The 288,358-nt window shown below is 39.5% G+C and overlaps 4 protein-coding genes across 14 annotated transcripts in view; 1 reads left to right on the top strand and 3 right to left on the bottom strand.

The window, feature by feature from the left end:
- The window catches only part of PALS2 (protein associated with LIN7 2, MAGUK p55 family member), a 68,145-nt gene extending 1,784 nt beyond the window's left edge, over nucleotides 1–66,361 (top strand). For 2 of the 7 annotated variants that reach the window (XM_089533061.1, XM_089533063.1), the window contains exons 2-13: nucleotides 20,553–20,671; nucleotides 22,348–22,500; nucleotides 22,964–23,116; nucleotides 23,789–24,016; nucleotides 24,989–25,021; nucleotides 27,236–27,367; nucleotides 28,869–28,968; nucleotides 29,319–29,387; nucleotides 29,705–29,866; nucleotides 31,049–31,251; nucleotides 32,076–32,204; nucleotides 33,739–36,084. In XM_089533061.1, the coding sequence (XP_089389187.1) occupies nucleotides 20,555–20,671; nucleotides 22,348–22,500; nucleotides 22,964–23,116; nucleotides 23,789–24,016; nucleotides 24,989–25,021; nucleotides 27,236–27,367; nucleotides 28,869–28,968; nucleotides 29,319–29,387; nucleotides 29,705–29,866; nucleotides 31,049–31,251; nucleotides 32,076–32,204; nucleotides 33,739–33,915 (1,656 nt within the window). In that variant the 5' untranslated portion in view covers nucleotides 20,553–20,554 and the 3' untranslated portion in view covers nucleotides 33,916–36,084. Of the gene's footprint in view, nucleotides 1–20,549; nucleotides 20,672–22,347; nucleotides 22,501–22,963; nucleotides 23,117–23,788; nucleotides 24,017–24,988; nucleotides 25,022–27,235; nucleotides 27,368–28,868; nucleotides 28,969–29,318; nucleotides 29,388–29,704; nucleotides 29,867–31,048; nucleotides 31,252–32,075; nucleotides 32,205–33,738; nucleotides 36,085–65,254; nucleotides 65,335–66,162 lie in introns of those variants that run through there. The other 5 variants (XM_089533065.1, XM_089533066.1, XM_089533067.1 and 2 more) reach the window with 5 other exon arrangements.
- On the bottom strand, nucleotides 42,738–69,625 carry GSDME (gasdermin E). Of its 2 annotated transcripts, none has more exons than XM_089533068.1 (9): nucleotides 69,387–69,625; nucleotides 66,066–66,258; nucleotides 61,637–61,808; nucleotides 58,915–59,035; nucleotides 52,475–52,654; nucleotides 49,273–49,400; nucleotides 48,872–49,070; nucleotides 46,647–46,720; nucleotides 42,738–44,513 (listed from the first exon to the last, which is right to left on the bottom strand). In XM_089533068.1, the coding sequence occupies exons 1-9, from the start codon at nucleotides 69,595–69,597 to the stop codon at nucleotides 44,274–44,276; spliced, it is 1,518 nt and encodes a 505-aa protein (XP_089389194.1). In that variant the 5' UTR covers nucleotides 69,598–69,625; the 3' UTR covers nucleotides 42,738–44,273. The 2 variants fall into 2 exon arrangements, with proteins under 2 accessions (XP_089389194.1, XP_089389195.1); XM_089533069.1 differs by having other exon boundaries at nucleotides 42,738–44,510.
- Nucleotides 69,626–84,176: 14,551 nt separating this feature from the next.
- LOC149309797 (uncharacterized) lies at nucleotides 84,177–105,802 on the bottom strand. 3 transcript variants are annotated; one of them, XM_089533057.1, is made up of 14 exons: nucleotides 105,574–105,802; nucleotides 101,896–101,931; nucleotides 99,513–99,561; nucleotides 99,350–99,416; nucleotides 96,873–96,923; nucleotides 95,284–95,311; nucleotides 93,586–93,616; nucleotides 92,859–92,916; nucleotides 90,339–90,366; nucleotides 87,779–87,815; nucleotides 86,924–86,959; nucleotides 86,062–86,097; nucleotides 85,355–85,382; nucleotides 84,177–84,315 (listed from the first exon to the last, which is right to left on the bottom strand). In XM_089533057.1, the coding sequence occupies exons 1-14, from the start codon at nucleotides 105,635–105,637 to the stop codon at nucleotides 84,301–84,303; spliced, it is 564 nt and encodes a 187-aa protein (XP_089389183.1). In that variant the 5' UTR covers nucleotides 105,638–105,802; the 3' UTR covers nucleotides 84,177–84,300. The 3 variants fall into 3 exon arrangements, with proteins under 3 accessions (XP_089389183.1, XP_089389185.1, XP_089389184.1); XM_089533059.1 differs by lacking the exon at nucleotides 105,574–105,802 and adding an exon at nucleotides 103,350–103,473; XM_089533058.1 differs by lacking the exon at nucleotides 105,574–105,802 and adding an exon at nucleotides 103,205–103,267.
- Nucleotides 105,803–125,248: 19,446 nt separating this feature from the next.
- Nucleotides 125,249–246,371, bottom strand: OSBPL3 (oxysterol binding protein like 3). 2 transcript variants are annotated; one of them, XM_089533056.1, is made up of 23 exons: nucleotides 246,217–246,371; nucleotides 198,706–198,935; nucleotides 181,717–181,833; nucleotides 181,494–181,547; nucleotides 181,217–181,330; nucleotides 176,284–176,457; nucleotides 174,707–174,833; nucleotides 173,060–173,163; nucleotides 172,852–172,944; nucleotides 169,004–169,160; nucleotides 164,707–164,837; nucleotides 155,520–155,627; nucleotides 151,116–151,250; nucleotides 150,485–150,587; nucleotides 147,924–148,174; nucleotides 146,183–146,320; nucleotides 141,907–141,970; nucleotides 140,203–140,281; nucleotides 138,703–138,847; nucleotides 137,697–137,841; nucleotides 134,693–134,819; nucleotides 133,485–133,607; nucleotides 125,249–132,517 (listed from the first exon to the last, which is right to left on the bottom strand). In XM_089533056.1, the coding sequence occupies exons 2-23, from the start codon at nucleotides 198,796–198,798 to the stop codon at nucleotides 132,421–132,423; spliced, it is 2,679 nt and encodes an 892-aa protein (XP_089389182.1). In that variant the 5' UTR covers nucleotides 198,799–198,935; nucleotides 246,217–246,371; the 3' UTR covers nucleotides 125,249–132,420. The 2 variants fall into 2 exon arrangements, with proteins under 2 accessions (XP_089389182.1, XP_089389181.1); XM_089533055.1 differs by lacking the exon at nucleotides 155,520–155,627.
- Nucleotides 246,372–288,358: the final 41,987 nt, after the last annotated feature.

The raw sequence follows: 288,358 nt of genomic DNA, 5'->3' as shown, positions 1-288,358 counted from the left end.
ATAGTTTAGTTAAAACATGGGAATGGATTATTATTACTATTGCTATTATTATTATTATTTGCGTGGATCTCATCTGTTTTTAGCTCTAGAGCCAGCCCTGAATGGAGCACAGACTTTTTCTTCTTTTAATGGCTGGCTTTGGGCCAGTTGGTTGTGGCTGTTGCTGACAGCAGGAGGGGCGGCCATCATTTAAACTCACTTGCTCTGACCACACACCAATATAAGGTAATCATGTTTGGCCCATGGTACAGCTAGAGGTTGTAATCTGGTTATGTGGCTCTTACTTTAGCAGAATCCCTCCTCTTTCCTCCTTTCACCTTTCTGAGCTAAATGCAGGGATCTGAATGGGCTGCTGCAGAGCTCCTTAACAGTTCTGCTGCGCAGAACCCAAGGCTCACATTCATCACTGAAACTTCATTTGTATTGGCTTTGGGAAGAACAGGGGCCATGGGAAACTGGAAAGAGGCAGGCAACTATAAATAGACCTTTGGACTAGAGGAAGCTTTGAGCAAATTCTGGATATTATATTTGAATAGCTAGTTTCTGTTCATTAGGCTAGGGGGCTTGGTGGTGACTGTCATAATGTTCCTGTTAGGGCTTATGCTGTGTAGTTTTAAAGGACTAGCAAATGCTCTTTCTTATTACAGTATGTGCTTGCAGATGCTTCAGAGAAGAGCCTTTCATACTGAATCAGTATTGATAACTAATTCATAAATTCAAACAATCTTGAACTCAGCAGACAAACTGATGAAATTCTAGAATTCTGATTAGACAGCCATCATCCTGTGTCCTTAAAACTTTGTTTGCAGTATGTAGATTGCTTGGCACGGCCCATTTAGGCAAGATGTTTACAGCAGCAGTGCTTTGTGCCCTGAATGATAATGGAGATCACTGTTGTGTATACAATTTATGTTGTTAAATGTTCTCTTCAGTAGTTCTACTTTGTACTACAATTGCACCTCAGTATTTCATTGAATAAATATCAGTTCATCAGAACCTTCATCATGTCTGGAAACTGGGTTGGGATTGTTTCTCTGATGTTTTAGACTAACAGTGATTACTTATCATAGACAGAACTCTGAAGGAGTGATTTTGATGTTTTATTGCTGTATTTGGGCAAATACTGGATACCAAAATCCTTAGGAAGTAGCTGCATAGTTTTTGTAAAATGCATACAATATCATTTCTTCTAAATCAAAAAGATGTTTTTATAAATGGCAATATATTAGTGTCATGTGATAATTAGTTTCCCACTCCCTTTTATTAATGGGGATGGCTGCAAAAGGGTGGGGGAACACTCATGTATTAGCCTATAATCCTAAAGAAAATGTATCTAAGCAGGATTGTTCAAAGTTTTGCTAACAGCTTGCAGTTTTGCTAAATGGGTTGAATATTAAACATGTATTTATAGGAAAAAAATCAACTTTAATTTGTTAATGAGCTCACTAAATAGAAAGTAAATGTTCTCAATGACATGTTGAGTGTAGAACTGGAAGACATACCCTGGATCAGTGTGCAAAGGGATCTTGTAGTACTTTTGAGATTACCTGACAGAAAAGAGTTGGTAGCATAAGCTTTTTTAGGCTAAGTCATATGAAACAGACTCAGGGGCTCAACAGACCACCCCTTTGGAGCGGTCTGAAGCCACTCCTTTCCTCCCCAGATCAGGGCCATGGCAACTACATGCATCACCCTGATCTGGCCTTTCCCTGGTGCAAAAAGAAGCCACAAAAAGTGGCTCCTTTTTGTGCCATGGAAAGGGCCCCTAGCTGCTGCAGCAGTGGCTGTTCTCCACTTCTTTGGTGCAGCGTGTGTAAATGCTGAGCCGAAGATGTGGTATGGTGCCACCCACCATGTGGTTGCTTGGGCGGCATCATGCCGGCATGGGGCGGGCGGCTGACATGCAGTCACCACGCCCCCACTCTGCCCCCACACCATCTCTTTATGCTGGTCTATACAATCCCTCAGCCTATAAACATTTACTGTATTTTCTGGTGTATAGGACTACTTTTTAACCCAGGAAAATCTTCTCAAAAGTCGGGGGTCGTCTTGTACGCCGGGGGTCGTCTTATAGGGCAGGTGCTGAAACCTCCGAGCCGGACTGGAGAATCTTCAGTCGCTGCATATGTAACTGAAGGGCAGAGCAATCTGCAAGCGTCCGGGACGCCTGGGGTATGGAAAAAAGAGCCGTGTTTGCAATACCGCTCTGATAGTCTTGGAGACAGCGCAGGCTGGGCAGGCAGGGAGAGCTGACCAGTCCAAGCAGGCTTTGTATATAATAAGTTTTCCTGCTAAGTATCTGCATGTCATAAGCATTTGAATTAAAATTACCATATTGAAATCAAATCTGATGTTTTTTTTTAATTTTTATTTGGTGTGCATTGGAAGGGGGTAGTCTTATACGGCAAGTATATCCCAAACTTTGTATTTTAACTGGAAAATTTGGGGGTCGTCTTATACGCCCAGTCGTCTTATACGCCGGAAAATATGGTATGTTACTAACTAACTTCTTTCAGTTAGTTTCAAAGGTGCTACAAAATCCCTTTGCATGTTGGGTGTAGACATCCAGATAATTCATTATTTTCATTCCTAAGCAAGCTGTGCTTGGAAAGAACTAAGAATTCTCTTTTCACAGTGATATTTAGAGTTTGTTGTATTTTCAGGTATATTTGGATAAAACAGACGTATTTATCAAAATAGCATGTAATTCTTAGCACTCTATTAGTACACAGCTGTTGATTGTTACTAAAAGACAACGGAAGATTATATATAGAAGAAAAATAGTTGCAGATGCTGAATATGGAATTCGAATTATGCAGTGGAATGGTAAATAATGTTGATATGAAAAGCAGACTTCTGTAGTTTTGCTTTAGTATCGTATCTCTTTCACTGTACTTGAGAAAGGTATATTCTCTGTAGATACAAATGTCATGTGAAAATAGTTAAGTAGAGAATCCTTGAGCCGCCTTAATATGTTCTTGTGTGAAGAGTCATGTGGGCAGAAAGGATACAGGGTTATTCCTCTGGCCTCAATGTTTATAAAGTGTCACTTACCTAAGCCTCTTCTTATCCCTGCTGTTGAGATATTGTCTGAAGCAAACAAGCCTATATGCATAGTAGTAGATTCGTGTAGATTTCCTTTGATCCAGGAACCCACACAGATTTTCTTATCTCCAACATTCAGTGTAATGCATGGACAGGCCAAATGAAATTACACATAATCAGGGCCTAATACATAAATGCTTAGCCCTCATGTGAATAAAACTTGAAGGAGACTTAAGTGTGTGGAATAGAGAAAGGGGTCAGTGGAATTGGTGCCAAAGATAAGAGTAGTTCTAAATGTTGTAAGCTGTCAGATAGAATGTTAAAATGCAGGTAAGACGACTTGTGTGCAGTGGAAACTGAAATGCTAGGTAGAATATATTTCTGTCTTCATGTTTCTGCCCCATGTTAATGTTCCTACCTTAATCGTATAGAGCAGTATAGACTACTGCTTCTGAAGATGAATATTAGTAAAGGCCAGCACTTCTGTAGTTAATGAACAGAGCTCTATCTCATTCTGTGTGAATATAGACATTAACATGCCACCTTTCTTCTGTTGATCTTAAAGTGGTGTGCATGGCTTTCCTCAGTTCAGGCTGAAGGAGCATTGCTGGCTTGGTGTCACCTGGTGAGTTTCAAGGCACAATAGAGGCTTGAACCCTAGCCTCCAAAGTTGATCTGTGAAAGAGCATGGTTATTTTTAATTCATGAAGATCCTAGAGCACTGGTTAGCCACTGTAGGAAGGAAGTGCTCAAGTAGATGGGCCTTGCAACTGTTTCAATAAAATAATTTCATGTTCTTAATAACTGTAGTAAATATGGGCTGAGATCTCATAACGTGGTGAAGAAGAAATCTACGCTTTTGGGTGCTGTCTGTGCAACACCAGTTTGAAGGAAATAGGGTATAACTCCACAGCTAATGCATGACCAGTGCAGGCAGGAGACTCCCAAGAATTGTCTGGTTCCATTTTTGCAGCCGTGAAAAGGGAACAGATATTGCCCTTCTGGACAGCCAGTGTACTTGCTGGAGCTTGAGAACAGACGTGAAGATTTTTCCACCCCAGGTATAAAACTTTAGCCAGGTGGTGCCCAGGAGCCTCCCCCTCTACCACCCACTGGTTGGCCATGAAAGTGTGCTCCAGCACCTTCAAATGTGGTATAGTATGGATGTGTATGTGTGTACTACAGTATTTCACCAGATAGCTCCTTTCCCAGTTACTACTTAACTACAGTTAAGACGTATGCTGATATAAACAGGAGGAAGCTGTAATTTCTTTGCAGTCTGAAATATAGTATTCTTCCCATGTTACATGACCTGCCACCATTCACTTTGTAGCAACATTGTAATGCTAGCTAGGTCTATAGTAGAGGCTGTACAACATAGCAGCCTTAGTGTATGCCATTAGTTTGTCTTTAAAGTTTCATGGCTTATAAAACCATTTCTAGTCTAACTCTTTCCAGATGGGCAGTGTTAAGTTACAGCACTGGGCTATACTGATTATTAAGGATCTCTTCAAGTGTCCAGATAGCCTCAATCTAGCTAACTTGGGGCAATTCAAATAGTCATCCAGCCAGTACATTTCCAGATGGTATAAGACAAAGGAGGTAACCAGTCTACTTAGTATTTGTCTTGATATAAGTCTAGTCTCACAGTTGGATATACAGTCTGCTCTTGCTTTACGTGGGGGATCCATTCCGGACTCCCCCGCGTAAGGCAAATACAGCGCATGCTCAAGCCCCATTTAACTGAATGGGGCTTGTGCATGCGGTTGTGTGGTGGTGCACGTGCACCATGGGCGCGCACCCCATTAATCACAATGGGACGCACCGCCCCACACACCCTGCACACTCCCACATGGCTTCCAGCATATGCTGAAAACCACATATGATGTGGGCGCACTGTACCTCCTTCAAATACATGTATAGCTTGTGAAAGCATTAGGTGGATGTAAGGAAAGTTATGAAGGTCATTGATGTAAGAGCTGGCGATAAAGCTTATTCTTGATTCAGTGGTTTGTGCCACAAAGAACCCATTTGTAGTATATAGTTTAGTCAACACTTATCTCTAGGAGAATCAGACATGCTGAATTGTTTTTCAGATGGTTTTGATTACCAAGAACAGAAACCGATTGAAGAGCATAGTGATATCGACACTGCTTTTACAGTATAAGCAAAGGTGATGGTGTTTGATCTACTTTGTTTTTGAAGAACTTTATTATACTGTACATACTTTTCCACACTTGGTTATTCTGGCTTTCCTAGTACATTTTTCAGTGATTCATTGAAAAGAAACACCTCTGCACAGAAGGGGAGGGACTGTGAGTGCTTTTCACCTTTTACTACGTTGAACATCAACCTTCAAGAGTTGTTTTTGGAATGGATACATGGGTAGGAGGTATGAAAAACAAGAATGCAAGAAATGCTATGTTGAGTCAAATGAAAGGCCTATCTAGTTCAACATTGTATGCTCTCACTGGTCCATCAGTTGTTCATGTGAAGCATGCTGGTTCCACATGTGTTGGAACTGCACTTACCATCACCTGCACTCTCCATTTCACATTCCCCAGAGGCACACTCCTTCTGACACTCCTGTAACCATTGATGGCCCTATCCTTATATTCTCCTTTTTCATTCTCCTTATAAAGCTATTCCAAGTTGCCAGCCATACCTTATGGTAATAAATTCCACAGTTTTAACTATGCAGTTACTTCTTTTGATCAATCTTGAATACCTTACATTAAGCTAGATAATACTAGGTTCTGGTATCATTAGAGAGAAAGGCATCTGTTTCCTTATGCCATATGTACTTCTGTACATTTCTGTCTTATCCACCGTTGCTCACATTTTTCCTAATTTAAACCGCCCCAAACATCATAACCTTTCTTCAGAGGACAGTTGCTCCACTTCCTGGAAAAGCCTGTTGTGTTCATGTTCTTTGCAAAGTGTATTTCCTAAATGTAAAGAAGAATACAGTTGTCCCTCCATTTGTGCAGACTTTAAATCTGCATCCCTTGATTATGCGTGAGGAGCAAATGGAGGGACATAAAATGGGGCCTGCAGCTTGTGACCACGGATACCCACAGGGATGTACCTCAATTCAAGCCAATGGGGCTTGAATATTGGCGGGTTTTCATTTTTGCAGGGTGTGTGTGTGTGAGAGAAACTGTATTGTAAATATACATATTTCTTAAGTAAAGTAACTGTCTAACTTTGAAAAACACACTGTATGGATGAGCAAAAACAGTATGTTGTCAAAGAAAATAATGATTGAAATGAGAAATCAATTGATGAGGCTTCCTTCAAATGTGCTCTGAACCATTTGCTGATGGATTTGAGTGAAAATATTCTGATAATTATGTATGCTGAGTAACCCGTTGGGTAACGTTTCTGTGTGTTTGTTGAAACCCTCAAGGAATTCCAGTATATTGATGAGACATCTCTTTGCTTTGTAGTAGTTTTGTTTGTTTCTTCCATTTATGGCAAGTTCTTCTGTCTGATGTTCTTTCCCACTTTTTCTCCAGTCTGTGACTGAAGGCAGCTAATTTTCATGTTTGAAAATGCTAGCCTTGGAGTTTCTGTCAACATGCTTGTCTGAGGTTTGGACCATATCCTGTGTTCTGTTGGCTCCTTGGCTCCTTTTGGGAGAAAAACAGTTCTGTTCTGGCTGCCTTCCATTGCTTGATGGAGACTAACATTTTATTACAGGTTAATGGTGATTGCAATTTCCAAGTGAAATGATAATCTGTTCCCTGTGATTTCTTACTTTTTAGGTAGTACAGTTCAGAAACATCTTTCTTTATTCTCCCTGTTAAATCCCTCTTAAATTAATTTAGGTATGAGTGTTTTATTTCAATATTGTCTATATAGAATATAGGAGCCAGTGTGGTGCAGTGGTTTGACCGCAGGGCTAGGACTCTGGAGATCAGGGTTCAGTTCTCTGCTTGGCCACGGAAAGCCACTGGGTGACCTTGGGCAGGTCACAAGTCAAACCCTCTCAGCCCCAGAAAACCCTGTGACAGATTTGCCTTCGGGTTGCCTTAAGCTGGCAATGACTTACAACAAATACTGTATATGAATACAATGTCTAAATCCACTTTCTTGAAGGATGCTTTTATGACTTTGTTTTAACTCTTTTTGTCTAAGAGATGTTTCCTCTTAAAATGCTTTCTTGACTTAAGCTGGGCATTTTTAACAGAGTTGTGGTCTTCTGTTCTTTCAATCCAGACAAGGTTTTGGTAACTAAAAAGTCTTTTTCCCCATAGCTCTCTTATCCAACTAAAGCTGTTTTTTATAAAACAAAGTAAGTGCACAATCCCCCCCCCCCCTTAAGATGGGCATGAAGATAAAACTTGGCCAGACGTTTGTGATATAGAAAATGATGTATCTGTAGAATATGTTATTTCTGGAATATGGGTTTTCATAGTTGCATTGGGTATGTGTCTTTCTCACTTAGTGGCAAATATGTTTCAACTGTTTGTGGAATGTTTAAATAGTTTTTATGCTACCTACAGAAATTTGACTTTCAACTGTTCTATTTAATCTTCTTTTAACGCTTTCTCTCTCTTTTCTGTTGCTGTTCCCCTAGAAATTAAATTACTGATAGCCTGCTGAACTAAATAGTATTATTATAGTTGCTAGGAGACTTAAGCAACAATCCTAAACCGCTTGCTTCCTTGGAAGTAAGTGTCACTATTGTTAAACTTACTCATTTAATGGATCCTCCACATTCCTTGAGGTACTTCAGGTTGGGATTGACTTGGTAATTGGGTCTGTCTTGGTGAGCATTGTCAGTCTGAAATTTATTACATTTCGTGTGTGTTGCTTTCCTGACTTGTTTATGTTTCAAGATCATGGTTGCTAGGTTTATTCAGGAGACTGAGAGTGTATCTTTTGTCAGGAGGTTATAAGTTACACGATTAGCTAAACGTTATCAGAATCTGTCTGTCTTCTTGGCTGTCATGGCTTGGCCTCCAAGGTCCTCTTAATTGCTCATATCTTACTGCCACTAGGAAGTGGCCCTCCTGTCTGTTGCCATGCAATGGGACTACTACAAGCACATTTGCTTTAAAGTCTACCCTAAAGCAGAGCCCTCTGTACCTGAGCGCATCATCTACTCCAGTTCTTCTAATTCATGTGACCTTGATTGTGATGACCCAGCTGTGGTACAAATGATACAAGTTACCACCAGAAGATTATGGCATATCTGGACAGGAGTAGAATTAGAAGGCCTGCACTGTGCTGATTCCTGCTCCTCATCTTGGGAAAATAGAATTAAAGCCATTTTAGGTTATATAGGAATCATGTGTAAATTATCTTTGTCTCAACTGGTCTGTATCACAAGGTGCGACAGAGAAAGTACCACCGAAGAGATGCTTGTAAAACACCTTAAGTGAGTGTACTGTTCTGCATTTTGAATGAATGGACCTGGAACAGAACCGAATAGAGGAAAGCAATATTTTCTCAGAGATTTTTGAATGACTGTCTATCATTGACTTTGCTGCCGTTTTAGGAATCCTTATGAAAGTACATGTTGCTTTTCCCAAAAACCTATCCTTAGATGGTTTTAACTATAAAAGGGCATTGTGCAAAAACAATAAATATTTGAATTTAATTCTGATGTAGTTAGAAAAGATATACAACAAATATTTAAGATTGTGAATTAACACATGATAGAATGCTGCTAATGCAGTTTTCTATGCTAGCTTTGTCACATGTGGGCAGGATTTGGCAGAAAAGCCAACCCATATTGGGTGATACCATGGCATCATCACTAGCTTCTTTCCTCTTTTTTTTGCTTTAAGGAGCTTGTAGCAGTATTATGTTTGAATTGCCTGAGGCAACTTAATGAGCTTCAAAGGTGATCAAGGGCTCAAATGTAGGATTCCTGTGTTGCTTTCCCATGAGATGTGTGGTACAAGGTTTCATAAAATTTAGTGTGCCAATAAACAGATATGTTCTGGAAATTTTAAAATGTCAAAATCTGTATTTCAGCCAGTTTTTAACATGCTATAGATAGAAATCTCTCCCAGAACAGGAATGCATGATGAAGTAATAATATTTGAAATTAGCAGAGAATAAATCGGAATGAATTTAGTGGGATTTGAGTATGCATATGATTTTTTAATTGTCTGGTGAAGGAATATTATCTTGCATAATTTTACAGACTATCATACTTATTTTACTAGAAGACAGAGCGACAACAACAACAACCCAAGTTGAAGCAGTGTGATTTTTCATAACAAACTCCACCCCCATCAGCAACTTTAAAGACTTCCATTGCTAACTGATATGGTTAAGTGTAAGAATTTGTTGTTTTTTAAAAAAGAAATCACATCTTTGTGCCTAGGTTGTATTCTACCTTAACATCAAATTATGCAATAATTCCTTTCATGATAGACTGAAATGATTAGGCAAATTAAATTTGCTTAACCCTCATCCAGACAGATTTTTAAAAAAAAACTTGGGTGGGATACAGACCGGCCAAAAAGGGTGGTGTGCCGCCGCTGGCGGCGGGAAGCCACAGCAGATAAACCAGCAGAAAAAGAACCCCCAAAAAGCGGGTTCTTTTTCCTTCGCACTTGCGACCCCCGAGTGCGCAAATGGCGCACTCGTGACATCAGAAGTGCGCCACGTCGTGCGGACGCTAAGCGTCCGTCACATCAAAATAGCAGCACCCATGTGTACAGGGCGCCACTATTTTGACATACGGAGTACGTACTAGGGTTAGGGAGCGTCTGTATGGTGTACGCTCTCTAATCCTAGTACCGCCGCAGCCACGCCACATTTTGCCCATCTGTAACAGGCCTTGGATTGAGTATGTTAATCTGAAGTATTTTCTGGGCCAATAAACATTCCAGTGTATTGTGGAGTAATGAAATGCTCCAAGTCTCCAGGAGATTTTGTGGGTGCTGAATGAAGGGATTAATATTGAAACGCCCAGAGCCAGAAAGCACTTGTTCACATGTGGAGTACTATTTCTGAGTAGCCATCAGTCTGCCTTGTTTGGGGAAAAGAAACAAAAAGTAACCAACACACATGCTATAGATTTGTTAGGACAATTTTTGTGTATATATTTTCTTGTGTATTTTGTATATTTTTTAAAACATGCATGACATGTGGCTGAAACTTGGAGACTTTGTTTACAACTGTTAGGTGACAATGTTGAAAAATACCTACCTTCTAGGCCTGAGTACAACCTGCAGCAAATTGCCTCTCTCTGTGAAGATCAGGGTTAAATGAATCTGAACTTACAAACAAATTGTCGGAATACTTTCTTTTTTCAAAGTTGTTTCTTTCTTCAGTATGTTCACTTCCTTCATTGGCAGACTCATGAAAACAAACACAGCAAGAGCTTTGTTCTCCCCAGTTTAATTTCTTCCATAACAAGCTAAAAGGTATGTTTACATGAGTTCAGAATGTTTTTCTGGGAGGAAAAAAACCGCTGAAGAAATTAGATGTCTAAACTCTGGGCAGAGTTTAGCTATTCAATGGTGACATGGCAATTCTTTCTCCACTAGTAGTTAATCACCTGTTAGGCTGCTGATATAAAAAGTTAGTAGTAGCATGATTGTTCAGAGCCCTCTCCTTCTTTGGAATCTGGATTTTACCTGGTCACATGCAACTTAAATAGGGATATTAAAGTTTTCATGAGGCTGCTAATATATTGGAAAGAGCAGCCATTTGACTCCAATTATAATTCACTTTTTTGCACACACTGTGACGCACCTGTAGTTTGTGTGACTAAAAATTATTAATGAAAACAGTATAGTGTTTGAACATTTGTGGCAGAACATTGGACATATGGCTCTGAATAAATTAATGCTAACCATGTTTGTATCCTGCATTAGTGGCTGCATTTTTAAAAGTCTTTTTAAAATCCTGGTTACTCCTAACAAAATGAATACATTCTTCTGGAGAGTGTTCAGGTAGATGCTTGCATATTTTTTGTGTCTTCAGCAAGAGGCATTCTGTGTGCTTTGTGGTTCTGATCTTGAAGACTTCTCTGGGAGTTACTGTTGGTTCAAACTGCTGCCACTGGAATTTTGACTGGAATCAGTGGATCAGGTCACTTTTAATTAAGTTCACTGAATTCTCTCACTAATTAAATAAAATTACCACTCATGCTTGATTAATTATTATTAAATATATATATCTATATAAGTAAACTTAAACTTTAATATGAAGTTGACTATGGGGTGAAGCAGATGGACAGGATGGAGTTGCCAGAAGCTGCTCCCAGCCCGATCACCCCAGGGTCGTGGTGAAGACACTGCGGCCCAAGGGCACCTTCTGCTACTACCCTTAATAGGAGAGGGAAAGATCAGCTCTTTTGGGGGCCAGATTTGGGTTGCCTTAAGGGTCCCCGGGGCGGCTTCCAGGTGATCTGAGGTCATGCATCATGTAAAGCCTGGCCCCTGAAGTGGCCGGAAGCCACCCCCATCTACCTGTCTGTTTTGGGCCTGTGATAGTGGCTACTCAGTGTGCTGTTGAGGATACTATTGACATTTAATTGATTCTAGTCAATACTGTTCCTTTCACTTTTGACTATAATGCATATAGTGCAATGTCAGGGGTTTTATTTTTCTTAAAAAAACAATTCGCTAGGTCTTGAGATTTGAAAAAAGGGTTGGGCAGGCCACATGGGTCACACTTTACATGGCTCTGCTTTATATTTTTGGGGAAGGGCAAAATATCCTTGATAATTAAGAGCTTGAACAATGCATGCAGGGAAAGGCAGTATCAGTCCTGTTCCAGTGAGATCTCTTCCCCCTGAATGATACCAGTTGCCGTTGGGAAGGATTAGAGGAGAGAATGGTAGTAGATGAAGCTCTGTATTAGGTACCTGCTGTTGCAGGATTATTCCCTCACCATCAGTAGGGCTGTCAGCCATCAGCCATCTTGTGAGAAAGACCTTGCTTGCTTTTATTTTACAGGGGAACATGTCTCAGAGAATATTGGAGTCTCCTTCTCTGGAGGTTTTTAAACAGAGGGTGGATGGCCATCTGTCAGGAGTTCTTTGATGGTGTATTCCTGCATGGCAGGGGATTGTACTGGATTTCCTTTGGTGTCCCTTCCAGCTCTTGTGGTGTCTTCCAACTCAATCAATCATTCTATGACTATTTTTTTAATTAAATTTTCATTGTTGTTACTTGTCAGCTTCTTTGGAATGATTTTATCCTGAAAAGTGGAGTATAAATTGACATAATTCTAACCATTCCTGTTTTTCATAGATTCTGATCACTTATTCCTCTGTAAAGCAAAAAAGTAGATGGTTAGTTTCTCCTTCAGGCTTTATGTTAAAGCATTAGCCATTGCTGAACAAGTGTGGAGAGTACAGATTGTTGTTACAGTTGATGCAGGTCATAAATGCTCAGGCATTCTGGCTGCTAATAATACTGCTATATTTACTTTATGAAGGGACATTTGTGTAATTTTCCTAGTGTTCTGTAAGGTTTCTGAGTCAGATTAGTCAAGCATCAATCTTCATGTTAGCACTGGAACTGAAAGTCTCAGAATTGTCATCACTGATAGATGCTTTTTAAAGCCCTGAATACAGATTCTCTTCCCTTTAGCTGTAACTGGAGACTATTTTAAAGTTCAGATATTATTGCTGGTGTTTTACTTGATCAGTAAAAATTTTCAATAGATCTAAACTCATTGTTGACAAATCACAGTTAATCTTACTAATAAGGCAGGCCTTCATGATTATTATGTTCCCTCCTCTCTTTTCTTTCCATCTCTTATAAGCCTCCTTACATACTGTATGCTCAGAATTCACAAACAGTTGTACTTCATTTATTGTTTTTTTAATACACTTAGTAACATGAACTTGTTTGCATAAGTACTAACAAATGACACAGTACTAATACTGTACTAATATTAATACAGTTTTAATGCTAAAAATGACCAATAGCAACATCCACTACCAGACTCTGTGGGCACTTAAAAATGGTCAGATTTAAACTGTAAAATCTAGAATATAAGATCCCTGGCAGAAGAGGAAAGATATGTGTGGGCATCAGTTGTCTGTTGGTGAAAAGATAAGTGTGTACACCAGATGAACCTCTTTGTGATATGTATTCCATAAGGGTTACCTTTCAAAAGTTTCTTTATGCCTTTTCTTGTAGCCTCTTACCTACATTCTCTGGTTTCCAAAGGTGACCTAAGGGTCTAGACAGAGGAGTACATATGGGAAAACATGTTCCTTGCCGTTTACTTCCTGCACTTTCATTTTTGCCATGGCTACCATATTTTCTGCTTCTCCTTTCAAACAAAGTGCAAGCTAACATTTTCAAGTTATGTATGTTGAATTATTCAAAACTGGCTTAACTTGGAACTGTGTTAGTTTTCTGTTGGGATAGTGGCACAGCTTTGATATCATTTGAGCAATCATCAGTAGATTTGACTTCAAGTGGATAAAAGTATGCTGGCAAAGCAAACTTTTTTCCTCTCTGGTCCTTTTATGGACTAAAGGACTAAAGCTGTGTCCTTTAAAAACATTTTTAGTGATAGAATTTGTCCACAGCTTTTGATTGCTTGTCTTGCCTTGACTTGTTAATCAGTCCCTCTCACTTTGTAACCCATAGAGAAGATTTTATAGTTTCAGGCAGTTTTTAACATTTTAATGTGTTATTGGAACATTCATTAAATCAATAGACTAAGAGACATGTAAGATAAGGCGCTAGGTGATGGGAAAACAGATTATGGAAGTTAAATTGGGGAAATAATAATTCAAAAACTGAAGGAGGCTTAATCTTCTGGGTATCCCTCTTTGATTTGTCAGATTTGTTCATAAACCTTTAAGTATTCATGGTTTTTGAAACAATTTTTCAACTTGAAAACGTGCCCCACAAGGTATATGGTTATTGAACATACATTTAATGCTGAAGGCTTTTCACAATAATGTCATGTGTAAGAGGTTTTATAAACAGTGAGCTACTTGTTCAGAAAGGATCTTTTTTCCTTCTCTGTGCAAGCTGATCATTGCAACCTTTGATAAAAAAATAAATAAATCACAATTTCTATATGCCATGTCAATTTCACTTTACAGTGTGCAGTTCTTTTCTTTTGTACCCATTTGTGTATAAACATCTATCTTCTGAGGACAGTTGGTGCATCTAACACATTTGGATCTGGTCTGCAAAACAATGTATTACTCTTCAAGCTACAAGAAAGCTCATTAATGTTCAAAGAGTCATGAGAAATCTTCAGAGAAATTACCTGGTGCATTTGCAATCCCTAAACTCCAACAAGGGACCTAAATAGCCTAAAGGAACCAGATCCTGTCTGATCTGGAAAGCTAAGCAGGGTTGGCCCTGGTTAGCACTTGAATGGGAGGCAGCCAACAAATTTGAGTCTCTCTTATCCAAAATGCTTATGACCAGAAGGGTGTTGGATTTCAGATTTTAAAAAGATATTGAAATATTTGCATATAAATAGTGAGATATCTTCGAAGTGAGGACCATGAAATTCATGTATGTTTCATATACACCTTTGTTTATGTTGTATTATTATTAATGTTTTTAATAATTTTGTGCATGAAACAAAGTTTGCATACACCGAACCTTCAGAAAGTAAAGGTGTCACTATATCAGCTACCCATGTGGACTATTTTGGATTTTGGACTATTGGATTTTGGAATTCTGGATAAGGGATGCTCAAACTGTACCTGTATCAGGTGTGGAAGGCTATATTTCAAAGCAGGGAAATGACAAAAAGCACCTGTGAATAATCCTTGCCTAAGAAAAACCTATGAAATTTATGAAGTTGCCATAAGTCAACAGGCCACTTGAAGGCCTATATATACATACACAGACTTCAAACAGCTGTTTGGTGTATTGGCAGGAGGGTTATGCTTCTTGCAGGCAAGCAGAATGATGGGCCTTATAAGATAACACCACCTTTGCTTCTTTCCTGTAATTTATATATTTATTCCAATACAGCAGACAACATTCTTCAAAAATACTAGAGCATGGCATAAACTCTGATGTACTAAACTAAATTTCTGATATCTTGAGTGTAAGGCTGCGGATGACTGTCTGAAATGTTGGGGAGCACTACTGAGTTACATGGATGAATGGTGTTACTTTCAGTTTTGCCCTAAGGTAGTTCCACTTGCAATAAAGCCTCTGCAGGTAAAGAGACAGTGTCTCTATCCACAAAAAGGGAAAGTGGGGAAAGAAGGAGAGAATAATGTAAAGCATTGTGGGGAGGTTTTGTTGTTGTGTGCCTCCAAGTCATTTTTGATTTATGGTGACCATAAGGTGAACTCATCATAGGGTTTCTTGACAAGTTTCTTCAGAGTAGCTTTGCCATTCTCTGAGGCTAAGAGAGTGTGACTTGCTCAAGGTCACCATTCTTAAGAAGGAAACCGAACCTGATCTACAGTGTCGTAATCCAACACTTAAACCACTACACCATGCTGGCTCATTGTGGAGAGGTTACTGAAGACCATATAGTATCTGGTAGGAGGGAAAGAGAATGTGTATTTGACCAGCCATCTTTGACTTCAGCTGTACCTAAGCTAGTCTTGCTGCCCTCCACAGAAACTTGAATGTGGTCTGTGAGCTGAAAACCATTACCTACCTTGGATTAGATTAAAATTCAAGTTTGTCTTGAATCACTGATAAATGGTGCATCTTCTGCCTGAACTGAAGTTGCAGGACCAAGATGCACTCCATACCTTCCCTCGAGAATGTGCATTTATCATATGCAAATGTATTCCCAATCCACTTCTGTTCATTCTCTTGCCTGTTGCATCTTCGTTGTTGTATTCACATTTGAACACTGGAGAGACTTTGTGCATGTCTTAGTCAAGAGAGTATTTACTACAGTTTGTTCCTAAATTCTTTCAGCCTTTCATTTCTCATGGTGTAGTTTCTAGGCCATTGTTTCATTTGCTGTTCAAATTCTTTGCAGAATGCTTTAAAGTATGCATGCATTTATTTTATCTACATCCCTCCTTTCACCTTGTACAGGATTCATGGTGCTCACAAATATTTAAAAACTGCAGCTTATTTAGGAAATTGGGGAAAATTCGGATCCTCCATTAAGTTTTAAGGTTTGTGGTAGAATAAGAAGGGAGGTGTGGTAGAATAAGAACGGCCACAGAGCCCTGTCCTAGTTGCAAAGTTTCTGTTTCATTTAAACTGCAGCAGAAGTTTGTATAACAAATATAACAAAATGCATAAGGTGATATTGATAATTGTAGTTGCATAATAATAATACAATAATAAAACTTTATTTCTATACCGCTTTTCCATCTGATCAAAGCGGTTTACATAATGATCATAAATAAGCATACAATTCAATAAAATTTTAAAATTACATACATACAACAAGATAAAATCATCAATCTCGGAATCCATCAGTCAAATCCTAAAATGACTCTGTACATGTAATTTAGATATTCTACAGATGGTATTTGATAAAATTGCTTCCTCTATATGGGATTTCAGGTGTTTCAACTGTTCCTGTTGAATTAGAGATTTTGGTTCCATCTTTTGCATCTGTTCGGTTCTTCTCAATAGCGGATGAAAAGTATTGATGTAGCAATTACTCTGACTCTGTTGGTTTGATAACTTCATTTATTCTTCTGCGACTATGTACATGATGAATTCTAATGTCAGAATATTAATGATAGCCATTCTAAGTACCACTGAATTTGAATTTTTATATAATTAACAGTATACTTTGGGAAGGCAGATGGGACGAGGCACAGCTTGAGTTTCACTTATCCAGAATTCCAAAATACTCCTAACTTCTCTCTCCCCCCAAAGATGATTGAGATAGTGAGACATTTATTTTCTGATGGTTCAGTGTATACAAATTTTGTTTCATGCACAAAATTATTAAAAATATTGTGCAAAATAAATTTACCTTCAGGCTATGGGTTTATATCATGTTTTGACTTGTGTTCCATCTCCAAGATGTCACATTATGCATTTGCAAATATTCCGAGATCCAAAAAACAAAAAGAACAAAACTCTAAAATCCCCAAAACCTTTGGTTGCAATCATTTTGAATAAGACAAACTTAACCAGTATCTTTACTAAGAAGCATGCCTTGTTGAACTCAGAGTGACTTTGTAGTAAACAACTGTGGAGTCACTGTGGAGTATTTTTGAAACCACATAGCTGCTGTAGCTTATGAATAGCTAACTATGCAAGCTTAGAGTAAGCAAAATAATTGATCTAATTTTGGAAGGATTTTTAAATGACATTGTATGAGTGGTTAGTGGCTGGACTTTTATTACATACGGCACAGTATTTTAAACTTTTAATGAATCCACTGTGCTTTACACTGTTCTGCTGAGAGCCTTGCATTGATGCTATCCTTGGTGAAAAGATCTATTCTGCTTTAGTACACCCTTTTTAATAAAAAAAAAACATACCCCTTTGATTAAATTAGTAGAAAAATTAAATTCTGTATAAGACCATGCAATAGTATGCTATACAATGTAGAGACTGATTCTAGCACATTGAGGAAAAAATGTCAGTATGCCACATCAGAGCTGGTTCTCAACAAGTCAGTTTGAAACTAATGAAGCTGACAAATTTGATACATGTTGTATAGATTGTTCCTAAATATTAAGCTACATTTGGCACAATGCATGAGTTCATTTTAAAATATAGATATCTACCTGTTAATAATCAACAGTTTGGGGCTCCAGAAAACATATTACACCTGTGTTATCAAAACTGGATAGATTCCTGCTGTGCCTTTGGACTCTGTTCTTGATGATACTAACATATGACAGGAGAAAAAAATTAAAATGATGTAAAACAATATCCATGGAAGGATGTAGCCATATCTCAAGCCTTGGCTCAAGGGAAATACAAACACAGACCTCCTTTCAGGTGATAGAAGACTCTTTCTTTTTATATTAGTTTCATCACTAAGTACTAGGTTTAGGCAAGAATGGATGATGTCATTGCTGCATTCCCTTTACTGGATTCAAAATAGGATCTTTATTTAAAAAAAATAACTAGGTTTGCACACTCTTTGCCTTTGGGCTTGAGATCTTGCAGTGTTGAATAAATGGAGTAAGGTTGAAACACTGACTCTGAGGATTGCAAGATCTGCAGTTTGAGGCCCAAGCACCACATGACAAAGTGAGCTCCCGTCACTAGTCTCAGCTTCTGTCAACTAGCAGTTCGAAAGCATGTAAAAGTGCAAATAGATAAATAAGTACCACCTTGTTGGGAAGGTAACAGCGTTCTGTGCATTCATGCTGGCCACATGACGATGCTGGCTCTTTGGCTTAGTAACAGAGATGAGCACCACCTCCTACAGTCGACCATGACTTGACAATCATGTCAAAGATATACAAAAATATGTACAGTATATGGATACATATTTTTTGCCTTAGAATGTCACCTAGGGTCCCTGAAGTCCCCAAAATATGCCTTGTGTTCCAAAGAAGCAAAAGTGTTTTATTTTGGCGGAGTAGGTGTAGTGTGGATGCAGCTTTCAAAGTTCTGGAAGGCTAATATGGCCCTCTGGTCTTCCGCAATTGCCCATACTTGCCTTTCATCCTTTTCCTGCTGGCCTTAAAACAGCCTGTTTCCCCCACAAAAAACTTAGGAATAGTTTCCATGTTTGGTACTGTAGCAATGTGTGTGTGATGTTTGGGAAGGGAGAGACTGCATATGCTGTTTGAGGATGTGTATGGGCATAATTTATTTGGATGGCTTATGACAGGTAACATTCTACTAGAGTTCTGGGATTTATTTTGCAGACTTCGTGTTTTCTTGCATACTTTTTTGAGAGACATTTAAGTTGTTAAATGGTTCTGTTGATTTTAAATATTTGCCATGGGTTAAAATGAACATCTGTTTGTGAATAAAATTGCTGCATGTTGCAAGCTGAAGTTATATCTTCCGAAGACTGAGAAATGAAGTACAATTGGCCCTCTGAATCCATGGATTCAACCATCCAGGTTGAAAATAATTTTTTTAAAAAAAACCCTAACACCCAAAAGTAAACATTGATTTTACTATTTTATATAAGGGACAGCATTTTACCATACCATTGTATATAATCAGACTTGATATCCATGGGTGGTGGTGGTTCTGGAACCAAACCCCGGTGGATGCTAAGAGTCAACTATGTAAACTTTTTTTAATGTACAACTTCTTTGATGGGGTTTAAACATTGGGAAAGCTTATATTGATTGTTTTTATTATCTTAGGGTGGGCTGGAAAGATATTTCCATACCTAGAGGCAAACATCTTCAACTGTCTCTTGATGAGCCAAAACAGCTCTGGCACTTGTAACCCTGTTCTTTCTCTCCCCCCCCCCCCCCCCCATTTAGATGGAGGTTTTCTTCTGCCTGCCCCATTATTCCTTACTCTTTGTTTTTAATATAAATGCATTATGTACCCTAGGTTGTTGGCAACCACCTTGCCTTACCTGCTAAAGAAAAAAATTGCTGTCAGAATCCTCAACAATTATGCTTTCAAAATGTGATTGTCATTAGCCTCCTACACATGCTTTTCAAGGAGAACTTATATATGCAATGAGGAAATGGGGGCGCATTTATTGCAAATGATGGTTATAGCAACTTGAAAAAAAGAAGATACAAAGAATGTAGGTGTTAAGCACCACATGTTCAATTAAAATCTTATGCAATAAAAAGTATAGTGAAGAACAGGTTACAAGTTGTCTGTCACAATCCCCTGAAGTAGTAGCTCAGTACTACTAGCTAGATATTTTACATCTATGATCTTTACACACAGATCACTTTACAGTAGCATTGCACAAACATACACAGTAAATATGTTCAATTTGTTCAAAAATTGCATTTTTTTTTGTTTTACAATTTATCAATGTGTGCCTGAATAACTACTGTTGAAAAACATGAAATCCACCCACCCCCACCCTGAAAAATAGAATGCACAATTCTATAATACTTTTTTGGATCACTAAAATGTCACAGACAGATCAAGCATTTCCATTTTCAAGAATGCTGCTTCAGGGCACAAAGTTTATAGGTTAAGAGTAGGGAAAAGATGCTGTGCAGTGCCTTTTTTTGTTTGAGACATTTTGGGGGCCAGGAATTTTGGGCTCATTTTTCTTTTCTCAGCATGCCTAAAAAAGGTTTGTGAGAATCTGAAGTTCACCTTGTTTGTGATATTTTAGTGATCCATTAGGGTTAATGGTATTAAGAGAACTGTACAGTTTGTTTCTATACATGGATCATACAACTAACCAATTAAAAATTGCTAATTTGGTAATTGATTGAAGTGAGATTAATGTCTTTGGCCTTTAGCTAATTGGATGCTATCTATCTATCTATCTATCTATCTATCTATCTATCTATCTATCTATCTATCATGCCACCTGTCTCCTGCAGTGTGACCCAAGACAGCTCATAGATAAAATTGCATAAAAGTTTAACAGTCCAATTTTAAAATGTCATGTTTAAAGAGAATGAACAGCTTACATTCAGTGTAATAAAACCTAATTGTAAATAAAACTCTTGCTCATGAACTTTTTTCCCCCAGCAGCAATGCAGCAAGTTCTGGATAATCTTACAGACTTACCCCCCTCAACTGGCGCTGAAGAAATAGACCTTATCTTCTTGAAAGGAATTATGGAAAACCCAATTGTTAGATCGCTTGCTAAGGTTTGTTAATACTAATTGCAGAATGCAGTGTGGAGTGGGACTGAGGAATACTCAAATAGAAAGATTGCTGACTTTATTAAGGATGAAGTTTGAACCAGTTCTCAGCCTGTACGCTCAAGGAAGTTTATTGTACGGCCCCTAAAACGGGCCCAGTGCATGCCACCTTTGCCGTCGGGCGTTCCAGTTGTGTCCCTGTTCTGTCCCAGAGAGCGCCATTTCTGGGAACTGTTTCTAAGTGTCGCCAGAAATGGCACTCTCTGGAACGGAATGGGGACGCAACTGGAATGCCCGGCAGCAAAGACGGTGTTCCAGCGTGTGATAAAATGGAGTTCTGGGCCCCATCCCATTCTGCGCGCACCCACGCGCGGTCACGTTTAGAACGCACTGGGCCCGTTTTAGGGGCCGTGCGATAAACTCCTTGGTATTGAGTTCTTATTCTACTCTGTAGTCCCTTGATAGTCTGCAAGAGAGCACTGGTTGAGGAAATGCCAGCAAATGAAGATGCTCCTTCTCTCTTTGTGTACTCAGCAGTGTCATCTGGGATGGAAAGGGGATTTGAAGCACCTGGGAAGTTCTAAACCTTTTAGGTGCTTCATATTGTAATTTGTACTTTGATCACATCAGCTTGGGAGCTTCTCAGAGCTAACTCAGAAATCACTCTCAACTCTAGTAACCTATATTATAAAAGGATAGGTTCAAAATATTTTGTACTTTTGTCAAACTACATTGAGTTGTTTTTCCCAATTTGTAATGGTTGATGAAATGGGAAATCTGCACATTGTACAAACAGATTAAAAGAAGAGCAAATCTGAAAGCTGCTTAGGAAATAAATGGAGTAGATGAAATTATAAACTCAGGTTTCCATGACAGAATTCTTAAGTTCCTTATTGAGGGGAGATTTGTAAACTTTTTTTTTAACATACAGTACAGTCCTCCCTCCCCAGCTGCGGGCTTGACATCCGCAGAGGGCAAGCTCCACTGCCCCTAATGGCTGTGTGTGCACACGACCATGGCAGAGCCAGCATTGCATAGTGGTTTGGGCAGGGACTACATTTTTGGAGATCAGGGGTTAATTTTCCCCTTGGTCATGGTAACTTACTGGGTGACCTTGGCCGAGTTGCACACTCTCAGCCCCAGAAAACGCCATGATAGGATCGCCATATGTTGAAAATGAGTTTAAGGGACACAACAACTGTGCCAAAAACAAATCTGTATTATACCAATTCAACTAAATGTTTGGCACTGTACCTTTTGTAGAAGATCACTTGCCACCATTAAATTTCCTGGGGTTACATGGAGCGAGGAAATAATTATTGAACTAATTTCTGATAACAGAGTATAGCTCTGTTATACTGCCTTTTCAGAGCTATATTCTAATCGTAACACTATGACTGTACTACCTTGTTTGTATTGCTAAAGCACCTTGCCTTTTCTAGAGAGGAGGATAACTATTTGGAAAGTATGTTTTGTTTAATTTCAAAGTGCTCTGTGGTAAAAAAAAAATACACATAATAGATTATGACAGTCCGATGGAGAACTTGCAGCAGGTGCAATACAACTGGGACAGAGTTGATACAAAAATGCTACAAGGACCTTATAAATGGTAAATTAAAAGCATATAACTTTGATGCTTATCATTTTCTGTTAGTATAAAGCTTATTCTGTAATCTTTATAGGCTCATGAAAGACTGGAAGATTCTAAACTTGAAGCCGTAAGTGACAACAATCTGGAGTTGGTTAATCAGATTCTTGAAGACATCAGCCCTTTAGTAAACAAAGATGAAAACATTGCAGAGTTGGTTGGTATACTGAAGGAGCCACACTTTTTGGTAACAAAACTTTCCATTAACAATTCGAAAAAATATCTCTTTACTATAATGTATTCTCATCAATTGTGGCACTGGTCAAGATAAAATCAGTAATTTTTTAAGTTAAATGGACATGAATTTTGTCATCTCACCCACTTCACTTGGATTTGAATATGACTTGCCAAAATGGAGCTTATGACATTTTTGTAAGAAAGTGATTGGAGACAGATAAGCTTAAAGTAAAAATTAGTAAGAGGGATCATCTTTATGTTCATTTATCATATCATCTGAATTGAGTTCACAAAATGTGTGGTCTCCACATCTCCATAGAAATATTGAGGGGTTGTCTCTTTTTGGAGACTAGACAGTCAAACTTGATAACTGAGGACAGGTGTAGAGATCCTTCTCTTGTGTGACTGTTGGGGTTAGTTTTAGCTGAAGTATGGACAAGTGTTAACTCCATTCTCCATCTCTTTACTTGTAGTCCCTCTTGGAAGCCCATGATATTGTGGCATCAAAGTGTTATGAGTCTCCTCCCTCTAGCCCAGAAATGAATAATTCTTCTGTGAACAATCAGATAGTACCAGTAGATGCCATTCGTATACTTGGTATTCATAAAAGAGCAGGAGAGCCACTGGTGAGTATGCAGAGAGAAATAGTTGTGTTTTCAAGTGCCTTATATGGAAGAACAAATGCATGACATTTGTGTATATGAGCTCTGTTACTTCACTTTAATCAAAGTAAGAAGATGAAATGCATTATCAGCTTTAAAGATTGAGGGAAAGTGACAAAAAATATGAGACTCACTTCCATACTTCAACAGTCCAGAGCTTTTCAGAATAGAAGCTGTCAGTGTTTAAATATATATCTGAGAGTGAGGACAGGAAGCAGAGAATGCCAGTAACACTTGCTAACATTCTTCAGAGGGCTTGCTAGTATTAAGGCAGATTTTGGTATATTCACTGGTTATATTATGTTCTCCAAAAACATAATGACCAAAAAGAATATTTATAAAATTTTCTTTACTTCTGTTATCTGCAGTGCTTGGGTAGATGAATAAATGTCTGTTAATTTGTTTAGGAATAACTTAAATAATTGTGACCTTTTGGCTAAATGCCTGATAAATGCATGCTTGTTATTTTTTTATCTGGAATACTTTGGATTACAGGATCATAATAATGTATACCTTTTAACACCTTCTGTAGGGTGTTAACAGATAAGAATAAGAAACCACTGTATTAAGATTCTAGTTTTGAAATAGGGATAAAAGTTAGAGAAATAAATGTTGATGTTCTTCAATGTTCTTTAGGGTGTGACTTTTAGGGTAGAGAACAATGATCTGGTAATTGCAAGAATCCTTCATGGTGGCATGATAGATCGACAAGGTCTTCTCCACGTGGGTGATGTCATTAAAGAGGTTAATGGTCATGAAGTTGGAAACAACCCAAAAGAGTTGCAAGAACTCCTGAAGAGTATTAGTGGTAGTGTCACTCTGAAGATCCTGCCCAGTTACAGAGATAATATTATTCCCCAGCAGGTCAGTAATTCTATACTTGATTTGAAGCTAGAAATGAAAGCGTTACTAATTTTCCTTTTCTTTATTCTAACCAGTTACATTAAACTTGATCAATTATGCTCATATTTACAGTAACCAGTTGTCTGCAGTCAGTGTTTTACCAGCAGTCACTTATCAGGCTATGAAATTCTTTTTTGGAATGTACATGATGTAGGATTATTATGAATAATATGACATACTACAGTCAGATAGAATTTGTAGGGTTTTTTTTAAAAAGAATTTTGCTCAGTAGCAAGTTGTGAAGTTGTGTTTGCACAGCACAGATGTCTAATAGACAGTACAGGCATACCTCAGTTAACAAAGCCTCTGACAAAGAAGTTCATTTTAACAAAGTCTTTTTACAGGAGCCCAGTCCAGCCCCGCTTTTTTTTTTTCTTGTCTTCTGTTTAGCTGGCAGGTCCCCCGCCCCCCCCCCCCCCCAACATTGGCATTGGGATGATGGTAAAGGAAGGCTGGAGAAAGCTAGACTTTCAGTATTGGGTTGCAGTAGTGTGTATGCAGTAAATAATGACCTGGGAAAGGATGGGATTCTACTCTAGGTGATCTTACGGTTTTATGTGCCTACCTACAGCAGGCAAATTAAACAGCAACTGCCTCCAGAATCACTGAGCATGTTTGAAGCGCAAGACAGAAATAGGGGACAGCAGATAGCCTGCCTCACAACTGTGCAAGGCTTATCTGACCTGATAGTTCCATCTGCCACATGTCTAACATTAGTTTTGTATAAAAAAGTTTACTGAAACGTGGTGAACTGCTCTTCTTTCTTGTGGCATAGGAATCTATCCCTATTCTTTCCATATAATTTCTACCTCGGGTATCAGTGTTTCTGTTAAAGTAAAGCCCAGGAACATATCTATTTCATTAACTGAGGTATACTTGTAATGAGCAAAGCAGTCTATAGGAAAATTTTACACAAAGTTTTTTCTTTTGCAGATTTTTCTTCAGCAAGATGAATTGCATTCACTGGTATCCAGTTCAAATCTTTCTACCCAGTTTGTGTAAAAAGGACATGTGTTTTTAGTTCAAATAATGTACTTTGTGCTTTTATACTCTAAATTCTTAGATTAGTATTTGTGCCCAGGATTACAATTTTTCTTGTTTTTATAAGCTTATAAAGTATGAAAAAAAATTAAAGTTTGTAAAATGCTAACAAAATATTTGGAAGCCAATCCTGTGTGGTTGACTGAGCTTTTGTCCTGTTCCCCAAAACAGAGAAGAAAAGCCCATTGCATAAAAGTGGATTTGTCTTTCAGGAAAAGAGGATTTGCTGAATCAGTTTGTTTTGTCAAAAGGAATACTTTCTTTCAAATCACAAAGAATAAAATATTTTGCTGAAATGTTTAGAAAGTGTTAGGTTTTTCATCAGTTTGAAAGCAAATGTGAGTTGCTGGCAGACATTTGAAGTGTTCACAGTTCTTAATTGATATTTGTCTGGCTGATGTTTAAAATTGTTCTGATTTTTCCCCAATTGAAAAGGTTCTCGACAGCTTCCATCTATAAAAACAGAATAAAGCATGCACCATAAAATATAGAATGACTAATATATGATGTGGTAAATTGTAGAAAAAGTAGAATTGAAAAAAATTGGATAAACTTTTTTTTAAAGCCCAAATATTAACTATATTCAGATTGGTCCCTAAGGCTACATCTGCATTGCAGAAATAATCCAGTTTGACACGCCTTTAACTGACCTGGCTCAGTGCTAGGGGATCTTGGGAATTGTAGTTTATTATGGCATCAGAGCTCTCTGACAGAGAAGGCTAAATGTCTCACAAAACTACAGTTCCCAGAATCCCATAGCATTGAGCATGGCAGTTGAAGTGGTGTCAAACTGGATTATTTCTGCAGTGTAGATGCAGCCTATAACAGTTTGCCATTTTGGGATCACAATTCAGTTAAAAGCAAGAATGTCATACCAAGAGTGCTGAATGCTGGCAATCTTTTAATTAAAGGACAGGAACAGGAAAGGATGTTTTCACAGTGAAAGAATGAAAGGAGACAAAGGCGGGATACGGACCGCCCAAAAAGGGTGGTCTCCCGGTGCCCTGGTTTGCTCTGCGGGGAAGCAGCAGCATCCAGACTGTGAGGCTTCCCCACAGAACAAAAAGAACTCGCAAAAAGCAGGTTCTTCTTACAGCGCAATTGTGACGCTGCAGTGTGCCAATGGCGCACTCGCAGCATCATAATGACGCCGGGATGTGCGGACGTTAGGTGTCTGTCACGGCAAAATGGTGGCGCCCATGTGTACTGGGTGCCGCCATTTTGACGCTCTCGTCACGTGCAAGGGGCATCTGAAAGTGCCACCCCTCACACGTCACAATGGCGCCTCATAGCACCCATCTGGAACGGGCCAAAATCTCATATACTGCACAATGGTTTGGCTTTTTTTAAAAAAAGGTACTTTATGTGTTGTCTCAAATACTACCTGTTTTGTGTTGAAATGCATTGGGCTGTTTAAGAAAAAAAAATTGACCATGGTATATAGCATGTGGGTCTTTGTTTCCTTTCATTCTAGCACTTTCTTTTAAATTGAAAGCTAAGCACATTTTGTACCTCCCTTGATGATTCAGAGAACATAGGGGCTCTCCAGACTGTCCCTAAGGGGCGGTGCCTCTTTCCTGGCCAGATTGGGGCTGTGGCAACCTCACGCCACAACCTTGATCCAGCCTTTGGAAGGTGCAAAATGGAGCTGCAAAAAGCAACTCCTTTTTGTACCCTCCAAAGGTTGCCATAGCCGTGATGGCACCCCTAGGGCGCGGCATCATCTGGATTCAGCGCTAGAGGCACACCATGATGCCATGTGCCATCTGGAGCAGTGTGCAGCATCATGGTGCCCTGGGGCGGAGTCAGGGCTTGCGTCGTCAGGACACAGCGCCCTAAATCTGCCCACAGGCCAGCCTTTCAGACTAGTCTGTATAGGTCCATAGTCATCCAATATTTTTAGATATTTAAAACATTCTTTGCTATTAGACTTCCCTACCAGCATTAATCTAAATCCAGTAATTCAGTCCCATTTGTGCTAAATGTTTTCACCTCTCCCACAAATTTAACTATGGAGGGGGGGGGGAATCCCAAATAATCTTATTTTACTGGATTTATGAAATTTATTATTGAGATGGTTGAAAAATCTAGTATTTTAAGCTTTTCTTTGTTATTCTTTTTTGTTATTATCTGTTTCAGGTATTTGTAAAGTGTCACTTTGACTATAATCCATACAACGACAATTTGATCCCATGCAAAGAAGCAGGGCTCAAGTTTTCCAAAGGAGAAATTCTTCAGATTGTAAATCGGGAAGACCCAAACTGGTGGCAGGTTAGAAAATATGACTTAATTTAAATCTCTCAGGTATTAATCCTCAAAAGTGTTCAAATGTTGTCTTGACCTGACATAATTCCTTGGTATGTTGCATGCTTTTACTTCTGGCTTCCTATTCAAGTACTATACATACTCATGTATAAATCTAGAAATTTTAGTCCAAAAAATGGACCCCCCTCCCCCACAAAAAAAACCTGAGACAACTTATCCATCAGTCAATGTAAGTACTGTATTTAAAGAGTGTAATCCGGTATCACTGACCTCCCCCCAATCCATCCAGCTTTTAGTGTGCGCACAAACTGATATGCCTGCTGGAATTCTGTAAACTCTTTGGCATTGTTTTCCTTTGCTTCATCTTTCAATTCGGTGTCACCTGTCCCCAGGGCACACTATACATTGTTATTCTGTCCATTGTAGCAAAGTCTTTTAATTTATTAACCCATTCATCCTTGGTGGGTATTATTTTACTTTTCCAATATTTTGCATATATTATGCATCCTGCTGTTATCATATAAAGTATCACACTTATCTCTTCTTGGTTTAATTTGCCTTGTATTCCATCCATTATATTTAATAGGAACAAATCTGGAGTTAGTGCTCTCCCTGTGTGGTGTTTCTGTCATGATTTTTGTATATCCTTCCAAAGGCCTCTTAGTTTTTTTTACATTGCCACCACATGTAATATAACTTAGCACCTTTCCCCCCACATTTATTATTCTTATTATTATGGGCCCAAACAGACAGGCCAAAATAAAGCTGCTTTGGGTCACTTTGGAAGTATGCTGTTTAAATGACACATACATTTTAAGAGGCTGTAAGAGAATTTTTTCTCTCTCTTCTGTAGTTCCACTCTCAGGGACAACTGAGATGGTCTGAAAGGAGAATCAGTCAGACAAAAGGAATTGCAGGCATACATACAGCTCACAGTCAGTTAAATTTGTGACTACAAGATGTGGCAATGGCCTCTAGCTTAGATGGCTTCAAAGGAGCTTAGTTGAATTTATGTGTAACCCAGGAACAAAGACTGTAGACCACTGAATACAACACGAAAGGTCTGTTGTCTTTTAAGTTCTCCTTGTGGATGGTTTACAGGAATTTCTTGGGGCCCTGTGGAAAATAAGATACTGGACAAGATGGACACATTAGAAGAAACCTCTTGACAGTTTGGCAATAGAGCAAATTGCCTGGATAATTTGTGGGGTCTCCTCTGAATATCTTCCAAAAGAGGCTGGATAACTATCTGCTGAGAATGCTCTTGCTGGAGATTCTGCATTGAGCAGAAAGTTAGATTTGATAGTCCATAGGGCCCCTTGCAACTCTACGACTGTTAATCTGATTTAGTAGTGCTCTTCAGCTATACTATGCACTGTCATTGTGATTGTTTGCCATCCAAACACATTTATATGTTCAAACTCGAACTATTTAGATATCGCCTAGGATAAATCAAATATTTTCTGTAGCTTGGCGTCAAAACAGTACATGTTTGATTTGTTTCCAGGCTAGCCATGTCAAAGAAGGAGGAAGCGCAGGACTTATTCCTAGCCAGTTCTTGGAGGAAAAGAGGAAAGCATTTGTAAGGCGGGACTGGGACAATTCTGGTAAGATGCACAACAATGCAATTCTTTGCATCGTTTTTGGGTCTGCAATATCCATAAAGCATAATAATGGAGTCCAAAGGTAGTTTCATTTATTGAGAGTTAAAAATGATTTGAATTAAAACACCCTTTTGCAAATTCCTGAGGCCTTTCTGCCACCTGCTGGTAAATGGGCAGCAATATTATTTGTAGAGAAAAAATTCTGAAGTAAATTTGTCTTTTGTCTTAAGAAGCATTTCTAATCATTCTTTCTATGTTGACTTATAAATATGAAGTTGGATTTGTTGAACTACTTAAATCAGATATGGAATACTTAAGATCTGGGTTTTCTAAATCATTTTGTCTGTTTCCAGGTCCTTTTTGTGGAACAATAAGTAGTAAAAAGAAGAAAAAGATGATGTATCTCACAACCAGAAATGCAGGTATTTGAATTTTAGTGTCAAATGTTACATTACAACAGAAGAATCCAGAGAAACATTTAACATTAAAAATTGTATGCTAATAATATGCTAATTGTGTGTGGATGTCACATGTTCAGTGGAAGCCTATTAGGAAACATCTGCACATTTCTGTAGCATAACAAGAATGTTAGGTTCTATGGGGGAGTTCTGCTGTAACTTCCCCAAATCCTTACAAAAGCTCTGTCACAAAAGAAGCCTGTAGTGATCCTCCACAAAATAGCTTTTGTATTATAAAATTTAGTGTCTTGCTTTTAATACATTAACATTTTTGTGCCTAGAATTTGACCGTCATGAAATTCAGATCTATGAAGAAGTAGCAAAAATGCCTCCATTTCAGCGAAAAACACTGGTTTTAATAGGAGCCCAAGGCGTAGGTCGAAGAAGTTTGAAAAACAGATTCATTGTATTGAATCCCACAAAGTTTGGGACCACAGTGCCATGTAAGTTGCTATTTTTTCTTGATAGAATTTTCTCTTCTGAAGCATGTACATTGATTGGATGAACATGTAGTTATTCTTGAGTTTTTTCCCCTTTACTTTTGCACCCTGATAAAGTAAGGCTCACATATATATTACATGCTGTTAATACAGGAAAGTGATGAGGCGGGGGGGGGGGGGGAGTGTATTTTTTATATTTCTGGCAGTAAGAGATGATGCCAGCAAATATATTAATAATTGCACACTAAAGCATTTTCACTTTGGAATAAGCACCATTGAATTTAGTTGAATTTACCTGTGATGATTTTTATATGGTGGTCTGTATTATGTAAGGATTTCTGCAGTTTCAGTTTAAAGCAATTGGCTTACAAATTTGTTTTGAAATTGTAATAATGGATAAATGGTGCTTAGAAAATGTGGCTTTTCTGATATTTTCAGTTGCAAGCCTTTGCTTCTGATTTGTCAGTAATGTTACATAGTTTTTATTGGGGGGTTTTAAAAATTGAATTCACATCTTAGTTATTTAATTTATACTTCAGCCTTACTTTCAGCCCTAATCTGTTCTTTCTATTATTTTGTTCCAGTCCCAAAACAGTATTTTACTCCTATTCACTCTCTGATTTCTGAGATCAGTTTCCATACTTTGTATTGCTGTGAGGATGGGATTAGAGGTGGTGGAAGGAAAATATAAATGTATAGGAGGAAGAAAGTATGTTTGGGCTATTTGGAAACATAATAGTTTTCTCCACAATGGATTTTTCAAAAATACCATAATTTGGATTGATCTATTACTCAACTGTTCCTGCTATATTCCTTAATAAACAAGGGGCAAAAAATTCATTAAACTCACAGATAGAAAAGTCAGTAAACCCTAACTTAGAACCAAATTTTTGTGAGTATAATTATCATGCCCCCCCCCCTTCTTACTTCCTCATATCTCCATAAAATCTACTCCTGAGGGTTTAAAGACACTCTAGAACAACATGCACCTCATGGGGCTGCAGCAGGATGTAAAACTTGGCAAAAATCGGGGCTCCCATCCTGGATGAAATGTCTTCTGCTCATTAAGAACAGATTTGGGTTTCAAGTTCGTGTTTTTCTGTAAGTTGCCATTACATAAATACATAGATGGCAATACTTGTCTGTCTTTTGTTACTTTTGCATACATGTATATCATTTGTTTAGTTACATCACGAAAGCCAAGGGATGATGAAAAAGATGGGCAAGCATACAGATTTGTGTCACGAGCTGAAATGGAGACAGATATCAAAGCTGGAAGATACTTAGAACATGGAGAATATGAAGGAAACCTTTATGGCACCAAAATAGATTCCATCCTTGAAGTGGTTCAGACTGGAAGGACATGCATCTTGGATGTTAATCCTCAGGTATGCTGGACCAATACTCTAGTGCAGAGGTTCTCAATGTTTGATTGGTCAGATGTTTGGGACTCCAGTTCCCAGAATCTGTCATCTTTATCAATCCTGGTGGAGTCTTCTTTGAGTTGAAGTGCTTTAGCTTTATACCAACATCAGTGGGAAAGATAGTACAGCTGAATAAAATAGGTGATTTACTCTTGAGAGAGCCTTTGTATTATAGAAGGAATAGGTATGACCTCATGAACATTGAGCAGATTTACAAGGATTGCGGATTCTGAAGCATGACAAATCCTGCTGTTCATTGTCTTCAAAGTGAGTCCTGTCTTACCTGTACTCTGTGTCCTTTTGCTACTATGCTAAGACTGACCTTCTCTGATAGAAGTTTGGATTACTGAATTATTGGTTATAAACTCCCTGGCATTTTCATTGACTTATCTGATGGCTCTTCTCACTTTTTCTGCATATAATTTTAATATTTGTGCTTAAAATGTATTGTAAGCAATGTGAAACATTTTAATAGAAAGCTAGGGTAGAAATTTGTTATGTAAATCACAGACCAATTTGTGGGACAGTGCCACCATTACAAAGGCAAGAAAAGGAATGCATAGCAAGTATCTGTGGCATAATATGGATTCTTCTGTTAGTACACACCGATCCATTGGAGCAGTATAAGGCTATATTTTAAATGGGAGGAGATTACTACATATTAGTAAGGGTGACAGATTTCAAACAAGTTTACTACTTTTTAGTGTGTGAAGTTGTTTGTGCTCATGTTGCTATCTACCTAATCTTCAAAGCAATGAGTGATGTAGCTAATTCTCTGTTATCTTCAGGCACTTAAAATATTGCGGACATCAGAGTTTATGCCATATGTAGTGTTTATTGCTGCTCCAGAACTGGAAACACTGCGTGCCATGCACAAAGCTGTGGTAGATGCGGGAATTACAACAAAACTTCTAACAGTAAGGAAAATCTATATTTTAAAAATTGCATATGATCAAACTTGACCAATTATGTCAGTACTAAAAAAAAGCATTTAAAAGAATGCTTTCATTTTGTTTCCTTGCCTGTGTTTTTAAATTCATACATTTTATATTCTAAGGTTTTCTACCAAGCCCTTTATTACAATCAATTGCCTTAGAGTTGCCCTCTGCTTATGAGAGATGATGGGGCTTTGTCAACTGATGTTTAGTGCTTCCTTTTCCCCAGTCCATTTTTAAAAATCTTTGAATATGAGTAATGTACCAAAATCAGTGAGGAGGTTTTAATTTAATTAGGTTATTTAAATGCAAATGACATTCACAAGAAATGTGGCTACTTAATTCAAAGGTGAACAGGTACCTTCCTTTTCCTGTAAAGCAGGAATAAACAACTGTGGAAGGCTAGGGGGCCACATTAGCTGCTCCAGGAGACCTTGGAGGGCCACATACTGCACTGTACCTTTTGACCCCTAGGGGATTCAGACATGGTTGAAATGCCTCCACACCCCAGAGATCATGTGGGGTCATTTTGGAGCAAGACCAAAAAAAAAAAAAAAATGGGGAGGTCTCACAAATGGATTGCATTGCCAATTTCTCTCTTGTACTTTAGAGGAGAATGGCAAACATCCTCTGAATAAATCTTGCACACACAAAAAATCCCATGATAGGTTCAATTTAGGGTCACCATAAGTTGGAAACAACTTGAAGACACACAATAACAACAACAACAATGCTCCCCAGAGATGCTTTCAGGGCAAGACCTTTATGTCATTTCAGCAACTCTTTATTTTTTGCACTATTTGAGGAATTAGTCTATTGCCTAGGTTACAGTTTTACACCTGCTGCTGAATTTTACCTATTTGTTTTAATTGTGCCTTTTCCCATTTCCTTTTTGTTGTGTTTTATGTAATTAATGTGTTGGATCCAAATTTAGCCTAAGGGTGTTATCAGCACTGTTCAATTATAGCAGTTTGGTATACTTATATCATAGTGGCTCCCACTTATAGATTCCTGGGATCTGTAGTTTGGTGAATCAGTTAGAGCACTCTGCTGGAAAGCTATAGCATTCCCTTCCCCTGAGGCTAAGAGAGTACAATTTGTCAAAGGTCATCCAGTGGGTTTTATGGCCCAGCTGGGAATCAAACCCTGGTCTCCAGAGTCATCGTCCAACAGTCAAACCACTACACCACACTGGCTCTGCCTAGGCAGAGCAACTGAGAATGAGAATACCCAGGACTGTGGGAGAGCCTTTGAAGATAATAACCAGCACTTCAACGTATGTTTGAAAGGGAATTGACAGCTAGTGTCCTGTGCAGTTCTGGGGACTGTGAAGATTTAATCCCCCCAAAAAAAATGTTTCACACACTTTCAGAACCTTTTATAAGTCCTTACATACAATATGCCTGAGCTGATTGAAAATGACTTCTGAATAATTAAGTTTATCAGAAAGGGGGAGCCAGGTTTTAAACATATAATAAGTTCTGAAACATCTTCTGGTGTGTCAATCTTTTAACAGGATACTGATTTGAAGAAAACAGTTGATGAGAGTGCACGCATCCAGAGAGCTTACAGCCACTATTTTGATCTGGTCATTGTGAATGACAATCTAGACAAAGCCTTTGAAAAGTTGCAAACTGCTACAGAGAAACTGAGGACAGAACCACAGTGGGTTCCAATTAGCTGGGTATACTGACAGTCTTTCTGAAGACAGGTGTAATCACCAAACCAGGTTAACTGAAACAAACATTATACTGAGAAAACATTGTACAGTGCTGCCAGATACCTGGGAGCACCCGATTCATTTTTATTCTGTGTATATTCAGATAATGGTATGCTATTCCAAGTTTTTATACAAAATGTTCAAAGGAAAAGTGTACTTAAATATGTAATTTATTTTAATTTTTCTAACTTTTTACAAATAATCTTTCTATTCATATCACATGAAGGAAATGCGTTGAAGCATTTTTATAAATGTTTTTGATTTACTACTTTGCCTTTATTCATCTAAGGAACTTTCCCGTTGTTCACTTATACATCTGGTCTTACATTTTCACTGTGATGAGGAGAAAAATACTTGAAAAAAAGTGTTGGAGTTTTTTTGTGGTTTTATTTTTTGGTAGAACTCTATATAAATCAGTCATGTGTTTCACCTGGTCAGTTCCTCTTAATCAGAGGAAATCCTAATCCTTATTCTAATAAACATGTTCTTGATGTGAACAAAATTTTCAATACATGAAAAGCAACCAGCACTGAGCCATGTTACTGACACTTTTTTGCTTAATGTTTATACATGTTTTGCAGTTGTTGTGTCTTAGACAGGTGTACTGTAGGTTTTCCTGTATGTGTTATCTTTTTACAAACACTAAAAGCAATATCTTGCTACTTCCCTAGGAGGCTGTTCAGATGAGCCAATGTTTCAGCACATTAGAATAAGTATTACTTTCTCAGAGATTTATGTAACATAATTCATTGTGTTCAGGATCATGGTGAAGTAGCCTGAGACAGCCTTCTAAAGCAAAGCTTTGCAGTTGAGGCTCAGCATGTAGGATGTTTGTTCTCATTTGTGAAAAATCATTGCTTAAAAGAACACCGCCAGCTTTTTTAATGATGACCTTGCCCTGTATTTGTATATTGTTCTGTGACTGGCTTTTCCTTTACATCAGAATATTTATAAGTGATTATGTGTGTTAATGAAATGTGATGTGATGGGACTTTGAGCTGTCTGTTACCTTGTGTTAAACTGCTTTATTCACCAAATAGCTTGTAAAACAAAAGTTACTGTCAGATGCTAAAATTTAATGTTATTTATAAGTGGGTTTACTTCTGTTTTACAATCATGATTTTTACGATATTCTTCCTTTTGAGTAGAAAGACCATATTATTTTACATTCATATTGACATAAACACTTCTGCTGTGTATTTTTTGTTTAATGAATATAGATGCAAATTATCACTAAGGCAGACTAGTCTGGTGATTGTATTTTATATTATCCTTGTTGTAAATATACCTATTCATCACTTACCTGCTAGGTGCCTGACTTGGTGCATCTGCCCAGTTCATTTAACATGTAAGGACAGGCATTTGGCTACAGATTTTTTTTCAGCACCAAAGTATCATATTCAAGATGCCAACAAAGGAGAATTCTTTGAAAAAGCTGGGAAAATACAAAAAAAAAGTTCTTAACCCTCTTGGTTTTTAAACATTTTTGATTGTGCACAAGAAAACAGGGTTTGGATAGTTTTTACTTTATACAGAGAAATGATGAGACACCAAAAAGGTATTATAGATTAAAAACCTTTAAGGTATTTTTTTAAAGACTTAAGTATATTTTGTAAATGTTATGCAAATTATTGCATATCTTGTCTTAATTGCTCTTGGTACTTAGATTTTAGCTTTTAACTATCAGATATTTTTAAGAAACTTATAAACTTCTGTTGCATTATATCTGTAGATAGCCTGATCTTCAATGTTTGACAAATGTACGCAACTGAGTTTGAAAAGTTATTTTCATGAGTGGTATCTAGAATGATAATTTAAATCAGGGGTGGGCCCAATGTGGCCCATGGGTTACATAGAACCCCCAGGTGTCGCCCCCAAAAATAATAATAATAAATCTCTGAAATGTCCAAAATGGATTGCTGGGAGCATGAAGGGCATTTGCACCATGTGTCCACCACTGGACACCACCCTCAGGATCAAAACAAAATTTTGCAGAATGTTTCAAAAAAAGTTATTTTCCTTCAAAATGCCCCCAGTTGCTTTCTACAGGCCAAGGAAGATCCCAAAACAGGATTCCTACAGGGCTTTGAATTACCTTTGGGAAGCAAAATTACTGACTGACTGACTGACTTTGGGAAGCAAAATTTTGATTTGGGGGGCGGGGGGGGGGCAGTAGAAGGTCGTAGCCCTCCAAGTCCTCCTGGAGAGCTAATACTAGTTTTTCACAGCTGCCCACCCCTGATTTAAAAGACAGTATTCTGCATTCTTGATGTCATTGTGGATTAGTAATGAGGTACAATGTAATGATGACTACTTTTATAGGACTTTTTTTTAATAGTAGAAACTTGAGTGCAGGAAGTTGCTGAATCCTAATTTAGAATGTTAACTCCTGTTCCTTTGTTTTCCATTGTTTCACTGGATGGCATTCCAATAGATTTGGTGCTACTGCTTTTGGCCAGCTTGAGAGAAAGGGAGAGCGAGAGAGACAGGGTGAATCAATGTAACCTGGAATGGGGCTGCTATTTTGCTCTTATTCTTACTGAACTACTGCTTGTTTGGAAGGGATGGAGCGGGTGGAAGAATTCTAAAACTGAATAGTCACTTACTGTACTCTACATCTTATTGATGCTCTGATTTGTTTCTGGCATAACAGATGTACAGTGGTTGGAAAGCAGAAGCAGTTAGTGGCCAACAGACATGATCAAAGGAAATTTGATGAATAATGAACAGGAATTTAATTTTGTTGAGAAATATACCCACACTCTGAAGCTCAGAGTACATATAGCATCACCCAGACTGTAGAAAGGAAAAGTAATAGGAAACTAGTTCTTGTCTTATTGGCTGCCTGGAAGCTCAATACAACTAGGAAGCATGTTGTACTATAGGGATCTAGTGCTCTCTCTGGGGATGCAGTTTTCATGTGTCTCTTCTCTAAATACCTTGAAAGAACTAACTGAATTGTCTCCTTAGCAGCAATAGCCAAACCAGTACTTGATTCTTTACATTCAAGCATGATACTAAAGTTGGTGCATATGTTTAAACTATTTATGACACTGCCATTATTTTTTCCAGAAAGCAAGTCCATGCCAAGTATAGGAATAACAGTATTGAACATAAAACCATGCCTTTGCAGAAGAATATTATTTGAACTGTGATGCCAAAGGAGGTTAGTCCAGGTCCTCCCAAATTAATACTTAAAAACTAATTTTACATTTCACACCATAGTGCCAGTAATTCAGTTTTTGCCGCACTTGTATTTTCAACTACTGAGCATGTGGAATTTGAAACTTTATAGTGCAGAGTTTCTATGTATCTCCCCCCTCCTTACCACCATAGAGTGGAGAGAGGGAGATAGTGGCCAAAGTTCTGGTCCTTCTTGCTGGGGACAGTGCCATGGTGTTGTATTCGGTATAAAGAAGGGAAGGGTTTGCTGCTCAGTAATAGAGCACCAGCTTTGCATGTTAAAGATCCCAGGCTCAAACACTAGCATCTCAAAGTAGGTCTGGAAAAGGCTCCTTTCTGAAACTGTAGAGAGCTGCTGGCAGTCTATATAGAAAATGTTGGATGTTGACTTTAGATGGAACGATAGCTTGGTATGAAAAGCAAATATCCTCGGAACAAGCCCCAGAAATTCTTTACTTCCAAAAATGATTAAGTATGGTTTTCTTTTGTTTCCTATCTTTAAAGGAGAAGTTAAAGGAACAGGATTGATTTCACTTGTGATTACTAATAAGGAGAGTGTAGAAGTGCACACTCAATGTGAGTACTGTATATACTCATGTATAAGTCTAGAAATTTTAGTCTAAAAATTGACCCCAAAAACCTGGGCTGACATCCACAGGTCAAAGTAAGTACTGTACTTTAAGTCTTATTTAAAAAAGGAAACATCCCCTGGTGAAAGACAAGAGTGTAATCTGTCATGGAAGCACTGACCCCCATCTATTCTCATCCAACCAGCCTTTAGTATGAGCACAAAGTTATGCCTGCTGTAATTTTGGAAGTTCTTTGGCATTGCTTGCCTTTGCTTCATCCTTTAGAACCTTTGTTACATTCCCCTAAGTTTTACCCTTGACTTATCCTTGGGTCATATCAAAATGCATAATTTTGGCCCTCAAATCTGCCCTTGACTTATACATGAGATCAACTTATAGTCAAGTATATACGGTACATAAATGGGATGCCAGCACACCAGTGTAGACAGGATATAAAGTTACTTAAATCTGAATAACTTAACATGGCCACTTTTGTCATGGTGAAACTGCTTATGGTCAGTTATTACCTGTCTGAAACTAAATATGTACTGAAATACATATTACCAGCTGTTTTTGTATGCCTGTATAAAATAAAAGTAGAAAACATTGTTTTATGTTACTGTCTCTACAGCAGGAATCAGAAATACTGTGAGTGCTTAGTATCATGGAACAACTGCAAGTTGAAAATCATTAAAAACTTAATCTCCACAATCAATGTCAGATAAGCTGTGAAAATTTTGAGTAAAATAAACATTTCATGGTAATCTTAAAATACGAGCTACAGGTCACACTCAATACATACGTTCTGGTTATTTTTTTAAAGGTTATTAAGATATCATCTTGAATTCAGTGGGCAGTATGCCACTCAGCTAGTGGAGTATAGTTTGATATGGGTATATGAAGTTAGATTCGATATTTTCGCTTTAGCTCTCCATTTTCCACAAAGTACTAATTCATACCAAAATTCTAAGGATGGCACACTATGGTTGGGGATGATTCAGACATAGTCAAAACTAACATGTTTAATATTTATCAAATTACTTGATTTTCCAAAGGATGGACCAGCTGTTATTTAAATATTCTTATCAAGTTTCTAAAATTGTAAATATGCTATAATAGTGTAATAGGACAGTGCATTTAACATAATGGATAGAAAGTATCGAGTTGTCAGAAAATGGGCAGCCATTTGTAATAAAAGTGTGAAATTAAGAGTCAGAATATGACATAGGCATGAGAAGCAGTGGACAGCACTTGCACCCTAATTGTTTCAGATCATGTGTGTCCATGCCTCAAGAGCACCTATATGCATCTATCTAGTCAAAACACTGGTTCCATATCTATGTCATGGACTTAAATACTACGTAATCATGCCAAAAGCAGAAATCTTTTTGCTTTAAAAAGGTACAATATGCTGTTTGGCACAGTGGTTGCAATTATCTCAAGCTTGAGCCCCTGGAAAACATTTCTAGCTGGAAAGGTGCAGAGAAAACTAAACTCTTATGTGCATTATATGGGTTCTGTAATGCGCTTCAGTATACTTTGCTCTTTTCCACTTCATATTGCTAATAGAAAAAGAATAAATTGTGGAGAATAACTTGGCTATTTTGTATACATGAGAGACCTTCACTTATCTTGAAAGGATAGTGGCAGCTGCTTTAAAGAACTCTTGTGGATATTCATACAGGGAAATAGTCTTGCTGGGTTCTAGATATGGCAGAGACGTGCATAAAATTGGGTGGCAAGGAGATATTTTAAATTTTTCCACCTTGGGAATTCTAGTTCTAGACTGCAAGTGGAGAACAAATACTGCAGGCAATTTACCTGAAGTATTTCCTGATCTTGGATCTTTGCTATATTTTTGATAACCACAGGACAAGGAACATTCTATATTGCTGCTATACACACACACACACACACACACACAGAGTGTGGGACCTCAAATCCCATTGTGCTTAAATGGTGGGTGCGACACGTATCCACTGAATTCAGTGGGGCTTGCTATTCACAGATGTTTAAATCCATGGACAGCAAGCCCACAGATATCAAGAGTTCACCGTATTTTCCTAGCTTGGTTAGGAAAAGTTCCCATGGTCAATTCTGGAAATCTAGAGAGAAAATAAAAGGATCTCTCTTAAATCAAGGATGGGCAAGTTGTGGACTACAGCACCTGTCTGCCCTAGCCAGCATAACCAATGTTTCAAAATGGTGGGAGCTACCGTCTACCAACAGCCCACCCTTGCCTTAAATTCTTTACAAATACACATCCAAAAATAGAGCAGCGGTACATTTTTTTTGTCTACCTGTTTTACTTAAAACTTGTAGCTTTTGCTTCTGCTGTAAATTACCAGGCTTAGCTTTTAAGTTAAAATTCTGTGTTTCCAATGTGACTATAGACACTGTAAAGATTAGAACATAGGGCTCGATCTTGCATCATCAGATGGAACTATGATTATAGCTTCATCTGATGGTGCCACCCCCACCCCCCCCAAAAGCTACGATTTCAGTCTGACAGTGCCACAGGCAAAATTTTTCCAAGGTGCTGCAGAGCAGGGCACTGGTAAATGACTCCTGAAGCTCTCTCCTGGTTGCAGGGATAGTGAAAACAGGGAGCTGGAGTGAGTCCTTGGGCTCCTGTCATAACAGCTTCTCTCAGTATACCCCACAACCAGGAGAGTTCTGTAGATTTCATTTGACAGTGCCCCAATCTGCAGTGCCAAGGAAGCCCTTTGGTTTGGGCACTGCCAAGCTGAAAAGCTAAGCTTAGGGTTTCATGTTTGGTCTATAATGACAGTAAACATGAATCCCTGGCAGTTACACAACTAACTACTTGTAACTAGTGAACAGGATTCCAGCCAAAATCTTAAAACTATGTGAGACAACCCCCCTTTCTCACAGAAGGCAGTTTGTCATTCTAAAAACGAATGGCACATGAAAAAACCAAGGGGTAATCAGGTACAATCTAGCTGTAGGGTGGCTAATGACTCCTGTTGAAGATTTCCATCTAAATCTTGTTATTCTAGATTAATTTATCTTTTTGTTCAAACGACTTCGCCTCATATGGGTTTACATGGCAGGTCACTATGTAAACCTCTTGTGGAGGCCTCCATAGTAAAACTGAGTCTTTTCTCATTCTTTGGCAGCTAAGAGATTTATCTACACTTAAGAGTAAACATTTTTTTCCTCTGAATAGGAATATATTAATTTGTTGGATTTCACAGCATTATGGCAGAGAACCATGCTCAGTCTTCCAGGAATTAGTGTTTCTTGCTGCTTTTAGTTTTAAGGACAAGATAACTGTTTGGTTAAGGCTAATGTAAAACATCCATTCTCATATATTAAGTAGGCAAGTGTTACACTATCTTGAATGCTAGTTCACTGGCAAGGGAAACAAATCATTTGTGCTGGTATCTGTAGTCAAGGTATTGTATATTGGATGCCACTGACATGCATCTTTCTTTAAATGCATATTAAATGGGTATCCCTTCATGTCCTACACTTTTTCTGGGTATTTGTATTTCCCACTTATAAAGACTGGTAAAAGCTTACTGGAAAGATTCAAACATCTTGAATCTTGTCAAGGTTATACAGACCATAGTTTTTGCTTGCTTGAACTTCTGAGATTGTTATTAAGCATATAATTTGGCTTCTACATGTGCATTCATGTTGACATTCTTTGTGCAATATCTAATGAAACATTAGATTTGGTTGATAGGAAGTCTAAGATGTCCTTTTGGCACTGCTGAACATAGAAAACTTGTCTATCTGCCACACTGATCAATTTAGAAAAGTTTACTGAAGGACCATGGAGAGATTCCTAGGCCATAAGAGCTACTTGGCTAAACAATCATTTTAACTTTAAAAAGGAAACTGCTAATGTTTTCACACTGAATTCACATGTCAGTCTGTATAATTGTTGAAATGTAAAAAAAAAAACCTGTGAAATCCTGTTAACTACTAATAAAGTATTTTTGTATATATGAAATAAAAATTTAATATTGGAAGAAGCTCTGTTGCATCTTACATAAAGTTACCCAAAATACTGTCTGTCTGAAATGAAACACTGATAAATATTCTCATTTTCTCATTGAGAAATACATACTGAATAACAAATGGGACAGATTGAAGTGAAGGGGACAAGTAGAAAAGCGTCATGAAGAGCTAGGAGAGTCCATCTGCTTTGGGAAAGGTAAGAAACATGGCAAAGTGAACTTGGCCAAGACTGCAGCAGGAAGTCTGTAACAAGGGTAAGCAGCACTGGGCTACCACCTAATTTTGTAGTCTCTACAGCCCTTTTGCTGCATTAGAGGTGGGTGGCAAAGCCCCTTTTTATAGTTTAACTTTAGAACAAGACATGTGATGAATGTGCAGCATATTTTAAACCAGATTTATGCTCCCTGATGCCTTTTAGGCTGCTGCCACTGCAGAATTCATTTATTTCGGCACTGCTTTAACTAGCATGGCTCGATAATGCTATGGTATCCTGGGATTTAGAGTTGTGGCATAACAAACTAAATAGTTCACAAAACTACCAATCCCAGAATTCCATAGCAGTGAGCCATGACATTTAAAAGCAGTATCAAACTGCATGAAATCTGTATTGTAGATGCAGCCCTAGACATGTAAATCTATGTGCAAAATGATCCCTGGACTTCAGTCAAATGCCCAACTGGCCTCCACATCTGCAAGCAAAGCTTAAATCTCTATCCAGCAAAGTTTTAGGTTTTTTCTATGCCCAAAGCTATTCAACATTAACTCAATCTGTGGCAAAATTTTTGTATTAAACTAGTAGTGTCTAATGCACACATCTGACTACAGTCTACACTGGTTCTACTCCATGTTTTATATTCAATGGATATTAGGTGCAGATGCAGTTCTGCTACAGGTTGGTGACTGAAACATTTTCAAAAAGCAAGTATAAAATAGCAATTGAAACCAGCAAAAAGTATCAAAAATATTTTTCTATTTCAGTCCAAGAAACACACTGGTGTACTCCAGTAAAACAATACATTTTTGTGATACTTTAATGAGTTTATTATAGCATGGAGAGTAATGTTTATGCTTGAGGTACATTTGCATAAGATACCAAGAATGAGATAGGACTAAAATAAAACTACAGGGCAAAATGCTATGCTCCTGTACAGTTCTGCATCACTCTTCCCTGGAAAGCAGCACCCAAATTCTGGGGTCTCATGCCATGGCCATTTACTCACAAGGGAAGGGTTTCTGGGCAGTATCTAGCTGGAAGAAGAAAGCTGCCATCACCCTCCCAGATCTCTCTTGTACATTTCATGGTGCGTGCGCGCGCGTGTGTGTGTGTGTATATATATATAAATCTCCAGCAAATCACAGGAGGTGGGAGAGTGACATCAGTTCTTCTCCCAGTTATTAGGACACTAGTTTGATGACTCATGACCCATTCCCCTTCCAGCCAGTTAAACAAACAAACAAACAAGCTTCATTTATATACCGCTTCATACCTAAGCAGTGTCTAAGCAGTTTACAACTGTAAGCTAATTTGCCCCCAACAGTCTGGGTACTCATTTTAGCGACCTCGGAAGGATGCAAGCCTGAGTCGAGCTTGAGCCCTTTTGCTGGTCTTGAACTCGCAACCTTGTGGTTTTGAGTGAATGGCTGCAGTACAGGCATTTAACCACTGTGCCACCAGTTAAAGAGTGTGACAGTGAAATCTGATGCTTGGAAGAGGCCTTCTGAATGTTGAGGGAGATAATGCATAAGAAGGTATTCGATACCTCCTTCTCAACATCAAAAACAGCAGGAACAATTTGACATGCACTTTCATAACCCTCGGCTTCATGACCTTACGTCACCATTAGGATTCTGGTCAGAAACAAAATATTCTGATAGTATTCAAGCCAGAGAAATACCTGCTTTTCAGTACAAATTTATGAATGTCTGTTCAGCTGTTTATAACTCAATTTACCTGGAGGAAGGATGTGGACTATAAGCTCCAGCTATAATGAATGTGTTAGTTTTAAAGATGTCTGTAACTTACATAAACACATACTATTTATATTTGGATATTACTGCTCAGTTTATTGCAGCATAATACTTAAGAAATGTATAGCTACTAATAGCGACATTGCTAGATAAAGGCTTTACATGAAATCAGCCTGGAGTCTTTCCCAGCCAACCCAAGGGTGCCAGGAATTCAACACTAGAACATTTTGCATTCGAAGCATGTATTCTGGCACTGAGCTATCATCCTTTCCCCAAGGTAAGAAAGTGTAATAGCTGAATCCACACCTTATTTCCAGTGTCAGGTTCAGGTTCACAACACTCTAGTACGTACAAATACTAGTTAATAAAGCAAATAAATAATAAAACTAAACAAAATTAATCTTCAGCTGAGAAAGTGTCCTTCCATAGTGCACCCCTCCCCGGGTCTATTCGTACATTCTGTTTTAACTACCATTTCATTGTTTTAACTGTACTGTTAGAAGAGCATAGTCTATTTGCAGATGTTTCACAGATACAAATCAGCCCAATTCCACTCTGTTCTGAAGACAGGTATTACATAATGCAGTCAGTTCTGCTATTAAACCACCCAAACCACTACTTTCAAGAATGGGTTTTACAGGCTAATGCACAAAGTCCATACAATGCTATATAAAGAATGATAGGAAAAAATCTGGGTTTCTTCGTGGTTACAGCTCTTATGGAAGACTCTGTCATTTCGAGGTTAATGTTTGATAAAGCAAACAGCCTTTGCACTAGCCAAAACCTTCCTGTGTCAGCAAGTGGAGCCATCATTGGATCTTTAAGTGTCACTGTGCCATCCCTTGAGGTCATATCAGGCTGCTTGGAGACAGAAAGAAAGGTTAAAGACATCTGCACAGCTATGAAGGTTCCTTTCTAGAAAGAGCTCTTAAGCAGTGAGAGCAATTTTTTTCACAAGCATGGTGTAATAACTTGGACGTAATTGGGGAGATGCAATGCATGCAGCAATAAGGCCCACTGGAAAACTTCTTCAGTAACTAGCTTTCAGTTGAGATCTACAGCACAAAGCTATACAAATATAATCAGATTAGAAGATTGCATGCCAACTTGAAAGATGAGAAAATAAATGAAAATACAATAAACACAATGGCAAGTCTGCATTCCAGTGCTGGCATGATTGTTTTGATCTTCACCACCATGGGTAGACCAAGATGTCCCTAATATCCTACACTGGCTACTTACAAATGTGTAACAGTAATGTGTCCTGGCCTGACTCCCGCTCCCAAGCCTATCTGAACAGTCAGTAGCCACAGTGAGCAAAGGAGATCTGTTCAGGTGCTTATTAAGGTGGAAGGAGGAGGATGTTATCAGCCCTCTGCTAACTGTAAGAGAGGCTGCGATGAGGAATAGATGTCCTGCTTCTGATTGTTGTAACCTCACACACTGGTAGGAGAGGCCTTGAAACTCTATTCTCCTTGCAGACATTTGGCAGCTGAAAAGACCTTCTTCACTTGAGATAGCTGCTGGCTGTAAAGATGGGCTGGGGGACATTTATGTGACTTCATAGTGTTAATGACTTCAGAGCAGTTACCAGTCCCTAACTGCGGGTTATGAATCCATAACTGCAACCTCAAATTCTCCAACCAAAAACACACAGGTCTTACATGGAATTTTGACACCAGGATTGGAAAGCAGATAAATCAGGGGCATGACACAGGCACATCAGGAAAGGTTGTGAATTCACATAATCCAAAGCCTCTCAGTCTCTGGGTCTGCTGTCAACTCTGGGAAATTTACACCGGCCCTAGAGCTGATAATGAATAATGTTCCTCCCATTACTTGCAAGGAGAGGAAAATACTGTACATAAAAGAAACAGCAATACAGAAATTAAAAACCCAGCAACAAAGTCTGTTGTCTGGCCTGCCAGACCCATAGTGGCAGCTCGTTGGATTGTCCAATAATTCCAGCACTAAAAAGAGCTGATAGGGATTGCCATGGTAATCTGCATTAAAAACTATTAAAAACTCTAAAAGACAATCTTTCAAGACTTTGTTCTATAAGTATTTGGCTCCCTCTTTAGACACTTATAAACAACATTTATTTCTATCAACCTTCAATTGATGATGCTGTTCTGACAGTTTAGAATGGTTATAGGTTTGTGTTTTATCTTTCCTGGTCTAGATATGTGCTAGATTAGATGCTGCTAAACTTAAAGTTAATGGCTGGAATATTCTATGGCAGTTAAGAAAGTGCAACCTAGAGTTACTCACTTTGTGGCTGTTTCATATTCATAATCCCTAAGTAGCCTCTTGTTTATACTATGTAGGGAATGGGAAAATCCCCAAATCTCCAGATTTATTTTAAATGTGAAGTGGGACATATGTCTGTAAACAGTTCCGTTTAAAAAACAGACTAAATTTAAGCTAGCACAAGAGCATACTTTATAGCATAGGATTAACTATTAAGGATTAAAATTAATATGAAAAAGCAGAAACATCACCTATCTATCTACTGACCACCCTACCAAGAATCATCTGCATAGTAATGCTGTTGAATTAATTCATGCCAATATTCATTACCAGACACACACATACACACAGGCAAATAGCATTTTGTTCTCTGAGGTCTTTTCTGTTCTGAATTTGAATTTGTTGTTTTTAATGAATGGTTCTGTTGTTTTTGACTATCTTTTTATGCTGGTTTTGTATTGTTTTTCTTATTTATGGTGGTGTTTCAGTTTGAAGGAACTATTTAGGAGACAGAGTTTAGCACCTTGGAAGTGTGGATTAAAATACAGAACAGAGTCTGTCTCCCAGTGAAACTGAAGCTAGTAGCTATGACTCTTGATTGGATATCGCATGGCTTCAAAAGCTGAACAGAATGAATATTCCAAAGCACTTTGTGGAAAGCTCTGGGCACACAGTGCTAGACACCAGGTGCTATGGCTTATAAAATCTTGTTACACTAAGGATACTGATATGTACGGGACTTACCAAGCAGCACAGTGTAGGGAGAACCTGAAGATCACAACAGGCACGCAGCAGGACAAGTGCATAATCTGAGAGTTCTGTGGAAAAAGAGGTAAATGGTACAACATTTTTCAATAGAACAAGGATCACTCTGGCTTTACAAGTGAAAGGAGCAATCTTGTAGACTTTAATGCAGTAGACTTATGGAAAGTAGAACTAGAGTAAGGTGGAAGTGCTGAAATGTCATTTAAATTCTGAGCTTGCAAGTAACATATTAAAACTAATGGAATTATCTGGAGCACATTACACTTTTCAAAATAATGTAATGTCTGGAAATGGCATTTTTAAAAATAGTGCAGTGAGAAACAAAGATTGATAATCCCTAAAATGTTGCTTTTTCAAAGAGGATGATTTTGGGCGATACTTCTGTACTTTTAAAATGGAAAGTCTAATAAAAAAACTATAAAATGTTAGTAAACAACATGTTACTGACGAAGTAATGAATAACACTAACACAGCTTAGATTTATTTTAAAATACACATACAATCTATGCAACACATTCCAAGTTCTATTTAAAATCGTCCTCTATGACAGTATAACTAGTCTGTTCCTAATGAAAAAGCCAGAGCTCAGAAGATTTTCTGGAAAGAAAACAGCTCCCAATAATCTTTTCTGCCATCACTTTAATGGAATTTCTAACTATATAGCAGTGATGAAACAGGTGTAATAATAATATGTCTCAAAGGTGCTACAACATCTGTCTACATCTGGAATGTGGTCTTCCCCTTTTCCTGCTGCCTTTACTTTGCTAAGCATTATTACTGTCATGTCTTCTCATGATATGGCTAAAGTGCAACAACCTCAATTTAGTAATTTTCACTTCTAGGGAGAGTTCAGGTTTGATTTGCTCTAGGACTTATTTACTTGTCATTCTGCAGTAAAGGGAAAAGGAAAATGGAGGGGATTGGATGAATGTTGAGTGTTATCAGTGTATAAGTGGTAGTGCAAAATTCAAGACTTGATCAAGTCTTATGGCAATAATATATAGCAAGTACAACAGTGCTACCCCAATGGGAAGAGTAAAGCAAGAACAGAAAAACAATATGATAGTCAGAAAAGGAACTAGCTGGTGACAGAAACTGAAGGCATGTAGGAAATGAAGAAGAAACAGAAAACCAAGTGCATCAAAGACACAGGGGTCAAGGAGGGTGAAGACAGACCTGTAGATTTGGCTGAGAAGATAATCTATGATATTCTCAAGAGCAGTTTCAGTGAAGGACAGAGGGCAAAAGCAAGATTGAAGGAATTCATGAAAAGAAAATAAGTGGAGGGAGCAAGAAGCAAATTGTATATTCCACATGTTCAAAATGAAACCATTTTGGAAGAAAGGTGAGATATAAATTCAATAAATAAATAACAGTTATTAGACACAAAATGTGGGTCAAAAGATGGTTTGGGAGGGTGGATGAAGCAGTATCATGTTTGATTGTAGGAGAAAAGTTCAGAGAGAGATGAGCCTTGGTGAAGGTAGTCCCAGGCAGATAAGTGAAGCTGCCTTATGTAAAGTTAGACCATTAGTTCATTTAAATCCAGCAATGACTACAAATTTGGGATTCTTCAACTGACAATGACAGGGGGGCTACCTAAATGTGATTTTATATAACAAGAACTTTTTTTCTTATGGTATGAGAAACCTGAGTTGCCATGTGGCTTTTAAATAGCAATTTGGGGAAAGCTTCACAAGGAAGAGTATCATCAGGAAGAGTATCTATTTGGAGTTTTTAAAAACATCCTTTTCCTTTGATAATTCAATTACCTTCTAACTCCAATAACATCTTGTCACATTTATTGTTAAGATGGCATTTATACCCCAAAATACTGTAAATTATACCAGCAGCCTCACATGAAAGCTTGATGCATCTTTCAGCTAGCAACAGCAAATGAGTTCAATACACAATGAGAATAGTAATCATCCTGTAAATATGAATGAAAAAGTCCTCATTCAATGAAAGCTGGGGAGGTGTGATTTTCAGCACAATGCTCCATTTTATATGCTTAAACTATGCAATATCTTGTGCTCTCATTGATGTCTCAGCCAGACTGACAAACTGTTCAACCGCCTGCTGAACAAGACACCATGTTAATGAAACTGCTTCTATCCTCTTGTTAAAACCAGCCACAAAGAGCAAATCAAACTGTGTGCAAAGGCTGACCTTAACAAGCAAGATGATAATTCCTCATTCTGTACCTGCCATCGCGCTGAGAAGGATGTGAGCAGCTAAGAGGAGCTCCTTGTTCTGATGTGAAGGAACCTTCTGCATCAAATTTTTTTTTGGTAAATCGATTCCTATAAGCTGTAAGAACTCCTCTACAGTTGGTTCCTCTAGAGACTTTAAGTTCTTCATGACTACAAGTTCTGTATTGTCTTCAGAGCACATATTGTCCAGCTGCAGGGGGGAAAAAGAAATAAAAAGGAATACACACTAAGTTGGAGCTAGGGGTAGTCATTCTTACAGTAGACCCATTGAAATAAGTGGGACTTAAGTTAGACATTAGCATAAACAACTTTCATTGCTTATAAATAGCCACCTTTAGATGAAAAACAAAGAGGACCAGCATGTACATATGTATGAAGTAAACAAAGATTACCACATCCTCCAGTTGAATCACAACTTCTTCATGAAGCAGAAGTTCACAGAGTACTCGGTATAATGCTTCCTGCTTTCCCTCCGATAGATTCACAAAAGGCTGGAATTTGGTCTTTATATGTAAGACATCTTTTAAAGAAAAAAAGAGGACATCAAATGGATAGAAATCATGCCAGTGGATCCTTTGCAAGGCAGGGGTTTCTTTCAACAGTTACTCAAGTCATGTATTTATGAGGCAATGTATTTAAAGCATGACTAAATATCCAGTGGGCCTTCCTTATATGCGGATTTGCCATCCACAGATTTGAGCATCTGAGATGGCAAGCCCATATTGTCCCTAATGACGGCGCGCATGCACCTGCACTGCCATTGGGAACAAAAGTTCCTCCTCCCTCCCTCCCTCCCTCCCCTGCTTACCCTCTTCCACCAATACTTCTGCCCCAGCTTGGGCTGTGGGGGCAGAGTCTGCCGGGGCCAGAATCAGGGCCGGGGCTTGGGTTTCCAAGCCCCTGTCCCCAGGCCCAGCAGTTGAGACAGAGTCTCTGGGTCTGAAATCCAAGCCCCGGCCCTGTGCCCGTCTCCCTCTGGCCAGCAGGGTTCCAAGGAAGTTGGGCCCAGGGCCAAGGCAGAGGGAGGGAGGGAGGGAGGGAGGGAGATGGGGTGCAAGGGACTTTGGTCCCATTGTCCCTAATAGTGGTGCGGCTGCATGACTGCACCACCATTAAGGACAATGGGAGCATACACGGATTTTGGTATCCACAGGGAAGTCCAGAATGGATCCCCAGCGTATACTGAGGGCCTACTGTAATTCCAAGCCACAACATTATAGATGCAAGGTTTCCTGTAAAACAAAACTTGGTGCAGCATAAAACCTATTTCATGTCATTTCATGCTTTCCTACTGTTTAAGACTTCTGGGTTTTCTTGCAGGAAAGCTTATGTTTCATTCAAGAAGAAAAACTTGCCTGGAGGCACTTCTTCAAAATCCTGGACACATCTGGCTAATACTCATTTAGCAAGAAAAACAGTACACTATGGAACTGAATGGCAAAAATGAAGCTACAGATTTGGTTCAAGTACAATTAGGATGCAGTAGGTCTTGTATTAAGATTAGGTTTATGCAGTATGGAAGGAGGGCCAGTCACATGGAGATGTCAACAAACACACTTAATTTACTCCTATAAAGGGGTATGGTTCTGCCTTTCGACCATTCTGCTGTTTCAGCAAAAAATAATAATTATTATTATTATTCCAGTTATTGCAAAATCCACTACTCTTCCAGAGCTTAGAAATGTTACTTTTGGACTACAACTTCCAAAATCTCTCTGGGTGTGGGATTCTGTATATATTGCTCTCTACTGTTCCATGGAGTAAGATGGCACTCACTCAGTAAAAACAAGAGCCTGTGGGTCAAGATGCTAAATATGCTTCTGCTGAGGAATTTAATTAAGAAAATGTGTCCATGCTGTGCAACAAATGCTCTCAAGAATTGCTATTCCATGCATGGAGCTTTAAAACATTATTAATTTGAAACAGTTTGGCAGGGATGCACCGTAACCAAAATAGTTCATAATTATGTTCTCTGCAAGAGACAATGTACCTTCCAAGCAGAACAAAAGATACACATTCCAGAAGCACCATATCTTGCCATTATGCAATTTCATAGGTTTTTAATATTTTTCAGTGGGACTGAAGGGTCAAGGTCGGTAAAGTGCCATGTAAAAGCAACTGTCACAAGAGAAAACATACATAAAGGCCAGCAGTCCAAAAACATGGAGGTGGGTAAAAAAAACCTTCTTTCCCTCCAAGTTTTGAAGAGTTCAAAACAAACACATATTAATATATATAAAATACTTAGAAATCTAGGGAAGGAAGATGAGCTGCATAAACACAAATGATGGTTGCCACTATACCCAGTTTCATTTGGTTTATTCTTGGACCCCAAAAGAAGCAGCACAAAAGTTTAACATATGGTCCTGTAAAGTTCATTTAAGGGGTTAAAAGAAGGCCTAGAGAAGGAGATCTGAATCAGAATGGAGCATGTGTTCATTCTAACTCAGGAGTTTGAGATATTTAAGAGTTAGCAAATGCCCCCAACACTTCTCTCACCATTTGACAAGTGTGCAGGACTGTCCAAAACATTAGGAGTTTTCAAACTTTGCCCATCTGTAATTGCCATTGTTATCTCATCATTTACAGTAAACATCACAGAATCAGAGCCAATATGGCAGTACTGTTTTCTGCATCAAGTGACATAGCAGCCCTGCACCATCCAATAGGGTTGTAAAACAGGGCTATCTTCAAAGTACAGGATTCCCTGCAAATTCACAGAGCTCTCCAGATGTGTAAGAAACACACATATTTTTTTTGTTGTGAAAGGGAAATAAAATACTCTCCAGATGAAGGCAGAGTATGCGCAAACCCTTGCTGTAGGAAATGAATGTTGGAACCATTCTCCAAGACTTCTTTCCATGACAGCCATCACAGGCCTGCCTTGTCACATCTTTTCAAGAGAGGCACAAAGACAAAACAGTCTGTCAAATAACATGATGGAGGAGAACAGAATGACAAGAGCAGGTAGAAACATATCCTTAAGGCACCGATAGACCTGTGGCAAGCATGGAAGACAGTTACTGTGAGGGAAATTTCAGAGAATGGTATTTTATTGTGCACCAGCTTGGACTTTTAAAAAAGTGAACAGAAGAATCAGAAATATAATAAGTAAGAGGAGTAGGTTAAAGGTACTCATTAAAGCAGCAAAGAGAGAAGAAGAATCTGGTCTTCCTCTCGAGCACTCAGGTACAAAATGTTTGCTGCTCAGATAGTACCAAAACCTTCCCTGTAGTTCTCAAGTTCAGAGCTGGTGACGTGGCAAAGATGGAGAACATGTGGTCTTATATATGTTGATGAACTACTACTCCCATTATCCTGTACTTTGGCTGAACTGATGGGCATTGGAATTCAAGAACATCTGGAGGGACAATAATTCCTCCACCCTGCAATAAAGGCTGGGGAGGAGAGGCTAAAGCCCCACTTTCTATGCTGAATTGCTCAGCATGCCTCAAAGTATCTCCCTCATCTTCTTTCTCCACAATATTTTTAAAGGCTTTTCTAATGAAACTGAGAACAGACTAGTTTATTATTCCATTATTATAACAAACAAACCCATCACCACCACTTTTGTTAAGACTTTTGTGTTCCTACCTTTGGTCAAAATGCTTACTGAAGCATCACTGGGGATAGGGCTATCGGACTGCTTTTCATTATCCACAGCATCTAGAAGATGGGGGTAAAGAGTATCTCTGAAGTCTACAAGTCTATAAGATGGTCCTTCTGTGCTCTCTCTTTCAAAACCACCCTGGTGTTCATGAAGCAGGCAGAATTCTGTCAACAAGAATGGTTTCAATTAAGTTATCCAAAAACGCTCTACACCACATTTGCAGATCAAGTGACACTAGATTACATATTAGCTTGCTTAAACCATGATGTACTGTACATTTGAACTCTAAAAAATAAAAGAATGCTGGTCCACACAAATTTCTACCCAATATATATTTATATTTTAATAATATATACACAACTTTGAGCAACTTTACTGATAGGAAACACGGATTATAAACTGGAGGTAGATAGGAACACAAAACATGATGTTTTTAGCCAGCTTTTTCACAATAACTTAAGTGAAAACTGGGCTTAGGTATCTGTTTATTTAAACCTGGTAAAGATTGCATGAGAGAATCTATCCTTTCATTTAGTAACATATAATCAAATTCAGTACCAGATCTACAGGTATGAAAAAGGACAACACTTATATCTGACCATTCCCACTGCTATCTGTGCATACAGTCACACCAACAATCTGAAGCTATTGATCAAGATTTTTTTTACTGCCAAGGAAGCCAATAAGTCATAGCTACTATCTGTTGTTGTTATTCCTTCAAGTGTTTTGCCCCATGAGAGTAATCTTGAATTGTTGAGGCTTATCATATTCTCCCTAAAAGAGGGGAGGGGAGTAGAAGGCAGCACAGGAATTTGGTGTGAATGCTTTGAACTTAGGTGCCAAAACTGATCTGTTTCTCCCTTTTGCCATGGTGATTTTGTACCAGCACTAGCCTCTGGACTCTATTCACAGCTAGAAAAAATGTTCCAGTTAAATAGTTTTCTAATCCTGATCCCTCTACCACTCCTTTGCTCCTTCCAGAAGCTGTAAACCACTTGATTGGCATAGCCCCCTGTGTTTCCCCTAGGAACCAAAATTCAGCCCACTCATGTCTGCATCAGCCATGTACCACCAAGCTCTAGCTGTTCAGCCTTCACAGGCTGCCTTTTAAAATATCCGGGCTCTCTATATCAAAATATGGTCCACAGATTTGTACTTTATTCCCTTAGTTGTTTGCTTAATTTGCTTAGTACCAATAGGTTAATATGAGCTAATTAATTCCTTCTTCAAATTTATATAACTGTGTAATTAAATAACTTGCAAACAAGCTCAAAGAGTGATCACCATGGGTATTTTTGACTCTTGTGTGTCAAATAAAATTCCCCTTTAAATGAGCACATCTTAGAGTGTGTGTCCTTTCACACATCTGCAAAGGAAATTGATTAACAAGAATTGTGTTCCTGTTTATCCCCATGCCCCTCATGGAAAGACAGTAGAATAAGATCCTGGATATTATGGGTTTTGTTGTTGTTAACCACCCTGGAGTTGATCTCGATCCATGGCAACCCTGTGTATCATCTCCAAGACTCCCTGTCTTCCACAGCTCTGCTTAGTTTTTGCAAACTGATACCCATGCCCTCCTTAATAGAGTCCATCCATCTAGCATCCTCTTTCTCTCTCTTTCTCTCTCTTTCCCCCTCTACTTTCCCCAGCATTATTGTTTTTTCCAATGAGTCATGGTTTCTCATGCATCTGAAATATGACAGCCTCAGTTTTTTCATCTTGGCTTCCAGAGAGATTTCTGGCTTGATCTGCTCTAGAGCCCATTTTTGTTTGCCTTTTTGGCTGTCCACGGAATCCTCAGCACTCTTCTCCAGCTCCACATTATGAATGAATTTATTTTCTTCTTATCTTCTTTCTTAACTGTTCAGCTCTCACATCCAAAAATGGTAACAGGGAATATAATTGCATTTATGATTCTAACTTTTGTGCTCACTAGTATATTTTTGCATTTTAGGATCTTTTCTAGTTCTCAGTGGTGTTTCCATCCAGAGTGCCAAATGGTGTGGGGAGGCAGGGCTTGTGGGAATGGGGCTTTTGCAAGGCAGGGCCAAAAGGGCATTCCCCCTATCTCCATGCAGTAGCATGTAAAATGGCACCATGGCAGTGAGGGGGGGTACAGTCAACCCTCTCAGCAGCCCTCCCACCTTTCGAGTCCCATGTAGCCATTGCCGCACAGGACCCGAAATGCAGACGCTCCCCCCGGCCTTCCAAGTCCTGCATGGACATGGCCACATGGTATCTAGAATGCAGCTGCCCGTTCCCCAGTGTGTATTACCACACCAAGTGACATCCCCCTTTGGGGTGTCACCTAGTGTGAACTGCACTACCACACACCCCTAATGACACTAATGCTAGTTATTTCATAGCAGACCTCCCCATTCTTAATTTTCTTCTGATTTCCTGGCTGCAGTCCCTGTTTCTATCAATGTTTAATCCCAGCTATGAGAATTCTTTTACTTAGTGAACTTGAATTTGTGTCGATTTTCTGTGGTCATTATTTTTGTTTTCTTTATGTTCAACAGTAAACCTGCCTTTGCACTTTCTTCCTTGATCTTCCTTAGTAGTTGTTCCATGTCTGTGAGCATCCTCATTAATTAAATTTATGACTTCCTAGAGCTTGAAGAAGTTAAATGTTTGGAATACAGTTGCCAGTGTTCTCTAAGTAGTATGACATGCTGGGTTGAAAATTTTGGCAGTTGTAGTCCAACTCTTCCAAGGGCTATATAAAAAGTAAAGCGTCATAAAATACTTCAGAGGTCCTTAATAGTCATCTTCTAGCACACACATTTTGCAGAAGGGAAAAAAATGAAAGAAAAATGGGAAGCTCTGCCTTGTATAATAGCAATGAAAGGGCTTGGAGGTGAAACAGATGGGCTGGAAGGGGCAGCTTCAGGACGGGTTAGGGAGGCAGCAACCACACACCACGGCCCCAATCCACCTTGAAGCTAGCCAAAAAAGCAGCTGCAAAGATCCACTCCTTTTTCAGCTGGGGAAAAGGTGGCTTTTCCCTGCCTGGTGCACCCCCATGGGGGCTGCCAGACATTCTGGCGGTGTGCAGCATGCCATGCTGCCAGAGTGCCTTGAAGCCATACACATCTGGGCAGTCACCCAACTTCTGGGCCGTTTCAGGGCATCATCACAACATGCAGCGTGTAAACCCCATGGTCCAATGACACCCTTAAGGCATCTTTTAAGGGCTGTCTGTTCCAGCCCTTGGCTCCAGAGCCAAATCCAGAACCAGAACTGTTCCAGATAGTTGCCCAGTCTCTGGTTAGCTGTTTCCCAGGAGGGAAAACTCACCATCCCTCTAATAAACTGATTCCATTATAATTGCTTGGGAAACTGACAGACAACATTAATGCCAGCTGGTGATGTGTTTGAGAGAGGTTTCAATTGTTTCTTAACCACATTCTATAGCACTCTTGCAAAACTAGTGGAATCATGGAGAGAACAGCACAGTATTTAAGAATAAATGTGAAGTGGAGGGAGAAATGTTAACTATCAAACATGCTGTTCATGTTCAGAATTTAAATACAACTGTTCAACATTTCTACAAGTTCTGACTGAATTGAGGGCATCTATGAAAGGGAAGAGAAAGCACAGCCAGGGAGACTGAAAAGAAATATTTCAAGAACATAAAAAGTATGTATGGACGCACACATGTACACACCCTCTGTGCTACTGAATGATAAAGAAGAAAGCAATTGTTCATGGAGTTGTTAGCATATTAAAAACTCTCAGAGATCAAGGCAAACTACACAGCAAGAGAAAAAGAATAATACAAATCAAAGCTTTCCCCAAGAGTAACAAGACTGCCAGAGTGCTTCTTGTGCTTGTTTTAAAAAGAGTTGCCTCTGAACAATGAAAAGAAAAGACACTGGTGACTCTAATAAATTAAGAGAAATTTTATCTAACAATGCTCCAAGTTTTTAAATTGGTCTCTATGTCTGCATTCTCCTCCTGAACTATATCCATCCAGACAGGAAAGATAGCTTCAGGAATTACAGACAAAAGGAGGAGTAATAACCTACATTTAGATTTGTGACCTTCATCTTGAGAACAACCTCCTCATCCCTCACTCCCATCCTAATCCCCCAAAGACCTTTCCACCTAGATTTCTCAGTGGTGTGTGTGTGTGGTATGGCTGACCAAGTATGAACTTTTCAGCACTATTGTGAGACCAAGAGCCAATAGGCCAATATCCCTATTTTCTTTAACCCTATATGAGGAGTTGTACTTCTTTGCTTCTAAGAAGGCATTACACATGGAATAGCACATATGGAAAAGTTCATAGACTGTGGTAGAGCTTAGAAAAGCTACTTTGTTGGACAACTCCTAGTATCCCTCAGTGGAGGGATTCAAAAGGTAACACCTCAAAAAGAAACTCTTCCTAGTTCTAGATGATGATATTCATAGTATTATAAAGCATTACAAAGCATCCAGAAAAACACATGTTCTGTATTATCAACACATGGAGGAACATAGGGTAAACACAGAAAACACACAAGGAATTCAGTAAAACACAAGCTAAGGGGAAGCATCCCTGCATTAATCATGAGATGTCAAGAAATTAGAAGTACCCTGAGAATGCAAAATGTGACAGATGTGAGTAGCAAATGCAAAAGAGCATCAAAGGCAGTTTCCATATGCATTATGGCCATCTGAAGGAGGGTATACTAGTGATGCGCTACAGGTAAATTACTGTAAATTTTTAAAGAACAATTAGAAATATTCAAACTTTATAGCAGTATAATAGAGATGGTATCTCATGATACAAAATGGCATAAAGCCAGAGCTCTGATGCTGTGTATTTTGGAATTCAATAGGAAGATAAACTGCTGAATAAGGAAAAGCTTGATAAAGCATGATGAATGTGGTAATCCCTTACAGTTTGCTGTCATAAAACATTACTGCGCATCAATAAAACCTTTATGAGCTCAGTGTGGGACAAGTTATTTTAGATGCAAGCTGCCTGGTATTGAGCATAGATCAGAAATGCCTGGAGCTTGGGAAAGTTCCTTTTTTGGATTATAATTCCCACAATCCTATAGCCAGCATGGCCAGTAGCTATGCTAGTTGTAAGATTCAATGAGTTATAATCCAAAAATGACTTTTTCCAAGCTCTGGAGATGCCCTTCTACTATAGCAAGTTGTCCCTGAAACAGTGGAAACAGTCTGGCCTTATATATTTCCAGGGTGATTTATATTTATTTCATCAACTATTGGAAATGGAGAGTGACCATCTAAATATTGAGAAAAGTCTGGTTTGCTCCACAGCAGACTCCATCTGCTAGCCATTCATCACAGTAGGTGAGGCTGTGTAGACAACCAGTCTCATTAGTTTCTTATCACCACCCCCACCCTCAATATAGAAACCAGGAGGGGCACACTGAGATAGCAAAGCCATGTGTCTTTTATGAACTTTGAAAGATAAGATAACCAAACATTAAACTAGCCAGGGCAGAAACAACAAGAGCCACAGCAGAAAAAGAGGACAGAAGGCAATGAACCCAGGAAAGCTGCACTTTTAGTTGAGCTCAAACAAAGCATTCCATTAGTGAGAATCTATAGTTTGGAAGACTTGAACATTAAAGCATTAGAAAATAAAAGTACAAATGTAGTGTGTACTTTTAATATGTGATCTTATATCCATGTGTTTATAGGCAAACACTCAGTAATATCACTCTATTGCCGTACTTTAAACAACTGAAGTATGGAAAAATAATACATGATATTTGGGGAACTTCAGGTCATAACATCTGTTCTCTTTTATAAATGAAATAAAACTCAAAGGTTAAGACACAACACAAATTATAGGGTATGGAAAATGTGCTTCAGATGTTTAGCAGGAAGGAAACCATTGAAAAGACATATCAGACAAATGCCAGTGTGAAAGCAGATGGTGTATGAGCAACAATGGATTACAGCCACTGAATGAATTAGTAAAGAACTAGACTGACTGTGACAGATGGATCTGTTGGGGAGTAAGGCTGTGTCATTAATATGTTTGCTCATTTATGATGACATAGAGATGATTTTGTAACTTACAAGCAATGAACACATGTACATACCCCTCCAAGTCACCTTTCAACTGTCAGGTGTATTTTCAAACCTAGCAAAATAGCAGTTTTCACCAGAAATTTATTTATTTATTTAGAATATTTTACCTCACTCCTGAGCCACAAAAACACAGTTTACAGATTAGTAATCTGACAGTTCTCTTCACTTGCAATGCCCTGTATTTATTTGTTATAACTTTATTCAAAAGACAGAAGACAGCAAACAACCTGGTTGACTGTTTTATATACTAATTCTTACCAAAAAAGGGAAAAAAAGAAAAAATTCTGGCATTGCTCATTGGGTCATTGTGCTTTGTAATGCTGTTCAGGGGAAGAAGAGGGAAAAGACACACATTACTTACCAAACTGGCCATCACGTTTTATATACAGTTCTATCACACCATAAGCAATAGCTGTGGGAGCAGGGATCTCCAAGATCACATTAGAATCCTTTATCATATTCTCATTTTCGCTCACTGAAACCTGAGGGAGATAGCCATCTGCTCTTTAATTTGCATTGTTTAATACAGTACAATGCTACAGCAATTTACACACACAAGTGAATGTCATTGTAAGGAACAATAAGAGCAAACAGTGAAAAGCTATCCAAGGTAATGAATGCTGCCACCCACCAAACAGGTCGAGTACTCTGCTTCCTTAAAGTCTGGACTAAAATCCAAATAAGATTCTTCATCTCACTGAGTGAGAAGTGGCATGACAGCCATCTTTAAGTATCAGAAGAGCTGTCATGTAGAAGATGGAGTGAGCTTGTTTTCTGCTACTCCAGAGTCAGCTTGTGACAACGGATTTAAATTGCAAGAATAAAGACTCTACTTCAACATTAGGAAGAATTTTTTCGACTATAAGGGCAGTTCAGCAGTGGAATAGAGTTGTTCAGAGAGTGATGGATTCTTCCTCTTTGGAGATCTTCAAACATAAGTTGGACTGGCATTTTTCAAGAGTGCTTTAGTTGTATATTCTTGTATGGCAGGGGATTAGACAATATTAGCCCTTGCAGTACTTTTCAACTCTTAAGATTCTAAGAATTAGCAACTTCCAAGAGGTTAAAAAATACCGTGGGGGGCCACAACCAATGGCAGCAATCTTTCCCCAATGATTTTCTTTTAAAACAAAAATAACATTCCCCAAGCACCTTGTTTACAAGTAGAACATGCTTATAGGAGATTTCTGGGAGTGTGATTCTACTTGTGAATACATGGTACAGAGAGTGCATGTCCTATCTAAAGGGAAAGTGGCCTTTTTCGCCATTGGCACCACTGAAGCAGCAAGTTCAAAGACATCAATTGGGCTGCCACAAATAGCCAATGAGGCTCACAGGCTGTGTGTTGTCAACATCTCTAAAAGACAGACTGAGCTCAAATGTCTCCTAACCGAAACTATTTTATGTTCAACCTACTGTAGGAAAGGGGATTCATTTATTCATTTGGCACATATACTTTCAAACACTTGGCAGTGCAGTATTCTTCTTTTCTTTGGACAGAGAATCATGACAGAGAGTGTGTGAACATCTAGAAGGTAATTCCACAATCACAAAAAGTCAACATGGGTTTCAGAAAAACAAGTCACACCAGACAAATCTAATCTCTTTTTTTGATAAATTCACCAGCTTGGTAGTTGAAGCGAAGGCTGTGGATATAGTATATCTTGATTTCGGTAAGGCCTTTGACAAGGTTCCCCATGACATTCTTGCAAACAAGCTAGTGAAATGTGGGCTAGACAACATAACTGTTACATGGATTTGTAATTAGTTGACCAGCCAAACCCAAAGGGTGCTCAGCAATGGCTCCTTTTCATCCTGGAGAGAAGAGACCAGTGGGATCCCACAGGGGTCTGTCCTGGGCCCAGTGCTATTCAACATCTTTATCAATGACTTGGATGAAAGAATTGGGGGTATACTTATCAAATTTGCAGATGACACCAAATTAGGAGGAGTAGCTAATCCCCCTGAGGACAGGATCAAACTTCAGAATGATCTTAATAGATTAGAAAGCTGGGCCAAAGCTAACAAAATGAATTTCAACACGGAGAAATGTAAGGTACTGAGCTTAGGGCAGAAAAATGAAATGCACAGCTATAGGATGGGGGACACCTGGCTGAACCAGACTATGTGTGAAAGGGATCTAGGAGTCCAAGTAGAGCATAAATTGAACACGGGTCAACAGTGCGATGCGGCAGCTAACTAGGCCAATGCGAGCTTAGGCTGCATCAATAGAAGTATAGTGTCTAGATCAAGGGAAGTAATAGTGCCACTCTATTCTGCTCTGGTCAGGCCCCACCTGGAATATTGTGTCCAGTTCTGGGCACCACAATTTAAAAAGGATGTTGAGAAACTGGAGCGTGTCCAAAGAAGGACGACCAAAATGGTGAAGGGTCTGGAAACCATGTCCTATGAGGAAAGACTCAGGGAACTGGGGATGTTTAGCCTGGAGAAGAGAAGGTTAAGAGGTGATATGATAGCCCTGTTTAAATACTTGAAGGGATGTCACATTGAGGAGGGAGCTAGCTTGTTTTCTTCTGCTCCAGAGACTAGGACCCAGAGCAATGGATGCAAGCTACAGGAAAAGATATTCCACCTCAACATTAGGAGGACCTTCTTGACAGTAAGGGCTGTTCGACAGTGGAACACACTTCCTCGGAGAGTAGTGGAGTCTCCTTCTTTGGAGGTCTTTAAACAGACGCTGGATGGCCATCTATCAGGAATGCTTTGATTGAGATTTGCTGCATGGCAGGGGGTTGGACTGGATGGCCCTTGTGGTCTCTTCCAACTCTATCATTCTATGATTCTATGAAGAACTTCAACTCTATGAGGCCACAGAATCTTTTGTATGTAGATTCAAGGCACATCTGAAGATGGGCACCTTGCTGAAATTCAATAAGGCTGTACATAATTCTTCCAAAATTTGCAGTCATTTCAGTGGTACTTGGAGAAGGTCCAAGACAGTTGGGTTCTCACCATAGATCAAACAGCAATAAATGCATATTTGTTGAGGACTGTTCAATGTCAGGAAAGTAGCAAGCCTAAGGGGACAAATATATAATAAACATTAATGAGACTTCTCTTACCTTTATAATTTTTGTACTGATCCCCACCATGCTGGCTATTTTTTCCTCTGTCTGAACATGCTCAGATATTAAACATTTTTGAGTTGTTACTATTCTTTCTGTCAGGATACAAAGAACTTCATGCTTTCTTTCAAGCATTTGCTGCAGCAATGTATGCTGTAAATTTATTGCTCTGAAGAAGAAAAAGGGACAAACACAATAAAAGTGTGGCCAAGAGAAATACTAATTACTTTTACTAATTACACACAGAACACAATGATAAGCTATTTATTACTTAGTGGCAAATTTTTCCAAGTTCTGACTAGAGGAGACCCATCAAATCACTAAGATTTATATAAGAGCTGACCTACTGAAATTTCATTGATTCAATAGGTCTACTATATTTGGACTAACAATTAGATTTAGGCCAGTAGGCTACATAAATACAAAAAGAAGATAGGCAGTATCACCAATGGCTCTACTGGCAGGAAAAAACAGGAGCTGTAGTGAAAATACATTTGGAAAGCACCAGGTTGGGGCAAGTTGCATGAAAGTGGAAAATAACACAAGGTAAAGACATATGCCTTGGTAGTACCACCTGTTTAAGAAACATTAACATAGAATCCTCACTGCAAATGATGATGACAGTTAGATCTTCCCTCCCCAGCTGTGCTATGTATGTGTCTCCCTCACACACCTACGTCTTCTTCAACTTCCAAATCACAATTTAGAAACACACAGAATACAGCTAACACCAATCCCACTTTCCCATAAAGATGGCTAGGCTTTGTACTGAAACTAAAGCACTGTTTCACTTTAGTAAGATGTCATTACATTTTTAATTTCCATCCCACTTTTCTAAAACATAACCTCCAAAATGGCTTATGAATCTAACAAGCAGGCAGGTCTGCAAAGGAGCAGATGATCCTCTGTTATATGTAATGGTGATAATGATGGTGTGATCATAGCCTAATGCATTTGAAATATGAAAGTAACTTTCTTAAATAAGACTGTAGACTTAATCTCCAAAGAAAAGGATACCTTCTAGTCAAAGAAACCCATTAAATAACACTCTGTTAGCTAATCACATCTATTAGAACAGATTTTTTTTCTCACCCTAATTACTAGTGTGCCTGGAAAACACAATATACCTTCAAATTACAGACAAATCTGGAAAGAGATGGCCGGAAACCAAGAGATTCTTTTGTAGTCAAGTAATTTGTCCATTACTCCTTCTACTGTTTAAAGGAGATTTGACAGCCTATGCATTATTAAATAAAAACTTTCATAACAAGGTCCACATGCACTCTTTTTCCAAAAAAAAAAAAAAAAAAAAAGCTTCAGGAGATGATATTTGAAAGAGAGAAACAGCTGGGTATTCACATGTGTGACACATATGCTTAACTCTTTTCTACTGCAACCTACCTTTTCTTCCTCTTTAGCTTTCAAGTATGTATTACTTACAATGGACACTAAATGCATTCCAATCCTCTCTTTTGAAAGAAATAGTAATAGCATTCACCCACCTGACCATTTCCGCCTCATGTTTACATATATCTCTACTTAATCAGTGAACATGATTTTGCAGGCAATCCACATTAAAATCAACTCCCTGCAACATACCTATTCCCACTCAACTGAACAAGAAGGGATAGGTTGCTACTAGCAGAAGCAGGAACCAAGCAAGGGAAAGATGGAGGAAAGCGTTCATGTGCTACTTTTCAAATTCCCATGGCAGATAGCTACAGTAATTAAAATGTGAACAAGGCTGAACTCCAAATCTTGTTTCTGGAATTATCCCCCCACTCCGCAACCCTACCACCTGAGTACTGGAGTGGAAAAATTAATAACCCCCTAATTTCCTTCAATCCAGAACACAGGCTGCGATTTTATAATGCCAAGCTTTGTTCTCTCAGAACAGAGCTAACTAGACCAGAGAGCAACAAGCTAATTAATCCTCTGTCACATTCCACCAAGCCACATCCCATGTTAGTTCACTTGTTAATCCAATCTGAAATACAGCTTTCCAGATTAATTTCAGACTTGCTCTTGATTTCTCTCTCGATCTCTTTCTTTTTTCCTCTGACATTTTTATAAAGCTTCACAGTGTGGCTCAATAGCTTCCCACGCCATGACAGTACATCATTCTGCATGTTCATCAAAGTAAAAGCCTTGAAACTCATGTACTTATGGTGAATTCATACAGCTTCTCCACCATAAATACTCTTTTTTCCTTTCCCTATGGATCTGCAGTTGTGTAATTCAAAAATGTATTTGACAAACTTCAAAGCTGAAATGTTAAATTAGCATCCTATGCATATAATAATCTATGATAAAACCACTAGCTGGTGAAGACCCTGATGAGAATTCAATATTTTTTTCTCTCACCCATCCATATCTTCACAGTGAAGCCCTAAAGGTTTAGATCTCAACAATGGAAACTAAAAAGATTTAGTTTTCCATCTGAATTATTTTTTTGCAGCTAACACATTTTCTTAAAAGGTTTTCACAAGCTTGAATTTAATAATGGCCCCTCTGACGTCTAAAGTGCCTCATTTTTCCTTTTAAATCTGTCATATAAAGACGATTTCTAACCATGTTTTTGTGTTCCTTTGATGAAACCTTGTAATCTCTGAGGCTGAAAACGCACTAAGGTAATAACTATATAAATATGAGCACAAATATTTGTATGTCTGTAGCTTCCAGAAGGTTCAAAAATTTTTGTTGACTTATCTAATGCTCACCTGACATTTCACATGTGCCTATTTTTGTTTGTTTGTTTTGGACAAAACATTTACTGAAACATGTTGAACTGCTCTTCTTTTTTGTGGCCTAGGAACATATCCCTATTATTTCCATGGTATTTCTGCCTCTGGTACCAAATTTTCTGTGAAAGAAGTAATGACCAGGAATACACCTACCTATATTGTTAACTGAGGTATAGCTGTAGTTTGTAAAACACATGTAAACCAACCATGAGAGAAATTACTATTTGAAAAATATTCCACTTGAAAATGAGAATATACTGGTAAAATTCTCCTTGATTTAAAATGCAGTCTTTAAAAAATCACTGAAACTCTAATCATTATAAAATCATCAGCAAAAGTATCATCAGAAATTATAAAGGTGCTGCAAAACTCTTAGCTTTTGTTGCAGTAAACTGTTATCCCTCTGGATATTATGGCTTAGCTTGAGGTATTTTGCTGCCTAAGGCACCCTCTATGTTCTATGTACAGGAGTCAAGTGGACTGGCAATTTCAAAATCTGGATTATTAATACAGAAAACTTATTAAGAGGAGAGAAAACAAACAAGTTTTAACAGACGTAACCTTTCAGTAGGAACTGCTTTCATAGTACAGACATAACTCCATTAACAAAGAATCTGACAAAGAAACTCCTTTTTATAAAGTCTCTGTATGTCAGCCCAGCCCACTTTTTCTTCTCATCCTCTATTTGGTGGAACATTTTTTAGCCACATTGGCATTAGTAGGAGGGTGAAGAAGGGTGGAGAAACATATACTTTTAGGCTGCTGTAGCAGGTCTGCAGCAAACAATACAATAAATAAAGCTTGAGCTGGGAAATAATGGGATTCTACTCTATCTGATCCTACCTTAGATGTGTTTGTCTCTGTTCAACAGGCAAGATACATAGCAGCTGCCTTCAGAATCCCTTACTGGGAATGCATGAACAACAAGACAGAAACAAAAGATGCAAGCAAGTAAGTTGCCTCACCAGCTAAACCAAGCATGTCTAACAAGCATAAATCTATGAGAGGGGGGCTCCATGGGAAAAGGGAAATAATATTTTGCTTTTGTAATGAATGAGAAGATAGGCTTTCAAAAGTTTGAAATCGTATGTGCTTTAACTATGCTTTACTAACAGTTGCTGGCTAGTTCTGACAACAGCCATCTTGGGTGTACAGCTATAGTTGCTGAATAAAGTTTTTTTTGTTTTACTACTGAAGCCTGGATTATGGAACTAAGGGATTACCAGGTGTGACACAAGAATGATAGAATCCCAGAGCTGGAAGAGACCTCAGGGGCCATTAAGTTCAACCGCCTGTCATGCAGGAGTATATAACCAAAGTACTGCCAACAGATGACTATCCAGTCTCTGTTTATAGACCTCCAAAGGAGGAGACTCTACCACACTCCAAGGTAGTGTGTTCACCCTTTTGTGTGTTTTGTATTTCACCCATTTGTAACAATAATACTGAGTGCACTCCCAATTGCATTTTTTTAAAAAAGTCCTATTGATTTTAAAATATAAAAAACATGTGTGTGTGCGCGCACATGTGTGCACCTTCAGATCACCTGTCAACATATGGCAACCCCATGAATTTCACAGGGTTTTCTTAGGCAAGAAATATTCAAAGGTAGTTTTGTCAGTTCCCTCCCCTGAAATATATCCTGTGTCCCAAAGCTAAGAACCCTGTCACTGAATACCTACCTTCCTCTGACATCCGTCATAAGTTTCTGCAAATCAGCTTCTTGCTTTTTCAGATTCCCAAAAGATGACTGGCTTTTCACAATACCTTTTCCTCCAGCCCCCAGATTAATTCTACCAAATGAAGTGTCAATGCTTCCTGTGACATAGTCTTCAAACTTCCCTTCATATTTCACAAAGTCAGATTCTGCAACAACTGGGTGGACCCAAAAAAATGTACAATAAACATGGAACATCAGACTGAAACACGAGTGGAAATTATTTTTTAAATCAAACAAAATAAAAGCAATAGTCAAAACATAAATAGACTGGAGCACTTCCTGATCTACATAATTTCTGATCAAGTTGCATATTGAATATTTATGAACCCATATGATCCAGTGAAGAAAGAAAAAGGAGGCCAAGGGGATCAGTGTGTCACAAGGCCCTAAGTATTGTAAAGGCCTATATATAATGGGTGTTGTTGTTGGTTGCTATCAAGTCAACTATGCCTTATGGCAACCCTATGAATGTGATAGTCTCTTTGTTATCAAAAGCCCTGTTCCGGTCTAGCAAATTCAGGGCTATGACTTCCTTGACATTGGCTGCATCCACACTGCACAAATAATGCAGTTTGACACCACTTTAACTGCCATGGCCCAATAATTCTGGGAATTGTAGTTTTGTGAGATGTTTCGCCTTCTCTGATAGAGTGCTCTGGTGCCACAACAAACTACAAATTCCAGGATTCCATAGCATTCAGTCATGGTAGTTAAAGTAGTGTCAAACTTTATTATTTCTGTAGAGCAGACCCCATCTGAGTCTATCCATCTGTAATTTCATCTTTCTCTTTCATCCTGCCTTTTATCTTGTTAAGTATCAAGAAGGCAAGAGCCTGGTAAAGTTAATGTTTTGTACTACAACTCCAGAACAACTCTAGGTCCACTACTGGCCAGGGTAGCTGGAGTGTACTGGAAGTCCAACAAATAATTTTATCAAAGTATTGTGTATGGGGAAGTATTTTAAGTATAAAGGCAAACTCTCTATATGTGCATTTCTGTGAACTCGGGCAGTGGGTTGATCAAACATAGGCCTGTTACAGACAGCCAAAATAAAGCTGCTTTGAGTCACAGTGGAGGTATGGTGTTTCAATGATGCATGCGTCCTAAGAGTCCAGAAGTTGCACCAAAGCCACACTCCAGCCTGGAGGGTGGCTTTGGTGCGGCTTCTGGACTCTTAGGACGCATGTATCATTGAAACATCATACCTCCACTGTGACTCGAAGCAGCTTTATTTTGGCTGTCTGTAACAGGCCATAGACTCTGGTTTTCTTATCTCCCTCTCCCTGTTTGGTTCTCATTTGGGAGTGTAGATTAAGATTGGAAATTTAGAAACAGGAGGATATATTCTACTACCCAATCTCCAATACTGATATTTTGAAAGATACAAAAGATGTGACTTTTAGTTTTATTTGAAACAGTTTGCATACCCTGTGCTTTGAAACGATCCATTCTGAAGCCATAAACATTTATTTTGCCTAAAAGTTAAATAACCCATTCCTAAATGCACTGCAAAAATTCATGCTTGGAAAAGGAATGAATAACACAGCAAAAATTATTATGTGAGGCCAGCATTGGGGGTTGTGGATTTTTGAGATCGACTGTAAAAGCAAAGGCAAAAGTACAGAATTGGGACATGAGACAAAGCTTAGTGAGTATGCAAAAGAGTTGTCATCTATTTAAAAAAAAACTTTTAGCTGGATGTGAAGACTATGATTAGAAAACAGAGCTTTCCAGGAGAAACACCTGACCTCATGAAAGCAAGATGTCCCCTGGAAATTCCTCTATCCTTGGGTGGATTTCAGCCATATATGAAGCTACTACAGAACTTGAAATGGTTACTTTTTTGTACAATACTTCCAGAATTCCCATCTCCTAACCCCTTCTCCTTGATTCTTGTTCATAAATGTTAACTTGAACTTGGTAGCTGTTCAAGAAAGTAACTTTTTAAAGTTCTGAACTATGGCTAGAGATCCTCTATAAACAATGACAGATCTTCTACGAACCTTTTAGATCCTAACTGTTATGTTTCCTAGGGTGAAGTTCCTTGTGAGTGGAACATACAATTTAGAAAAGAGAGCCTTGTTAACATCTTATATATTAGTAATTCAAGGAATCAACTTTTTTGAAGCTCTCACTTAGCAAAAACTTTGATTCCATATATTTATTCTACCAATCAATCTTAAAGTGATCCAGGGCTTTTGTTGTTCAAAAGTAATCATTAGAATCTAATCTAATCTGGGCACAAATTGTCTCCTGTCCTACTGTACAACAACTTCTTATCCTATCTCTCCCACTATGGATGTTAATTAACTTGGCAATGCTACCATGATTTTGCTACCACTAATTACAGCAATGAACAAAGTACTTATTTTGCAAACATATTTCCATTCCAACTGAGTTGTAATTCTCATGGTCATTTGCTTGTACTGTTTACCATTTTCTTTCCTATACCTGTGATGTAGAGAAGGTTCAGATCTGCACAAATGTGCTCTCCTTTTCACACACACAAACATCAAATGAAGATAACACATCCTGCATCTGATAAAGTAGAATGTAGCATACAAACCTTTAAATCACAATAGATCTGCTATTCTTAGATCTCTATATATCTTGAAGAACCACAAGGTTTGGGGGTTGGGAGGGGGTTGCTTTAAAAAACTAACCCTAAAAGTCAGGAACATAAGATTACCTAAAATGGAAAGAAGCCTGGCAGCTGCACCAAGTCAAGCACTTGAAAACATCAAATCCAAAAAATTGTACCATTTTAAAACATTATCATTACTCTAAATCACTAGTATTCATTTCACTGTTTTGGTCTGGAGAAACAATTTTACAGTTTGTCACTACCTTAAATTCACTTTAAAATGAAATCAAGAGCAAGATAATGTATTAAACATTATAAGATACAGTAGCAGCACCTGTATCTGAAAACTGCTAAATGTTTCACAGTTTAAGAAACATACAAAGCAGACAAATCTGTAGCATAGTTGGCTCTCTTGGTATCTGCTAAAGTTTCATTCTATGTTAAGCCCACCCCCTGGATACCAAAATCTGTGGATGCTCAAGTCTCATTATATACAATGGCCATAGTAAAATGGTGAATGTAATACAAAATCACAAAATCAAGGTTTGCTACTTGGATTTTAAACGAAAAATATTTTCAGGCTGTGGATGACTGAATCTGTGGTGCTGTAGATACATAGATTTAGTTTGAAATGCTTTCTTCATTAATGGTTGCACTTTGCACTTTTTCTTATCTTAACATTGTAAAACTATAATTTACCTGGTTCTATGGGATCACCTTTAGCAAGCACATCATTCAGTGTGACAGACAAGATATGGTACTTTGGCTTCTGCCAGCACCACATTTTCTTCTTCTTTGTCACTAAGCTCAGAAACTGCAGTTTATCCAAGTTATTCAGATTTGGTACAGGAATCAAGTCTCCCCCAGAATCAACCTCTTTCACAAAATTCTTTGTCGCTTTCGCAAACATCCTGGAAGGTTGAAGTGTTTATTAAAAAAAAAAACCTGAAAAAACAAAACATCAAGATATCACTAATGTAAATATTTTGGACAAAGTATGTGTTTACACATTTAATTGATGTACCAATTTGGACAGTTACATCCAAAGTGGGTTGCATTAGCAACACTCTTCAAAACCCAAAAAGAGATACTGTGTTGCTAATACTGCTTGTTTTAGCAGGTCTTTAAGGAATGATTATAAGGGGGAAGGGCCTTTCACAATGTGCTGCATTGTGCATATTAACTGTTTGGCTTCTTATGGTCATCCTCTTAACTGCTTTTAATTCTACTTCTCTATTTCTTACTTTTGTATAATGTGAATGTTTTCCTGCATCTGTTTCCACTTTTGTAAGACATCTTGAATCCCAAACTGGAGAAAAGGCAGGTTATAAATAGATATAACAACAACAAAAACAATAATATGAAATCATTTACACACCACAGAAAGGCTATGTATATTTGAATATTGTAGTGAGAAGGGGTTTTGAAGAAACATTATTCAGACATTATTCAGTGGCAAAAGTTGGTTTTCCTCCAAACAATATTTAGCAAGATGTAACCAAACCCAGCTCCCTGAGCACCTGTAATATACAGGCTTGGAAACAAGTTGAAACATTCACATTTTTAGGGAAAGATACAGAACATTTTGGGTGAGCTCTAGCACACTTGGGCATGTGCTCCAAAAGTAGACTCTTGTCTATGGGGCAAAATATCCTTTCAGGGACAACTCTTCTTAGAGTAATGCTCTATAGGGCTTCCCTGATTTTGCACAAGACTTGACCTGTGGAGCTTAAGAGCTCCTGCACATGAGACGAGTACCCACATATGGCAAAGTGTGACTCATAGGCTTCAAGGAGACCTCAGAGAAATTCCTATGGCTAATGAGTCCCCTCTTTTCTAAAAAAAACAAAATGTTTTGTGGTTGTTTTGTTTTGTTTTGTTTGCATTTTGCATTCCTCACCCCATTCCTAAAACTTGATGTGGACTTCTGGCCACTTTTGTTTTTTAAAGGCATTTCTGGGCAGTTCATGGTGGGCCAACAGAGTCAAAAACTGTTCCCCTAGCTTCATTCTATGGAATCCTGGGATTTGTAGTTTTACAAAGTGTGTGGGTGCCTCACAAACTGCAAATCATAAGATTCTTTAGGACAGAGCCATGGCAGTGAAAGTGGTGTCAAACTGCATTATTTCTACAGTTCTGCATGACTGAGGTCCAGGCTTTTTGGAAGACTATGGTCCAAAATACACTGCAGAAATAATCCGCTTTGAGACCATGTTTACTGCCCTGGCTCAAGGCTAGGGAATTCTGGGAACTGTTGTTTTGTGATACATTTAGCCTTCTCTGTCAGAGAGCTCTGGTGCCACAATATCCTTAGTACTGAGCCAGGGCAGTTCAAGCAGTCTCAAACTGGATTATTTCTGCAGTGTGTTTTGGACCCATATCTCTCTTATGAGCTGGCCTGGTCTCTGAGATCATCAGGAGAGGCTCTTCTCTCTGTCCTACCACCATCGCAAGCATGGTTGGTGGGGGACACGAGAGAGGGTCTTCTTAGTCACTGTCCCTTGACTTTGGAACTCCCTTCCCAGGGAGACCAAAATGGTCCCCTCCTTGTTGTCCTTCCATCAACAGGCTAAGACATTTTTATTCAGAAAATTTTTAAAACAGAACGTCTTTAAAGAATGGGATGGGAGTATTTTAGTGTTTTAATTGTACTGTTTTTAAGCGCTTTAATATTTTTTAAACTGCATTTTATTCTTTCAGTGAGTAATGTAAATTATTATTATTATTATTAACTGTATTGTTCTTTTAAACTGTAAGCTGCTTTGAGTCCCAATTTTGGGGAAAGAAGGACAAAAATAAATATAACAATAATAGTAGTAGTAGTAGTAGTAGTAGATGCACCTTTGGATGTGTGGTCCAAAACTCAAGCTGATGCCACACTGCAGAATTAAGGCCGTTTGACACCACTTTCACTGTCATGGCTCCAATGTATGGAATCCTGGGGTTTTGTAGTCTGTAGTGCCACCAGAGCTCTCTGACAGAAAAGGCTAAATATCTCACAAAATGACAAATCCCAAAATTCCACAGCACTGAGTCATGGCAATTAAAGCAATGCCAGACTGTATTAATTCTGCAGTGTAGATGTATTCTCAATCATGTGAACACCCTTCCCCTTCCATTTGGCATACTTCTTGCAATAGTTTACCATCTTACTGAGGCTCAATTTACATAGGATGGTGCTGATTTTTCTTTTGCTATTGAGAAGCGTTCATGAAGGGAAACTGTGAGGGGAACTGAGCCTATTCCCCCATGAGACATTGCTTGATATGTTACCCTGTTTGGGCAACAGACCACAGAGAAATAAATGAGAGACTTTAATTCCTCCCACCCACGTATCTCTTATTGTTAAAACAGAGATATACTTCTCAACTGATATGTCAGTGGGATAAATTGATCCTGAGAATGTAACCTCAGAGTGAAATGATTGTCTGTTCTCTACAAGCTGAATTGTGTCTTTCAAAACAGCTCCTATATCTTTCTGTTCCTACATTTATACCTCTTTTTCTATTACCACACACCCCCTTACTATGTGTCATATAGAGAAATACTGTACATAGTGAATTCTCATCAGTAGCTCCTTAGCTTATTCTTTGATGAGGAATTACATTCAGCAAAGATTTAAAGAACCCTTCACTGATGAATCATATGAACTTTAATGGACTGAACAATGAAATCTTCACATGCATGATGCCATAGTCTCGAAGAAAAAATATTTTTAGAGGAACTACTCACATGTGTTACAACAGCAGGCGCCTCCTCAGAAGATGCCTGCCTTCCTCTGTGTACAATACAAAATACAAGGGAGGGAAGCAGCCCTCTTCTAAGGCAATGCTGGGCATTCACGGATTTGGAAGCATTTATTTTTATTCTATTACTGACAAGTTAGAATTCCTGATGTGATGAAGATACGATGAAGGATATCTCTCAATGGAGACCAGAGTTCAAATAATGGTTCAACCATGGAAACCCACAATGTGACCTTGGACAAATCACACTCTCTCAGCCTTAGAGGATGACAATAGCAACCCCTCTCTAAAGAAACTTGCCAAGAAAACCTTGTGATAAGTTTGCTTTAGGATCACCATAAGTCTGAAACAAATTGAAGGCACACAACAACAGCAACAAAATTCATTTTAAGTTTCCCCATATATGCCTCACAATCCCCTTTGGATCCCCCTCCCCTTATTTTACATAGGATTTACAACCCAAATTAACTGACTTGGAATCAGTACTTGTACTGACCCCTGCCTCCAATCAGAGACACCAGTTGGGAGGCTAGTGCTAGTAACCTTTACGAATCTAACTAAAAGATTGTAGCATACTGTCTCCAATTATACAACATAAGACTCCTATTTGAGGTAGGGCTTTGTCCAGTGAGATTTATTAAAATATATGACATATCATTAGTTGAGCACAGTAGAACACTGAACTGTAAAAAGCTGAGGCCCAAAACACACTCCAGAAATAATCCAGTTTGAGACTGCTTTAACTGCCCTGGCTCAATGCCTGGGAATTCTGGGAATGCGATGAGACATTTAGCTTTCTCTGTCAGACAGCTCTGATGCCACAATACAGTTTCCAGGATTCCACTGAGCCAGAACAATTAAAGCTGTCTCAAACTGGATTATTTCTGCAGTGTGTTTTGGACCTCAGCAAATTCTCTGAATTTCAATGAGGAGTGAATCAACTCTGTCTTAGGGAAGAATGTGAAATGTGAAAAAAGCCTTGTTTTAAAGTCATTTTTGTTTTTAAAGCCAAACCCTTTAAGTAAGATGCAAGCTCGGCCACTTTTTTTAATGGCATGGACACAGGACAAGCAGATCACCTTTCTAGGACTGGTCTTATGGGCATGAAGCAGCAGTGTAGGAGGTCATGGTGGATGGGAAACAGCAGCTCTTAAGCAACTGAGGGCAATTTGGCACCAGATAGTTGGCAATCTCCCCTCTAATCATCTGTTTTGGGTGGGAAGCCAATTCCAAATACACCCGCACCCAAATGGCGGATGAGTGCTGCCAAAGCCAGGAGTGCCAGCCATCTGTTTGATGGAGTAACCCTTGTGTGCAGGAATGAAAATGCAAGCTGCTGCACCTAAATGTCTCTGGATCAGAACCATACTGGGAGGGAAATCACAGAGAAAACCCACCCCTCGCTCAACCATCATCTGGCTTTCTACATCAACATTCCAACACTGATTCAACAAACTAGCCTCCTCGAGTCGAACATTTCACTGTCATTTTTATAAATGCACAAGAAAAAATATTTAAATAATGGTTTAAAGTTGACCTTACCTAATGCTATAAGGTGCACAGGTCTTCTACAAAGTCTGTTTGTCTGTATAGTCCAGTAAGGTGTATTCTGACTTTCAGTGATCTCCAGGAACTCAGGCAGAGAGTGCTATTTTATCCCTTTATAAAGGCTGGAAATGTCCAGGGACCTGGCGTCACTGTAATCTACCACCAATATCTCCACTGTGAGCTCTTATCCCATCAGATTGGAAACCAATCAACCTTTTCTTGACTTTCAATGAGAGAAGTAAACAGGTGACTAACTATTGCAATTGCTAAAACCTAGGGTGCATCTACACTGCAGAAATAACTCAGTTTGCCACCATTTTAACCACCGTGGCTCCATCCTACAGAAGCCTGGGATTTGTAGTTTTGTGAGGCACCAGCATTCTTTGGCAGAAAAAAAGCTAAAGACCTTGTAAAACTACAAATCTCAGGATTCCATAGGAAGGAGCCGCAACACTTAAAATCAGTGTGAAACTGCATTATTTCTACTCCATCCATCCCTAGAAGTGGCTAGACTTGGCTGAACTGTGTTCAGCGCTAGATATCAGACTTGCTTGGACTTTTCCCAAAAGGGATATGTATTATTTGTTTCAAACATGACCAACTACAGCAGTTTAAAATAACAGTAAAAGGAAAAAAGCACAAGATAACGTGTATCTGAAATATTCAGTGTGGTTGCTTGCCCAGTAAAATCTGTCTAACGTAAATTGTTGTGCGCCTTCAAGTTGTTTCTGGCTTCCGTTGACCCTAAGGCAAACCTATCATGGGTTGACAGGTTTCTTCAGAGAGGGTTTCCCATTGCCTTCCTCTGAGGCTGAGAGAGTGGGACTTTCCCATGGTCACCCAGTGGGTTTCATGGCCAAGCTGGGACTCGAACCCTGGTCTCCAGAGTCACAGTCCAATGTGCAAAGCAGTACACCACAAAATACACTGTGGATAAATGACAACAGAGGGGTTATACAGCAGAAAGGGAGAGTGGGTACGCTCAAGACTGTATTACTGTGGAATTGCTATGAAAACCAGTGTGGCTTAATGGTTAGAGTAAAACAGGGTTTCACATCTTTTAGTCCTCCAGAGGTTTTGGACTTCAGCACCCAGAATCCTTGTCCATTGGTTATGCTGTCTGGGGCTTCTGGGAACTGAAATCCAAAACATAATGTTGAGAACCACTGGATTATTATATTACTGGGTTGGCATGACTGAGGAGACCCACGTACAAACCTGCACTACCCATCTATGGTCCAAAACACATTGCAGAAATAATCCAGTTTGAGACTGCTTTAACTGCCCTGGCTCAGTGCAAGGGAGTCCTGGGAATTGTAGTTTATTGTGGCACCAAAGGAAAAAAAATAATTGGGTTTGATACTGCTGTAACTGGCATGGCTCAAGGCTATGGCATTCTGGGAAATGCAGAATTCTGTGTGGCTCAAGGAGGCTATGGAATTCTGGGGGATGCAGCATGCTGTAAGTGCCATGGTTCAAGAGGACTATGGAATTCTGAGAAGGGCAATTTGTTGCAGCACCAAAATCAATGATGTGTTTTGATACTGCTGTAAGTGCCATGGCTCAAGACTATGAACTTTTGGGAAGGGCAGTTCCATAGCCTTGAGCCACGGTAGTTAGTGTCTGCCTCCACACTGGAGAAATAACCCAGTTTGGCACCGCTTTAACTGCCCTGGCTCAAGGCTCTGGAACCTGGGAGTTGGAGTTTCTTGTGGGTCCCAGAGCCTTGAGACAGAAAGCGTTGAATTGGTGCCAAGCCGGGTCAGTGGATGCAGCCACAGTGGTATCAAACCGGATTAACTCCATTGGTGCTGCAACACATTCCTTTTCCCAGGATAGCATAGCCTTGAGCCATGGCAGTTACAGCGGTATCAAACCGGATCATCTCTTCCGTTCGGATGCAGCCAAAGAGGAAAGCAAGGCAGACGTGAGGCAAGAGAGGAGGAGGCGAGGAGGAGAGACGAAGCAAGGCCTGGGAGAGGCTTCCACACGGGGCTTAATCGCGCTTCAGTCCCGGCTTTACTCACACAGCTGCTTGGGATGGCTCCGTTGTCGCCCCGGGCGTCCTGATTAAGTGAACCAGGGCCGAGGAAGAGGGACCCAGCCTCGCCGGGGCTGTCAGTCAGGCCCTCCCAGCCCAGCCCCGCCCCGTCAGGCCTGGCCTTCCCCGCCTCCTGCTGCCTCCCTCTTTCTTTGTTGTCTCCTCCTGCCTCTCAGCCAAGCACTGGGCCGCCCATTGCTTTGTTTATGCCAGGAGGCCTTGGAGCCTCTTCTTCTTCTTCTCTGCCTTCCAGGCGTTTCTGACTCATGGCGACCCTTTCAAGGGGGTTTCTTGCCAAATTTCTTCAAAGAGGAGGCTTGCCCTGCCCCTGGCCATCCTCTGAGGCTGAGAGAGTGTGACTCGCCCAAGAAAACGACCCAGTGGCCGACGTCCTGCTCTTGTTGCCAAGGCTTTAATGATTTTAATTGTATTTGTGATCGCTTTTGTTGTATTGGGGAGTCGTTTTAAGGAGGGAGGGGATGTTGGGATTTATTTTTATTGTGTTATATGGTTTTAATGGACGTAAGGCACCTCGAACTTGCTATCCTGTCTTCGTCAGATCATGGCCATCCTTTGAGGCCGAGAGAGTGTGACTTGCCCAGGGTCACCCAGTGGGTTTCCATGGCTGAGGCAGGATTTGAACCCTGGCCTCCATTGAGAGAGATCATCATATCTTTTATCACATCATGGCCATCTGAGGATTCGAACCCTCGACTGCCAGTGTCCTAGTCCAACGCTCAAGCCAAACGCATTTACCTGAGCATAAATGCCACTGCATTCAGGCTAAGTGGGGTTAGTTTGTCTAGACATGTATAGAATGTGCATTGTGGGAATATTAGTACTGGACCCATGCTGCAAGGTTTTTGCAGTCCTTTCATTCCAACCCAGTATGGACATAATAACTCTAGCCTGGGAAAAGAGCATAATATCTCTCAGAAATATCTCTCAGCCTTCCTGTTCTCCTGCTCCTTCCTCTTTGCCCCATTTGCAAGGGAGAAAATAATATTGCATGCTGTTCATGGTAAATCATGTGGCTGCTTTGTATCCCAGACTATTCAGATGTTTCTTTAAGTAAAGAAAGCAAGGGAGAGTGCCAGGGACAAAGTAGGAAAAGGGAGATCTTTTCTTGGCATCTTAAAGGACTCTGGTCATTTGCTAGTCCCAGCTAGAACTGACACAACGAATTAATTGCTGAATGATAAATTAACACTTGCAAAAACTCCATTGATTCACTGTGACTATTCCAGCTGCAATCAGCAATTGGATTTTGGTCTCTATCCATTATTTGTTAGAATTAAAGGTATTACAAAATTATTTTTCAAAGGCGATATAACTTACAAAGTAACAAAGCTTTATCAGTTTGGACAGACATAAAGACAAGGGTTTCCAATTACTAATGAGTTACTTAGAACTGGTTGTTAGGACAAATGTTGTGAATGATAACTATGGTCCAAAGCACACTACAGAAATCATCCAGTTTGAGACCGCTTTAACTGCCCTGGCTCAGTGTTAGGGAATCCTGGGAATTGTAGTTCATTGTGGCACCAGAACTCTGAAAGAGAAAGCTATGGCGTGTTACATACTGCCCCTTTGGGGCGGCCTGTAGGCGCTCCTTTCCCCGCCGGATCAGGGCCTCAGCTGCCAGAACGGCAGCCTCTGGGGCCCCGATCCGCCACTTTCCAGGCCGCGGGGAAGCACCATGCCCCAAGGACACCCGACGGCGGCAGGGACAAGCAGAAAGGGGCAGCTTGGCCCCTTTTTCCCTTGCGTCGCTGGCGCAGCTGTCTAAAGGCTGCGCCAGCGACACAAATCCCGAAGGGAGGTCCATTTCGGAGCGCCTTCTGGCACCGCAGAAAGGGCGCTCTATGCTTCCTGGTGCAGCGCCAGTATGTCACAACCGCGCCGCCTCGTTTGGAGGCGGCGCGGTGGTGACGTAGCAATGGCAGCCCCGGTGTGGAACGGGCGCCGCCATTTTGTACGGACTCGGTCCATATTAGGGTTAGGGGCGTCCGGAAGTGACACCCCTTTCTAACCCTAGTACGGACCCAGTCCGTACTTTATGCCCGTCTGTAACGGGCCTAAATATCTCATAAACCTACAGTTCCCAGAATTCCCTAGCATTGAGCAAAGGCAGTTAAAACTGCCTGAAACTGGATTTTTACTGCAGTGTGTTTTGCACCTGGGGTTTATTTTTCATGCACTGCAGCATTAATTGAATTTGAGCATACTCTTCCCACTTCATCATCATTTAATCACACTTTGCTTTTCTTTCTTCCTCCATATCTAGATATGCATCCCAAATAAGGATATTATTTCATGCTCCTGATAAAGTGAATCCTAGTATGTGATAATAAATTTGCCATTCTTTGAAAATGCCACCATATTCTTTTGCTTTTGCAGTAATGAATTAGTATGTACTTGGATTAATTTTGTTAATCTCCAGACCCACTACGTTACCAGCCTTTGCTGTTGTGCTATGATCTGTTTTTTAAGATCTCAAGCATGAAAGAAAGAAAAACGTAAAAAGAGAAAATAGGACAGAGCATTCTTTAAAGATTTCAAGAACGCATGGAAGTTGACTCTGATGTGAACAGTTAAAGAAAGTGATGTATATCATGTACAATTAATGTGGAATTAGGCCAGTGTACATCTGTTTATTACATGTGAAAATGTTAATTGTGATTGCATGATTTTCACGGGATAATCGCTTTTTAAACCCCTGATTTTTCCTGTGTGATAAAGTCCTATATTTAGACTGGTAACACTAAGGAGATTACCGCACAAAACACTAGTGATGGAATTGGAGTGGAATTACAACCTATGATTGCCCCCTTTTCACAGTGTCATCACTTATCCATTGCTGATCTGTTGTCATATATTTATTGTGGTGCAATTTCGCATTGAGACACACAGCATTAACCGTCAATATTGCTGCATTCACACGATTTCAGAGGTGTGGATCACTTCAGTGCTACAACAATATTAATGTGAGGTTGGTGTGGTGTGAGCTATGTCTCATGGACACTTCTCTCTGCTTCATGGATCTTCTGCTTTAGTGAAGAAGGCTGGTTTCGCCACATGTGGTGAGGTGTTCATTTGTTTATTTATGTAAACAGTTCTCCCCAGACAGTCTTCCATTTCACAGAATCCATTGATGCAAGATATAAGAATGTGTTGCTATCTACAGAACCACCAGTTCCAAAATTAAAATAGCGTGGAGCTCAACAATCCTGAAATCCTCACCAGAAATGAATTTCCGAAAGAATCTTGTGATTACAGGTTTAAAGTCATCATTGCAAGATTTTGAAACAAAAACAAACAAACCTATGCACAAAGCAAGAAAAAGGTGGGGTGGAGGTTGGGGTCATTTGCATTGTTGAGAAAACAGGCTGGAAACGTTCAGCACAAAACAAGGGCTGTTGTGTTATTGGACGGTAAAGCAGAAATAAATGTTTTTATAGTGTTACTGCTACTGTTGTAATCACATTAAAGAAATTGTGCCTCATTGTGGTAATCTCCAAGGACTTGTCTGGAAACACAAAGTTATACCATTGCTCAGACAATATAGCAAGTGAAGTAGCCAAGGTGACGCAAAAAATGGTAAGGAAGTGGATTTCGGTGAAAGGAAATAAAGAGGATGTAGCATAGAGGAAATCTGTAGTGACAAGTTGGTCACTTCAGGTTCTAAAAAGCAGAGGTAGCCCTAATGGCTGTAAGACCACGGAGTTTATCGCACGGGAGGAATTTCTCTTAATTTTGAATGAAAAGAAAGGGGCCAGAATGCATTCACGTGGATTCTCTAGTTCAGCGAATTTACTTGAATTCGAATTGCATTTGAACTGACTCCCCATTGCCCGAAAATAGCTTGCCATTGCCCGAAATTGCGTGTGATCACCTCTCACGCAATAACGTGAAACCCCATGATTGCGTTCGGATTGCCATTGGATTATACTTCCAATTTCCCTTGTCTGATAACGTCCCACATCTAAAATCCACACTGTTGCAATATCGTTAATAGGCAGTGCAGAAGGCAAAATAATGTGGGCTGCCATTTGAGACCTTTAAATCTTTTCAGCAAGCAAGATGTTGTTTTTTAAAAGCAAGTGTGGAAAAAAGGTGATTCTTAAAGTCATATGCTCTGCATGTTCTAACATTTTGTTGGTAATTGAGCTGTTGCAATATTAGACTTAACAATTATTATTTCTAGCTTTGGTCTAGAAAATAGGTTATGTTCTGGCAGGATGAGGGCAGAGAAAACTGCACCAGCTCAGGTGAAATAGGTTCTGCTTAACTCTAAAACATCTCTAGGTTTTCCTTTTTGCTTTGGATCATTTCTATATGGCTTGTTAAATTCTAATTTTCTGTAATGTGAGCACAACTGGAAATATAAATATATTTTCCACATTACCATTCTACTAGGATGGGGAAGGAGGATACATATAATTTAAGCAGGCATTTTCAGGTTCTCCATAACTTAAAAAAACTATTATTTATTTTGGACAATGCTCCTTGTTTATCTGTATGTGATTGTCCAAATTATGTTCAGGAATTTTTTTTAAAGTTAGAGCAAATCAGAAAATAAAATATTTTAAAAACAGTGCATAGAAAGAGCATGGTTTTCAACATCTTTTTTAATTATTCTAAAACTCATTAAATGCTGCTACATGGTTTTAAAAATATAGCTAAAACATGTAATGCAATTTAAAAAACAATATATAAATTAAAAACCAGTAATAAAATGAAAATGACAATAATATTCTGTGCAGTGATATTCATTCATCTGACATACATACCTGCCAGCTGTTCCAATTTAGCAGAGACATTCCTGATTGATCCTCTGTCATCCCACTTTTTCAGCTGTTTTTAAAATATCCTGGTTTCTCCCTCCTCCTTTCACTTTACTACTTTGTCCTTGGCTTATGTCAGTTGCTGAAAATTGAGTTCAAAGTGCAAAAGTACTTTGCATCAATTGGAGGACTGAGAGGGTGGAATCTGCCCCTTGCCAGAAAGTTCATATGAAATCAAACTGCTGTAGCCTCTCATAGCTTGTGTGTTCCTCCTCATTAATAACTTCTGATCACACTCTGATATTTCTTGGCCACACGTTTCCTAATTCTCATCTATAGAATATTGGAGACTGTGGACATGTCATTGCATTAATTAAAACCATGCCTTCTGGGAAGGAAACATAAGTATGCCTAAAGTGAATTACAGGATTATAACTATGGCACTCTCCGCATGAGCCAAAAGGCCCATGTTTCCCCTGGCCTTGCATTATTCCATTTGACATAAGCCCCAGGCTGGGATCAGGCCCTGATCTGACAGGCTGATGCAGATCCAGTGGATCTGGCCCAATCCTGGGGCAAAGGAGCCTTAATGTGGGTCAATACGACCTGCCATTTGCCACAGAGTTTCTCTGAAACCCCACAGCAACCCCCATGCAGCACAGCCTATGCATCCCTTACCTTACTCCTCTGTTGCGGCTAGTGAGAAGCCCCACCACCCCCACCACCTCTGATATCAATATGAGTGCTTGCCCCATAACATAAGGGGTCCATGGCATAGGGACCTATTCAGGTTGGGATCCGGGCCAGGAAAGCATGTGCCCATCTGCTCAGCCCCTTTATTTCAATAAAATAGATTTTGTGCAGTCTGATTTTGTTTTCAAAACATGTATTAGCCCCCAAAAGTGGCTAAATGAAGCTTTTGAGATGACTGCACATTTTTCAGGAAAAGGAATTATCTGTTATCACTTGTTCAGTCTGTGTCATTAGGAGTGTATACCTGAGACCACTTTCTACATTATAAACTCAATTTGTCTTGAAGGTCATCTAGGGACTTCTTTCTGATGATGTCAAATGCTCTAGGTGTTCCCCCTGTAGTCAATTCAGAAGTAACTGCGGTGCCCACTATATGGAATATTCCTCCTTTTGAAATGCTGTAACCATTTTTATTTGCAGATGGATGAAGAAGTCATACCTATTTTTCTGTGTGTAGTCCATTTTATCATATATTTTATTGATAGCTTAAGTGTTTTTGTGAAATTTATATATTGTATTTTTGTTATTCAACTCAGATGCCTTCAGATCTTTTAAGAGCTCAATCAAGAGTTCAAGCTATCAGAGTCAAAGGAAGTAAAACATATAAACAAATGACCTGTATGTCAAGATGGTGAAATAAAAGGTGAAACAAGGCCTATTGCTGATACTTGAGTGGACACTGGTTCATGACTCATGCAGGAACAATTTATGCGTCAGCCTTACTGAGTGAAGGTACAGATCCCTATCATATAGCACACTGAAGGAGAACTCTTTCAGGTAACTTCACAGAGTTATAGGACAATAATACTGGGGGGCAGTTTTATAGGGAAGACTCTGAAATTTAATTTAGTAATATAAGGAAAATACAAATGGTGTCAATTTTACTTTATTTTGCTTATATCCAAAATAACATTTTTTCATAGCCCATAATGCTTCAAATTACTTGCATCCAAATGGAAGAATTTTTATGCTCTGGTTGTCATGTGAGTCCCTATCAACAATTTTTAAGGATAATACTAGTCCCCCAACAAACCCCATCCTTTCCCTGCCTTGTATTCCCCAGTGACTCCACTGGTGCAAGAGAGAAGAAACACAAAATAAGGACAGTATGACAGCAGCAGAAAGCCAGCTGTAGTGGTATAAGCATTGCCAACTATAACTGGAGACCAGGATTTAATTCCCACATGGCCACAAACTAAGACAAACTTAGACAAACTAAGACTCACTTAGTCTGAATGCAGCAACATTTATGCTCTTGTAACATAGTGTAGTAGCTTGGGTGTTGTTCTATGCCTCTGAAGACCTAGGTTCGACTCCCAGCTTGGCCACACAACCCACTGGGTGACCTTGGACAAGTCATATGCTCTCAGCCTCATCATGGGGAGGCAATGGCAAACCTCTTCTGAAGAAATCTTGCCAAGAAAACCCCATGATAGGTTCATCTTATGGTCGCCATAAATTGGAAATGACTTGAAGGCACACAACATACATGACAGCACCAGGACAGCCATTATGTAAAAAACACAGATCCCTCCAATCTAATTTCTTCAACAGGGAGGAAAAACAGCAAGGCACTATGCTGGAATGATGGACAGTTACAGCTAAAATTTGGTGGTGCAAGGTAAACAGGGTTATAGAACAAGGTGCCACCATATTAGCATGGTGAACAATCAGGGCTAAAACTAGGAAATTGTGTGGGAAATAGGGTTATGCAACAAGGCATCAGGCTGGCCTAGTAAAATAGACCACCTCACAAGGAAAAAAAAACCACGATGCAATGATCACTGTATGTGCAACCCTTGCTAGAACAGAATATTTTAAGGGAAATAGAATCCAACTTCTCTAGGGGTAGATTCCCAAAAGGAATGTGGAGAAAAGTAGGGTTTTTCTTATCTTTATCATGTAGAGTTATTTGTGACCTTGTGCAAGTCGCATGCAGCCTCAAAGAAAGTCGAGGGCAAACCTCTGAACAAATCTTGCCAAGAAAATCACATGGTATTAGGTTTGCCTTGGAGTCACTATAAGTCAGAAACGACTCGAAGGCACACAACAACAGAATCTGTTCAGTAGCAGAGGAGATCATACTTGGACAGCCACTGGAAATTAAAAGGGGGAAAGAGAAGAGGGGACAGGACAGGAGGAGGTAGCCACTCACAGCCATATGATCACTATACACTTCACCAGTTACAAACTCTCTCCATCAGAGCAGCATAGCAATTGGGAGATCAATAACCCAAAGTGGGGATGGACTCATCTGAAACAAATCTACTTCCCAGATTATTTCTGTTCTGAAAAACCCCAGCTGAGAACAGGAAATATCCTGCAACACCTTAAAGCCATCGGTGCGGCCCTGTGATCACCAGTCCTACGGAGCAATCACTGAAGAAGAGATTGTTCATCTTTTTTAAAAATGAATTGGTTTTTTAATGGAAAGAAACAAAAGAAGAATCTAGAATAGCTCTTTAGTTCAACTTCATTGATAAACACATGCATTTTCCAAACTGCCTTAGATAACATGCAATCCTAGTTAAGGGGATATAAATACCTTTGATACTTCAATGCTATTTAAATATTACCAAAGTATCAGTAAAGAACGGACTAACTCAAAATATGCAAGAATTAAAATATCTTTATTTGTCAAATGGATACATATATTTTAATATGCTCAATAAAATTTTATATAGCAAACATAAAAGCTCTCTCTTCCATACGTGGCTTATTATTATACTAGACATCTGCTACTCAAATTCATCCTGTAAAGATAACATTAGACACATTTTAAGTATCTCCATTTTAAGAGTCTCAATAAATAACTACACTAGTTTAAAAAGCATTTTCATATTAAATAAATATTATGTACTCTTTAAAAAGCTTTTTACTTATTTTAATTAATCATTTAGTCTGGAATACGTAAATGAAATAAACTAGTCATTAACTAGTCATTAGTTTATTTGAGATCTCCAATGGCTTATAAGGTAATTATAAGCATTCTTGTACTTGGACCTGCCAAGAGGCTTCATAACTATTTCTCCATCCCACCTATTATTCTCTGCATCCCATCCTCTTACTATTTTCCCTCCTCACTCTCAGCTGATTCAGATGAAAAATAAAGATGGGTTGATACAAGAGGCCTCGAGTCACAGGAAAGAATTGGAGGGTATAGAAAAGGCTACACAAGCTACACTAGTTATCCCTAGCCCAGCATTATTAGTAAACATTCATGACAAAGATTAATGTAGTTCTGCCATCAACAAGCATTTTTCTCTTGTAACTGTGGAAGTCGTCATATGGCCACCGTGGATCATGAGAACAAAACATAATGAAGAGGATAATGGCTACAATCCAGCCAAATTTCATTGCCTTTAAAAGTGACATTTATTTTAACAGAGGTGAGAGACATAGGTGCTTAAACCCTCTTTGATATAAACGGTATATAAAAGTCCATGGTTTTGTTAGGATTGTGCCCAATTTTTTTTTTTTAAGAAACTGAATGGCTACAATTACATTGATTCCTGTGAGGTAGGAGCAATCAAAGAACACTGAAGCTGTTGCTTGTAAATGTTTCCAGCCTGCCACCAACAACAGAAGTCAAGCCACAAAAATCATTTCCCTTTTCAAATTAGCTGGCATTGTGAGGGAACTGAGTGCCACATTTTTTAGAATTATTAAAAGTATACATTCCAAAGGGGATCAACATAGTTGTTATAAACCAAGTGTCTTGAATACAGAAAGAAACCAGTGGCTTCAATGCATGCACAGCAACTGCTTGCCTGCTCCACAGACTTTACTTACCTGTGATAGCAAGTCCTCGAAAACATAGCTAAATTGGGGATAAGAACAACAATAGATCAATTTAACTTATTATTTAAATGTAGTCCACTACTTAACATTAAAGTCTTGGGCTGGAATCCTATGCATTCTAATTTGACAGTAAGTCCTATAGGCCTCAGTGTAATTACTTCTGATAGTGTTGTATTTGTCTATCAGTCCCTGCAGGAATGTAAAAGTAATCCAGGGAGTGGAATAAAGCTGGAAGGCAAGAACAGACCAAGGAAAAATCCCAAAAGAGTAAGAACTCTACAGTTAGATTATTTCCCCAATCCGGCAACTGTAGTTCATCTACTATTGCTGCCTGTCTCCACAATTTTCTTTCTATGAACTGAATATGAAGGTTCAACTCATTGCCTGCCAATAGGAACCAATGGGTAACAGAAAACCTATCTAGGGATAGCTGTGTTGGCCATATAGCAAAGTACAGTTTCATCCAAAATTCACAAAATAGTGATACTTTTATCCTTAAATATATTAAGAGGAATCCTTTTCACCCAATGGAAAATTCTAAGTGGGCAGTTCCCAGCCCCAGCCAGCTTAATTTTTTTTAATACTTCTTCTCAACTTGTAATGATTAAAAGAAGGAATCATATTATTTTTGTAAGCTATCTGGCTCTTTTAAATTATACTGCTTTAAGTAAGAATTATTTGTCTCAACTATACAATACCTTGAGAAATCTTCTCTAGTCTGAGTTTCAACAGTTCTGTACAGGATAGAATAAAAACAACATTAATTATGAGCAACTTGAGGGGGGTGATTTCCAAAGGGTTGGCTAGTGACTGCCCTAAGGGTGGCAAATCCACTCTGAATTTTATTGCTGATCCTCCTGCAGCTGTTCCAATTTGAATGGGAGCTCTGTAGGTGCTGAAGAAGGATCCAGCTCTAAGGTTTATCTTGGACCAGATCTGTAAAATCCAGAGCAGATTTATTGTTTCCACAATGGTGGATCCACTGGCCATCCCTGACTTTTCATCATGCTTTGACTCCTCCTACTCTATGCAGCTTTTATTTAGTAACAAGCACACATAAGGTCAAAACATGCAGTTATGTCTAGCTTGGCTCTAACTTATCACTCTGGAGGCTTGCTGCATATTCCAACCCTCCCCCCCAAAAAAACCAAACAAAAGAAATAGTTCTCCTTAGTTGTTTCTGTCAAAACTTGGAGTGTTGTTTGCACAGAAACTGGGTAATTTCAATGTTTTTTAACCACTTCCATTTATCTAATTAAAATTCCAGTCAACATATATTAGATTTTATGCATTTGTTGAAGTACACTTTGTACAATGTCAAAGATGGAACACACTAATAAATAATAGAATCATAGAGTTGGAGGAGACCACAAGGGCCATCCAGTCCAACCCCCTAAGATATGGATGATGAGAAATTATTTCACAGTAGACTACCTGATTTTTCATGGTCTAAATAGCTTTAATGCCATGTGGAAACTCTAGCAGGGATGTGCCTCTAGCAGGGAATATATCCCACATCAAAGCAATTTCAAAATGACTTAAGACTGTGCTTGCCCTTACCTCTTCTCCATTCCAAATGCACTGTCTGTCTGAGTGCTGTAGATAGGGAAATGAAAATGTTGTCATTTTAAAGGTTAAAGCTATTTTCTCATATGTGTGTGTGTGTGTGTGTGTATACACACGCGAATTTATCCAGTTACACAATCCACGGAGGAAATGGTTTTCCCTCCTCCTATACAAGGGGTTCAAGAATCTGTAGCCTCCAGATGTTGCTAACTATAATTCCTAGCCAATGGTGAGGCATGACAATAATTAAGTAACTTGAGGAGAAACACAGGTTCCCTACAACTTAGGCCTGTTACAGACTGCCAAAATAAAGCTGCTTTGGGTCTCTTTGGAGGTATGCTGTTTAAATGATGCATGCATCCTAAGAATCCGGAAGCTGCACCAAAGCTGCACTCCAGTACTTAGGAATGGAGTGTGGTTTTGGTGCGACCTTCGGACTCTTAGGACCCATGCATCATTTAAATAGCATACTTCCAAAGAGACCCGAAGCAGCTTTATTTGGGCAGTCTGTAACAGGCCTTAGTGTTTTAATCAGATGCATGTAAAAATAAAGCACAATAAACTAATGCATATTTCCTCAAGACATTTTTGAGTAGGCTATGCAGAACTGGAATTTGCAGTGAATGAACTGAAAGGATCATCACAAAATGTTAGTTAATCACTTTGAACAGAGCTGGGGAACCTGTGGCCCTGTACAATTTCATCCCAGTTTCTGTTGTTAGCTCCTGCCAACCTAACCTGTGCTGTACAGTGCTAGATGTAGTAGTTCTTCACCATCTACAGGGCTACACAAGCCTGTTACAGAATAAGACACACTATTTGGACAATGGAACAAGCGTTAGTTGTCACCTGGCATGTTTTCTTTGTTCGCTCGGTGTCCTTTTATCTGAAAAATTAAAAACAACATTGCATTCATTCACATTCTGGCCTTTTTTCTGATGTCAACTTCCTTGACTAATTGCATGCTCAGCAAATATGTTTTTAAGATGGACATCAGGAATGAAGGAAATACAGTTTTTCGAAAAATCATTCAGACAGGGTGGCCAAACTGTTTCCCTTTCCCAAGGTTATCTATGCAAAAGAAAACCTTCCCCTTTCTGCCAAGAAATTGCCAGATCCTGGCCATTTTGGAGCAATTTCTGCCACTTCAGGCCTGTTTTAGGTATGTGTGTGTCTTTTTTCAAAACAGCAAGTTATTGGAAGTAACTTCCAGGTTTTAGAAGAGGCTTTCCTCAGTCTCAAACAGGCCAGGTTCCCCTTGAAATAGTGGGTGTCACCTGGTTTGGGCAGGTGGAGGCAGTCAAAAAGGCACATTCTTCTGGCCCTGGGCTTTCTGCCTGGGATTATGCAAGGGGTCGGAATAGCCGATAAGTGCATGCATGTGCCCCTCCAGCTCCAAAGGGGGAGGGGGGGAAGACCCAACCAGGTGTCACTCCTCTTCTGGATGTCACCCAGTGTGGTCCACAACCCTCACAGCCCTTCCCTCGGTGACACCACTGCCTTGACTGGGACAATCATACCCCTAGAAGCTTGTAGGGCTGTCATATTAGCCAGCTGGTGGGATTTTGAACATTTTGCAGCCCAACCAGCCTCCTTTTGGGTGATTAACTGGCTTGGATTCCACATATTCACCTTAAAAAAGTAAAGTAATGTAAAGAAAAAGAACTAATCTCTAGCCCTCATAGAAGCTGAGATATAGAACAAAATATGTAGTAATTATTTTGTCTAATTGTTTTTCAAGAAATAAGTCTTCCACTGCCTTTTAGTGTGCTTAGCTAATGAATGAAATCTTACACAGATAACTGACATCTTACCACATTTATAATTATAGTCTTGATTTAATACCCTGGATAAATATTTACATTTAGGAAGAAAGTCTAATTTTTGACAAAGAGTCTTTCTTTCTTTCTTTCTTTCTTTCTTTCAGCTGTTTTTACTCCAGTTTGTTTGTTTTACACCTTGCAAATACTGCACAGAAAGCAATGGATTCAACTGGAATGAACTGAATGTGAATTCAGGGTTCCATGGAGTCTATTCTTTTTGCTCACTTACTTTTGCATGGCTTGACACATGGATTTTTACTGAACTATTAGGGGGAGAAAAAGAATAAGTTGCCTTTTATGTGGGTGAACTAGGATTGCTGCCTGATGTGGGAACATAAGAGCCACTACCCTCCATTATTGCTGCTTTCCCCTCATCCCACATTACCAGCTCCATGCACTGCTGGCCACACTACCACCTCCCTTAACCTGCTTTGTTTTCATCTCTTGCAAGAGCAGTGGCACCACTGCTTTCACCTGTCTGCCCTCTTACCCATGCTCTATGTAAAGCAAAACTGGTCAAGCCACTGTTTATTCAGAGGACATGCAAGCAGTAATGAAAGGTGATGCAAGTGATGGGCAGTGGGGTGGAAGGGAGGGAATCAGGGAACAAATTCAAGGTAAGGCAAATTGGTGGGTGGGAAGAAGGGCTGAAAGGGTATGGGGCAGATGCTCTGGGGGGGATGTGCAAGTGCAGGGAATGCATAGTAACATCTGATGAAGGAAGGGAAGTACACAAAGTAGTAGAGTACAAGAGGAAAGTATAGGCAAGGAGAGAAGAGAAGGTGAGAAGTGTAGTGCCAGGGTGGAAGGACGAAGAAGACAGGCAGGAATAAATGAGATAACATACAAGAGACTGCAGCTCTCCTTCATTGGATTGGCACATACAATACTTTCAAATTTTTACTTACACAAATGAAAATAATAGAAATGTAAAAAAAAATTACTAGCACCAAAGCAAGAATACATATAGCTACTTTATATGGTTCCTGTTTCCATATTAATCCTTACAACAGTTTCATGAGACAGGCCTGATGAGGGTTTGTGATGGCTCAAGGTCATATGGAAACTGCATGTCTCAGTAGGCTATAAAAATGGTAACTAGGATGAAAAATAATGATAGAGAAACTGCAATATGTAATGTGTTGAATTTTCTTTATTAGAACACAAACTAAAATTAAAATGTTGCATAATGACCAAAAGAGATGCCCAGATTTGAGGGACTAGAATATATCAAACTTGTGAAATTGCCCAATTTTTTTCAGCCAATGTTTTTCTGCAAGACAGGGGATGCTGGAGGCAAGGAGAGACTTCTGGGATCTCCAGGGGAGGTGTTACAGCCCCTTGCCCCATGGATTTTACCCTCTCCTGATTTAGAACATAGAGATAAAATTCACAACAATGTTCACAATCAAGTTGTTAATCCTCATAGTTCATTAATTGTGCATCTGAATGGCATATTGAAAAAATACTACAACAATGTCAAATTGTGACACTATGCATAGTAAGGTAACTATGCCACAATGATATAAAGACAAGGGGATGTTTCATATTAGTTAATGTCCTTTGCAGTCACTCAGACAACCTACCCTGGTTCAGAAGCTCAGATTCTTCATACTAAAAGGAGAGAGAGATCTAACTTAAGACCAAACCAAATGACAATAAGATCAAAGTTACATGGATATATTAAAATGTCATTCTCTACTTCCTCACGCTATTCCATAGTTAAATATTATTTCACTTATTTAAAAGATTTTAGACTACCCAGTCTGGGGGAAAAAAATAAAAAAATGACATAAAATTATAATAAAATAACCAGAATGCAAATCAGCATAGAAGAGATACCACTAGGGGGGGGGGGACCCAAAACCTACAATTACAATAAAATGAAATGAAACAAAAAATAACAAGGCAACAAAACAGCAGATGAAAAAAATAATCATAAATTCAGCATAGGACAAAATATATCAGATATGAATGAACCATTTGGGGAATTAATCACTTTATGGTAGGACTGAGGAAAATGTTTACCCAGAAGATAACTAGCTCTTGGAGTTTTTGCCTCCTTCATAGCAGCAACTCCCTTTATGTTAAAATTACTGAATGCATTATATCCATGTTGAAGAACTGGTGTGTTTGGACATGATAGGGTTAATCATCATTCCACTGGAAAGATTCCCTTAAGGAACCTTGAGGACGAGATCTAGAAGCGACAGACCAGCTTTGTGGCCACCTCCTTGGTCATAATCGGGTAATCTGATTTTTCCCAGCAGGCAGACTGGATTGGGCATCTGTTGATAGGTGAGCCAATGAATAACAGCAATCCAGTCTCCATGTAGAAGCCAAAAAGTGCACTGAAGCTGTAACTAATAAAATTGTGTCCCCTTTCATCCCAGCATGGACCTGTGCTTCTTCACTGAGGGCGCAAAGAAAGATAACATAAAAATGGAAATAGTGCTGATGAAAATAACATCATGACCTAAAGGAAAGCAGAACAGCATAGAAAAAAACCCAGCATAATTTCAGCAGAGAGAACAGAGTGCATCTGAGATAAATACTTGTTTTTGGGAATTAACATTTTAGGAATTAACATTTTCTGATCATTAGATATAATTATTATTTAGCTATAAAGACAATAATGTCTGTAATCTACAGTTCAGGCCCCAGCCAGCTAAAACAAGTGACTGCTATGTATTACAGAAAACAGCATAACTTTAAGTCAATATTAATTTTGTTGAGACTGTCAGTGGAAGTCCATACATGACTACTGAGAAGTAAATCCTATCAAGTTCGTTCAGATTATGGAGGTAAAAATAATATTTATGCCATAAAAATTCTGTAACAAGTACATCTGAAAAAGGTTATTTGGTTAGTTTCAAATTATTTGAAAAAAATCCTATAGATTTGATAAATATTTAACTGGGGGTGTTGACAAGCTTGGTAATTTATTTCTGAGGCCAGAACAGGTACATTGTATGTATGGCCTTTTATTAGCAACCCTAACAAAAGGTATCAAGAAGAAACTACCAGTCTCACAAGGATTAGTGGGAGGCCCTTTTACTTTTCAGTAGGCCCACTAGAGAGTATTATTTACTATGCTTGGTTTCTGAATTCAAACTAGTGAGTTAAATAGTTAGCCAGATACTGATGAAAAAGGCAGACACAATTTGAGTTTGAATGAAGCAGGGATTGAAAGAATATTTAAAATACATTAATTGAAAAACAGTTTAAAATATGTTTTTGAGAGTTGACAAACCCAGACAAGAGGAATCCTGGACTGATGACAATCTTTGCAGTTCAGAACTTATTCTGCAAAGGAAGTAGCATAAAAATGTACAGACAACAACACTTTTTGCACAAGAAGCAGATTGGAGGGGGAAATGCTGCTTTCTGCACAGAAAATGCTGCTTTTTGCCCAAAACAGCCATGGAATATCCCAAAATGTGAATACACTTTGAAAACTATGTGATTTTCAAAGACTTTCTCCCAGTGGGAAGAAGATTGCTTTAATTACTCCTTGTTTCCTTCAAGAAGAAAATAAGTGAAGAATCACATCACTGAACATAAGATGCTGAGGAGAAGTTGAAATCAGAGGAAGACTCCAGCAACAGTTCTACAGGCAACCCTTCAAAATTTCTTTTGTGTTGTCCTTTGAAAGGTAATAGTGGAGTTTTCTTTTTTACACTTATATGTTTAGTCATTATTTAGGGGTGGGGAGTGGAAAATGTATGCCTGATAGTTCTGATACAGATTGAGTTCACTAGCAATTGTGAGTAAAGGCTAAAGAGATTCTAAACTGAGCACTTTGAGTTTGGTGTAATATGTAGTTTTGCCTTAAAGGAAGACAGGTACATTAATCACACAATATTACTGTGGGATCAAAAGGGCTTCCATTCCTTCATACCTGATATCCTACTGATAGAACTGTACTGTGTTAAGAGAACCCACAGAAAGGACCAATAGGTTTATTGCTGGGCAGACAGGCATAGATTGTGCTGTTAGCCATAAGTAACTTCAGACAGATTGAGTCAGTTGATGTTTTATCAGTCACGATCTACTAGATACCACTAGCTCGCATACCACTGCTAAAACAAGTAAATCATACTCACCCAGAAATTGGTGACATTCAGATAATTCGATATTTCACCTGAAAGTCTCTCAATCTCACTTTGAAATTAAAACAGAATACATGTTGATATTAAATTTAAAAACCATTGCTTATGATGATGTTACAAAATAATTGACAGTTGTAAAATGTGTAATGAAAGCTACCAGTCTAACAGCATCCAAACTATTTCATTTTGTCTATTTTTTTTATTCCTAACAAAGCACAGAAATAGGAGGGATGAATTAAGAAACATGTACCTTTATTTAACTGGAAACCTGATTTTAAACAAGGCAATGAATATACTGTATTGAAGCAGTACAACTTTACCAATGTAATATGGTAAATTCTGGTATGCCAAATATGTCAGAAAATATAGCAGAAAATGTGGCAAAGACAGTATAGAGGTGGCTCAAAGAGCCAATGTGATGACCTTAGATATCACTGCAACTGTACAATACTATGTCCATGAAATGGGGGGTGCTGATCTAAATTCTGAAATACTAAGGCTGTAGATCAGTCAGGTCCAATATAGTACCACAAAACCAACCTACAAAACCCCCATCAGGTCATAGCTCTATGCCACATAGACAAGGATTATTTAACAGACCTGACAGAAAAAGTAATGGTATAGATTACATAAAATATATTACATTAAATACACACTACAGTTTGTTGGAAACATGCGAACAGTTATGCCTGTAATGTAGCTATATCAAATCATGCCTTACTTTTCATATTCTTCTTTCTTTAGAGCCCAATCTAAGTAGGAAGGGAAAGGATAGTTTTAGCCTTAGGAAGTGGAAAATTAATTTCTTATTTTAAGACGCAAGTAAATGCCAGGTGCTGTAGGCTATATTTCAGAGGACGAAACAGCAAAGCCACCTCTCAGTATTTCTTACCTATGAAAACCCTATGAAATTTATGGGATCTCCATAAGTCGACAAGCAGCTTGAAGGTGCATGAGCATGCCCACACAACACTTCTCTCCTCACCTCCACCATGCTTAGGGAATATGGACGCTGTACAATTATACAGTGCTACCTCGGGTTACGAAATTAATTCGTTCCGCGGCGCCGTTCGTAACCCGATACATTTCGCAACCCGAAAAGGCTTTCCGTTAGCGCTGGAAAGCCGCTAGCCGCGCTTCGCATTTAAATTTCGCGCCGAAATGAATTTCGTAACCCGAAAAATCTTTCGTTACCCGGAACAGTTTTTTCCAATCTAACTTTTTCGTACCCCGGAAATTTCGTAACGCGATCAATTCGTATCCCGGGGTACCACTGTAGTACTATAATGCCCTTAAACTGCCTTGGCTCCTTCTATGGAATTCTGGAATTTGTTTTTTGATGTGGTATGTAGAGTATAGTGAGCTACATAGTTCTCAAACTACACTATGGTTTTATAGCTTTCTGGCAAAGTCTCTCTCCAAATTACAAATTCTATGATTCTATGGCCTGTTACAGACTGCCAAAATAAAGCCGCTTCGGGTCTCTTTGGAGGTATGCTATTTAAATGATGCATGGGTCCTAAGAATCCGGAGGTCGCGCCAAAGCCACACTTCATTCCTAAGCACTGGAGTGCAGCTTTGGTACAGCTTCCGGACTCTTAGGATGCATGCATCATTTAAACAGCATACCTCCAAAGAGACCTGAAGCAGCTTTATTTTGGCAGTCTGTAACAGGCCAAAAGAAAGCTAAAAGCTATCAAAGTACTATACTGCTATATTACCCTGATCTGCATGCTTTTCAAATGCATAGTTAGTTTTGAATTAAAAAAAATGTTATATTTGCATGTTGAACTGGTTTTTGATGTTGTTGTTGTTTTGGTGATATAAAAAGCTACCCCTAATTTTCTGTGTTAGTTCTTAATCTGGTACTAAATTCATGTATCTTGATTTAAAGCAAAGGCATTGCCCTGTGAATGTTTTGAAAGGCATTTGATGTAGATTCTTCTCTAAAGGGAATCAAGTCTAAGCACGACTTGCATAGAAAGTATGAGTGCAGCCCAGCCTACCTCCTGGATATGGTTTTTCTCCAGGCCCTATCCCCTCTTCAGGCCCTTTTTTCTTGCTGTCTCTATCTGCTGTAAAGAGCCCTTAGAGCACAGATAGATCTCCTATGGTCTACATCTCTGCAGTCTTAAGTAAGGTAAATGGAAACACAGTAAATTGATGCATCAGGGTTGTGGTCTCACACTACTGCTGGACTTGTTTTCATCCTACATACATACAAGCTGTATATGCATAGGCTATCTGGGTGTTCTGTAGCATTCAAGCTTTCCAAGTGTTCACTTGATTCAACATACTCATCTACACAAGTTCTCTGAGCTCTGACTTGGGAGGAATGGTAGTGCAGAATATAACACCAAATAACTCCTCCCAAGTTGTATAATTCTTTCAATGACTTTTAGAGGTTATTAATACATACCTTTTGTTTTATAACGCAATCTCGAGTTCTAATTGAAACAAATAATGAGAATGGTATTAGACCCTGTGATGATCTCTATATTCCAAACAGAGCAATTATCCTTCTGAGTATCTGTGATCAGATCACTTCTCTAGATATCTTCAACAGACAGATATTCAATCTTTTATTTTTTAATATAAACCCTAAGGTTAATCCCTTTTTCATAATAACCCATATGGCTAAATCTTTTGCAATCAGGATTGGCTACATGAGTCATTTATATCAGAGAAACAATTGCTCTAATCACTAGATAAAACAGTCTAGCAAGGTGTTGGGTCAGTGAGGTGTAGTGGTTTGTGTGCTGAACTATGACTCTGGAGATCAGGGGCTGATTCCTTGCTTAGCCATTGAAGCCCACGAGGAAACCCACTGGGTGACCTTGGTTGAGTCACACACTCTCAGCCTCAGAGAACCCCATGTTAGGGTTGCTGTAAGATAAAAATGACTCGAAGAAGCACAATAAAAACCATCAAGGTGTTGGGATTTATTTGTCTCAGGTTTTCATAAATAACTAAAATATCATCCCAGGTGTCCTAGTCTTTTTGGAAAAATATACTGTGAAGCTGCTGTCCTCAAACTGTTAATTCCAAGGAACTTTATACATGTTTGAAACTTTGTCCTAATCCCTATGTCTGTATATGTGATTTTGAGGCTTTATTTTCTTTCCCCCATTCCCAGTCCTTTATATATGTGGACATTTACTTTTGCAATTTAAAAAAGGTATATCTCTGGATTTCTCACTAACATAATTATCACATGTGAAGACTGCATGTGTTATGCTTCATCTGCTTTATCAATTGGCAAGATTCAGTAATACTGGAGAACTCCAATGAGAAAGGCCTATGACTATGGCTGCATCAGCACTGCAGAAATAATTCAGTTTGACAACACTTAACTGCAATGGCTCAAAGTGATAGAATTATGAGAATTGTAGTTTTATGGAACATTTAGCCTTCTCTGTTAGAGAGCTCTGGTGCCACTATAATGCCCAGAATTCCATAGCATTGAGCCATGGCAGTTAAAGTGATGTCAACCTGGATTATTTCTGCAATGTGGATACAGTTTATCATTTTCTCAGGCCATTGAGAAAACAATCCAAGCAATTTGTTTTCTTTCTTTCTTTCTTTCTTTCTTTTTAGAATTTAGCTGACATGACAGGCCCTGCTATGGGAAGCAGAAATCCCCACTTCCAGTATTGAGGAAGCCTGTAATATTTAGGCAAGGATTATTTGCAAAAAAGAAGACCACCAGTAGGGACAGTCTTTACTCTCCCACAATTCTATCTTGGGCCCAAGTACATATCTGTATTTATATACAGTATCTCCATTTTACTGATTGACAGTGCACACACACACAAACACCTTGGAACCTATGGAGCAGTAAAACCTGTCTTTCTAACTACAATCCAATTCAACATTCAGGCCAAGGCTCATGTATGGCCACCAAATTCATGCCATCAAGGGTGTGTGTGTGTGTGTGTGTGTGTGTGTGAAGATCTGACGGACAAAGAAAGCTACAAAAATAAAATGGCAGAAATGTAAAATATATACCGCATTTTTAAGCTTTCTGTTTTCTGTTCTCAGAGCATCAATCTCCTGAACCTAAACAAACAAAAAAGACATGATTACTGTCACTGTCTTATCAGCATATTTTGAAACTAAATTCAGAAATTATCAGAATAGATTTCTAAAGTCTTTCATTACAAGCCTTTATACATGAAAAATACATTACGCTCTTTCAATCTCATTTCTAGTGTTACATGTTGTAATGGGATCTTCCTAATATGTCTGAGGTTACCTTTACCTCTTATCCACAGAAAGCCCCTTATTCACTTACACCTACCCTCCTTTTACCTTTTTAACTCTCTCCCTCAGTGTATAAGGCCAAGGGTCTTCCCTAAATCAATGTTTTAGGTAGCATGCTTGTTTTTGTCTATAGCTCATGAAAATCACTCATCTGTTGTAAAAAATAATCAGTAACTTTATTAAATAACATTAAGAAAGAATGTATCTTAGGTAGATTACTTCAAACTTAGGGTGGGGGTAACCTCCTGTTTATGGAAGTATTTTCTGTTAGAGAGCCTGTTGTCTTCAACATTTTTGTTTTATAAATGCGTTGAAAGCATATCTATGAGTAGAACCTGGTGGGGAATAAGGCAGTCCTTGACTGGTCTCTTATTTCTCTTTATTTCCCCCCCTTGTTTGTATTGCTTTTATTAAGGGATGCGGTAGTTCAGGTGGTTAAGAAGCTGACTCTGTTGATTGCAAGATCAGCAGGTTGGCAGTTCGAAGCTCAGGTGCCACATGATGAGGTGAGCTCCGGTCACTAGTCCCAGCTTCTGTCAACCTAGCAATCTGAAAGCATGCAAATGCAAGTAGATAAATAGGTACCACTGTGGTGGGAAGGTAGACAATGTTCTGTGCAGTCATGCTGGCCACATAATCACAGAGTAGTCTTTGACAATGCTGGCTCTTTGGCTTAGTAACAGAGATAAATACTGCCTCCTATGGTTGGACACGACTTGACAACCTTGTCAATGAGGAATACCTTTACCTTTATTGCTTTTATTATATTTCATCAAACATTTGTAATTAGTGGCTTTGTTGTTGTTATTAGCTGCCCTCATTGACTCATGATGACCTTGTGGATGAGACGTCTCCAAGACCCGCTGTCCTCCAGTGCTGTGCTCAGGTCTTGCAGGCTCAGGCTCATGGTCTCTTTGACTGAGTCTAGCTCTCTGGCTTGTGGGTGTCCTCTCTTTCTTCTGTCTTCCACTTTTCCTAGCATCATCACATTTTCTAATGAGCCTTTCCTTCTCATGGTCTGTCCAAAGTACGACAACCTCAATTTAGTCATCCTGGCTTCCAGGGAGAGTTTGGGCTTGTTCTATCACACATTGGTTTGTCTTTTTGGCCATCCATGGTATCGTCAGCACTTTTCTCCAGAACTACATCTTAAATGAGTTGATTTTCTTTCTGTCTGCTTTCTTTACTGTCCAGTTCTCACATCCATACATGGTGATAGGGAATACAATAGATATCTGTAATTTGTGATGCATGAGAGCCAGCATGGTGCACTGGTTTGATTTTTGATCTATGAGTTAAGACCAGGCTTTTACCAGCCTCAGAGGAAGACAAAAGACACCCCCCCACCCCCTGAACAAATTTTGCCAAGAAAACGCTGTGATTGTTTCACCATACATTGCAAATAATTTCAAGGCATACAACAGCAACAGTTAGTGATGTCAGATTGGCCTGGAACTGTGTGCCCCTCCAGATGTTGTTGACACTGTAGAGTAGTGTCCAGCTTTCCTAACTAGCAGACAGTCATAAGGAATGCTGGTAATTGCACTGAAAAACATTTGGAGGGTTATACAATTCCCACCTCTTTTTAGAAGTTGGTGACTTTTAATTACATGTTTTGATTTGTATTGTTATCACCCTGAGCTCTTAGGATGAAGGACAGGGCCAGAAATTGAGTAAATTTATAGAGACAAGCAGACTTGCTGGTGTAATTTATTTTCCTTTGGCAGGCTGATGAATCTCCCCCTCCTGACTGTGCTGCATTTGCTTATTGCTAGCACTGGTCAAAATTATCCTATTCATTTTCCTCCAATATCTATTTTTACATTGACCTTAAATGACAGGCAGTTTTTACTCTCAGTCTACAATCCAAAGATATTTAGGTAGAATTAAGGGCTCACTTTGAGCCAGCCTATGACATCACAGCACTGGAACAAATGCAGAATCCATTTCCCTTATCACAGAATAAGTATAAAAAATATCTCCATTAAGAAATTAAGACACTGTGTAAAGGGGGAAAGCTCTCCACTGAAGCTAAAGTATGAAAAGAAATATAAATTGGCTTTGGCAGCTGTTCTTGAGTTCTTTTAGAACCTCCTTCTGCATCCCATGCACACACAAAGAAGGGGGAAATGAAGGGAAGTGCATAGAATTAAGCATGGTTTCATCCATGTAAAAAAAAAGATTTGGATGGATATACACTTTTTGCTTCATGAACTACTTACAGACTGGCTGCTGTCCAAAAAGCTGAGGATCTCATGTACGAGCCTCCTTCGATGATCTTTGTTTTTCCTTAAATAAATGAAAATTAATTATAAAAAGAGAAGTTTTAATATTTATTTATTTGTAGTTTTATCGTTCAAAAAGTAATCATAATGAAATACTTACAAGATCTGCAGATAGGTTTCATTTTTCACCAGCACTTGGTCACCACTTTCTGTGACAAAACATAAACAAATAGCGAGCTGCAATGTAATCAGTGGGTACATACACACAAAGATTTTTTTGCATTTGCTGCCATGCCTATATGTATTACAGGTTAATTTATTACTGTACTTTTTGGACAAGGCTTTTACAATAAAAGAGAACAAGGTGCTAGAATGAAATTATATTAATAAAGATGTTGCAAAATGTAGCAAATGTAAGGTTTGGGTATTGAAAAGTAGTTGCAGAATGTTGCTGATTGGCATGAAGATAAATTACCAGCATACCCTGGCTCATTTAATGCCAAATAAAAGTGAAATCCAGAAACTGTGATTACAGAAACTTGCAAAGAAAAATTGTCAGTTTCTTGTGCAATGGTTCACTTAGAGGAAGTATGCCATATGCAGTACATGGCTATTTTTGTACTACTGTGTGCATAAGTTTATTGTCTTGTAGTCTGATTTATTTGTCAGTCACTTTGACCTTTTCTAAATTGTGAGGCAACCCTTTAAAATCAATAGTAAAATAAACATTATGCTTACTTGTTCGGAGTGTATCAAACACCAGTAACGATTTTTTGTGGAATTTGGTCATAATGTTTCATTATTCATAATTCAGTGTAACATAAAATACTTGGTTTTTATTTAGAGCAAATATTTATAGAAGAATGTCCAATGAATTTCATGCAGATGACTTTCCAAATGTACCACCTCTGATAGAAGTAATTATGGAATTATTCCCAGAATGGATATTGTGACCATGAAGATCAATTAAATCTTAAAACGTAGATTAGAGGACAGACTTATTTTTGAGCTGCAATAGCTAACGGTCAGCTTTTCTCCTTAGAGACTATGGGGTCATCCACACTGGCCAAATAAAACAGCTTCTAACCACTTTGAAGCCTGACTGTTTAGAAGACGCACAAGGCAAAACTGGGTGGAAACTGAAACGAAGATGCACTCTGGGGCTAAAAACCAGAACAAAAGAAGTTGTGATACTCCGACTCAAGGCAGAAAATGTGCATCATTCTACTGGCATATAAACAGCCCAGCACCAGTACAGGACTGTGGCAAAGCAAAAGCGTGATTGCAAATAATGCAGTGGGTGTAATTACAACATACACAAACCAGACAGTGCAGCAGAGGGGCATAGGGTGAAGGGGTGTGTGAAGGGGACATGTATGGAGGGCCTCCATGATTGTGCTTTGCCAGTGTATCACTGGGCTCACAGGCAGTTCATTGCATGTGCATCTGTGTGGCCAGTCATATAGGTGGGCGTCCAATGGACTGGCATCTGGGTGGAGAAAGGGGGGAATTGGAGGTCACAAGCAGTGCGTTTGTGTGATGGTGCATATGCATGGTGGGGAGGTAACAAAAAAAAATAACCATGCAGAGTGGCTTGACACATGTGGTGTAGATAGCCCACGGCTGTTTGTCCCACTTTGGGAGTGGGTTGTGCAAAAAGCAGGGTTTTGACCTGCTTTTAGAAAACCCAGGATCGAGCCACTTTTTCCTGTCCATCCACTCTGGCCCATTGTCTCAGATTATCATGACCAATTTAAATGTGGATAAGTAGTATGCGGTACTAACTGCTTTCAACTGCACAAACTGTATCTCAAGTTTGAGATTGAGACAGACTACAATGGAAAGCCAGTAGCACATCAGGGAAAAGATTAAGCTAAATGTTTGATCCTTAGCATGCTAAGTTTCCAGATGCATGGAGCTATGGAACATGGGAAACTATTGTGACATGCACTATGAAATGGTTTTGTTTGGGAAAGATTGCATCACATGGCATTTTTAAATAGCTGGTTTGAATCAAGGCGATGGGAATTTAAGGAACTGTCTATTATTATCATGCTCTGATTGCAAATGACCTTGAGGCACTTGGTAAACTTTCAAGGGCAGGCATACTTTTTGAGCTGATTAGATCACTGGCCTGAGCTATCATCTTCTAAATACAGCACTATCTACTAGAGCTGTGATCCCTTATCTAAAGGGCAAGACAATGGGGAGCTCTGTATGGGATGGGACTTCCAAATCTGCTTGATTGAATCTAGATATGCATTGCATGTAGGACCTAACAAAGAAAGTTCCATAGTTCTTAAAAAGCAGTCACCAAATAAGAAATCTGATTGGTATAATTCTGTATCTGTCAACAAAATATCTAAACTGACAAAGTGAGAACTTCCTGATAGGATCACATTTTGTTTTGGAAAACACAATCTCACTTAATTCAAGCGAGACAAAAGTAGATTGGTCAAACAGTTTAAAAGAGTCACAGCTTCTACGAAGAGTCTGCTTAATTTGGTACATATCATAGCTACATTTGACTAAGCCTTTCTTACCTTGTTTCTCAAGTAATGGCGTTTTGAAAGCAAAACCTGGAACCAAGAATAAAAATGGTTAGCAATAATGGATACTTTATATTATGTTTTTCTTCCATCAGCTGAAACCAGCCTACAGATAAAGGCCACAACTGACAATACATCTGCACACCTAAAAATGTTTGCAAAGAATGTGTGGGAGCATTAGTAGCCTAATTTATATAGACAGATTAGTGATTTAATTATAAAGAGGTAATTTCTCCTTCTATGTCCAATTAATCTAAGCAGTTAGTGGAGGGCAGCAACAGAGAAACAGTCACCTTTTCTGGATACAGATAATTTGTCATTTTATACAAGGGCCACCATTTTACTATGACATTGTATTTAATGAGAACTGAGCATCCACAAATTTTAGTGGTACTGGAACCAAACCCCAGCAGATAGCAAGGGCTAACTGTACTCTCCGCTTACTCTTCCAATGTCCCCTTTTGCAGGGTGACCAGATGCCCTTCTTTTCCAGGACATGTTCTACGTTTCAATCTTTTGTCCAGAAGGCGTTTCAAAAATGCCCTCCAGACCATTCTGAGCGTGACTTTGAAGCATGAATTTTATATTTATATGAGTATTTTTTAGAGTTTGCAATGTCCTACATTTTTTCTATAACATCCCATATTTTGCAGGGCCTTGTCCTCCTTTACAATTAGAGGAAGTGGACTCTTATCATTCCCAGTAAGCTCAGGCAAAAGCGAACTGCTGAAGACTCTCCTAGTTTGCCTGTTCTTCCTCTGTAATAATATTTGCCATCTTGACCACATTCCGATGTTGCTTGGCCACAAGTCTCCTGCTCTCCCTCTGTGAAATGTTGGAGACTATGGCATTGTTAGAGCCTTCTTCACTAAAGGATGAAGGCTAAAAATGCTGGGAATAGGTAACACATTATCATTATCATCATTATTAATTGCTCTTTAGAAATGCACTAAATCAGGGGATTCCTAAACTGTAGTTCTCCAAGTTTTGGACTTCAGCTCCCAGAAGCCCCAGCTAGCTTGGTAGGCAGGAATTCTGGGAGTTGAAGTCCAAAACATCTGGAAGACCAAAGTTTGGGAATCAGTGCTCTAAATCAGCCATTACCTAACTCTGGTTCTTTTGGACTTCAGCTCCCAGAAGCCTCAGCCATCTTGACCAACAGTTTGGGATTCTGGGAGCTGCAGTCCACAAAACCCTGGAAGGCCAAAGTCTGGGAATCATCTAAAGGAAGGGCTTCAAAATGGGCAACGTTTGAGCAGAGCTCTGATGCCACAACAAAGCACCCTTCCCACAGTTCCACAACCTTCAGCCATGGCAGCTCAAGCGGTGCCAAAACGGATTATTTCTGCAGTGCGGAAACAGCCTTGCTCTGCGCATGCGCACACAGACGCTGCCCCGCCAAGGGCAACCTGCCAAACCTCGCGCCTTAACTCTCTAATCGCACTCACTCATGTCCCCCCAACGCACTCTGGCCGGCTTTGGTCAAGAGGGCGGAGCCGGGCCAGCGGGCGGGGTCTCCTGACTTCCCTAACCGCCGTCGGAGGGTGGGCGGGGCAAGAAGGGGCGGTTGCCAACGGCTGCCGAGAGCCGTTAGGTGGGCGGGGCCGGGCGAGGGGCGGGGCTTAGCAATCAGCGCTCTAGACGTCTGCCTGAGGGCGCCCAAAGGCGGGAAAATGAGCCTGAGGGCTTACGTCCATTTTGTTGTTGTGTGACCAGATGTCTTAACCTCAAAGGAGGACAAAGCACCCCGCAGTGTAGGACATTCCTGAAAAATGTAGGGACGTGACAAAAAAGTCCAAAATACAATAATAATAATGATAATAAAACCCACCACTCATAGAAATACTACATTCATGCTCCTTCAGTCACACTCAAAGTGGAACACATTTTTTTAAAAGAAATAATTGTTACAACTCCTACACTCCTACACACACACACACACACACACACACACACAAATCTAGGCATTAAAACAAAGTGGAAGCGAAAGACATTTTGTAACTTTTCCTGTGCATAAGGTTGAAATGTAGGACATGTCCTGGAAAAGGAGGACCAAGTCTGGTCACCCTGGGTGTGTGCCTCAGTCATTTGTGATTTATGGCGAATAAAAGATTTAAAACCTTTCATAGAAATACTACATTCATGCTCCTTAGCTCAGAATGGAGGACATTTTGATATTCTTCCTGGACAGAAGGTTGAAATGTAGGACAAGGAGGAAAGGAGGACATCTGGTCACCCTGGGTGTGCCTAAGTCATTTTTTAACTTAAGGCCACCCTAAGGCAATCCTGTTATAGTTTTTCCTAGGCAAGTTTCTTCAGAAGGGGTTTGCCATTGCCATCCTCTGAGGCTGAGAGAGTGTGACTTGGCCAAGAAGATTACCCTGTGAGTTTCCATGGCCAAGCAAGGATTCGAATCCTGGTCTCCCTGTGTTAGTCCAATGCTCAAACCACTATACCACTCTGGCTCTCCATATATTACGGCTTTTATAAACAATCTTTTTCATTGTTATTTTTAATCCCTTTTGTAAAATTCTTGCTTGAAGCAGCAGCTCAGGGTAAATGCAGCTAAAGGCATAGCCTGCTGGCAGGAAACCTGTCTTGAACATAACTTTATCTGAGCTAGGGTGCATCCACACTGAAAAAATAATCCAGTTTGGCACCACTTTAATTCAGTGCTATGGAATTCTGGGAACTGTAGTGTCTGGCACCAGAGCTCTCTGACAGAGAAGGCTAAATGTGTCACAAAACTGAGTTTAACAGTTCTATAGCACTGGGTCAGAGCAGTTAAGACTGGGTTATTTCTGCATTGCGGATGCAACCTTTGTATGCAAAGGCATCTTGCAGCCCATTTGAAACTATGGAGTTTATCACACAGGAGGCTAAGTGCCTAAATCCCATGCAGAAACGGGATTTAAATCCTGGGATAATCCAGCAAAAGTGGGATTGTTTTCAGATTCATTGGGTGCATTGAGCATTAACGCAAAAAATAATCTGCACAGAAAGTGGGCAATCCCGAAAGTAAAAAGCAGATGATTTTGTCCACTTTCTGTGTGGGTTAATGCTGGATTAATGCTCAACATCATGTGAAAGCGATCCCACTTTTGCAGGTTTTTCCCATTTTAAAATTTATTATTTAAATCCTGTTTCTGCATGGGATAAACCCCGTATGATAAACTCCTAACTGAAGCTGCTAGCATGAGTTTTCATAGACTTCAGCCTTGATGAAATAATCGGGGCTACAAGATCCCTTGGCACACTGATTTTCCAGGCTAACACAGCTATGGCCTTTGAATTTTATCTGAGTTGGTTTAAAATACATGTACAATTTCTACCCTTATATCACCTTTATTATACTACTTTTTGAACCGGATCGTGAATCGGTTTGAACCGATTCAAACAACCTGGTTCCCACTTAATTTGAATCACTGAAGTGATTCCGAAAAGTGGGGGGGGGCATGCTTTTGACCCATTTAACCCACATCAAAAAGACACTGCTTTTCCCCCCGGTTCTTTTGGGGTGAATCGATTTATTTTGAAATAAATGGATTCAGCCCAAGTGGGAACCATGCAGATTCGAAACCGCCCTGGCTTTCCTGGCTTCTCTATCCCGGCCTTTCCCAGCTTCCTAGCCTCCTTCCGTCCAGGCCTTCTCCATTTCCCCGGCTTCCTTGCCTTCCGCCCTGGCATTCTCCATTTCTCCAGCCTCCTTGCTTCCTTCCGTCCTGGCCTTCTCCATGGCCCTGGCCTCTCCTGGCGCAAATATAATGGCAACCACACTCTGCCGCTGAACCAATTCGTCAGTTCGGATCAGTTACCCAAATTAGTGGAAACCAAATCAAGTGGGAATGAGGCCCCAAAGTTTGCCCAGTAAATCCAGGATCAAACTTTTTTGTGTCAGTAGTTACTAATTTTGGCCACCAGGTGTCATGGTCCAAAAGGAAGTGTAATGTTTTACCAAAATAATATTTTTCAGCTATTGGAGGAACGGGAGAATTATTGTTCATGACCAAAAGTGTTGTGAGTTTTTTACAGCCACTTAAGAGCCCTATGACTATAAAAAAAAATCTTCCACTTAAAGAACCCCGTTGTGGAGCCATGTATCTTATGGTGCTGGTTTGCATCATAAGGTACATGTGATTTGAGTGTTGCACTATAACTCTGGAGACTAGGGTTGCAATCCCTGCTCATCCATGGAAAGTGACTGGTTGAACTTGGGCAAGTCACATTCTCTCAGCCTCAGAGGAAGGCAAAGGCAAACCCCTCTGAACAAATCTTGCCAACAGAACCCTGTGATATGTTCACATGAAGGTTGCCATAAGTTGGAAATGACTTGAAGGCATACAAGAACAACAAGAGTTGGGAAAGGTGCAGAAAAGGAAAGACAAAATGATCAAGAGGTGGGAGCAATTTATCTAAGAGGAAAGGCTGCAGTGCTTGGGGCTGTTTATCTTAGAGAAGGAAACATAAGAGAGACATGATTGTGAAGGAAGTAAATAGAAGGTTCTCCCTCTCATAATACACACAAGAACCTGGGTTATTTGCTGAAGCTGGGAAATTCAGGACGTATAAATGGAAGTGCTGTGTAGTCATGATGGCTGTATATTAGATCAGAGGCATTATTAAGGAAACATTTTCAATAATAGTTGTAGGGGAACATGACTGGGAAGATGCTATTGTCCTCTTGTCCTACTTGTCAGCTTCCCATTGCTGGCCACTATGTAAACAGAAAGCTAGACTAACTGGGCTGTTGGTCTGAACTAATGTGATCTTAATTATGTTCTTACTCATGTGATGAGATGCAGTGGTGTCATTAGCTTTGGTGTCACCCCATGCGGTAACTCATGGTCTCACCCCCCATCCATTAACCTCCTCCCATACCACACCATACAGAATCCTTAGTACTGTAATGTGTTAGGATCAAGCCGCCTCAATCCTAACTGGAGTAGGTGGGATATAAATACAGTTTTATTATTATTTTATTATTAATTTTACTCATTAATCATAATTCCTGTATATTACTGAATATAATGGTAATAGTTGTGACATAAACAACTTTGTTGTGTGCCTTCAAGTAATTTCTGACTTTTGGAGTCACCCAGTGGGTTTCACGGCCAAGTTGGGAATCAAACCCAGGTCTCCAGAGTTGCAGTCTGGAGTCTTGCAAAATTAAAATTATACCTTTAAATTACAACATCATACACACATACTAAATGCATTTAAACGTACATGGCTTTATGTGATTGAAGTGAAAATTTGGTAAAATGTGATGTTCTTAAATAATTTTTTTTCATTTTTTTTTGGTTAAATTTTTTCTAAAATTATTATTTTTAATTTAAAATGTAAAAACTGAAGCCTCTCCTTTCTCTGCCCACTAAAGCCTCACCCCTCACCCTCTCTTCAAGCCTGTATCTACCCAAAGGCAGATGTTTGGGGCACATCTCAAAGTAATAACCATAGTCATCAATACTTTAAATGTATGACATATGTTGTTAATTGTTATCAGGTTGGATTCAACTTGTAATCCTCTGAATGAGAGACCTCCAGTGCACCCTGCTGTCAACAGCCCTGTTGATGGCCTACAGACTTAGGGCTGTGGCTTCATTGACTGAAGTCCAAAACACACTGCAGAAACAATCCATTTTGAGACTGTTTTAACAGCTCTGGCTCAATGCTAGGGAGTTCTGGGAACTGTAGTTTCGTAAGACATTTAGCCCTCTCTATCAGAGAGCTCTGGTGCCACAATAGTTCCCAGGATTCCCTAGTATTGAGGTATTGATTATTTCTGCAGTGTGTTTTGGACCAGAGTCTATCCAGCTGTAATACAGTCTTCCTCTTTTTCTATAGCCTCCCACTCTACTAAGCATCATTGCTTCTGCTAATGAGTCATGTCTTGTGCTATGGCCAAATTACGATGGCTTCAGTTTGGTCATCTTGGCTTCAATGAAAAGTGTGACCTTGATTTGTTCTTAGACCTATTTGATTTGTCTTTTTTAGCAATCCATGGTATCCATAAAACTCTTCCTCAGCACCACATTTCAAATAAATTGATTCTCTTACTGTCAACTTTCCTCACTGTCAAGCTTACATTGAAATTGGAAATACAATGGCATGGATGACCCTGACTTTGGTATTCAATTACACTCATCCCTCCATATTTGTGGCTTTGATTATTCACAGATTTGATTAATATGTTCTCTCTAGGAATATCTAAGTCCTCCAGTGCAACTCTATGGTCAACTTTAACTAAAAGTTGCACTGAAAGACCTAGAGATTCCTCGAGATAATATTCTACTAGGCATTTGTAGCTCCTCCAGTGCAGTTCTATGGTCAGTGTCTGTTGGACATTGACCACAGAGTTGCACTGGAGGACCTAGAAATTCCTAGAGAAGTGTCATCTCAGGAAAAAACATGGTGTTTTTGTTATTTGCAGTTTTTCCGTATTCACGGGGGTCTTGTGCCCTTAACCCCAGCCAATATGGAGGGACAAGTGTATTTATTTTTACAGTTGAGAGGATCTAGTTCCTTCATATCTGCCTTTCTAAGTCTTAGTTGTCTTCTTCTTTCTTGACTGCAGTCTCCATTTTGATTTATGACTGAACAATGGTACAGAAACACTGACTATTTCAATGTCTTTTCTTGCGTGTGTAAATCATATGTGGTCTTTATTTTTGATTTGTTTTTAAATCATACTTTAGTTCAATTCAAACCAGTGGGACTTAAATTAAACCAATGACATGCAAGTTAAATCAGTGGAACGTATTACCGACTTGTTCCTCAGAATTCACAACATAGTTTGGATTAAAGTCTCCCTTTAGTTCAGTGGAGACAATACTGAAATACTTTGGCAGCTGCAACAAGGTTGAAAGATCGTAAATGATCCAGTGACTGCTCAGATAAGAGCAACTTCATCGTAATCAGAGTAAGGCCTGTTACAGACAGCCAAAATAAAGCTGCTTCGAGTCACAGTGGAGGTATGGTGTTTCAATGATGCATGCATCCTAAGAGTCCAGAAGTCACACCAAAGCCATGCTCCAGCCCTAAGGACTGGAGTGTGGCTTTGGTGTGGCTTCTGGACTCTTAGGACGCATGCATCATTGAAACACCATACCTCCACTGTGACTCAAAGCAGCTTTATTTTGGCTGTCTGTAACAGGCCAAAATGATCAAGCAATAACAGAAAATACCCTATTCCTCTTGGAAGAAATCGCTATGCGATGATGCCTGCTGAAACAGAAATGACACTACAGCTTGTGCTTGTCAAAAAAATTAAAATCCATCTCACATTATTGTGCAACGAAGGCAATGTACATTGCTTGAACTCTGTATAAATGTCACTTTGAACTATACAGTTTCCTATTTTTTTTTGGGGGGGGGTTGCTATGTTGTCGTGTTCTGGAAGAGTTTCCTATTTGTTGTAATACCTGCACAGTGATGTGATTTGTTGCTTGGCTTTTTTCTGGAGGTTTTTTTTAAATTAAGTGAATACACACCTCAGAGAACATTTGGATTTTTAAGAAATGGAAGTGTTAATTTCACATGTGAGGGAACTGTAGCTTTGCCATATTGAAATTTGTGTAATCATGTTGCATTAACATTGCAGATCTTCCACAAATCTTCAACAAATAATGAAATCAATTCTGTTTACATGCAACTGCATTGGAATAGGACTATGAGTAATAATATTAACTGGCTGTATTTCTTGGCTGTATACCTTTATTATATGAATGTCAGGGTAGGATGGGAATGATATTTCTGATATGCCTTAAAGGATTTTCATAAACAGTACTTAATTAAGGGCCATCTGCTCTCATTCATATTTTATTAAAGACCATCTGTTTCCTGCATTGTTCAGATGTGTCAACCCTTAGGGCTTTGTCATAAATAAGGGTTTTAAAACCATCAAATGTGAATACATGTCACACAATGTAACTGTATTTTTAGTTTAAATATGTGGTTTGGATGACAGTAAATGTCAAGCACTCTTGTCTTTTTTTCCTCCCTCTTTCCCCAAATTTTCTTCCAATAAAAAGGGTTTCAGAATTATTTTCCAACAAGTTTGGTTAGCTGCCCTCCAGACAGAGAACCTATTTGTTAATTCTGCATTCACTAGCTTAAATTCATTCTTAGCTCTCTCTCCTTTGCATTAATTCCATGTGACTCTGTGGCAATCCTATTTTTTACAAGGTAGCAAAGCCTTTTGAATTTGACAGGGCACACTTTTCAATAAGCTTGTTGGACCAGAATTTTGGTGAAACATTATACCGATGGTCTATAATGTTTGCATAAGGTGCTTTTTGGAGTAATGCATAGCTGTAATGATGGGGAACAGCAGTGAAATCCTCCTTTTCACTAGAGAAAACTGCTCTGCTGGATCCTAACTGGAACAAATCTTGCCATTGCCTCCTATCAGTAGTCATTTTACCTCGGTCTCTATACCACCATAAGTATGCAACTGAAGAGGATTGTGATATTTATGTTTGGGATTGGAGTGTGTAGTTAGTTGAATGAAAAAATAATCACCTTTGAATGAAATGACTGGCCAAATATAAAGGCCCTTTAAGGGTTGATAGATTTTTTAAATTTAAATTCTCACTTCAGGAGCATTAACTTTTGCTGGGAACCAAGTAGACTCCCTCAAAATGTTCATTGACGATGCACAGTCTTTTTTTCTTTTGGATTCACACTGAAGAGACACTTTATCCTTTCATGCATTACTTCTCAGTTTCTGCCCCTTCTGAAAAAGCATACAGTGTAGACACAGTGCCACACAAGGGTATTTCTCAATCTAGAGTTTGGGACTCAATACTTGAAGAATACTTTAAGAATTACTACCAAAGTTTCCTAGTGGTTGGAGGGAATGTCACATGCAAAATGCAAAAATTACTCTTTGAGTAATAAAATTTGAGACAGCCATGGAGATATAAATGTTTTTGAGGACACCTTGAGCACACTGAAGTCTGCCAGTTTAGTTCTGTATAGCCTACATTCTGCTTTTGCACTCCAGTTTATGCACAGCTATTAACATAGTGCAGTTGTTTGAGCGTTGGACCAGGGTCCGAATCCCTGCTCAGCTATGGGAACCCACTGGGTGAGAGGAAGGAAAAGACAAACTCTCTGAACAAATCTTGCCAAGAAAACCCTACAATAGGGTCACTTTAGGGTTGCCGTAAGTCAAAAATCATTTTAAGGCACACAACAAGTCAGAGGAAGGCAAAGGAAAACCCCTCTCAACAAATCTTGCCAGGAAATCCCATGATAGGCGTATCATAACTCAGAAATGACTGGAAGGCACACAACAACAGCCACACCACCACCACCACCACTTTCCCTCTTCCTTAAGGAAATCTTTATGGGAAATCTGGTGACATCTTGTGGCCACATATGGAAATTAAATATGTACTCCAGTTGACATATCTAGGGGTAGCCATACTGGCCAGGTAGCAAAGTAAAACATCCAAAATCCACAAAATGATGAAGCCAATGGATCTTTGAAAGCTCAGAACATGTATTTTGTGCATTTTGGTTGGGCAATAAAGATACTTCACTGTTTTATGGATTTGGGATGTTATCCTTTGCTACATGGTCAACACGGCTACCCTGGATATGTTTTCTGGATGTAAGATACCACATTTTAGCTGCATTGGGGGAAATCTAAAGACAGGGCCAGCGGACTGGGACTTTAACATTTGAAGTTTCTATCTCCAACAAAGATAAAACATTTTTCTTTAAAAAAATTGGACTACATTTGGCATGTTTTACCAAAACAGCACTTAACTTTTTTTTCCTGATGCAAAAACATGGAGGACAGAAATTCAGTGTTCTCTACCTAATAAAGGAGATTGTAGCTTCATAGAGGATTGAGGCAACTTGGATCTCAAGAGAAGCATCTCTTTTTGTCTAGCTAATGGAACTTAATTTTTCTCCTGAAGAACCCACATGGCCAGGAAGAGGAAGGAATGGCCTGCATGAACATCTTTCCAATAGTTTTTTGTGGGTTTTTCAGGCTATGTGGCCATGTTCTAGCAAAGTTTCTTCCTGATGTTTCGCCAGCATCTGTGGCTGGCATCTTCAGAGAATGTTTGCCTGGAAAGGACTTGGCTATATATATATATTGTGTGACCTGGAAAGGCAGGAGTGATTTGCATGTGTATTGTTGGTTGCTAATGGCAGTCCTCAAGGTGTGAGGGTCTGCACAAGAGGACTAATGTCTGCTTGATTGGTGCTCATTGTCTGCTGGGAAACCCCTGACCCTGGGAGAGTTCTCATTTGCATTTATCTTTATCTTGCTATCTTTCAGGAAATGTAGCCAAACCGTGTTTACTTTAAGGGTTTCCTCTTTCCTGTTGAAATTGTCCAGGTGTTTGTGGATTTCAATGGCTTCCCTGTGCATCCAGATATGGTAGTGGTTGGCATGGTCCAGAACTTCAGTGTTCTCAAACGGTATTTTATGCTCAAGATGGTTAGTGGCATGTTCTGCTACTGCTGATTTTTCTGGCTGGCCCAGTCTGCAGTGTCTCTCGTGTTCCTTGATTCTTGTTTGCACACTGTGTTCGGTGGTCCCTATGTAGACTTTTCCGCAGCTGCATGGTATGTGGTAAACTCCTGCAGCTGTGAGAGGGTCTCTCTGGTCCTTGGCTGAGCGAAGCATTCGCTGGATTTTCTTTGTCGGTTTGTAAACCATTTGAAGGTTGTGCTTCCTGGCCACTTTGCCAATTCTGTCTGTTTTGAAATTTCTATACTTAGTATAAATAAATCAAATTTCTACTTCTTAATTATTACTGTTTAGTCCTTCTTTATATATCTCATATTTTGTACTTCAGTGGATAATAATAATAATAATAATAATAATAATAATATTTATTTGTATACCGCCCTCTGGCAAACCAATCCGGGCGGTTAACAACAGTAAAATATAAAATATGACAATTAAAAACCCTTTATCCCTCCCCCCCTTAAGACAGTATTAAATAGTATAACATATTAAAAACACAATATCTAGCATAAAAACAGCAATTAAAACTAAAAACCCTGATATCCCTCTGTTGATCCTCAACCATCACTAAGATGGGGCCACGGGAGGAATGAGGGAATCAGGGAACCTGGGCCGGGATGGTTAATCTGGAAAGGCCTGCCGGAAGAGATCCATCTTGACCGCTTTTTTAAAGCTGTCTAATGATGTTATCTGACGGATCTCATCTGGCAGGACATTCCAGAGTTTGGGGGCGACAGCAGAGAACGCCCTCTGGGAGGTCGCTGCAAGCCTAGATTTTAGAGGCTTCAGTAAGTTCCTCCCAGAGGACCGGAGAGCGCGGGGAGGATTGTACGGGAGGAGGCGGTCCCTAAGATAGCTTGGACCCAAGCCATTTAGGGCTTTAAAGGTGATAACCAACACCTTGTACTGGGCCCGGAAGCTGATAGGCAGCCAGTGGAGGGACCTCAAAACCGGAGTAATGTGGTCCCTCCTAGATGTACCTGACACAAGCCTGGCTGCCATGTTTTGAACCAGCTGTAATTTCCGAGTCAAGCACAGGGGTAGCCCCATGTAGAGTGCATTACAGAAGTCAAGGCGTGAGGTTACCAGCGCGTGCACAACCATCTCGAGATCCCTTACTTCCAGAAAAGGGCGCAGCTGGCGTATCAGCCGAAGCTGATAATAGGCACTCCTGACCGTCGCATTTACCTGATTTGTCATCAGGAGCGACGAGTCAAGGAGCACCCCCAGACTGCGAACACAGTCGCTGGAGGAGAGTGTGACCCCATCCAGGACTGGAGGTTGCAACCCAATTCTTGGTTCCGGGGCCGCTACCATGAGCACCTCTGTCTTGTCTGGATTCAGTTTCAATCTGTTTTTCCTCATCCAGCCCATTACCGCCTGAAGACATTCATTGAGAGAAGAGATGCCATCGGAATTCGAGGCCGACGAACGAGATATGGAGAAATAGATTTGGGTGTCATCAGCGTACTGATAACACCCAGCACCATAACTCGGTATTATCTCACCCAGCGGCTTCATATAGATGTTAACTAACATCGGGGACAAAATAGCCCCCTGAGGAACCCCACAAGTGAGGTACCTCTTACTGGAGCTACAGTCCCCGAGTAGCACCCTCTGAGACCTGCCCGAGAGGAAGGACCGGAACCACTGCATAACTGATGTATTGTACGGTTTCGTCTTGAAAATTAACTCTACTTCCTCTTATTGTTGTGTTCCTGGTTAACCTCAGTATTCCCTACGGCTTCCTTAGTTTCCCTGATCCAGTTATTCTTATCATATCATTCAGTTTCCATTCTATTTGCACCTATTTTTGCAATATTTATTGACTAATTCCCATTCCTTATTGATCTCTTCTCCTGGTTTTTCATAAGCTTTTTAAAGTTTCCATTTCAGCCATGTCTTGTGACTTAAGTAACCAGTTTTTTGGGGGAGGGGGTTGTTTGTTTGTTTTCCAGTTCTGTGTCTTCTCTGGAAAGGATGCAAAGGAAAGGAACCCACAAAAGGGAGGTGAACTCCTGGGAATAATCAGTCAATCCCCATGAAGCTGATGTATTTCTCCTGTGCAGAGCCTCCCTGCCTCCAGGTGGCGCTGCTTCCCGCCTTCCTTCCTCCCAAACTCAAGGCTGAAGCCCCGCCTCCTTCCCAGAGACCCAATGGAAGGTGGGGAGAGGGCAGAGAGGGGTAGGAGTTACCCAGGGCGGGGCCATGCAAATTTGGGACCAATAGGAGGAGAGAAGAAAATGTAATTTCTTCAGTTGGTCTTGCAGTTCCACTGCCATAGCCAGCAGGTGGCGATGTTTGCCTCCCTTGAGACAGACGCTCCCACCTCCCTCCCAGCAGCCATGGAACAGAGAAAAGCAGCAAGCTGAGGCTCAGAGCACTAGTGGGTGGGGTCAAGGGCGGTGCCATGCAAATTTTGGACCAGTTAGATGAGAGAATAGCCCAAAAGTCTCTCCTGGGATCCCAGACTCCCCCTGGAGGCAAGGCTGTGAGGGCAGGGAGGGTTTGGGTTGGGGTCCGTGGAGAGGGCCGTGGGCAAAGGGGGCTGCTAGGGCTGGAGGGAGAGCGGAGGTCAAGGAGGAGGAGGGGGGGCTGGTGTCAGGCCAAGGTCTCACTGTGGCCTGGAAGGATGTCCCAAGGAGAGGGGTCTCTGGGTGGCCAAGTAGTTAAGCATCCATTCTTAGGCTACGTTTTGTCCTTGGAGTTGGGGTTGTGATTTTTTCCGGATTTCTCCCAGCCTTTTTGTATCTTGTTGCAAGGAAGAAGGCAGCAGAACAAAGGCCCCCAACAGCCTCCTTTCTTCTTTCCTGGTTCCCTGCTCTCTTCTTTCCTTCTTGAGAGAGCCTTGGGCAATGATGGACTTTGCAGCAGCATTTCTCAGAGCAACAGAGAAAGGGGAAGGTACCTCTGTGGATGATGGGTGCAACAGTCACTCTGCCATGCCCAGGAGGCCCCTTAGGAAGACCTAGGGCTCATTTCTACTTACATTTAAACTGCTCCCACCTCCCTCCCAGCAGCCATGGAACACACCATGAAAGCAGATATTTTCATTTCCCCCTTGTAATCACTACTTTTTTGGTGCCACCTCAAAATGCATGTCAATCATCTGGAAGGAGGGAAGCAATGCCACCTGTGCATCACCAGTAATGTAAGCGGCAACCTAGGAAGCCCAGTTCAGGAACCCTATATATAATACACACACATTAATAGAAGATTCACCTCATTGGTTTTGCAACTACTTGCAATTACCCAGGCTAAAACCAATGGAGTGAATCTTTTCAGATGATTGACATGCATTTTGAAGTGGTGCAAACTAGTAGGGAGGACAATCCTGCCAAAAATGAAGCAACTACACTTATTATTATTAAATAACCCAATCAGCAATTCGCTTTCAATCATAGTGGGAACGCGGTCCTAAGGTTCAAAACACACTGCAGAAATAATCCAGTTTGAGACTTTTTAATGCACCAGGGCAGAGGAGTAAGGAGTAAGAGGGTTTTCTGGAGTAGGAGAAGGAATAAGGAGTAACTCAATATATTTGTTACTCCTTATTCCTTTTATTCTATTGTAAATGGAAACAGTTTTTTTAATTATATTGCACTAATTTAAATTTTAAATTTTCACTTTTTTGTTTTAGATGGTAGGAACATTTTTTTCTTTGAGGAGTACAATAGGAGTAGGAGTTAACACTAAGAATAGGATAAGGAGTAACCCCCAAATCGCCATTACTCCCAGCCCTGGCTTTGACTGCCCTGGATCAATGCTGGGACATTCTGGGAAATGGAGTTTTGTGAGAGATTCAGCCTTCTCTGTCAGAGAGAGCTCTGGTCCCACGGCAAACTGCAGTTCCCAGGATTCCCTAGCGCTCAGCCAGGGCAGTTAAAGCAGTTTCAGACTCGGATCTTTCTGCTTTGTGTTTTGGACCTTAACACACTTCTTAATAAAATCAAAAATCGACCAAATAATAGTAATCATAGTTTTTTCTGGGTTTTTTGGGCTATGAGGCCATGTCTGCTGGGAAACCCTCTTGACTCTGGGTGGTTTCATTTGCATTTGATGGGTCTTGATTTTGGTGTTTTTCAGGACTGGAAGCCTAACTTTGGTCCAAAAGACACTGCAGAAGTGATCCAGTCTGAGACCGCTTTAACTGCCTTGGCTCAATGCTAGGGATTTATGGGAAGTGTAGCCAGTGAGAGGATGACAATAGGGGGGAGACATGGTCATATCGGCAGGCGAGTGAGATAATACAAGCAGCTGAGTGCTGAACAGAAATCAATGGGTGGAGGTGAGAGAGAGGAAGCCCTGCCAAGAGAAGAAAACCAATGAGGTGAATCTTCTATCTCTGTGTGTGTGTGTGTGTGTGTGTGTGTATATATATATGGTTCCTGAACTGGGCTTCCCAGGTTGCCGCTTACATTACTGGTGGTGCGAATGATGGAAGGAGGGAAGGCAAATCCCAAACCAGTTTAAAGGTAAGTAGAAATGAGCCCTAGGTCTTCCTAAGGGTCCTCCTGTGCATTGCAGAGCGACTGTTGCACCCATCATCCACAGAGGCAGCTTTCCGTTTCTCTTTTGCTCCGAGAAGAGCTGCTGCAAAGTCCATCATTGCCCAAGGCTCCCTCAAGAAGAAAAGAAGAGAGCAGGGAAGCAGAAAAGAAGAAAGGAGGCTGCTGGGGGCCATCGCTCTGCTGCCTTCTTCCTTGCAACAAGATACAAAAAAGCTGGGAGAAGAAAGCAATACCAGTGAAAACAATAAAAGGAGAGTTTCAAAACAATTATCTTTGTGATGACATAAAGAGCCCAACATAATCACAACTTCATAACAATGTCCCAACATCTCCCCATCCCCCAGTTTTAGAAAGAGAATGCAGCCTAGGAACGGATGCTTAACTCCTTGGCCACCCAGAGACCCACCTACTTCGGACATCCTTAAAGGCCACAGTGAGATCTTGGCCTGACCCCAGCCCTCCCTCTGCCTGCCTCGACCTCTGCTCCCCCTCTGGCCCCGGCAGCCCCCGTTGCCAACAGCCCTCTCCATGGACCACGACCCAAACCCTCCCTAACCCCCCCCCCCAGTCTCGCCTCCAGGGGGACGAGGGGCCCAGGAGAGACTTTGGGGCTCTCCTCCAATCCTATTGGTCTAAAATTTGCATGGCACTGCCCTTGACCCCACCTACTAGTCCTCTGAGGCTCAGGTTGCTGCTTTTCTCAATTCCATGGCTGCTGGGAGGGAGGTGGGAGCCTCAAGGGAGGGAAACATCGCCACCTGCTGGCTATGGCAGTGGAATTGCAAGACAGACGGAAGAATTTACATTTTTTTTCTCTCTCCCCATTGGTCCCAAATTTGCATGGCCCCGCCCTGGGCCCCCTCCCACCCCCTCTGCCCTTCCATGTCTTCCATTGGGTCTCTGTTTCTAGGATGGAGGTGGTGCAGGAGAAATACGGCAGCTTCATGGAGATTGACTGATGATTCCCAGGGTTTCACCTCCCTTTTGTGGGTCCCTTTCCTTTGCATCCTTTTCAGAGATGACACAGAATTGGAAATAATGTATATAGATAGATGGCACACACACACACACACACACACACACCCCTACTAACAGTGTAAGCATAAGTTGTCTTGTTTCTTTTCCTCTGGTGCCATAACAAACTCTCTCTCTCTGGCTTTGCTTCGCGAACGAAGATTCAAGAAGGACTCATCCCGTGCTTTGTACAAGCGCGTTGGTGACTAAAAAGGCCAATTCGGGATAAACAGGTCCGGTTGCAGAAAGCACAGCAGAACGTCTCCTTGGGTGATGTTTTCAGGTTGCGGTTCTTTCTGCATTGTCGTTTCTCTTTGAGGCTCGTTCGGTGTGAGCTTTCGAAGAAAGCTGCAGCGTCATGGATAGTGCGTCTCCATGCCTCCCAATGTGAGGCCAGGGAGGACCATTGTTGATGATCTATCTGGCCAAGCCTGAGATGTTCTTTCAGGGAGTCCATAACAAAGTACACTTCCTAGAAATCCACAGCACTGAGGCATGGCAGTTAAAGTGGTGTCAAACTGGATTCTTTTTGCAGTATGGATACAGCCTCAAACTGGATTATTTCTGCCATGTGTTTTGCATCACAGCTCCCCAAAACCCTATTCAGGTCTCCCCTGATGCTCCTATCTGTTGAATATAATATATATGAGCTCTTACTGTCAGGAAGTCCTTCCAAATGTTTAGGTGGAGCCCCTTTTCCTGTAGTTTGCATCCATTGTCCTGGGTCCTATTCTCTGGAGGGCTATCTGCAAATACCTTTGTAAGACTGTGTTTCTGGTCCCTGAATAAGTGAGATTCCCACTATATCTCTCTCTCTGTTCTGCTGTCACCTGTTGTCTTCTCAGAAACTAGTTTTGTGCCTTTTGCCTTTTTGTATTCATCAATATAGGTTCAACATTATTTTAATAATTTAATTCCTTTTTAATGTACTTTCCCCCTATGTTTCTTAATTGTACTGTTTTTTGATGTTGTGAAGCCACTCTGAGGCTCAGTTCTGGGAAGAGAGTAGGATACAAGTAGATCTAATAATAATAATAATAATAAATATTGCAGAAATAATCCCGTTTGAAACCCCTTTAAGAGCTCAGTGTTATGGAGCCCTGGGAAACTATAGTTTGCTGTGGCCCCAGAGCTCCCTGATAGAGATGGCCCAATATTTCACCAAACTACAGTTCCCAGAATGCCCCAGTACTGAGCCAGGGCCTTTAAAGCGGTCTCAGACTGGATGATTTCTGCCGTGTGTTTCGAACCAAAGCTCCCCAAAACCAAATTCAGTTCTTCACCACTTTTATCTCTAGCAGACAGACACATACTGTATATGAACCTGAACCAGAGGAGAGCAAATGCGAAAGAACAGGCAGCACTGAAATCTGGTGGTGGGATGAGTTTTATGATGGGAAAGTACTAATAGAAGGGTATAATAACCTTGTTAAAGAGAAACAGGCCAGAAAAGAAAGGTGGAAGAGTAGCATTATCAATTGGCAACTGATTAAAGGAAAAATCCAACTTGTTGCTAAATCACTCTCAAACTCCTCTTTTTCATTTTGGTTTCCTCTATATAACACATCGTTTGGATTAGAGAATCATTTTTTAAATCTTACTTTGGCCCCTATTAGAAAAGCATTTATAGCCTTACGGTTTCAATGTAGGCCTTCTGCCTATTTGAGAGGCAGATATAGTAACAGCCCTGTCCACCTAACATTGTGGATTTGTAAAACTGGGGTGGAGGAGAACATTGAGCATTATCTTTTACATTGTCCTCTTTATACAGCTCCTAGACAAACGTTTCCTGATCATATTTTACAGTCTCTTTCCGACAGATCTTGTTCCCAGCAGATCTGTATGCTTTTGGCTGGAAATGATGTATTCATTACCTCCAAGGTGGCAAAATTTGCTTTAGTGGCTAGTAAAGTTAGACTTAGTTCTCAAGATGGGAGCGAGGATTAGAAGTCTCATTTGCCATATGTTTTTATTACTGCATCTTATTGATGGGATTATATTATTATTATTATTATTATTATTATTATTATTATTATTTTGTTTATCTGTATTTTCCCCCCAGAAAATCTGATATTTGTTGAAAGTCAAACTCAGCCAAAACCTCAAAGTCTAGCAAATTCCTCACTTGCCTCAAAGACCATTTCACAGTCCAAAAGGTGGAAGAGGCAACAAGGGCATCTGATCCTAACCAACTGGGATGAACTGGTTAATGGGGTGGAAATTGTGGGATCCTCAGGTGGGAGTGATCATGTTCTCCTGGAGTTTGTTATACAGTGGAAAGGAGAAGCCAGGGATAGTCAGACATGCATTTTAGACCTCAGGAAAGCTGATTTCAGTGGAAATACTTGGAGTGATCAGGTCAGGAATAGGAAAGAGAAGGGAATTCAGGACGGATGGGAGTTTCTCAAAAGGGAGAAACTGAAGGCACAACCTCAAACAGATCCAGTGAGGAGGAAAAATGGGAGAAGTCTCAAGAAACCAGGATGGAGGACTAAGGAAGTTTAAACTGAGCTGAGTTTTAAATGGGACAAATATAAGAAATGGAAGAAGGGGGAAAGTGCCAAGTGCTTCTGCCAAAAGGGAGACCAAATGTCACAACAAAGAACAAGGCACTGGAAAACATGGGACATTTAGGAAAAATGGAGGCCTTGGCCAAAGAAAAGCTAAAAACATTAACATCAATGTAAACCCATGCTTCTTAGGCCTTATCTGCCCTGCAGAATTAATGAAGTTTGATACCGCTTTAACTGCCATGGCTCCATCCTTTGCAGTCTTGGGATTTGTAGTTTTGTGAGATGCTTAGCCTTCTCTGTCAGAGAGAGAGCTCTAGTACCAGAGTCTATGTCCGTAACAAGGATTTCATTCTATTCTATTCTGGTGCCATAGGAAACTCCACAGGGACCTACCAAAAGAAATGGGGTTGGGGGGTTGGGGAGGGATAGTGGTTTTTAATTGTATCTAATTTTATTGTTGCAATCCGCTTGGATCCCAAGTGATTAAGCAGAATAATAATAATAATAATAATAATAGGAGAACAATTTCCCATAGGGACTAATTGGAGAATACTTTCCCAAAAGGAATTGATTGAAATGACTGACATGCCTTTTGAAGGGGTGCAAACCTGTGGGAATGAGAGCAAGGTCAGGAAAGTACAAAGGAAACTGGTGGGGGCCATTGCTCTGCTGCCTTCTTTGTTGCAACAAGATACAAAAAGGCTGAGATAGCAGATGTGGATGCTTAACTCCCTGGCCGCCCAGAGACCCTGTCCTTGGGACATCCTTCCAGACTAGAGTGAGACCTTGGCCTGGCCCCAGCCCTCCCTTCTCCTGCCTCGACATCTGCTCCCGCTCAGGCCCCAGCAGCCCCCTTAGTCCACAGCCCTCTCCATGGACCCTGACCCACACCCTCTCTGCCCTCACAGCCTCACCTCCAGAGGCACTCTGGGACCCCAGGAAAGACTTCAGGGGTATTCTCACATCTGATTGGTCCAAAGTTTGCATGTCCCCACCCTCGACCACGCCCACTAGTCCTCTGAGCTTCAGTTCTCTCTTTGTCTCAGTTCCATGGCCACTGGGAGGGGGGCGGAGCGTCAGTCTTGAGCGAAGGAATCAGCGCCACCTGCTGGCCATGCCAGTGGAATTGCAAGACCAGCAGAAGAAATTACATTTTCTCCTCTCTCCCCATTGGTCCCAAATTTGCATGGCCCTGCTCTTGGCCCCTCCCACCACTCTCTGCTCTCTCCCCGCCTTCCATTGTCACCATTGTAGTTCTCTGAGATGCTTAGCCTTCTCTGTCAGAGAGAGAGCTCTGGTGCCAGAATCGATGTCCGTAAAACAGATTTCATTCTATTGTATTCTATTCACAGCAAACTCCACAGGGACCTACTGAAACAAATGATAGTACTTTGCCATAGAGAATCATTGGGGAATACTTTCCCATAGAGAACCATTGGGGAATAATTGGCCATAGAGAATCATAGGAGAATATTTTCCCATAGGAAATCATTGGGGAATACATGTCATAGGGAATCATAGGAGAAGACTTTCCAATAGGGAATCATTGGAGAATACTTAAACATAGGGGATCATTGGAGTACGTATATTTATCCATAGAGAATACTTGCTCATAGAGAATAATTGGAGAAAACTTTCCCCTGGCCTAGAGTATCATTGGAGAATACCTGTTGTAGGGAACTGATTGAAATGATTGACATGCCTTTTGAAGGGGTGCAATGTGTCAAAAAAGAAGCGGGGAGAATGAAAAGATTCAAACCGGTTGAAACATAAGTGGGGATGAGCCCTAGGCCTTCCTAGGTGTGCTTCCAAGGGCCTCCTGTGCATGGCTGAGCCACTGTTGAGCCCATCATCCACAGAGGCATCTTCTCCTCCCTTTTGCTCTCAGATGAACTCCTGCAAAGGCCATTGTTGCCCAAGGCTCCCACAAGAACTATCAAACACACAGCAACAGCCTAGAACATCAGTTAAAGGCCTGGATAACATCTGCTCCATGATCACAGTTTACAAAGAAAAGCTAGAAACAAAACAGTAGGTTCAGCTTGTTTTTTTTACTTCCTATTGAAGATGCAAAATAATGCAATTAATTTCAGTGTTTAGCAGCTTAAAAAGTGAGATACAAACAAGGAAGTCCCAGTTTTGAAGGTCTCCTCTGAACTCACTAAGTGGCCTTAGGCAAGCCATCTGCCCTAGTAGATGGTTTAATGAAGTAGTGAACAAAGCACAGGCCTTGTTATGATGACCCAGGCACTAAGCAGTATGCTACAGATCATGCATGCTGAGCTCCTGGTTTGTTTCAGGTCTCTGAGACATGACCTGGAGCTGCATTATCCAATACCTTCGTATACAGTTCAGGTGAGGTCTTTTATGACTGTATCACTAACACGGTTATTCTTGTAACCCGGGGAAATTACCCTTTTTAGACTATATTTCTCAAAATCAGAGCCATGGGTCATGTTGGCTGGGGAATTAAGGTAGGCTGATCATATGTACCATTTTAAACAAAATAGTACCATTTTTAAATATTTTCAGACCATCCCATCATTTTAATATGTCAATTTTGTCCCATTTTCAAGAAAGGTGCCCCATTATGTTGCAAAAATGGTTTGAAGATCCATGTTTGAAACTGTGACGGTCAAAAAGCAAACACAAATTGTGTCACGGAGTGTGAGAAATTTTGTGATAAGGTGTTGAAAGGCCATAATTTGCCGTGTAAGATTACTTTATCGGAGAAGTATTCATGGTATGATCATGGTGAAATACAGCCCCCGCTACATCTACCTAATTTTTTGTATGGGCTCCGTCCCTGAAAAATAATTGTTAGCTCAATGTATTCATGTAATAAAACTTGTTATCATTTTACCTTTTCATGAGTACAGAATATTACACAACCCTGTTCCATTTTTGCCATCCTAATGTCTTGTTTTTGTTTCAAGGAGATATGGTCAGTCTAGATTAAGTGAACTTAATTCTAACTTTTACAAGACGGATGAGGGAAATATTCTCTTGACTAGTACTTTCTCTTGACTTTGTTCCTTCTTTAGCTTGGCTAAAGTAAGCCAAATAATAATATCTGGTTTGTTCAGCTTTTAGAAAAGTCCTTGACTAGCAATATAGTCACATAAATATTGGCTGCTGTAAACAAATACATCTAGATCATCAAGAAGAGCACTTATAAACAAACAAACAAACGCCTCAAGGAACATCATAAGCATTATTTTCCAAAATATCATCCAATTCATGTCATTTTAAAATTTACAAATAAAATCAGTAATGAAATACTTTTAAGATGCAGTAAACCCAGGGTCAGTTGACATAGGAAGGGCTATCATTTATGCCTGCATATTTAGTTGTACTAAATAGTGGTTTCAGGCCAAAGCTTCAAACACATTATTGCTTCAAACATTATTTTTCCTTTTATACATTTCACCTGTTGAGGCGCATGTTCGTCAAGAAGTCTTTGGGTGATGGACTAGGAAAGCATGTATGCTTCAAATCCACCCCTTTGACAGTAATTTCAGGGGGTGAGCAGATTGCAATATATGATTATGTGGTATGAGAATGCAAAGGAAGATAAGATTACTCAGTACAATTTATTCCCATCCAGCAAGGCTGGTTCTTGATGGAATATCAAATGTGTTCCATATTAAGGAATTGGAAGAGACTATAGTAGATGGTCATAATTAATTGTAAGCTCATTGTGTTATTAAGGCAGTTTTGATGCCACTGAGATAGTGTTGTTTTATAAACCAGAGGTGAGCAAAGTGTGGCCCTAAAGGTGTTGTTGTTGGAGTGCAATTCCCATCAGCCATAGCCAGCATAGTGAAAAATGATGAATACAAGGAGCTGCAGTCTAACAAGTGGAGGGCTGTATGAGGAGATGCTCCCTCTTCTAGAAAAGACACAACTCTGACCAAAAACAAGACTATGCCACACTTGGCTCAGCAAGTAAGTCCCAGGGGTGCATTTGAACCCACACAGCATACCATTGGAAATACAGACAATGTCTTGGGAAAAGATGGGTTATACATCTGTGGTCACTATAAGATAGTTGTGTAGATGGTCCATTTGACTGTCAATCATAAAGCTGGCTGTTTTAGCTCAGACTGATCCAGCAGCCCCCCCCCCCCCATTAATACTGTAACTTATTAGCTATATATGGAGCTCCTTGCTAAGACTAGTGCAATATAAAATGATTTTATAAATACTAAAATTAATGTCAGTGGCAGAGCTTTCTGGCCAGTCCACAAATTACTAGTATATTAGGATTTGAGAATTCCTAGCAATTCCTTTTATTGTTCTTAAGTAATGTAACACTTAGATAATTGTAGAACAAAATGAATAGGAGTGTCTCATTTAAAGGGATTATTTGTACATGATGCAAGATCTCTGTCTTTGACTCCCGGCTGGACTTAATTTCCAGAGTTGTTAAGCCTGCATGCAAAATCATCTAACACTCTGTGAAACATACATATTTCAACCTGTGTTTTTAGCAGGGGATTTCAACAGCATGCCCTTGCATTCATTTCATTCATCTGGAGAGTAGGTAGAAGTTAGAGCAAAGAGGTGAGCATTTTTTACTGGCCACATATAAAACCACATCCTCAAAACCAATGGAAATATGATATGCCAGGCTTCTACATGGGAGGCATACTTCCAGGAATTGGGAGATTATTACATCAACTTCAGTGATGGCTGAATGAGATAAGATCCGCCTTAAGAAGTTACTTCCCTGATCTATCCCAGCTGCGAGGCTAATGTGATCATCTCCTTGATGTTTTACAAAAGTAATCGGACAGACGTAATGATGTTGGAGATGTAATATTTATTAATGTGTATCTAGTTTGGTTACAAGGATAACACACACAGTATTTTACACTTTAAGATGAGCCAGAATGTTTACAGGTGGACACTGTATAAAATGAAAACTATACCAAAGAAAACTGGAAGACAAGAATATTGCAACTATTAAAAGAATGGTTCCACAATGTGACTGTCATGTAAGTGTAACATTAATGGTCAGGTACAATCCATCAGCAGGTCCAGGCCAATCTGGTTCCCAATAAAAAAACAACTAATTGTGCAATTTTCACTTGAATATGGTAAATATTTATAGCTGTAATAGAATCTGTTTGTACATATGCACAGAAAAACACCACGTGAAAGGATTTGCCTGATTCTGGAAGGGTAAGAATTTAAACTTTTTTCTACTGAATCAGTGGTTGTTGAGAGTGGTCTGGGATTCTCACAAGTAAATTACAGGAGTGTAAAGTGAAATAAGATTGACTAATTTTAAAACCAAAAGAAAAATCAAGGAATTCACAAAAGATGAATACAGCAACTACAAAAAGACAGGAAAAACAGTAAACAAACTGCTATTTGAGCTGGGAAATGAAAAAAGTTGCTCTAAGGAAAAAGGGTATAGTATAGTAGTATGGTTGGTGATCAAGGGACAGCTAGAAAAATAATGTATTTTTGGTTTTCTTCTTGATTTAAAATGGACTTCTAGAAGAAGTGTGTACTGGAAGAAGTACCATACTTACAGTACTGTAAATTGGTTTTATTCCACACCTACAAAAGACTGAGGAAAGGAGGTACAAAGAGAGCTTAAACACCTTAATTCATTGTCCATATTTGCATAATTTAGGCTAAGAGAAGTTTGAAGAAAAACAGAGGATTTCTACAAGTTCAGTATATCAAATCTGGGAAATCCTGTATGTTGCATGATGATATTATGAACCATACAGTGAATATATGTCAAAATGGTGATGGAGACAAAATGAGTATGGTGAATTTCTCAAAAAGTGCAGTCTTAGTTTTTAATAGAAAGGATTTGTTTGTATGTTTGTTTTTGGTATTTATAAACAGTGCAAACCACCTTGAAAAAGGCTTCTCTTGGAAAATTATCAGCATGAAATTAATTCTTTTAATTAAATGGTTTAAGGGTTGTTATCCTACATTTAACAATAACAGAAAATTGACTAATATTAGTGGTACCGACTATTCTCTGTGATATTTTCTTTGTAGTTGAAGTGAATTGTGCTTAGATATCTCAGTCACTGATTTCTTGCAAGGCTGGTGTGTAGGTCCAATGTGTATAATATCCTCTGTTAACAAGAAATGCTTCATTCATATCAAAGGAGGGGATGCTCTTTGTGCATTTCTCCTACATGTGAGGTGCACACATAGATTTTAATATAACTACTTATCTAGAACGGGAATATGAAAAAGACCATTCCCATAATGAGCAGCCCAATTTCTTTTTATTTTAAATTATTGCACTGAAATGTGTACTTGCCATAAACTGTCTGTTTTCAAGACCCAAGATTCAATTTCAGAATGGACCAAACAAAACACTAATTTCACCCGTCAAGAATGCATTTCATTTCTATGCTTTTGAAAAGGCTAAAATTAGGGGTGCAACTATGTAAAAATACAGGATACATGGCAAAAAGAAAAGAAAAGAAAAAGCCAACCATGAGTTGATTTCTAATAAAAAATGAACATTCCATAATTTGGAGGAACTGGCATTTAAGTACTTAGTACAGTTGGACCTTTTTATACACTGATTTTTTTATACATGGATTCAAGCATCCACGGTTTGAAAATATTCAAAAAAAGTATAAATTTCAAATATCAAACCTTGATTTTCCATTTTTTATAAGAGACATCGTTTTGGTATGTCATTATATTGAATGGGACTTGAGCATCCAGGGATTTTGTTATCCACGGGGGATCTTGTAACCAAACCCCAGCGTATAACAAGGGTCCACTGTACTGTGAAGCTTCAGTTGAGTTACGCCTGATCATTTAACTGTCATAAATAATTGTTCAAATGTAACAAATATGGGTGTCAATGTGTCCAGTAATGTATGTGTAGATATATCAAGGGTTTGTTTCATACCTTCCATCAGAATATCAAGATTTAATTTACAGACACCAAGAGTACTTTCACATGACATCCTATTGTGTCAAAACAGAAAATAGCTTAGAGCTCTTGAATGTTTGGTATAGTACAACCCTTGTATCTGGAGGACCGGTATTGCAATTTCACTTACTTATGATCATGAGTATGTGTGCAAGGAGTAGTAGGCAATACAATACATGGCTCATTAGGCTCTTGTATCCCTTTTTTGAGACTCTGGAGAAACCTTCACTGTTGCTGAATTGGTAACAGATGCAACTGTTGCAATATATACCACCAAAATACTATGCATTTCCCCGCTCCCTTTCAAAAGTTCTCGGAGGTCTTGAAGGGCTCCTGTTTTGTGGAAGAATCCATTAACACATTCATAAACTAATAACAGTTATTGCAGTTGCAAAATGGGACCTGGAACTGTAAAATTTCTGATATCTACTGAATTTCAGCAATACAAGCAGTGCATCCAGAAGAATTCTGGTATCCAATGTTGCCCCTTTACCTCAGGAGGCTTCCTATCCCTGATATAAAGACTTAAACCAGAGCCCTATGCCAATGTGATAAGGATCAGTAAATACGAAGCTACGATACAGTCTAAGATATTCAATATAGTACAACCACCATATCCACAGGACCGCTCACCACGATTTCACATATGTGTCCAGGAAAAAAAAGGTCTCTCTAAGCATCTGGAGATCCTCCAGAACAACATGATGGTCAACTTCTGAGAGAAATATAGGATTTGCCATTATCTGCAATTTTTGTTATTTGTGGTAAACCTGGGAAAGTATCCCCTATGGATACGGCGGTTGTACTGTACTGGATGCAACGCCTATGAAAAATGGACTGACATAATAGGACTCCTTCAAACTACACTATTATAGCAGTTTGATAACACTTTAACAGTTGTGGCTCCATCCTATGGAATACTGGTGTTTGACGTTTCATGAGGTATTTAGAATTCTATGCCACAGAGCTCTATCACCTCTCCAAACTACAAATCCCAGGATATTGAGGCCATGGCAATTAAAGAAGTACCAAAGTACTACAATTATGTAGTATGAAAAAGACTACTATGATCATTGCATTTTGTACTCAGTTCCCCCATACTGTGTATAAAAAGTCAGCAAATAATAATAACAATGTTAATTTCTATTAAGTTGGCTTTGAGTTATGGTAACAGACCCAAGACACCCTGTTGTTAACATCCCTGCTAAGGTCTTATGGACACAGATGATAATGTAAAGATATCTATACATGGAATTTTGTCCAGATAGATCTTTAAAAAACAAACAAAAATAATTTCCAACCAACTAATAGATTCTTTTTAGAATTGTGGAGATTAGATGTCTATCCTAGCATTTAATTCAATAATGCATGTGTTATATGATAAGCTCCTTGCTCATGGAAAGTACTCTTGTTAAAACCTATATTAAATGTTAAAACTTGTGTTTGGAATGCATATTGTATAAAGCAGTGAAAGAAGCCAAGCAGCTATATTAGTAGTGTCTGAAGGTACAAAGCAAAGTTAGTCTTGCCTTTAAACATGAAAATGATTTATGCCAGAGAATGCACTTTGTTTAGCAGAATCAACATTAAAAATAGAAAAATTAATCTAAAAAGAAAAACAATGATAATTGCTTTCAACTGTTTAGAAGGGCTAGTCCCGAAGAAAAATACAAGAAATACCCATTTGTGCAATTCAACAATGACAAACATGATTCTGTATGCAAAGGGTTCTTGTAGCACCTTTGAGACTAACTGACAGAAAGAAAGAAGTTAGTAGCATAAGCTTTCCTCAGAGGCATCTGAGGAATCAGACTTAAATCTATGAAAGCTTATGGTACCAACTTCTTTCTTTCTCTCAGGGCTAGTATACAGGTTTAAAATATTCATTCCACTCAAAGAGAATGTGATCCAGCCATATACGATTTGCAGGAGTTCAAGCCTTTTTGCACCCCCTCCCCCAAAACTTGGTAAACTCCATGGGAAAAGGCTTCACCATTTTACTAGACTATCAGTTAAAATTTGCAGAAATGCATGTGTAGCTCTCTGTCTTCATCATATGCATGTGGATGGCTTGAGCATTTTTGGCAGAGGGAGGGTGTGACTGTGCAGGAAAGTGAATAGATGTGACCATGTGGAGGAAAGTGAATAGAATCAACTGTTAATGAAAATATGTGAAAATGCACACCAATTTGCATAGTACACTTATGTGCAGACTAGCCCTTAGTTTCAAAGATATTACAAGATCCCTTTGTCTACTGATCCAGACTAACATGACTATATCTTTGAATTCAAACATCATATTGTATATCATCAAAAAAGTATGGCTGATTAAAATATAGGATATTATTGAGATACTGAAAGTAACTTGGTAGATAAATACAAAGAGGAGGAGCAAAAAAGAAGGATTACATAAGAATTGCTCCACCAACAGAGAGGGAAGAGTCGAACCTTGAAAATTTAGTTGTCTCTGTGGATATCAAAATGGCCAGAGATATTTCTGCTAGTGCTGAACAGAGGGTTTTTTTTTTTGCAGCAGAGACAATCCATGAGTGGCTTTAGAGCAGCTGGATTCAAGACTGTTCTTTTCACCTAAAGGCCTCAGCCTTTGGCCATGGGTCCAAACTGTCCTCACAGTGGGAATACTAAACCACAAAGTGCCAGTTTGACATCATTGCTCACCCTGGTCAGTGCAAGATTCACTGTTACCCACTCCACTTACATTTGCTGGGTGCCATTTGATGGCAGGAATAAAGTGGTAAGATTCCCCCACCTGAAAGTTTAAGGAGGCATATGGATGTTGTCTTAAATAATAGGCATGATATCATTGGAATCTGTGATCTTATAAAAAAAAATAAACTGAGTTGTGTCAAAGAAAATCTTTCAAACTGAATGCTTAGCGTCTGGGTAGTACTGATATACAGTGGGCCCCTAGTATCCGCTGGAGTTTGTTTCCAGGACTCCCCATGGATACAAAAACTCCATGGATGATCAAGTCTTATGGATAATAAAATGGCAAAATCAAGGCTTGCTTTTTGGAATGTATATTTTAAAAATATTTTCAAGCCATGGTTGCTTGAATCTATGGATAAAGAGTCTGTGGATATGGACAGCCAACAGTAATATTAATTGGGCACAGTATTTACAAGGTCTTCACAGAAATTTCAGGGGCATAGGTTAACCAGAGATTTTGCAAAGTTGTTATTTTTTTTTAATGCATTTCACTGTTGCCTTGATGTGCATCCATTAACAGATTATACTACTACAGCACACAGAGGGAATTTTGTCCCCTGCCTCCATAGTCTTCCCAATTCATCAGTGAGAACAACTTCAATTCATGAAGCTGAGATACCTGCATGGAGCTCCTTCCTCTGCTGAAGTATTTGGAATGGGTCGCATATGAAGGATCTCAATATTAATGCAGAAATTAATAGAATTTCTTCTGTATAGAGCGCTGGAATGGGATGCAATATATGTACTATGTACTGAGAAGAAGACAACAAAGTAATGTTTTATCATTTTACAGGAAACAGCATTTTGCACTATAAAAACAGCAAATCCCCCTGCCTTGATGTCCCAATAGTAGATGTGAAAGCTCAAGGAACAGCTCATAGGAAAAGTGTTCTAGATCATATAGATCATATGCTTCCTGTTCTGATAAGTATATAATCCAGTAAAAGTGTGATTTCATACATAAACAAAAGACTTCCACCCCAGTTTCAAAGTGCTGTTTGGTCTACTGTACTTCAGATTCCTGCTTCAACATGCTGAATATGTTCATGAAGACATTAGAACATACAAAGGATACAGAAAAGAAATACAACCATTTTAGTGCAAGACAAATAATTTACCTGAACACAAAACAGTTAAAGGAAGATCATATATTCCATACATTTATCTAAGGCAGATGGTCAGCTTCTTTAAAAAATACAAGTCATTAAATATGCTGCTCAGAAGAGGTAGAAAATACTAAAATCCTTTTTCAGAAAACATCTGTCCCTTAAGTTAGCTTCTCTGAAAATAATTTAAAAAAGAGAGGGCCTTTCTATTGTCCAGCATAATCTTCTTTTTTTACAAACAAGCCAAGAGAATGAAACAAACAAGAGTTCATTTTCCTTTAGCTACAAAAAGAACCATATTTCTTTTCATTTGGTCATTGGTCTCCATCTTCTATGTTCAGGATACGTTAGTTACACTTAACTGAATGACAGAACCCAGAAAAACTTAGCTGCTTGCAACCAAGTCTCCATTCCATATTATTCCAAATAGGACTTAACTAATTTCAGTTGGATTGTGCCCTCAAAGTTTAGTCAACACAGAACATTATTCATACACACTATGATATAATTTTGGGACACAGCCTAAATTCAACATCCACTGTGCAAGTCCTGTTGAAATATGAAATGGTTTGACTTCCATTCATTTCAACAAGACATAAGAGAAGTTTCCAAATGGCTGTGCCCTTTTGTGTAAGGCAGTAGAACCATCAATGCTACTACCATGTAATACTATTTCTTAGAATAGGTTATCTAATGGAGTAAAAATATGGTTACTAAATTGCTGTTTAAAAAAAAATCAAAAAGATTCCAGTATTAAGATGGAATCTTAGGCAAGAGACTAAATAAATAACTACACTCAATCCATCTTTGGTAACTTACTAACATATTCTGGGATCAGTGGATCCAACTAATTTCCACAGTGCAGCTAAAGGCTACCGTTTCTGCCTATCACACAACTTGGTAAGGCATTGAATCTGAGCTTGCATTATCCTTTGGGGAAAATCAAATAGTGTTAAAGCTTCTCTCTTCACTCCCCCCTCTAAGAAATAACATTCAACAATCACTTATTAAACAGCATATGTAAAGGAAATTAGCATTTTTGTACATTCAAACATATTGTGGTTACTATCAAAATAGCTACAGAAGAAATGTAATGAAGTAAATGTGCACGTCAAAAATCTAAATCAAGCAGGAGTCTAGAAGATCAAGGTGATATGCAGCATTTCCTCCTCATACATCATACTCAGAAAACCACAGTTAAATGTCCTTCTCTTTTGTCTTTTCATCACCACAGAACAGGACTGTCCAGCTTGGAAAAGCCAGGATTTTTCCTAAGTTCCAAGTAGGTTCCATTGCTAACCCAGGAGTCATCGTCAGATTTCCTGTTAAACAGTGAACAAAACATCTTTGTTTTCTTGCTAAAAGGGCTTCTTTAGCTTTACTTCTGCTACCTGTTTTATTTTCTAGATTTCAACATTTGTGGAGTTGGAAGAACAATTACAGAAGAATTCATTTTCAACATATCCTTCAGGTCTTACTTAGCAGATATTTCCTTTGGAAGAAGGCCAACAAACACTACCATCTCTGCCAACAGGGTTGCATCAATTTGGGATTTTTTTTAATGGGGCACCTCACATGCTATGCTTTTCACAAATAGAAATATTTACGAAGTGCCTTTCCTTCAGCAAACAGAAAATGGTGAAGAGAGAATTTCCAGATCTGAACTAATCACAAATCAGCTACAAAGCTGCTTAAGTTCATCAAGACCATGTGCCATGGTAATTCAGACTGTACATTAGCCCTATGTATTATTTATTTATTCATATGTCAAAGCATGGACGGGCTTGGGGACATGGGATCACATACTTCAATCTATCCATAACATTGCCTCCATGCAGGTCTCCATTTTCAGCACTCATGAGTTGCATATGGTTCCTGATTGTTAGGAAGATTATAAGCTTACCTGGATTTGTAGAGCTAATGGAGACAGGAAAATTGGATATGGGGTTGGTGTACACAGCTCTGTCCCCCATTTATATTTTGCACCCATATACATTCTTTCAATGATAAATCCTGGAAACATTAATTCCTAGACCAGGAGCAGTGACTAGCCAGACAGGTAGAAATGAAACCTCAGGCAAAGGTTGATCATGGAGTTACCTAGAGCTACCATATGAATCAAATGTCAAGGCCACAAATGTGGAGGGCCGACTTGCTTCTAAAAATACACCTTTAAGCTTTTAGCAATGTTATATGGAAAATGACCTAAAGAACTAGATCTTGATTTGGGAGAGGGGGGATATTTTCAGACAGACATTTCAGCATAACAATATGCATTTTATAAATTACCTAAAAAATCTAGGTTGATGTTCCATATTGTTTTCTTCTAGAACTTTCCGACGCTCTCGCTGTAACTGTTCAATCCTCTGTTTTTGTATTTCTGCTCCTTCAATATTACCTTCTTCTAGGAGCCTGCCAATCAATGATAGAAGAACAAAGTGTTATGGGCATATTTAGCTCTTAGTTATTCCTGTTTAGTGCTCACAAGCCTTGCTGAAGCTATTTATTATTAGCTGCTACAACAGAGTTAAAGTTAAAGCACTGTTATTCCACTTTAACTGTCATGGTTCTTCCTATGCAATCCTGGGGTTTGTAATTTGGTAAGGCACTGGACTCTTATGGCTGAGGCTTCTAAATGCCTCTTCCTAAACTACTGGTCCCAAGTTTCCACAGAACAGAACCATAACAGTTAAAGTGAAATAACAGCATCACAATTCCATAGTGTAAACAGGCCCATTGATTGACCCTGCCACAGACAGCAGTGTGAGTTGGAATGGCAATTGTTAAGAAAACTCAGTTGGCAGAAGGATTTTAGAAGTGAATGCAAACTGGAGAAGGGTTTCTTTTTTGTGTGTTTTTTTTAAAAAAGCAGCTTCTTTTTCAAAGGCAGGTCAAGACATTTTTCAGTTTCTATGTATGATTGTGAAAGCTGGACAGTGAAGAAAGCTGATAACTCATTTGAAATGTGCTGCTAGAGGAGAGTTCTACAGATGGACTGTGAAAAAGACAAATAAATGGGTCTACGCCTGACCACTCCCAAGAGCCCAAAATGGCAAAACTGAGGCAATCATACTTTGGTCATATCATGAGGCAGCATGACTGAGTAGAAAAAATAAAGATGCTTGTTAAAGTGAGAGGCCATAGGAAAAGAGGAAGACCACAATTCAAGTGGATAGACTCGATCAAGGAAGCCACAGCTCAGAGTCTGTGGGACCTGATTAGGGCTGTTGAAGTCAGGATGGCCTGTCATCTCTCATTCATATGGTTGCCATAAGTCAAAGCAGACGTGATGACAATTAACAACAATAACAACAAAGATAATGATTTCTCTTTCAGGTTCCCAAATAAGAAATCAATGAAATTTTTATATTCTTATTTGATGAAGAGCACAATATATATATATATATATATGTTTGTCATCTGCCCCCAAAGGATGGAAAATAATGAACTTTGACCTTCATGAATTCAGGTACTGTATGTATTTTTTAAAAAATTACCTTTGGTCTGGTCTAAACCGAGTATCGGTTGGTGGCAACAGTGGTCTAATAAGTGGATCTAATTCATTTAACTCTAAAGCAAACTGTGTGAAGCCATACCACTGTTCGTAATCCTTGGGCATTGGATCTGCAAATAAAAAAAAAAGTAAATAATTAAATTGATGTATTACAGTTCTACTCCAACAATTCCATAGCTTTGTTCATTTCTATAAGAATGCAGTTACATCCTGCATAGTTATTTTAAAAAAGAATATACCAAAACAACCCAAAAGGTCTCTCTCTATCTCTCTTTTTGTATTGAAGTATGTCCAGCACCACTGTTGTTATAATTTATACATCAGGCTAAGATTGTCCCATTGTCACAAACATTTAAACTAAGAACAATTTATTTTATGTTTCTTTTAATCACTTGGATGATTTTATCCTACACTCTTGTTTTCCTTTTGGGTTATTCTAGCATTATTTATTAAGTTTTAAACTCAGTTTATGTTTTGTATTGCGTACATTTCATTGAGGGTTTTGATGACTAGCACTGCAGGGTTATTCAGTTTCTTAAATGATTAAGTAAAATCAGCAGAACTGTTCGGATATACACATCAGATATACAAAGGCACTAAAATGACAGTTTCAATGTATCTGTGCAAACAACATGTAGCTAGTTATCCTATGAAATTTATGGGATTGCCATATTGACAGGTGACTGGAAGGCACATACACATATACATATGCTAACATACATATGTTGCTTTCACTTTAATTCAGTTCTCAGATCAAAAAAGTTTAATTTCCAAAATGATGCCAAAGCGATGACCTGTTTGTCATCTTGAAGGCCGAGACAGAAGAGACAAGAATACTGTCTTAACAATAACTTGGTTGCTAAAGACATATGACATAGGAACCATTAATTTAAACCACAGGTGGGTAAGCAACTTCTGAGGCCCATTTTTACTATTCTCCAGACCTTGATGAGCTGGATAGTCAGTTCTAATAAGGGGTGCTGAATCTCAAAGCCCAGTCCTAAGCGTCCAATTTTCATGGATCATATTCAGGTGAGAGACTACCATGCTAATTCTTCAGTTTTGGTGGGCTCATCTCCAGGCAAGAGGAAAAGGCTACATACAAATCTACAGCTCAGAAAGTAGACTTACTACAATTTTTAAGGTTTAATTTATGTGTTGCTGTAACCTGAAAATACTCTCTAGGGTAGAGGTTCTCAACCTGTACTCCGAAGAGCCCTTAGGGCTCAGCATACACTTCCCAGGTGCTCCCAGGAAAATAAAAGAAATAAAAATGGAATGAAATCAAAGAATAAGAATATATAGTCCTCCCTCCGTTCTTGCAGTCATTGGACCCACATCCCTCGCTATGCACGAGGGAAGAACAAAGGGACAATGAATGGCGTGTGTGCCCACAGCGCACCCCTGTGCACCTGCACCTATACTCTAGCCAATGGGTCTTGAATAGAGGCAAAACTCCATTTTCACGAGGGGGTCTGGAATGAATCCCTTGCGAAAAAGGAGGGGTAACTGTATTCTTATATATATATATACTCCTAAACACCATTAATTTGTAATACATAGGGTAGGCCTCTTAGGGGCTCTGCCATAGAAATAAGGCTCTGTGAGTCAAAAAGGTTGGGAACCCCTGCTCTAGAGGGTCTATTTACTTAGGGCCTGTACAGACAGACCAAAATAAAGCTGCTTCAGGTCACTTTGGAGGTATGCTGTTTAAAAGATGCATGCATTCTAAGAAGCCAGAAGCTATGTCAAAGCCACACTCCAGTCCTAAGGACTGGACCACAGCTTTGACACATTTAAACAGCATACCTCCAAGGTGACCCGAAGCAGCTTTATTTTGGCCTGTCTGTAGAGGCCCCAAGTTAGTCTTTTACTTTCTTCCTAGTCATTGTGGCACAAGGGCTTACTATCTTCACCTGCTTTGCCCCCTCCTTCTGGCTAAAAGCGACTTGGTTAGTCTAAAGGTTTCTTATCCTGTCTCCCTAAGTAATCTCCTCATTACACTTTGATCTGGGGACAGTCACTCAGTCACTAAGATTCCTGTCTTACCTTCCAAACAGAAAAAAATACATTTCCTCTCTCTCTCCCTCTCTCTGGTCCAATCTACACTGCAGAAATAATCCAGTTTGACACCACTTTAACTGACCTGGCTCAATGCTAGGGGATCCTAGGAACTGTAGTCTATTATGGCATCAGAGCTGTCTGACAGAGAAGGCTAAATGTCTCACAAAACTACAGTTCCTAGAGTTCCCTAGCATTGAGACAGGGCAATTAAAGAAGTATCAAAGCATTATTGCTGCAGTTTGGATTGGACCTCTGTGTGTATGTGTGTGTGTGTGTGTTTGAATGACAAGCTGTAAGCAACTGTAGTTGATACTTAATGCATAACGTTTAATGACATTACTTAAAGCTATCCTGAGGCCTCAGGTTTTGGCCTGGAAACTCAGGGCCTGGAATGATGCTGAACTGGCAATTCTAGGTATTTTATTTTTAAAATAGGGGTTAAAATTTTCCATTTGGGAGTGGGACATTAAAGGTAAAGGGATTAGAAGTTGTTCTGGCGAATGCATTGGGAACCTGCATGTACGAGTGGATCACAACTGACTCATGTTTAATTAAACCATGGTTTGTGAACCTACCTCCACATTAAGTCGCATGTTGGGGAAAAAGTAGGCTATAAATGAAATAAATAAATACCTCATACCATATCCTGCTTTATGGCAAATATTCGTCCCATGAAATAAATATTTGAAATAGCTAGACTTCATCTTGACCCACTGATACAGTCATTTATGGGAAATCATTATCAGATAGTCTGGTACCAACCCTCATCCACAACAGTTTGTACCATAAACCACTACACAGGAATATGCAAATATTAAATATACCCAGATTTTTTTTTTGGGGGGGGTTAATAAAAGAGCACTGTTAGAGCATATGAGAGCATGATAGGTATACAAAAATAAAATGACTGATTGATCACTAACTTGCTCTCCAGATGCAGTTTGCCACAGATGGCGTTCCACAGTATATATTCTCATGCCATTTTCCAAAAAGGCGATGTACTATTTTCCCATTTTTGTCTAAAACATTGCCTTCGATCTCATGAACATTGTGATTCCAGTATTTTGCCTAGAGGGGGGGAAAAACCAAACAATAAAATCAAAATTAATCTTAAAATATTGAGGTGGGGTGGGTGGGTGGGAACACTGCTTCTTTTGATGCATTTAAAAATCACTATCCAATCTTACAACCTGAGGATTCTACCTAGAATACTGATTGACCCAGATAATCTCTAAGTAATCATGCCAGGTTTTCATGAAATACCTTAGAATAAAGGTAGGCAACATGTGGATTTTGACCCTCAGCCCAATTACAAAAGCCTCTGACAATCTGTCAGATCTGTGTCTTCTTTAGTTTTTTGTGGGTTTTTGGGCTATGTAACTGTGTTCTGGAAAAGTTTATTCCTGATGTTTCACCTGTATAGTGGCATGGATGTATGTGGGGTGTGTGTGTGTATATGTATATGTATACACACACACACACACTGTGTGACCCTTGTTGGAGGGAAGCGAGGGTCACACAGTGTATGTACCCCACTCACCTCTATATCAGCATCCTCTGAAGATGTCAGCCACAGATGCAGGTAAAATGTCAGGAATAAACTCTTCCAGAACACAGCCATATAGCCTGAAAAACCCACAAAAACTATGAATGCCGGCAGTGAAAGTCTTTGACTTCACATTGTCTCTTCTTTGGCTAAACAAATGGAAAGAGAAAACAAAAGGAGTGCAACAGAGAGAAGGGAGGGAGGGAGGAAGAGGGAGTTGGCTCTAACACACTTTGGTTCTGGTCTATTCCTTCCCTGTTAACACATTGTGGCCCCTGATAGATTGTCAGTGAGTTGACTGCAGCCCTCAACAAGAACAACAACAAAAAAGCTAACCAGCCCTTACTCTAGAGCATCCAAGATAATTTGAATTTGAATATTACCTTGACAAAAGTAAGTTTGCAGTGGCAGCTGCTGTCATTCAGATTCTTGATCATGATCTCTCCATAGTGTTCTATCCAGCGCTGTCCACTTAAGATATTATGAATACAAGATGTCACTTTATTCCATTCATAGTGGTCCCTAAAACTGGAATAATGTAGAGAACTTTGTATGCATAATGGAATAAAACCTTACTTCATGAAGTAAAAGAATGGCCTCCAAAATGTTCAGCTGAGATATTAAGAACATCCCCCTTTTACTCTCTTCAAAACAAGTAGAGAGCACAAAGAGGTGAACAGCTTCTCTCAGAAAAGAGACTGGCATTTGTGAACAACAAAAAAGAGCTGAATGACTATACTTTAATTAATTCTGAAAATTCAGAAATATTGGCATTTCATAAACACTTCTCAAAGAAGATCAGATTAGTAATAAAGCACACATATTTTACATGTACAAATCTTCAGGGTTCAATCCTAGTCACCTCCAGACAAAAGAATCTCAGAAGTACACTTTTGCCCAAGGACGCAGAGATGTACTCTGCAGGTTTTGTCAGTTCTTTTTTTAAATAGCTAAATAAAAACTCTTAACCTCTGAAAATCAAAATAGAATGAATGATTAAAATAACAACCTGTGTCATATCTCAACTGAACATTCAGATTCAGTGAAAATTTCAGTGGAAAAAAACCAGCAGGTAATTTTTAGCCATCATAAAAGCAGTTCAGATTAACCACTCTGAAACTGATCCCTAAACTAAGATATGATGTAAAAGTTGTTTAATCAAGGAATATCCAAAGGGGCAATTTCATGGAGAGAGAATTATGAGACTGCAACTCCTTTCAGCTCTTACTATTAAGTAACCTTGATGGGGCTGATAGCATTTGCAGTTCAACATATGGGGTGCCACATGTTCCCTTCCCCCTTAGATATATGACTGGTCTGAGGCAGCCCTAACCGACAGATATGGGCATTTCACTAGCCATTTCTTGCTTGCTAAGGCAGAAGAACACTACATAGTGATTATATCGATGCTTGGGCTTGTCGTGGATTTGACAGGTCCATTCAAGAAGAACCCAAGGCAATGACTTAGTGAACAAATTAGCTGTCCTGTGTACTTTTTATCAAGTGTTGGTCTAGGAAAGATTACCATCTACAGCTGTTGATCACTTTTAGGTTGTTAGCTCAAATCCAACTACTAGTCCCATCTGCCTGAGAACTAAGTATGTTAACATGAGTAGGTGATGGAGTGAAGCTAGACTTGTATGTAGTGACAGACCAACTGACTATTAGCCCCACTGCATTTTCAAAGTGGCCCTCCAGCTATTTTGTATATATGTTAAGCATTTAACTGTAACTGTTTATGATTTGTTATGACATGGAAAAGCAAACAAAATATGGGGCTTTTTTATGAGCAAAAGGCATTTTGAGAACATCTGAACTGTAGAATATAGTGTTGGTAGTCAAACCTGGTCCATTTTCTTCATGTGAACTAAATCAGAACTTACGCTGGCAATATTACATGTGTTGTACCAACTGGCACAATTTCCATGGATTTCCCCCAGAATTTGTTTTTCCATCTGATATCTGAAATTAGACAGACAAACATAATATCAACAAAAAACTAAGTAGATTCTTAACAGCAAACATAGCATCTTGCTATTCTGAGTTGAATTGTTAAAGTATTTGTGATTTTGGAAGCCTCAGTACTTTCATCAATAGTTATAGTATGTTGACAAAAATATCAAACACAATGGAATTATATGCTTATTTGTAGATTTGAGTCAGAAGTTCTGAGTTCTATATTTCATGAGTGTAACACTACAACTAGTAAAAATACAATGTTGCTAAACCTATGTATATCAGAACATGGTTTTGGAACCATGATAGAACTCAGCCTTGTGGTGACTATATGACTGAGGCTGCAAATCCTGTACCCACTTGCATGAGAGTCTGCCTTTGCACAGACATGTATAGGTATTGCCACCCAAGAGGCTGAAAGCACGCATATCATGATTACTAAATCATGTCAATTCAAATAACTATAATGCACACAAACAAATATTTTCTCTAGTCTCTGAGAACATCTCACAAGTCTGCATTAAGGAATGCAAATTTTGAACTATTTATTGCAAGCAGTGGGAACAGCACTTCCAACTACAGAACTTATTAGACTAGTCTGAAACAAGACATAACAAATTGTAATCTGCATTTGTGACAAACAGTTCCAGTGTTCATCAGCATGGGGATCCTGTAACTAAGTCTTATAATGTTAAGATTTTTTTTACACTCCACTCATCAGTCAGTGAGTCAGTGAGTCAATGCATATTTGCTGAATTATTTTAATTTTGTCAATGTATAAGTGATATGATGTAGACATAGTATGACTCTCCCCAGTGTGCTGTACAATTGTAAAACAAATACAGCCAAACTGTAATAAATGAAAATAATAATGTCAAAAGAAATGCTAGCAAAAGTTTGCAAAACAATAAAAGCATACTGGATGGCTCTGTCTAAAACCATAATCAACATGTGGCACTGAGGCATAAAGGATAGCACCAAGCACTAGGAGAGATCTGTTATCTGCCTAACATCAGGTGGTATGGGGGTCCATAGACGAAGAACAATGGCTTTCCAGAATGCTTATGCAAAAGGTAACTGTCTTTCCATTCAGTTTCCTATAATCTCCTAAATGTTGTTCCAATAAAAATTCAATTCAATGAACCTTATATCCATGTAGTAGTTGAACTGCATCCCTCCTTTCAATTTAAATACAGTATTTTGAGGGGAGGGGGGAAATAGGTTTGTTCCTCTATTGGTTTGCCTAAAAAGCAGGAGAAACCGAGCCTGTATACCATGCTCTTCTTTTGTAAAGAAGAACATAAACACACAGTTATAGATGCTAATCTTGTTAAATTGTATTCCCTTCACATATCATTTCTGGTCTGTTTCTAGTCTATATTTATAAGAGACTATACATTTCTAAAAGTATCTTACCAACTCAGAGTAGATCTGTCATGGTTCCATAATTATGGATAGCAAACAAAATTCCATCAACAATTGATGTATTCTAAGGTGAGTTGCCTTTCCATGTAATCTATGAAATGTATAACTTTGTCATGGTGTGCACAATAACATTGCCTCCTTTTGAGCTTGCAGATTTAGTTCATTTTTCTTAAATGGTGGCAATAAATTATAAATTAAAGAGTTACCTTGCCAAAACATGAAGTTATTAGATTCAGCATGACATGCAGATATAGGTGGATGATGACTGACCTAACAAGAAGAGGAAAAGGTTACAATTAGTTACACATTTTTAAAATTACTCATATTTCTCTCATAAATTTTTGAAATGGTTTCATTTTCCTCTCAGTACTATTACTCTAAAGGCTCCTGATCTTGGAAGTTGAGCAGAGTCAGCCCTGCTTAGTACTTGGATGGGAGACTGCCAATAAATGCCAGGTGCTGTATGCTTTACAGCAAAGGAACTGGCAAAACCACCTGAGCATTCCTTGCCTAAGAAAACCCTATGGAATTAATGGGGTCGCTATAAGTCAGCAGGTGACTTGAAGGCACATATAAACATGGTGTTGACCACAAGAGGGAGCTTGTAAAATTAAAAACAGCGATGACTAAAAGTACAACTAGAAGGCTGGCTAAAGATGGCTCCTAAAAACATACAGGGAGTTGTGAAATTCATTCAAATTTGTAAACCTGTTTGTTGATATGAATTCATAATTTGAATACAACATAGAAGTTAAACAAAGGGCAAGGAGGTTTTGATTTTTTAAAAAAAAACAACAACTGGGTAGTTGGGAAAGAACTTTAAGAAGACCGAAGATCACATCTATAGAAAAGTCATATAACAGAAGACGCTTGATTCTCCCACTGCAGTCCAAATGCTGAATACCCAACACTCCATTAACTCCATCAAAAGTTGAATCTGAAATGGGGAAGAGAGGCTACTGGAGTACAACACAAGGAGCTCTTCTTGACTCTTTAACTTACATTATTGACTAAAACATTTCCACATTATCTGCTCTGTGTCTGCTTTGAATCAGTTAGGTTACAAAATGTGGAGAAAGAAAATTTCAGATACCAGACTGCATCGATATACATAAACAGGGAGGAGATCCCAGAAAAAGTAAAGCTTCATTTGGCAAAGAATGTCATTTAGCAAGGAATAAGCTACAGACTCAGAAAACCAAGTGATATATTTCCTGCTAAGACCAAGTATGTGCTATTTCAGATCTTATTTCTGTCTTCATTGCTTTCAGCATTGAGATTTTTCAGGCTTCTGTCTAGACAATTCCCTTTTGGATGACCATTAACTTTGATACAGTTTGTCTGAAACCCAAGTTAGATGCACTGTGTTCTCCACAGTACCTCTACTCCTGTACCACCACTAAAAATACCAATAAGTGCCTCTGTATATGCTTCCAAGCCTTATCCTTCAAGGAGTGCTCTCTTAGACATTCTCTCCAATTTTCTTGGCAAATGAATCCCTAAGCTGGCAACTCTGACATCCAAAGAGTATCTGCATGGACACAGAAAGAGGAATGAGTCTAAGACTGCTTAGAACAATTTAAGATGTTTTGAGAACTAGGTGACACCACTGGCAGCTATTGTTGACTGGTGCTATGTTACCCATTACTCAGCAAGTCTATCATGTTACCAGTTCAATGTTATTTATACCATTATGTATCTGATAATCTTTAATTATCTTAAAATAGGTATTCCAAAGAACCCTGGTTATGCAATACACATGGAAAGACACATTACCATGCACTTCTAGGGAGTGGGCTGTGTTCCTAGCACTTCTATCCTTGGGTACAATGCCTGGCCCTGCAGCATGTCCAACACTGGGGGCAGAGCCAGAAGTCTGACCCTGCTCCCCAGAACTTGTAAGATGTTCACTTCATACAAGTAACTGGGCATATTACTCATTTTGCACATTTCAATGAATGTCATGTTTCACTTTCAATAAGTAATTAAGGAAATTTATAAGCTCCATCCTATGCTCCAGTCACAAACTTCTTAGGAAGCAAAGGGTTATAATGCAAGAACAGTCAAGCAGTCCATTCAGTCCAGGTCAGTCACATATTATCCAACCTGACCACAAAAGGGTGGTCAGCAGGTCCAGGAGTCGTTATAATAAGTCAGCAATCCTGATACCAGTAAATGGAGCTGTCCAGTCCAAGGTCAAGGAAATATGAATGTCAGAGTACAGTCAATCACCCAGATAAGAAAGTTGTGAACAACAAAGACAGTGGGAACTGCTGGGAGATTTATAGGAAGCTCTCTCAACAACCCCAGGTGCCTATTTAATCAGCATCTCCCATTTAACAGCCAGTGAGATTGGCATTTATCTCTTCATTGCTCAACAAGGATAGGGGCATGTCTCAAATATCTGCCATCTCCCACTGGTGAGGAGGGAACCCTACTGCCTCACCCTCTGCCTCCTGGTACTCAAGAGACCCCTTCATTATCAAGAGCAACAGATTCCTGGAAAGCTGCTACCTCCTTCTCCTCTTTGTTTGAATCATCCATGGGGTGAGTTATGACAAGCTGACTCTTGCAGCCTTCAAGGTATACTGCCAAAACTCACAAACCCATTTGCTAAACTCTATTTCACTAATATTGTATGGAGATTCCTTTAACACAAACACACTCAGAATGGCTTTTGGAAGGTTCCTGGGTTGCTTAAGCCTGACTGAAACTACAGAAGAAGAGGCTGTATGGACTGGCATTATACGCTGGCCTCGGGGCAGAATGGGGGTATGGCATCTGCATGACACACGTCCCAATGCTGCTATCATGCCATGCACCTGACCGCACAGTGGGTGGCATCATGGCACTGTGTCCAGATGACGCAGCACCAAAAGGAGCGGCATAAAGTGCTGTGGCAGCAGCAAAGGTGCCTTTTCCCCAGTGCAAAAAGGAGCGGCATTTTGCCATTCCTTTTAATGTCAGGGAAAGGCCGGATTGGGGCCACGGCATGCAGCTGCCATGGCTCCAATCCAGCACTGAAAAGGGTGGCAGCAGGCCACTCCAAAGGGGCAGTCTGTTTAGCCCATTAGGTGTTTGTGCCAAATAGAACTGAGAGTCTGGAATACAGGAAACTCTGGGGTGGTCTTTAACAAAGCAGTAAAATTTATAAGTTTTTAAATCTGAAACTTGAACACTTAGTTATAGAATGATATGAAAGGAAAATGGTCTCAATTTAAGATCAATTTAAACATAGCATTTTAAACATAATACCAATAACAAAATACATTCATTTGAGAGAAAGGCTGCACACCCAGTTTCTTTTCAGATGTCTGTAGTTCTTCCTGCCTCATTTTTAAAAACAAACAAAACCATGCTTCTTTGGACTTTGATCTATGGTTGGCAATTGGGCTGCATTACTACTGTGGAGCTGAAAGATGTAAAACAGAATGGATTAAACCCAATAGTGCCCTCCTGTTCATAGAAGTGCCTTTCTGTTGTCATGGTAGGGATTTTATTTTATTTTATAAATGTATATACCACAATGGAATACACTGTCTTGGAGTTTAGTGGAATCTCCATCTTTGGAGGTCTTTAAACAGAGATTGGATGGCCAGCTCTTGGGAGTGCTTTGACTGTGTCTTCCTGCATGGCATGGAGTCCTATAATTCTATTTAAAATAATATTTCCAGGGGCAATTCACAAAGGCAATAACAGGAATGAAATTGGAAAGCAACAATAAAACATCAACTGTCAATAAAGAAAATACAAGCTAGCTGATAAACCAAAGCTATATGCATTGGTACTAAACAATATATGGGAAGAGTGTCTCAGAAGGCAGAATTAGGTAAGTGAGGGCCTCACTCCAGAAGTCCCTAAGCACCATTAGCCTTGCTTCAGATGGTGGAACATTTGTTGGAAGACCTCTGAAAGGAGATATCGATTTGTGAGCAGGCCAATATGGGAGCAGATGATCTTCAGTCTGTGTAGGAATGCACGCTGTGAAAGAGTTCTAGAGAGAAGCAAAAACTCTTTCAACTGTGCTTAGTGATGGATTAGAAATTAGTGTTACTATGTAAGCACCTCTGATGTGTTCCTAACAGCTGGTTCCAGTTAGTAACCTAGCAGCAGCAGCAGCAGCAGCTGTATTTTGGGCTAACTTCACTTTTCTGCTAGTAATAATAACAATCATCAAAGTTATATGCAAACTGTTCTAATTACAAGCAAGAATATTCTTTAAATTACCATAGACCTCCAACATATTCTGTATCCCTAATGGGGTTATCAGTGCCAACATAAAGCCTGATCACTATTTGGTCACTACACTGCATTCCAGTCTTCACAAGCCTGAATAGGTGTGGACCTTCAATGCTCATGAAACTGGAAACGAACACCTCAACATTGGTTGAAGAAGTGCCCAGAGGCAGCATGAGAGAGACTTCCATGAAAAGATAAAATAAAATGAGCACTTAAAAAAACAAAATGGGTGAGTTGTACTACCTGTTCAGAAAAAAACTGGAAACCCTTATCTTCATGGACACATTCATACGTTTCCCCAAGCACAGGATTAAATGGCTTACTTCCAGCTCTGTAGAAACTGGATGCATAGCCAGAGACAGCAAAAGCAGCCACATATACCTAAAAAAAGAATGTACAGATATATGTTGGTAATTCATAAATGGGTACATCAGTGTCATATCTTGTTACATTTTTAAAAACAATGGAGTTTGGTGCATATACTGACGTCAAATACCATTTTTATTTGCATTGCAAAGTTTCAGATTTGTGTCTGCAAGCTGGAGCACTATCTTGAGCACAGAAACATGACTCAGTGTTTACAGAATCACTCTAAAGCCTTTTGTTAATCTGGGAGAAAAACTGGAAATAGGGTAGAATGGATTTTTGGAAAAGTGAAGCATCTGGAGCAAAATTCATCTTCAAAGAAATCTTAAACTGATTCATCTTCACTTTTTACACACACACACTTTCCCCAGACTAATTAGCAGAAACAGCAAAGAATGGCACATCTTTGCCAAGGTTAGAATGAGCTGCCAGTGTATGGTCATGGTGAAAGTGCTGGACTGGGACTTGGATGATCTGGATTCTGAGCCATAAAAGTTATTAGGTGTGTGTGTGTGTATGTGTGTCTGTGAGGCCAGACACTCTCCCTCAGCCTGACTTACCCTTCAGTAGTGTCATGAGAGTAATGTGGGGAGGAGGACAGCCACACAACTTCACTCTGAGCTCATGAGGAGCAAGGAAGAATATAAATGTAATAAATAAATAATAATAATATTTCTGGAATGCACCTTGAATGTTTTGCCTTGTGCTTAAAATGAAGGAAGCACTATAAATGTACATTGTGCTGTCTGTGGTTATCTGAACACCAGGACAAATAGCTTATGGGAGGCGAATTTGAAGAAACATAACAAAGGCTGCAGGAGAATTAGGACCAGTTTACAAATTATTGCATACAGCACACAGATTAATTTTAGGCAGACCAGAACAAACAATGTTAGTACATCAAATTAGATGAGAACAGAAATATCTGGATGCATTTCCTATATTCATTTTAGTAGATTTATATAACAGTAATGATTCTCTCATATGAGATGGGTGTGGGGTTAACTTCTTCCCCTCTGCACTGCAATTCCAGTACACTTATCGCAGCATTCTTTACTGTCAGCTGTGTTGGCTAGTGCCGCTGTGGGATTGCAATCCAAGAACATTTGGAGGGCCAGATGATTCCCACCTCTGCAATAGAGCAGGTCTATCAATTATTACCACTTCTTAGAAAATGAGACACATACATTGCCTTTGCAAAAATTTCTTGCACAACTTTATACCATTCCATCTTATTTTTAGAGCAATGTCAGATGGTAGAGTTCTCCTGAGTGGCACAGACTTACTGTTGCAACCTTCACGAGTATACCACTGCCTTTTGAAAAGTTGTGGGTAAGCTATCCATGAACTAGCGAGAAGGTTCAAATATCAGTCTTTTCCTTTTTTGCTTCTCAACTGCTCTCCTTTTCAGTATAGCAAGGAAAGGAAAATAAGCTGAATAGGGCACATACACACATGTACCTCCAAAATGAAGCAGGGTCACAAGGTTAACAAAGTAGGAGTCTAATAATATGGGATTTGTACTGAGGCTTCCCTCCATAAGACACATGATCAGTCATGTGCCTGAATGTTTTCAGAAAAAGAAAAGGAGTTGCTCCAGAATACAATTGCTTCTTACCATCCTTTCAAACATATCTGGTGTATGTGCTGCCTTGTCCAGCAATTCACTATACTCCAGTTCTTCACAGAGTCGCTGCAGAGTGTTCAGAGGTTCATTCAACTCAACTGGCATAGCCACCTTGGAGAGATCTTTCCCTATATTGTTCCGCAAAATATTCCAGAGGCTGATGTTGCTTGTGTTGGGGCATGAAGCTGGCAAACATGTTCTCCGCTTGGAATGACTTTCAACACTGCCATCAGGAACACAGTCTAGGAGACAGAGGTTAGGATTACATTTGAACTATAGAAGAGATGTAATGGGCCAGACAAAAGACTATTTGCAGTTTCAGCAGTAATTAAGACTCTCCTCCATAATAAAGACACAATCAGCATCTGTTGGGATAAAACAGGCCACGCGTTTAATCGACTACAGCTGAAGAAGCTTTGCCCCAACATGGGTCCAGATCTAGGCAGTGGTTGAACTACCTGCCAACTGATGAAAGCTAATCACCCAGCCTATCTGAAATGATGGGCATGGGATTCCACATGACTGGAAGCCACTGAACTGTTTCCCTGCCACCTGGGGGTAGGATGGGGTTATATGCCTCTGAACTGGGCATGACCCTGGTTGCTCACATATCCACATTCTCATACGCTCCCTGCAACACAGGGTCTGATGGGTGTCTGGGCCCAGTCTCTCCTCCCCCCAGTGAATCAAGGCCAAATGCTAAAAAGCACAACATTCTGACAAAATTAAAAATGTAACACAGATTAAAATGTGCCACAAAACAAAAATGCAAAACCCTTAATAGGAATAGAGGGAGAGAGGCGATGAATCTACCAAACTGATTGGTGAGGGGAGCATTAGAACCTGGCATCTAGCCAGGATGCAGACAGGAGTGAAAACTGTGCTTTTGGTTTCTCTGCCTGCCTGCCAGCCAACCAGACAAGGATGGTTTCCCCACCCTTTTTTAGAATTCACATAAACTTTACAAGTTCTTGGAAACTGAAATGCTTCTGGCGGCAGAGAAGATGGTGCCTATCTAGCTTTGCTTCAGTGTGAGCTGCAAGTTGAGCTCTCTAGTATACCTGGGAATGCTCCCAGTCCAACAACTTGGACTTCCTGGCCTTCAGGCTTGGCTCTCTGGTTCAGAAATAAGCCAATTTTTAATAGCTAGAGGACTTGCATTCCTTTCTGACTTATCTTCCAGAAAACACATCGGAATGATGGGCAGGAACTAAGCTACATCTACACCGATTTCACACATATTCACCCATCTACTCTCTATTCCACCCTTATTTCTCATTTTGTTTTGTCTTATCTACCCCTTCTTCCTCCCTCCATGTGGAGCAATTAGGCCTATTAAAAAGTCCCATTTACATGGAAGACACATTGAGAATGGCAGACTTACAATTTCCCTCCACTACTACTTTCCTAAGCACAACTAGTTTAGGAAAACAGTTTTCTGAGCCTAGATTATGGTACAGGTATGAGTGTAATTTTTCAGCATGGCAGCACACAGAGAGGTAAGGACTAATATTTCCTCCTCGGCTCCTTTACCCCCAAATTTCTCTCTGCAGAAAGTAGGCTTAGGAAATAAACACTCTTATTTACACAAATGAGACCTTTTGCGCCAAGCTGCATGGGAAGGTGGGAAGTGAGAAGGTACTCTTAAATCAAGGACTCTAATCCAGTGCATAGGAGGACTAAAAGATTCCTCACTTAGGCATAGTGTCCCCTCATCGCTTCATTTTTAAAACTTGATCTCACAGCCATGAATCCCTCCTCACTCAGTACAAGAATGTAATTTTATTTGAGCTAGAAAAATATTTGTGTTTTTAATCAGAAATCAGAGTTCTTGCACTGGAGATGTGTAGCATAGGGCTACAGACTATCAAAGATACTGCACTAATTGCCTGCTCCAGACAGTGGACAAAAACCCCCAGAAGTACCAATTACAGAATGCTTTATCCATTTTAAAGCAATACTGTATTTTTATTGCAGGGATTGTTTATAGCTTTGATAGCTCTGGACAATTCAATTTGCTTTGCCTCCTTCATGTACAAAGTACAGCAGAACAAAAACCAAACCACAACAAAAAAGAGCAGAAATAATCATTGAACAGAAGGATTGCCTGGAGAGAATACATTTGGACTTTGTGTAAAAAAAGAGCCAAGAATGGCTGCATATTTGCAGTGATAGGAATATACAGAAGGACTAGGACTCTGGGAAACTACGGTTTGAATCCTAGCACTGCCATAATATGGTTGCCATAAATCAGAGTTAACTTGAAGGCACGTAATGAAAGTTCTCACTTGAGTGCCATAGCCCACGTATGGAGGGCAAGTGAACTCTGAAAAAAGGGAGTGGAAGGGACAGAAAAATGCAACTTCATTTCATTCTGTGCTAGTCATCTCCCACATGAGAACAGGTGACCACAGATCTTTTCACCACTGCAAAACAGCTCATTAAAAGGAAATGCAGCCCTTAATCTGTCTGAATCTTAATTCTGGCATTACCAGTTACCAAGAAAAAAGAAAGAAAGAAAATTCTGTGAAGAAGATAAATCATTTTTTTACCATTCCTGCCAAGGGTTTGCCTTTCACTCTCTATGTCATTACTTAGGTTGTCTTCAGAGATGTTATCACTTACATCGCTGGCATATGACTCATCATCAGATACCTGAGGAGAAAGAAAATATGCTTTCATTCTGATTGAAAGAGTGAGTGTGTATGTGGAAACCCTTATACGTTCATCACACTGAAACATTTGGGAAACTCACAAAGCAGATAAAAATAGGCCACAGTCTGGAGACTGCAGCAACAGAATGACATTGTTGCATCTGTTATGAACTGTTTGCCAAGAGCAATGGGGGGGGGGGGGGGAACCCCTAAATATGCAATTGAAAAAAATCCTTGCAACATTTTTCAGACTGACACAGGGAAAATCAAATTCAAGCATATGGTACCTCAAGTTTGTATCTGGTTATATCTGACTGAGCACAATTTCCTGTATTCATTTCCCACCCTTCTGTCTTAAAAATACTTTTAAAAACAAACAGCACCAAACAACTGTGTATGGTATGCTCAAATGTGAGCAACATGTCACTTGCTGTGCTTGGACTGCAATTAGTATATAAAGACAGTAAAGGTCAGACAAGTTTGGAACAAAACAACATGAAACCAATGCTTCTGACATGAGCACCCAGACCTCATTTTCTGAAGAGCTGGCAGACAGCAGGACTTCCTGTGCATCAAAAAACTCAGTGACAGAATCTGTTATAGACAGGCGACTTTCGTTGGAGAGCTGGTGAACCAGACCCCGGTTTTCATCTTCTGAATTCTCCTGCAATGGAGATGGAAAAGGATTTTAAGTATATTTTTCAGCATGAGCTATACTCTTAACTAGTACAGTAAATACCTAAACATTCGGAGGAATTTCCTGACAGTAAGAGCCATTTGACAGTGGAATGCACTGTCTTCAAGAACAATGGCATCCCCTTCTTTGAAGGTTTTTAAACAGAGGCTGGAATGCCATCTGTTCGGCATGCTTTGATTGTGTATTCCTGAAAAGCAGAGGGTTGGAATGGATGGCCTTTGTGGTCTTGTCCAACTCTATGGTTCTACTGTTAAGTCAAGGATGGGAAGGTTGTGGCCCACCCAGATGTTATCAGACTGGAATTGCAGACATTCCTCACCATTGTTTAGGCCAGCTAGGGCTGCTGGGAGTTGCAGCTCAACAACATCTGGAGGGGTGCACCAATTCAAAGCACATGCATTAGCACATCTGTCCTGATAGTGACATATAAACAGTCTTACTAGACTTTTCTGGGATGTTACTTCTGATAGCTTAAGGGGGATGGGGAGGGGGAAAGGACATCCCCCAAAACAGTGAGATGTTGTTTGCTTGGTTTAACATAGTATCTGCTACTTGCGAGGGTATACTAATACCCCAGCAAGGCCCATCTTTCTATGAAGACATGGATCACTCATTATCACAAGGTTGGTCCTATGTTTCGGGTGAACATCAGGTAGCAAATATTGGAGAACAACAAGGACAGCCTTCCCAGCTGTTCCTCGTGAACTCTCCATATACTACACACACTTTCTGGACAACCTAAACTTATCTTTCTCCCTCAAGTATGGTAACAGACATGTTCCATCACCTCTTGAAGTAAGATTCAACTGCCAGTTCAGCTGGCATCAGTATATGACCCGCCAAGGCCACACTATCTTTTCTTTCACTTCAGGCAGAATATTTTGGGTGAGCCTTTCACTTTCTGTACAAACAGTGAGAAAACTGTGAGGGCAATGGGAGTGAAAGAGGTAGACTCCATGGGCATAGCAGAAGTCAAAACTGGCCTGATACACAGAGACTTAATAATGTTCCAGGAACATAAGACTTATGCAGTAAAGTTATGTTTATTTTATTTTAGAGCAGCAAAGCACAGAACTAAGCATCACATGAAGAAAAAGTGTACACATTGCCCAAAAGATAGTAACTAGAATGCAGTGCCCCTGATCTATCTTTTGTGGATTCAACAAGCTTAAACATTACCATCTCTTCATCAATTAGGTGGTGTATTGTATTTTACAAAGAAGATGATATAACAGCTTTGCCTAGTTGCCCCCCCTTGCGCCGAGTTTGGTGTTTACTGCTCCTCACCACATGTTCATAAAAGGTTAGAAAAATGTAGCCTTGTGGCAGTTATAACATTAACCAGCAAAAACATTTGTGGACTACAGTCCATTTCTTCACATGCAAAAATAATATGCTGAAATAAGTCAGTTAATCTTAAAGCAGCCACATGATTACACTATCCTTCTGTTTTATATTGAAACAGAGGAACACTGCCACCCCTTTGAATTGCATAAAAAGCTGCCAGTCATAGCAATTTCCCCAATGACAACAAAAGCAGCCTGTGATCATTCAATCAATCTGTCCAGCAAAATCATATCCAAAAAAGGCAATCATAGGAATGAGCAAAGGAATAAGCACTCATTTTAATGTAACTGCAATGGAAAAGGAGAGCTGAAGAGGAAAGGAAGTGGGTTCCCTGCATAGTCATGGATCAAGGTGACGTTTCAGTTTGCACAAACCTGTTAGGGATAAAAAACCTGGCGACTATTTTGATATTGTCTTTCCAGATTCTTTAATGCTGCAGGTATTTGCTGGAAAGTAAATTTGGTCCAATGCATTTAATCAGCTTTTTGATCAGGAAGTATGCAGCATAACTAGCCAATTTAAACCGACAACCCCCCTCAGTACCCAGAGACTTATATTCTACATGTAAAAATATATTTTCCACTTGATAGTTTTTCCATTTGGTTCTGATAGCTCAGGCCCTTAGCCAACAACACCTTCATAATGTGTCATTATGAACACTTAGCCCCATAAGCTTTCACTAGTTCAGTAAAATGATTGTCAAGCTGATGCATTCTCAAAAGTTTTCAAATCAGTTACTGGGATACTTTTATCATACACACAGAGATTAGCATCAAGGCACACTAACAAAACATGGACCCCGGAATGGAGTTTAGGGGTCCTGAGACCCATCAAGACCATGCTGGTATACTGAGCAACCCCCCTCCCAACTTATTTGGCAAAATTGGATCACCGAGACTCTTATGTAGTTGTGCCTCTTCAAGAATTTATAGTCAGAAGTGAATTAAATGATAATGCACTAAGAAATATTGGAGATTATCTGAACGGATTGGGAATTTTTTCCTTTGCATTTTGTATGATCCACACATCCTGAAAATGATTTTAAAATGCCTGGAATTATCCTAGAGAATAAATTTACAACAAGATTCTAATATATGTCATCATAATGTTTAGCTACAGACTAAAACATCCAAGCTTGGCTGCTATGAATTTTCTCCTTAAATGTCTTTTGTAGCCAGACATAGATTATGATAAAACTGAGCCAAAACAACTTGTTTAAAAGTCTTTTCTTTCTAAATTATAAAATAAAATAAGCATTTGCATGTGAAATAGCATCCCAAGTGCACCTCAGCTTTCATAACTGTGAACTGATTGTGAACAGTGTGCACTGGACAAAACTGGCTGGCCAACTGCTTCTGTGACAGGGCGACCAGATGTCCTCCAGGACATGCCCTACAGTTTGATGATGATGTCTGCAAATGGGTCTGTTTCATATGTCTATATGTATTTCCAGATACTACTGCATGGAAGCTGGATAGCCATTTCCAAATAATAAACAAACTAAAATAAACAAAACACGGAAAGATGAACACTCACAAAAATGTTATACCATAGGAGGGGAGCATTATTTCAATACTGCTGTAAAGCCTGTATTCTAGAAATGAGAGCCAGTGTGGCATAATGTTGGACTATGACTCTGGAGACAAAGGTTTGATTCCCAGCAATGAAGCCCATTGAATGATCATGGGCAAGTCACATGTTCTCAGCCTCAAGGGAAGGCAATAGCAAACCTTCTCTGAATATATCCTGCCAAGAAAACCCTATGACAGGTTCACCTTAGAGTCACCATAAGTTGGAAACACAACAACAAACTCTAGAAGCATTGTCTATATCCAGAGAAGTTATGTTATTGCACGACTGTCCCTGATTTAGTTTAAGTGCAGACACATGAACTTCCAACCTTTTCTGTCTGGCAGATCATAACACAGTATGCTCCCAAAATTAATCACTGGGATTAATTGACAGTACCCATTTTTAGACAGACTCAATCAATGGGTTAAACTATCCCATATATTTATAGCAATGGCAAATGCATTTCTATACCACTTATCAGTACACTTAAGCACTCACTAAGCAGTTTACAATCTGTAAGCTAATTGCCCCCAACAAGCTTCTCAAAAACTAAGATATATGTTCTTAATGTGTTCTGAATAATTATACTATTCAATACATAGAAAGTCGATAGTTAAGTGACACTACATAATCTTCCTACTTTAAGTCTTTCACCATCTGCTGCCATCCATACATGTATCTTCATTCATCTTTATTTTGCAAGCAGCATATCTCAGCTACTCATAACAAACATATAGAAGCAAAAAGGAAAACCAGGCAACTGTCAGTGAAACCTGAGATATGTTTTGCCTTCACAACTTATTCCTCAGAAAGTAACAACCTGGGATGGGTATGCGAGTGTGGACTGTCATATTTTAATGCTTATCTTGGTCACTTTTGTGAAATGCATTTTTCACACATTTTTCACAATTTTTACACATAAAATATCCTGCTTTACAAAACAGAGCACACTTTTGTCTGTCATTAAATTATTTGGTTTGTGTGTGTGCAGAAGTGGTAACAAAAGGGGCCTGTAGAGAATATGTGAAGTGTTGATGGCACAAGCAACTCAATGACACCAAGCAACAGGAAAAGAGTGCTACTGCCAAAGAAACTACAGGGGAAATGAAAGCCTGTCAGCAAAAAGCAGTCAACACATGTTCAGAAATAAAACCAGTCTGTGGGAAGTATTGTTGTGAACAGAAACAGGTAATTCATATAAGCATGAGGAAAGAAAGAGCAGGATGGGGTGAAGATAGACAATGGGCATCAGTGGGGCCAGGGAAGGGAGAGGATGAAGCAAGCAGCACTGTAGAAAGACAGGAAATCTATACCCACCTTTGCCAAATCAGGGCTCGATTTTGCATTAGCTGCTGAATCAAGAAGCATAGATTCGGCATGAATTCTGCGTAACCGGTCTTTAAGATCTGTGTTTTGTGCTATGGCCTGAAATATTTAAGACAAAGAACAAGCACATTTGGGCTGTCAAGGTATCTTGGCTAATGGTACAAAACACAGAGATAACAGAGCTTCATGAAAACCTGGGGAGAAAACGTGGATTCTTTATTGATCTTTCTGCATGCTAAATTATTCAAACAGCATGGTAGCTGCTTAAAGAATGGTGTTGCAGTATTATTATTATTATTATTATTATTATTATTATTATTAATTATTCTGAGTATCATCTAAAGAAGCACAGGAGGCTAAAGCTGAACCTAAGTGGAAGTCAAAATTATTTTATTTGCTATATGGTACCAAGCTCCGTGCTACAACATTTAAAGTAGTTACTAAACACTATCTAAGGGCCTAAAGGCATATGAGATTAAATATTATGGTTATGGTAACATCAGGCTTGGGGGGGGGGGGTAGTTAAAAACCAAGTATTATCTGGATTGGGACTGCAGTCTTTACGAAAGGGAAGTTTAGCCTTTCCCTCTCCAACCATAATCCTGACATTCAGATACTGTAAATTCCTCCTTCTCCACAACACATCCTACATTTCAGCCTTCTGTCCAGGAAGAATTTCCAACTGTCCTCCATTTTGAGCATGACTAAGAAGCATGAATTTCCATTTATATCAGTATTTTGAGCTTTTATTTTGTAATTTCCTACATTTCATGGTGCCTTATCCTTCTTTGCGGTTAGGTTATCTGGTCACCCTGTCCACTGGGAAGTTTTCCCTCTTACTTTTTGCAGCACTGAAGGAGGATGAGATATTTTTCAGAATCAATCTGAGGAAGGAAACGGTTAACCTCCCCTCCATATGGTCCCATTGCTTGCTTAGCTTTCATGAAACATACACGCCAATGCTGGGACTCAGGAGATGCTAAGAACACATGGAAATGGGTATAAATAACGCCCTTCGGTAGGCCTGGATATTACATAACTGGATTACTGTGGTGAAAGATGCAGTGGGGAGAGGGTACTCTTTAGATGGGCTCCATGGTCATAGACCAGAAGGCTTTGCATGTGGCACAGGGCAGGATGCAGCATTTCACAGTGGTAGGATTGTAGGCTATTGAAAGCCTGGCTGCCCCCCCTCCCATGTGCCTTTTTGGATCATCGTAGCATGGCCCTCCCTCCTGCCCTCAGTGCAGTGTGAACTTAATGGTTGCTTTCGGGGGTTTTGCCTACCCTGTCTGAGGGACTTTGACAATTGGCTCTGGGTGATGTCTACAAATAGGTTGTCATGTGATAGATAGTGAGAAAATAATGTAAGACTTTGGTGTACACTTGGCACCCTTTTGCTGAAGGGTAGTGTTCTGGAACCTCCTCTACAGGTCTTGGGATCTAGGAGGTGGAGGAGGAAGCTGCCCTTGAAACTGACCTGGAGGTTTTGCTCTTGCTTATAAGGTCCTGGGACTTGGGTTGGAGTACCTTGGATTTACCTTCTAGTATATGGCTGCCCAGGGAGTAACTCAGTTATTGGACTGGCCCTGGAGATCAGGTGTTACACCAAGGGAAGGCTGAGGAGGGAGTCTAGCTAGACACCTGGCCTCAGCTGAACGCGCATCAGATTGTTCCTCTCCTTGCTCCTTTTCAGTCCATCAGCTTAAATAGTATATAGGTCAAATAAAGTGGCCATTATTTAACTCAGCTTTGTGTGCCTGGTTTCACTATTCCATGGTGGTCATCAAATAGATGATCCACCATAGCCAACTATTTTGTTTCAACCACTGCCACATCCCCTTCTTCACATTAAATTCTTGGTTTCCTGAAATGGACTATGATGCTGAAGTAAAAGTATGACTAATTGTTTCAGATATCTTCAAATGGAACATGACTTTAAGTGCAAGTCTGACTAATCATTTTGGAATTTAAGTTCGTAATTACTGTTTTCTAGTGGGTTCTCCACTAAAGAATATCACCACTAAAACAGGTGTGAATATGACTTTCTCTCCCCCCTTGATGCAGCAGAAGCTTCCCATACTTTGTATTAGAAAACTCATGAGTAGTGTCCTTAGATGATAACAGAATTATAAGGCAACTATTCTACTCTCAGTTTTCACATTAGGTCAGGCAAAGAGAAATGGAGAAGATAATTGGCTGACGACAGACAGATCACTAAACTAGACCTGCTTTTGGAGGACACTACTAAAAGCAGAGTGGCATATATCAACTGTACTGTGATATAAAAGTAGAGTAGGAAAATCACACTGTCACTAAATTGTGTACAATATTAATAATCAGAGGATCAAACAAGCCTCTTCAACAAGTGGGAATAACAGTCTTCTTGCAAACAAAATTAGATTTTTTTAGAACAAATATGCCCAATCACATGGGAATTTACACTTGTTAATTATTTTCCTTACTCTGCAATCCTATATCTATTTACTTGAAATGCAACAGGATTTAATTCTGAATAGACTTATATAAGACTGTTCTTCAAACATCCTTCGAATGTCCTGATTTTAAGATGTAGGTTTTGTTCCTAATGCTGTATCAGAAAATCTAGGTCTATAGGCAAACATGCTAATTGGAAATATTTAAAGATTTCCATGTTTCTTTTAAAACATGACATGATGTGGTGAATACAGAAATGAAAGAAGCAGAAACACTTTTCTGAGGCACATATCAAACAAAATTCACAAATTTTATAAATCACTGCTTCTTAGGCTATCTGGTATCGGGGACCAGCAATCATGTTTTCCCCAAGGGACCAGCATGTATTTGTCCTTATTGGCTATAATTTTTTTCTTCCTTTCCTGGAAACCTGACAGGGACTAGCAGTCAAAGGGCCATGGACCAACATCACTTTGAGTAGCACTGTTATGGAGGACAATTTGTTTCTCAAATAACAAACTATGTACTCTTGAAGTAGAGCAGACCTATCTCAACCTGATAACTAGCAGTCAGAAAATATCAACATTTTCAGCATCTAGATAGATCTGCCCTAATTGAATAAAATGGATTTTCTGAGAATCCAGGATTACCCAATGAAACCAAATAGAAATACTTTTTGTAATTGGAAGAATACTAATTCCTTTTGGGAGTTACTTGGCCAGATCTTCAAAAGTTTCCTGCACATAATGGCAGGAGAGGGGACCATTCAGCCCTTCAGATGTCAAAGTCCAATGGCCCTTCACTGTTGGGTATGCTAGGAAGGGTTTACCAGAGTTGCAGACCAACTGGAGGGTCACTCGAGTCCTACCTCTACACTGTGGAAAACAAGATGCATATAAGCCTTTTCTGTACTCTGAATCAGGGGATGAGTATGTTAGGGTGAGAGGCCCACAAGAACAAGATACAACATAGTGTCCCAATCATGGCCCTCAGAAGTATCTCTGGCTGAAAAAATTGTTTTTCTTGTTGATTTTTAAAAAAAGGATCCAGGAATCCCTGAGCAGTATCAAGGGCTGTATGGGACATTGGGACGTCTTCCCCAGGCAACATGAAGCCTGTTGGCCACATGATTCCTGCCCTCATCCAAGATAAAAGTTTGAAATGCAGTGTTGACCTTTTTTTTCTTTGACGTCTGCTCTTCTTATGACAATAAAACTGAACCAAGAGGATATACATATGGGCCATAGCAGTTCACTCTTGATCTTGGAAGTTTGTGTCTTGTCTTTTTTTTTAAGCTAAAAAGAATCGAATTCCACTCAAATCAATAATGCTATTGCAATGAAGCACAGGGAAGCATTTCATGATATTTGTAGCTTTAGATTTTTAATAACCTATGATGACACTAGTATTCAATCAAACCAGTATGTAACAAAAGTGAAAGCAATGCTGAGACCTTCCTTTAACAATTGCGAACAAAGATGCTACCACATCCCACCAAGTAATAAAAAAACCTTTTCAAAGTCTGTTGTTAAAGCAGTCCTGCAGCATCTTTGGCCTTTTTTTTATTAAGTGTCTGTTTTGCTTTTTGACTGTGATAAATCCTTTGGTAGAAAGAGTACACCTAACATTTCTCACAATGCTCAAATTGGGGCTGGGTTTTGTTTTTTTAAAATCCATATACTCTAGCCTTTGACTCTTACTGATTTTAGCTAAGTCATGCCTCTTCCCCCCTCTTGGCAGGTTTTATGTTGTTTCAATAACTCTGTAAAGTGCCGTGCAAAACTTACAGCACTATATAAATAAACACCACATGACAACAACAACGACAACAATAATAATTGTTTTTAAGGGGAAGGTTCTCCTTTACTCCCTCTCTCACTTGGTAATTTAAGCCACTCTCTCTCACAAGGAAGCAGATTTCTCCTGAAGCAGTAACTATTTGGGAATAAAGCCAAAGGGACACTCTCATTAATGGTATTTGAATTGTATCCTCTTACTCCCAGGAGAATTTGGCAGTATTGTGTTTACACCTTGTTTGCCAGTCCTTCCTCTCTTGAATTTCCTGGACATGCTTAGTTACAGTCAATATGTCTTCCAGGAATACATCGTGATGTCAGCTCAATTCTTGCCAGTGACTGTCAAGGCAAAGTACTGTCTGGAGACTAACATGGCCAAATAATGTGATGGAATAGTGTCCATTCAGAGGTATCTCAGGCCACTCTACATGAAATTGTATATATTTCACATATATGCAGAACTGCCACATAGATATATGAAGCAACTATTCATCAAAGAACCCTGTTTCAGACACTCAGCTACGATTGGAAACTTGTTCAAACTGTGGCTACTACAATGCCTACTACCATAATGATTTTTGAAGGTAACGTTCTAAGATGTGAATATTAATAATTAAATCACACTTCACAGCAGCCTTGCCCAACAACTTCTGCTACCCCACCGGCAAGTGGTTGGAGAAAGCTGCTCCAATTTAGCATCAAGGTACAGTACAGTTGGAAAATGAAGCTCAGTTTTTCTCATCTCTATAGATGCCTCAGTGCCTCACAGGTGCTTATGCTTTTCAGGCAGGTGGCCAAAGAAGAGCAAAATTATTTACTGTTTTGAGCCAACACCATATCTTGTGGGTGTGAATTCCAGAGATTTATTTATTTATATGTATTTATTTCATTTGTATGCTACCTTTCTCCCCGGAGGGACTTAAGGTGACTTATTCATTATAGAAAAAAGTATTGTATTTTTTGCAGTATTTCATTTAGCCACTCTAGATGAATCCCACTCAGAAATGGGATTTTAAAAGTAGAAAAAAAAAAAAAAAACGCAAATGGGGGATGATTTTCAGATGCATTTCTCCAAACAGCAATAATACAAAAATAAAGCAATGGAGAGTGGCCAAAAACAACACCTTTTTACTTTCAGGAAGTTTTTGTCCACTTTCTGTTTGCTTTATTTTCGCATTATTGCTGTTTGGGAGAAACATCGTCTGAAAATCATCCCACATTTATGGGGATTTTCTACTTTTAAATCCCGTTTCTGAGCAAAATTCATCTAGTGTGATAAGGTCCCTAGTAAGTCTTCTTGAAATTGGTTTCCCACACTTGAGGTAGAGGAGGGGAGAAAATATGCAGTGGCACTGCAGCAAATGTTGAGACAGAGGAGTGACAAATGGTTGAAGGAGTTCAGATTCCTGTGTGCCTTTTATTCATTCTGTGGTCTTAGCAAGTTGTTTGTTTCTATCTAGACCAGTGTCATTTGTTTCTAGTGCTATACTTTCTTGAACATGGAGGCTCAATATGGCTGGAACAGAGCCAGCAGGATCAGACTAGCAAAGATAGGACAGAAAGAAATGTCTGAGTCCTCACTGAAATACTATTTAATCCTGTTAAGAGAAGTTAGAGTTTTGTTTACGGAACAAAAGAGTTTACACCAAACACGAACTGCAGAATGCAAAATATCTAACAGTCAAATAATGAGATTTAGCCAACAGGACAGATCATCCGTGCCACAAGTCTGAAGAGTACTCTGTTCTAAAATGGTTTTATAATGTGCAAATAATCCATAATCAAATGATTTATAATCTAACAGTTAAGAGTATGACTCTTCTAATAAACATTGGCATTATGTTTTCTGTGGCTACTTCCATTGTAAGGCTATTTGTTGCTGAGGCAGACTTTATAATGTCATTTTATGATTTTTCTCATCCATATGTTTGAAAGCTGTTGGTTAAAGCTGGTAATAATGGATTTTGAATTAGCACTAAAAGGTGCAGGATCAGGCCTAATCTGCATATACAGAAGAACAACGAAGGAAAAACAAAAAGAGTCCTAAGGCAAGAGAAAATACAGCACCACATCAACTTGCTGATAGGGAATGCCATTTTTGATTCTCTTTTACACACAAAAACCTCCTAGTAAGATACACCCTCCTTTCCTGACATTCTGAGGTTTGAGTTGCAGAAATTATTGATATAATCAGCATTTTAAAAAGACAATCTATTGCAAACTAGAAAAAAAATTACTTTTTTTGATCTGTAACTCGCACAGTTCTCTACATTGGCAGGAGTGGATTTTGAGTCTTATAGTCAAAAAAGTAACATTTTCAAGCTCTGTGATCATCTGTTTTCCAGGATTCTACTCTGCTCTACACTCTGAACTCTAAAGCTGGGCTCAGACAAAGGCTCTTTACACCCAATGAGCAATAGCTTGCATTTGCTCTGGCTCACCCCACCCCCAATTCCAACAGAACAGACGTTCAAACCTATGAGAGCAGCTGACACACTTCTTCTCCCTGTCAAAGCTAACTCCTGTGAGTTTGATGACTATGATCAGTGATAAGCTTAGCAGCAGGTATGCCAAAGTGAATCTCGTATTGTCTAGGGAAAAGGCTGACGATAATACTTTAATGGGCCAATATCTTAACAGTCTCATCATTTAGTCAAAGAAGAGAATTAGAAGAGAGCATGTTAATACTGGCCATAATAAAGATCCCTTCTGACCCTGGAAGCTAAGCAGCATCAACCTTGGTAAGTATTTGGATGAGAGACCATAATGAATACCAGATGCTGTAGACCAGTGGCTCACAACCTTTCTAGTGCCGCAACCCTTTAATACATTTCCTCATGTTGTGGTGACCCCCAACCATAAAATTATTTTCATTGCTACTTCATAACCGCAATTTTACTGTGTTTTCCAATGTTCTTAGGTGACCCCTGTGAAAGGGTCTTTCGACCCCCGAAGGGGTTGCGACCCACAGGTTGAGAACCGCTGCTGTAGACATTCATTTCAGAGGGAAAAACCACCTCTGAATATTCCTTGCCTAAGAAAACCCTATGAAATTTTTGGGTTTGTAATAAGGTGATGGGCAACTTCAAGGCATGAATACTGACAAACACGTTAATACTAAAAGATCACAAACTGTTCAAAAAGCAGACTTTGAATTGCAGCAACACCTACTGATAGATGAGTTTGTTATCAAAATGAATGGAAAAGGGAATACAGAATGGAACAAATATTCATAACTTTCTGTTTCGAGGTTGGAAAATGGGTTTACTGACATTCAGGAAACTTAGTTGGAAAAAATTATAGAACAATAAGAATTCTGCAGAATATTCCCCTGGCATTTGATATCCTGAATTGATGCACAGGAATGATTCTGTGGGGAAAAATATGTGTCTTGTGTAAAATCTGTTTTAAGTTCAGCAAATGGCTTCCTGTGCAGAAAATATTGTTTCCTGTGCAGATAACCTACACAAAACGCAGATTTTTAAACAGAAAAAGTACACGTTTTCTTTGGAGAATAATTCCCACACAACACTTTTGGATGGTTGATAATGGGGAGAAAACTGTGGCAGGATAGTCCTTTTCTCCCACAGAAGGAAGAAAACTACTTTAATTATTCAATGATTAGTCAATTATTTACATAACTAAACCGGATTCTACCCAGTGTGTAGTTCTGAGGACAAGTCATACTCTACAATGCTCAGCAGTTTCTTTTTTTAAAAAGCCTCACAATAAAAGTAAAATTGCCATTTAAAAGTTAGCTACATATGCTCATCACAGACATTTCACTCAGTGACACAACAGTCACTGAATGATTCACAGTATCTTTTTTTCTTGCTGATTAATTTCCTCACAGCTTTTACACATTTTGCTTTAATCTGTTGGGCAAGAAATTGATTCTGAAACAATCACTACTAAACTAGTTCAGTCTCTACTATGTATTAGAGATGTTAATATTCTACTATCTTATTCTCATGAGTGAAGATAAATAATTTTTACAGGTTCCTTTCCGCTACAAAGAAAATAAATATTTATGCACAATTCTCACCCAGTATATGCCCATTCTGAAGTGCTTCCAGAAATTATTTTGCAAAGAAACAATCTTCTGTACAGGCACTCTGGGCATAGTTAGATTCACCCCTACAATCAAATGCACCTCTGTATTTTCTCCCATAAAAACAGATTGCTTTGAATGATGCACTCCATTTGGGCACCACCTTTCAATGGAGGCAACATCTGCTCACACTGGTGAATCAAGCATAACACAATACTGCTCAGCATAACACAATACTGTAGCTGCAGTAAGGGAATATCAACCTTTGCAATGTCCAAAAGAGGGCATATGCAGGCATAAGGGAAACATACAAGTACAGTGGACCCTTGTTACTGTATATGCTGGGGTTTGGTTCCAAGATCCCCTGTGGATAACAAAATCTGTGGATGCTCAAGTCCCATTAAATATAATGACATAGCAAAATGGTGTCCCTTATAAAAAATGGAAAATCAAAGTTTGATATTTGAAATTTATACTTTTGTTGAACATTTTCAAACCATTCCGTGTATAAGAAATCCATGTATATGAAGGGCCAACTGTATGTATGTGATTAAAAGTATTTGAGTTATAGAACGTCCAACCCATAACAGGGACATTGCATGACATTTATGTGCTTGCACAACACAAATTGCACCTTCTACTGCGTTCCTGCTATATGCAGGTTATGTTTCTTCACAAATATTCATTATAATGATTTGATGATTGCTGCTGAAACAAATGAATATGCATATATCAGACAGTCCAGGGCATGAAAGATCTTTGGCTTTTGAACAGCATTAGTTTGCTTGGATTTCAATGAAGTATAAACACAGGAAAAGATCAAACCAGGAAGAGATAATAATGTGATTTATAAGACATGTCTCTGAACATCAGTGCAATGAACATGATAACTTACAGATGATAAGGCATTCTTCAGTCCAACTATTTGAGCAGATGGAGATGAAACTGCATCATGTTCAAACATCTGCTTCAGCTTCTCTCTCTCAGTTGATATTGTACTAAAAGCCGACTTTAAGGTAAAGTACACTATAAAAATAGATTAAAAATATCTGTGTTACAGAAATGACATAACATAGTCAGGAGGTCAAAATATAGGACAATTCAGCAGACTATACTTGAATCAGATAAAGCAGAGCAGAAAACAAGAGTGTAAACTTCATCATATTTATAGCTGATCTTTAATAACTGTTTATGTAAAATACTCTGTGAGTTGTCTTACTTAGTGAGATATAAATATCTAAAACCAGTAAACAAAAACAACAAAAAACATGGTATTAACAGCATTAAAATGTAGCAGCTTCATTAAAGAGGGAGTCTGTTATATAATTACTTTTCTGATTCTAAGTTCATAGTATTTATTTTGAATAAAGTCTTAGCATACATTATCTGGCTGGATAATTTAGGAATTGCCCAAGTGACCTAGCTAAAGACAAATGATTTCCACATCAGTACCTCTCCTCTTCCTGACCACCAATGCCTATCATCTAATGCAGGGGAGGGCAAATGTGCACCTCTGGATGGTTTTTTTTTATCGCAACACCAACAATCCTTTACCTTTGCTGGGATTTGTAGTACAAAATCATCTAGAAGGACACAATTGCCCATCCCAATTTACTGGGTCCACACATGAAGATGGATCCAGACTTAATGACATTACAGCAATGACCTAATGAAATGACTGGTTAAATTACTGATTTCACTGGATCTCTTTTTTAAACATGAGCAAATCCAGATCTGAACAAAGCTCTGACTACTGGAATTATTATGTAAATTAGACTGCTAAGTGTGTAAATGATACACATAATAAATCTCTTCCAGTCTCTTGCCAATCAATATGTTATAGTCTTCAGACATTTAATAGCACATTCAGATTCTATCCGTGAAGTTTACAATAATGCCGACAGACACTTTATTTCGGCATTCTAGAAAGAATTACATGCAGGTGAGTGAATAAGTTGGCAAGGACAAATAAATAATTAAATAAATAATTGAGAGCTTGGAAATATTACTGTTTTGTACCACAGCACCCAGAATGCTCCAGGCAGTACAGCCAGTAACTTTTCTGAGTTCTGGGGAAAATAATACCATCCCACTAGCCTCCTTAGTTTCCATTATGGTGAATGCAAGTCTCTTTCACTAATGGCCACCATGGAAATGCAGTGGAATGCTCCATCTCACATCTTACAAATTGCTTGGCAGAACACACTGTTTTTACTGGCCAGCTGATAGAGGATATATTTCCTTGTAAGTAAGAGCTCATTCACACTACGAAATAATCCAGTGTGGAAACCAGGTTATTTCTAGATGATTTCCAGGTTATTTTGGGGGAGCTGGCAAAAAATCCCACTTAACCCAGGTACTTTTACTGCGTCTTTTAGAAAGACTGATCTTTTTTAAAGAGCCATAAATGAGAACATGCTGTCGATTTCATTCGAAGCACTCAGGAAGGAAGGGGTTATGTGCAGAGGGGTGGAACATACACATCTCACTGGTCTTGTCCTGCTGGCAAACTATGATTGTTTTTGACTCTCTGCACTCAGTTGTGAGGGGTGAAGAAACCAGCTCCATAAATGCACTGGATTCAAACTTCCCACACTTTTGGAAAGTGGTCCCTTTAAAGTGCCACCTGGCTTTTTTTCTCTTCTGCCAGTGAATTAGTTTCCTTATCTGCACCAATGGCTGATTCCCAGAGCTCACAAAAGCCAGGGAGGGGGTTCTCTTGGGAACATGATGAGATGGTGGACTTTTTTTTTAAAAATTTTTTTGACAGCTTATGTCAAAGTATCTTTAAATGCTGGCATAAGTGATATGATGAAAATGTGCATCATTTTTGATTAACATTTACCCCCCCCCCCGAGAACGATCAAACGTGTTCACAATGGAGGCTCCATTTTAAATCAATACCACAGTAATGAGAATATTAATTTAGTGGGTTCAGTATTGCATCATCAAATCTCCCCTGTATCTCCTCAGTACAAAATCATGAGTATAAATGACTCCTAAGAAAAGATGCTTTTCCTACCTCCAGCAAAACAACTGGCCTCTTATCAGGCTAGTAAAAACTTTCACACTCCAATCAGAATCCCCCCCCCCCAGATTAATTAAAGGCCTCCTGATTTTTTTCTTATCACTGTATCCTGATTTATTGTATCTCCATGATTTATATATAATTAATCCATTTTAATATTTGTGGGTAGGTTAAACTGAAAGATCTTCAAAAAGGGAGAGGTGGGATACAAATAAATATTTATTAAATATTTATTATTATTACTTGTTTGGGGGGTCACACAGGGGACTTCATAGACAAGTTAGAATTTGAACACAGAATGGCGTAACATAATCCACTATGAGTACACCTGTTCTCAATCACATGTAACAATGAGCACCCAAATTATTTTAAAAGCACTGATTTGTTGTGCATTCATTTCCTAAACAAGGAAGCACACATCGACAGCAAGAAAGAAAAGCTAAGCTAATAATTAGGCTAATGATTTTCCTCTCACATAATCTTGAGTAAAAGCAACATGAACTACTATTACTGTGAGACACCAGGAAGCAGGTTAACACCAGCTCACAGTGAATCTGGATGACAACAATCCCTTTACTTCATGCTAACATCACCATATGGCCACTTTCTTCCATGAAAGTCACCATGTAATGAAATTGGCTCATTTGGCATAGAGTTCCCAGAGTACTGGCTCTTTGGTGACAGTTTCAAGCTTTTATGGGATTATGATATTTTCAATTTGCTCCATCAGGGCCATGTGAGGGAAGAAGATCCAACTGTTTCTAAGGCATGATTCATAGAGCCATTTCTAACTAGCAAGATTAAGGACAAATGCCTTCTCTTCTGGCTGCATAATAATCACTTCATTATGCTTGTGAGGTGTGAGCTACTTCAGTATACTCTCATCATTGAAAACAGCATTTGTGCGTGTAGGTGAAGTAACTTTTGGTCTTTCAGATGTTGTGGTACTGCAACACCTATCAGCTTTCACCAGTATAGCAGTGGTGAAGGATAATAGGTGATGGAGGGAAAAAAATTGGAGAATCAAGTGATGCCAGCTCTGGATATAAAACTACCATATGTTAGGCATGAGAAAAGTGTGCTAAATGACCCAGTTAATTATACTGTGCAAGATGGAGACTTAGAAAGCCAATGTTTTGTTATCAACAACAACAACAACAACAAAATGTGAATGGGGGAACCATCACTGATTGATGTCTGTGCTTAAAGAAATGATATCTGAATATTTCCTGTTCATAAAACATTGCACATAAAGCTTGAGCAAGTATATGTTTCTTTCCCCAAAGTTCCTCTCCCCTGCAACTACAGCTGCTGAATATAGATGGATAAACCATTTATACTCTATAAATAAATTTTATTTATTTATTTTGCAAAAGGCTCACTATTGGCAGATTAAGCTGGCCTTCCAGCTCCTTTTTTTTTTTTTAAAAAAAAATCTCTTCTGCAATCACTAAAAATAGGTTACTGCCATAGCAACCTCCTTACATCACAAATGCCAAGTCTGAAATTCAGCAAGCTACTTGGAGCATGTATATGTGTATATAAGCCAGATGCAATCTACTGCTGCATTTCAGATAAAGATTTTAACAAATGCCTTTTAGGACAGAATATCCCAGCGACTTATATTCAGACCATTACTCCAGACTATTCAGTCTTGATGGAATTGATTCAGCACAAAAACTCTTAGGCTTTTTTTTAAGAGGGAGGGGAGAATAAAAACCAGCGGCAAGGAAGTATGATGAAACGGAAGTTATTATAAAATGCATCTTAATATATACAGGCCATTTTCTAGGGGGACTGTATAATATGCCTGAATAAACAAATTTATGCCTTAATTTAGAGAAGACCATAACTGTAAGATAGGGTAACTAGTCTGGTTCAAGCTGTGCTAAAATAAAGTTCAGGGCTTAAATACAGTTTCATATGTTTTACATTGTTTTAAACTGCTTAAACTGATTTGATACGTACGCCACCCTGAGATCTTGTTATGCAGGGCAGAAAAGAAAGAAAGAAAGAATTTTCATCTTCAGAAGGATGACAGATTAAAGGAAAAAAGGCTAAAATATAGCAACTATAGTGTGAACTGTTATTTTACTGGATTTGTCACAACACTAATAGCTTTAATTACTTTTATTCCAATCGCAGTAAATAAAATCTGGTTTACCTTTGTGTGCTATGTGACACAGGTCTTCCTGCATTTTCGAAAATTCTGAGGTTGTTTCAGAACCATTTGAATAAATTTTCTCTTCACCAAAATCTAATGTAGATAAATTAGGATTGGAAGCATGCAGTCTCAGTGGAGCAGAAAGAACACTTGGTACCTACAAAGAACACACACACCAGCTTGTGATGACAATGATGATGATGAGAATGATGATGATAACAACAAGAATAATAATGACTCCAGATTACCAGATTCAGGATTTACCAAGGGCCAAAAATGTATTGATTTAAAAGAGGCTATTTACTCTTGTAAATCAAGAGATAAGAAGTTATATAGGTTTGTCATGTAGGTTGCACAAAGCTTTAATGAAAGGCCTGGAAGTTTTGCTTAGGTGTTAAATGGTGCTATTTGTCTTCCAGGCCATTGTACATTCAGTCTTTGCCGGCAATTTCCTCTGCAGTTTTTTCTCCAATTTAGATTTACAGATTAGTTTCTTCCAGATTACTCCTGTCTTTAACCCAATGCCATAACATCCTTCTCTAGCCAAATTTCAAATTCCAAGTGGAATCATGAAGCCCCTCCAGGTATTAATGGACTACAGCTCCCCACAATCCTCATCATTGGCCAGGTTTTCTGAGAGTTGTAATCCAGGAACATTTGCGTGATTGCCTCCTATGATGAGCTTCCTCACACTCCTCAAACAGCCTGCTCCTCACTATTATTATTATTATTATTATTATTATTATTATTATTATTATTCAAGTTCTCTCCACCTCCTACCTCAATATCCAAATTGTCATGTAAAACCTTTGTGAAATAATCCCAGCATCACCATACCTAAAGTTCTGCTGTCACTTGATTTTTTTGTGTACCCATCCTCACTATGTATTGGCCAGTCCCCTTGGTCTCCCTTTATCCGCCCATTAATTCCAAACTTCTCTAGCCTGCTTTACTACCTGAGCTAGACAAAAAAACATACAAACAAAATGTGAAATAAAGCCAATTTCAGTTCTTCTAGTGGGCCCAAATTAACCAATTAAGTATGTTTTACAGCAGTGGTCCCCAGACTGTGCTCTTTAAAGGATTTTGGACTTCAGCTCCCAGAATCCCAGACTCTTGGCCAACATGGCTGAAGGTTCTGGAACTTGAAGTTCAAAATCTCTCAAAGGCACAGTTTGGGGACCACTGTTTTATAGTATCTAATATACTGTTAGCATAACATTAGCATTACACAAATGTAAGTACCATTGATTTTATACTGGAATTCCCAGTGCCTCTAAAAAAATGAAAAGGATGATCTGAGGCTATGCATCACAAATATTGCAGTTATCATAATTTCAGGCTATGCATAATGTATATTGCAGTTATAATTAGTATCAGTTTACTCATGTTTAAATGGTGATGGCCCTTATGATTCTAGAGTATATTCTATTTTTATCCATCGGACTTTGTTAAATCCTTCTTGCTTTCTTCTTTCCATTCAAACTTCCTACCTTATTTCAGACACTTAATTTGGGGAAGCAGTTACTTATCAGTTACTCACCTGAAAACTTGTGCTCCAACTCCTCATTAAACGTTTTGCTGAATTCAGGGGACTAGGGGTATGGGGAGAAAAAAGGTAAGGGGTAGGATTGCTAGGCTGGAGTGTGGCCACAGCAAAAGCGTATTGGGCAGTTTATTAGGGGTTAGCGTTTGACCGGTTACAAGCAAAAAGAACAAAAAACAAAAAACTTGGTCAATTGACTGGCCAAATAACAGGTAAGCATTTAAAAGTGCTATTCCCCTCCCCCAATGAAAGCAAAGAACATGCTAACCTCACGAAATAAAAGAAGACTTCATTCACTCCCCCAGATGCTTTACAGAGCGCATGGTGGACCACTAGGTAGCAGTTTAAAACTTGGGCCAATTGTAAGTTTTGTCACCTTTCATCTGCAAATATGCTGACATCTTTTAAGAACATTCTAAGGTGGTCTGATTTCTCCTGAACATGTGCAGACTGAGTCACCTCACTCCCCACAGATGGAAACTCCTTACTTCTTCTAGAATGCTCCACAAACAACATGCCTCTGAGATGAGCAAAATAACTGGCCTGATGAATGGAAATTGGGAGATTAGAGAACACCCTTTAGCCTTCTTTCTGTGACAGTGGCCCAATAATTGCTACGCATGTTTGATGGTTTGGGCCAAGACAGCAGACTATTATTTGACTGAGAGGAGCTTTGAGTTATATTCCGGTATCACTAATGTGCCTCAGGGGAAGGCAATGCAAACCTTTTCTGAGGAAATATTGCCAAGAAAGCCCCATGATAGGTTGCTCTTAAAGTTGCCATAAGTCTGAAATTACTTGCAAGCAAACAGCACACACAGTATGTCTGGAACTCACACCCTGCCCACCAAATACACCTTTAAAAATGGTACCAGCAAAAAATGGCACCAGACACTTCCTTTTCCTACTTTTCTAGACAGAGGTAAGAGGTAGAGCAGCAGAGAAAAGCACAAATCTTTCACACACCACACACATGTACTATATTGCAAATGAATCACCACTGTCACAATGCCTTGGTGTGCACTGAGTTCTCTGTGACAATTCACAAACATGAATATTACCAGCAAATTTAGCTACGCTGTATTTTGTTTTAATCTTCTGGCCCTTTGCATTGCCTAGCAGGCATCACAGAGGCTAAAATTCTTGCTAGCAAGTAACCTCAGAACAGTGTCTCTCTGAAAACTGCTTACATATGCTTTTTTAGTTAATGCTTCATACCCAAGTCATGTGACTCTGTTCAGAGAGTGCTGTAGCTGCAGCAAAAGACCAGCAAGAGAAGCTAGCTGAATTATTTAAAATAGAGAAGGTCAGCATAAACTTTCAGAGATAACTGAAGAATGATGAATGTTTGTCTGCAAAAGTGAGGAGTAGGTTTAGAAGGCCTCCCCATGGAAAAGAGGACACGGCTCTTTTGCCTTTTATAGTTGTGTGGAAAAGGCAACTGAATGACAAGTTATACCTGCTGAAATTCCTTAACCCAAACCACTGTTAAAGGTACAGGAACCTTCGGTTTTTAATGTGGTCATGCTAGGTAGGCTCTCATAGAACAGGGGACTATCATTCATCCCAGCTGCTATCAAACAGTGCTAGGAAGCACTAAAAAAAAGTAAAAGTTGCAAATTACTCAAAGGTGCTCTTAACATTATGGAATGTTGGATGATGATGATGATGATAACATTTGACCAGTCAATTGACCAGTACCCCAGTCTCATAGCTTGTATAAAATTTTGCCTTGATTTAGATCTGGCTAGTTTCTCCATCACCCAAATGGCAGTTCCCTTTAAAGGCTTAAGGGAGGTCTTTCTCAGCCCACTGCCAAAGATTCTTGGTATTGGCCCAAGATACTATGCATGGCACTGTTCTGCTCTCTTGCCTTCTCACAAGCCCTACAACCCAAATAAATGAGCACCATCCAAATGGAAGAAACTGGTTTTAAAGATAAATATGTTTACTATGTTGTTAAAAGCTGCATGAATGAAAAGCTCAGTAGGCTAGTTAATACAGCACCTTTTGTTCTATACACTGCTTACACCAACAGAATTAAATCACCATCTGTCATAGAGACTAATTACTACAACTATGAATTATATTGGAGAAAATGAGTTGTTTTTCACCAGTATACTCATTCTGTATTTTACAGTGCCCTGAAAAATTACAGGTTTTGGACTACAACTCCCCACTTTTTCCATCCAGCACACTGACTGCTGCCTGGGGGCTGCAGGGAACCGCGGTCCAAGAAGTAACATTTCCAAACTCTGCTATTTTAGACTGAGACAGAGGATGGGGGGGAAGGGTTGGTTACCTGCAACATTGCTTTAGCATCTTTACCAAGGGCTCGGGAACGCCACCTTCTGTGCGATCTTTTTTCCTTTTTAGGACTTTCAAAAGGGATGCCCTTTAGAACAGCACACAGGACAGAAAAAGAAAAGGATCATTTGACACAAATCTGGGAAGAATGCTAAGATGAACTAGCAGCACGACCTACCAAAGTAGCAATTTCCACAACTAACCTGCATGGCATTTATAGCAGGTGCTGAGTACGTCCTATGGAGAACTTCCATGCTTTGCAAAAGCTGGCTCATCTCCAAGAGATAGCTGTGACAGTTGGAGAGTTCTGTTTGGAATAAAGAAAGATTTTTCAGTGGCTTTATAAAAATGAGAGTGGTGTGGGAAGATAGGTAGACTCTAGATCTTTCAGCATAGCTGTTTATTATTATGGATTATTGAATAAATTTGATTAAATTGTTTAGTTTATAGTTTATAAACTGCCTAGTTTATAGTTTTGTTCCTGATAGTATTCAAGGAGAAAAGTGGGAAATAAGCAATAAAATAAAACAAAAACTCTTTTAGGATTTTAAATAACTGTTATGAATCTATTGTGCTGGTATTTTAGCAAACTCAACATGGAAAAGCAAAATACATTATCACTGCCAAGAACAACTTTCTAAAATATATTTTTAAATTATTGTATCACACTTGGAGGGAGGATGGAAAGGGGTTTTACTGATATCTCTGAATCCAGATTATTAGTAAATTTCAACTTGAAATGTGTACATAATGCCTTATCTGTAGAATTAAAATGTTATCTAGATATATGTTCATTATAATTGCTACTTGCTTCAAGGAGCTACTAACACACATCTAACTTTGTGTTTTGTTACAGAAATATGCCAGGTGATATGAGTGCTAATCAAAATTGAAGTAGTAAAATTGAGCTAAATCTAAACAGGACTGAAGGAGTTGTTCTACCTATACAAGGTGGCTATAGCTAGTCCTTTACTCCATGGATGCTCAAGCTTTGGTCCTCAGAAGCCCCAGCAAGTTTGCCAAGGAAGCAAGTAAACAAGCAAGCAAACAAAAAATGTCAAAAAACAAAAAACAAACACACACCAAAATGCATGGTATGAACCATTCCCCACCCCTGAAGAAAACTATGAAAACTGTGCAAGCTATAAGAACTGTGTAGATTATTAACAAAAAAAAAAATCATTCCCCTGCTCCCTGTCTTCATATTGTTTCTCAGCCTCAAGATGCCAAACTAATGCAGAAATATATTCAAGTCACTAATACAAATTAACCCTTTCTATGTCCCTGGGCAGCTGTTAACATTTGGCCATGATGTTAACAAGTACTCCAAAACTCACCCACCTGGTGGCAGAGGCCCACCTCCTACATCCCTTTCCCCTCCTGTGTGTCAAAACAGCTTTTAAAAAATCTCTACTGGAGTCAATTGAATGATTTTCAAATCCTGAGAGGGCCAGTGTGGTGGTGGAGGGGACACAAAGAGGGAGAGAGAGAGAAGGAATGAGAATGTGTGTGTTTATGTGGTTTTGGCAATCACAGCAGAGCCACATATTAGCAGGGAGTGATCCTACCTACTGATGGCAAGAAAGCCCCAAGATGGTTATCATGAACAAATCTGGCTCTGAAAGCACTCCCTGCTTCTTCTTTATAGAATGCTGTCATTCTGAAAATGCTCAGCTGTGTGTTCCCTTCCCAACTCAATTTGTAACTATAAAGGTTTGCTTTAAAATTTGAATTATGAGAACACACAGTGGACCATGCATCATGACAACTATGTGACAAAGATTCACATGTTAAAATGTTTTATTAATGTCAAATAACTCAAAGATTTGAATTCCTTTTTGAACAATTACCTTTGGAGCATCTTTCCATATCTTCAGAAGACTGTAGCCAAGGTGGAATCCTTGACTCATTGGCTGAACAGGAGAATGATATACTACTCCCAGTCTGTACTGAATTTTGTTGTGTCAGGCTGCCTCTCTGTTTCATGGAGGCAAGATTTCATTACTGAACAATATATTCCAAAGTATGTTTACAATATATATTGGTATGTTATATGGATTTGAAAGACCAGTACAGAGGCTTGCAAAAGTAACTTCCAAAATTATGAAGGCTGTATACATTAAAAGTGCTATCTGTCTTAGTTTTAATCAGGAGGTTGGCAGAATAATGGCACACACCCAGCCACAATTGCTCCTCTGCGAGGGTAGTGGAGAACAACTTTTATTACAATTGCCATATGCCAAAACTTCAAATGACTGTTTATCGTGCACCAGTTTTCCCCAAACAGGTACCATCCAGACAACTCACATCATCTCCACCAACACTGTTAATGGTGAGGGCTAATGGATGTTGGAACCTTCCATGAAGGCAAAAGGTTGGAGAGGCTGGTCTGTGATGAATTATTGGTCCATCAATGGAAGTCTAGGAAAGAGATTCCTAATTTCCTCAGGTTCCAAATTGAGGAAGAAGGAGAATGAGGACAATGCGCTTTTGTATTCTATAAAACTGCACAGGAATACATACACTTTATCATCAGTTAACCTGGGAGAAATTTTGAGTTGATGTTTTAACATTAAGGGGCTATACAGACCACCCCTAAGGGACAGTGGGATGCCATTCCTTTCCTGGCTGGATCAGGGCCGCAGCAACCTCATGCCGCAGCCCCCATCCAGCCTTTATAGGGTGCCATAGCTGCGGTGACGCTTGGGCCTGCGGCATTTGGATGCTGCGTTGGACGTGTACCATGATGCCGTGCGTTGTATGGAGCAGCACATGGCATCATGGCGCCCTGGGGGCAGAGTCAGGGTTAGGGTTAGGATGCTGCACCCTGACTCCGCCCATAGGCCGGCCTTTTGGGACAGTCAGTATAGGGCCTAAGTCTTCAGGCTGACAAAATTCCATGCAGTTTCCAGAAAAAGCACAACTTTTGTTGACATTCTTGGTTTTTCCTTTCCCCATCCATGCCAGTCTCCAATCTAGGACATGTGGTCTCAGTAAACCCGCAATGCACACATTGGCTATGTCCATCTTTGACCCAATAAAGAATAACTGAGAGTCCTTCCTTGACAGGGAGAAGTTTCTCCCTTTACACCTGGTCACCTTGGGAGCAGCAACTGAGCAGGTGACTGAGCAGTGACTAAGGAGCCTCTAGGCTGGACTGGCCTTTGCTGGAGAGTGGCATGGGTGAGAGGATTATCAGTTGTTCAGCCAGCTTGCTTGGTTGCAGCTCTCAGGATGATCAGGTGCAAAGCAACCAAGGCTGGTTATTTTGAATTTGATATAGACCTGATATCAATACGTATGCATGGGGGGGGGGGGGCCTAGCGTTTTTGCCCAAGATGAAAGGGGTTGATAGACAGAAAATGTTCGGGGGGGATTGTCCTGGAGGAAAGTCTTCATCTACAATACATATTTTTATTTTTTTTACCTTTCTGCTGGCTGTTGATTCCAAAAGGCCAGTTACGGAGTCTGTAACAGATGGTGATGCTGGGAAGAAATGATTGTTGATATCATGTGGAAACATGGAAATTTCATTTTGACGATACATTCTATGATGGCGCAGCTTTGCTACCCATTCATCAAAGACTTCCTGAGATTTTGCCTAGAAGGAAATGGAGGTTGTAAAAACAGAAACTTTAGTTTCCCAAATTACTAGTACACAACATAATTGTGCTGTAGAGGGTCTCATTTACTTCTTCTCAGTATGGTCAATATATGTACAAAGAAACAATGGTACCTACATGTTCATTTATTGCCCAAGAGAACTGTATCACTAGGGTAGAGGGTGGGCAAAATGGCCAATTGTGCTGCCAAAAGAGCCTAAAAGATTATATTGGTTATTTACGATGGTGGATTTCTTTTTCAGACATTTTGAATGGGCTGGAGTGGAGTGCTTGGAAGTCTCCTCACTATACGCACACCTAGTTTCCCCACTCTTAGTAGGGGGCATGGGAAATCTCACATGACTCAAGAGGCTACAGTCTTCTCTCTCCTTTGCATAAGAGGACTTAAAATGCAGTTAAGCAGGCAGCAAGAAAAGATAAACTGGTTGCCCAACTAAGCATTCTTATGATCTGGTCCAGAGGAGAATGAAGTTATGCTCCCCCTGAAAACACAGTTGCATTTGGGAGGTATTTCTAGATTCTACTCTGAGCCTAGAGGCCTTACTGCAGAAATTACTGTATATACCCATGTATAGGTCTAGAAATTTAGGCCCAAAAATTGACCCAAAAAACCTGAGTCGACTTATCCACAGGCCAATGTAAGTATTGTATCTTAAGTCTTATTTAAAAGAAGGAATCATCCCCTGGTGAAAGGCACACGTATACACTGTCTAGGAAGCACCAACCCCCCTCTACTCTCATCCATCCAGCTTTAAGAGGGAGCATAAAGAGTTATATCTGCTGGAATTTTATAAGTTATTTGACGTTGTTTTGCTTTGCTTCGTCCTTTAAATCCTTTGCTGTATGCCCCTAAGTTTACCCTTGACTTATCCATGGGTCATATCAAAATCTATAATTTTGGCCCCAAAACTTGCCCTTGACCTATCTATATGTAAGGTCAAGGGTATACAGTATCCATCTGATGCTACTTTAACTATCATGGCTTCAGTGCTATGAAATTTTGGGAACTGTAGCTTTGTGAGACATCTAGCTTTCTCTGTCAGAAAGCTCTGGTGCCACAACAAACTACAATTTCCAGCATTCCCAGCATTCCATAGTACTGAGCTATGACAGTTAAAGTGGTGTCAGACTGGATTGTTTCTTTAGTGCAGATGCAGCCAATTTCAGTAAGGACCAGGAGTGTATTGTTAAAGTTAGTGCACCAACTGCACCTAGAATCATAGAATCATAGAGTTGGAAGAAACCACAAGGGCCATCCAGTCCAACCCCCTGCCATGCAGGAACCCTCTCCATCAAAGCATCCCCGACAGATGGCCACCCAGCCTCTGTTTAAAGACCTCCAAGGAAGGAGATTCCACTACACTCTGAGGGAGTGTGTTCCACTGTCGAACAGCCCTTACTGTCAGGAAGTTCCTCCTAATGTTGAGGTGGAATCTCTTTTCCTGCACCTTGCATCCATTGCTCTGGGTCCTAGTCTCTGGAGCAGCAGAAAACAAGCTTGCTTCCTCCTCAATATGACATCCCTTCAAGTATTTAAACAGGGCTATGATATCACCTCTTAACCTTCTTTTCTAAACATCCCCAGCTCCCTAAGTCGTTCCTCATAGGACATGGTTTCCAGAGCCTTCATCATTTTAGTTGCTCTCCTTTGGACACGCTCCAGTTTCTCAACATCCTTTTTAAATTGTGGTGCCCAGAACTGGACACAATATTCCAGGTGGGGCCTGACCAGAGCAGAATAGAGTGGCACTATTACCTCCCTTGATCTAGACACTATAATTCTATTGATGCAGCCTAAAATCACATTAGCCTTGTTAGCTGCCACATCGCACTGTTGACTCATGTTCAATTTGTGCTCTACTTGGACTCCTAGATCCCTTTCACACGTAGTTTCATTCAGCCAGGTGACCCCCATCCTATATCTGTGCATTTCATTTTCTGCCCTAAGTGCAGTACCTTACATTTCTCCGTGTTGAATTGCATTTTGTTAGTTTTGGCCCAGGTTTCTAATCTATTAAGGTCATTTTGAATTTTGATTCTGTCCTCTGGGGTATTAGCTACTCCTCCTAGTTTGGTGTCATCTGCAAATTTGATAAGTATGCCCCCAATTCTTTCATCCAAGTCATTGATAAAGATGTTGAATAGCACTGGGCCCAGGAAAGAACCCTGTGGGACTCCACTGGTCACTTCTCTCCAGGATGACAGAAGCTCCTGGAGAAGCTGCATCTGGCCATGGATGGTTGTACATGCATTGGTTACCTCCCGCTGTACACAGGGCTGCCTTTGAAAAGTGCTTAGAAACTTCAACTTGTCCACAGAGCTGCAGTCAGGTTGTAACTGGAGTGCCACAGTGTCTGCATAGAGCAGTTTTTAAAGAAGCAGCTTGCGGCTTGGAGCTCCAGCCCCGATCAGTCCCCGATTGGCCAGGGACCGTGGCAACCAGACGGCCCGATCTGAAAGCAGACTGCTGCCATGGTCCCAAATCGGCTGCTGGTAGGAGTGGACTTTCGGCACTCCTTTTGCCGGCAGGTTCAGGCTGCCTTAGGCGGCTTTGGAGTGGCTTCTGGCCAATTCTGCCACGTGTGTCATCTGCACTTCATGCCCTCTATGAAGCCAGAAGCTGCTATTTTGGCCTATCTGTTTTGGGCCACATTTTATTATTTTAATAATTTTGTTTTTTAATTTGTTTTATTTATATACCGCTATTCCAAAGATCATAGCGGTGAACAGCAAGTAAGCTAATTAGCAAGTAAGCTAATTTGCCCCCAACAGTCTGGGTACTCATTTTAGCGACCTCGGAAGGATGCAAGCCTGAGTGGAGCTTGGGCCCTTTTGCTGGTCTTGAACTCACAACCTTGTGGTTTTGAGTGAATGGCTGCAGTACAGGCATTTAACCACTGCGCCACCAGGGCTCCATAATATTTAATATTTTAATATTTTAATATTTAATATTTTTAATTTTACAAACTGTTTAATGGTTGCTTTAATGTTATATTTATACTTGTAAATATGTTTTTGTAATGTTTTTAATTTGTATTGTTTTAAATTTGCTCTTAGCCACCTTGAGTCCCTGTATCAGGAGAAAGGTGGGATATAAATAAACAAAATTAATAAAATAAGAAATTCTAATTCCCAACACCTATATTTGAATAGTTTTCAGAACTGTATTATACACAAAGTAGTGTCTCACTAGCATAACTATTATTTTGGACATCTCCTAATCTGAGGTTCCTGATCACGGACTTGGATCTCAAGTTTAATCCAAAGGCAAATTTTCTCAGATGTGGCCACAGTGACTTCATGTAGCCACTGAGTCTCCATAAAAACCTATTTTGTTTTTCATAAGGTGTGGTTCTACTGCAGACTTACTTGACTCCATGATGCCATTTTCTGGCTTCATTTGTAGGACAAACTAAATATCAATTTGACCACCACTGTCCTGCATTGGTTAATTAGAAGAAAAACTAAAGGAAAAACATATGCTTTATCCTAAAGAGCTATTTGGATCAAAACATTTAAAAGTAAACATCATAAAAGCCATACTGAACACTTAAAGCCAGGGTTTGGAACAGACCGGCTCTAAAAGCCACCGTATAGGCGGCTTGGGAGCGTGGCATTTATGGTACAAGATCCCACGTCACCCTGAAGCCGCCCAGACGTTGGGTGACCACCCGGACATGGGTAGCTTCAAGACACTGTGGAGGTGTGGCGTTTAGATGCTGCACACCACTGCAGCATCTGGAAGCTGGCTTTGAGCTGCGGGAGGGTGGGAAAAACCTCCCTTTCCCTGGCCAAAAAAAGCAGATCTTTTCCGCCTCTTTTTCAGCTGGGGAAAAGGCAGATTGGGGCTGCTATATGTGTTCGTTGTGGCACAATTCATCTTCAGAAGGGGCAGCTTCAAGCTGTCCCTTCCACCCATCTGTTTTGTCCCTTTAATTGTACATTTCTTAGAAACCAGATTTTTGAAAGCCATGGGACAGCAGCTATATTAGGAATGGAAGTTTGATTTATTCTGCTTCCTGAGATATTACTGAGAGGCAAAAAGATTTCTAGGTTACTCTGCAATAATCATTCTGAAGATTAAAAACATATCTTGTACAGTTTCAATTTTCTGATAGAGCACACTGTATTACTACACACATCTTTCAATCCACAGCAGGAGGTTAACATGTGAAATCAGCATATTTCACCAAAAAAAGATGCATTCAGAACCCACTCTCAGTTAATTTATTATCTAAGATATATAATGATCCATGACACAGTTTACTGCACGAATTAATTATGCTAAACATTATAAACATATTAACTACCTACATGATGCTCATAAATTTTCTTCCAAAGTATTCTCCCATGGAAATACAAACTAAATTCTAATACTGATAGCCAAATCTGGATCCAAATTTTAAGTAGTTTTTCAAACACAATTTTATCTGTTTTACAACAGTTTCAACAACACCTTTCAATTGTCTTTGATAAAAACAACAACAACAACAACAACAACAACAACAACAACAACAACACACTTTATCTGGTTGAAACACTTCTGTCACCTAATTATGAATGTAGAAAACAACCTACCAACAAAGTAGAAGGTGATACTGCATTTTAACAAACTTAGTGAATTGAGTATATATAGTAGATTCAACAGAATTTTGAGAATGCAAGCAGATCCATCCACGTTGAATGCAATATGCTGCAGCTGCAGGACACACCTTGTTAATACTTAAATAAGATTACCTTTAAATGATAAATATGTTCTTCTGTATCCAAATCTATGCATTTCGTTGATTTCTTCACAGACATCACTGAAAGCCCAACGTCTATACACCCATGAACCTTCCCTCTCTCTATCTGTGAAAAGATATTTTTAAATGTTCAGGCAAAATACAGCATTTTTCTTTCTTTCTACTGATATCTAGCTGGAAACCATCACTTACTTCCTTCACTCAAAAGATACTATATCATGTGCTACTCTGTATGAAAACATTTGGGAATGTGCCTTCCAAGTACTTACATCAGCCGGACTCTTTGCATACTTCAGAATTCCTTTGTCCAGAAAAAAGCACCTCTGTAACAGAGAGACAACTCCATAAATCAGGAAGCACAGACAATGCAATGGATTTTATATTTTAAAGAACTGAAATCCTCTTTTAACAGCACCTTATAAGATGGACATTGGATCAAGTAGCACAGATTTTAACATCAACAAACACCAGTGCTCAATGTTTATTTCTCACCTTGTGCCAGCCTTTCAGAGGCCATTTCCTTTTTTTCAGCAGGTAGCCTTCCTGTTTCTGTGGTTCCTGTGTGTAATTCATGACTCCCCGCAGTCCTTCTACAATTTCCCAGCTGTCCTGTTTGGAGACAAGGTCCAAAATGCATGACTTTTTTTTCTTTACAACATAAGCCAACTGACTCCAAAGGAACATTTGAAAGAAACAAAACACAGGCTCAGTCTCCAAACTCTAGTAACTTGAAGTATTTGGATTTCAGTTTCCACAATGCTCTTTCAGTGGAGCTACTTCAGAGCCAATTCTGAGGATACCAGAGATGCAAAACTGGCTTCAAAAGAGGAGAAAAGTATGTGCATTCAATATATAACTATATATTTACTTTCACAGAGTCTTGGTCCCCTACTTTTGCCCACTCATTAAAATATTTAAGTATAAAGCTTCAAAGGGACCTTAAATGAAACTGGTACAGTGTTCATCTGGGCTCTATTCAACAGTTCTGGAGAACATGTATCCCTCTAGATGTTGTTGAACTACAATTTCCATACACTTTTCACCCTTATCCAGGTTAACTGGGGTTGATGAGAGTCCAACAATATTTGGAGGGCAATGGGCTTCCTATTTCTGTTGTAAATGTGGAGGACGTAGGCAAAGATTTAGTAATGTATTTGGTTTCTCAGTGTGTGTATTGTTGTTCTTGCTGTATGCCTTCAGGTATATTCCAGCCTATGGCATCCCTAAGGTGAATCTATCATGCAGGGTTTTTTGACAAGATTTGTTCACAGGAGATTTCCCATTGAGGCTGAGAGCATGTGTTTTGCCCAAAGTCACCCAGTGGGTTATGTGCCTTCAAGTTGCCTGTCAAATTATGGTGATCCCATGAATTTCATGGGGTTTTCTTGTGGGGAGTACTCACAGATGTTTTTGCCACTTCCTTCTTCTGAAATAAGAGTCAACATGGTTTAGTGGTTTGACCACTGAATGTGAAAAAACAGTGGGTGACCTTCAGCAAATCACACTCTCTCACCATCAGAGGATAGAAAAGGCACCCCCCCTGAACAAATCTTGCCAAGAAAACATCATTGTTTGATGTTGACTATGAGTCACAAATTACTTGAAAGCACATAACAACAACCAACTTTAATTAGACTGTGAGCCAAACCATTATTTTGGTGAAAAACAATAAAAAGGCACAGATACAAAAAGAGTGACATATTGACAGGTGCATTCATATGCAGTAGTAAGTCAGAATTTATTACAATTCTGACCTGTTAACAATTAATCAGTGCATCCTGATGGATACTATGTAATAGGCTCCAATGCACGTAGGAGTACCTAAAGACAAGAACATAGCTTCAAATATTTATATACCAACACACAGAGTTTGGGAAACACATAAGATGAGCTTGAAGTCCTAATACAGGAGGTAAATATGACTTTATAGGCAGAATGGAGACCTGCTGGGATGACTCTTTGATTTGAACATTACCATTTAAGATTATAATCTATTCAAAAAGAATAGATGTGACAGAAAAGAAGGGGGAATGATATATCAAAGGGCCAGAGCAGACAGGCAGAAAAAAGCAGCTTGATCCTGCATTTTCTGAAAGTGGGTCAAAACCCTGCTGTTTGGATGGCCCACTCCATGGTGGGCTAAACACCCACAAGCTGTCTGCATTATGAGGCATCAAGCTGCTCTGTGCGGTTATTATTTTTGCCTCCCCACAATGCATGTGCACCGTCACACAAACATACCACCTGTGATCTCCAGTTACCTCTCTCTTCCTACCCAGACGCTATTCATGCCACCAATGCCATGCACTGGTGTGACCAGTGATATATTAGCAAAGTAGAATCATGGAGGCCCCCCATACGTGCCCCCCTTCATCCCATGCCCCCCTGTTGGACTATCCGGTTTGTGTACATTGTAATTACATACACTGCATTATTGGCAGTCACTTTTTTGCTTTTCGCCCAGGCCGGGCTGTTTATATGCTGGTGTAAAGATACACGTTCCACTGTGAGTTGAACAATCCAGCTTCTTTTTGCTCCAGTTTGCCTTCCACCTGGTTTCACTTCATGCATCGTCTAAACCCACCACCTCCAAAGTGGCTGGAATCCTCTTTATTTTGCCTATGTGTTTCACCTCCAAGACAAATTGACTTGTACAGAAATCTATGAAAGTTATTAGAGTGGAGCAGTTGAAAGCATTGATTTGGGTACATATAAATGGAGAAATAAATAAGTGCAACTTTGTGCTAGGAGTTCACTACAGGACGCCAAACCAAGAAGAGGTTGTGGATTATGCTTTTCAGAAACAAACATCAGAAATCTCAAAGATGCAAAAATTAGTACTTATGAGGTGCTTCAATTTCCCTGATATCTACTAGACTCGCCTGCAAATTCCTGGTGTGCCTTACAAATAATTTCCTATTTCAATAGGTAGAGGAAAGAACAAGGGTATCAGCAATCTTGGATTTGATCCTAACCAACAGGAAGGAGTTGGTCATTGGAATCAAAGTAATCTGTACTTTAGGAGGACATGACCAAGTAATTGTATGGCAGGGCAAAAAACAGTACACGTAATTAAGCACAGACCTTGGATTCCAGGGAAGCTGATTTTAACATGTTTGGGAAAATACCATGTAAAATCCCATGGCAAAAGGAAAAAGGCACCCAAGAGGAGTGAGAATTCTTGAAGAAGGAGTTGCAAAAAAGCACAACCACAAGCAATCTCATGGAAGAAGCAAAATGGGAAATATTTGAAAAAAACCAATGTGGCTGCACAGCAAACTGAAGGAGGAAGCAAAATGAAAAAGGAATGTATGTATAAAGAATGGAAGTAAGAATTAATCCCTAAGGAAGAGTACTGATGTTTTGCTCAAACTTGAAGGAATAGTATATAAACAGCCAAAACTCAGAATAATCTGAGACTGGTAGGATGCTCATATGTGGAGCTCAACCAGATGAAAAGAAGGGAAATAGGAGCAGACGAGCCTTGTTCTTATGATAAACATCCAACCGCACTTTATCTGGAAATACATTTTATCCTTACTCATATCACATCATACCTTTCAATATGTCTGATCTCTGCTGTCCCCATAATCCATGAAATACTACAATGAATGGAATATATTTGTTCTCAAATATACCAATTGTTTACATGGGAATTTTTACTTGTTTCAACTCCACAACAATATGCAAACAATATGGGATGCGGTGGCTTAGTGCTTAAGACGCCAGTTCTGACAATCGGAAGATTGGACAGTTGGCAATTCAAGACCCAAGTGCTGCATGATAGGGTAAGCTCCTGTCACTAGTCCCAGCTTCTGCCAACCTAGTTTGAAAGCATGCAAATGCAAGTAGATAAATAGGTTCCACTTTGATGGGAAAGAAACAGCATTTGATACAGTCATGCTGGCCACATGACCACCATAGTAGTCCTCAGGCAACACTGGCTCTTTGGCTTAGTAACAGAGATGAACACCACCCCCTACAGTCGGTTATAACTAGACATTCATGTCCCAGACCACCTTTAGCTTTTTACTATGCAGTTTATATTCACATATTTTTATTTCATAGGTTTGCAGGAGAGTTGCTGAATAAATCAAGCAAGCAGACATTATTTTTGCATCTGTGTGTATTTATTAGGTATACATAGTATAAACTAAATGGGCAAAATAAGAAACAATGTGAAAGAAGCAAATCCATTCAAACAGATCATTGTTTTCTATATCTTTCTTCCCTGTGTATCCATCATCCTTGCAATCATGAAAAGCAGTATGTGGGAAAACGGGTTATCAAACAATTTGGAGCATGGAGGTTACTTGAGGGAACACCTCTCCCTGCATAATCCACCCCGCACTCTCAGAACTACAGGTACATTACTACTCAATTATCCTAAGATGAGATTGGCGACTACCCATCAAAGGGCTTTTACAGCAGTAGCGCCTTCTCTTTGGATTGTTCTACCAGAAGAGATCCACCTTAGTGGAACGGTGGAGGCCTTTAAAAAGGCACTAAAAACCTACCTCTTCCTCCAAGCTTATCCTCCCAATTCCTTGTAATAAAAGTCTTCCCCTATTGATATTGATTACGATGTATATATACCTGGGATTTTAATATTTTGAATTGTATGTTTTTAGATAATTGATATTGGATTGTAATTTGGATTAATGTATGTTAAACTGTTTTAATGCCCCATTTTATTTTATTGTTTCTATTTTATATGTTGTACACTGCTTTGATCGTAGGAAAAACGGTCTATAAATAAACAATTTATTATTATTATTATTATTATGGAGGTAATTGCACAAGATTTAATTGTACAGTATTCACAAGAGATTGCATCTTTACAATGCTCTTAGGTAGCACATGAGAACACATAGACTTCTTTCCATACTAAGTGATTATTTGACCAAAGAAACACTCTTTTTTAGATGCAAGGAGATGCTTGTGGCAATAATTTGAGAAATGCAGCAAATCTATGTCATGAGATATGGGGGGAAAGCATGCTTATCAGACAAAAACAGACATCAGCTTTGATACTGGGACTGCAAGGACAAAGATAAATTCTCTCAATCACCTATCCTTTATTTTTAAAAACTGATCTAATGTTGCAAAGGATTTAATAGCTATGAAATTAAATAAGTATGTTTTCCTAGAAGTTCAAGAAGTTGTTGAATCACTTTCTCTCCCCTGCCCCCACCCATGTGTAGGAAGTACATGCACATGAGTACATATACTTTCTTTCTTTTTATTTTTGCAAACGGAGAATTGGTAACACAGATCCACTCCCTAAGTATTCTGACATCCACTTAGCGGCAAACCTACTTATGCCTTCTGCTACCACCTGTTTCAAAGTGAGGTCTTCCCTCCTCTTCCATTCCCATTATAATGCTCTTGTGAGCAACATTAAGATACAGTACTTTCCTAATGGCAACCTCAATTGCAGGACTCAAGTGGAGCAAGTGTACATGACCAAAATGTCCTTCTATCCATGTTGCCATTTCCAAAATTAGGACAAAATATAACAAGGTTACTCATGCAAGGGCATCTGTTGTTTGGGTTTCCTTTGTTCATTTCCCATCCATTGCTAACCCTGCCTTTTATAACATAGTTGCTACATGCATCTCCTGCTTTTTCTTTTAAGACCAGAAAGAGGTACAGTACATGCAAGTCTTGGACTTGGTCCTGCTCAGGTTTTGGCCTTGACCTGCTGAAATTCAGAATACAGCTACTTGAAGAAGCAAGTTGAAATAATAGATTATACACATACCTCAGTTAACAAAGCAGATGTGTTCTGACCTGAACTTTATTTCTTTAACAGAAACTTTAGCTCCAGAGGAAGAAGTAAAATAGCAAGAATTGGGATAGGTTACTTCAATATGTTTTAGCGAACTTTTTATTTTGAAACCAACATTACGCACATATGAAATTAAATAATCAGTTCAGGTAAGGCTTGCATAAGTAAATAAAAATATTTTGAATCTTCTAGTAGCCACTTTAACGCTTCTTTCAAAATTCATCCCAAGATGATTTTTTTCCTTTCAACAGACCACTTTTCTTATAATTTCCATTTTGGTGGAGAAATGTTAGATCTATGCTGTTTTCAACATGCCAGGGTAAGCTGGTGAGGTAGGCTAGTCTGTTTTCCTCTTTTCCGTCTGTTTTGCTCTTCACACATATGCAGTAAATTACTTGGGGGACAGCTATTTACCTTGTATGTTATATGTAAACACACATTGACAATAGGAACACCGAGAGTAGTACAGTGGTACCCCGGGATACGAAAGCACCGCCTTACGAAATTCCCGGGATACGAAAAAATCCCAAAGAAAAAAACTGTTACGTTTTTTTTTTCGGCTTACGAAAAAAATTTTTGGTGCTTTTCGGCGCTATTTCGCACGAAATCGCGGCTTTTAGCGCTAGCGCCTATGGCATTTCGGCTTGCGAAGGCTTTTCGGGTTACGAACGGCGCCGCGGAACGGATTAAATTCGTAACCCGGGGTACCACTGTATCTCATACTTTCCCAGGTTAAGTTTTATTGCATTGTTTACTGCAGACACACTGCTCAAATCCAACACTGAAAGTCTGTCTTGCTCCAATCTGTCTTCACCATCCTCCCAATGCCAAAGCTGCACAAAAAATAAATTAAAAAAACACTTCCAGCTAGACAGAAGACAAGTGGGACTGGGCTCTAGTAAAAAGACTTTGTAAAAATAAGCTTCTTTGTAAGAGGCTTTGTTAATTGGGGTATGCCTGTAGCTTCACTGTCATGCAGTCTGGCTAACAGATCTCAGATAAGAATCAGGAGGATGATACTTAGTGTAATGTTTTGCAGAAATCCTTTTTCAATACTCTGTTTTCAACTTACTCATTTATGGCATAAGACTAGAAAATGAAACCTCTTTCCTTCTTATGATGAGTTTTAATTTTAAAAAACAGTATTTAAAGGTGGAGGGGGGGGGGGGAAGCACCGCACATGGCATTTTTAATAAGGTGGAGACTGAAACTGTCATGCCTTGCAACCTAACACTAATCTTTTAACATTTGGGACACTGGCAGAATGTTAGCTTCAAAAGCTTGCCTTTGAGAAATCCCTGTAATCTCATTATGTTACCTACACTAGATGACTGAAACAACAAATGAAAGGCAAAAACAAAAGCTGCAGCTAAGACAGAACCAGCCCCAAAGGTGAACACAGAATTTATCCTGGGATAAACCAAGGGAGAACATATTCTAGGGCCAGAGAGCCATTTCCAATGCCTGCTATCAAAACCAGAAATGGCATTCCACGATCTATAAGTCACTTCCAAGTGACCTGCAGAGTGATTTGGGGCTGTTTCTGGGTAGGGCCAGCAGGGGGTTGGACTGGATGGCCCTTGGGGTCTCTTCCAACTCTTTGATTCTATAGTCATCTATCGATCAGTTCTAAAATGTTCAAGTGTGCCCCCTGGCATAATGGGGTTTGTCTAAACTGTGTTAAAAATTGATTTCAGAGGTGAGCTGGAGAACATAAGAGCAGCATATGAACTGTAGGTCGAGGGATTCTTGGCCCTAGACTAGAACAGTAATTATTCAATGGAAACAATTCAAATAATTTAAATATCCAGTTCAGAGCAGGGATGTAAAACTTCATACAATTCATTCTTGTAGGCAGAAATGAATTATTATTTTTCCTGTTGTGAGAAAGTCCTCAAAAACAGCACAGTTTTCAATATCTATTTGCAATTCAGAACTTACTCTGCGCAACCTCTCCCCGCCATGAACTTCCTGCAGTCTGTTGACGCAGTAGAGTCAGAGCCTAAATGCCCTAAAGGCACCAGATCCGATCTGATCTTGGAAGCTAAACAAGGCCAGTCCTGGTTAGTACTTGGATGGGAGTCAGCCAATAAATACCAGGTGCTATAGTCTATATTTCAGAGGAAGGAACTGGTAAAATCACATCTGAGTATCCATTACCTAAGAAGATCCTATGCAATGTATGGGGCTGCCATAGGTCAATAGGCAACTTGAATACACATTCACACACAAGGTACCGTATATACTTGACTATGTCAACCTCAAGTATAAGTCAAGGACAGGTTTTGGGGACAAAATTATGCATTTTGCCATGACCCGTAGATAAGTCGAGGGTAAAACTTGGAGGTTCCCTCAGCGTGTGTATGAGTGAGTGCGGCAAAAGAGAGGCTTTTTTACTTCAAAGTTTCAGCCTTCAGTTCAGCCCGCACTCCCTAGACAGCAGTGGCACAGGTGGGAGAGAGAGACTGTTCATTTAACAGCAGTCAATCATCCTGAACTCTTTCTGCTTGGCTCAGGAGGGAAAGAAACTGCTCTCCCCACCGCATGGGAAAATCTGAAAGAACTGCTATCATATTACCTACCATACTGACCCATAAATAAATCGACCTGGGATTTTGGGGCATAACATTTTTGACTTACAGAAGAGTATATATGCTAAGAAGAAGTGGTGGCTTAATATACTTTTCACCTGAGGTGAAGCAGCAAATGTCTTCTGCCCCACTGTCCAAGTTCATAACATGCAAGAATAGTCAAGCTAAGTATCTAAGACTGGTCAGGGATGGAACCTGAAGGAGAAAATCCCCCAACTGCTATACCAAGGTTCCTCTATGGTATTAATTAACTGATTTTATTTATTTGCCACGTCTCTCCCAGAGTGGGATGCAGGGCAGCTAATAAAAGAAATCAATCAAAACCTGAAAATTAATTTTAAAAACAATTAAAACCATAACATTTAAACAGTACATAATTATTTTAAAAGCATACAAAAGTTTTTTTAAAAGTAGAATATTCTGCTTTTAGTGTGCTCTACCACACTATTTGCACTTATGAGTGGCTTTCCAGAGTGCTATGAGCTTTTTGGGAAAAGCAACTGTGTGTCACATGATTAGATTTACATTAAAGCAGGAATGGACAAATTGTGGCACTCCATCACAACCGCAATAACAAAAAATTATATAAGTAACAGTTGTCCTTTCATGACACACCAGATCAGCTGTCATCACCTTACTCTATCTAATGGTAGGGTTGGCCCTGATATGAGGCACTACAGAAGTGATACACTGGAAGGCTTACATCCTATGATGGGGAACAAGACATGGGTGAAGGAAGACACTGAAGATCAAAGATAGAATATAAAAAAATAAGATAGAAGTGGGACAACAGCTGAGGTAAGGCTATGATTCAGGAAAATTTTTGCTGAACAGGGATTTGACAAGGAGAGTGGGTCCATGAACAGAGAGAGGGAACTGCAGAAGCAACAAAGAGGACTAGTGAGCTGAAATTCCCTCTTAAACTTGGCTTGGTTTATCTCAGCACCAGCTGCTCCCAATATCCATCATCCACCTCTCACTTAAACATGCCTTTGCAAAGTAGAAGACAAAACTGCAGCAGGAAAAGTCTGCCGGAAGTACTATGGACCATTGTGAGCATGTTCACAAGGCCTTCATTGCTACCATGAACACTGGGATATTTTTTCCTGGACAAATTCAAGGTTTTAATTCTTCCTGGCCAAATCCAATGGTAACTGACCCTGCATTGGTAGAAAGGCCATATCAGCTATGGTATGCTGTGAACTGTAATCCAAAAGGCAACTTTCACAAACTCTGGCTTTTCTTTCCAATCCTCTGTAAAACAGTGAGAAAAGTTAGGGCCATAAAATAAGATGGCCAGGTTTCTTCCACTTTCTTTCACATATTTTCCATGACCAGTCAGAAATACTGACCAAATCAATGGGGAGAAAACAGTAGCATAAACAGCTGGAATGTCTCTGCATCATAAATCTGTTACTGGAGAACTACTTCTCATTTTGCATTTTATAGCCTGGTACAGAAAACAGAACACATACAAAAAAACATCCATTGAGAATAGTTTAAGTACGTTTAAATAATTGCTTTCCTCAGTGAAATCCACAGAAGGGTTATTTGCTGGAGAAAGTGGCAATATCAATGCATGTATAGCATTCTCAGTTGGCATGAGGGCATAAATATCAGATAACTGCAACACCATCAAAACAAAAGTGTGAGAAGTTGCTGTAAGAAATAAGCATCTTTTAAATCAATGGGGTAGATTAGGCCCTGATGTTTAGGACTGCAATTCCCAGCATCGCTTATCGTTGTCTATACTAGTTAGAGCAGTTGGGGTTTATAAGGTACAAATACATTGGAAACCCGGAGTTGCCAACTCCCGCTTTTCATCAACCTTTGACAGCCTGTGGGCTTCCAGATGTGCTGGACCACAACTCCCAGAATTTCCTACAAATGGTTTTCTGCGCTGTATGGGAGGTCTGGGGCATGTCTGGGGTGGCAGGCTGAACGTGTCTGCTTTAGAGGTATGTTTTGGCATTTACTTTGACTAATTGCTACAGGGAGAAAGGGGATAAAAACAGTTACAACTGAAAGAGAATTTATGTAAATGCCAAAGGTTCATATTTCTAACCAAGAAGACTTTTAATTAAACAAATTAAAACTAGTTAATCAATCAGACTAATTAAAATGAGAATGATGTAGCACATTACCACCTCTCCACTGTGGAAGTATCACGTATGTGCTGAGATGTTACATCTGTCTATAGTAACACATGCTTTGATTACATCCCATGTGGCGAAGTTGCATTAAGAAGCTGTTCAGAAAATATAATGGGTTTAAAATGCTGCAGTCAGAATGCTGACTGGGGCCAGTTATAGGGAGCATATAACTTTCTTGTTAAAGGAGCTTCACTAGCTACCGGTTCATTTCCAGGCACAATTCCAAGTGCTAGTTATGACCTATAAAGCCCTATGTGGCTTGGGTCCAGGCTATCTGAAAGACTACATCTCCCTATCCGAATCTGCCAGATCTTTTAAGATCATCAGGAGAAGGCTTTCTCTCGGTCCCACTGCCACCACATGCTCACTTGCTGAGAACATGAGACAGAGCCTTCTTGGTGCCTGCCCTCACCCTTTCACAAGAGTCCCTCTGCCCCATTTTTTTTTTTTGGCAGCAGGTAAAGATGTTTTTGTTTTAATATGTAGTCATTCTCAGGAGGTTTCTTATTGGGGTGCGTGCTATGTTTATGTTTTTAACTTTTGTATTTTTTAACATAATTTTATACTGTGAAGTTGAAGGCTTTCATGGCCGGCATCCATAGCTTTTTGGGGGATTTTCGGGCTATGTGTCCATGTTCTAGAAGAGTTTCTTCTTGAAGTTTCGCCAGCATCTGTGGCTGGCATCTTCAGAGAATGCATTCTTGCTTCAGGTGATCATTTCTTAGAAGCTCCTCATGTTCTGAGAGAGTAACCTTATGGTGCTTCAGGCTTTTTATAACATCTGTTCAGAAGCATCTCAATGGTTCATGCTTGTACTCAACTGGTTTTCTCATTGGACAGTTACTATCTTGTCACCTCTTTGATGATGAGCCTCATTAAAATGTAACTGTAATCTCCTCTCACATTTAACACTTGGTTCTCTGGGAAGAAGGCTCTGATAATGGGAGAGATCCTCATTATCACAAATCTCTTTTGTCAGATTGGCTTCTGTTTTGCACTGCTTGACAACCAAGTGTAGTTCCCAGCCCAAAGAACATAACACCTTCCCAATTGGCAAGGTTGCTTTTGATTCATGGCCAAGCCTACCATGTCTTTTACTTGCTCCCACTCGGTCTGTTGGCCTGTTCCTTCCATGCCATGATCAGTGGGATGCTTCAAATGTTTCCCCCCCAGGTTTATTGGAGCTCTGGGAGCCCGTAAGCATTCATTTGTGTTTGTCCCAAGTATAACAATAATTTATTTCTACATCTGAAGTCTTTTCCGCGAATTACAGTGCACCCTCGTTTAGGGTTGCCATAAGTCAGGACCTCCAAACTGGGACAAATGTAGGACACATTTTTTTTTTAAAATGGAGGACATGTGAGGAGGCTGCCCGCAATTGCGGCAGGCCCTCACGCTCCTTCCCGGCCTCAGCGGAGGCTTCGGCCTCCACAGAGGCTGGGAAGGGGGGAGGAGGCTGCGGGGAGGCTGGCACGGCCATGCACAGGAAGTGCCGCCTCCACCTCTGCCTCCTCCGCGCAGCCATGTGTGGTGGAGGAGGAGGAGGGTAGCGAGGCCCCGGCCGCGGCGCAACCCAGCTGAAACCGGAGTTGTTCCGGTTTTTGGTAGCACCTGGGACGGGAGGGGCCCGGTGCCGCCAAAACCGGGACATGGCAACCCTACCTGCGTTATACGTGGGCGCGCTATATGCGGCTTTGAGCTTATGCTCAAAGCTGCGCGGGGTGGTGCGTCCCATTCGCATGAATGGGGTGCGCTCCCATGGCGTGCGTCCCATGCGCCGCTGTAGGCACAAGCCCCATCCGTTTGAATGGGGCTTGAGCATCCGCGTTTTTTCTCATATGCGGGGGTCCAGAATGGATCCTCCGTGTAAGAGAAGGGCGGACTGTATATCCAATAGGAATAGAAACACAAATCCCCTGTGTAGCTTTGAACCATCAATTCTGTGAATGTGTGATGTATGTGTACATTTGTGATGTGTGTTACTGTTGTTATCTGCCTTCAAGCCATTTTCAGCTTATGATTACCCTATCATGGGGTTTGCAATATTTGTTCAGAACATTATTTCTCCAATGTAGATGCACCTCAATTTGAAGCTCAATCCCACACTACTAAATTCTATTGAGTTAAATGGGGGCTTATGTTCAGGTAAGTTATAGATAGGATCACACCTTCAATATTTGTCAATTAGCTACCACAGCTAAGAGATAGTGGAAGTTGTTGTCTAACATTCAGAGGACTACATGGTCTCCAGGCCTTAATTTGGGGATTATGATCCTGTACATCAGTTTACTCCAAACCAACAATCTCGAGATGAGCTGGGCTTCAGTTCCAGGTATTCCCAGCCAGCATGGCCATCTGGAGAATGCTTTGTAGAAGAACACTGGTTTGGAAAAATGAATGAAGAATACGCCAACTTGGTTGTCTTACACTTGAATTTGAAATTTCATGTACCAACACAGCAGCCTTCTAAATACAAGCTTCTGGGATCCAACCATGTCCTCCTAACAGCATCTCCTAACACAAAAAACATGATGTTCACCTAAGTCAACTTTGGGCTGATCAAGGAAGGCAATTATGGCCTTAAGATCTATTGCTGGAAGCCTTGGCTGTTAAACTGACATTATATGTAATACACTCCAGGCCACTAAATTTTCCACTACACAGCGTACTAGAAACTCTTAGAAGCCCTATTTTATTTTAGGCAGAAAGAAATGGTAAAGTGAGCTAGAAGAGCCTTCAGACTGATACTTGTTCTTACAGCTCCTTGAACAGATCACATGCCAGCCCCAGACATTTGTCTCAAATAAAATGCCTTGGTTGAAGGAGATATTTGTGTGTGCCAAAAATAGAAAAATGCTTTGTGGAGAAGGATAGGATTTTTGCATCAGCTGCATCAACTAAGCCATTTGTTATGGTTCACAAAACTGGCACAAACCATTATAAATTTCCATTATTCCTTTAACTCCCATCAGAGCACTTACTACATTATCCCTCTTGCACTGCACTTGATTTTAAGAGATTCTTAATAATGTAACCTCTGTCATTGATATATGTTCTTCATTTGTGTATAGCTTCAGTTTTCAACATTGCTTGCTTAGGAGAATAAACTTGAATAGGATAGGGCTGCTAGTCTGTCTTCTGTAGCTCAGCAGTAAGGCACAAAGAAATTATGCCCACAGCAACACAAACAATTATGAAATTAAAATAATCAAGACCTTATTCTCCAACACCTACTGTGGAAAAAAGAGAGAAATTTCTCCTGAAAGGATAATGGCTACAACCCAGTGTTGTTAAATATAAGTAGATGAAAAGCACATTATCAGCCCACAAAAAATGACTTGTTTTTCTAAAATTAGGCAATATGACAGAAAATTTGTCAAATAGGATTCTTCAGCTATACCTGTAATTAGGTTTGCCAAAGTGAAAACTGGGAAGGGTTCCTCTACCTTTAATAGTTTTGTAGAAGAGGCATTTCAGCACATTTTATCTGCTTATATGACAAGCAACACTTCCAGATATTCCCATTTAAATAGACATGAAAAGTAAAGAAGCCCTCACCAGCTTCGTTCTGTCACCCCTACTTTCCTATTACATAAACCGTTTCTTTGTACATAAATATGTCAGAACTATGATCTCAAGCTAGCAAACAACCCACCACATGGGAAGTCCAAAGGTTTATGTTTGGGGGAAATGCCCTATTGAACTACATTTCTGAACGGCACTCTTAAGAAGTAAGTGTTTCTTCCTTTATACAGTAGTCTTTCTTTACCATGCTGGTTACACATTATGTTGCACTCAGTAAAAAAAAAAAAAAGCAATTATCATCATCTACAACTTGAGCTTTCCCTTTACTTGAATTGTAGTAAAGCAGAATAGAGTGGTACTATTACTTCCCTTGATCTAGACACTATACTTCTATTGATCCAGGCTAGAATCACATCGGTCTTTTTAACTGCCACATCACATTATTGACTGATGTTCATTTTATGGCAATGTTTCCCAAATTTGGTCCTCCAGGCCAATAGTAAGGAATTTTTGGAGCTGAAGTCTGAAACATCTGGGGGACCAAAGTCTGATAACTACCGGCTTATGGTCTACTACTTTTTTTTGATTCATCTTTTTAGCCTGCTCCCTCCCCCAGAGGGACATAGAGCCTGTGGACCACATTTTGCCTTCCCTAGTGTAGGTGATGTGGAAACTTATGAAACACTGTTCCACACATAAACTTTCTCATTACTGATGCATCTGAGGAAGCAGACTGAAGTCTACGGCCTGGTACAGACCGCCCCTTTTCGTGCTGGATTGGGGCCAGGGCAACCTCACTGGCAGCCCTGCGGCCCCTATACAGCGTTTTTCCAAGCCAAAGAGAAGCAGCAAAATGCTTTGGCCTGGAAAAGGGGTGCCCTTGCGCCTTAGGCACCCCGGCACTAAAGAGGAGAAAGGGGCAGCCACTGCAGCCCCTTTCTCCTCTGCATAGTTGGCGCGGCTGTTTGGTTGCCACCCAAACGATGCGGGGGCCCAAAAGGAGTTCCGTTTTAGAGCTCCTTTCCCGTCTCCACCAGGTCGTCATAAGCGGCCTGGGGCAGCACGGACACCTCACACACACGCTGTGCCGTTTGGACGTGGCACATGCGTGACATCATCCTTACATGCACTGTGTGGACAGCGCCACGTAACGATAGCCCCCCCCCACACATACTAGGGTTAGGGAGTGTGCGGTTGGTGCACGCTCCCTAACCCTAGTATCGCTGGGAGCATGCCGCTTTACGGCGGTGTGTACCGGCCCAAAGAAAACTTATGCTAAAATGTCTTTCTTTCTCATAATTAATCTGAAAGGTGCTACAATAAATAAAACTTTTTATTTATTTACTTATACCCCACCTTTCTGCTATATAGCAATCAAAACAGCTTACAATTTAAAATATAAGAAATATACAATACAAAATACATCTTAACCGCCCCTTAAAAAAGAATTAAACATATTGTTATTAAAATTTAAACTATTAAAAAGAACTGTTAAAAGCCAATAAACTAATGGGCAAGTGGTGGGAATACATAATGTTGGGGGAATTTTTTTATAGCTTAGTGGACCTATTCAGGAAAGGCTTGCCGGAAGAGGTCCATCTTAACAGCTTTTTTGAAGCTGTCCAGGCTGGTGATTTGATGGATCTCCTCTGGCAAGCTATTCCACAGTCTGGGAGCAGTTGCAGAAAATGTCCTCTGGGAGGTTGCAATTAGTCTGGTCTTTTTTAGCTGCAGTAAATTCCTCCCAGAGTATCTCAGAGCGGGGGTGGATTGTACGGAAGTAGGCAATCACTTAGATAGGTTGGAACCAGGCCATGTAGGGCTTTAAAGATAGGTTGGACCTTAAAGGTAATAACCAACACCTTGTACTGTGCCCCTTTATATACTGATTTAAACTAATACAGTTATGTTTTTGAATCCTTCTAATGCTTATGTTAAACTTGTGGGTTTCTGGAGACAGAACCAAAGAGGACACTCCAGAGGAGCAAGTGGGGCCAAGAACGCAGCCATATTCTACAATAATCCTGCAATGCTACCTTTGTATAGAGGAAGGGGACTAGGAAATTTAACGGGTTTAGCGATAATCTATCTCCACCCAGATGTATTTTGCCCATATTTGTTCTGACAGCAAGCTACACTGTGGCCTCAGTGCCAAAAATCAATGCATCTGAAGACATATGCAAGATTTCTGCTCACAGCCTTTTGTCCCCTGAAGCTGTTCAAACCATCTCTTAATCTGATTTACTTAATCTGATCAACGACACAGACAGTGTGAAAAAGTGGGAAATTGTTCCTGACACGTCTCCCATATAATAGGAGAGAAGAAAGTCTGGCATATGCTGAAAAGAAGTGTGGGGTGGGGGTGGGGAATAGCCATCAACAATTCAGGGAAAAATGAAAGGCATCATGCTTATTATCACCCTCGAGTGATCTGAAGTTAAGAGTGGCATGCTTTTGAAGGGAAGTGTTCTTGTTCATATTTGATTCTAAATCAGACTTTTAATAATCTGTTCTGTTCTGTTTTATAAAACAGTATTTCTGTGTGTTTTTGAGAATTTCACCTTCCACTTTATTACGGAACTTCTATGACCAAAAACAATCCTTATCTTGAACAAAAGGTGCATTAGGCAAATAAAAAAGTGGTTTTGCTCCCATGCTTTATTCAAATGTTTACTCAATACTCACACAGTGCTTGGTCAATGTCAAATTTGGGTCTTTAAAAAAATCCTACTGTAACCTTATTGAAATACATATTTTTAAATGTGAGTTTAAAAATCAGTCTTCCCCAACTGATGCTCTAGTGGTAACACTTTCAACATTATTCACACAGTATTAGATAACGTTGTGACCTCTAAACTTGTGGTTCACACTATCTATCTGCACCATGTTGTTGGACTATAAGTCCCATCATCCTCAACAAGCATGGACAATGGGAGGGATGATGGGAACTTCAGTCTAAAACATTTGGAGACCCACATTTGAGATTCACTGTTTAACACACAGGCAGATTTACTGTAAATGTATCTTGTGAAACCTCCCACTATGTACAAAAGACCCAAGTACAGTACTTAAAAATCATCCACACAGAAAAAGGAGATTTTATTTCCAGCAGAAGCTCATCTAAGAATGAAATATTATTACTATAAATTGATAAGTAAATCCTAGATATGTCAATCCAAAGCTATTGGAGGCCAGGATGCACACTGGACAAATAGTGAGAAGCCAACTCCACCACAGATCTACTCAACACACTTATTTGGTCACGTGAATAAACCCCCTGGAAATCAAGAAACAATTAAAAATATAAACAGGCACCAAGTAAGATGCCAGTAACATACCTATGCTTTCTGGTTTTCACAGAGTGGTATGTTTAACTAATTTACTAAATCTAAGAGAAAGATTAGTAAACCATTATATTTACCTGTCTACTTCCCTGCTTAGAAGAGCAGCTGCTGGTACTTCTTGAAGGTGATAAGACTTTCTGGGAGACAACAAGATTCTTTTCGTCAGTCATGATTTTGGAAAGAGTTTCTTTGGAATTAATCTGACTGCAAAACCATCAAAGGAATGGGAAGATATGGTCGAGAAAGGAAAAAGTCATCGTGTCCCCAAGTGTATTCTAGTAGCATTCTTGATGATCAAAGGAAATTCCTAAGAGAGTGGAATGAATGCAAAAGATGGAAGATCAGGTTTATATCAGAATAATTCTAAAAACATCCAAAAACGTATGTCTAGCAATCTGATAACTCTGCTACACAGTCAGAATGACAAGTTTTAAAAAATGATAGAGTATACACAGGCTTACTTTGCTTTAAAGTGCTTCACTAATATGGGTTTTTTTCAATTACTCTGTACATTATGTTTCCCGCACTCAGTCTGTTTACAGAATTTGTTCATTTTGTGTCTCAGTGTCATATTCTGGAAAAAATTTTTTTTTATATTTGCATATTTTTAAAGCCAAGCCAAGCACTATTGTACACCTAATAAATGGAAGTGTAAATATGTTTTTTAAGGTTTTATATGATATTCCAGTAATTGTTTGTCTTTTCATTCAGTTACTGCAGGATAACTTAAAAGTTTTAAACTTCACAATTAATTTTACCCAATCTATAGATAATGCATAAAACACTCATAGGAAAGCCGTAGGGAACAAGAGGTGACCTGATTTGATGAAGGAAGTGGAGGGATTGAAAAAATAGTATCCAGAATTAAAAGAAAATCCCTTTTGTGAAACAACCTTCCTTTCCTCCAACAACTGATTGCCAGAAGACAAAATCCCTTGTACCATAACATGTAACGTATCACATACGAAAACATATGGCCAAACAACATCAGACCATGATTAAGATGGCAAAACTTATTATTGAAGAAGCACACACAAACTAGGAGAGGGTACAGCAGTTTGCTACTGAGAAGAGAAAGACTCTGCTTCTCCTCTCCTCTTCCCCATGCTGAGCTAATTGAGGCCAAACTACTTTTGCATTTTGAACTCGGCTCTCAGTAACTGAAGTCAGAACAAAGAGGGAAAGGAGGGGGGAGGATAGAAAAACTGGGACATTTTAAAAGCAGCCAAAAAATGGGAGGGGAGAGGATTAACTGAAACTGCCAATGCCAAATTTGGACAGCTGCAGGATATATGGCATGCTAGGACTGCAGACAGACATTTAAGCAAACAGCTGTTGAGTCTGGCAGAAATGAATTCATGACAGCCAAGGTTGTAGGCTAGAAAAAAAAATCTTGCGGAAAGCCCTCTTCCTCCTTTCCATGACATTGCATGAACTACAGTAATCCCAAATAGACTGACATGGCTTTCTCCCTGAAAAGTAATCATGTTAATGGACTCTGTCCACTTCAAAAAGGTTGAAGAGTAACTCCTTTCACAATCACAAGAAAGCAAGCCCTGTTTCTTAGGTAAAATGTGCTACTCAACTACACTATCAAAAAGTGATTAGAGTTATGCATAGACCACTTACATAAGATACAATAAAGGACCCAGAATGATGGTCTACTCTAGATGAACCTGTCCTTTTGGACTCATGTAGAATGATGATGCAATATAAATAATCTAAACAAGCAATTCTTATGCCTTACCAACAGCAATTTGCAATATATTGAATCTCATTAAAATGCTACACACTGAAGTCTCATTCATGGATTACAGTTTGCTTTTTAAATAATGGAGTTGTTAATGTTCTTTGTATTAAGTAAGAGGAGTGCCTTATGCAATGTGCTTTAATAATTTGTAGCTGCTTCCCAGGTGACTCCAGTATACCTTACATGTACCTGCACTGAAAATGATAGTATTAAACTTCATTGTAGTCACTTGCCTGTGCTGAAGAAAGACTGTTGCAATGTTTTTATTGACACCAGTTTTTGAGTGAAAACACATGGGATGGTTTGTTTCAATCACTCCAAATCCTTATCTGTCATCTTTACATTTAGTAATAAGTTGAGGTGACTGAGTGGCAGCAGAACTGGAATTAAAAAATTGTCACAAATAAATTGGGGGGGGGGGGGCAGGGTGAATATGCTCTAAGAGCAATCCCAAGGTATGCATAAGTACAAAACATGTATTAAAAAACAAATGAATGTGACCCGCCTCAAAAGTTTAATGGGGACCAAACATGGGCAAAGGCTTTCAAAGCCATGTGATTTTTGAAAATGGAAGCCAGGATGGGTGTGAGGAGGCATTGCAGAGGCCTTCTTGAGGCCTTTCCATGTAAGTAAGTGAGTGTGGGCTAGGGGCTGGAAAATATTCAAATATTTATAGTATGTGTACTTAATTCCCCCCCTTCTGTAAATAAGAATATCATTGCCAATATTACTTGTATATTGCCTTTCCAACCCATATTTAATAATGTAGGAAGCGTATGACAAATTGATGAAACTGTACAAAGAAAGGATGCATTTGCACTCCTACATGCACTTTCCTAGGAGTAAGTGTCAATGAAGTCAATGCAGCTTATTTTTAACTAGTACATTAGCTTGTTGCTATTATATACTTTAAATTCAGCTTCAACTCATGACAACCCTATGAACGAGAAATCTCAAAGTGCACTAAACATCAGCAGCCCAGCTAAGCTCTTGCAAACTCAGGAATATGGTTTCCTTGACCGCGTCAACCCATCTGTAATATAGTCTTCCTCTTTTCTTCCTGCCTTCCACCCTACTGAGCATTATAATATTTTTCAGTGAGTCTCATCATGATACGATGTGCCTAAAGTGCAGTAGCTTCAATTTAGTCATGTCTAGAGTTGCAATGTGTGTTTTGGAAACTGTGTGCTCTTGGTTACCAGCTAAGTGATCTTGTGTTAAGTAGATTTTAGTTGTATTTTGTTTTCATTTGTTGTAAGTCACCTTTGGTACCATACTTAGACAAAACGTGGAATATAAATTAGCTAAATAAATAAATAAATAAATAAATAAACAAAACCCTGGAGGACTGGTTGGCTAGCTGTTCCATGATCAGCCAGAATAGTCTTGTCGGTGAGCGTATGTGTAATAAGGCTGGATTAGGCAGTTTGGACCCTGAAGTAGTTGCAGAAATAGCTTCCTTCCCATTTCTCCATGTGTGACTTATTTTAAGAGTAGTAGCATAGAAATTAACTGAATGAATAATATAATATATATATATAATAGAACCTAGAGCTCAAATCTTCCTATATGAACCCATTTTTAACCCTGAAGTTTCACCAACACTAACAGCCTGCCCCCATGGCTTTTTACTCAATTACTCAAAACACACAAAATGCTGATGACAACAGAGACACTAGGAGGTTCAGGAGGAAGTGACAGCGGAAGAAGCAGCAGCAAGCAACACATTTTCCCTTGAACACTGGCCCCCCTGCCAATAAAAGAGCTGGGGCAATTTCACCCATTGATCCACTGATGAGCCAGCCCAGGGGAGTGAGAATGTATTGAAACATTTTGTTGAACCTACATTCCACAACAGCACAAGGCAAAAAATTAAAGTGCCCCTACAGCTGCTGAGTAAAAGAGAAGCTGTTGAAAAGAACAGGATATAGTTCATACTGAACAGCCAGATTCACAGAGCCATATTTGATTTGGCTTGTTTTCTAGTAACGGTACAGTCTATCAAAAAGGAATGTGCTGAACTCCACATGGTAGATTGCCAGTTTGACTCAGAACAATAAAAGAGGGGTGAGAGGAGGGGACATTAAGTTTGGGTCCCTAAACTGGATATAATATGAGCTGATGTTGGTTAAAGGCTCTGTTTTCTTTCAATTGCCTTTTGTGTTTTTATTGCCTCTTTTGTGATTTAACTCTCCTTGTTTAATTTGTCTAGCCTTAAGCCAAGCAATACAATTGTGTACTGAAGCTAGCTTCCTCTTATATTCTCTGTATTCAACAGCATACATTCAGTGGTGGCTTAGGGCTTTCATATTAAGGGGATGGTTAATCTGCTCCATGCTTTAGGCTGAACTTTTAAGGAGTTGTCCAACATGCTAAAACCTGATTCCAAAATGAATTCAACACCTTAGATGCTCCTTTAAGATTCAGAGTGAAAACCAAAGTACTGTATATTCTCACCTATAAGTCTAGACATTTTAGTCAAAAAATTGACCCCAAAAAACCTGGGTTGACTTAGCCGTGGGTCAAAGTAAGTATCAAATAAGTACTTTATCTCTCATTGGAAAAGGAACCATCCTCTTCTCTGAGTAGAGATGACAAACATCAATCTATCTGTATGTGTGTTTGTGTGTGTGTGTTGATCTTTAGATCAAGGGTGGGCAAGGTGAAAGCCATTGGCTACATGCTCGTTTTTGTGTCCCCCAGGCCTCCTAGAGGTTAAAAATAACCCCTTTTTGCTTCAAAATGAGGACATTTCCCTCTGGAGCCCCACTGGACTGCCAAAGGTCAAAATTAATTTTTGGAAATTTTGTAAAAAACATTTTTTGGCTGCAAAATGTCCCCTAAGGGCCAAGGAAGGCTTCATAACTTGCTGAGAATGTTCCCATGTCGCTTAGCGGGCATTTTGGGACAAAAAGTTTGATTTTTTTTCTTTTTTGTGGGAGCAGTTGCTTTCCACAGTTGCTTTAGTTATTGAATATGTTATAGATGTATTAAAATGATCTAGTAAGATACCAGATACTAGAATTATTTTACGATTCCCTTTCACTGAATGTAACAATATATCACATCTACAATCTATTTTACTATTATTACAATGCAGATGGTGACTTTCATTCGCAATCCCACATTCATTCTTATTAAAAGAAAGTTGGAAGCAGATTTTCTATGGAACCTTTGTAATTTTTTGTAGTTGCTTAGCACTTTCTACATACTTTGGAAACCATGGTTAATCTCTAACTCAGTAGTTATCCACTGTATTTATAGAAGACACACAAAAAGTATCTATAAATACAACCTGCTTTATCATTCATGTAATTCTTCCCTAAATACCATAAGAATAGAAATCAAGCTCATTTTTTGTTGTTCTCTACACAAGTATTTTAAGTATGCAGAGGAAGGTTTTTAACAACTTTGCAGTAACCCATGTCTAAGGAGGCCTGTGCAAAATTCACCACAAAGTCTATTAGTTTAGATTGTATCGAGTTCTTCATTTAAAGATTTTGGCAAAGAGACCAGTAAGGACAAGAGCAACAACAGAAGAAATAGGATATGAAGCTGAAGAAAACAGACAATAATGAGGGACTTTGCAGATGTTGAAGAGCAAGAAATACAGGCTCTTGAGGAGACGCTAAAGTCAAGCATAGTAAAATTGAACAAAAATAGGAGATTATAGCATGAGCCCCATTCTCGCTGAGATTGTTAATGAAAGGAACTGGATACATATTAGTTTGGGAGCAGTGCTTAATGCTTGTTGTTGCGTGCCTTCAAGTCGTTTCCAACTTATGATGACCCCAAAGCAACCCTATCATGGGCTTTTCTTGGCAAGGTTTCTCCAGAAGAGGTTTGCCATTGCCATCCTCTAAGGATGGGAGTGTCACTTGCCCAAGGTCACCCAGGGGGTTTCAGAACTGAGCATAACCGTCTCCAGAGTCCTAGTCCAATACTCAAACCACTATGCCATGCTGCCTCCCAATGCTTAATGCACGTGTCGTCAATTGCAGGGCTGAGGCTGTTGCTGCCATCTCTTTTGCGGACTGCTCCTTAATACCACTTTCCTGCCCTATTGTTCTAAGCAGCATGCCTTTTGTTTTTCTTATTTTTTAATTTCTCTTTTTAACACCATTTGCCAACTATGGCAATGCAATGGGGAGGGGCAGAAAAGAAAAAAATGTGTAACAAGGAGAAAAATCAGCCTGCTCAGCAGTAGCGAGGAAGAGACTAAAACCACAGGACTGCCCAATTCCAGAAATATATCGCACTGAAGGGCTAATACAACAGCAACACGAGTGGCAACTACTGACTGACAATGATAATTTGTGTGACTGCCATGGGTGGACTACAGATCAGCTACAGGTCACTCATGACATCGTCTGATAAGGTTCCACCACAGATGCTACTATCCTGCTTCGATTCCACTTTTCGAGCCTCATGCAATAACGTCTTTAGGCATGTCCCAGTAGCAGATTTGTGAAAGCTTTTTAAAAAAATAAAAATAAAAATATGGAATTGCACCCAGGGAAGCTTCTTACTAAGGTGTTTGCTTCTGTATGTTTTCAATGCTTGTATATTTTTAACTAGTTATATTAATGTGATGTTTTTAATAGTGTTTTAAAAACTTTTCCTTTTTTTAAAAACAACAACCATATTTTGTGAGCCGCCTTGGGTCCAATTTAGGAGAAAAGTGGCATATTAAACAAACAAATAAATAAATAATGAACAAACCTAATATAGCCATCCAAGCATAGGTAAAAGATCAGGAGCAAGGTAGTAGCTTATGTCCAGCGGTGAAAAGCACAGGGGTCAGACAAGACTGGGATCAATAAACAGGGCCGCACTGAGTTAGGACCTGCCTTGTTCCAATAATTAGCAGACTTCAATTGGGAACTTATTAAGTGAGTCAGAAATCCCATCTGCAAGCCTTACCAAGTCCCCTGCTGTGAACAGGCCTCTCACAGCTCCCATAGCAAGAAGCTGGAGGTGTCTAGGGCAAAGCTGGAATCAGGGGATCTTACAGAGTCTTTGGAGTTTGCAACATCAGAGTCTTCTGCTTGCTAGGGGATTCTAGGAACTGCTCTTTCAGGAGCTCTTTCTTTCTGCCTCTGAATATGCCTTCTTTTATGTTAAAAAGACCTTGACAACGCAACCACCTAAAGGCAAGGCAGACAGCTACAAGGGAAAATACGTATCAATGGTAGGGCTGAAAAAATCCAGTTCTCTCCCTAGAAACATCTGTTTGCCTCTATTTCGTTTTCTCTCAGGACCAGGCAAAGACCTTTAAAAAAAACACCTTTCCCAGGTGTTCTTGAACTAGTTTTAATCCTGCTGAGGTTTTTTTATTGTGGTTGACACCTTTTAATATCTCGCCTTCTTTTGATTGCTGTTTTTACTCATTGTTCAGATATGTTCTACTTGTATTTGTGTATATGGTTTAGCATAGGAACAATTGCAAGGAAATTTACTAAAGGGAGGTATAGAAAAATACATTAAAATAAGTAAATTCTGCTGTTTCCACCTTCTGCAAACACAGATAATTATAGTATGTAGTTCTGAAGGGAGAACTCCCATATCTTTTCAGTCATACAAGTGGCTTGCTTTAAATGCTATATTCCTTGCAGCTTCTGCAAAGGCCCCCTTGAGCGGGGAAATTAGAGCTCTCATATGTGTGCATACCTTCTAAATGTGGCTTGGCATTATTTATGCTAGTACATTGACAATGCTTTCATGGTAGAGTACGAGTCCTGGATTTTAAACCAGTATCCATTTCAGAAATCCTACTTCTGCCCTCCCCCACAATCTGGTGCCCTCCAGAAGCATTGCACTAAAACCCCACCATCTGCAGCCTCCCTGGGCTGGGGATTATGGGAGTCATAGTCCAATCCATCTGTAAAGTGCCAGATTGGGAAACACCACCCTAATTATTTGATGTATCTTTTGGACTAGAGGTACGATCCAACTAATATTGAGCATTTTATATCAGGGTGCCAGAACAAGGTATGGTTCCTTACGAAATGTCAAATGCAGAGTTGGCATAGCATATGTGAAAAAGGACTAACTTTTCTTTTTTCAGTATGATACTCTGAAAGCAGCAGTGTGGAGGGAAAAGAGTGCATCACCAGTTCATCAGCTATGGCCTAAAGGGTATTCGTCGAGGATGCTGCTGCCTCTACAGGCAAGTTCTGTCTGAAAACATTTTGTAGCAGCATGACACCAGAAGTGTCAAGCATGCCAATTCTGTGCACAGCAGAGACACAAAAATACATCTGTCACTTGGCAAAGGGAGAAGACGAAAGGCTTACAACTACGGATCAGGAGTCATGCATATCTTTCCTGGGAAGTGACAAGAAAACTGATTTTGCTTAAATTTATATATGCAAGTGCTTGCATTTTGTAATTGATAAAGGGTCCCACAGCTTACACAGGGGCACTTTAAAAGTCTTTTAAGTTGCTTCATTTAGAGGCACAGGATCTCCAATTCTAATTCAAATAATATGTTCTGCCTTCTGTTTTAGGTTGTGCTTTGTATGTGTATTTTTACTGTGACATAAGACATTTAGAACTTGAAATGGAACACTTAGTCTCAGGGCCGGCTCTAGGTATTTTGCCATCCTAGGAGATAAATATTTTGGCACTCCCTGACACCCCTCATAATTATTTTCACCCCTTGATTTCCACTGTTTTGTTTGTTAAAGCTAAACAAGATGTAAAACGTAGGTTCCAATCTCTTGTCATAGTACAGTGAGCCCACGTTATACACGGGCACGCTTTACGCGGTCTTGAGTGTACATGCTCAAGCTGTGGGGCGCAAGGGGTGGCGTGTCCCATTCAAATGAATGGGCGTGTGCGCCCATGGTGCCCTGTGCGCCACCACACACAAGCCCCATTGCTTCCAATGGGGCTCGAGCATAGGCGGAATTCGGCTTACGCGGCGGGGTCCGGAATGGATCCCCCGCGTAAGGCAAGGGCGGACTGTATTGAGAATTAGTCAAAAAGCCAATTAGGTTTTTACAGGTTAAAGACTTTTTTATTGCTGTGACATTTGGAATGGAGTTTCAATAAATACCACATATCACAAATAGAACATTGTAAAATAAGAATTGATTATATTTACTATCATTTAATTCTCTATCAATATACTTCCTTATCATACCACCATCCTTATCCTAAAATTTTTAATAAGTCCCTTAGATTCTTATTTCAAAAACTATAATGAACTAAGATATATTTATATTGGTTTTACTATAATAGTAGTAGTAATGATAAATTTATATATTATATATCCCAATCCCTGTAAGTGAATTATGTTATTATGTTAATTGTACAACAGAACAAGTAAGAACACCAGCAAAGAAGTCATATTTATATTTCATATGACTTTTCATATAACTTTGCTTAACTTAACCTGACTATCAAATATATAGTACTCCAATCATAAGACTTGTATTTACATTTGCTGATTATATGTCGCTGAAATCCCAACCCTGTTTTTTACCAAATTCTTTTACACAATTCCAATCCTTTATTGTTTCTTTTGAAGATTCGTTTTTCATTAGTGGTTAATATATCCATATCCACATTTTCTCTTAATTTCACTAGTCATTCTTCTTTAGATGGTATTTTTGAATTTTTCCAATATTTAGCATAGAGAATTACAGTAGCTTGCTTTTACGTCGCTTGCTGTAATGAGTTTTCACTTTAATATTGTTTAATTACACAAAAAATTATACCAAAAAAGCCACCAAGCCACCTCTAGATTTTGCCACCCTAGGTGGCTGCCTAGTTTGCCTATATGGATGAGCCGGCCCTACTTAGTCTGTACCCTAATTCTGTAAATTCAAACACTAAAATAAAAGACTTCACACATTTTTCCACAAAATATAAAGGGCAATAGCAAGGTCCAGCTTCAGCACCTAGCAGCAACTGCTCATTGTCAATACCTCAGGTGCTTGGCAAGGCCTACTAGTACTTGTTTCACTCCCTGTGCCAAGTGGCTACCTGTTAAGCATCAGAAGAGAATAGAATCTTTATTATGGTCACAGACCAGCACAACTACCCATTAACATTTTCACAGTGCCCCAGAACAACATTATGTTAAACTCTCCAGAACACAATGTGAAATTTAAAATGATGTTGCTGCCAGGTAAGCCAGAAGCCAAGTGAACCCACTGACACTGGACAAGGTCCGTGGGGACATTTTGCTGGCAGCCATTTAAGTATGGAGACAGTCTTCTTAGTAGGGGGAAAGACACTGTTCATGATTACTGTATATACTTGACTATAAGTAGACGTCATGTATAAGCTGAGGGCAGGTTTTGGAGCCAAAATTATGGATTTTGATATGATCCATGAATAAATCAAGGGTAAAACTGAGGGGCATGAATCTAAAGATGTAAAGGATGAAGCAAAGTAAAACAATGTCAAAGAACTGACAAAACTCCAGCAGGTGTAACATGTTGTGCTCTCACTAAAGGTTGGATGGATGAGAGAGTAAAAGGGGGGGGGGGGGTCAGTGCTTCCAGGTCAGATTCCTGCCTTTCACCAGAGGATGGATCCTTTTTAAATAAGAGCTAAAATACAGTACATACATTGTCTCATGGATAGGTTGACTCAGGGTTTTGGGGCCAAAATTTTAACTAAAATTTTTAGACTTATACATGACCATATGCAGTAAGTTTATTGGGTCACAGGGTGCCAGCTGAATTCTCAAGGACTTGCTATGCTTTCCTGGTCACCAAGCAGGGAAATAAATCTCAGGCTGAATGGCAGAGGAGGAGGAGGAAGTTTGATCCTTGTCTTGGGGGGTAGATTTGAAATCTGGGCAACCATTTCCACACACTCTCAGTTGGTACCAGGGCTCATGGGCATGGTACAAAGGGTTTTGTTTGTGATTTATGCATATACGCAGAGGGAGAAAACAAAGGCCAGGAGGGAGGGGAGCTCAAGGTACATGTAATTTAGGCACATATTCCATTAGCTCATTTATACTAGGGGTGGAAATAATATGCAAAAATATTTGAAAAAATGATTGAAAAATGTGTTTTTACAGTATCAAGAAACCTTGATGAGAAGAATCTTGAACTGCTGAGAATCTTTGCAATTTGGGACTTATTCTAAGCAAAATGTGCATGTGGTTGTTTTGCACAGAAAATTGCATTTTCTGCATAGAATAGTCTCTGCTACACAAAACAAATGCTGTTTTCTGTGCAAAACCATCATGTGCATATTTTGTGATGAGTAAGTCCTGAATTGTGAATAAATAGGTTTTGAGAATGGTATGATTTTTGAAGACTTTCTTGCAGCAGGTACAAAACTGCTGAAATTACTTGTTGCTTCATTTGAGAAGAAAATTAGTGATAAGTTATATGCCTGCACACATTTATAGCATTATGATTCTGTGTTAACTGCCATGGCATCACCCTAAGGAATCTTGAGTTTTGTAGTTTGGTAAGGCACCAGTGCTTTCTGGTTGGGAATTCTAAACTGCAAATCGCAGGAATCCACAGCATGTTATACTGGCATTTAAAGCAGAATTATAGTTCTGTATTTGTGTGGTGTGAAAGGACTCTAGTGGACTCAAAGGCTCTGTTTTCTAGTGTAATAAGGCTCTTTGGCTCATCCACACTGCAGAAATAACCCAGAATGACTCAGTTTTAACTGTCATGGCTCAACGCTATGGAATTCTGTGAACTGTAGTTTTGTGAGATACCTATCCTTCTCTATCAGAGAGCTCTGGTGCCACAACAAACTACAATTCCAAGAATTCCATAGCAATGAGCTATGGCAATTAAAATTGGATTATTTCTGCAGTATGGATGCAGTCAAAGAGCCTTATCACACTAAAAACCAAAGCTGAAATGGAGCTAGAGAGTAACAGCTTACCACATTACATAGTAGTGCTTAAGTTCTCTTACTGTGGGAAACTATTTTAAAAGCACATATTTTCTAGCTGGAAACATTCATTTGACAAAATCATCACCTGTGGGAAAATAATTTAAGCACTACGATGTCATGCTGTAAGGCACTTGGAAAGCCACTACTCTCTGGCTCCATTTTGGCTTTGTTTTGTTGTGCTTTAAGACAAAGAGTGGAGCGCCAGCATCTCAAATTCATGAACCTCATCTTACAGGAGCACTAGGAACAAGAGCTCAGGGCCTGGGGAGAAAAGCCCATTGTGAGCTGGCACTGACTTGCCACAAGTCCCAATAGCTGTGTACAGCCTGGGAAAATTCCCCATGTATCAGTCTAAGCAATGTCATTGTTACTGCTGCTGTTGTTGTGCGCTTTCAAATTATTTCCAACTCATGGTGACCCTTTCATAGGATTTTCTTGGCAAAATTTGCTCAGCCTTCCTCTAGGGCTGAGAGAATATGATTTGTGCAAGGTCATCCAGTGGGCTTCTATGGCCAAGCAGGGATTCAAACTCTGGTCTCCAGCATCCTGGTCCAACATTCAAACCACCACACCACACTGGTTCAAGCCATGCAGCATGCAAAAACTTAGGAAATCCAGCTTGTTCGTGTTCTAAAACAAGCCAGGATACAAAAGCCAATTACAAACCCTGGATTGACTAGAAAGAAAGGATTTAACGTAACAGTAAGCTTTAATGTGCAATATTTTTTTGGTTACTGTAGCTACTCCCTTTGGCAGGAGGAACCAAGGTGAAGTGATTCGGTAACGTAATGGGCTTTGAATACTCTCATTTTAAAGAGGTACTGTAACTTAATGTTGGTGCACGGGAATTGAATACACCATGTCTGCGCTTGGAAATGTTCCTTTTTTAAGTGTAACTCTCAGAATCCCCTTGTTAGCATGGCCACTGGCCAGTGGCTCAGTGCCTGACATCTCCAGTTTTGTTTTCAAAAGATCAGGTAAGTAACTGGTTAAAAAAAAGAAGACCTGGGCAGAAGACTCTGGAGAGCTGCTACCAGACAGAATGTACAATACTGCATTAGAAGAATAAATAGTCTGATGTAGTATAAAAGCACCTTGCCATAAAGCACTATGTCAAACATTTCCCCTTTGAATTCAGACTAATAATTGGAGCTCAACAAGCTTACTTCTGAATAGTCAAGTACAATATTGAACCTTTTGATAGCCATTAATTTGGCAGGGCTATGCAGTGGGCTTCACACTCCACTTATTTTTTTTTTCAAAATTACATTTGTTTCCTATCTTCATGCAAATCAAACAGGCAAAATGTGACAAAATATCCTAACAGCACTGTTAGGTTCTTTTTGTTGTTGCTGTGTAATATCTATGATGTTGCATGACAGTTATAAAGCACAATGGAAGCCATTACCAGACTAATAGAACTGCAGTTTGGAAATATTTCATAGAACAGAGATTGACTCTCCACCAGAGATTTCAATAAAAGCACCTAGCATAACAGACCCAGCATCTTAATACGGTTCTACAAACATGCACATGCAGTGAAAACATTAAAAAACAAGTCATGATCTTACAAGAAGATTAAATAGCTAAATTTCCAAGTCAGAACAGACATCTTATCTGTAGAGGCATAGGTTCCATTGTGCATTGGGAAGTGTAAAAAAGGCAAGACACTCAAGTCACCTGCAACAGAGGCAGCTGTGCTCACAATTAATCTTATGAACCACAGGGCAGTAAACAACTCAAAACCATACAGGCACATTATCAGGCATCAAGAATGTAGCATCTGAGCCTCAACTTGTCAACAGGCAACAGAGAAGAAGAAATATTATAAAGCATTGAGTAGTACTCTCAATTATTTAGCCCACATGAAGAGAAAAACATATCTCATATTAAACTGGTCAAGCAATTAATTAAATAAATTAATCAATATATTTATTAACATTTTGTAATTACAGTTTGTGTGCAGTTAGTATCTTCTGCTAGCATCTCTTTTTCTCTCTTACCCTGAAGATAAGAGATTTTTTTTAAAAAACACTGAATAAAACAACCTGGAGACCTACATCCCACTGTGCATTTTTGGATTCACGTTCTTAATTTTGTACTAGTTTTGTAGTACCTTAAAAATTGTGATTTTTTTTTTTTAAAAGAGACCACATACTTTAAATACAGAAATTTTCATAGAGATGAGATGCTAGGGGAGTTATAGGACTCTTAGGCAGGTGGGATGTTCTTTATAAAAAAGGATAGAAATCACAATTCTCCAGAAGTTGTTGAACAGTTTCCAACAGCCAGTGGTGAGAAATGCTAGGAGTTGCAATTCAACCTCTGGATGGCCACATTAATCCATCCTGTTTTAAAGGGTGAGCAATATGCAGTTTGGGATCTGACTGGCAGCTATGCTGCTTGGATGTTGTTTCAGGCACTCAAAACAGATTGGTCATAGTGCCGCTTACAATTACTGCATCCAGTATTCCTTGTCTACGAAAAGGCTATGACATTCATAGAGTCACTATGAGTTGACAGGTGACTTGGAGGCAAGACCAAGTGGTGCAGCCAACTCTTCCAGAGATAAGGGGATTTTGATTCTTGGAAATTTATAGCTGTAAGAGAATCTCTTGTGATTGGTTTCATTACCAGTGCAACAAATTTTACCTATTGATGTATCTAGTGAAAGAAAGATATGTATGCTACATTACAAGTAAATGCCCCCATGGTGATGGGGAAAAAACCCTTTCAACCATAAATAAAAGTACTGTATGTTGTATGTATGGCAAACTGAAAGAAAGAAGTTGGAAGCATGAGCTTTCATAGACATCAATCTATGAGAGCTCATGTTGCCAACTTCTTTCTTTCAGTTAGTCTCAAAGGTGATACAAGATCTCTCTACAGAACTGTCAGAAAACACTGTCAGATAGTTTTCTTTTGGCAATGACAAAGAAATTCTTGTGTAAGTGGCCCTCTGCATAGAAGACACAGGATTCTGTATGCACACCTACACCTCTGATAAATTCCACAGTTCTAAAATCATATTTCATTTTGCAAAGATGGTATAATCACTTCTGATTCCTTCCCAAGTGCACAAAACTACCTTTTGATCGAAGAAAAGTAAGGAGTTCTAAACATGCCTCTGTAATATTTTTTTTAAATGATACTGCAGGTTTCATGGCTTTGGATTTCCAGTATCGAAACAAAACAAACAAATGGAAACTTTGAGAGCAAAAATGTGTGCAGAGAATCCCATACTTGGCCATATGTTCAAATCTGTTGCTTCAGAAAATGAACTTCCCCATTTGTCTGTTCAGTAGCATTCATACCTCACCATTCTTTAAGCAAGCATGTTTCCTCAAAACACACAAATAATGCCTCTCTTTGCGGTTTAAAGAGCTTCTGTTTGAAAGCACTTTGTAGCCTTTACCACACATGAACAAAGTAATCAGCTCTCTCTTTTATTTAGTAGTGGCTCTTAGTCATTTTGCCAGAGCTTTTGAATATTTTATTGTCTTCTGTCTTCCCTTGTTAGTCTGAAAGGCAAAAATGCTCAGGTTCCATCACTTATCAAAACTAATTAGACTCTGGAAGCCATACAGAGACAACACAGTAGAATGATTTACAAATAAATTGGTATCTTAACATTATAGTCCCCCCCCCCCCATTTGAAAAAGAAGACAGAAGGGACCCCAGAAATTATAGGCCAATCAGCTAAATTGATATTCCAGCAAAAAATAATGCCAGGTTTCTTCACCGAAAATTAGAGGATTGGGCAGAGCAAAACTCTATTTCAAAACAGCAAGCATATGTCAGAAAAGGAAGGTATCTAAATGACAACTGTTTTTTATTCTATTTGATAACAAAATATACAAAGCTGTAGTTGTACCTTTTTATTGATTTAAGCAAAGACTTTGATTCAATAAATAGAAACATTTTATAAGAAAAGTTGACAGAAAAGATTTAAAAGTTAAAGTGGTTTCTTATTATTGAAGAAAGCTACATATTGCATGCATGATTGTTTTTTAAATAAAAATAGCATTGGAAGAGATGACTCTGAGCAGCATAAAGCAAATAAAACAACATGGAAGGAGAAGCAACTTGGGGCTGAATTGGTGTACGAAAACTGTGCAAGGAAAAAGTTGAAAGGAAAGTTCTCAACCAGTTCTCTGCTCATAATGGTTCCCTCTCCAAAACTGTTTTGAATGACTCTATCCTACTATGCATTTGCATGTACATGCAGTTTGTCCTTTGCAGAAGAGCAAGAAGCCACCTTCAGATTTTTCTATGTGCATGTGGAAAACATGTCTTTCATACAGTAACTATGCAAGAAGGGGCATAACAGACACAGGGCTCAGCGGTTAAGACGCTGACTCTGACAAATGCAAGATTGGCAGGTCAGCAGTTAGAGGACCAAGTGTCACTAAGTCCTAGCTTCTGCCAACCTAACAATTCGAAAGTATGTAAAAGTGCAAGTAGATAAATAGGTACCACTTTGGTGGGAAGATAACAACATTCTGTGCCACCATGCTGGCGATATGATCACAGAGTTGACTTTGACAACACTGGTTCTTCGGCTTAGAAATGCACTTGATGACTTGACAACCTTTTCAAAGGGGAAACCTTTTACCTTTAAGTAGGGGTATTCCTTTTGGTAGTTCAGTTAATACTAATTATGTAAAAGTTGGAAGACCACTCACAGATTGCTTATCTGGGAAGACATCAGTGACAAACTGTGAATTCCTTATATTTAAAACTGTCACTGCATTATGCATGTGCTACATTTGGAAGATCAAATCTCAACTAGATAAGTGAAGATATGTCTTGTACCATGCATTCTACTGTAAATGGGAACACTACAGTTACTGTAGATTTACTTCCACTAACCATGGTTTTCTATTATGTCTTGTCTTGAATTGTGCTAACTAAGTTTAAAACAAGCCAGGATATTCAAACCATGGTTTCATAAGATTCTAGCCTGTTCCAAATTTAGCAACCTTTTCATGGTTTGCTTTTCATGGAAAACTGGTAAACTGAAGATTTCCACGATTTCCAGGCAAAGGAAAACCTCCTCTGAATAAACCTTGCCAAGAAAACAATGGGAAAATTACCATAAGCCAGAGTCAACTTGAACATACATAATAACAAAAACATGCATAACACTATTCTAACATATTGCTTTTTAGCTGTGTGTTGTTTTTGTTTTTTACAAAATACCCTAAAAAATCTGCCCCATCACTCTGCAAAAGCAGCATTCCAGAAACAACATGTGAAGGTTAAAAATACCCATCTTATCAGCCACAACACAGTGCATTATGTAATAGTTATCTCCCAAAAATAATAGGGCATAGTTAAGGTGATCACTTGCAACATGTTGCTTGAACATTCTCTTGCAACTTGTTCCTTGCAAAAATGATCTGTTCTCTAAAGGAAAAAACAAATAGAACAGGGGACTCAAGAGAAACACCTGGTGAGCTGTCAGTGTCTTCCCTAGTATCTGCCACCAGTATCAGTTGCCTCACACTTTACCTAATGGTAGGATGGGCCCTGGGAAGAACCAAACACATGCTTAGTTTTACCTCGTTCTTTCACATTCCCCTCCCAACTCTCCTATTATATCAATTGCAAAACTAAATTGAATAGATACATTTTACCAGCACATTGCAATTCTGTCTGCCTCTGTGCCCAGTATCATATACTGGCTGATGAAGCTGGCAAAACTATTCACCCAGAAGAAGCTTTCATGACTCATCTGAAGAATAAAATACAAGCCTTTATCATCTCATATTTCTGCATGCCAATAAGTCTATTTTTTAGTGCAGTCTTTCCAGAAAAAGCAGTCACATATGGTTAATTCTATACTTGCTGGAAATAATAAATCCTGAATAATGTAGCATCAGTTTGCAAATATACTTGACTTTCTTTCCTGCAACACTGCCATTATCTTTTTATCAGGATTGTTCTCTCTTTAATACTCATGGATGGTTTAACATTAACAATAGAGTCCTAATAGAGTCCTAATAAGAAAAAAGAAAACTGTCAGCAATGTAGAACATAGATTTCATGCTCAAATTACAGTGAATTAGGGTTGCATAATAAGACATAACATTGTTTATCCCCATGGAAGACTGGTATTAATTTTAATGTAATTTGCTGATGTAAAATTGTGCAAACTCAAAAGTTAAGTTGAACCACTTGTCAAGGAAGAAAAAAAGAAAGTGAATCCAGCCAAAAGTTTCATAAGAAACAAACAGGTGAATCTTCTAAATCACTATTATCAATTTTCTTCTGCAATTTTTTTTTTTGGGGGGGGGGGGGGCTGTAGAAATCAGTTCTATTTTAAAATAAGTTGCAGCTCCAAGAACTTTGGCATCATTTATCAATGACTAAGCAGAGGTGGGTATCCTGATAGACTTTTTTAAACAGTTCTATGCCAGATTCCCGCCCCCCAATTTTTCATTTTAACTGATAATGAGGCTGTGCAGGCCGCCCCTTCTACAGCCAGATTGGGGCTGCGGTAACCACACGCTGCATACCCGATCTGGCCTTTGCAGGGTATGATAGCCGCATCTTTATGGTGCTCCTTTGGCGCTGTGTTATGCAGGTGCAGTGCCAAAGGAGTGCTGTGACACCGCCTGTTGTGTAGTATGGCATGTGGCATCATGCCGACCTGGGGGCGGAGTGGGAATGTGCGTTGTGCAGTTGCAACTCCAACTCCAACTCAGCCAAAGATGCCAGTATGCACAGCCCCAATGTCTTCTAAATTAAAAGTAATAATGCATGGTGGTCTTCTCTGCAATGATAGGTTTATTTTATTTCATTTATTCTATTTTTAACTGATTGCATGTACAGCGCTGTGTAAATTTATAGCACCTTATAAATAAAACATAATAATAATAATAATAATCTGATTTTAGGAAAAATATAATGGCCTTAGGGGGATGACACAGGCTGCAACACTTCATTATTCTGCCACCTTGTTCTGCTTCACCATTTGTTCTGAGCAAAAGGAATTCCAAGAGTTAGTTCTCCTATAGGAAGCAACTACCACTTATTATCAACACACTAGGAGCAGCTGTGTGGTAGCAATTTAGAATAATGGACTAGGATCTGGAAATTCCATGTTCAGATCTCCATTGAACCATTAAACTTACTGGTTGGCCTTGAGCCTCTAACTCTTCCATCCTTACTTACCACCAGGGTTGTTGTGAGGATACAACAAAAAGACTTGAACTCATGGGTGGTGCAAGGGGAGGTAAGACAGAAATATAACACATAAATAGTTCCCAAGTCACTTTTGACAAAATCCAGTTCCCCTTTTAGTCAATGCAAGAAAGAATAATCTAACACACTAGTGAAAGATGTCTCAAAATTACAGGTTCCAAATTAAAAACACTTTTGTAAGATTAGGAATGAAGAGGAGATCTGATTGGTAGCATAGAAAGGAAATAAGAGTATACCTCTAAATAGCCTATTTTAGGAAATCCTGAAGAACTCCCTGAGGCTCACTTCTGAGATTCAAAAACCACTTGTGATGCTCAGCAGTTGACAAGTGGATTGTGAATGTTTGTAAGTCCCAGTTTTATAGAATCAAGGGTGTCAAGTCCCAATTTTTTCTATGCAGAAGTGCGGGTTGATGGGAAATATTATCCTGTAATTAGATATTATTAGTATTTTGGACTTGATCAATTTGGGATTAATTTTATTCTCACTTGAGACATGTCATGTTCAATAAATGTATGGGGACATGAGGTGTTAACACATTTCAACAAGCCAGGCAACTAGAACTAAAAGATATAAATTAGGAAAGACATCTTGTTTTCTCCTGGAAAATAGAAGCCATTAAGTGTAAAAAAAAAAGTGGAAAAGTGAGAAAGCCGCAAATAAAAAAACCCTGCTTTTTTACCTGAGAGCATTCCTCTCTAGGAATCCCTGGGTCTTGCAGCACAACTCTATAGTCAACATCTGCTGGAAGTTAACCACAAAATTATGCTAGAGTACCTACAAATGCCTAGAGATGTGTTATCTCTAGGAATCTCTAGATCAGTGGTTCCCAACCTGTGGGTTGGGAACCCTTTGGGGGTCGAATGACCCTTTCATGGGGGTCGCCTAAGACCATTGGAAAACACCTATTTAATTACAGTTATGAAGTAGCAATGAAAATAATTTCATGGGTTTGGGTCACCACAACATGAGGAACTGTATTAAGGGGTCGCGGCATTAGGAAGGTTGGGAACCACTGCTCTAGATCCTCCAGCACAACCTCTGGTGAAAGTTGGTCATAGTTGGCACCTAGACTAGATTCCTACAGAGAACATATTAATCAAATCCGTAAATAATCAAAGGCACTAATATGGAGGATCAACTGTAGAGAGAAAATGTCTTATGAAATCAATTCTATGATTCTATGTAATGGGCTTTCAGGTTTTCCTGCTTTGAAACCAAAAACTGGCTGCAGTTACATGACAGGAGAATTCCTTTAGTCCTTTGAGTCTGGCTGGCTGACCATCTGGATCTTTATACAAATCAGATATTGGCAGAACACATATATTTTCAGCAATCAGATTCAAAAGCAGCATTTTACTGGGGAGAGGTTGGCAACATGAGGATTTAATATATATGCTAAAACGGAAATTCATTTTCTAATCTAGTTTAACCTAGGTAAGCAGTGCTCCAGTTTCTCAGAAAAGTCAAATGCTTGCCCAGGCGATCTGAAGACGTATCAACAAGAAGAAGCAATTTTGACAGAAATACTGGAGCTCTTGAAACATCAATCCTGAAGATGACATACTGAGACAACAAAAAAGGTCACACATCCTGCAGCAAGCTTGTGATTGTTCATCAATCCTACTGTGCTTCTTACAAGCCCAGACTCCTTCCCACAGGGTTTTAAAAACAATACTTATGTGACGAAGCATGCAGTTTATAATTGCTGTTGCAAAGTTGAACTTTTCATCTAGGAATGTTTATAGAATCCAGAATGAGATATTTTAATCCACTTCAGTCTACATAACGTTTCAAGTGCTCCATTGTGAAACTATCATAAACTGCAGAAACCCCCATTGCTGGTTTCCTTAATATCCAGCTTGAATCGGTTATGAAGAACTGAAAAGCTTACTCACTACCTCATGACATTTCAATTGGTTTTAATTATTACTCTACTGCGATTTTAGTGTGTTCTTAAAAGGCCAACACAGCTACCAATGGATTTTTAGAAATCAAGCTGGGCGTTCATTGACATGATACAATATAATGTAGGGAATGAATAGGGAATGAAGAGAAATACTAATGAAGTTCATTCTCATTGTGTCTTGTTTCCTTCTCTTATTATATATGGATTTCTTCTATCTTAACCATCACTTCCATTAGCACGCTAGATAATATGACATACCTTCCTCACTTCTTTTCTTATTAATTGATTAACTTTAAAATCTGCCTTACCTTTAGGCAGCTCAAGGTGCTCTCTGTGGCTCTGCTCTTCTTCCTCACAACTCTGTGAGGTAGGTCAGATTGAAAGCAAGACTGACCTGGTGATGAAACAGAGGACCAGTTTTGCTACTTTGCTGGTTTTGAGGCCACAATCCTAGCCTCATCTATTACAGAGTACATCACATTAAACTTGGCCTTTTTTCCCTTCTAGGCAAACATGCATAATACTGTACTGGGATTTAAGTGAACCAGGCTATCCAAGCTGTACTAGAGGATGTGGGGAAGATGTGGCTTTCCAGAGGTCAATGGACTGTAACTTTTATCAGTCCTACCTAGCATACTCAGCAATGAAAAATGGGCATGGCTCATTAATCACAGTCACCTTACATGCTTTCCTAAACACACCAATGTACTGAATTTGTTAATAAGAATTCTATTTGTAGCATTTCTATCATGCCTCTCTTCCAATGAACTCAAACAGAATTGCAGGTATTGATTTAGACCAGTTTTCTATGTGCAAAACAGTAATAATTAAGTGTGCACCAATGCTTTCTCACCGTTCAAAATCCACACATGCACCCCTCTCTCTTGTTCTTTTGTTCTCCCTATTGCCTACAGAAACCCTCTGGGTGACCTTAGTTGAGTCACACACTCTCAGCCCCAGAGAACTCATGATAGAGCTGTCTTAGGGTCACCACTGGAAATTACATCTATGCACACAACAACAACAAATTGCCTGAGGCTGCATGAGCCTGATACTTCCCAACCACATGAGCGCCATTCTCACAGCAATTGTGTCAGTGAAAAATAAATAAATGGAAACATATCACATTCAGAGCCCCAACATTGCACCTCTCTGGAATCGTGTGACTGGGATGGCTGCTGCCATCATACCTGCTTCCTGAATCCCCTTTACCCCTGCTTTATGCCCTATGCAACATGCTTTCAATATTTTTTATTTCATTTTATTTTAACGCATGCAGTTCCAGCATTCTGCTGCAGCGATGTCAGTAGAAAAGAAAAGAAATAGGAAAAGAAAAAGAAAAAATAAAGTAAAGGCAATTGCTCTGCTTGGGAATAGCAAAGAGGAGGGGAGACTGACACCATATGACTGCCAATAACACAACTGCCTCAAAGCAATTTTTCGCACCTGGGGACTTACACTAGAGAGAGCTTATTGACAGCTTTCTCTCATCAATAAAATGGGATGCCCTCAGTGTGGTTGGAGGACACAGTATCCATGGGTCACATGTGTCATCATGCAATAAGTATCACCAAAGTTTTTTTCAGGTGTAATCACAGTTTAAAAACAGTGTGTAGTAATCTTCCTAGTATGAAATAGTTGTTAATGTGCTGCACTGGGACTTAGGAAATCAAGGTTCTAGTTCTCATTGAGTTATGACACTAGATGGCCATGGGCACGTTTTCTCCTACCACCAGAAATTTACAGTCTGGAAATGAATAACATGGTGGCTAAAGAAGGCAAACCAAGTGGGAAACATATTAAACATATTATTTGCATGGTCATGCTGTGGTACAAGATGCCATAAGTTTATATCTCCAAATCTAACACCATATAGGACACTGTGCACCACACCCTCACAGATTTAGTATTATCCCTGTCATGAGTACTGGTAGTCAATTCCAGCAACTTGCAAAACACTATTTAATAATTTCATTGAGCACTTTATCCTATTTCACATCAGACTTGCCAATGTGATTGTTTTCTTAACACTACTGCAGACATTCATAGGTGAGAAAACAGAGCCCTCCCATTTTAATCCTGTAATCAGACATGGTTGAAGAACAGATGCAATTTAGACATAATACTGTATTAACAGAGATAGGGCTGAGTTGTGAAACAAGAATCTGTGGGTAGCAAGAGAAAAATATTCATGTGATTTCAAAAAGCAGAACTCCTCCTTTGAAATCTGTATGAGCTGTCATTACACCCTATGAGATTTTTAAAAATCCTTTTCCAATAACAATAATTGTGAGACAGACAGTCATTTTCTCTGTGCTCCTGCAGACAGTAGGATATCATTTAAGATTCAAGTGTGCCGGATTCTGCTGCTGTCAATTTTAACTTTCAAGCGAGGGGGTTGAAGTCAGAGGAGAAAGGGGCAAAAGAGAAGATTTATTTGCATATAAAACTCTACAGGGTTTAAGCTCTTCATTTTACACTTCACAGGCAAACAAGGCAGTTGGTAAAATTTCCTGACTTATAAAGGCAATTGCTAAAATCAATGTTTTGTTATGGGCCAGGCGAACACCAGGCTGGAGTTCAGACACAGACACATCCAGAATGGGCAAGCAAGGACACGTCTAAAGGCTAGGAACAAAATACAGTGCAGTAGCCAAACTAGCTGAGTTTTATCAAGCGAGTATGAACTGGAAGCAGGGTCAGGGGCTTCACCACAATAACAAATCTTTATTGAATCAGTCTACAGATTGTATCAAATAATTTAAAAGGGCAACAAAACTCAAAGCATGGAAAGCACCATCAGCATGGAAACAGGTTGAGAAGTAATAAAAACATAAAACACAGATCATTTATATATAGATAAAATAACAATTTTCAAAGTAGAAGAATTTAAAAATCAACCCCTCTGAATCACTAGAACAACAACAAAAAAGATTACCCATAAGCCGGCATGGCAGACCCTTTATCTACCACTTGCTTCCTCAGTTTATCTTCATAATATGTGAAGAGTGCCACTCTTTGGGCCACAATAGGATTAACCCCTTCCAAAACTAAAGTCAGCTTGGACTCGTCATCCCACTCCCTCCAACTAACAAGAAATGGGATGAAGTAGTGGTCTCTGATATTAGCATATAGCTAACAGTGCAGTAAGTATTGGGCAAGATCTTCAATGGCAGAGGCACCACATATGCAGATTCTATCTTAAACAGAGATACCCTGATGACGCCCTTGCCACATCCTAGTTTCCATTTGCTCAAACCAGATCTGTACAAAGGCTGTGCACAACTCCCTTTTCATTGCAAAGGACAATTATCTTTCTGAAAAAAAAGATTTGGCCCCCATGAAGTCAGTCAAAATGAGACTCAGGGGTCCAGGAACAGCTGAGCAAAGTACATCCAGGTATAGATGTAATTCCAGCAGCTTTTCTAGTTTGAAACTGGTGCTTTTAACTAGAAGTGGCACAGCCCCTACCCAAGGTCAAGATGCAGTGTATTAAAGGCTATTGGAAGAAGCCCTCCTATATACAAGAAGGCATTTATTCAAATGAAGCCTTGTGCTACAAGGAAGCGTTTCTAGGCATGATGATAGTGCCCGTCTGCCTCTAGCAATCAGCATTCTTAGGGACAGGGCTTGGAGGAAGCTCTGCCCCTGACAAAGGCCTCTCTCCTCTTTTAAATAGTGGACTTACCGTTACCTCTTCCATGGGCCCAGGTAGTCCTGGAGGTCACAGGGGCTTTATTATATAGAGTCATCACATCAAGATGTATTAACTATGAAGGGTAGGTCGATTGCCACTCTGCTGGCAAGCAAGGCCCTTTTTGTTTAGACAGGGAACTGACACTTAAATATATGTTGCAGAATAGTTTTGTAAGAAAGATGGGAGTGCTGTGTTTTTACTCTTACTGGTATGATAGAAATGCTTTTAAACTTTTTTGTTATTTTTATTAGGGTCATTTATTTATTTATTTATTTAAAAACCATTGTATTAATAATCGTTTTAGTTGTAATTATGTTTTTACCTATACTATAGGTGCCTTGGGTTTCATATTGGGAGAAAGGTGTGATATAAATTAAATAATTTAAATGAAAATAGCAGTTGGCCCTGTGTATCCACAGATTCAACCAACTTTGGCTTGAAAACAATATACTGTATATTCCAAAAGCAAACCTTGTTTTTGCCATTTTATATAAGGGACACCATTTAGTATGCCACTGTATTTTATGGGACTTAAGCATCCATAGATTTTGGTATCCATGGGGAGTCCTGGAACCAAATCCCAGTAAATACTAATGGCCCACTGTATAATGAACCAATATGGTATGGTCCATACTATAGGGCTTACTTTCAATATCAAATGGACTACTGGACAAGAAAAGGAAGAGAGGAATATTCAGAAGGGTATACTCCAGATAGTACAGATGGATTATATTGCCGCCTTGAGTCTCTATATTGGGAGAAGGGCAGTATTAAATAAATAAATAAATAAATAATATAGGAGAATTAAGTCGCAGTTAAGAGGCTAAGGCAGTGGTTCTCAAACTTTTTACCCTTATGACTCCCTTTGCATGTGGATGTCATGCCCCCCTCCTTGACTTAGCATGCAAGTAAAAATGTTCTGTTTAGTGTGCATATTTTATTTCATATTTTAACGGTTTATAAGGACATAATATTGTTCCAATTAGAAGTTTCATTTAAATAAAATTCAACACTTAACACATTTGTAAATTTTACACATACTGTCTCACACACAGCCACAATCACATACACCAGTGCTCACAGATATGTACACAATTATGTTCTTTCATTATTTTCTTTCATTCACACGTATACCCATTTATTCTCTCTCTCTCTCTCTCTTGCGCGCGCGCACGCACGCACACACACACACACACTGTCACACAGATATTCATTCTCTTGTGTATATGTGAGACAGAAAAAGTTCAGGGAGCAAAGGAGGAGGAAGGGGATCAGTATCTCAAGTCTCTTGCCCCCTTTGAGTAATTCCTCCTCCCATCCCGGGATCCCACCCCAAAGTTTGAGAACCACTGGACTAAGGTTAAAAGATTTTGATTTCAGCTAGTCTTTGAGACTGACCACTGCTATGCCCGGATCCATTATTTGTTTTTGCTGCATTACTGCTTGCTGACCCTCCAATTATACTGATTTGGCAGGGAAAGTTCCAATTAATCCTCTGTCGTCCCATTTTTGCAGCTGTTTTTAAAATGTTCCAGTTTCTCTCTCTTCTCACTTTTCTCCTTTGTCCTCAGTTTATTTCAACTGTTGCAAAAGGAATTTAAAGTGCAAAGGTAGTTTGCATTCAACTGTGCAGACAGGAGAGGAGAGAAGAGATGAAATCTTGTCCTTCTCTGTAGGTTCAGGCAAAAGCAAACTGCTGAAGGCTCTCCTAGTTTTTGTGTGCTTTGTTTTTAATTCTTGCCATATTGACCACTCTGATGTTGCTCGGCCACTTGTGTGCTAGTTTTCATCTGGGAAATGTTAGAGGGTATGTGCTTGTACTTTTGTATTCAATTGTATATTATGATATTATTATTCATTTGCTCTATTGCTGCAAACAGCTTAGAAATCTAGCACACTGCATGGTACAAACAGCAGTACTGAAATACATTTTATAAATAAGAAACTATAACTACTGGTACTTGTCTTTACAAATATTTAAAAAGAAAGCTCAGTTGGGCATTTTTCTTTAGTGTTCTATAAATAAAAATAATTTTCAGCTATACTGTTATAGCACTGGGTTGGCACATCAAGTTAGTGGAATGTACAATACTTATGGTTTTAACTACATTTCTATTTTTAGCCAGTTGAGGACATAATGTTAAAGTTTTCCAGATCCCATACAGAATCTTGACAGAACTCTATTAATACCTCCTTAACCTCCAAGCAGGGGATTTTATTAATCTTCTCACCTGCATTTCAACTTGTCCCCAATAATAATTATAATTATACTAACAGTCACTAGAGCCACTTCAAATGGCAAAATCATGATTTTGCTTTGAAACTCACAGCATAGAAATCACTATAATAATACTTCGAAGCTGCTCTGTAGATACTTGAAGTTGCCTTTCATTTAATCTAAAAACTCAATTCTGTCTGTTTAAAAAAAGAGCAAAACAGAGCAGTTTGAGCACATAGATAGTGGTAGTATATCAAAATTAGTTAGCACAAGTGATACAGCTGGAACTCAAAACACTTTTATTTAAGTAAATTCAATATTTAACTCAATGCATGTCTAAATTTTACACATAAACAAGTTTGGGAAGTGGAAGAGGAGGAACGATCAGGGCCTCTAAGTCTCACACACAGCCTTATTACAGGTCACCCCTTCAGTCTGGCAACCACAGCATTAGCTGGTTCATATCCTGTACCAGCTGGTTCATCACAACACTAAGTGAAACAAATACAGATTATATTAGGAAAGCATCGAAACACAGAAAAGTAAAACCTGTTTTATTCTTAAGAAGGGCAACTAATAAACTATCAAAAGAGCTCATAATCCCTGCTCCAGAGGTACTGTTTTCTCAGATATCTTTATAAACATATTCATATGTGTATGTTTGAATATAGTTTTTGCATAGTATTGCCAACCCTTAAATTTCTTGAAATATGAATTGTCAGTGGTAAACAAACACATACATAAGTATGAAATCTAAATGGAACTAATCAGTTGTTGGAGGAAACAGATGCATAGAGTTTAGGCCCTAATAAATTTCAAGAAAGGATATTTATTAGCCAATTATTTCTACGTAGTATCTTAGCAATAAACAAATAAATAAAAGCAACACACTCCTTTACATGTATAAATCAGATTTCACCTCCCGAGGGAAGAATTTTCTCACTTATTGACTTCACTACAAACCCATAAAAGGATTCCCATTTGATGATTGGATGACATTCTTATTTAATGAGTGAGTTAGTCAAATATTCACTGCCAAATTCCTTGCCCTGACACCAGCACACACGCCCAACCATGCATAGCTTGGAAGCAGCGATTTGTTGTTTGAATTACATCTCCAAGAATTCCCAGCCAACATGGTCACTGGCATGCCATCTAGGTGATACTTCAAATTGTACTAAAAAAGTAACTTTTTCTCAAATCTACCTAGAAGCAAGGAGGAAGAAAGCTGGACTCTCTGTCTCTCTCTCTTTTTCTTGGAAAGGGAAGTAAATTTCTGCCTGAACATCCACGAAGTTACCAAACAAGTTCTTGTGTTAGTTTCATAGAAACTGTGTGAGCTGAATATGAGAGCCAGGCTGATGGTAACACAGAGCAAAAACTGCTGAAGCACCACACATTCCCAAACCCTGGCAGTTTGACATTGGAGGGCTATACTGCAACATGTTGATGCAGGCCTGACACTTGTCCTTTATTACGTTCCATCCAACAGCACAGCAAATAAAGAAATTCTGGAGTGAGATCGCCGACAGATAGGAAACATAGCAGCATGAAGGCTCCTACTAACAAAAAGCAAATCTTCTGTTAAAAGAGCATGTACAGAGAATCAGTATTTTATTTATCTGATTTTTTAAAAAATCACATTTTTCCTCCAAGAAGTTCAGTATAGGATACCTGAATATCCCACTTGCTTTTCTTCCATACTACCCTCCCTCAAAAACAAAACAAAACAAAACCCCCAAAACGTGTTATTCTCAGGACAAACTAAGCTGAAAGCATTTGTGCAGGCCAGGATCACGGGAAAAGCTCAAAGAATAAGCAAAGTTTTGAACTGGAGGCTTTGTGGTCTATGTGGCACTTTTCACATAGAGATTGTCATGGCTAGCTTGTTCATAGAATACTATTACACAGCTCTAAGTTACCATGGAACGAGTCATTTTCCACTGATTATAGTAAGGTCTATATCTGCCCTGGCAGGGCATCCAGTAGATGAAAAGTTTAGATCACCCTCTTTCCTATAAGGATCACATTTCACATGCCCCTACCTCCCAGACTAGCTGTGAGAGAAGCAAGGGTATACTTTTACTGTTGGTTGGTTTTTCTGTTCTTGATGCTTCTAGATAAGAAATGGAGATGTTTCTGTATAGCAATAGTTCTTTTGTTTAGATTTGTGTTCTATAATCTTTTTGCTTCCCACTACACCTTGGTCTTGCCCAAGGGAGAACACATGTACCAGCCTCGGGAAGATGTGCTGGCCTGATGGCAATGTCTCGTTGCCTGGGAATCTGGCCCGCTGCTGGCTGTAAAGTCAGCTTCTGTGGTTGGAAGGGTATGCAAGCCATTCTCTGTTGTGAAACACCTGCTGTATCCATTTAGCCACAATAAAATCTTATTTTACACCAGCGGCTTGTGCTAGTCTTGATACCATATATATCTTTTGAGGGAGGTATGAAGTTGTTCCATTCCCAGATTGGAAAAGTCCCCCAAATCTAGGGAGACCACTTTAACCAGTACACCATCCTCACTCTGTTCACGGTCTACTGTGCACTAGTGCAAAGGCAGGAAGTAGTGCTATTGCTAAAAGACTGAACACACTACTTACATGTGCTTGCATTTCAACATTACCTTTAACATTAAGCCTAAGATGGCCAGCATGATGTAATAGTTTGAGTGTTGGGTTTCAGCTTTTAGAGACCAGGGTTCAATTCTATGCACAGCTAGGGAAACCCACTGGGTGACCTTGGGTGAGTCACACACTCTCAGCCCCCAAAAATGTTACAATAGGATCATCTTAGGGTCACTGTAAATTGGAAACAAATTGAAGCCACACAACAATACAGTTATAAGATTATAACTACATTACAAGTATAACAATATTTTTAATAAAGCAGGAAAAAAAAGTAATAAATTTCTATGACTTAGATCAATTAATTGGGAAAGCTTCATTCTTTTATCCTGAGCTGTCCAGCAAAACATCAAAAAGTAAATTCCAAACTATTCCTATCCTTTGTGTCCATATTTTAGGAGCTAATTAGAAAAAACAGAGAAATTAGTCTGAGTTTTCCTTTCTCAATTTTTTTAAAATAAAATGAAATAATAACAGAGAAGGAAAAATGGTTGATGCAATCAAGGAATGTACCTTTTGTTTTGAGTAAGAAATATAGGTTAGGTGAAGCCAAAATGCTGCAAATGACAAACAAATTTCTTGGACCTGAGACAGGACATTTCTCAGATCAGACTGAGACGGATGGACTTTGTTACATGTATCTATATACTACATAAGAAAATTATTAAAAGCAATCTGACCAATGAATTACTTGCCAAATTGCCCAACACATGCAAAAAGTTGTATAAACAGCAAGACGCTATCTTACATTGTACAACTGTGAAGCCTCCTTTGAGATAATTGCTTTGTACTTCTTACACTGAACTGATGTCCTGATAATCTTCAACACTGCTCGTGGTAAACATTATTCCTGCTGAAAGATCTTGTCTGAACCAGAGTGGTGTAGTGGTTTGAATGTTGGACTCTTGACTGGCAACCAGGGTTCAAATTTCTGCTCAGCCATGATAATCCACTGGGTGACCCCAGGCAAGTTATATTCTCTCAGCTTTAGACAGCAAAAGGCAAACTCCCATTGAACAAATCTTGCCAAGAAGACCACATGTTAGATTCGCCTGAATATCACCATAAATCAGAGTCACATGAAGGTTCACAACAACAAAGGTCTTGTCCTCCTTTTGTCTTACTCACAAACCCAAAGCATGTTTTACCATTTTCTTCTGCTGACAACAATCATATATACTCGACTATAAGTCAACCTCGTGGATAAGTCAAGGGCAGGTTTTGGGGGCAAAATTATGGATTTTGATATGCCCCAAGGATAAGTCAAGGGTAAACTTAGGGGCACATAATAAAGGATCTAAAGGATGAAGCAAAAGAAAGCAATGCCGAAGAACTTACAAAATTCCAGAAGGCATAACTGTTTGTACTCATCCTAAAATCTGGATAGATGGGAGACTAGAGGAGGGTCAGTGCTTCCAGGAGAGATTATCCTTTGCCTTTCACCAGTGCATGGTTCCTTTTTTAAAGTAAGAGTTAAAGTACAGTACTAACAGTGACCCGTGGATAAGTCGACCTCTGTTTTTGGGGTCAATTTTTTGACTAACATTTCTAGACTTATATATGACTACAGTATATAGTCTGACATAATCTAAAGATTTCTATGTTTGCCAGATGCTGCAGAAAATTTCCCCCCAAACTCTGCCTTGAGTTTTCAAAGGCCACAATTAAACATAACTTAACATTACCAGAATATTACAGTAATGTTTTTTCTGCACTCATTTAATTCCACTTAAAGTAAAGAGGGAGTTGGTTTATGAGGAAATTCAAGACCTTGCACCTATTTCTAAACTATTATCAATATCTCTTTAAGTAGTGTCACTGTATAAATCACAGTGATGAGTGCTTTGAGTCCACAAAGCAAACCATGGTATAAATTAGAGATGTTCTTACACAATGGACAATTTTAAAGAAATCTATTACTGTGAATAATGATGATTTCCACCTATTCTAGAATAAAATTATATATTTTATGTAAAATAAATCCTGTGCCTGTTACATCTGGAACAAGCAGGAGTTCTTCCTATGGGCAGTTAGGATGAGAAATTAAATTTGAAATTAAGTTTGAAGTGCTGGTTATGACCTACAAAGCCCCAAGTACTGTCCCACATGAAGTTTCCAGGCTTTTAAAGCTCCTTGGCCTTTCTCTTAGCTCCACCAACATCAGGAGCAAACTGGGTGGTGATACAAGGAAGTTTTTTTTATAGTGGCTACTTGTGTGTACAAGGTAAGGCTATTCTCCTGCTGGTACACACACAAAAAGCGTCTTTTTATTGATATTTAAACTGGGTTGCTTAATTTATTTAGGTTTTAACTGTATTTGGTTTTATATGAATTTTATTACAGCATAAGAAATAAGAATTCAGTGCTACAGAATTTCATTGTAGTTCAGCCTGCAGAAGAATATGGACCTGTTAATCAAAAACAAATTATTGGCAGAGAAAGTCAATGCCATTAAAGAGACAAGCTTTGGTTTTGGAGAAATATATAACTAAATTAATTTTTGTGAAGAACTGTAACACGTACGCAGAGAATATCAGAAATGAAATACAAGGGCCAGAACAGACAGGCCAAAATAAAGCTGCTTTGGGTCACTCTGGAGGTATGCTGTTTAAATGACACACACATCTTAAGAGGTCAGAAGCTGCACTGCAGTCCTTAGGACTGGAGCGTGGCTTTAGTGTGGCTTCCAGACTCTTAGGACGCATGTATAATTTAAACAGCATACCTCCAAAGTGACCCAAAGCAGTTTTATTTTGGCCTATCTGTTCATGTCCCAAGTTAGCATTGCACTAACTCAACCTAAAAAGGCATTTATAACTCAACAGAAGGTCTGGAGAATATGTGGTACATATCATATAAACTGCCTATAGTTGTTTCCCAGTGTACAAAGTGCTTTCAAATTTTCATCTCATTTTATCCTTACTATCTGTTTGGTAGATCAGGCTGAGAGATAACAGCTTCTTTAAGACCACCTAGTCAGCTATGTGTGTCTGTTAGAAACCCAACCTAAATCTCCTGCAATGTAAAGAATTTACCTACGATAACTCATATTTTTCTGCCTGAGGCAAAGCAGCATAGTCCATACCCCTTCCCTCTGTCATCTAAACCAAGGTACTTAATACTTAAAGCCAGATAGGCTATTTTGGTACATAGGTCTGCGCAACTAGCTAACATGTCTCCATCTCTCCTACAGTAAAGTTGCAATTAAAACCAAATTAAATAACAACCTACTGCCCCTTTGTTGACTCCAAAAATCTGCCACCTGAGGTCTAATCATAGTCATGACCCAGTTCTTGTCTACTAACCTCAGTTGGCCAGTCTCTTTTGTGCACATACAAACATGAATGAGGAGAGGGTAAATTACCAAATAAGAAAGTTTAGAATAAGGCCAATCAATGTAACACTCAGCATTTGGTTACAGAATAAAAGTTATCCATGTTATGGATAAGTAAAATGTCATAAAATTTCAAGTTGGAGCAGTTAGAATCTCTGGCATCTTAAACACTGTAGATTCTCTTTCTAACAAAAACAAATAAAAAAATCTAGCAGAAGACAATTATAATTTCAGACAGATTTCAGTTATCCAGCAAGTACGGGGATAGTTCCAGCAACTTAAAAACCAATCCCAGAAAAACTAGATGTAGCTATTAAAAACAGATTTGAAACAATCAATATACAACTCCATCTACAAAATAGGAGACAAAACTGCAGCAACTATGAATAGCCTTAATGTCCAACGTAAGCAAAATTATGCTCAGAATTCTGTAACATGGACCTCAATCATACATGGAGAGAAAAATCCCAGAGATGCAAGTGGGGTTCAGGAAAGGAAGAAACACTAGAGCCCACACTCCAAACCTGTGATGGCTAATGGAGCATACAAAGGGGGAGAAATCAACACGTACTTTATAGACTCATAGATCACAAAAAGCTATGCACAGATCATGATAAGCTACGGATTGCTCTCAGAGACATGGGGGTACCACCACATCTGATAGTTGCAATGAGAAATTTGTACTTGCAAGAAGAAATTACTGTTACAACAGAATATGAAGAAACAGAATGGTTCCTAATTGGCAAAGGGGTCAGGGAAAGTTGCATATTATCACACTATTTGTTCAACTTGTATGCAAAAATATCACAGGAAGAGCAGGTTTAGACTCAGACAAAAGAGGAATGAGGATAGGAGAAAGGAATATCAACCAAAGATATGCGGATGACATCATACTACCAGCGGAAAACATGACAGACTTCGGAAGAATTACTAAGGCAGGTCAAAGAAGAAAATGCAATGCCATGCTTAATATTGAACATAAAGAAAACAGAAATTATCACTATGGAGAAACTACATAAATTCATCCTAGACAATGAAGAAATCAAAATAGTTAAAGAGATCCCATACTTTAAATCAAGCATTGATCAGAATGGAGATAGCAGTCAAGAAATCAGAAGAAGACTGGGAATGGGAAGGGCAATTATGAAAGAACTAGACAAGATCCTAAGATGTAAAGAAATATAACTGAGCACTAAAGTTAGAATAATCTAAACTACTGTATTCCCCATCACCATGTAAGGATGTGAGAGCTGGACAATGAAACAAGTGAATGAAAAGAAAATCAACTTATCGGGGTCAAATCAAGGACAATTAACAATAACAACCTATTAACTATGCACATGCACATAATACATATATGCATGTGTGCATGCGCACATGTGCACACATGTGTACACACGAAGCATGAGGGAGGAAGAAATACTTATTGGTAAAATTATGACTAAATTGTACCTGAATTCCATAATTTTAATTGCTTCCCTGAAAAAGCTTATCAAATGAAAATCAGCTTAGTCAAATCCTGGCTAATAAAATAATTAGCAATCTTAGCTGTGCAAAATCCAAGATAAAATTATCATCGAATCACTGGGATATAATCTTTTGATTCAGCTTTCTCATTCCACCATGCCAAAAGTTACAACTCCAACCATTAAGCACATTTTATAGAACAATGCAAATACCATAGCACTAATAAACCTCCTCTGTTCTTTATACACTTATCATTACTTATGATTCAATTGCTAACACAGTATGTTCTGGAAGAGAAGGTTTCATTTTTAGACAAACTTTAAAATGAAAGTTTAAGAAAAGTTACTTAGCAAGACTGTCACAATATTTAGCAAAGTGAGCTGCAATATCAAGTACAAATTAAGGATAAATGAGAAAGCACATCTTTAAACTAATTTGATAAAGTGTACAGGCACACAAACATGCTCATTAATCTACAGCTTATAAATATTGATAGATTCCACCAAATCTTGCTTTAATTTTCATCTTTATACCTAAAACGTAGGGGAAAAGGAGGAGAAGGCTGGGAAGGGGGGGGGGTGGAAATGTGGCAGCACTTTAGACCCACTTCTTCAGATGCAGTAACAAGTGATATTAAGGCCTCAAGCATATTTATATAGTTGTGGCAGTGTAATAAAATGTAATAGGATCCAGAAAAATGGATCCTAATTTTCTAATCATCCATTCACACAGAGCAAAAGCTGTGATCTTTGATTAGACAAACAGAGATGTACTCTTACCAGCTCCCAACCAACATGAAAAAAGTCCCTCCAAATTAGTTATTTGGCGGTTCAGCAGTGCTTCCCTTCCCTATTCTTTTTCTCCTTTGCTGTTTTCATGATGAAACAGATCCCAAGAAGGGATTTAAAAAAGGAACAGAAAAAAAGATGTAGCAACATGTAGAAGGAACTTATGGGAATTTGTCACATATCTATTCTGCTAATGGATAATGACTGCAATTTTGGGTATATTTATTTGGTATCAAGAACAACTGGATGCTTCTGGATTTATTTTGCCCCCCCCCCCTTTTATAATCTCAAAGAATACCATATATACTCAACTATAAGTTGACCTCATGTATAAGTCGAGGGCAAATTTTGGGGCCAAAATTATGAATTTTGATATGACCCATGAATAAATTGAGGGTAAAACTTGGGAGCATGTAAGAAAGGATCTAAAGGATGACGCAAAGGAAAATAATATCAAAGAGCTTGCAAAATTCCAGCAGGACTAACTGTTTTTGCTCACCTTAAAGACTGGTGCTTTCACAAGGGAATGGTTCCTTTTTTATATATAAGAGTTAAAGTACATCACTTACATTGGCCCATAGATATGTTGACTCAGGTTTTTCTGGTCCATTTTTGACTAAAATTTCTAGACTTATTCATGAGTATATACAGTATTCAATTTTCTTCTCTCTTTCTTATGTCCTGGGGGGAAATACTGATGTACATACTGCAGACACAGCTAGCACTTTGAAGATGGTAACTGGTTAATATCAGCTGTTGATCCTATCAACTTTTATGCAATCTGAGGAAGCTCTGTAGGTCAAAATATTTGAATAGGGCAGGACAAAACTTGTCTTAAGGAAACTTCTTCAGGAGGAAAACAAGCCCTATTTCACAATGCTAGCTTCTAAAAAGCAAAGATGCTTCAAGTTACTTACTTTACATGTATCTACTTCCCCACTTGTAATCTACATTATGAATTTTACAAAGAAACAGAAGCTTCTGTCTAGTTCTTCAGAAACGATAGACTGTTCTGAGTAATCCACTTTCAAACTGTGGCTAGGAAAGACTACTGCTCATGATCTAATCAGTGCAAGTTACTAATATTAGATCAGAACGACATCTCAGGAATGTTTAGCCTAAATCCAGTCACTATTCCCTATTCTGCCAAACCCACTGAATTAAAGTCAGAATGGTAAATTAACACCTACATACTGTAAATCCACTCAATTCAATGGGTCTAACTTCAATTGGAACTCATGAGTTGGATTTAAGCCTTTCTAAATATTTACTTGCATTTCACTAAATTATACCCTTTTTTCAGTGAAAGGAAATGCTCCTGCAGGTCAATAGAAGAACAAAATGCTTAACTTGTACAAGAAACCTAAACTTGAATCTCTCCAAGACAGGGCTGGACAGCTTATGACCCTTCAGATGCTATTAGACCACACTTTTCCATCAGCCCTAGCCCACATAACCAATGGCAAGGGATGATGGAAACAGCAGTAGGAAAACACCTGGGGGGCTACATTGCTCACTTTGTTAAAGTCCCACATCAAATGTGTGACATATCAAAGTGAAAATACTAGTAAGCAGGTGTTACACAAGAGTATGCCCTATCAGACTGAACATATTAGTCTGGGGAATCTCCAATTTCCCAGGTCTTTAAAAAAGAAAAGAGCAGCGGGAGAGGCAGAGATTGATGAAAACATCTTGGTTTGAGTTTGTTCAGGGGTCCAAGCTGAAGATGTGAAGACTTGGGACAGGAAATTTCTTTTAAGATAAAATGACTTTTCTGGAATTCAGGGGGAGGGGACCCAATTCCCTTCCCTCTTCCTCCAGGCTTTTTACTATACTTCATTACGTCAACATGCAAAGGGATCTTGTAGCACTCTGCATGCTAATATTTGAGACTTAACAAGGTGATGTCTCTGAATTCTACCTTCACTAGGTCGGCTGGTTGATGTATTTCATTCTGTTTGACAGCTGGAGCATCAGTCAGTGTCTAAAGCCACTGTGACACCTTTCTAGAGACACAGTTGACTAACCTGCCCGACAACTACAGCAACATTCCTTCTATTTGAACTTTGACCAACTTCCCATAAATATCACCCCTTTACTCAACCCGTTCACATACAAAAGGCAATGCCTTAATAACTGTGTTAGCTGTAAGGAGCTCCAGAGCTCAGTTGCATTGCATCAACAGGAGTATGCTTTTAGAATTGGTCCATAATTCTGCATATGATTCTGTTCATTCACTAAGTTGCTCTAACACTAACCCAATAACAGGGGGTACCAGTCAATACAAACCAGGAATACAAGCAAATGCTACATTACTTTGCAAAGCCTTCATTATTCAAACTGCAGACTAGCTTCTTCAGTTCATAATGCCATTTCAGGACAGTTTTTGCTGTTAATAAATGTAAGCGACAAACAAAAATAAACAACAAAATTAGGAACTGCCAGACTGCTAGCTTTCCTTTACCTCTGCCCTAAAGGCACCAGATCCCACCTAAACTTGGAAGCTAAGCAAGATGAGCCCTGGTTAACAATTGGATGGGAGACCACCAATGAATATCAGGTGCTGTAGTGCAGGGACAAGACAGAGCTGACATTACTTTATTGGGCATACTGCATAGACAGTGTCCACAGAGTACCAGTTCTAGCTTGAGATCTCTGGCTTAGAGTTACCTATTTAATGCTTTGTTGCTTTCGATGCTACTATTGGAAAGATGTTGCAATTCTTCAAGTTAGGAGCTACAAGCACTTTCTTCCATTTAAAAAATGCAACAGAAAGTAACAGCTGTAGAAAAAATACCAAGCAGTGCATGAAGTAATACACTGAGTTACTTTTCCCTCCAGTATTGGAAGTTAGGACAGAGATAGGTTATTTTTTAGAAAATGTAACAAGGGATAGGAATAAACTGTTTTTAAAAGTAGCTTTTTAAGCTCTGCATTGCTGTTTCAACCTCTGAATTGAACAAGTTAATTAATGGAGTCAAATCCTACACACCAGGGCAGTTCTGCACCAAGATTATACTCTTAATAAGAAAAATCATTGTGGTTTTCAATGTCAAGTGGGACAGGGACCCCTGGGTCTGTCTCATTTGCTTCCAAAAGGTACTGGATTAATCTGAACAACAGGAAAAATCGGTTTGGGCCAGAAAAGCCAAAGTAGTCCCAGCTGCCTGCATTACAGCCCACAGTTCATTTACTCTAAACCAGTACAATTAAAGTCGCTGGCACTGCACAAATGTATGTACACTGGACCCTTGTTATACAATGGGTTTGGTTCCAAGATCCCCCGCGTATAACAAAATCTGTGTATGTTCAAGTCCCATTAAATATCATGACATAGCAAAATGGTGTCCCTTATAAAAAAATGTAAAATCAAGGTTTGATATATTAAAATTTATAGTTTTTGTGAACATTTTCAAACCGTGGATGCTTGAATCTGTGTATAAAAAATCCGTGTATAAGAAGGGCCAACTGTACTTATACATTAGGCATGTGTCATTTGATGTACTGTTTGTGTCTACTTCAAATCAAGTTTCCATTGGGACTCAACAGACTGCCCCGAAAGGGCGGGCTGGAGCCGCCCGTTTTTGCTCCTGAGGGAGCCCGCAGCAACCAAACCACGTGGGCTCCCTCCGCACCCAAAAGAACCTGCCAAAAGCAGGTTCTTCTTCTTGATATGCGCGTCAATGATGCAAGCATGGCACCGTGACATGCGAACGCTGCACCACGCTTGCGTCATCATGGTGCCTCCCATGTGGATGGGAGGCTGCCATGATGGCACCGCAACCACGCGCTAGGGATTAGGAGCGTGCAGATACTCCGCCCTCCCGAGCCCTAATTCTCGGCCCCAGACCACTGCAAACCAGCAGTCTGTACCAGGCCATTGATTCACATTCAGTTGCTTTTTAAAGGGACAGCCACAAATCAAGCTGAATAAGGAAATGCACACTGGCTGCTCTTTGCCTAGCTCAAATAATAGGGTTGATTTAGTCAAAACTATTTTTATGAGTGAGCATACCCAATAAAACAGTTAAATGCCTGGAAAGATAAGAAAGGCCACATAGCATTAAAGAGGAATAAATGCATTAAGAAGAAGCCAAGCAGTTAAAGTATCAGGCCACCTTTCCCCCCCAGTAACTCACACCCACATGGGACAGGGCTAATAATGCTGGAGCACATAATGGAAAAGTGGATCTTGAGCAGCCAAGGACTGCTGCTGAAGGGCATCTGAGAGACATTGTCGTAATCAGTAAATTAAATGCTGGAATCATAAGGCTGAACGATCAGTCAGCTGATTCTAGTCACGTTGTCTGAATCAACCACAAAATACACCAGACATCTTTTCTCTTTTCAAGTAATCTGGTTCAGACCTTGAAAAGGTTATTTTTTGAGTCTGCTACTTCCAGGCTCCTACAACCAGCATGACTATTGGCCACACTAGTTGGGGAATTCTAGGAGTAGCTGACTAAAAAAGTAAAATTTCCAAGAACTGACACACCCATAAAGGAAAAAAAAGTAGTAATGACAAGTATTGTACAATACTGACTACAGTTTGAACTTGGATTGTGGAAAACTGGGTTTAAAATGCTGTACAGTGGGACCTTGTTATCTGCTGGGGTATGGTTCCAGGACCCCCCCTCCATGGATAACAAAATCCATGGATGCTCAAGTTCAATTAAATAGAATGGCAAAGCAAAATGGTTTGCTGTTTGGAATTTATACTTTTGGGGAATATTTTCAAGCCGTGGATGCTTGAATCCATGAATAAAAAATCCATGGATAAGGAGGGCTAACTGTACCTGCTCAGCCATCAGACTTACTTGTTCAGTGTCCTTCCTTCTCTCTCCCTAAACCTAAACTAATTTACAGTTATGTTGGATGAATAAAATGGAATAAACATTTGTATGCCAGCTTCTTTGTGGAAGAATGGGATATATTTGGCTAAAGCAAATAGGATGAGAATCTGACTATTGTATGAATATGTAGTGAAATATTATTCTGGTGGCCAACTCACAAAAACTCTTTTGCATTATAGCATCCTAAAATTTGGCCTTCTGAGTTTAAGATGAAACATTCTATTTTTTAAAAAATACTTCTTTGTAATTAGGGATTTTGTAGCTACTCTAAAAATCTATGTTCATTTCCATCCAGCTCTAAAACAGCATGCACCCAACTTTATAAATCACACATTACTGAATTATAACCATGCACCCAACTTTATAGATCACACATTACTGAATTATAACTAATCTGTTTTTATATACATGATTGCAACTTCACTGAGGTGACAACAGTTTTTAAAACCCCAACAGCCCTTAAGTACTTTAAAACATTACTCTGTAAAATGTTCTGGAAAGGTTGTAAGCAGTGCATAAGTATTTTCTAAAAAATCAAACCTCATTTCAAACCTCATCCATATTTCCTGTGCTTTGTGAGTAGTCGACATGTCTCTGGGTCTACCACAGCTGCAAGGGCCCCATCTGCTGTTCCTCAAATTAATTCATATAGAGTAGCAGCTTTTTCATTGAGCTATTTCTCAAGATCTACACAGGAAAGCATGTTAAGTAAAGACACAGATCCATGAAGCTGAAAGCAGTCTTATAAGAGCTGGGTAGCCAGTGAAGGTAATCTGTAAAACAGGGATGGGCAACTGTGATGGTTCCAGGAGGTCACCTCTCTGCCCCAAGATCCTCTGTGGGCCACATGGATTGCCAAAGATGTCCCTCAAACCTAAACAAACTGGAAGATGCTAGAAAACCACTTCTGGTTTTGAAAAAAACAACAGTACTTTTATGGGGAGTTCTGCAACCTAATTAAAATTGTGAATTGCTTCTCCTAGAGGTTTCTAGGAAAGGCATTTCACCCATCTTGGGGAGCCAGAAAATGTGTAATCTTAGGCAGTCTGGAGGGATAAAAGGCCTCAAAAACAGTCTTGGGGGACATGAGACCCCGTATGTGCACTTCAATCAACCCTGATGTAACGGGTGGACAGTGTGTTAAAGATATCCATATGTGTGCACAGGCATGCACCTTCAAGTCTCCAGCACATGTCAAGAAAAGTTTGTTGTTGTGTGCCTTCAAATCATTTCTGACTTAGAGACTCTAACAAGAACCTATCATGGGGTTTTCTTGGCACAAATTTTTCAGTGAGGCTGAGAGTGGGTTTTATGGCCAAGCTGGGGATCGAGCCCTGGTCTCTGGATCATAGTCCAACACTCAAAGCCCTATGCCACATTGGATCTCTTTTCAATACAACTCCAAATTAATTCTCTAGAAAGATTTTTCTCCCCTTTAAAGTGCTTAGCATTGGCAATGAAATTCATCTTCACTGATCTGGGGCACTGATCTTGCAGAAGTGGTAATTAATCTGAGGTGGCTGTCCTAGGCAAATGATCTTGAAACAACAGCAAACTGTCGCTTCTGTTGCTGCTATGAAAAGGGGAGAGGCACTTGTGGATTTTCTGCCTCCGGTGACAAAATAATTTGGCTACCCTTGAGCACAATGCACCTTAGTGTGTATGCTTTGGAGGGAAGCTGACAGTGAAATATCTCAGGCTCATCCATGCTTGGGAAGAAAAGTACACAAAGAGCCAGTAATAAATAAGTTTTAAAAATGGGAAGAGATTAAAAGGAAACTACACAGCAACCACAATGCTATCTGAAAAGGTACTAGGCGAGGACAAGTGAAGGATGACAAGGCAAAAAAAAAAAAAAAATCCAACCTATATGAACCAGGTATGTAGAAGCTTTTCATACCCTGAAGGAGAACTGTTTATAAGGCTGACCTCAAGCAGAGAGCTTTAGAGAAGAGTCTTGGCCAAAATCAGCTAGTGAAGCTCTCTGGCCATCACAGTGTCCTGTTGAGTGATATGGAGAAACAAAAAGGTGAAATCTGGTAATATGGAGATTAGTGTAATTGGGGCACTACTGTGTTTCCAACAGTAAATAGTTGCAGGCACTGTTAGGAGTAGATTCAAGATCGCCAAAGGCTTTATACTTTGTTCAAGCATTAAACAAAAGGTCTGATTTACAAGCTTCACTAAAATATGGTTCATCAGTCAGATTCCTCTTTTTAGGAAGCAGTGGACTATCAGTGGAAGTCAAAAGACTAAAGCGATGTAAACCAGTTTCTTCTCCTTGCTCTCAAGGCAGCAGGGAATGGACATCATTTTTACAGTAATTAAGAAAGAGAGAGCAAAACATTATCATTCACTCAGTGTTCTTTCCTTTAGACACTTCAAATAAGAGAGATAGACAATCAAATAAATGTTGGATTTAGGGGGGGCTTAAAATGGACTAAACTCTGCATCTGTAAAATGGTAACAAATGTCCTAAAGTTCACTGCTCTTCTGTCAGATTTCAGGATCAGAGGAACTAGCCTCTCAGAACCCCAATATCCCAACTATGGCTCAAACTGCCAGCCCCTCACCAAATTCTTTTCAGTCTTCTTGCTTAGTACTACTTCTGGAGCAGGTGAAAAAGAGACATTTCACTTTTCAAAAGGAATCTTTGGCCATTTCCTCATTAATCCACGGTCTAACAATTAATTCCTGATTCAACTTATCACCTTAGTAGTGTATTCAAAAATAGAAAGTGCCTAAGTTACATCTGTCTACCTGATTTCAGGTCCATTGTTCATGGAATCAAGAAGGCACCAAAAAGATCATTCAGACCAATCACTATCCTACCTCACAGTACTGTTCATGAATAGTCCTTGAACGGAGCTAGTGTCACATAAGGATAAATTCTCCCAGACACATGGTATTACAAGTGCATATCAGTTAACAAATTCAGTGTGTTCCTGAGCATTACCCCTTTAACAGAAAATGATACCAGAGGTGGAAATAACATAGGAAGAACAGGGATAGGTATTAAATATCCGAAAGGCACCAGATCCTCACTCATCATGGAAGCTAAGCAGGGTCAGCTCAAGTTAGTACTTGGATGAGTGACCACAAATGAATATCAGGTGCTAAAGGCAAGATGTCAGAGGAAGGAAGTGGCAAAACTACCTCTGAGTATTCTTTGTCTAAGAAAACCCTATGAAATTCATGGGGTCACCATAAGTCTACATGCAACTTGAATCCACAGGCACACACACTTACAACACACACACACACAACACACACACAGAGAGGAGTTTAACATGTTTCAACAAACTCTTTATTCAAAACTAAATGTTATCTATAAATATATACATAAGTAAATGAAAATGTTTTGGACCTTGTAAAGACTGCTTGGAAACAACTTCCAAAATGCATCTAGGAATGACAAAGGAACATTGGAGGCTGTCATATGCTTTCAAACTATTGTTTCCTTTAGCTCAGTATTGTTTTAACTGGGGAGGCGAAGTGGGTACCCTGCCAGATGTTGTTAGAGTGCAATTTCCAATATTCTTCATTATTGGCTTTGCTTTCTGGGGCTGCTAGAACTGCAGTCAACAATATCTGGGGGTGGGTGGGTTATACAATTCCCATCCAATGACTGGCACTTGTGGCCCATTCAGAAAGCTCCCCTCCCCAACTATCTGGGACTTAACATAAAATCTGTAACAGGAAATAACATGCTGGCTTTTAGCTTCTCTTTATTCTTATTGTTACTCTTGTAGGCACTGCTAGGAACTCTTGTGGTTGATGTTACAATCTGATGTTTTCACATTGTTGCCCTTAGAAATACCCCCCTCTATTTGTTAAGATATGTATTTTAAGTGATGATTTAGTCTATGTATTATATTGATAGCGGTTTTACTGTTTTATTGAGTGTATTCTATCTGAAATTGTAGTTTTTTATCTTGTAATGTTGTTTCTATCGTTGTAATCCTGCCTCGATCCGCAGGGAGAAGCAGGAAATATAAATAAAAATTATTGTTGTTGTTGTTTTTATTATTATTATTATGGCCCTGGTCTTGTGGGTTTATATAACATTATGTACAAAGTAACATTTTGCTTGCAAGCAGAGGTGCAGCAATGATAATCTTGGTCCATCCATCCATCCATCCCTTTATTTACATCCTGCCTTTTCCCCCAGGTGGGACTCAAGGAGGCTTATAAAAGAGAGAAAATTAAATAAAACACCCACAAACACACACCCACACAAACACATATGGTCAAGATCAGCCCGTCTTCTCTGAACTCAGATAAACAGGCAATTACCTTTCACTTACGTGTGAATTGTGCCCAACTAGTTGGACATAATCCCCCTGTGCTGGCAAGGTAGCAAACCAGGAGAAATTCTAAATAGGAAACTGCTCCACAAAAAAATAATGTTGGAGGCATCAGCAGCAGTGGAAGGACCACCTGCAGATACAGTATTTGCAAGACCTCTGAAGTTACAATCTGGGTGTCAATTGTTATTGACAAGGCAACCAGCAAGAGGACAAAAACTACAGTCATTCCCTGCTGAATGCCTCCCAGGAAACTCACCTCTCCACCCACAATTTTGTAAAGCAATACTGGGTTGGTGTTTGGAAACACATGCTTAATACACCCATTCGTCTAGAATTTGTTGTCTTTCAGTGCAGAGAAAGAAAGTTTATGATCTTTTAAAAACAACCCATTGCAATCCTCCAAACGCACTGCATTCCAAGCTGCATAAAAGGAAAAGACCAAACAGAGCAACACCAAACATTGCTTTTTAACACTACCACTGTGGCTTAGATTTTATGAGACTTGACTAGACTTACATTCTAAATGTGAATTGTTTTAGAGAAGACAAGGAAACGGGGACATCTGCTACTCAGGCTAATGAGTTTTACCAGTTTAACACAGCGAGCAACCCAAGTACACTAAGGAGAATCAGGCAGCTGTACCCTTGCATTTAACAAAATGAACTCATCATCTTTACTGCATGGAGTTGCAAATAAAGATATGAAACAGCAGCTCAGGCTGCATCTGAATGGCAGTTGGAACCACAGTTGGATGTGGTTCATTGCTACTCCTCCGGAAGAGTATCAGTCAGCGAATGGATTTCATGTGCAGAGGATTTTTAGAGCAGTTTAGAGCCCAGTCAGACACCTTACACTAAAAAAGTAAAGAAAGAAAAAGGCAAATGGAAAGCGTACTTTTGTTTCTTGGTCATATGCTTCATCAGCAGCATTTCTGTTCAGCTGGAGCCAGGAGTTTTGTTCCATTACAAGATGATTCATTTATGAATCTGCCTTAGTTCAGCAACAACACTATCTATTTAGTCTTGTGGCCTCATTAAACATGTGGCGATGAAACCAGTCTCTCTTTCAAATATTGTTTTTCTACCCTGGGTTCACAATCATCTTTGAAAGTTTTCAAAGCTTCCACAAGGGTTTCTGAATACTCATACCATGGTAAAAAGAAATCCCATTCCAGTGCCCAATCTCTAATGCATGACATATGTGTAATGTTCACCATTTTTCCAAGCGCGTGTTTAGTGTCCATTTACACACAGATGTTTAGCTTGGCAAATGCCACCCTTACTATGATCCTAGCACAGGCTATCATTTTGCCTACCACAATTTTGTACAAGAATTACCCTAACTCCTATGCCTATAGCAAGAAATAAACACACTGAACAGTGAGCTGGATCCTTTAAAACTCTACAGCATGGAACTACACTTATTTAGGTCATCCAAACCAGAAATCAGCACTAATTTGCAGTTATTCCAGTGCAAACCAGCTGTTTTTCAGAGTCCTTTGAGGGAGAAAGTTTGTTTTCCATGCTTAACTTATATATTTAGCTCAACATTGCAAGTGTTTGAAGTACAAGTGGTTTACTGTATTGTTTTGTCAAAATGAAACATACAGAAATAAGGGAAATGCCCTGTTTTGACACAGCAGCTTCTGTTGGTGGAACAGCTTTAACGATTCACAAAACTCTCTGGCAGAGTAAGAAAGCAAACAGTTTTTTAGCTGCTACAGACCCAGCTCATGAATTTCTAGTGATCTGTCTGATAGCTCAAAACAAACAATGTGGGTCGTATATGAACTACATTAAGGGCTGAACTCTGAAAATCTCCTTCAAGATACACAAACCCATCTCTTTTGCAGCAAGCAAATGAAAAGTGTACACAAATGATAGTTTGCACTCCTCTGATAAATTTCAGTTCTCAGACTTACTGGAATACTATAATTGGGAAAGCATGGGGAAAGTATAGCAAGGGGATTACGGCTAGATTGGTCGAAAGATCTCTCTAAGAATGAACAGAAGGGAGAGTCAACGTGGTGGAATGGTTTGCACATTGGACTCTGGAGTCCAGGGTTCGATTCCCTGCTCAAGCATAAAAATCCACTGAGTGACATTGGGCAAGTCACACTTTCTCAGCCTCAGAGGATGGCAATGGCAGCCCCCCTCTGAAGAAAGTTGCCAAGAAAACCCCATGATAGGCTCGCCATAAGTCAAAAACGACTTGAGCCCAAAACACACTGCAGAAATAATCCAGTTTGAGACCGCTTTAACTGCCCTAACTCAATGCTAGAGACTTCTGGGAATTTGTGAGACATTTAGCCTTCTCTGCCAGAGACCTCTGGTGCCACAATAAACAACAATTCCCAGGATTCCGTAGCATGGCGCCATGGCCGTTAAAGTGGAGTCAAACCGGATTATTTCTCCTGTGTGGATGCAGCCGTAGATTCTGCAAATATGGAGTCTACCAACCCCTGATCCACTCCTGCCTTCTCACATTGATCCCCAGGGAGTTACATCTAGAAGCCGCCCTTTGGAAACTGACCTTAAAATTCAGGGAGTAAATTGCCAGCTAAACTTTGGAAAATCCACTTGGTTCTCTCACCTCCCAAGTTATGCCTCTTGAGTCTTTCTCCATGTAAACTATAAAAGAAACCTGATTGGTTCCCATTTATTTATTTACAGTTGGTAAATCGCATAATTTAAAACATAATATTTCGTACATTTTATCTTAAACATAAATAGCAACACTGCCTTTGATTGTTAACCTGATTTTCAGATTCTTACAGGGAAAGGTCAAAGGGAACTAAAGGATAGTCTGGTTTTAATTCTTCTATGCTGCATCCATACTGCAGGAATAATCCAGTTTGACACCACTTTAATTGCCATGGCTCAAGGTGCCACAACAAACTACAGTTCCCAGAATTCCATAGCATTGAGCCCTGGCAGTTAAAGTGGGGTCAAACCATATTATTTCTGCAGAGGACCCAGTGTCTTGACTTTGGTCCAAAACGTGCTCCAGAAATAATCCAGTTTGAGACTGGCTCAGTGCTAAGGAATCCTGGGAACTGTAGTTTATTGTGGCCCCAGAATTGCTCTTTGCTCTGATGGCACAACAAACCACAGTTCCCAGAATTCCATAGCCTTGGGCCAAAGTGGTGCCGAAGCGGGTTATTTCTTCAGTGCGGATGCCACTGAACTACAGCTCAGTACAGTTCATTAATACAGGTCCCATCAAACTACACTTCCCAGAATTCCACAGTCTTGAGCCATGGAGGTTGAAGTGGCTTCAAACCAGATTATTTCCTCAGTGCAGATGCCACTGGACTATAGTTCATTACTGGGAACTGAACTACTACTGAATGCAATTCATTACTACAATTCAACTACACTTCCCAGAATTCCACAGCACTGAGTCATGGAAGCTGAAGTGCTTTCAAACCGGGTTATTCCTGCAGTGTGAATGCCACAAACTGCTCTCATTCCTACCCCAAGCCAACTTTTGTAAAACAAAAAAGGAAATGCATGAAGAGGAAAGACAAGCTTGCTTACCTAAACATTGGCAGTAACTGGAAGCCTGGCCAGCTTTGCATCGCCTCTGAACAGACTGAAGGCAAAGAAGCCCCAGCCACAGAGGGAGACCAGGAAGGGCGGGCGCGACAAACGCGAGGATGCGCTCTTCGAAAGAGGCTCTACCTGCGGGCTTCACTATTCCTTTCCCCAGCCAGAAGGGGGCGGAGCTTCTAGCCTCGCCCTATTTAGGTTCCAGAGAAGGCGGGGAAAGCCTCTCGTTTGATTGACAGGCAACGCGGCCAAAGGGAAACCTCGAGCGCTGCACAGGGCCAAGAGGGTGGGGTGGGTGCGGGAGAAGGAGGCGTTAGTCTCGCTTTCCCGGGCCAAGGGGGCGTTTCCACATGATGTCAGCCAGCCCAGCAATACTTCTCGGACAGGTGGGGAGAGGAGATGTGATGCGGGCGGGCGAGAGAATGTGCTCCAAAAGACACACTGCAGGAATAACCCAGTTTGAGACCGCTTTAACTGCCCTGGTTCTGCGCTGCTAGGGAATCCTTGGTGAGACACTTTGCTCTCTCTGTCGGAGGCCTCTGGTGCTAAAAGTATAATTATATAAACTACAATTATATAAATTATATTATATTATACTATATTATATTATATATTATTATATTATATTATTATATTACATTACACATTATATACACTACAATATATAAACTATATTATATAAACTATATTATATTACATTATATATTATATTATAAATTATATCTACAATATCTAAACTATATTATATTATATATTATTATAAATTATATACATTACAATACTATATAAACTATATTATATTATATATATTATATTATAAATTATATCTACAATATGTAAACTATATTATATTATATATTATTATATTATAAATTATATACATTACAATACAATATAAATTATATCATATTATAAATTATGTAAACTACAATATATAAACTATATTATATTATATTATTATTATAAATTATCTAAATTACAATATATAAACTATATTATATAAACTATATTACATTATATTATAAATTATTACATTATATTATAAATTATATGAACTACAATTCCCAGAATTCCCTATCCTGAGCCTGGGCAGTTAAAGTGGTCTGAAACTGCATTATTTCTGCAGTGTGTTTTTTGAACCAGAGGTATGAGACTTGTCACTCTGTCTGGGTCTGCATCCACACTGCAGGAATAGTCTGGTTTGACACCGCTTTAACTGCCAGGGCTCAATGCTATGGAATTCTGGGAACTGTAGTTTGCTGTAGCACCAGAGCAGATCTCTACAATAGATCACTAATGAGTTCTGACTTCCAATTGTTTTCATAAGGACAGCAAAAGGAGACAATCCCCTCCACACACAACAAATCCCTATTATTATTATTATTATTATTATTAGGGAATGGTGGTTATTTTTAGCTCAATATGGGGAACACACACACAAAAACCTGGCTAATATTTTGGTAACTTAAAGTACATGCCTTTAGCAACCAACTTCAACCATGCATTTCAGGAGTTTGATGTCCTCTGTGCTCTGGTGCCATCCACACTGCAGAAATAATCCAGTTTGACACCACTTTAACTGCCATGGCTCAGTGCTAGGGTATTCTGGGAACTGCAGCTTTGTGAGACATTTAGCCTTCTCTGTCAGAGAGCTTTAATACCACAACAAACTACAGTACCCAGAATCCCATAGCATTCAGCCCTGACAGTTAAAAGTCCAAAACACACTGCAGATATACTCCAATCTGAGACCTCTTGAACTGCCCTGGTTCAGTGCTAGGGAATGCTGGGAAATGTAGTTTATTGTGGCACCAGAGCTCTTGACAGAAAAGGCTCAATGTCTCACAAAACTACAGTTCCCAGAATTCCCTAGCATTGAGCAAGGGCAGTTAAAACGGTCTGAAACTGGATTATATCTGCAGTGTGTTTTGGACTCGAGTTATTTTTGCCTTATGGCGACCCTATGATGGGATTTTCTCTGCAAGTTTCCTCTGGGGCTGAGAGAGTGTGACTTGCCCAAGGTCACCCAGTGGATTTTTTATCCTCGAGTGGGTCTAAAACTGGATTATTTCTGCTGTGTGTTTTGGACCGAAGTGGTGTCAACCTGGATTATTCCTGCAGTGTGGACGCAGCCTTCAAAAAAATCAGGCTTTCGGGGCCACAAGCTAATCCCAAACCAGCCTTGCTGCACCTCTTCCTGACCTTAGAGATTTATGGCTTCCAGCCTCCCAAACCTATTCTATAAACTCTCTTCAGGTGGTTTTATATTTCTGAATGGAGACCAAACTTCTCACCCTCAGAAGATGAGAATAAATAAATCCCCACAACTTCAGCCTAGCTTCAAAGGTGGTGTTTTCTCACCAGCCAGGAGCATCACTCAAAAAAGGCAGGTTCACTTTAAAGAAGGGTTTGAATGAGAAAACACTTGCAAAACAATTAATTAATTAAAACAAAACAAAACTCAATCCCTAAAGCTGACAATAAAACAAAATCAGCACCAAAAATAAAGAATAAAATCCTCACTTCACTTCTGTAACCTAAAAATAAACTCTCTTGCCACCAGCATGTCTAAAAGCAGAGCCGATTATTCACTACAAATAGCCTGAGACTTATCTTTGGCACCTGCCAAGAGAGAGAAAGAGAGAAATAGAAGGACACTCTCTCAGACTCAGAAGAGGAGGGCAATGGCAAACCTTTCTCTGAAGAAAAGGGCCCTATAATTGGTTGGTCTTTTGTTGTTGTGTGCCTTCAAGCAGAGTGACCAGCTGCCCTAACCACTAAGGAGGACATGGCACCACATAATGGAGAAAAATTCCAGGAAAAGGCAGGGACATGACCCAATAAAATGACTCTAAACCCTCGTATAAATATATATATGTATAAAAACACATGACTCTAAACCCTCGTATAAATATGTATCTATATAAACACATCACTCAAAATCCTCATATAAAGATATATGTAAATAAAAACATGACTCAAAACCCTCATATAAAGATATACATCCATGCTTCTTTAGTCATGCTTGAAATGGAGGACATTTCAGAATCCTTCCTGGACAGAAGGCCGAAATGGAGGACATTATAGCCACCCTGCCTTTCAAGTCACCACAAACGACTTGGGGCTATATCTGCACTGTGGAAATAATCCAGTTTGACCCCACTTTAACTGCCCTGGCTGAAGGCTAGGGAATTCTAGCCAGGGGTCATTTGCTGTGACCCCCAGAGCTGATGAGTTTGGAGAGGGAGAAGTTATTTCTTTTCTGACCATGCTCAGAATTCCACAACCTTGAGCCAGAGTGGTTAAAGCGGTATCAAACCGGATTATTTCTCCAGTGCAGATGCAGCCCTGGAAGCACAAAACAACATTTGAGGAGAGGGAAGGAAAAGGCAGGGGAGGAAAAGGTGTTACAAAATTTCTTGTATTTCAATATTTCTTGTATTATATTTCAGGAAGAAAAGCCAAGATAGCTTAGTGGTTTGAACATTGGACTATGACTCTGGAGACCAGGGTCCGATTGCTGGGTTGGCCTTGAAACCCCTCTGGGTGACCTGGGGCAAGTCACACTCTCTCAGCCTCAGGGGAGAAGAAGTCCCTGCTGGCCATCCTCCTCTGAGCAAATCTTGCCAATAAAACCCCATCAGAAAGGACTAGGAAGGCACACAGCAACAACAATAGCAAGGACAACAAGGCATTGCTCACATTGCAAAAGCAAAAGTTGGAAGTTGTGGACACTTGCCTTCGAAGAGACCACTGCTTGGCTCTCCATCCTGTGCAGGATCTGTCAGGGCAGCAGCAGCAACAAAGGGAAGCCGGCTCCAGTCCCACCCAGGCTGGGCAAGCCAATTCTCTTTCTCTGAGCCAAGGGCGGGGATTGGCAGTGGATCTTTCCAGTAATCCCATCAACGCTTTGGCCCCATTTACAACTCGCTTTGGGCGGCTGAGAGCAGCAGGGCCTCTCTCCCTAAGAAGACAAGACACAGAGTGTCCAGGAATTCTAAGGACAAAGAAAGACAAGGCACAGGGTGACTAGGAATCCTAACTGCAAAGGAGGACAAGGCACAGGGTGACCAGGAGACCTACCTGCAAAGAAGGACAAGGCACAGAGTGACCAGGAGTCCTAAGGACAAGGCACAGGGTGGCCAGGAGTCCTAAGCACAAAGGATGACAAGTGGCTGGGAGCCTCAAGGACAAAGGAGGACAAGGCACAGGCTGACCAAGAGTCCTATGCACAAAGGAAGACAAGGCAGAAAGTGACCAGACATCATAAATGCAAAGGAGAACAAGGCAAACACTCCTGAGAAATGTAAATCTTCTTAGTCTTGCTCAAAATGGAGAATGTTTTGCAATTCCTCCTGGACAGAAGATTGAAATGTAGGGCATGTCTTGGAAAAAGGAGGGACCAAGTCTGGTCACCCTGTCCTAACCAGTAAGGAGGACAGGGCACTGCCGAATGTAGGGATTTCCATAAAAAATTGAGGGCTTGACCAGAGGAAAGCTCAAAAACACTCATAGAAATGTAAATTCATGATTTTTAGTCCTACTCAAAATGGAGGATGTTTTGAAACTCCATCTGGACAGAAATGTAGGGCATGTCCTGGAAAAGGAAAACTTTCAGGTCACTCTGTCCTAACCACAAAGGAGGACAAGGCACAGGTTGACCAGACATCCTAATTACAAAGGAAGACAAGATACTGCTTTCCAGATAAAAATGGAGGACCTGACCAACAAACACTCCTAGAAATGTAAACTCATGCTTCTTAGTCCTGCTCAAAATGGAAGATGTTTTAAAACTCCTTCTAGGCAGAAGGTGGAATTTTAGGGCATGTCCTGGAAAAGGAGGACTTCTGCTCACCCTGTCCTCACTGCAAAGGGAGATAAGGCACCACAAAATGTAGGATGTTCTGGGGAAATGTGGGACATGACAAAAGAAAAACTAAAAACACTCAAAGAAATATAAATTCACTTCCTAGGGTTTAATTGCAGTCTTGTTGTTGTTGACCCAGTGTAATAATAATAGCAACAATAATAATACTGGTTTGAGTGTTGGACTGTGACTATGGAGGCCAGGGTTTAATTCCCTGTTTAGCTATGAAACCTACTAGTCTTGGGCAAGTAACAATCTCTCAGCTGTCCATCCTTTGACTGTAAATCCCAGAATTCCACGGGATGTTTTCCCTGCAGTTAAAGAGGCATCATAGTGCAGTAACTGTGTATTGTGAAAGGGCCCCAGATCTCTACAAAAAATGTGATGATGCTACTGGAATGTGTGTAGTGTATGTAAATATAGCAAAGAGTCTTCTGGCACCTTAAAAAGAACAACCATGGCATAAATATTCATGGATGATGCCACATTTCGTCTGATGCAAAATGTATTAGCTCAGTAAGACATGAAGGAAACAAAGGAATGGCATAGCTACCTAAAGATCAATTTGTTTTATTTTAAAAAGACAAACCTTTATAAACTGCAGACCACTGAATCAGATACTGATTGGATTGAAAAACAGCTAGTATATTACAAATACAAAGCTCTAATTATGTGGAAAGAAATGGTTTTCATCTAATTACAAAACCTACTGGAACAAACAAATTTTAAAACAGCTGTCTTAAACAAATCTTTCAGCTATGGAGAATATATAGCCTCCAGATGTTGTTATACTGCAGTTCCCATGATCCCTTATCACTGTCTATCATGGCTAATTAGGACAGATCAGAATTGCAGTCAAATAATATCTGGAGGACCACACATTTAGAGGCTGCGCTGAGGTGAGTCATTTTAAGATTTAAAGATGACCTATGTGCCTGCAATTGCCTTATTCATTTCATCTTCTGAAAGCAAAAACTCTACAAAAACCCATGCTCCTAAAATATATATAAATTGTTGGCCATTCCAGTGTATTTCTATTCAGAAAGCCTATAGGTCCATCAGTGGAATGCATGGTTTGCATGCAAGATGCCCAGTTTAATCCTTAGCATCTCCCAGGGGTGTTATTAGGGGTGAGTGGAGTGAGTCTGAGACCCACATTTGGGTCACACCCTAAGGGAGGTTGACACCTCTGCTCCCCAAATGTCTGCCTTTTGGTAGAAGCAGACTGTGCCTTTCTATTTAAAAACTCTCAGGGAGTGCAGATACAGTCTTAATATTTCCTTAATATGTGGCTTTTTCCTGCATCTTTTTGAACTCTGGAGCTCAGCAGAAAAGAAGGCGTGAGTGGAGTGAGTCTCAGGCCCGTTACAGACGGGCTCTTCCGGCACCCCTATCACGTGCTAGGGGTTGGCCGAGGACCTAGCGTCCACACTGGCCTCACCCCTAGCACGTGACGAGGGCGTAAAGATGGCGGCGCCCTATACACATGGCGCGCCGCCATCTTTATGTGCTGGATGCATAGCATCCACACGTCACGCACCGGATGTGGCGCTTCTTCTTTGCTGCGTCCGGGAACCGCACGGTTTGGATGCTGCGGTTCCCGGACTTAGCAACCAGCAGTGGCACAAGACTGCCCCTTCTGGGCGGTCTGTAACGCGCCTTAGTAAATGTAAATACATTTAGGATGTGCTTATGATGTTCTAGTTTGAAGGTACAATTTTAATTTTGCTAGTTGTTAATGTCACAACTATTGCCGTTACATTCAGTGAGAAATATGATTTATGAATAATATTAGTATTAAAAACATTACTAAGGGTTATGTAAGGGTGTGGTATGGGAGGAGGTTAATAGAAGGTAACATCAACTCTAGTGATGCCACTGGAATCTCTAAGTAAGAATCTGAGAAAAGCCACAATGGACCAGAGCAAAAACCTATCTAGTCTTGCATTCTATGCACCAGTGGCCAACCAACTGCCTATGGGAAGCATAACATCAGGACACGAGTCTAACAGCAGAAGTGAACATAGGTATCTCATTGCCAAAACTGTCCTGGAATTAAGTCTAAATATGAAAAGATGTATTTATATACTGTGAGTAAATAAATAATTAACAATGTCAATATGAGGTAATACATATTAAATATACATTTTCTGGAACAATAGCAATTACAAACACTTTTTTTTTTGAAAACACAGTAATTACATTAAAGTAACAGAATCTGTGAATCTTAAAACAATCATAAGAAACAATTGCAACCAAGTAATCTCATGAAAAAGTAATATCATGAAAAAACATGAGTCCAGGTGACAGATAATGCTAAGTATGCATAAACTTTACTCCTTCTCAGGAGTAAAGAGCTGTGAATGTAGGTGGCTTGCTCAAAGCTTGTAGCAGATGTAAGCAACAAACATATGCAGCAAAGTAATTTCATGAAAAAAATGAGCCCAAATGTTAGATAACATGGTAAATGAGACCTTTTCAACAGTGAATAGCAGTGAATGTAGGTGGCTTTGTTTTCATGTGTCTCGTATATCTGCATGTCATATCAGAGGTAGTATATAGCCATTATGACTGGCAATCACTCATAGACTTGCCCTCCATGAATTTATCTAATCTCCACTTAAAACCATCTAAACCAGTGATTCTCAATCTTTTTACCCCCTGTACATCTACATCTGGATGTCTTCCCCACCCCACTTGATATAGTATAAGAATAAAACTACTGTATTTGTTTAGTGTGTGTATTTTTATTCACACATTCATGTACAAGTGGGCCCTCCAACTTGATGGGGGTAGGGACTCAGGTCCCCCATGAAAGTGGAAAAAATGCAATTTTTTTAAAAAAAACAACTTTTTTTTTTTACCTGAGAGAACATCTATCAAGGAATCTCTAGGTCCTTCAGTGCAACTCCGTGCTCAACATCACTGGAGGACCTACAAATGCCTAGAGAAAAGTTTTCTATAGGAATCTCTTGGTCTTCCATTGCAACTCTATGGTCAACACCCAGCAGAGTTATGCTGGAGGACCTAGAGATTCCTAAAGATAACATATTACTCAAATCTGTGAATAAGCAAGTCTGCAAAAGTCCAAGTCACAAATGTAAACTTACAGCGCTTTATAAATAAAGGATAATAATAATAATAATAATAATAATAATAATAATAAATGTGAAAGGCAGACTGTAAATGCATATTTTAACATCTTATAATAAAATAGTTGTCCTCTTTAGTCCTCCTCTGCTTTCTCCATGCTGCAAGCACTTTCCTTGCCTGTCACTTCCCCTCCCAAAAGGTTTGGGAGGAGGAAGAATCAGGGCCTCCAACTCTCATGACCCCCCTGGGGGGTCCCACCCCACAGTTTGAGAACACTGCTCTAAGCCACCATTGTGATTCATGGTAGAAAATTTCAGAGTGTGATTATGGACTGTGTGGAGTAATACTTGTCCCCCCCCTTCAGTGGATGATCCCAGGTTCTGTTATGAACAGTGGAAGTTGGTGGCACTGATGTTACTGGGATAGTGAATCCACTATGGGTTTCAAGGAGCTGTCTAAAGTGAATCTGTTTTAGAACTAGATTCAGTATCTTGGATAGTTACTATGATGTTTATCTCTATATTCAGAGGAGATTCACTGCCTTGCTGACGTTGGAGCCACCCATTTATGAGACATCCATTTTTTTTACATAATGCATAATTTTATTCACAGCTATCATGTCTCTTCTCATGCACATTTATTTTTCTAAAGATTGACCATATCAAATATCTTTACTGCTAGGGAAATTGCTGTAGTACCTTGGTCATGTGGGGAACTCGCTTCAACCTCTTTTGTAGTTGTACAGTATTTTTTCAGATGCAGTCACTGAAACTTCACACAGTTTCCCAAGTGTGGTCACATCAAAGATTGGGCAGTATGATATTGACAGTGTGGTATTGATTCCTGTTCCAATTATACACAAACATAGAACTTACCTTATTTTAGAGCAGCCAACTGTACACTGGTGCAATGTTCTTTCTTGGTCTGCAAACTGCCTACTGATGTTGAATTAGATGTGTCTTTGGTCTAATCCAGTGTGACTTTTCTTATATTCTCAGGTTTCTATGAAGACTAAACCTCGTCCTTTTTAAAAATACGTAACAACAAACTATAAAGATAAAGACAAATAATGATCTATCAGTATCAGAAACTATGTTGTTTTCAAAATAAACCACATCGTTCTTTAATTCTCTATTGTGCCTGTCTCTCCTCCTCCTATTTTAGCTGGAGACCCCTTTATAAAGCTTCCTTGAGGAGTCTTCAGTTTTATACTGAAACAACATGCATTAACTATTGCTGTGTGCCTTCAAGTGATTTCTGACTTACAGGGATGCTAAGGTGAATCTATCACGGGGTTTTTTTTTGCAAGATTTGTTCAAAGCAGGTCTGCATTTTCTTCCTCTGATGCCGAGAGAGTAAGATTTGCTCAAGATCACTCACTTGAGTTTCCACAGCTGAGCAGAGATTTGAACTGTGGTCTCCAGAATAATAATCCAGTGCTCAAGCCACTACATCAGGCTGACTTTCTATTAATCATTGTATGTCTTCAATTTTACAATTTATCTTCTCACTGAAATACAATTACGTAGTTCCCATACCCCCATTTTATCTTTAAACATCCTTTTAAGATGCACTGATCATTGTTGCTTTTGTTTTCTTGATTAATATAAAATTTTCATTTTATAAACTGTTTTTATGTGTAAAGATCTGTTTTCCAAGAATATTAGCTATCTTGAGCACTATTTTAGTGGAATGATGGAACTGAAATCTAAGTAACAATATTGGTGTTCCTTGTGCATCATTCATGGCATTTTTAAAAAGTCTTCTCAAATCATCACAAGGTGCACATTTTGCTTCATTAGCAACAAAAGTAATAACTAACTGGAGTTTGTCCTCTTAATCTTCATTTCAACTTTATACTTAAAAATAATAAAGGCTTGTGCTCTTAATTTTCATTTCCACATAATAGTTTTTTTAAAAAAATGCCTGACTGATAGAGCCTGCTTTCACTGTCATCCAGCTCCAGCTATTAAACCTAGAAGCTCTAGTCTATATACTCAGCTTGATGTTATTTCATTTCTCTTTGATTTGTTGTAATTTGAAATGAAATGACATGGCCTGAATTAAGCTCTGAATCAGAATTTCTAGCTTTTATCCATTAAAAAACCATTTAAGATGGAATTCTATTTATGAAAAGATTGCCATGGATCTTTTCAATAAGACTAATCAAAGTGGATGACATCAAATTTGGAGGGTGTCTTTGAGAGACTAGAAAGAAAGAAAGAAAGAGAAAGAAAGAAAGAAAGAAAGTAATGTTTCAAATTATATAAAGCCAGAGTTGGTAAAAAATGGCAAAGTTCTGTCATGTTATTCAGTCTGCAGTCTTGAAGTCAGTTTCTCTGGGAATAGCCAAAAGGGCTGCTTTTGGCCTACAAAAGCCTTAAAGTCACCTTAGACAGGATGTTGTGGTCACCATGTCATTGCAATCCAGAGTGTGTGTGCTACTGACTGTCAGAATTGCTCATGTCAGTAGAAATCAGAGTCCTATAAACTGGAATAGCATGCAAAAGCAAAGAATTGCCTTGTTTTCAATCTTCCTTCTATCTTTCCTGCAAACTACAGCCAGCCACAAGTGGCTCTTACATGACAGGTTTCCTTGGCATTCCATAATGTATAGCAAAGACTCTCACTGAAATGTCTTGACAATTTTCCCTCCACTAAGAGGTGACCTTATCAGAAAGCAAGAGAGAGAGAGAGAGCTTCCTGCATTTCACACCACAAAACCTGGTTACAATTTGATCGCTCTGATCTGACCCAGGATTCACAATCTGTTGGGCCATTCTGCAATGCAGACTGCACTGAAATGGAAAAGAATGTTTTGCAAATGATATTCTGTATTTCTCACATGCTTTCGTAGATGTATAACTACAGTTCTCAAGTTAGAGTCAGATTTTGGAAAAATTACTTTTTTGAACTACAACTTGAATGCTGGCTTGGAGTTTCTGGGTAGTCCAATATGGCAATTTTTACATTTTTTTTCTTAGAACCTAGAACTAATTCAGCATCTATGGCTGATGCACTCAACCTGGAGTCCTATGCATGTGATGGGAAACTACATTTCCCATTACCCAAGTCAGCATGTTACTTGAAGTTTCGGGAAGATGTAGTCCACACATATGGAGGGTTCAAGGTTGGAGGACGTTCACCAAGGAGTAATGTTCCTTCTTTGATATTTGGTTCTACCTTGAACCTTCCTTCCACCCCACTCTCCACAACCCCCCCAAAAAAACCCTGAGATCTCAATGTATCTGTCTGGGTAGTTGTTCTCCCTTCTTCCAGACATATGCCTGAAATGTGAACAAACAATAGCATTTATTGAAATCAAGAGCAGATGAAACAGCAATAACAAAACAACAGCAAAATGAAAAATGTTTCCAAATTCAAAACTAGTTTTGTCAATAGATTTTTATTGATTTTTATTATCAAGTCCTTTGGCCTTACCCATAGTTAACTGAAAGATGACGTACTGATGTTCCTTCATGTTGCTGTGATGAAAAACTGGATATGGATAGCATCACAATATATACTATTCTTGCAGCTGATAGTAACAGGTTCAGATAATACTTCCAAAAATGTTAGAGCTCTCCAATTCCTGATCCAGGAACTACAAGTCCTGCTGCTGAAATAGCTCAGAACCTTTCTTTCTTAATGAATGGAGTAAAGAAGCAAGAGCTATCACAGCATAGCTCCTTATTTTTTGCTGGGTATTGTTGATAGTTGTTGTCTTCACATCCATTTGTTCCTATGGGTTCTGTTCTGTTCTCTCTCTCTCTCTCTCTCTCTCTTTCAAAAACCCTTTGAGTGGAAATAAAAAGTTGCCAGTAAACAGAGTGGGACAACAAAAACATCACCTGGATTTTAAAACCTGAGAACTACAAATGTTGGTACCTCCAGCAACATTTGCTCTGTCTGGAGGAGCCCCAAAGAGAGCCTTGGGATTGGGAATCATCTCTCTAAAACCTAAAGGAGAGCAAGCACTGGAAATATATACCCACATTTATGAAAATTTGGGACCTGTAGGACTTTTATTTGAACCTAGTCTCCATTTCTTTAGCTTGTCCCTGTAGCCAAATCAGTAATTACTCAGAAAGGTGGTTCCAGCACCCTCCTACTTGACTTGAATTTCCATGACAAAAGGACTAGGCAGTTGAGATCAGCTAGTTATTGTGAAAAAAGGACTAAACTGGAAAAATAGATTGGAGTTAATATCAAGGGTGGTCTAGGGGTTCATCACAGACTTCAAGCCCCAGATGCTCTAGGGCACTGCTGGCCTTTATTGGATTATAAGGGTTCCTTACATACTGTAACAATTAAGGATCTTGCAGCTGCCTAATGAGTCAGAAGGAAAACCTGTACTAAAGAATTGCACTCTATCTTAATTTAGAGAAGAAGAATTTGGAACTTGTCCTCCCTATCTGTGTTTAAACAACCCAGCTCTCTTTCTGCACCACATGGCTCTAGTGAAACCTATGTGTGACCGGAAGTTGTGTTATCCAGACTTAAAAAAGCATCTCTTCTGGAATTTTATTTGGAAACTTTGGTCCAAAACACCATTGCAGAAATAATCTAGTTTGAGACCACTTTAACTGTCCTGGTTTGATGCTAGATACGTAACTCTGGGAACTATAGTTTTGTGAGACATTTAGCTGCCTTTGACAGAGACCTCTGGTGCCACAATAAACTACAATTCCCAAGATTCCCTAGCACTGAGCCAGGGCAGTTAAAGGAATCTCAAACTGGATTATTTCTGTAGTGTGTTTTAGACCTTTGTTCTGATTTCCAGGGCTAGTCTAAAGATGAAGAAAAATACCAAGCTCTACTAAGTTTAATGTAACTAGCTTTCAGTGAATTATACTTATGGTTCCAACCTAAGCCCCAGATACAAATAATTTGTTTTTTTTATTTTATTTATATACTGCTATTCCAAAGATCATAGCGGTGAACAGCAAGTAAGCTAATTAGCAAGTAAGCTAATTTGCCCCCAACAGTCTGGGTACTCATTTTAGCGACCTCGGAAGGATGCAAGCCTGAGTGGAGCTTGGGCCCTTTTGCTGGTCTTGAACTCGCAACCTTGTGGTCTTGAGTGAATGGCTGCAGTACAGGCATTTAACCACTGCACCACCTTTTTACTTGTCTTGGACAAGAATCCCATAAATTCAGATCTCTGCTCTCCCTGATGAGTTCTGTTACACTATACTATAATACCAAACACTATTATTCCACTTTAACTGCCTATGGCTCCTATGGAATTCTAGGGTTTGTAGTTTAGCAAGGCCTAAGAGTTTTAGGGAGGCTGAGAATTCCACAGAGGCAGCCATGGCCTTTATAGCGCTATAACAGTGTAGTGTGATATTCAGCACAACACAGTTCTGGCATTTGGTCAAAACATAGCAAAAAAAGTGCCTGCCTGAGTGCCTACTGATTTATTATTTCAGTGCTCTTCCTTTTATTACTATGTTATATGTAGCTTATCATTTGATTTTCTGCAGGGGATGGAAAAGTTACTTTTTGGACTTTAACTCCCAGAGTGTCCCATCCATCATGGCTACTACCATAGGAATTCTTTGAGCTGTCCAAAAAAAAAAAAAAAAGAAGTAGTCCACAACAGCTAATTTCCCCAAGCCCTTAAATTATTTTATGGCTGTGTTTTGTTACCTGCCTTGAGTTTGCTGGGGATGAAAAGGCAGGGTAAAATAAATAAACAAATACATAAAAAGTCAATCTTTGGTACCATCTCATGGTTCCTATGCCTATGTAGCTTAGATAGTCTTTCTGTTTACTCCTGGGTCAGTTTCACAGTTTCCATCCTCCGTGCATCAAAATATAAATTAATAACACAGTGATGTAAAGTCATGGATACAGCAGGCTTTGGAATCTAGCAGAACCTAAGGATTTCTCTGGGGAGTAAAAGCCCTCCATTTCTGTGTAGAAACTACTTTTATTCAGCATTTCTCAAATCTGACTGAAATGCATACAGGATAAATAATATCTACAATCCCAAGGATGTATCAAGTGCCCGAGAGGCATGGTCTACATTCAAGAAGTGAAGGTCACATGTGCAGAGCATGAGAACGGTCTTTGCTCCAGAGTCCTGATGATGAGTGGGCTGGCTGAGTAAGAACAGTGATGCATGAGCAATGAAGTGAGCTGGTTTAATTATTGCTAATTTCAAGGCATTTGCACAAAGGTCTTTTTATAGCTTTACTCAAGGGCAAGGAGCTAGAATTTCACTGTGGCAACTGGACTCTGACCCAAACAATGAATTTAAGCTAAAGTGACACCTCAAAAATAGTAACTTATTATTATGGCACTTGAACCATGCAGAACTATCAGATATCACATACTGTAGTAACACACATTGGCTAAATAAAATAATTTAATTAGAACAGAAATGCACAACTTGATCTCACAAACTATCATTCATGCTTGCTTGACTGCTTGCATTAGTGTTGCATGTTGATTTTGGAGAACTATGCCAGTGTCACACCTGACCAAGTGCAAACATTGATTCACTAAAGAACAAATCAGGCATGAACCAATTTCCTGGGAGTAAGAAAACCCCAGACGGAAACATCATTGAAACCAATGTTTTGTTCAGGGTTTTCCCATTTTCCTTCTGGAAAATAATAAATAAACTTGTCCAAGAGGCCAGTTTCTCACATGCTTTGGGTCTCATAGCATGTGAATTCATTTCATACTTCATGCTACTGTCCCACAAATAGAATTGTTTGTTGTTATTGCTGCTGCTGCTGCTGTATGCCTCCAATTCATTTCTGCTTTATGGTGACCCTAAGGTGATCCCATCATAGCATTTTCTTGGCAAGTTTCTTCAGAGGAGGTTTGCCATTACCATCCTCTGAGGCTGAGAGTGTGTAACTTGACCAAGGTCACCCAGTGGGCATTTTTGCTCACATGGGGATTTGAACCCTGGTCTCCAGAGTCATCAGTCAATGCTCCAACATTACACCAGTTCTTTGCTATGACAGAATCCCTTTCAGCCAGCAATCAAACCATCCTATGAAAGCAAGATTTCCACTTACTCTTACATGTCCCCATGGAATAAGGTACCTAGTTTTGTTTTGTTTCTTTTAAGTATTAGTCTTGAAATGTTGATGATTCAAGATTTCAATCTTTTTTAGGAGGATGGGCCATGTGTCTGCAGAAAACGCCAGCTGAAGATACTAATAGACCAGTAGTGAAAGATAAGAAACTGGAGAACATGCTTTCTAGAATAAAGCTAAACTTAATTTTCGGTCCCTGCTGTCATCCAGAGTAACTACATGAACCAAAAGCAAGGCCACCCAAGGGCACTTTGGTGCCTAGGAGAAACAGGCCATGTCCTGTCATCTCAATCAAAGTACATAGAACCCAGGGCTCTTGTTGACCAAAGGCTGAAGACATGGGAGTGGGAGAAACAGCTACAATTCTGCCTCTTGCTGGCAAGAATGAAACTGAGCATTATGCAGGTTGGATAGGATGGTCAAAACAGCATAGGGTCTGCCAGAAGACTGCCAGGCCCAAGAATGCCTATTGCAGCTTAGGATCACAACACTGAGGGCTGCAACCTAGAACCAATGAGAATGTTAAGAATCTTATAAGAATCCATTCAAAGAGTGCAACTGAATCTTTGATAGTAGCCTTCAGCTTTTAGTTTGAGCAAGCTGTTCCAATTATTCTTTGATAGGCACTATTGAATTACATTAACAACAATGCTAAATTGCAAGTTCACAAAGCAAATCCTTTTCCGAAATAAAAGCTAATACATCTCAATGATCACAGCACAGTTTGTCTTTTATAAATGCTCAAGTTATTTAATAGTCATGACTAGATCATATCAACCAGACATAACTGTATAATAAGCCCAATTTAAAGTGCAGGTTATATATGTAAATTTCTTCTTTAAGAGATTCTAAAGGCATACAAGTAGCTGTAGGAGACACTGTCAAGCAGTCCTGGCATTCTGCTCTTGAGCTCCACAGAAGAAAGGCATTTCATGTAAACCAAATAAATAAAAGGAAGGCACATTAAGTCAAAACTACACATTTTTGTAGTTGTTGCTGATACCTGTAACACAATTTTAATAGCCATGTATCATTAGGCAGAACAGCTTTAGAGGAAGGGCAATTTGTAGTAGTGATATGGTAGAAAGGATACTTAACCATTCTTCCTTCTACCACTTTCTCCCTGAATATTACCCTGTCATTCCATCTGCATATATACCTGTTTACATTCTTAGCCAGACATCGAAGACACGTCAGGGTGAAATCTTTCAGCAAAAACATTGCGAGCTCTAGAAAGCTTAAGCACACACTATCCACATCCAGGATTGTCTCTACCATTAGGCAGGGTAAGGCCTTACACAATAGATTTGGGATGTCATGAAAAGATAGCAAATGTTAGTTATTTAATTTATTGATGTTGCATTTTTAATGCTATATATGGGGAGAGAGGCTTATAGGATGTTCTGCCTTCTATACTTAAATCATGTGGATGGCTGTGAGGAATGTGCACCCTAACCTGCATGAACAGAAGACACAATTTTCTACTCTTCCTCAGGAATCAAAATGTATAGGCCTTGCCCTACTCACATCTCTTCTCTATTCCAGGTGTCATCCTCCCAAACATGTGGCTACTAGTGTCACATTAACTTTCATTCATGCATAATAATCATGCATAATACTGGAGCCTATGACTCATGAGTTGATAAACATTCCCTTGTGATGTTGACATTAAACCATATGATATTTTGAAGACTTACAGAAATCTAACAAGTTTCCTTAGCCAAAGTTCTCTCCAATTACTGTTAAGGCACAGATCTTTGAATACTTTATAAAATATTGAGCTGTGTCCCCAACAAGCATGGATAAATACCGTTTAATAATGAGGATAACTACAAGCCCATACATTGTCTTTGCCTCAATGTTCAGTTACTCTTCATTTGCAGTGTTAACCATTGCCTTTTTTGTGTGCACTGCAGCTGTACAAATGCCTTTTCTGATGTGAACTGCAATAAATAGAGACCTCTCTAGATTAGTACAATTTAATAACTCTTGTACCAACCACAGAGCTGACCTGAGCTAATTTAGTATATGAAAGCAGCTTGTTAGGAAGGATCGAATTAGGGGAATTTAATTAGCTCAAATTTACGAGAGGCGTGTCCTAACAACGCACGCAGCGGATTGGGTCCCTATGTGTATACCAGAGGTCATCTAGTCCAACCTCAAGAAACAGAGACTCCAATGCCAATGAGTTGCAATTAAAATATAAACATTTATTAAAGCCACACAACAAAGGGATCACACATGCACACACACATTCAATGCTAAAGCAAGGGAGGGGGAGAGTTTGGGAGTAAAGGAGAGAGATACCGTTGGAATAATTACCTTAGGAGTCTTCTCCAAATGACAGATGTGAGGGATGGTGGATAGTGAAACATGGCCATGGGAACGGGGAAAGCAAGCGGCGACCATGGTGGCTGGGAGCTGAGTTCCAGTGGGCAAAGCTAACTTAGAGGCCCGAGAGAGACAGTGAGCACTGGCTTAGCTCAAGTGATTTCAGCGGAGCCCATGGCTTGGGGAACTCAAGCCTGGAGGAGCAGCTCTACAAGCAAGGTTTTTGAGGTTTGGAACTTCAGCTCGACAAGCCCCGTGAGGGCAGAAATCTCGGTCCTATTTATACTACGAAACATATCCTCAGGCTATGGCTATCTGGCGAACAAAGATCTTGATGGCTATCTTTTGTCTAAGCTGCAACTTACACAATGGTTACACAAAGAGGAGGTCTGACACCTTTCAGAGGAAGGCAAATATCTGAATGGCAGAGTTGTTAATACAATCAGTCACTCATTAGGAGAGAGGCTACTCCTTTGTCCTCTTCTCTTTGGGCTGCCTGCGAAACTTGTAGGGCAACTCCCAGAACTGGTTTCTTTAAGGTTTAAATTTACCTTTTTATATGACCAAGTCCAGCAATGCTTAGCTGGCTACGTGGTCAACTTGCTTTTAGGGTAATGGCGGCTTGCGATGGGGTCAGTCAGGGGTCATGATTTTTGATCGCTTGGCATCCAAAATTTATATAAAACTAAACTCGGTAACAAGCTGCTTGGACAGGTGCTTTAAAATAATGTGAAAAAGCAGAAGGGCTTTTACATATCGCTGCATTTACAGAAGGCTTTCATTCTGCAATTAATAGAGCAATAGGCCACTGAATAACACTCACTTCTCTTAAACTACTCCAGAAAAGAAGTGTCAAAAGGTCCATACAAAGCATCCATTAAACGTTCTATCATTTCATTGTGTGCAATAAAAAAATTATGCAATATGAATGAGGTAGCAGTCAGATCTACTTCTGTCAGACAGGGAGAAGACTGTAGCTCAGTGACAGTGCATAGGCTAAACTGATAGAACAAGGGTGAACAAATGTTGTTGGAGTCCAACTCTTGCCACCTCTAGCTAGTATAGTGAGACATACTGGGAGTGACACTCCAGAAACATTTAGAGGGCACACTTTGCCCACCCTGATCTAGAAAGTCCCAGGTTCCATATCTCATATACCCAGGAGAAAAGGCCAGGCAGCAGGATGCTGTTGAGAATAGATCAAGGAGAAGAAACTCTTCCCCTTGGGACTAATTTGGTCTACTAAGAGGACCAGAGAGTCCTGGTGCTCATAGTTGCTACCCACAGGTTTCACTGGCCAGGAAAAAGAGTCCCATCTCTCTCATCATTGCCTAGAGATAGTGGAGACTCCCTTTCTTCCCATTCTCTAGTCCTTAGGGCAAGGAAGAAGAATCTCAAGGTGACAGAACACCTTAAAAGGGATTTTAACCCCCCCCCCTCCAATTTGTAAGACTTGGTGAAATTTATTTGAACTGCATTCTCTGTGCAAATAGGTGTGATACTTAATGTATATGCTGAATGACATCACCAAGGGCTCTTCCTTGTCGCATCAACAAGGGCTTGCTCCTGTGACACTGCAAGGGATCATTGCAATGTCTCACATACTGGCCCTAAAATCTCAGGCCCTGGGATAGTCCTGGCTTGGAAAAACCTACACCAGCATTTCCTGGAGCCCCTAAAACTGGTAGAGGAGGCTGTTGCATTTACATAGTCCCTGCAAGGGAGAAGGTGTGAAACTGGATTCTTTCTCAAGTGCTGAATGGAAAAGCTGCACTAGCTGTAAAGCTGGTCATCCTGCTCCCCCCCAATTTATGTTCCTTACCACTGGATTAAACAATACTGGGCAAAACCACAGGATCTTAGCTGGTTCAAGGGAGCTTCACCTTTGAACTCCCCTGTCTTTGCACTGGAGTGTCAAAATTCCAGAACCTTTGTTTTAACTCCAGATACAATCTAGAGAAGGAAAGGCAATAGAGACAAATGACTAAACCATGAAAAGCTCTGTGTGGGTCCACCAATATTTTTGCATGGGAAAGAAAGCAATAATATTGGAAATGATCCCTGCCAGAATCCAAGAGGATTGCTTGATATTGTGAACACGGATGCAAAAACCTCCCACACATTGCTGCCACTAACACAGTGTGTAGGCATGAAAAACAATGAAGAGGCTTGAGAAAGACTGAAAGTGCTCACATGAAGTCTCAGCTTGAGCTAAGTAACATTCATTAACCTAGGACTAAGCTGTCCATCACAACCTTCCGGGCTTGGTTCCAATGTCACTTTAATGATCAGCCCCCTCAACTGTCACTCCAGCACACAAGATAGGCTAATTAAGAACAAAATCAGGAGTGTTGGATGAAAATATGTTGCATCATATGAGATAGCTTGTATTCATGTACTCTTCTTGTGAAAAGATACATGGATCAATGCTTGTCAGTTGTTAAACAGCTGTTGCTAAACAGATACGCTAACATATTTTTGGGGAACTATCATTTTTTTGTAAGTTGGGGGGGCACTTTCCCAGACGGTGTGGCTAACATAGTATGTGATTTCCACCCTGTTGAATATGAATATTCTTTCAACTCATTTATTCATTTTTCCCATCATTGTGAATGTGCAGAAATGACTTTTGGAGTGCAAGTACTCATCACGATATTCCCCATTGCCACGTCTACAGGGAGAGTTCCAAAACACAGGCAGCTGCGATGATTTATTGAGTATGTGTGTGCACATATGTACACCATTACAACAGAGATGGCTCACAACAATGTATTATGGCTGGGGAATATCCACTTTTACTCAAACCATTGTGAAGTTTACAGCTAAAGTTTCAGGGAAAACAGATGACATCACTGCCTCTGCCAGTAAAAAACACATACATTCCTGTGCTTTGCCCCTACAAGCCAGGACTATGCTACAATAATTGCTTTTGTGTAAGAGTTTGAAATGATAAGATTTATAATTCACCTTTTAACTAAAGCTAGCAGGGCCAGACTAGCAAGGTCAAGATGATGAGATAGATGCTGGCAAGGTCTGTGAATTGGATTACTCATGTTAATCCCCCTGCTTTAACAGCCACCATGGGTGAAGTGGAAAATTTGGACTGGGACTGTTGCAGAGTGTTGTTCACTTTCTTTACTATTCAGTCCTGCTTCTCTCCTATAGCTGCTATATCATACTCCATAATATTTCACAGAATAAAACCAGAACACATGTGGCAAAGCAACTTCGGAGTGTGGTCAAGATGGCAAAAGTTATTAATAAAGAACACACAAGAAAAATTGCTGCTCCATCCTCTCCTTTCCCCCCCTTGCTAACTGAGTGGAAACTACTTTTGAATCTTGAACTCAATTTGTAGCAATTGAAGTAAGCTGAGGACAAAGGAGGAAAGTGGGAGAGGAGAGAGAAAATGGGATATTTTAAAAGCAATTGAAAAAATGGAATGGCAGACGATTAACTGGGACTATCCCTGCCAAACTGGGTCAATTGGAGGGTATACTTCCCTGTGCAAAATAAACATAACAGAGGCTGGCTTTTACTAAGGTTGAAGTGGCTTGGGAAAGACACTTTCTAGCTCCCCCCCCCCCATGTTCTTGTACAGTTTTTCTTCCCTGGTATTTATTCCATCCTACTCACCCCCAACACAAAAAGTAGGCAGCTTCGTATTTTGTATGTTTAAGCTTTTCTCAAAATTCAGATGCAGTTACACCTATTATGACTTTGGGGCCCTATCAGGGCAGTTTAGCATCTATCTGGAGAAAAGAACATGTTGAGTGTAACTGTAACTTCCTCCACAGAATGGGCTGATCCGTTCAAAAAGCTGAAAGAAACACCAAATTTGCAATCAAAAATCTTGTTGCCTATTGAGGGTGGAGGAAAGCAGGAGCAGAGTCAATGGAGGGTTGGGGGGAGATTGTATTGCTGGGGCTTTGGGTCTCTGCCTAATGGTCTGATCCCTGCAGCCTTCCTCCCTGCATAAAGGTGCCCATAAGATCTGGTGAATTCAGCCAAATCTAGGCCCAATTATTTCAAAAAGGGATAAGACTAGAGAGCAGAAGATGAATGAAGATAATTTATTTAGACTTAGAGAAAGCTCTTGACTAAAGCCTGCTCAGAGGAAACCCAATAACTTGGGCTGGAAGAATCATGAATTAAAAACTAGTAAGGAGATAGGGCACAATGAGTAGAAATAAATTACTTGTTTTCAGCATGGCTAATAGTAGAGTGTGCAAAGGCTCAGAGTGGGAACTACATCAATATTTAATATATTATTAATAGTTGATTATAGCTGGGTAGAATACAAGTTATATGGTTTATGTTTTGTTTTGTTCATGGACCGGAATGAATGATCAAAGCTAGAGGGGAAGGTGGGGAAAAAATAAGAAAGCCACTAGAAGCTGCTGGATAACACATAGAGCAGCCAGCTCTTGAATTCAAAAGTCCTGGTATTGGAGCAAAAGCCAGCCATTTTTAACAAGTATCTTGAGAGGAGAACCCGAATGCAATCAGTTCACCTAAGGCAGGGTGGGAATTGTTCAGCTCTCCAAACACTGTTAAAATGCAGCTCTCAGCATTCCTCACCATGAGTTATGCTGTCTAGGACTGTTGGGATTTACAGTCAAACCACATTGGGAGAGTTGTACAGTTCCCAGTACTAACCTAAGGTGTAAAACTATAAATGGCTGCATCTACAGTGGACCCTTGTTATAAGATGGGGTTTGGTTCCAAGATCCCCCGTGTTGTATAACAAAATCTGTGTATGCTCAAGTCCCATTAAATATAATGACATAGCAAAATGATGTCCCTTATAAAAAATGGAAAATCAAATATGAAAAGGTTTGATATTTGAAATGTATACTTTTTTTTGGAACATTTCCAAACTGTGGATGCTTGAATCCATGTATAAAAAATCCGTGTATAAGAAAGGCCGACTGTAATTACTTTTCTGACAATTGGCTGCAAAACAAAGAGAGCAGTGAAGGAACCAGAACGTTTTTTCCACCTCTGGCACCAGCAAACAGGAAGACGGTAGACTAATGAAAAAAATGTCCTGAAGAAAACACTTTTGCAGGATCTCAACTAGTCCAGCCCTAGGCATTTTGCTACCTAAGGTAAAGACAATATGCCCCCTCCTCATATGGTGCACAGAAGCCATCTGGCTTGTGAAATGATGGCGGTGGGTATTAACGCTTTCCTTCAGCAGAGGGGAACAGTTGGGGGGGGGGGTTGATATTACTGCCCCTTCCACATCACTCAACACCTGCTATTGTTCAAATGGCAGGACTGGCCTTGTATTTTGGGAGTAGTCGTTTTCCAGCTCTTCAGCAATACACAGTTCTTGCATAGTATTTTGCTCATTTGTCCTATTCATGAGGATGCTCAAACAGATTTGGACATTTATACGGCTTCAGCTTTCATTGTGGAATTCCATATCTGGTTCTAAGACTATTTATTGGTATTGAAGCTACATCTGTTTTATAACTGTTATCTGGTTTTATGTGTCTTTACAAGTGTCTTATTGTACTGCCTATAGGTTGTTGTTCTTGTGTAGACTGACTGACACGCTGTTGAAAAAATTTATAGCTGCCATTTCAGTGGCATCACTAGATTGTGTGTGTGAGTACGGGGGGGGGGGCATACCATATCAATTGACACCATCAGAAAGGGTGATTCTGAAATGACTGTCTATAAAAATGAAATTTTCAGGGTTTAAGGCCTCCCTGCATTTGCACCCTATATCAAACTGAGATAAAAACATTCCCAGGCAATCAAACTGAAGGGTGATGGATGGATTCTACATACCCAGAGGCCATCCACTCCTCCTTCCCATTCAGCCACCATCAAAGCGCTCCCCTTTTTGTGAGCAGAAAAAGAAAAAAAAGAGCAGCATGATGCTGCTCCTACTTGCTGCTTTGGCCACCAGTGCAGTAACACACTTGAATTGAAAGTTTGCAGTGAAGCTGTCTGGGGTCAATGAGAAGGGTAAGAGAGGTCAATGGGGGTGACACTATAGTTACCATCAGTTATTGCACTGGGTGGCATCAACTCTAGTGACATCACTGTGCCATTTCTTTCATTTGCTGTTTGTAATATCAATATTTCATGAATATGTCCTTATAAGTTATGATCTTTTGTTATGTTGTATTGCCTATGGATGTCTGTTGTTTTGTGTCTCCTATGTTTCTTACAATATTATTCACTAGCCTAGTATTACCTCTTTCATTATCTATTTGGAGTTTTTCTTCCATCTGGTTCTCTGTTGGTGTTTTGCTTGCATTTTGGTAAGGAGTTCCCAGCCTACAAAGATAGGGTCCATGATGCAGCAGTGTTCCTCCTTTCTTCATGCCTTCCCTGTATGTGTGGAGAGGCCCAAACAGTCTTCAGTGAGTAGGGCTTTTCATCTAATCTTTTTGCAGCCTATGGCCCCTTTCACACTATTATAGCACTATGATTCCACTTTAACTATCATAGTTCCATCGTATGGAAACTTGGGATTTCATGAGGTATTTAAAATTCTCAGCCAGAGAGTTGCTCTACTGGTTCACCAAAACACAGACTGCTGGATCTCATAGGATGCTGCCATGGCAATTAAAATACTATAAATTGTGTAGTGTGAAAGGGCTGCCACATTATGCCTAGCTTTCATCTGCAGATATCCAGCGATCAGCTTCCTTTCTAACAATCAGCTCAGTTCCTGCAAAATGACTCAGCTCAATTATGAGAAGCATTCATTACAGTGCTGAGTAATCAATCATTCATCATGTTGCAGAGTTTTACACTTTTGTGTCTAATGATTTTTTTAGAGGTTATTATGTTGGTTCTAGCTGCAGAACCTAACCAGAACCTAGCTGCAGCAGCCCAAATGTCTCATGCCATGCTCTCCAGCATCTCACAGATGAAAACTAGAACACATGTGGTCAAGCCAACATCAGGTTGTGGTGAAGATAGCAAAAGGTATTAATGGCAAAGTACGCACAAACTAGGATGCAGCAGTTTGCTTTCCACTGAGTCTATAGGGAAGGGCAAGAGTCTGCCTTCTCCTCTCCCCCATGATAAGTTAACTGCGTACAAACTATTTATGCACTTTGAATTTAGTTTGCAGTAACTGAAGTGAACTGAGCACAAAAGGGAAAGTGGGAGGAGGAGAGAGAAACTGGGAGATTTAAAAAATAGTTGAAAAAGTGGGACAGCAGAGAATTAATAGGGTTAGTTTTAGATATATCAGTTGGTATGATGTGGCAACAGGGCAGCATAAACTGTGTTAGACTATCTTCTGGTCCAAGGACATTTACAGCTCTCAAAAGAAAAAAAAGTTGATCCAGTAAAATGTGAAGGTTGTAAAAGGGTGAGATGGAGGAGTGAGGGAGGAAGCCCAGAACAAAAAGCTGTTAAGCCTTGACCTTAGCAGCAACTGGACCAAGGCAAATTAATCATCACAACAAAAAGAAACCTCACCCACATTAACTGTGGGTTTTTTGTTGGTTCTTTCACAGCTCCACCTAGTTCCATTTCAGCAAATGCAAACTGAGACAAAAAATAAATAAATAAGAATCCCTTCATTGCTCAAGTCACTGAACAAGTCTGACCTGAAAGTTCTTATAGAGAACCAGAGAGATCACTTGACCTACTCCTGTCTATTAGAAAAAAAGAAGGAAGGAAGGAAGATTGCAAGGTGACTGAGGTTTGCCACTGAAGGGACCTCTGGGCAGATTTGAGCACTCCTGCCATAGCCATGGCTCTGTTTGATCTTCCTCAAAGCAAGCAGCTGTTCCAACACTGCAAGCTTAACTTCTGGATCCTGGCCAATCTGAGCTTCTGAAAAACTGGATCTCTGTTGTTTGTTTTCCCTTAGTCTCTTAACAGGTTGAACACACTGAGTATTCAGTTCATGCTTTTACATTCTTTCTTTTGAAGCTTTCCTCCATTTACTCAATTTAATCATGCCTTTCTGTTCAAATTATACAGAAAATTACAAAAAAGAGGCAATTATTTTAACAAATGGCACCAAAAAGTGGATACGACATAGATTGATTGACTTGTAAATTATGGCTAAACATTTGGGTTTAACATGATTTAACATCCCAAGCCACCAGCTTTGGGGGGAAATAAATTACTTTTGGGTTATGCTTCAGAAAGAGTAAGTACTGTATTCTGTAACCAGTCTGATATTGCTGTGAATGTCTTTTGATGCACAGCCATCACAAAGCTGGAGAATGTGAAAGGTTTACTACAGCACTGAGCTGTAATAACCTCTCACCATCTCTCTTTAAACTTCTCTCGTGCTCAAATTTATTGATTGATTTATTTATGCATAAATTTTGAGAGGCAGGGACTTTATACTTATTTATATTATTGAACATTAGGGATATTATTGTGTAGTTACTCAGTATATTATATCAATACATGAGTCCTTTGGCTTTATTCTAGATTTAAATCAGCATTTTAGGCCATCTCTCTCAAATTCCATCCTAAAATATATAATGGAGCACTTCCTTTATCAAATTAATTAGAGTGCCAGAAGAAGAAGAAAACCCTGTCAAATAGTTTATTAAGCATGCTCTTTTTTTTCCCCAAAAGGAGATATTTTTATGATGTCGACCAATCAGCTTGGAGAGATAGAACGAAGTTAAGATGCTGATTAGTGGTCACAAGCATAGTCGCCAAGATTCCACATGTGAAAACCCGAACGTATGTGGGCAAGCAACATCGGAGTGTAGTGAAGATGGCAAAGTGTATGAATGAGAAAGAATACACAAGCTAGGAGAAACTGTAACAGTTTATTTTTCCCTGCGCCTACTTGGGAAGGGTAAGAATCAGCCCTTCTTCTCTTCTCCCTCTCCTAAGTTAGTAGTGCAATCTACTTTTGCACTTTGAAACTCAGGGGCTGTACAAACTGCCCCTAAGGGGCAGCCTGCAGCCGCCTCTATCTGTGCCGGATTGGGGCTGTGGCAACCGCATGTTGTAGCCTCGATCTCTCCTTTCCGTGGAGCAAAAAGGAGCCACATAAAGCAGCTCCTTTTTGCACCCTGGAAAGGGTGTCATAGCCACCAGCGCACGGCTTTTCTGCGCTCCTTTGGTACTGCGTCATGTAGATGCAGTGTCAGAGGAACATCATGATGCTGTGTGCCATATGGAGCGGTGCATGGTGTCACACCAGCCTGGGGGTGGAATTGGGATGTGCGTCATGTGGACGCCACACCCCAACTCTGACCCCACGCCAGCCTTAATGACCGGTCTGCTGAGCCCCTCGGTGTACATAACTGGAGTAAGCTAAGAACAAAAGGGAAATGTGGGATGAGAATAGAGAAACTAGGACATTTTAAAGGCAGCTGAAAAAGTGGAACAACAGAGGATTAATTGGTATGGTTCTTACTACATTGGAACTGGTGGAGGGCATGCACGGTCCTCATAATTCTTTGCATGGGTAGTATTTCCTTAGAATTAATATGATAAAAAAAAGTATTCAAAACCCCTCAGGTATAGTTCTTTAAAAAATGTGACCTTTGAGAGTTTATCACTTAAGTCATTACCAATTACAGCTTATTGGAATAGTCACTACATTGATCTCATAGATATGTATAACTATACACTGGGGTGGAGAAAGTATGGCCCCAAGGAACTATACACTGGGATGGAGAAAGTATGGCCCCAAGGTTGTTTTTGTGGCCTCCAGACCTCCTCTGTTGGTTTTCTTTAGAAAACACAAACCAGAATAATATTTTTCTCCCAAATGCCCTGTCCCCTCCAGGAAGTAATATGTGAGCTGACTTCTGTGACATGTCATGTAAGGGAAATAATATCTCTCTCAGATCTATAGTGGCCCAAAATCTTTTATTGCGGGGCTCCAAGGTCACTGTGGCTGGGAGCAACACAGTTGCACAACTCCCAAGAGTTGCTCAACCCTGCATTACACAGAATTTATACAAACCCTATTTCTAATTCCTAGCCATTTGGTTGGCTTCCTCCACTGCTAATGTTATATATGTGATGAAACGGAATTTGATCCATAAAAGCTTATGCCAAAATTACTCTATTGGCCCTTTTGGTGCCACAAGGCGCTGCTGTTTTTTCAAAAGTTTCTATGGTTTCAAACAGGCTACTTTGTTAAGAAAAACAAATATTAGCATTTCTACCTCTAAAACCATTGTGCCTACTTACAAGGTCTTTACAGACTTTATCACCTAATCATATGGAAACAACTTGGTTTTATAGTTAGTCAATTTGTGTTTTGGCATCAAACAATGCTTTTTTTTAAAAAAAAAATCCCATGCCACACTTTGGTAGTTCATATTCAAAACACAGTCCCATTTAAAAATCTGGTCATATTTTGTCTAAAATTACTATCGATTATCTTTGCATCCCCATCACTGTAGAATAGAATTATATCCTTCTTTCTAAAGAAGAGCCTGTAGAACCTTAAAGACTAAAAAGTCTTATTTGATATAAACATTCATAAACAGCAAGTCACTTCATCAGATGAAAGGTACCACAAAAGTCTTTATTGTTTGGATCAGGAGCCTATACAGTTGTACATTGTTTAGACACTGTTCGTTCAGTATGAAGCGGTATATAAATGAAGCTATTTGTTTGTACACCATATAATAAATAAATAAATAATAGTTTATTATATTTCCCACCTCTCCCCACGGATTGAAAACCAGGATGTGTGTATCCACATGAGCACACAATTTAGGGAATGCTGTGGCAGTTTGCTTTTGCTTGAATGCTGGGATGAGCAGGATTCTGGCCCCCTTTCTCCTCTTCTGTGGAGTTAAGTTAGTGGAAACTACTTTTGCACTTTAAACTCAATTTGGAGCAACTGAAGTAAGCTGAGGATGAAGGGGGAAAGTGAGAGGAAGAGAGATAAACTGGGACGTGTTAAAAGCAACTGGAAAATATGGGACAATAGAATTTCAATCAAGACTCTCCCTGTCAGATTAAGACAGTTAGGAGGGATACATCAGCATCGAAAAACATGGCAAAATTGCCTCCAAAGCCCCCTAAAGGATGTGAGGTTGCTTTTTTGGTTCTAAAAGGTCATTACAATTAAACATTCTGTCGTCCTCCCATGGCCTCTAGAGAACATAATGGGTAATGTGGCCCTCCAGGATCCTATGTGAGACAATGACATTTCCAGCCTTCATTTGCTCAGCTCTGGTTTAGATTAACATAGCAACACTTTCTAGGAATTCCCACTACCTTTCTACCCTAAGAAAAATGATAGTGTCACCTTCTAACTGAGAACTAATGAAAACTATTGATTCTTGCCTCCTCAACAGGTCTCACAGAATCTCTCTCTCTCTCATTCTCTCTCACTTCTTCTGCCAAGGTTATCTATGACAATGATGGTGAACCTTTTACAGACCAAGTGCCCAAATTGCAACCCAGACCCCACTTATTTATCACAAATTTCCACATCCCTCTGGCTTTCTAGTAGGAAACTCTGGCAAACTCTGTGCTAGGGCGACAGCATGTGTGCCCACAGAGAGGGCTCTGAGTGCCACCTCTGGCACACGTGCCATAGGTTCGCCATCATTGGCTATGATTTTCCAGGCTTGGTGGAAATTCCAGGTTCTCTCCTTCTGGGTTTTGCAGAGAAGCTGAAGTATCAGATGAGAAAGCAGGATGAGCTGAATCTAATTGATAATGATAATGATAACATCTGGATTTCTCCTGCTATGTTTCTTGAGCCCAAACAGGTCTTGGCACAATATTATTCTGCATTGTCAAGATGAAGTCGGTGTAAGGCATGTTAGTAAACAAAATAGCAGTCTTAGTATCAGTCTAAATAAGAAGTCTGTTTAAGTCTTCTTTCAGAACATAGCTTTCCCTTCCTGGCTGAAATATGTAGGAAACCAAATGAGTAAATATTTTTGAATACCAGCCGCTTTACAGACTGGCATCAAGTTCTCAACAAACTATTTAACCCCTTATTTGTAAGTGAGGATGTATTTCTATTGGGCCAATTTTGACAGATGGTGAAGACAGGCATACTTTTGAACTATACTGAACACTTCATAGTGGAACCCAGTTTTATATATGAGAATGAATGACTAAGAATCTTCCCAAACATTTATAAGGTTCATGCTTTTGGTGACTTTTGTGATGATGACAAAATATGAAGGCTTTCTCAGTTGGGATTCACTATAGCTTTTGTACTTTCTTCCCAGAATACCTTCTATGCTGGTTTTATGTTACTAATATATTATCTCATTGATGTTTATTTGTAGTTTCTGGTTTTAGATTTTTACTAGCTGGTGTGGGTTTTTTTTTTATTCTAAAAAGTCAGATAAGAATATCTTAAATACACCTCTTTCTGCTTACCCACATCTTGCAGCCTTGGCTCCAGAGGATGGCAAGATTGGGTCCTGGATGGGTCTCTGAGATTATCTGAGGACCAACCACTTTTACAGTACTGGCGCTCACATTTTGCAGTTAGAAAAGTCAGTGACAGTCTCACACTCTACCTTTTCCAGGTTAAGAGGACTCAATGATACTGCAATGCTTAAGGCTCCAGAGGCAGGGTGACCAGATTCCCTCTTTTTCCCAGACATGTCTTCCATTTCAACCTTCTGCCCAGGAGGAATTCCAAAATGCCCTCCATTTTGAGCATGACTAAGCAGCACGAATTTACATCTATATGTGTGTTTTTAGATTTTATTTCATAGAATCATAGAGATGGAAGAGACCTCAAGGGCCATCAAGTCCATTTGGTAGTATCCTACATGTTTCTTGAATGTCCCTGCATATCTGTGGTGCTCCTTTGCAGTGGAGATATCTGGCCACCCTGTCCTGAGAAGATATCACTGGGGTGTGGAATTTCAAGTCCTGGTGCTAAATCTGGCCTTCCTGCCTCCAAATGTGACCTCCCAAGGTGCCCTTTCATGCCTTTCCAATCATGCCCTTTCTCCATAACATTACCACTTGGTGGTTTCCCAGATTTTGTATAGGTGTTCTCCTTGTTCTAAAAGGCTGACATTCCTTTCCTACATTACTAACAGCCAGCGCTTTAAAGCTAAAATATGTTGGTATTTTTACTGCTACATTTTTGCCCCACCTACTGCTGGAATGTAGAGAACTTCTCTGAAACTGAATTTGGCCCTTATGTGAAGAAATTTCCCCACCCTGGAGATATGGGCTATTATAGCCCACCCCATACTCAAATTCTGTGGTGCAGCTAGACTTGACTACAGGCCCACAGCCTTCAAGTAGGGAGGAAAGAGGCCCAGTCACTCCCCCCCCCCCAATATATTTTTAATAATGTATTTACAAATATTGTGACTCACCTACTTTTCATTTAACTGTACTGCTCATGTGATTCATACTCATGTTTAATTTCTGGCTATGCTTTGGTGTGTTGCATCAAATGTCACAACACTATTGATGTCATGCCCTGTCTCCAGGGACCAGGTATGTCCTCTGTGTCTCAGAAAGAGGCTGAGAGCCCAGGGGCCATGCCAGTCACTTTAGCAACCTCTGGAGGTAAGCCTGTAGTCAGTACCAGGACCAAGTTCCCAGGAGCAAAGTTTCCCTCCATCTGAGCAAGACTTACTAGTGCCTACTGCCACAGAAAGACAATGGCATTCTCTGGTGGTTAAGTAGGAAACAGGCTGCTAACTGGAAGCACCTGCGAGACCCTGATAGGTTATAAATATCCCAGCACCTCACTTGGTCCACCATGGTTGACAACCATCCTTTGTGCCTCAAGAAATTACTTGCTGTTGTCTTGAGCCTTGACTGATAGCCTGTTGCCGGAAACTTTGCTCGGACCTGGATGACTCTTTCAGATTTTCCTTTCAAATTGCTATACTGGACTGACTGAAGCCTTGTTATGAACTTGGGCTTAGTTATACGACCACTGTTTTTGCTGCCAAAGACTTGATAAGACAAGCTCCCTTCCTCTCTCTCCTTCAGCGCTTGAGATGCTGAACCTCTGGACTGAAGTTTTGTTTAGTCTACCAAAGCCAAAACAGGACAATAGGGATATGAGATTTTCTTCCCTCCACACTCTCATCTACCATGCTTACGAAATAGCACAGTCTTTACCATAACTAGATTCTGCCCCATAAGAACTAGTAGGATTTATCAGAATTAACAGCAAAGCTTTGACATGTGCAGTCTATTCCCATGCCTCAGACAGCATTTGTTTTCTGAATGAGGAATCAGTTCATAGAGGTAAATCCCTTTGAAGCAATGCAGCGTCGACAAGATTCAAATAAACATTAAATATTTATATTAACTGGTCAAATACCTATGAAAAAATTCATGAGAGAAAACCAATATGACTGATCTTTGCCCTGTGCAGACCATACTGACCAACTAACACTGGATATTCTTTTCCACCACTCTTACTGTCAGATTATGGCTGCCTATGGTAACTATACTTTATCCATTTTGCTTAAAGTGCCAGGGGAACATTTTCTGTAGTTGCTAGATACTCTCGCAGATCTGAAACTGATTAAGTTGGAGGTCAAAACAGAGTCAGAAAATAGTTGGTGTTGCTAATGGCCTGAAAAATCCACAGGTCAGTGTTAACAGAGCTGTCATATGATTTACCTTTTCCATAACTGTGTTAAATTTAGAGATACTGCTGTTTTTCTCAGTTGCCATGTATGCACAAGCATAACAGAGGAAGACAGAGAAACATAGTGGTCAAAAGTACCACAGGCAGTCAGGAACAGCAGAAAAGACAGTGAGTCTATGACTCTGAAGACCAGGGTTCAGATCCCAACTCAGCCATGTAAACCTACTGGGTGACCTGGGACAAGTCACACTCTCAGCCTCAAAGGGTGGCAATGGCAAACCCCCTCTGAAGAAACTTGCCAAGAAAACCCCATGATAGATTTGCCATAGGGTCACCATAAGTGGCTTTTGAAAACACACAACAACAACAATAAAAAACAGATGGAGAAGAAGAAAGACTATGGAGGGTGGCTGGAGAAGATTACTAAACCCAATGTGCCCCCCTATTGAGCGCAGAGCCATAGAGACAGGATTGTGAATGTGAATCCATAGATAACTGTCAGACATGAATTATGAATACGATGTTAAGACAGTCGTGTTCAGGCATTATCCACCATGCTTTCTTGAATTAGGGCAGTGCCTAGCACCACATACCCCCAACAGTCCAAATTAATCACTTCATTTCCCCCCAGCTGCTTTAAAAATGTCCCAGTTTCTCTCATCTCATCCCACTTTCTCCTTTTGTCCTCAGATTTCTTCAGTTGCTGCAAATCGAGTTCACAGTGGAAAAATAGTTTGCACTCAACTCAGCAAGGGGAAGATGAGAAAAGGGGGCAGAATTCTGCCTGTTCCAGAAGGCCCAGGCAAAAGCAAACTGCAGAAGCCTCTTCTTAGCTTGTCTGTTCTTCATTAATAACTTTTGCTATCTGGACTGCACTCTGATCTGGTAAAGCATGGCCCATCATCCTCCCTGGCTGCTTTCATTGTGTTGAAAATGACATACTGTATTGGAAAACAAAACCTTGTTTTTGTGAAGGCTTTCCAACAAGCAAGGTCCCATATCTTGAAGAGTTCTTGTTCTGCACAGGAATTATCTTTTCAGATTTTGCACTTTCCACATGATAAAAGTAATGATGGAGGAGGGGGCTAGGTGCTCCCCAAATTAAGAACCTGTGATGTGTAATGCTTTTGCTTCTCGGACAGGACATCTTGGATAACCTTCCTGTCCAGGAGAGCCCAGTGACAGAGTAGATGGGACAAATGCACAACCTGAAAATGCATAACTACAAGAAAGATTTTTCAGGAACCTTTCTGTTGTCCCCATATATGGACAGCTGCTTACAGAACTTAAGACTTCTGGTTCTCATGGTAGTGCGTAAAGCAGAAAATATCTCTAAATATCCTAAAGACACCATCTGATCTTGGAAGCTAAGCAACATCAGGTCTGGTTAGTACTGGTTAGTTAGATGGGAGACTGCCAACAAATACCAGGTACTGTAGGCTACATTTCTGAGGTAGGAGCTAGCAAAACGAGTATTCCTTGCCTAAGAAAACCCCTACAAAATTAATGGGATCACTGTAAGTCAACAGGTGACTTGAAGGCACGCGCGCGCACACACACACACACAGTGTCTTCTTGTCTTCTATTTCACTAAAAGTCTCAAGCCTCACAAAAGAATTTTAGCATTTATGACACTGCTGCATAATGTTAGGTAATGTTCATACCCTGGTTATGATGGCCATGTGTGTCCTGATTTCCAGAGGGTAGTCCTCTTACTGGAAGGTGTCAGTCCAAGCTTAGTGTGAAGATTTTTTGTTGTATGCCTTTAAGTTGCTTCTGACCTATGGCAATCCTAAGGCAAACCTATTACAGGGGTTTCTTGGCAAGTGTCTTCAGAGGGAGTTTGCCATTGCCATCCTCTAAGGCTGAGAGAGTGTATGTAAAGATGAAGAATCATAAAATGGGAGAGCAGGAGCCTCAAGTTTCCATTTTACAACCTGAGCAAGTTATAGTAATGAAAGCTAAATTACATCTACATCTAGCCAAACAAAAATAATGTCCATCTTGTGTTCCCTTTCATGTTGTACTGTTATTTCCCTATGATTCCACTTTAATTGCAATGGTTCCATCGTATGGAATCCTAGGATTTGTAGTTTGGTACTAGAATACTCTGTCATAGAATTCTAAAAACCCCTCCCTAAAATGAAAATCCCAAGAATCCATAGGATGTTGCCATGGCAGTTAAAGTGGAACCATAGCACTATAACTGTGTCGTGTGAAAGGGCCATAATAAGCATCCAAACCTGAGTTGAATTGCTTTGGTCACTGTTTAGCAGCACAGAGAAATCCAAAGATAAATGGAGGCTAAGATTAGATGTAACAAGCAGTAGTCCTTCCTGGCACTTGGTTGTTGCAAAGCAGACATAATAAGTTCTGTAATGAGCTATGGGAAACTATTGCTCCCACAAGCAGTTGTTGGTTTGAATAGCATCATCTAGAAGCCAAGAAAGGAAATAGAAACGAGGTCTGCCGTCACCACCATTTCATGTTATGACAGATTACTTCTTCCCAGGGTCTATTTTTAATATTATTAAGGGTTCACACATAGGAAGCCAGGCTTTCAAAACTGGCTCTGTGAGTGAGATTATGGTCTTGTGCTACTCTTTGCAATGCCTGCTCATCCTCTACCTCATTATATTTATTTTGCTTTCACTTAGCAATTCAGCAACAGAGCTATACCTAGGAACAATCATAGATCAACTTTTTTAAAAATAAAAAATAAAGAGCAATACTGAAAAGTTCCATTCAGGAGGAAGGGCCTAATAAGAGCTACTGTACAACACAATATACAAATCAACCTCATAGGAGAATGTAGCAGCTGTGTGACCCTCATTGTGCTTGTGTATTGCCAATCTACTTTTATCTATAAAGTGCTCTTTGTGATTTGCAGCAAGGAGTAATTTATAAATATAGCACATTAATTAATTAATTAATTAATTAATTTGGGGGATATATGAAGAGAAAGCTAGGCCAAATGAGAAACTAACAAGTGGATCCTGTGACACAGCATTGCAGTGCAGTGATCTCCTGTTCAGGGCTCCAGCTACCTCATCATGTTCCTTTCCAGAATTTTCCATTACCCTCAAGTTTTGTACCCTCCCATAGAGACACTGAGCATTTTGTGATCCCAAAATATGCTCAAGCCTCATTGAAATCTTTTGCCTCTCCTCAGTTCCTTTTTCATATATATATATATATATATATATATATAGAGAGAGAGAGAGAGAGAGAGAGAGCTATATGGGGCCCTAACTCTAAAAATATGTTTCCTTTTATTGTACAGCTGGGAAACATTACTTATTTTTGGACTATATTTCAGAATCCTCCAGCCAATATAGCTAATAGAATCTGTACTCCAGAACTGTAACTTTTCATATATCTGCTCTGGTTCTGAAGGGTGAGCTTTAAAATCCATAAGAAAAACACCAGTGGCAACAGTTAACAACAATTAAAACAATTCAATACTAATTGATGAAGTCAGAGAAAGAGAAATGTATAGCCAAGAGAAAAAAAAAACTAATCAAGTAAATAGCAACAGTAACAGCAAACAGAACCCCACACACACACTATTTCAGTGCAATCCTAATTCAAAGATTTATATTTATAGGAGATTAGGAACAGGCAGAAACCTTTTGTGTTGGTTGACCTGGTTTTATGTTCATATAACTTTCTTGTTCCAGGTGATCTCAGAAATCTGAAGGAAGTGGGATCTGCTAGCAAAACTGGCAGAAGATAAAAGAGAGGGGGAGAGAGCGAGAGCAGAAAAGAGGGGAAATAAGGGGAAAACCAAACAATACCAGATCCAAACCTCCTCCAGACTAGGGACACAGTCACTGTGTCAAGGCCTACGTAGGCCTAAGTAATTTCCAGCATTCCTATACTGGGGGCAGGTTGGTTCAACACCGCTTCACTTGGTCTAGCTGACCCACTTTCATCTTGCAGAGTTAACATTGTTTAACCACTAAAAATGTGGGCAGAACCCAGTAGATTTCATAGTGGCTTTTCCTTCACCTCACTCAACATATGTTGTCATGCAAATGATACCTGGAGAAATTCTCTCTTATACTAATTAAAGACACAGGAGCCCTGTCCTGTTTTCCACTTGGCAACCCTTGTGGTATACCACATAAGCTGTGGCAGCCAGCAGTAAATCTTCTCAAAAATGGCTAGCGCTATAGCAATATAGCAATAGCAACTACATTTCTATACTGCTTATCAGTGAACTAGCACTCTCTAAGCAGTTTACAATGTGTGTAAGCCAGTTGCCCCCAACATGTTGGGAACTCATTTTACTGACCTACAAAAGGATGGAAGGCTGAATGGACCTTGGAGCTCTCTTCTAGGATCGAACTTACAACATTGTGGCTGCAGTATCCAGACTGGGAAAATTAATCAAACTCACAGAATAATCATTCTCTGAACAGAGTCCTGGATATACAGGTTTGTGTTTTAGATGGTGCATTTACTTTAGGAGATTGTCGTAGTGCCCTTTTCCATCCTTCCATCCTGATCTTGACATGGGTTGAAAACTTTTTAAGCATGGATTTTACTGCATGACTCCATGCCCGTACCTGATCATAGCATCCCATACCTGATCCAGACTTATCCTGTACATTGCAAAATAATGGGAAAGTCCCTTTCTTTCAAAAAAAGTACCAGAGATGTTTGGATTGGGTATGGAATACCATGATCAGGTACAGGATGCCTCCAACCTGGTCATGGAAGTGTGCAATGGCATCCATGCTTAAAAGTTTTCATCCCATGCCGAGGTTGGGATGGAAGGATGGGAAAGGGAAGTGCGATAATCTCCTTAGTCATCAATAGATAATGGATAACAACTTTGATTCTTATACCTAACCAAACATCTCCCTTCTATTTTTTAAAAGGGAAACAAATACATTCTGCAGGATGTCAAATCTCAAGCTTATTCTATAAATCAGCATTTACACAAAATGTAGTTTAATTGACCAGTAGTTTATTGGTGGCATTCTTGTGCCATTTCTGTGCCTTAGCATGGCTGTGTGTGGAGTCTCTGTACAACCTGCAGCTTCAAAAGACTTCACTTGGGGTCATCTAATAATTCTGCTCCAACAGCATCTGGGTAGCTGGAGATCAGGGTCAGCACTACTATTATCCAAAGATGCAATTACTTCAGGTGGCAGATGACAAATAGTATGGAGCTGTGTTTTATCTGAGTGTTACCCCAGGCTAGCCTGCAGCCCTGCCAAGGCAAATGATGCTGTCCATCCCCAGTACTGAATAACATTAAACTGCCAGTCTGGTTAGTTAAATAAATGGTACAAGGAGGGGGCACAATTTCACCATAGAAATATCTTGCATAGTGAAACCTTGTTCTGAACCATACTGCATAGATTTCAAACTGTACAGACATTTCTTCATTTGCCATTAGTCTATTTATAAGCAATCACTCAGTTTGATCAGACCTTGGAAAAATTACATTTTTGGATTACAATTCTTAGAATCTCCCAATGAGCATGGCCATTGCTTTTGACCTTCCTTTTGGTCCTAACTGTGGATTTTGCATGGGTGACTGCCAGAATCTTAATAGGTGTCCATTAGGGATTTTGAAGTGTTCATTTCTGGGCTTTCTTTTGTAAAAGCGGTGAACAACTGTGTCGGGACTCAATTTTTGCTCCTGCAGGAGATGCACCTATATCTGTTGGGCTGAAAACCATCCAAAAATCATCCCCAGAAATGATCGGAACGATGCTTTTAAGGGTTTTCAGGGGATTGTTTTCCAGCTCCCCCCCCCCCCAAAGGAGGAGGCAGTATTTAGAAGGCAAATGCCAATCCAGATGCCATTGTTAAAAGCAATTTGGGGCTAATTTGGCTTAGGGAGTCATGGGGGAAAGTGGAGGGATCACAAAAATAGTGCTGGGATTGCAGGCTGCATTTTCCCCTCTGCTGTTTTAAAGCAAAGATGGATTTAGGCATATTGCAAAGAGTCTTTCACTTTGTAATTTGGATCATGCAACTATTTCAGCTTTGTTTCCATTACAGTTCAGCCTCATTTATCATGCAGTTAAAATCCAGTTCTATATCTACTGCTACATCTGACAACTCACCCCCTAGCTTTGCATAAATAAACAGATAGCTAGTCTTTCCTTCGCTATTTATTTTCAGAGATAGCTTTCATCTTTCTCAATCTAGTGAGCCAATTAGTAAAATCTTGCACAAATAACATGCTAACTATAGAGCACTGTCTATTGTTTGAGCAAGTGATCTGGACCGAATAAAGTACAAGGAGAGAAGCCAAGTGCTTGGCACAAAACGGCTGCTTTGCAAAGTTATATAATGGTGATAAGTGAGCATTAGTGGGCTGTTATCTTCAGAAACTTTGAAGCATTTGATAATCACGTGATACCTGATAGGAAACATGTTGTATTGAATGTGTGTGTGTGTGTTTTCAAGTCACCAGTTGACTTTTGATGGTGACCCCAAGAATTTCATATGGTTTTCTGAGGCAAGGAATACTTAGTGGGGCTTAAATGCTGACAACCCAGCTGTCAGAACTGATGAAGACTGTTGAAGGGGCCTAGCAGGCTAATCCTTAACAGAATCCTTAGAACTCATTTCCATTGATCATGCTGGATCATAGATCTAAGAAAGAAAGATTAGGAAGCCAGTCTAAAGAGAAAGAATACTGGCTTAAAATCAAAGGGGAATTCTAAACTATGATTATGCCCATGGCATTTCTCTGTTCATCATATGTCCTCAAAAATGGCTGCTGAGGAATACTTATGCTACTTTTGTAGTTTAGGTTATCTGATGTTCTGTACAGGTTCTTTACATTATGAGCTCTTACCAACTTTTGAATAGTTGAAAAGAGAAATTTCAATCTGATCTTGAATGGTTATTTTTGGCCATATCATGAAAGATAATAAAACTCACCCAAATGGCAGAGATATATCAAATGAATTTGGGAAGTTTTTCATTTTTGTCCTGTAGAAACATCATCATCCATCATCTAGGTACATTGGTTTATGCTAGCAGAGAATGAGGAATATAAAAAACTGACAATTTGGGTGTGTAAGGTAAAAATATTATACAAAATCAAAATGAAAAAGCGAATAATGTACAACTGATGTTTCACTCATTTTTTTGTTGTTATTTTTAAAGATCTAAATAGGACCTCTGTTATGTGAGTCTTCAAACCAAGTTTCCATCTTTGACGAATACACAGACATAACATAACAATGTCATCCAGATTGTTTACTATAAAGATTTTGTTGAACTGGCATTGCCATACCTAGATGATCTAGCTACTGTGGTAGCAACCTTTCATAGACTAATACATTCCAGATATTTAGGGCTACAATTCATATCATCTCCATCCAGCATGGTCTGTGGGCATAATTGATCCCTCTATTTCAATATTATTTACATTAGCCTTTTCTGACTTGGTTCCCTCTGGATATGTTAGGCTACAGCTCTATTGGCCATGCTGATGGGGATAATAGGAATTGTCATCAAACATATTTAGAAAGCACCAGACTGTGAAAGACAAGCTTTCCACAATTTCCACTAGTGATGCATTTTTCCTTAATCCCAAGCACCACATCTTCACCCCCATAACATAGCAATGTAGTCCTCCTGCTTTTTTTTTTAAAAAAACAACCTTAATTTTGCATCAAAATCAAAATGCAGGAAACAGTTCCTTTGTGTGCTAAATTTTATTAAAACTAAGCCTGCTATTCTTAAGTGTTTGCTTCCCTTATGAAGCTGGACAGTGCACTGAGCAGGTGAGCTATAAACTACTTCTAATTTGTTTTTTGAATAATCATTTTGTTGCTTGATATCCATGACACAGAACACCTTAATAACCTGCCTCTCTCAATATTTGTTCAAGAGTCTGATAACAGAACTGAGATGCAAAGAATTCCATAAATAATAAAAAACCCAAAACAAACAAACAAACAAACAACAACAAAAACAAAACAACAGAAAGCGAACGGAGACACAATGGGCATTGAATTAGTGTTTTAAAACTCCTTATGCTGTAAAGTTTGGAGACTGTAGCTAAATGTAGGAAGGACTCCTCTGAAAACTGGGAGTGTAGATTCGTTTCAGAAGGAGTGAAAATTGCATCAGGTTGGAGACAAATTTATTTATTTTTATATACATGGGAATGAATACACAGAGCATGGAAATTACAAACAGATGTGAGTTCTAGTATTCCTGTTTGTACCATCTGAAGACTGGCGTACCTACCTGGCTCTGAAGGTAACTAGCAGTAGGAAGACAGAAACTCCATAGTCAGTCTTGATGACTGCTGTTTTCCAATCAGAAGGCCCTGGATATTTCATCATGGTGATAGAAGGTGGCAGTTATCAGAAAAAAAGCTACTGTTGTTTGTGCTGTCTGCTGTTCTCTTCCTCTTCAACCTGGAATGATAAATACCTAGATGAGAGTTGGTAAACCCTTGCCCTGTGGCCTTCCTAATGTCTGAATCTGGTGCCTTGGCATTCCCCAAATGGTCACAACCTTTCTTCCATGACATCGTTGTTTAGCAGTTTTCCAGATTTTTAAATCGCCCTCATCACCCTACCTCTTTATGGCCTCATTCCCACTACGATATAAATCGCAGCAGGATTCGAGGTATATGACCCTAGTTCCCATTTGAAATAGATCCTGATCCTTATCAGATCAATTTCAAAGGGGAAAACGCAGGGTAAACCCCAAACCCCCCAGGTTTCCTGAAACCACTTCCAAAGAGGTGTTTTTTGGGATGAACCATTTTATTGTAAAATAAATCGATTCATGCCAGTGGAAACCACTGACGGATTCGTATCCGCTGCCGGTGACAGGGAAAGGGCAGGGGAAGCTGCAATGACCCCTGCCACCTCCCTGTCGCCAGTCTTTCCTCTCTCCCTCCCTCCTCCTTCCCTCCCTTCCTCCGCTGGCCTCTCTGCCTACCTGAGTGCTGGTGGCTGGGGCCCGGTGGCAGCCCTCTCCTCCGGTCCTCCTCCTCCTTCTCCATCCAGACCGTTTCCTGCTGCCCAGCCTCTTTCTCCTTAGGCCTACCTTACAAGGAGGCCAGGGTGGAAGGAGAGAGGCAGCAGGCCAGGAGGACAGAGGACATAGGATGTGCGTGCGTGTGTACCTCTGTACTCTTGGCCTGCCTCTGGGCCCCTGCAAAGGAGGGGGAGAGAGGCAGGCCGGCAGCACAGAGGCACACACGCACATGCAGCTTCCATCCTGCATCCTTCAGGCCTGCTGGCTTTCTCCTTCCACCCCGGCTTCCTTTTGCCTATGGCCCTGCTTGTCATTGGCAAGTGGTCCCAAAACATCTGCAAAAGTTCTGATTCTAGTTTAGATCAATTTGTAAAACAAAAAAACCCCAAGTATTTTTTAAAAAATTTGAAAGACCTTTTGTCCTTTCCAGTTTCATTTGGAAGGGCTGGTGGAGTCTTTTGGAGGTTTTGGAGCTTGAAAGTTTCCCCCTGCACCTCTGAAGTTTGCCCATCTTTGGTCTAGAATCTGTTCCAGTCCACAAAGGAGTAGACAAATCAAAACCATGGGGATAACACTAATGATCCAGGAAAGAGTCCATGACAAGGGCTTAACTGGGGGTGGGGCCTACTCAGTTTCCCACAGTGTTGGCTCTACAGTTGACAGACTTATATCTGGAAATCCTCCTTACACCTTTGAAAGCACAGTCACTCCATTATCTTGTGCCTTCACTGATTCCAATTCCAGTACCTCCTCCATTGCTCAATGGAAGAAGCAGAACATCAGTCAGGCAAAGAAGGATGCAGGGACAGTTCTGCCATTAGCCAGTTGGCTTAGGTAGCAGATTTTGGATGCTACAAAAGTCTGGCAATTTCATTGATAGTGTATTTTTAATGCCAGGGGCTCAGGAGAAGCACTAACAGAATTTCCTGCCTCATGTACCAAAATATGGAGACTTGATGTGGGGCGCCACTTGCTGTTCCTCTGCAGGTGACAAAGATGTCTCAGATTACCTTGGAAGGAGAGGCAAAATGGTGTGAAATATATAAAGGGGAGCATAATGCAGCCCTCCTGATGTTGGTGGACTGCAACTCGCAACATTCTTCCCCATTGACCATGCTTGCTTCACCTATTGGGCTTTGCAGTCCAACAACATCAGGATAGTTGTGCAATTCCACTTTATCACTTCCTAGTGATAAAGAAAATCTCATCTGAGCATACACTAAGATCCCTTTCTTTATCATGAACTACCATCTGGCTTCTATAAATCTGGAATTAAGG

The sequence above is a fragment of the Sceloporus occidentalis genome, unplaced genomic scaffold (assembly GCF_023333645.1).
Source record: "Sceloporus occidentalis isolate IW3139 unplaced genomic scaffold, rSceOcc1.0.p SCAF_7, whole genome shotgun sequence".
In the NCBI taxonomy this organism is placed as follows: domain Eukaryota; kingdom Metazoa; phylum Chordata; class Lepidosauria; order Squamata; family Phrynosomatidae; genus Sceloporus; species Sceloporus occidentalis.
Note: the sequence above shows the minus strand (reverse complement) of the source record. Positions and strands in the feature narration are given on the sequence as shown.

What these genes read in the sequence shown, in the direction of transcription:
- GSDME (XM_089533068.1), bottom strand. Translation starts at nt 69,597, where the DNA reads ATGTTTGCGAAAGCGACAAAGAATTTTGTGAAAGAGGTTGATTCTGGG. An exon ending in AGGTGATCCCATAGAACCAG is followed by an intron (nt 66,259 to 69,386) that starts GTAAATTATAGT and finishes GGGTCCACCCAG; the next exon opens with TTGTTGCAGAATCTGACTTT. An exon ending in AAAACGTGATGGCCAGTTTG is followed by an intron (nt 52,655 to 58,914) that starts GTAAGTAATGTG and finishes TCTTGTTGACAG; the next exon opens with AATTCTGCCTGCTTCATGAA.
- LOC149309797 (XM_089533057.1), bottom strand. Translation starts at nt 105,637, where the DNA reads ATGGAGAAGGCCAGGACGGAAGGAAGCAAGGAGGCTGGAGAAATGGAG. An exon ending in GCATTTGGAATGGAGAAGAG is followed by an intron (nt 86,098 to 86,923) that starts GTAAGGGCAAGC and finishes TATCCTGTACAG; the next exon opens with AACTGTTGAAACTCAGACTA. An exon ending in ACTAGAGAAGATTTCTCAAG is followed by an intron (nt 85,383 to 86,061) that starts GTATTGTATAGT and finishes TCCCCAATTTAG; the next exon opens with CTATGTTTTCGAGGACTTGC.
- OSBPL3 (XM_089533056.1), bottom strand. Translation starts at nt 198,798, where the DNA reads ATGACTGACGAAAAGAATCTTGTTGTCTCCCAGAAAGTCTTATCACCT. An exon ending in TGAAGAATGCCTTATCATCT is followed by an intron (nt 155,628 to 164,706) that starts GTAAGTTATCAT and finishes TAAATATTTCAG; the next exon opens with GCCATAGCACAAAACACAGA. An exon ending in CATCAACCTAGATTTTTTAG is followed by an intron (nt 132,518 to 133,484) that starts GTAATTTATAAA and finishes ACTGTTTAACAG; the next exon opens with GAAATCTGACGATGACTCCT.